This window comes from Globicephala melas, chromosome 6 (genome assembly GCF_963455315.2).
Source record: "Globicephala melas chromosome 6, mGloMel1.2, whole genome shotgun sequence".
NCBI classification, from domain to species: Eukaryota; Metazoa; Chordata; class Mammalia; order Artiodactyla; family Delphinidae; genus Globicephala; species Globicephala melas.
In genome coordinates, this window is record NC_083319.1 from 108,212,279 (window position 1) to 108,499,402 (window position 287,124).

Genomic DNA, 287,124 nt, shown 5'->3' on the forward strand with positions numbered 1-287,124 from the left:
ATAACCGAAGTAGCTAAATCAGAACTAAGTTTGCATCACCTAGGTCCTCTTTTCACTGGATTGCTACCAAGAGGGTACACAAACAAGGCCAGACTAAGGTTCTTGCTAGGGGGGAAAATAGAAGCAGCATACCCAGGAATGGTCAGGGCAGAATCCTGAATTTTCAAAACCGGTCTATATAACCCCCATCACTTTCATCCTGATCATTACCCAGGAAACACCCAAGAGGAAATGATGCATCTCTGGAGACTAAGTCACTGACTAACGTGGTTTTCTAAAGCATGTGTTTCAAGAGGAAGGAAAGAATATAGACTCAAAAAATTTTTTGAGTAAATTTTTGAAGAGTTTATTCCGAAGTTCAGTAATACCAGATGCTTGTGGATAGTAGGGAGTGTGAAAAGTCCATCAAATACCTTGTCTATGAGCCCATTGTTCATTGTAGTTGGTATTAGAAAACAGGCCCTTACCATGAACACTTATAGGGGCAAACTGGAGAGTTTGAACAGCAACTGCAATTTGTTTCTATAGCCTGTAATACCAAAGAAAGGTGTCTTTAATCTGCCAGCTTCCAATGTTTAAAATGGCATGCCTAACAGCTAGGTCACTTGCAACAGTTCACAATCCAGAAAAAATATAGAAAACAATTTACTAAAGCGGGTATTGGCCAGAGATATGAGAATAGCCTTTGTTTCTGCCTGCTGAGTGGAGTGACACCAGTGCTTTTGGTTCTGCATAGTCAGGGCTGAAGTTGAACAGTCCAGTATGCCAGTGGCTACTGTCGACTAAAACATTATTCACAACCTAAAAGTTGAGAGTTAAGTTTTATTTGGTGGGAATTTTTAGGACTTCAGGCTCCAGAGGCAGCATCTCAAGTAACCCTTAGAGAATTGCTCGAAGGAGGAGAGGGTGGGGAGAGGGTGGGGGGAGCCAGGATATGTAGGAGTTTTGCAACCAAGGGCAGGTAGTGTGAAAGTCAAAAGATTATTGTTAATTAAAGAAAACCAGATATGTCAAGTTAAGGAATTTAGTGCTTTTCTGTGTATGGGAAGGTGCAAGAGCCTGGGCTCACTGAAATCATTCCTTTGATATGCACCTCAGCTCTCTGAGGGCAGTATCCTGTGTTTTCACATCCTGAGTTTTCTCAGGGCTCACTGTGGGGAGTGGCTGCAGTCTGAAGGCTGCTAGATGGTAGGTATTCTTTCCTTCCTGAGTTCCCTCAGGGCTCACCAGCTCACCTCAGGCTGGGGCTACAATCACTGATGACTGTGACGTCCTTTGTTTACTGATATGGCAGGCAATATTCCATTTATCAATACTATAGTGATTCAGAACCAGGCCTTTAGGGAAACTTTTGTGAATGGTGGGCCCCACTGAGCTAGCAGTTTTGCTTTAGGCTGTAGAGTGGGATATAATGTTTACCCCAAAGGGACAGCTGCCACCTTTTCACATAAAGCAGAGATTCCACTGGAACAAGGCTGGCTGCACGCTTGAATGTGTCACTTCTACTTAACAAGTGAGGCTTGATAGTTACTTCCCACCTTGTTGATCATCAAGGCTGAGTTGAACCACCCCAAAATGGGAATATCAGACTGGAGAGTCACAGTGTAACTGAGCAGGACCCTATGGGGCCTTCCCGGGACAGACCCTTTCCCCATATCCTCTGCTTTAGCTCCTCCCTGAAGTACCTAGATAATAGTATTTGATGCACATTTCCTGAGTTGTTTTACAGATGTGAAACCCCCCCACCAAATGGAAGGTGTTAACTACTTGATGTCCATGAGCACATAGCCCCAGGCCTCTAGGAGCCTAAGGACTGATCATGTTAAACCCTGTGATACCACCCTGTTACCTCACCATCAGCCAATCAGAGACCTGTGCACAAGCTGACCACGTACCCTGTGACCCCCATCCCTCACCTGGCTTTTAAAAATGATGTTCTGAAACCCTTTGGGGAGCTCAGGGGTTTGATTTTTGAGCCACCTGTCTCCTTGCCTGGCCCTGCAATAAACCTTTCTCTGCTCCAAACTCTGACGTTTTGGTTTGTTGGCCTTGCTGTGCATTCGGCACAGGAACTTGGCACTAACAACAGTGACTGTATAAGTCAGGAGTTCAGCTTCGACAAAAGCCCGGTACCAAGCTCATAGCTGCTTTTCAAAGGATCTATTCCTGATAGGCACATCAGGCAGGTGATGAATCCAAACCCCCAACTGGCCACTCTAGGTGGAAACCAGAGCCTACGTATTAGTTCCCTAGGACTATCATAAAGTACCACAAACTAGGTAGCTTAAAACAAGAGGAATTTCTTCCCTCACAGCTCTGGAGGCTGGAAGTCCAAAATCAGGGTGTCAGCAGGGCTATGTCTCCTCAGAAGTCTCTAGAGAAAGGTGCTTCCTTGCCCCTTCCTACCTTCTGGAAGCTTCCGGAAATACTTGGCATTCCCTGGCTTCCTGCTGACTCACTCCACTCTCAGCCTCCATCACTGCAAGGTCTTCTTCCCTGTGTGTCTTATACCTTCACATGGTGTCCCCTTTATATGTGTCTGTCCAAATGTATTTTTTCTTGCAAGGACACCAGACATTGTATTAAGCCCAACTGAATTCCCTGTGCTCTCATCCTAACGTGATGATATCTGCAAAGACCTTATTTCCAAGTAAGATCACATTCACAAGTATTGGTGGTTGGAACATCAGCATATTTTTTTATGAGGATACAATTCAACCCACAGTAGGCTCCAATTGCAAAATCATCAGTCGCTGAAATTCAAAGAGCTAGGGTTGCAGTACTCCAGAGGTAGAAGCAACTTTTCTACAGCAACTCCTAGGAGAACCCCCCTGACACTATTGGTATGGGAAGTACATGCATATAATATACCCGATCCTACTATACATGAGATGTAGAAGCAGCCAAAAAAAGTACATTGAGTTGGTCCAAACTTCTTTCACCTACTGTGACCCCTATGAACCCTAGCCTAACTGTGTTAGCTATATTTGGACACCTCCTCGCCCCATGGAAGCGAGAAGGTTGGCACTTTGGGTGCCAGATCCAATAGAGTTATAAAAGTTTAAAACCCTCTCCATCCCATAGTTCAGAGTGTATATGGCCTTTGGTCCTCCTTGGGACCAGAGAGATCTGGGCCTCACCACAAATCCTCCTTATCCTTAAAGCAGATGAAATTGGAATAGAAGGAAGGTGAGAGTCCAGTGGGAGAAGAGGGAGAACACAGCTTCACATTGGTAAGCATGGCACATTTGTTTTCAGTTTCAGCTGTCGATCACTCAGGGCTCAACTGAATGAACTTTTTTTTTTTTTTATACAGCAGGTTCTTATTAGTCATCAATTTTATACACATCAGTGTATACATGTCAATCCCAATCGCCCAGTTCCTCACACCACCACCCCAAGCCCCCCGCCCCCTGCCGCTTTCCCCCCTTGGTGTCCATACATTTGTGCTCTACATCTGTGTCTCAATTTCTGCCCTGCAAACCGGTTCATCTGTACCATTTTTCTAGGTTCCACATACATGCGTTAATATACGATATTTGTTTTTCTCTTTCTGACTTACTTCACTCTGTATGACAGTCTCTAGATCCATCCACGTCTCAGCAAATTACCTAATTTCGTTCCTTTTTATAGCTAAGTAATATTCCATTGTATATATGTACCACATCTTTTTTATCCATTTGTCAGTTGATGGGCATTTAGCTTGCTTCCATGACCTGGCTATTGTAAAGAGTGCTGCAATGAACGTTGGGGTGCATGTGTCTTTTTGAATTATGGTTTTCTCTGCGTATATGCCCAGTAGTGGGATTGCTGGATCATATGGTAATTCTATTTTTAGTTTTTTAAGGAACCTCCATACTGTTCTCCATAGTGGCTGTATCAATTTACATTCCCATCAACAGTGCAAGAGGGTTCCCTTTTCTCCACACCCTCTCCAGCATTTGTTGTTTGTAGATTTTCTGATGATGCCCATTCTAACTGGTGTGAGGTGATACCTCATTGTAGTTTTGATTTGCATTTCTCTAATAATTAGTGATGTTGAGCAGCTTTTCTTGTGCTTTTTGGCCATCTGCTTGTCTTCTTTGGAGAAATGTCTGTTGAGGTCTTCTGCCCATTTTTGGATTGGGTTTTTTTTTTAATATTGAACTGCATGAGCTGTTTATATATTTTGGAGATTAATCCTTTGTCCGTTGATTTGTTTGCAAATATTTTCTCCCATTCTGAGGGTTGTCTTTCCCTCTTGTTTATGGTTTCCTTTGCTGTGCAAAGCTTTTAAGTTTCATTAGGTCCCATTTGTTTATTTTTGTTTTTATTTCCATTACTCTAGGAGGTGGATCGAAAAAGATCTTGCTGTGATTTATGTCAAAGAGTGTTCTTCGTATGTTTTCCTCTTTGAGTTTTATAGTGTCCTGTCTTACATTTAGGTCTCTAATCCATTTTGAGTTTATTTTGGGGTATGGTGTTAGGGAGTGTTCTAATTTCATTCTTTTATATGTAGCTGTCCAGTTTTTCCAGCACCACTTATTGAAGAGACTGTCTTTTCTCCATTGTATATCCTTGCTTCCTTTCTCATAGATTAGTTGACCATAGGTGCGTGGGTTTATCTCTGGGCTTTCTATCTTGTTCCATTAACCTATGTTTCTGTTTTTGTGCCAGTACCATATTGTCTTGATTACTGTAGCTTTGTAGTATAGTCTGAAGTCAGGGAGTCTGACTCCTCCAGCTCTGTTTTATTCCCTCAAGACTGCTTTGGCTATTTGGGGTCTTTTGTGACTCCATACAAATTTTAAGATTTTTTGTTCTAGTTCCATAAAAAATGCCATTGGTAATTTGATAGGGATTTCATTGAATCTGTAGATTGCTTTGGGGAGTATAGTCATTTTCACAATATCGATTCTTCTAATCCAAGAACATGGTATACCTCTCCATTTGTTGGTATCATCTTTTTTTTGTGTGTGTGTGGTACGCGGGCCTCTAACTGTTGTAGCCTCTCCCGTTGCGGAGCACAGGCTCCGGACGCGCAGGCTCAGAGGCCATGGCTCACGGGCCCAGCCACTCCACGGCATGTGGGATCTTCCCGGACCGGGGCATGAACCCATGTCCCTTGCATCGGGAGACGGACTCTCAACCAGTGTGCCACCAGGGAAGCCCTGTTGGTATCATCTTTAATTTCTTTCATCAGTGTCTTATTGTTTTCTGCATACAGGGCTTTTGTCTCCCTAGGTAGGTTTATTCCTAGGTATTTTATTCTTTTTGTTGCAATGGTAAGTGGGAGTGTTTCCTTAATTTCTCTTTCAGATTTTTCATCATTAGTGTATAGGAATGCAAGAGATTTCTGTGCATTAATTTTGTATCCTGCAACTTTACCAAATTCATGGATTAGCTTTAGTAGTTTTCTGGTGGCATCTTCAGGATTCTCTATGTATAGTATCATATCATCTGCAAACAGTGACAGTTTTACTTCTTCTTTTCCAATTTGTATTCCTTTTATTTCTTTTTCTTCTCTGATTACCATGGCTAGGACTTCCAAAACTATGTTGAATAATAGTGGCGAGAGTGGACATCCTTGTCTTGTTCCTGATCCTAGAGGAAATGCTTTCAGTTTTTCATAACTGAGAATGGTGTTTGCTATGGGTTTGTCATATAAGGCCTTTATTATGTTGAGGTAGGTTCACTCTATGCCCACTTTCTGGAGAGTTTTTCTCATAAATGGGTGTTGAATTTTGTCAAAAGCTTTTCCTGCATCTATTGAGATGATCATATGGTTTTTATTCTTCAATTTATTAATATGTTGTATCACATTGATTGATTTGTGTAAAATGAAGAATCCTTGCATCCCTGGGATAAATCCCACTTGATCATGGTGTATGATCCTTTTAATGTGTGGTTGGATTCTGTTTGCTAGTTTTTTGTTGAGGATTTTTACATCTATATTCATCAGTGATATTGGTCTGTAATTTTCTTTTTTTGTAGTATCTTTGTCTGGTTTTCGTATCAGGGTGATGGTTGCCTCGTAGAATGAGTTTGGGAGTGTTCCTTCCTCTGCAATTTTTTGGAAGACTTTGAGAAGGATGGGTGTTAGCTGTTCTCTAAATGTTTGATAGAATTCACCTGTGAAGCCATCTGGTCCTGCACTTTTGTTTGTTGGAAGATTTTTAATCACAGTTTCAATTTCATTACTTGTGATTGGTCTGTTCATATTATCGATTTCTTCCTGGTTCAGTCTTGGGAGGTTATACCTTTCTAAGAATTTGTCCATTTCTTCCAGGTTGTCCATTTTCTTGGCATAAAGTTGCTTGTAGTAGTCTCTTAGCTTGCTTTGTATTTCTGCGGTGTCTGTTGTAACTTCTCCCTTTTTATTTCTAATTTTATTGATTTGAGTCCTCTCCCTCTTTTTCTTGATGAGTCTGGCTAATGGTTTATCAATTTTGTTTATCTTCTCAAAGAACCAGCTTTTAGTTTTATTGATATTTAGTTTTATTGATCTTTGCTATTATTTTCTTTGTTTCTATTTCATTTATTTCTGCTCTGATCTTTATGATTTCTTTCCTCCTGCTAACTTTGGGTTTTCTTTGTTCTTCTTTCTCTGGTTCCTTTTGGTGTAAGGTTAGATTGTTTATTTGAGATTTTTCTTGTTTCTTGAGGTAGGCTTGTATAGCTATAAACTTCCCTGTTAGAACTGCTTTTGCCGCATCCCATAGGTTTTGGATGGTCGTGTTTTCATTGTCATTTGTCTCTAGGTATTTTTTGATTTCTTTGATTTCTTCAGTGGTCTCTTTGTTATTTAGTAACGTATTGTTTAGCCTCCATATCTTTGTGTTTTTTACGTTTTTTTTCCCTGTAATTGATTTCTAATCTCAGTGTTGTGGTCAGAAAAGATGCTTGATATGATTTCAGTTTTCTTAAATTTACTGAGGCTTGATTTGTGACCCAAGATGTGATCTATCCTGGAGAATGTTCCGTGCGCACTTGAGAAGAAAGTGTGATCTGCTGTTTTTCAATGGAATGTCCTATAAATCTATCTGGTCTGTTGTGTCATTTAAAGCTTGTGTTTCCTTATTAATTTTCTGTTTGGATGATCTGTCCGTTGGTGAAAGTGAGGTGTTAAAGTCCCCCACTATTATTGTGTTACTGTTGATTTCCTCTTTTATAGCTGTTAGCAGTTTCCTTATGTATTGAGGTGCTCCTATGTTGGGTGCATATATATTTATAATTGTTATATCTTTTCTTGGATTGATCCCTTGATCCTTATGTAGTGTCCTTCCTTGTCTCTTGTAACATTCTTTATTTTAAAGTCTGTTTTATCTGATATGAGTATTGCTACTCCAGCTTTCTTTTGATTTCCATTTGCCTGGAATATCTTTTTCCTTCCCCTCACTTTCAGTCTGTATGCATCACTAGGTCTGAAATGGGTCTCTTGTAGATAGCATATATATGGGTCTTGTTTTTGTGTGCATTTAGCGAGCCTGTGTCTTTTGGTTGGAGCATTTAATCCATTCACGTTTAAGGTAATTATCAATATGTATGTTCCTGTGACCATTTTGTTAATTGTTTTGGGTTTGTTTTTGTAGGTTCCTTTCTTCTCTCGTGTTTCCCACTTAGAGAAGCTCCTTTAGCATTTGTTGTAGAGCTGGTTTGGTGGTTCTGAATTCTCTTAGCTTTTGCTTGTCTGTAAAGCTTTTGATTTCTCCATCGAATCTGAATGAGATCCTTGCTGGGTAGAGTAATCTTGGTTGTAGGTTCTTCCCTTTCATCACTTTAAGTATATCATGCCACTCCCTTATGGCTTGCAGAGTTTCAGCTGAGAAATCAGCTTTTAACCTTATGGGAGTTCCCTTGTATGTTATTTGTCGTTTTTCCCTTGCTGCTTTCAATAATTTTTCTTTGTTTTTAATCTTTGTCAATTTGTTTACTATATGTCTCGGCTTGTTTCTCCTTGGGTTTATCCTGTATGGGACTCTCTGTGCCTCCTGGACTTGGGTGGCTATTTCCTTTCCCATGTTAGGGAAGTTTTCCACTATAATCTCTTCAGATATTTTCTTGGGCCCTTTCTCTCTCTCTTCTCCTTCTGGGACACCTATAATGCGAATGTTGTTGCGTTTAATGTTGTCCCAGAGGTCTCTTAGGCTGTCTTCATTTCTTTTCATTCTTTTTTCCTTATTCTGTTCTCCAACAGTGAATTCCACCATTCTGTCTTCCAGGTCATTTATCCGTTCTTCTGCCTCAGTTATTCTGCTATTGATTCCTTCTAGTGTAGTTTTCATTTCAGTTATTGTATTGTTCATCTCTGTTTGTTTGTTCTTTAATTCTTCTAGGTCTTTGTTAAAGATTTCTTGCATCTTCTCGATCTTTGCCTCCATTCTTTTTCCGAGGTCCTGGATCATCTTCACTATCATTATTCTGAATTCTTTTTCTGGAAGGTTGCCTATCTCCACCTCATTTAGTTGTTTTTCTGTGGTTTTATCTTGTTCCTTCATCTGGTACATAGCCCTCTGCCTTTTCATCTTGTCTATCTTTCTGTGAATGTGGTTTTTGATCCACAGGCTGCAGGATTGTAGGTCTTCTTGCTTCTGCTGTCTGCCCTCTGGTGGATGAGGCTATCTAAGAAGCTGGAACAAGTTTCCTGATGGGAGGGACTGGTGGTGGGTAGAGCTGGGTGTTGCTCTGGTGAGCAGAGCTCAATAAAACTTTAATCTGCTTGTCTGCTGATGGGTGGGGCTGTTTTCCCTCCTTGTTGGTTTTTTGGCCTGAGGCAACCCAACACTGGAGCCTGCCCAGGCTCTTTGGCAGGGCTAATGGCATATTCTGGGAGGGCTCATGCCAAGGAGTACTTCTCACAACTTCTGCTGTCAGTGTCTTTGTCCTCATGGTGAGCCACAGCCATCCCCCACCTCTGCAGGAGACCCTCCAACACTAGCATGTAGGTCTGGTTCAGTCTCCCCTGGGGTCACTGCTCCTTCCCCTGGGTCCCGATGCACACACTACTTTGTGTGTGCCCTCTAAGAGTGGAGTCTCTGTTTCTCCCAGTCCTGTCAGAGTCCTGCAATCAAATCCCACTAGCCTTCAAAGTCTGACTCCCTAGGAATTCCTCCTCCTGTTGCCGGACCCCCAGGTTGGGAAGCCTGACGTGGGGCTCAGAACCTTCACTCCAGTGGGTGGACTTCTGTGGTATAAGTGTTCTCCAGTTTGTGAGTCACCCACCCAGCAGTTATGGGATTTGATTTGATTGTGATTGCACCCCTCCTACCGTCTTATTGTGGCTTCTCTTTTGTCTTTGGATGTGGGGTATCTTTTTTGGTGAGTTCCAGTGTCTGCCTGTCAATGATTGTTTAGCAGTTAGTTGTGATTCTGGTGTTCTCGCAAGAGGGAGTGAGATCACGGTCTTCTACTCAGCCATCTTCCAATCTCTTCCATCCTTCTACTCAACCAGATGAACTTCTAACGCTTTCAGTACATGCACACTTCCATACTGTAGAGCAAAGTCCTCATTGCCAACATTATTTCAGCTTAGGAGTTCCCTGGCTCAGTAGCCACAATGGCATTACCTTTCATATGGGACTGTGGAGATGGCCACCCCATCTTCCTGATAATACCTCTTCCTCCACTCACCCAGATAAGATGAAAATGACCAAGGCACCATCTGACCAGTTTTTTTCAGTCATATATCTCACCACTCAGCCTCTAAACTTTTTTTTAACAGGCAGGGCACTGCTGTCCCTTAGTCCTCCCCACATTGAACACGTGGGTGACAACACTCTCTACTGAATTCCAGGTAATCATATCACTGATCTCAGAGTGTGAGGTCATTGTCCTTCCTCTTTCAGCAGCCCTCCTCCATAGACAAAACCATCAAGAACTGTGAACAGTTTGAGATTTTACCCTACCTGCTGGTTAATCAGAGAAGGGGACCAGAATATGCAACCCTAAAACATGTCACTTTGGCGTAAGGATTAATTTGAGCTAAAGACAACAGAGGAACAGCAGACACAGGAAAAGCTCTAAAAACAGAGCAAACACTTTCTTTTTGTAAAGGAAATTTACATTTATAAAGGAAATTTAAATTTGTAAACATGTCTCCTTCTCCTGTGCCAGGAAGAGGAAAACATCCTGGGGACACAATCATCTGAGATGGTGCTAGATTCTTATGCGCCCAGACTTTCCAATGTGAGGAAATTCTCTCAAGGCTCTTGGCAGGTGAAATGGTACATTCTACTTCTAACCAATTAGATTTAAGATTTTTAGTTTCAAAAAATCATTTACAAAAACATGAAAATATTCTTACTTTTATATTCTCAATTTATTGATAATATTTCATGATGTCCATGTATCATATGTAGATTATACTGAGGTACTATCATTTATCTTGAAACTTTATCATGGTAAACATAATGGTTAGCTATATATTATTAAAACTCAATTATTTATTATTTAAAGTAAAATTAAAATTGTTTCATGAAGTCATTTGAACTACTACCATATTCTAGGACACCAGCTTTTGCTATTTTTTTTCTGTTTTTGGTTATGGACTCACACTAATCCTCAGAGCTCCTTGAAACCAATTAAATATGTCTGTGAATGGCTAGCAAAACACCAACTTGAAATGAAAATTTGTTAGCAGCATAGTTCTTATAGCCTGACTAACCAGCTATAGATTATCATAAACATTGACTATAATTTTAAAACAGAAAAATCAATTACACCTTTCATGACTCTAAAATATATTCATAGGTAAGGCAGTATACCCTGTCTAAAGCAACAAGAAATCAAGTCATCTTCCTCAGCCTTCCATTCAGAGGTGGGTGAGATTTAATTAACATTAAATCTTAATGTTGGTGAGATGTAGGTAAGAACATAGCCTTTGGAGTCAGGCAGCCATAGGGATGAGTCATATCTGCTCTCGCTGTTTGGCCATAAACAAGTTACATAATCTCTCTGTTAAAAAAAACGCAAACATTCAGCTGAGTAAATTTTAAAGATTTTATTGACTTTATTCAGTGATTCATGAATGGGGCAGCATCTAATCTGGCTGATAGAAAGGGGGGCCAAGGAGCTGTATAAAGTGAAAGACTTTTATGGGCAGAATGGAGCAGGAACAAGGAAGTTATAATAAGCAAAAAGCAGGTTGGTTATTGCAAGGGTACTTTCCTTTGGAGGTTGGCAGGGGTCTATCAGGCAGATTAACTAACTAGTGTTGATCAGGTGATTTCTGATTGACTGGTTTTAAGATTCTATTGAAGCAGAAACTGTAATTAGGTTAAGTCTTAACTTGGTGACACAGGGTTTAGCATAAGCAACTCCATTCTGGGTCTGCTGTCTTGTTTTTAACATCTCTAAGTCTTGCTTTCTTCTTCTATATTATGGAAATAATACTGGCAACTCCTTCATGGGTTCTTGATAGAGTAAATGAGATAAAGTATGTGAAATTTTAACTCAGTGCCTGAAATATAGTACACACACAATTAATGTTTGCTTTTTTAAAAATAGTTTATCAAGTATGTGTTAAGATTATGATGCTTCCCACCATAATGCAAATGTCCTAATTTTATATTAGCTAGGTTCACGTGTCTTTTAAACCCTAAAAAGTAGAGATTTCTTAATTTTTAAAAACCTTCTAGAGAAAAAGTTTAAAGTCAGGCACACAGGGCATCAGTGGATTAAGCAGCTAGGATTCAAAGGGAGTTCTAATGTAGACATCCTAGATGAAGATTCATGCAAAAAAATACTGGAAGAACATGGGAACACAGTATGCATACTATGTCAGTCTCCTTGGGTTAATGTAACAAAATACCACAGACTAGGTAGTTTAAGCAACAGACATTTGTTTCTCACAGTTTTGAAGGCTGAGAAGTCCAAAATCAAGGTGTTGGCAAATTCAGTTCCTGGCGAAGACCCTCTTTCTGGCTACTACATAGCTTCCTTCTTGCTGTGTCCTTACGTGGTGCAATGTGAGAGTTCTGATCTTTCTTCCTCTGCTTATAAGGGCACTAATCCCAGCATGGGACGCCATCCTCACGACTTCATCTAAACCTAATTACCTCCCCAAAGCCCCACCTCCAAAACCATCACACTAGGGAGCTAGAGCTTCAGCATATGAATTTTGGTTGTGGGGAGAGGAATAGAAACATTTAGTCCAAACACACAGTCTGGTAACTCACATTTTTCTATTTAACGAAGTGTCATGAACATTTAATAAATGTTCTCTGAAAACATGAAAAAAAATTCTGGAAGAAGACATGGCTCAGGGAGTGGGGTAAAAGTCTGGAAGCATTTAGTCAAATTTGTTACAGAGGGGTGCATGAATTAGGGCTGGATTTCAAGTGGTTTGAGAAATTCAACTGGTTTGAAGTTTGTGATCAAGTTGTTGTTTTAACAAGACATGACACTGGTAGCCAAGATCAAGAGGCAGAAAGTCCATCAAGCAGGCAGGACACCTACTGTGTAGTTCAGGTACAATAACTAAAGCCCAGTGCTTGTGTGAACACATTTTGGGGCTACAGTTATCCCAAACACAGGTCTTGGGAGTGGTAGACTTTGAGCAGTAAAGGTCCATTAAGAGGAAGGAGACCGTGGCTTGCTGCTATGCAGTACTGTAGAATTGCCATGCATGTAGTCTGAGAACTGGGTATGTTGAAACCTCCACTTGAGCCAAGGACTCTCAGACAGACAGCACTCCTGCTGTGAAAATATGATCTGTCCAAACTTCCAACTCCAGGAACATGGCATACAGGTCATGATTTCCAGTTTGTGGTGTATATTTCTTTTTGGATCCATGACTTTCTGTTGATTGAGGAGGAAAAAAATAAAATTTCTTTCAGTTTGTTAAGGAAGCAGTTGTTACTGTAAATGACAATGCATCACAATCTTCAGGCTAAAACAGTTCTGATATGAGACATGATCACTTATTTAAATTTATATTGTGACTGTCTGTTGTCCTAAAAGATGTGGCTATGCACATAAATAGTAATTCATTTATTCTTTTGATAGTTATACTGTCTTATCCTCATAGGCATAATATTATGCTACTATATTTGCTCTAAAAGTTGAAAGCATTTATCTATATATATATACATATTTTGAGGAAAAATTAAAGAAGGCTAAAGATTCATGTTTTAATGTGAGCATAGTTGAAAGGAAAGTAAGTATTCATGTATCTGCTATATATAATTTATGAGATCTTTTTGAGCAAGAAATATTAGTTTATAGGTCCTGCCTTATAGATTTATAAATATCATTCTTACTTTCTAGATATAAAATCCCTATTCTCACAGACAGTTTTACAGGAATGTAAAATACATAATGTCATAAATTGGAGAAAATCCAACAATAACTATAATATGCACCTGTTTTACCTAGAGCAACATTGGGAAAAAGAAAATGACTGAAAAATAAAAGGTATCCTCTTTGTGTTTGACCCTCAAATCTCATCTCTAATTTCAGAAATACCCTTTAGCTATTTCTTTTTTTTTTTTTTTTTTTGCGGTACGTGGGCCTCTCACTGTTGTGGCCTCTCCCGTTGCGGAGCACAGGCTCTGGACGTGCAGGCTTAGCGGCCACGGCTCACGGGCCCAGCCGCTCCGTGGCATGTGGGATCTTCCCGGACCAGGGCATGAACCTGTGTCCCCTGCATCGGCAGGCGGACTCTCAACCACTGTGCCACCAGGGAAGCCCCCCTTTAGCTATTTCTAAATTGAATCTCCTCTTAGATAAATGTCAAGATTTAACAATAAATTTGATTTTAGGCTTCATCTGTAAACATAAAACATAATTTTACCTGAAACTGTTTTAAGGTTTTGTCAGCTCCTAGGTCTTCTAAGAAAATATGAAATTTTAATACTATCTAGGTGCAAGGTATAAGACTTGGATGAAAAATTATGGTTCAACATCTTGTGATCCTAGGCCTTGAAAGTAATGCATGGTCTTCAAGTACTGTTGAAGTGATTCTCTGTTGAAGTGATTCTCTGTAGAGAGAAATGGTAGATCACATTAACTATATTAAAGTCATTGTAAGAAAGAATATATTCTATATGATATAGATTAGTGTAAGACACAAGAAAACTCACAACCTTACTCACCACAGGTATTTCCACAAAGTAAGGAACAAAAATTTAAGAGCAATGACCAAGGTAGCATCTACTCAACATTTATTTGTGAAACTCTGTGACCAAGCTGAAACCCTTTTCTCACAATTGTGAAAAACTGGCATACAAAACCTAAGTAACCACTAGTGGTCTATTGTTTAGGAGTGGAGACAAGAGCAATGCCCACATTCATAGCCAATACTGGGTTGCTAGAAATTTCACTTTGTGCTACAGAAAAGATGACACTCAAATAAAGTGTTTGTATGTGCTTTACCCTGGGGGGAATTTACATAGCATGACTGGGATATGAGAACATTTGGAAAAGTGAGTTAATAATACTTGTCATGATGTTTTTCTACATTAAGTTGCAGAGAACGTGGCTTTGAACTTAAGGCACTCGAAAAAAACAATTTAATTATTCTAAATATCTACTTTTCCCCTAATTTATATGGCTAAAAAAAGAGAACAATTACTTGTTTTAGATTTTTATATTCTCTTGTGTACAGAAAATCTTTAGAGATAGGTGGTGATTTTTTTTTTTTTGGTGTCCTGATTTCTTTCTCAAAGGGACAAATAAATAAAATTAATTATTTGCAGAAGGAAACCTTTATTTCTTAGACCTCATTTGACAGTACGAAAAGATTAAAAACAAGTCTGCAAAGTAAAGTTTCTCTGGTACTGTATGTTCTTATTTATTCTTCAGGAAATCCAGCCTCCCCCAGTTTCTTCTTAGATAATTTTGAGAGATTCCTGAAAGTGTCATACTCAGTGCTCCAAGAATTGAGTTGTCTCCATGACTACTGCATGTATTTTAGCACTTTCTCTTTCTTCTTTTGCTCACTGCATATCTCAGTTGTTGCTATCCCCCAAGTGTCAACTGTGCTACCAATACCTACTGGAGACTCAACTGCATCTGCTGCTGCACAGATTCAAATGTCTGGCCCCAGGAGCTGACCTTGGTGCTGACGTTTGCACCAACTACTGATGACTTATAATGTTGAGGACCCACAGCCTAGGCCAGGAATACTCCCAAATTTGCTATTTTTCACCTTGGTCTTCATCAATCAGCATAAATGTTGTCTCTGATCTGACTTCTCAAATTTTCATATCCCACATTATAGAAAAACACCTATTTCCCTTCTCTGTTATCTGTCTCTCTTTTTCATTCTCTCTTTCTTGCATCTTAGGACACAGGAAATGCAGATTGGAAGTCAAGGAGGGTATTTACCTCTTGGACCTTACCTTAGGGGAGGAGAGACAGAGAATAAAAAAAATAAATAAATAATAAATAAATAAATAATCATCACCTGTGAGGTACATAAAATGGGTGATATAATAGAAAGTTATAGATATAGTGCCTGCTTTACACAGGCTGGTCAGGAAGGTCTTCCTTGGTGATTATTCAACTTGAGGCATGAAGGACAAGAGGAGTCAATAATGCAGAGAGGAACTATTCAATTTAGAGGCAAGAACAAATTTAAATTCTTTAAGCAAGAGAGAGTTAAGTATATATAAGTATACTGAGGAACTGAAACGAGGCTAATTTATCATTGAATTTACATGACTTGACTCTACTTTAAAATAAGTTTTCCCCCTTAGTATTCACTTATACATGTACATAGACCCCACTGCCTACTTGAAATGCTCTAAATATGCCTGCATCTTAAAATGAATATGATTTAGTCTCAAGCAAAGTCTTCTTTATAGACCAGAATATGCAGTAATTAAAAAAGACAAGAAATCCCCAAAGCTGTGAAAAATCCCAAAAAATTAAGATCAGGTCAGGCTTTTAAAATACTTTAAGACTATCAGAAACTTCAGGTTTCTGGTCCAGCAGAAGTTGCCACTCATCCTAACAAGTACAAAGGTAAGCAAAGTGAAAAATCAACAACTCTGCCTAAATTCATAAGAGAGAAGTGAGGTCACAGGGCACACCAGTGCCCCCAAACCCACCCAGAGATAAACCCACGCACATATGTTCACCTTATCTTTGATAAAGGAGGCAAGAATGTACAACAGTGAAAAGACAGCCTCTTCAATAAGTGGTGCTGGGAAAACTGGACAGCTACATGTAAAAGAATGAAATTAGAACACTCCCTAATAGCATACACAAAAATAAGCTCAAAATGGATTAAAGACCTAAATGTAAGGCCAGACACTATAGAACTCTTAGAGGAAAACATAGGCAGAACAATCTATGACATAAATCACAGCAAGATCCTTTTTGACCCTCCTCCTAGAGAAATGGAAATAAAACCAAAAATAAACAAGTGGCACCTAATGAAACTTAAAAGCTTTTGCACAGTAAAGGAAACCATAAGCAAGATGAAAAGACGACTGTCAGAATGGGAGAAAATATTTGCAAACGGAGCAACTGACAAAGGATTAATCTCCAAAATATACAAGCAGCTCATGCAGCTCAATAGCAAACAAACAACCAACCCAATCCAAAGATGGGCAGAAGAGCTAAATAGACATTTCTCGAAAGAAAACATACAGACTGCAAACAAACACATGAAAGAATGCTCAACATCATTAATCATCAGAGAAATGCAAATCAAAGCTACAATGAGATATCATCTCACACCCGTCAGAATGGCCATCATCAAAAAATCTAGAAACAATAAATGCTGGAGAGGGTGTGGAGAAAAGGGAACCCTCTTGCACTGTTGGTGGGAATGTAAATTGATACAGCCACTATGGAGAACAGTATGGAGGTTCCTTAAAAAAGTAAAAATAGAACTACCATATGACCCAGCAACCCCATTACTGGGTATATAACCTGAGAAAACCATAATTCGAAAAGAGTCATGTACCACAATGTTCATCACAGTTCTATTTACCATAGCCAGGACATTGAAGCAACCTACGTGTCCATCGATAGATAAATGGATAAAGAAGATGTGGCACATGTAAACATTGGAATATTACTCAGCCATAAAAAATGAAATTGAGTTATTTGTAGTGAGGTGGATGGACCTATAGACTGTCATACAGAGTGAAGTATGTCAGAAAGAGAGAAACAAATACTGTATTCTAACACATATATATGGAATCTAAAAAAACCCACAATGGTTCTGAAGAGCCTAGGGGCAGGACAGGAATAAAGATGCAGAAGTAGGGAATGAACTTGAGGACCTGTGGTGAGGGAAGGGTAAGCTGGAATGAAGTGAGAGAGTTGTATTGACACATATACTCTACCAAATGTAAAATAGATAGCTAGTGGGAAGCAGCTGCATATCACAGGGAGATCAGCTCGGTGCTTTGTGTCCAGCTAGAGGGGTAGGATAGGGAGGGTGGGAGGGAGACGCAAGAGGGAGGAGATATGGGGATATATGTATATGTATAGCTGATTCACTTTGTTATAAAGCAGAAACTAACACACAATTGTAAAGCAATTATACTCCAATAAAGATGTTAAAAAAAAATACAGTTGAAGACCCCTTGGTTGGTATTCCACTCACATAATATCTGGTCCCTTCCCTACGTAGAAGTAATCATGGTACTCAAGTTGTTATTTATCATTCCCATGTAAACTTTTATTACATATAACTGAATTATTAAACGAATCATTTTCTTTTTTGACTTTAAATTTTGTAATACTACATATATTCTTCTGCAACTTGTTTCTTGTTTTTTATTGAAATATAATTGACTTAAAATATTATGTTAGTTTCAGGTGTACAGCATAGTTGATTTCTGGTCTCGTAGTATTGTGGTCGGGGGGCATGCTTGATATGATTTCAGTTTTCTTAAATTTGTTGAGACTTGTTTTGTGGCCTAGTATGTGGTCTATCCTGGGGCATGTTCCATGTTACTTGAAGGGAGTGTGTATTCTGCACCTTTTGGACAGAATGTTCTATCTATCTATCTATCTATCTATCTATCTATCTATCTATCTATCTATCTAACTGATGATTGACAGGGCCAGATCCTGGGGTAGAGCTTATTTCTTTGTGTCCAAGCTGGTACAGAGAGCTCCAGTTCATACACTTAACATTGTGTATAATATTTTATTATTTAAAAAGTACAATTCATTTTCCTATTGATGGACACAAGTTTTCTCTATTTTGTGGGGCTTAAAATAGTGTTGTAATGAATATCATTTCATTGCCTGCATGTGTTAGAGTTTCTCTAGGTTGTATAGTTAGTAGACTAATTTGGGGGTCAAATTGTACATGCATAGTTAGTTTTGATAGATATTACCAAATTGCTCTTCTATGTGATTATTTGAATTTTCTTTCTCACAAGCGATGAATGCCACTGCTTAGTAATGCTAAGGATGTTAATTGTTGCTAGTATATTTGAGGTCAGTAATATTTCATTTTTTATTTTCATTGGAATTCCATAATTACTACTGAAGTTGACCATCTACTAAAATTGAGCACCTGTAGAAAAAAACAAAAAAAAACAAAAAAAACTCCAGAGGACCCAGGATCATGTGAGTGGGTCCCACACTTCTGTGAGTTTTACATCCTGGAGCTCTACCAGGTTCTCAGGGTGAACAGCAGAGAAAATTTCCTCTCATACTTCCAGCAGGAAGATGAGAAAGAAGGCTTTTTTTAAAAACACCAGAGGGCATAAGCTTATTAAAAGACTGAGAACTAAGCATAGGAATGTGTAACGCGCCCGCACCTCACCATGGCATTACTACAGTCTTTTCACACCAGTTCCACTACTGCAACTGAATCCACTATCAGAATTGGAGATTTCAACACACCTCTATCAGAGATGAATAGATTCAGCAGGGAGAAAATCAGTAAGGACATAACTGAACTAACAACCCCATTAATCAACTGCATATATGGACATCTACAGTCTATCTCCTCTAACGTCAGCAAAATGCACATTTTTCTCAAGTTCACATCAAGCAATTCCCAAAATAGCCCACATTTTGGGCCATAAAACACTCCTTAACATATAATAGAAATCATATAATATCTCTTCTCATACCACCATGGAATTAAAATAGAAATCAATAACAGAGAGATAATGGAAAATCCCAAGATACATGAAGAATAAACAACATACTTCTAAATGACCCATAGGTCAAAAAGAAATCTCAAGAGAAATTAAAAATATTTTGAACTAAATGGAAATAAAAACACAGTTTATCAGAATTTGTGGGATGCAGCAAAAGCGGTGTTTATAGGGAAAGTTATAACACTGAAAGAATATATTAGAAAAGAAGAAAGATCTAAAATCAATACTCTAAGTTTCCACTTTAGCAAACTAAAAAGAAGAGCAAATTAAATCCACAGTAAGCAAAACAAAAGCAATAATAAAAATTGGAGAAGAAATAAATGGAATTGAAACAGTAGGTGAATGGATAAACTATGGTATATCCAGGCAATGGAATATTATTCAGTATTAAAAAGAAATAAGCTATCAAGCCATTAAAAGACATGGAGGGGGACTTCCCTGGCAGTTCAGTGGTTAAGACTTCACCTTCCAATGTGGGGGATGTGGGTTTGATCCCTGGTTGGGTAGCTAAGATCCCACATGCCTCGTGGCCAAAAAACCAAAACATGAAACAGAAGCAATATTGTAACAAATTCAATAAAGACTTAAAAAAAGGTCCACATCAAAAAAAAATCTTAAAAAAAAAAGACATGGAGGAAACCTAAATGAATATTACTAAGTGAAAGAAGCCAGTCAGAAGTACATGATTCTACCCATATGAATTTCTTGAAAAAGCAAAATTATAGACAGAGGTCAGTGATTGCCCGGGGTTTGGAGGCAGGAAGGGAGGAATGAATAGGTGGAGCACAGAGGATTTTTAGGGCAGTGAAGCTATTCTGTATAATACTATAAGGGACATATCCTTATACATTTGTCCAAGCCCATAGAACGTGATACAGCAAGAGTAAACCTTAATGTAAACTACGGACTTTGGGTGATAATGATGTTCAGATGTGGGCTCATCAATTATAACAAATGTACTAGTCTGGGGATGTTGATGATGGGGAGGCTATGCATGAGTAGGTGCAGGGGGAAAATGCAAAATCTCTGTGTCTTCTGTTCTCGTTTGCTGTGAACATAAAGCTGTTTTAAAAAAATAAAGTCTATTAGATAAAAACAAAATAGAACCATAAGTACTTATGTTTGCTAGACATCAAACTAATTTAGGATATCAGGGTCAATGTATTATAACAAATCTGAAAAACATTATGCAATGAAAGAAATTAGTCACAAAAGCACACATCTTGTATGATTCCATTTATATGAAATGTCCAGTATAGGTCAGTTTATGGAGACAGAAAGTAGATTTGTGGTTCCCAAGGGCAGAAGACAGGGAAAATAGGAAGTGATTATTAATAGGTATGGGTTTTTGTTTTGTTTTGTTTTGAGTGGTTAAAATGTTCTAAAATCAGATACTGGGAATGGTTGCATAGTTATATGAATAAACTTAATTACCACTGAAATGCACATGGAGGAATGTGCATTTTAAAAGGTAATTTTAAAGAGTGAATTTGTATAATGTGAATGTAAATTATATTTCAATAAAGCTACTATTTTATTTTTTATTTTTTTAAAGATTTTTTTATGTGGACCATTTTTAAAGTCTTTATTGAGTATGTTACAATATTGCTCCTGTTTTATGTTTTGGTTTTTTGGCCGCAAGGCATGTGGCATTTTAGCCACCCCACCGGTGATGGAACCCTCACTCACTGCATTGGAAGGTGAAGTCTTAACCACTGGACTGCCAGGGAAGCCCCAAAGCTATTATTTTAAAAGTTAATAAAATAGAAATATCTTTATACATTAAAATGTTTTTTAAGTAGATAAAATCAAATAGGAATATAGAGTAACAAACTTTTCAGTTAATAATTATGGAAGTTTCAAGAGAAATTCTAAAGAAGTCAGACTTATTTGGAGAAACTGAAGAGGAAAGGAAAATATATAACATATCATAACTTTAATTTTATAATAAGTAACTAAAGCTAAGTTAGAACAAGGATTTCATCCAAAATAACAAGGAGGTTAAGTGACAATTCTGGGACCTGAATTCAGACCAGTTATATCCAATGCTAAAAATCTTTTTTGGTCTTGAAGTTTCCTTAAAATTCCAGTGTCTCAGCAAATAAATATCTTTCTCACATTAAATTATATTTCTAGAACGCAAATAATGAAAAATCTACAAGGTGTTAAAAATTAATCCTTTCAAAATATTTACACTTCTCACAGATTTCCTCCAGGGCATAAGAAAGGGAAAGTGCATATTAAGTATTTCAGATACTTAGCATTTCAAACATGTCCAGAAAATGACTAATAAAAATTTTTTGCACACAAATAGAATACTAACCATCATGACCACAGATTTGAAACTACAACTGTGAAACATTTGTTTGTATATGTGGCATCAGCTCTGTTTCATTTGTTTTGGGCACCTAATTGAGGAACATCTGTTTCAGTAGTATCTGTTTAATATGAAAAATATCCTTTGGTATGAAAACAGGCTGAATTGGTATGTAGACCATTTATTAGGTCTGTTACTATTAAATGAGGGCAAATCAATCACTCTGGCTAAAAATTCCAACTTAACCAAGAGATGCTACATCAGTTGTTAATAAAAATACACACTTTACTCATTCATTCATTCTAAACATTTGTTTAGCCTGTATTCTGTGTCAGGTATGTAAGTAAGTTTCAAGGCTGTGATGTAGACCAAAGACAATATTATCCTTAAAGGAACTCCCAGTTCAGTTGATGAAGCAAGCATGTAAATAAAAATTTGAAATATAATAAATTCTATAATTGATATAAGCATACAGTATAGAGGAGGGATATCTAAATCTATTAAGTGGGTAGATGGATGGAGATGTTAAAGTTTGTCAATTAAGAAGAATTCGTTTTCCGAAATAAATTTGTGACAATTATTAAAGCTGCAACTGTTTCAGTTTTGAAGTAAAAAGCAAGCCCCAGTACATGACAAGGTGCTCAACATCACTAATCTCCAGAGATTTGCAAATCAGAACCACAATGAGGTATCACCTCACACAGGCTAGAATTGCTATTATCAAAAAGACAAGAAATAAAAAGTTGTGGCGAGGATGTGGAAAAATGGAACCCTCATGCAGTGTTGGTGGTAACGTAAATTGGTGCAGCCACTATGTAAAGCAGTGTGGAGGTTCCTCAAGAAATTAAAAATAGAGCTACCATATGATCCAGCAATTATACTTCTGGGTAAGTATCTGAAGAAAATGAAAACACTACTTTGAAGAGATATCTGCAACCCACATGTTCATAGCAGCATTATTTCCAATAGCTAAGATAGGGAAGCAACCTAATTGTGCATAGATAGACGAATTGGTAAAGAAAGTGTTTTATATATATATATATAATCATACATAATATAAAATACATATATACACATACAAAGGAATGTTTTTCAGCCATAAAAAGGACACTCTGCCATTTGAAATGACATGGATGAACCTTGAGGTCATTATGCTAAGTGAAATAAGTTGGACAGAAGAAAGACAAATACTGTATGATCTCTCTAGGAATCTAAAAACAAACAAACAAAACAAAACAAAACTCATAGATACAGAGAACAGATTGGTGGTTGCCAAAAGTGGAGGTTGGGAGGTGGGTGAAATGGGTGAAGGGGTCAAAATATGCAAACTTCCAATTATAAAATAAATCCTGGGGATATAAAGTATGGCATGGTGACTAATTTAAAAGAAAAAAAAAAGCAACCCTCAGCTACAACCTAACTACTGTGCTCAGGAAAATAAATCAGTATAGTTTCAGATAAGTAAGAGCACAAAATTATGCATGAGTGTAATGAATCACATTATCCCCTGAACAGATCATATATTATGTATAAAACAGAACACTTAAGAGATTGGAACTCATTTGAAGTTTTGCAAAGCAAATTATCATAATTCTTCTGATATTATAGTAGTTTTCACCTAATACACTAGTTAATACGTTTGAAGAAGTTAAGCATGTAGGAAAATTCTATTTTAAGGTAGAAAAAAACAAGAAATTATTAACTGGAAAATATAATCTGACTGGAGAAAATCTTTTGTAATGAAATTATGATAAAATGCTTTGCCTAAAAGCAAAATTATGAATGCCAAAATAAAGCATAAATGATATCATAATACGAAAAATTATTTCAAAAAGGAAATATATAGTATACATAATCTTATTAAGATAAATGTTTTATAACATCTTTAAGTAAGAGTACTTCTATGTTTAAATTGGTATTATAAAGACAACAAGCATGATATTCTGAGAATAATTCAAATATTGAGGACGAAAGAGTTAAGTACGTAATAGCTGTTTATTAATTCCAAAAATAATAAGGACAACTCACAGGACTTAACAAGTTTTGTTCTCTTATAACTCTCTTCTTCATTTTCCTAAACACTACATAGAATGAGGCGAAGTTAATATTAACAAATCAAAATTTCTAATGGTAACCCATAAAACACATAAAATATCATATTGTTTCTTAGCCACAGAATTAATATCATAAACATTATATATGTGATACAGTAACAAATTTTCAAACAGCAATGTTCTGTGTGACATAGTAAGTATTAAATTTTCAAGCACCAATAAACATGAGGGAACAAAACTCTGACAAAACTGTACATGTGGCAAAAACTAATTTGATTGGCTGATGTCAACAGATTTTTCATAATTTGAAGAAAATGAGAAAAACTCTCTGTTAGTAACTGACAAGGAAACGGGCCTAAAAATGTTTAATTCAGTTATAGTTCCTCAAAACAAACTCAAGTGATTGGGATACACTTGAGTTTCCTTAAGTGTTTGTGTTATTTGTTCAAGTGGCTTTCTGTCTCTTACAGCAACTCTGCTTTGCTGGCATGAAATGTGTTTGTACTGACTGGATCTTCCTCCCTCTGGCTGTTAGAATCCCTTAGATGGTTTGTTATTTTCTTTATTAACCCTTAGATCTGGTGGTAGAAGTAAACAAGTGGAGCTTGTTTCTGCAACACTGAGCTAGCTGCGCGGGGCAGAGGGGCTGCAGGTCCCCCGCTGAGTAGCAGGCTAAAGCTTCCCTGTTTCCAGGTCTCCAAGTTTATTCTCAACTTCAGGAGCAGAGGACCTAGTCCAGCTCCCCCATAGTCCCTAAGGTCACACTTATTGGACAAACTTTCATCAATGTCAAAATTTCCTCTAAGAATCTCTGTGCCAGGTTTTTCCAAGATTGTGGTTAACTTTACTCTATCCCAAGGAAGAAAGAGTCTGTACCAGTTCTCTCCATCAAGATCTCCTCTGAGCCTAAACCTTCACCTGTTCCCAGATATAGATCAATTTCAACACCAATTTGACTTGGAAAAGACAGGTAGTCAGGAATTTGGAGAAAAGATGTAGAGAGCCATATTATTAATTTGGTAGGGCTACCATAGAAGTGTAATACAAATAGGGTGGCTTAAACAACCGAAATTTACAGTCTTACAGTTCTTTCTGTAGTGTAGGAGTCCAAAATCAAGGTGTTGGCAGAGTTGGTTTTTTCTGAAGGCTGACAGAGAAAGATTGGTTCCAGGTCTCTTTCCTTGGATTGTTAGATGGTCATCTTCTCCCTGTGTCTCTTTACATCATCTTCCCTCTAAGCCTGTCTATCTCTGTGTCCAAATTTCTCCTTTCTATAAGGACACTAGTCATATTGCATTAGAACCCAAACTAATGAATGATTCATTTTAACTTGATCATCTCTATAAAGACCCTATCTCCAAATAAGGTCACATTTTGAAGTACTGGGGGTTAGGACTTCAAACATATCTCTTTTCAGGGGATATAGTTCAACCCACAACAGCCATATTTAAGTCAACTGTCTATCCCTGAGACTCTACTGAATATATTAATTAAGCTCTAGATTGGTGATGACCTCAGATGCCGTTAAGGTAGGCGTATTGCAACACAAAATTCTTCAGGTAGATAGAATGATAAAAGGATTCTAGTCCAAAAGACCTGAGGGGATCATGAGAGCCAAGAGACAATTATCATAAGAAACTAAAATTTCAAATATTCATCGTACATATTACCAGCTGAAAAATAAATGAGTATTTATAAAAACACTCAAAGGCATTATTGTTACTACAAACTCTCTTATCTATAAACCACCTTTTGGGTAATTTATTTGCATTTTCACTTGAGTGAACAATAAAGCATAAAATATTGCCTTTGCAATACATTTTTTTTTAAAGCAGAAAAGTAACTAGTGGGCGTAAGAACTTGTCATTGTTTAAGTCTAATCACTTTATTTAAGTGTCAAGTGGGACCCTCTCTAGTAAAACAACTCATAGCCTACATTTCAATTAAGTTTACTGAAAGGCAGGGAAAATTACAGAAAGGAAAAGAAGCTTTAGTTTGAAGACTCAAGAGTAAAAGAATTAGTGAATCATTTTAAACAATGTCACTTTTTGTTAAATAGGATAGTTACTAACTTCTTAGCTAAGTAGACTTTAAAAAAGAAATATTCTTTAATTCACTTTGCTGTACAGCAGAAACTAACACAACATTGTAAAACAACTGTACTCCAATAAAAATTTTTTAAAAAGAAATATTCTAAAATATGCCACTCAAAATAATTTTTTAGACAATTTTAATTTAAAAGGAGAAAATAGACAATTTCCTTTTGCAAACAAAATACACAACGTGCTCACAACCGTTAGATTAATTGGTATAATATCATGTATATTTTCATTAACACTGTATAACTTCTACATTGATCCACATTCTTGGGACAATTGGTATTATGATTAAACTTAACTTTGCCCATCTTTTGGCTCTAAAATTGTGTCTCATTTAATTTGCATTCCTTAACTACAAATAAAGTTTAACATCTTTAACTTTATAAATGACCTAATTCTTTTTTTTTTTAATTCCTCTTCCTGAAATCTTTCCATATTTGTTTTCTATTGGGTTGTCAGTCTTTATTCTTCTTGATTTTTTAAGAAATGCTCTGCCTACCAGTACTTGGCTAATATATTATTACTAAATTTGTGAAATATAAAATTCAAAAACAACATTTTGCTTTCCTGATCATCTATTTCATATTTGTTTTCCATTAAATTATTTTTGTTCTTATGTTTCTTATTCTTTATTTCTACATTTATGAGATTCATTCATTTGTTCATTCCAACATCATAAGTTGTATCTTATTAATTTTCAGCCTTTATTTTATGACCATTTAAGGCTATACATTTCTAATTAATCACAGGTTTATCTTCTTTTAATATGTAGTATTTTTATTTTAAAATTTCAATTATTTATATCATTGCTTATATCCACAAGTTTCTTAATGCATGTTTATTCATTTTAATTTTATTGAATTCCAGTCATGGGTTCATTTTCTGAGATGATAACCACTTCTTTAAATTAGTTGAAACTTATCTATAGCCCACATTATTATGTTCAATTTTTATAGATGTTCAATGCATGTCTAAAAAGAATGCTTATTACAAAATGTTGGGATGTAATATTGTATAACTATTCATTAGAATGAATTTGTTAATTACATATATATTATATATAAAGCATTGAAAAGAATTTTTTCAAAATTCATATCTAGATTTTCTTGTAAGGTTGGTCCAACAGCTACTGAATAGTATATTAAACTATCCCATTATAGTGGTGGATTTTGTTTTTTTTGCTCTACAGTTTTGAAGCTGTATTATTCATTTTTAAGTGCATACAAATTTAGTTTTCATATCTATTTGGTGAAACTTTTTTCATTATGTAAAGACCCTCTTTCTCTGTACATAAGTAATTTCCTTTAATTTTGTCTAAAATTAGTGGGCTACACCAGCTTTGTTTTTTTTTGGTTCGCAGTTACCTGATGTACTTTCCCCCCTCCTTTTAGTTTTACCCTTCCAGATAGCCTTTAGCTTATTCCTGATTCTTATAAACTATATATAGCTGTTAGTCTTTATTTTCATTTTTAAAAAATAATCTGTCTTTTCTCTGTAGTGGATTTTGAGACCTTCTATTTGTCTTTAGTAATACATAGTTGTATTGACAAAATTTTCTCAGCCTCCCCTGCACTCTTTTCCAACTTGGCCTGACTTTTGGCTTCTGTGTTCATCTATGCATTGTCCACTTTTAGCAAGAATTCTGCTAAGTCATTTTAATCAGAATCCCCTCCCCGCTCCAATATCTGATGACCATTGATAATCTCATCAAGTTCCTCATCCTCCACCAGCCCCAAGGTGGGCTGACCTGCCCCATAGCAAGAATCCTGTTAGGTTGGTTTAGCCAGAATCTTCCCTTACCCCTGTTTCCTCTTAGTAATATTCTAGCCACCCACCCCCACCATGCTCCTTGGCTATAAATTACCACTCGCCCATGCTGTACTTGAAGTTGAGTTTAATCTGTCTCCCCCACTGCAAAATTCCATCTCAGTGGTCCTCTACCTATTGTGATAGTCCCCTTGCCCCCTTGAATAAAGTCTTCCTTACTGTGCTTTAACAATTGGTATTGAATATTTTTTCTTTAACAGTATTAAGATGACTTTAGTTGTAGTTTCTTCTCCACCTGTCCTACTGGGACACTTTGCACTTCTATATTGTGAGAATTCGTGTTTAATCATTCTGATAAAATTTCCAGTTATTATTTTTTCATATTTTACTTACACTCTGTTTAATTTACACATCTTTCTTTTGGGGGGAACACAAATCTAATGTTTGTAAGAAATTATGAATCTCTTTGCTGTGTCTTTAAACCTGTTTTGAATATCTTTTACTCTGCATGATTCATACTGTGTAAATTTTTGGATCTATTTTCTAACCCACTAATTATATTTCATCATATTAAATCCACTGTTTCAGCTATCAAATGCTTTTTTAATTTCAGCTATTGTAACTTTTACTTTTAGATACTCTCTTGGCTATCTTTCACAACTACCTGGCCAATTTTATAGTCCTAGTCATATTTTTGTTCTTTTCACATATTAAACGCACTTATTTTATATTCTGTAGCCATTTATTCAAATGCCTACCGTCTTTGCACTTGTAATACTGTTTTAACTGCTTTGTTGACTATAACTCATGGTGATTGTCTATTCATGTGTTTTGTTTTTTGATATTGAGCGTATGTTCTTTGGACTTTTATCTAAGGAAATTTTTTCAGACTTGGTCCTAAGATATATTCCTCTAGGAAGTAACTATAGTTGTTTCTGCCAGTTTTCTAAGGATATTACATTGACAGCACCAATTAAATACACATTTGTAACTTGCATTTATGTGGCCACATGTGGTGTTAATTCTGGCTCAAAACTGTGTGTGAGCTAGTTTTTGGCAAATAACTCTTCAATGAGATTTTTTTCCTCCATTCCAAGCTAAAGCTGGGACAGACAAGTTTCTTTCTCAGAATCCTTTGGGATGTGTATAGTTTTTCTCAATTGCTTCTTGTGGTTATCAATTCCAGGGATTTCTGGTTAAAAAAAAGCAAGTCTTTTAGGTCTTTGAGTTCTAGTTCTTGTCTCCAATTCAGTGGGCAACTGGTAAACACTGAAACTCCAGTCCAAGAGGGATCAGCTTGTTACTACTGGAATCTTTTCAGTTTTAGTTCTCATTTGCATTTTTAGCTTCCTGATTTTTCATCAGTTTGGGCCTCTGATTTCTATGCAATCTCAGCTTACCACTTAGGTTTTTTTTTTTTTTTTTTTTTTTTTTTCCGCCCGCCGGCCCGCCGCCCTCTCACCACTTAGGTTTTTTAAACAAGTATTTTCTTCATACTTTAGGTATTTGGGGGATGAGCTTTTTTTTCTTCGTACTTTAGGTATTTGGGGAATGGGCTTTTTTTGTTTTTAGTTTGTCAAAAATACTAAAAATAAGTCATTAAGAAAATCTTAAAGAAATTTTGGAGAAAGTTGGGAGTGATAATTTTCCTGTAAAATACATATAAATTTGTTCGTTTTCAGAAATTAGAAATTAATAGTCAAAATCATAGAATATTTATTAGTTATATCAATTCATGGATTATAATTGTTTCTATAGAGGTAAATTATTAATTTTTATAGCATATCATTACATATTCTGATAATTGTATATGCACCCTAATTATCTTCTTACTTTATTTCTGACAAAAGCTGTGTAGATGGATATATGCCTTATTATGTATTATCCACCAATAATAGAATTGCAATATTTAGACTTCAAATCACAAGTAATTAAAGTTTAGTAGTAGTACGTGTCCTGTGGCTGACCTATGAAGAAAATAATATTATTTTAGTGATAATCAACAAGAATATATAAAGTATGATAAGGCTAAGGGATTGCTGAAATTTTCAGTTTTTTTCTAACCTGGATATTTAACAATATATATGAATATTCTTCATTTTCAAATTAAATCAGAGTTTTGGAGAAAATATTCTATTGGATTTGTTTGGAAGTAGTGTTGTTACCCATTTTGAAAATAACATATTGCAATATATTCCAATCTGTAGTTGACTGCCATAATCAATTTAGCATGACACATATATGATACTGAGAATGAGTATCATACTCATAATTCATCTCAGGTGAAAAATGAAAACATCAGTTAAGGTTGTGGTGTTTGGGGTTTTGTTTGTTTTAAAGCTTTTTATATTTCTTATATTTATATAAGAGGCCTGTGATGAAAAAAATCTACATGATGAGAAAACCTCCTCAGGAGTGTAAGTATGAAATGGAGGTTTTATTGGTTGGTGTATTAACAAGTGGGTGAAGGTATCTCCTGACATTACAACCACATTTACATGTTGTCAACTAACCAGAAAACTTAGCAACAATTTTTAAATTTGTTCATTATTTGACCCAGTATTTACAGTCCTCCATGATATGCCTCAAACTTATTTACCACTATTTTCCTTCAGTCATCCTTTTTTTTCATACCAATAGTATAAATTGTTCAGAAGTTAGATAGTATAAATTGTTTAGAAGTTAGATAAAACTTGAAGGTCATTTCTGCCTTAAAATAATAATAGTGTGATATTGGAAAAGCTTCTTAAAATCATGGGAACTCAGTTTCCTCATTATTAAAACATGGTCAGAAATATGTATACCTTAGAATCTTGAGAGCAGAAATTAAGATAAGACGTAAAATATCCAATACAGTAGTTAACTGCACAAATATTGTTACTGAAATCCTATTTGCCCCACTTTTTTCTGCTTCTAAGCTTTTGAAGATTTTTTTTTACCCTCCTACAAAGTTTTTCTGCTATAGTTTCCACTCATTCAAATTCTAAAAATGAACCATGAACTGGTTTCAAAGCTTTGTTGAATATTCCCCACTCTATCAACATTTTCTAATCTACTCGTGCTTTCTATTTTGAAGTAATGCATTTGAATTCCCATAGCATTTCTCTTTGCTTCTTTCAATACTTAACATTCTATGAGATACTATGAATATTCACGTACACCTTACACACTATGTATTATAGTTCCTCTAGGACAAGATTTGTTTCCCATTCACATGTATATCTCAGGAAGCTCCCAAGATGGTGCATATTATAAACCTTATATTTGTTGGTGAAGAAACTGTTTAAGGAAATAATTTGGAAGTACTTTTACAAGTTGTGCCTACTTGAGACCAAATATTCAGAGAAAGAACAAAATATCCAGTTAATTAAGCGCTTCAAATATCCCACTATTTGAAGTCATTTAGGGAATTATGGCAGATTTTCACTGCAGTTCGGAGAAAAGATGACAGTCTGAGAGTTAAAAAAGTAAATATCATAATAGAGTGTATTATATTAATCTTATTTATAAATAAGGCACTCTCAGAGTGAACTGAAGACCCACATATAAACTCAAAGATTACTTTTAGATGGCTAAGGAATATATCTGGCCTGGAGAGAACACTATAATCTAAACAATTTTATGAAGAAAGAATAGGTTAAAAGAGATTAGTAAGAATGGAATCTTGAAAAGAAAGAACTAAAGAGCAGAGAAAGTTTCTGCATTTGTTCATTCAACAAATATTTCTTGCTCATTTACCACCTGCCAGACATGTGCCAGGCATAAGGATGCACATTTCCCCTGCCTTCCAGGAGGATTCAAACAAAGACAAACAAATTCTAGTTTGATTTCTGCAGGAAATAAATCCTAATATTAAAGGTTTAGGGGAAATCTTGTTGAAAGAAAGGAAGAGAGAGATTTATACTGTGAGTTAATGGCTGAAAGAGACTAGACATAAGAAGCACAGAGGAAGAAAGTTTGAAGTAGAGAAATCATGAGATAAGAAACAGCTCATGTGACTGGTGCATTATGGGGGAAAAGCACACTAGAAAGGGCTGAGGAGATTGTCAGTGGAAAATCATTTAGAGCCAGCTGTGAAGAGGAATGTGGATTTCAATCTGTTGCAATGGAAAGGCACTGAACAGTCTTAGGAATAGAAGTGACATCATTCGGTATACTAAAACTAACAAAGAACAAACAAAAACCCCTTAATATTCACAGTGGAGGGTTAATCAAGGGGAATAAGAGAGCAAGCAAGAGAAAAAATTAGGAGACTTTTGCTGAGATCCATGTGAAAAATTTTGTAGCCTGGAAAAAAAAGAAAAAAAGGAGATAAATCATTGGATATTTCTGCTATTATTTCAAAAAAGGAGGGTCACCTGACCAGCTAACATGTCATTATTATTGTAGTCTGTTCAGTATGTAGATCCCTATGCAAAAGACAAATTCACTAGGCACACATACTTGGTGATGATATCTATCACTGCCATAGGATTAATTCTCCTCTACCTAATTTGTATTAAACATGTGACTTCCTGATTGATTTTTAAATTAAAGCTTTTTTTTTTTTTTTTTTTTTTTTTTTTGCGGTACGCGGGCCTCTCACTGTTGTGGCTTCTCCCGTTGCGGAGCACAGGCTCAGGACGCGCAGGCTCAGCGGCCATGGCTCACGGGCCCAGCCGCTCCGCGGCATGTGGGATCTTCCCGGACCGGGGCACAAACCCGTGTCCCCTGTGTCGGCAGGCGGACTCTCAACCACTGCGCCACCAGGGAAGCCCTAAATTAAAGCTTTGTTTCAATCTTCCTAGAGTGTTAATTCAAAGATGTGACTATTCTAATTATTCCAAAAGTGACATTGCCTTTTATAAGTTTTAAAACTGACATTTTGACTCATACACAAGCTTTTGATGAGATGACTAGAATGACCCAGTGCTACTGAATCTGATCGATTCTCAGTAAATAGTTATTAACCCGATACTACATTAACTTCAAAAAAGTAAGTAAAATTTTCACTAAATAACAAATCATTTTAGCAGTATGTACAAAATATTATATATGTTTAGCTCATTGGTAGTAACAATTGAGCATATGAAAAAAGCTTTATCTTTACATTGAAATTGATCTACTTTTCTGTAGCTTAAGTAATATGCATATATCTTGAAACAATAGTGAAAATACACCATTAAAGATAGCTCTGTGGTAGTATACAAAATACTGGACAATGCACCTGAAACACCAAATTCAGTTTTGATATCTTCAGCTTGCTGAATATGAAGGTTAGTAACCATCACTTAACCACTTTGGGCTACAATTACTTCCTTGTAAAAGGAAAATATTAAATATGAGGAAGATTAATATCTCATTTAGCTCAGAAGTGCCATGTCTTGTCCAATGTGAAAAATAATCTATTAGTACAAGAAGGAAATAATAAAGGCCTGAAGAAGAAGAGCAGAGATTTGGCTATATCAGAATCCAGCTTAATTTTACATGAATGCTAGTCAGATGCTCATCAGCCATAAAATGGTCTTTTTTCCCAAAAACACATTCATTCACCTACCATACAATCAGGACAATTATTCTCCAAAGAGTAAAATTTACAAGAATGGCTACCACAATATGTAGTTGCATAAAATTTATTTTGACTTTATAGAAATTAAGAATAAACAACATAAACAACATAGACAAGAAGCACTGGGAAATTAATCATCAAATGTTAAAAGAAACAAGACAGTACGACGCACTTTGATTCATTTCTAATTATTTAATCAAAGTTAATCTAGTACCCCACACACTGTAACAAATTCATTCGTTTACTAATTTCAAAATAATCATATTTCTAGTATGATCATTGACACATTCAACAAACATTGATTATCTACTGTATGCTAGGTGCTGTGCTAAATAACAGCCATTATTTCACTCTGGTGGAAAAGTCAAACAAATAAATGAGGGGAATGGTAGCTTGCCATAAGTAATTTGAAGGAAATAATCATGATGCTATGAAAAACAAGTAATATGGGGAGAATTCTCTGGCGGTCCAGTGGTTAGGATGCCACGCTTCCACTGCAGGGGCACGGGTTCATTCTGCGGTTTGGGAACTACTAAAATTCCTCATGCCTCAGGGCGCAGTCAAAAAAAAAAAAAAAAAAAAGCAAGAAATAGAAAAACAAGTAATATGGGGATTCCAGCCATCCTCTTATATGACATTATATTCAATAAACTGATTGACTATATAAATTTGATAAAGTCTAACGTTCCTATGTTTTCATGTTAATGATGAGATGAAACAGCTAAAATTATCCTGCCTTTTAAGCTATCATGTAACATAATTATCCAGATTAATGTAAACACAGAGCTTTAAATATTATCCACTGATTTGCTCACTTAAACATTCATTGGCTCTCTCCTTTGGGCCAGAGTATAAATCTCAGAAGTCATTTCATTCAGTTCCCTCAATAAATATATATTTTTAAAGATATATTAAGTAAAAGTATTTTTAAAAATGTATTACTTTTCCAAAGATAGTTAGTGATGAAGCAAGGCAAGGAACCCAGGTCTTCTTGAAATATAGTAAGTTTTGTTTTTTGATTGTGTGTGGTTTTTAAAACAATTACTGCTATTCAAAGAATGACCAACTAAAAAGCATTTGCACTTAGAAAGCTTTCCAAAGATTCACTGAAAAACAGCGTTAATTAAAATTATATGACACTTCTCAAGATAGAAACATTCATGGGCAGAATCAACTATATTCCTTAAGAGGCTTCTGGAAGTTTGTGATTTAAGTCGGAAAACCAAATGTGAAAAGAGGCAGGTTTAATAATAATGTCTGGAAATAAATCCAAAATTTCTTTATTTACACGGAATATAAATAAGCTTGTCTACTAAAGAGTAAAGAGAAAGATTTTTTTTTTCACCGTGCCCTCATTTGGAGGGTAAAAATTAGTGACATACTTTTCCAGTTAAACAGAGAATTATGGGATAATTGATATGTCAATTGCTCTTGGATTTAATTAAGAAGAAAACGTTTGTGAGAAAGGAAAGACATTCTTGGCATGTAGTTTGGTCATTGAGAAAAGTAAGAGATTAAAGTAGGGCTTTCAGAATAAATACCTGAGGGAGTTTTGGGAAAAAGCTAAGATTCAAGGAGTGAATATTTTGATCCTAGTTGATAGTAAATAAAAGCCACTTAAAGATCTAATAGCCTAAGTTTTAATGATTAAAAATTCCATTATTTTGAGGTGCATGAAGAAGCATAGAAACGTGTGCATGAGCTCTCTCTCTTTCTCTCTCTCTCTCTCTCTCTCTCACTCACACACACACACACACACGCACTCACTTTCCCTTTCCAGTCTTCCAATCCAAGTCCCCATATAAATGGTTAGGGAGGGGTGGGCGAGGGAGAGAGTTGGATGGCAGAAGAAAAGATGAACCATATGACCTAGTTGTCGTTCTCCCTGGAGCTTAATGTTAAGATATGGAAAACGCCTAAGAAAAAACGGGTGTGTGTGTAGCGTTGTCCCCTCAGAAGCCACCTCTTTAGATTTCCCACCTTCATCTTTTTAGAACCCGTATTGTCACTGAAGGAAACTCAATTGACTCTAGTCAACAACGTTTCCCGGCCAGAAGCCGGCCAGGGTTGTGAGACGATTCTAGAAGCAGCTGATTCTCCTCTTCCGCTGGTTTTCAGCACCACATTCTCTGCTCTTCCCTAGACCTCTCCAAGGGTCTGGGTTTACTATTGACTCTTGCATTTTGATGTAAGGTCAAAGAGACAGGGTCACATCCGAAAAGACCTTTTATTACTAAATTGCGCCTTCTCCCGGAAGGGAACAATGGAGGGTCCCTCTAGCGCGATTCTGCTACCTAATCCATAAATGCTGCTGACTCCCCCAGTTCTTAGCGCAGAGGCTTCCCCTCCCCCAGTTCCTTCCAGTTGCGGTTTAGGCTCTGCACCAGTTACTCAACGCCTTTTTTTTCTTTCTTTTTCTTTTTTTTTTAAAAGCCTGGCTAGCTAAGCACCGCCTACCGTCATGAGTGGCCTGTCACTCTGCCCCGCTGTGCGGTTGTGATTGGCTGGCAAGACCGTGTCGTCTGGCCCCGCCCCCGCTTCCCTCTGCCACGCTAGTGGCCCGGGGTTTACCCAAAGGTGGACAGTGGGATTCGGGCGGGCGGCGCTTGGAGCAGGTGCAGACGCATCCTTGCTCCCGCTGTTGCTCTTTCTCCAGTCGTGGGTCTGAGTCAGGAAAGGACTAGCATTCTTCTTTTGCCGCTAGAGCTCCCGTGAACTGCTGCCCAGAACCTAGGCACCTCAGACTTCTCATCTCATCCGTTATTCCGCTGTCACTGTATAAATCACCTGCACATGTGTAATCCTGTGAATCTCCCTTCAGCTCCTGCTCAGAGAAGGGGTCGAAAGGGAATTTCAAGTGTTTGAAAGAGAGGGTCTCCGCGGATCGCGGGGAGCTGTCTCAGGTGCTGAAGCTTTCCAGGCGTTGCTCTCCACCAACACCACACGCAGTTAGACTGCACACTCTCATTCCCGGCTTTCTCCTTCCCCATGCCTTGGCTAAGACTCATTTCAGAGTCGTGAATCTTTCCCTCCGTATCATGGCCTACGTGAGACACTTTCGGACATTAGTTTCGGGATTTTACTTCTGGGAAGCAGCACTGCTACTCAGGTGAGTCCACTTGTATTTAACAGTTGGAGAACTCATTCAAGCCTTGCAACTACTTGTCATGGATGAAATCAAGAATGCAACTCGAAGTTGACTTGTTGAAAGTGTCCCTTAAATCGTATTGTTTTCTATCTAAAGGTATCTAGCAGTCTATCTCTTGAGACCTCTACAACATATAACTTTGCTCTGTTTTCACTAATTAATGTATTTTAGTAACTGGCATCTTATATTATTTGCAGCTGAGGTTACCCTAGCAAAAAAATATTTCCAAAGCCTAGGTCTTCCTTCTCAAATTGCTTTAAGTGTTTCTTTTTTCTAAGTGAATTATAAATTCTGGGTGTTACTCTCTTTTGTGAAAGTTACAAAACATTTAGTAATTAGAAATGGAACATTACTTACTTTTTAAAAGACAAAAAAAAATCTAGAGCATAAACATTTAGTGATCAGAGATATTCTGAACATTGTTGATATATCTAGAGGTTAAGTTCAAATGAATAGAATAATAAAGGTCTTGCAAGTACTATTTTCTAAAGAGCCTGGTTCATGGAGGCAAAATAATAAATAAATCACCAGATATGTTCTATGCCAAGAATAATTATTTTGGAGAAAGTAATAAGAAACCTATTGAATGGTAAAATTGTTCTATGATGTGTCATTTTCTTATCATATCCAGTCATATTTGGTAGGCTTTCTTTTTTTTTCTTTTTAATTAAAAGAGAAGAGAGACTAAACACAGATCAAGTAATTTAACCCCCATTCTTCATCAAACAATGTATAAGCAAGATACTGCTCATGGATTTTTGAACCAACAATATAAATTTTACTTTACTATTATAATTACCTTAAAATTTCCATTTTTTGGCTCACAAGACTTTCAAGAAGATTGAAATCAAATAATGAGAGTAACTAAGTTATTTGTATAATGGTTTCCATTTGAAGTATGTAAATATTCTTTTCTGGGTTGCTATGTCAAGTTTTTATCGTTAGGCACATTAGAAAAACATAGCATATCCCATAACTACCTTTAGTAACAGGAACTAGTTGTGAAGGTTATTATATTTCTGAAATTATCGATTTTTTCTGAAGTGAGGTGTTGAAACCATTGTAAATCAGAATATTTTCAGTGAAAAATATTTTAATGACAGTAAATTTTTGTAACTTTACAATTGTTACAAGTTTCATACGTAGTGACCAAAGCAAAGAATGTAGAGCTTTTACATTTATGTAAATTGTATGGAAAGGAGTACAAAATTCATGTCATAAGATAAATTATTTTACCATAATTATTTCTTAATATCTTAGATAATACACATATTTATTTTTTTCAAAGAAATCAGAAGAGCTTAGTTGATAGATACTTAGGTTTAGGAAATTTAATGTTAATAACTAAAATATTTTGATCGATGAGGTCAAATTTATATAATGCAAATCACCATAATATTTGTTATGATATATTCTTAGAATTTATCTTCATTAATATTAAATAATTTAGTTTAAAATGCTTTTTATGAATAGTCTAAAAATGTAATCACTTGAAAAAGACATACCCAATATAGAAGTTTTGGTGATACATATATTCTTCATCAAGTTTTTCTTTTTTCGTTCACAAATCGAAAAAAAGTTTTCTCTATCTTAGACTGGTCTTAGATGAGAGTAGCTCATCACTCTATGAAGAACTTTAATCATACATAAAAAAATTAAGTATTTTTATTTTTTAGTGATGGTCCTTGAAGGAAAATTTTCTATAGAAATTTCCTTTAGAAAGTGAAGCTCCCTCTACTGGAAATATCTTGCAAAATACAGTTTCTTTATGGAGACCATTTTTTTGTTCGCTAAGCCTATTCGTGAGGTATTGAGCAAAAAAGGAAACATGTAAAGGAAAAACTAAAGTCAAAAAAGTATTTTGTTTAAATTTATAAATATATCTTTTTAATTGAAAAATATTATTTCCAGGGAAATTTGGAAGTAAGAACAACAACCAGAAACCATATATGAAGTTTTAATTAAATAACATACTAGTAGAAGCGTTTTTTTTCCATAGGTTTAAGGTTTTAAAAATTTTTATTGAGATATAAATGCACAAAGAAAAATGTGCAAACAACAGAGTTCCAAATAAAGTGGCACAAAGGTAACACCATGTCAAGAGACCACGGATCAAAGAAGTAGAATTGTCAGCATCACACGAGCATTCACCATGCCCCCTCTTACCACCATATCTTTTCCCAAGCACTACTTTGCTGCAAAATCATCTCTATCCTGACTTATGGGACAATAAAACTTTTTCCTGCTTTTGAACTTTATATACTTATTTGAGTCTGCTTTATTTTTATGAAACATATGTGATTTATCTGTGTTATAGCATGTAGCAGTAGCTTGTTTATTCTCATTTCTGTATGGTATTCCATTATATGAAGACATCACAATCTACCCATTGTCCTACTGAGGAATATTTGGGTATTTTTTTAGGTTTTGGCTAGTGCTGCTATGAACCTCCTTGATCATGCCTTTTTTTGGTGAATACATGTGAATACGTGCATTTTGGGGACTATATGAGTTGGGTCCAAGAGTTTCACTAGGCAGAGGAATTGCTAGAATATAGGGTGGATATGAGTATGGTTAGCTTTAGTAGATACTGCAAGTTTTCTAAGGTAGTTTTACCTAGTTAAACTCCTATCAGTAATATATGAGAGTTCCTGTTGCTATTACTAGTACAAAATTTGATCAGTGCAACATTACTATAAAAATTTATAGTGCTTTCGTAGACTATTATTGCAAGTCCACAGATAATATTTTAGTTTCTATCTTGGCATAATTTCTACATTTTAGTAAATGAGTTTTTTTTTTTTTTAATTAGGAAGCTTCTCTCCCCACAGAGATTCTACAAGTCAGTACCACTTTATTTTTTTTAATTAATTAATTAATTTATTTTTGGCTGCATTGGGTCTTCGTTGCTGCGCGTGGGCTTTCTCTAGTTGAGGCGAGCAGGGGCTACCCTTCATTGTAGTATGCAAGCTTCTCATTGCGGTGGCTTCTCTTGTTGCAGAGCTCGGGCTCTAGGCGCGTGGGCTTCAGTAGTTGTGGCACACAGGCTCAGTACTTGTGGCGCATGGGCTTAGTTGCACCGCGGCATGTGGGATCTTCCTGGACCAGGGCTCGAACCTGTGTCCCCTACATTGGCAGGCAGATTCTTAACCACTGCGCCACAAGGGAAACCCCAGTAAATGAGTTTTATTAAGGCAAAAACAGCAAAACAAAAACATTTACTGCTATACTATAATTAGGAGTATTCATTATCAGAATACATCAGGTATTAGAAATGTAATATTTAAAGGGAACTTATTAAAGAGGTGAATTCTTTTAATAAATACAAGTCAGACACAGACATAAAAAATCTACCTTTCCTAGTAGTGAAGTTTTTAAAATTTTCACATTTTGCTCAGATATTGCTGTTTTTTGAAAAAATTTTCCTATGGCTTTTGGATTCTACTTCTCATACTAATAAAATAAAGAACAAAACACCAGTGTTCAGCTTTCTTTGAAATGTAAATAAGTGATGATTATGAAGAGCTTACAGAACAAATTCCAAAAACAGGAGAACTGCCAAAAATATTTCATCTAAATTAATTATTTTCACAACATACAATTTTGTTTTTCATCTTTATAGTTTGATACCAACACAGACTTGCTATTTGAATAAATTATGGTATATTGTGTCAAAACACTGAATGTATGAATTTCATACTTTATGATAATCACAAACAAAATGTTTTCTTGATTTACTTCAAAGCCTAAGAAAAACATTTTGGCATAGAATTTCTTATTTTTTGCTTTTGGTACGTTTTGGAGGATGGGGAAAATTCTTTTTAATGTTGGGTCTATTTTCTTATGTAAGATTTTGAAGAAAATGTACTTCAGGGGATAAAGTCATTATTATGATGATTTCTTGTATGTAGGTACTGTAGCAGGATTCTACATAGTGTTTTTAAATTATGCTATACGTAATATATGCTTCTTCCCTTTGTATCTATAAATAATCATATGCTTTCCTAAGTGTAGAAGGATCGTGGCCCAGTTCTCTAGTCAATGCCTCAAGCAGTTTGCTCTGCAGATTCAGGAAACAGCTTTTAAATATTTCCTCTTGTATGTAATTTTTCTCTCCCTTGATCACACAACTATGTACTGAGGCAAGTCAGTCACCAAATATGTGTTTAACGTGTAATGTTAAGCAATTCAACAAGATTTCCTCATCACATTCTGTGCACACATGTTTGTGCTAGGTACAGTTTGGCTAGGGATGATTGGGAAATTATCCCCTTTCTCATCATGGAACTTAGAGTCTAGCAGGAAAGAAAATACAAAGGTCCAGTGACAAAAGACAAACAGAAACAGCAATGTTTTAGGCAATGTGAAATAGGGAAGTTCCCCAGAGGGTTGGTACTTGTGCTGGATCTTATAAGATGCTTGTTCAATGGGCAGAAATGAGATATAAAGAAAATATTCTATGCAATAGGAATGATACAAGCCTATCATGTGCTAAGGGAATGGTGATGGTCAAATTCAGTTGAAAGATTTCCAATTTATGGTTTAAAATCATATTCTGCTAGCAACAACTATTGAGCTGACTACAATAATAAACCAGCCGAAATGTGCAGTTGCAGCTTCCTTTCATAATGGAATATGGATGAAATTTAGAAGCAAATCATTTAATTATAACTGGATAGTTATCATTATAGGAATGGTCTGGTAACTGGGCTCAAAATATCTCTATAAATCCCTTTCTTTCAGAGGTAGAGTTTACCTCAAAATTACAATTAATCATAAGATTGCTAATAATCATCAGTAATAGTAAAAAACTATGTAAACAGACAACAATGACAAGACTACTAGAAGAAAAGGACAATCTGCTTGTTTTAGAGTTTGGAGATCATGTTTGAATTTTTCATCAAAATATGATCTCTTTAAAGAAAGAAAATCAGGTAGAGGATTTGGATTGTTGGAAGAAAAGGGGACAGTGAACTTGGTTTTGAGTTTGAGATGGTAGCAGTAGATCTGGGTATCCTGCTGTCAGCTGAGAACACAGAGACAATGCTTGAACTGTAGACTGAACAGTTAAACTGTTACAAAGGTGATCACACTGTGTGCAAAGAACAAGAAACAGAAAAAATATTTATATGAGATGAAGGTAGAATATTTAGAGCAGGGCACAGAGACGTACTCAGAGAGAGTCCTGAGCTAAACTGTGGAGGTGCGACTGGTCATAAATAAGTGACAAAGTCATAGATTTATCATAATTTTATACTGTCGATCCCAAGGACTTGCTCTTATCAATAGCATATATCTATCCCTTTTCTATAGAGCCTTTGAATGCTCTAATTTCAACTAATCTCATAAACTAGTCCACAGTCACGGATGATTAAAAACTTAAGTTTTCTCAGGAGACTTTTAGGGAATTATTTTGGAGAAGATGCATCTTTAACTTTTACTTACTACATGAAGCATATTGGATGAATCCTCCTTGATTTTCCCACCAAACCTGTCTCTTAAACTCTTCGCCAAATGATTAGCGTTATACTTGGATTAACTGTATTTATTGAAAATGAACTCCTGTGTATGCAGATGTCCATTCTGAAACATGGGTGGTTTGTCTTTCTCCACTAGAAGAAAGCTGTAGCTTTGTCTTGTTGGAAAAATGCATCAAGAAGAGAGATAAGCGAGTTAGCTTCGAGAACTGGTTCTGGAGTGAAGGCAGGCATTCTAAGACAGGACCAACTGTTTAGTAACAAACAGAGTGTGTGAATAGAATGAGCTCTTTCATCCCAGAAAATGAAGCTATTCAAACAACTGCATGGCAACCACACACATTTTAAGAAACAGAGTTTGAAATCCTCAGATATTGTCAGAAGAGGAAGCAATAGCAAAAAATAAAATAAAATAAAATAAAAAAAGCAGCTCCGTTACAGTGTATTTCTGAAATTCTTTCAGAATCTCCATACTAGAGATATTTTTAGGAGGAAGTATTGCCAGTACCTCTCAGACAATTTGATGCACAGAAGCAGTAACCTCAGTGGTACAATTAAGAATAGCATAAAGTGGAAAGGTTATTAACATCCTCTGAGATAGTTTATTGCATGGAATAACTTCCAATGCAAACGATGAAGCATTCTCTAGGAGTGCATGCAAAATTTACACACTGACAAAAATAACCAATTAGGATTTATAGACCCTGAGACATTTCTGATACTACTTTACAAACATTGCCAATATAGGTTGGTTGGGCTTACATTGGAGGTAACTAGTCCATCCAATATTGTACCTAAATTTGAAAATCTCTCAAAAATATCTATAACAGGGACTTGCCTCGTGGTCCAGTGGGTAAGACTCTGCGCTCCCAATGCACAGGGCCTGGGTTCGATCCCTGGTCTGGGAGCTAGATCCCACATGCCGCAACTAAGAAGCCCGCGTGCCGCAACTAAGACCCGTTGCAGCCTAAATAAATAAATATTAAAAAAAAAAATCTATAACAGGTAGTCATCCTGTAAACGTTAAAATTTCCAGCAATAAGGACCTTTTTACCTGAAAAGGAAAATGTTTATCAAATAATTTTAATGAATAAAAAACAAAATGTCATTCTGTTTTCTCCTGGACATAGGAAACTTCCTTTGGGCACATGTGCTCCCTCTCCCCAAATATTTGTTTCTGTATTTTTTCCCTTTTTTTTCATGCTTGCTTCTTCACTTAAAATGACCATCCCGCTTGTGGAGAGTGTGTTTTTTATTTGAGACACAGTTTGAATTGATAATATTTTCCATGTGGTTGCTCCATGCATGAAGCTTGTATACTCCAGTTGCAGGGTGCCTGTAGCAGTCTACCTGAATCTCTTTGTAACTTTATAAAAGTCTATGGAGCAATGACTGCATTTCCAGGCAGTGTGCAATGTGCTGGAGAAGCAGAATCTCAACTTTCTATAATATGCCACCGTAGGGGGGGGACGTGACATCACCTTCAAATGTGTGTTTTAGATTTTCATGCAAGTCTTGTCTCTCCTTCTTGATTGTAACTCCCATGAGGATAGGATTGTTTCTGATCTTGTTTTACTGCCATAATATTTAATTCAATGTCATGCGTGGAGTAGATGCTTGATAAAACAACAGATCCGCACTGAGATGACACCTACCTACCTGTCATCTCTGTTTATCTGTCTATAACTCTAGATTTGAATTTTATTTCAACCTGTGTTATTACTTGGAGTGGAAAGGGAATCTTGTGTTCAAGATACCATAAAGGCTATAAGATCAAATAAATTGCCTCAGAAGATGTTACCGGCTCTGAGAAGTTGTAAAACAGACATAAATTGGCAGCTCCCAGTGGAAAAGTGATAGATTTGCTTCTCCTTATCACCATGAGAAATTGAGATTTCTATTGTATAATGCATTATTTCTCAACTTATTTTCCCCATCATTGCCTCCTAAGGAGCCCTTTAAAGATATTTTTAGACTTTTTTTTTCTAATTGCCTGCATGAAATTGTAATATCACAGTACATTGTATATTTGCTCATGTGTAGTATATAGCCATAGATACATAGAGATAGAGATAGATTTGTGCTTTATATGTAAGAAGAATAAGATTTTTCACCCCCAAGATAAAACTCTCACCCAACCTCCTTGGGGTGATAACACCCCTCTTGAGAATGCATGGTGTAAAGGTTGCTACTTTTTATGATACTTAGACTATAGTTGTATAGTTTCATTGTTTGGAGTCATGACCTAGAAGTAAAGCAATCATTTATCTGTTGACACCGTTTAAGATAATTTAATCCTAAAAGCATTAGGAAACTTTAGTGACATCTTTTTCTGTAAGTACATAAAGTTCCCAGAAGCCACTAGGCTTCCATCAATAAATTTCAAATCACAGCTGCCTCTACCAACATCACTGTTCAATGACTTTCATAATTTCATGAAACTATTTTTTAAAAAACAAAATCTTGGAGATAATATCATTTACAGTTTATTTTTCTATGATTTAGACTCTGTTGACTTTCTTTTGTTTTCAAAGTAAGATAAATGAAAAAGTTCAAATTCCTTTTTAAAGTTAAATTTATAGTTGTTGTAGAAAGGATCTCAACAGTTAGTACTGACATAAGGTCTGGATATTCTTCAATTCAGGAGTTCAGGGATATGTACAAAAAGCTGAGAGTAATGTTACCATTAAAATAAAAACTGATTGGGACTTCCCTGGCGGTCCAGTGGTTGAGACTTCACCTTCCAATGCAGGGAGTGCAGGTTCGATCCTTGGTCGGAGAGTTAAGATCCCACATGCCTCACGACCAGAAAACCCAAACATAAAACAGAAGCAATATTGTAACAAATTCAATAAAGACTTTAAAAAAATGGTCCACATAAAACAAAAAAACTGATTGAAAGAAAATAGAGTAACAAGTAAAATGCTATTAATAGAAAAGAAAGTAGGAATGATTATTAATTGGCAGTAAGGTGTCAGCAAATCATCAGAAAACGATGTTTATCTTGCTGTTTGGTTTTGTTTTGCTTTGGTTTGTTTTGCTTTGGTTTGGTTCATACTGGCCATACAATACTTAAGGTGGGGAATTGGGGGAAGATAAATGATGTGAACGTTGATGAAACAACCACTCAAATACCATCCATCAAATGCCTGGGAGGACCATATGCATTCTATCTGTCTGGCTAATTTCTACTCAACTCACTTTACCTTCTTGAAGAATCCTTCTCTGAGCTCCCCCAAGTCTAGGTGAGGATACCTCCTCTGTGCTTCCAGGAATACAGTACCTTTATTATTGCATATGTCCCAGGGCTGTGGTAATGGCCTGAATACTGCCTCTAGTTCAAACCGTGAAGCCCTGGAGGGCAGCGACAGTAACATATTTCTAGTTCTATCACCAGGGCTTAAAAGAGTGTCTTGCACACTGACAGGGCTCACTCATTTCTGAAATGAAACACTTCTCCCCACCCCCCCAAAGCAGATTTACAATTTCAAATAAATAATTCTAGGCATAAATAAAAATACTATGCTGTCTTTCTTTCCTTCTAGCATTTAGGAGGAAAATTAGTGAGAGATTTGGTGCTTTGTTTTTTCTCTTTATTCCCAATTTTATTTGTCTGTGGTAATATATTTACCCACTTGCCTCTTATCTCTCTTTTCTTTCACAGAAAATATTCTTCTACGTTTTTCCATTTCCTCACTACTTACTTATGTCTCACTTGTTCCTATCTGGGATCTATCCCCACCTCTACAAAATGAAGCAGTACTGAGCTTCCATGTCATGATAGCTTCTTCTTTTAAACATTGGAAAAAGGGAATAGCACTTAATATAAAAATGGTTGTAGCAAATAACTATTTCATGTATATATAAAATACATATATACGTATATAAAATATATTTTAAAGCAACATATAATTTTTAATTATCTACTTTTTGTAAGATCTCTGCAGTGAAAAAAGAAGACATAATTAAACGACCATTCTAAATAATAATCAAATAAATAATGCATATTCTCAATGCATAATGTTTGAATTTCTATTATGGCACCTCTCACAGTTCTGGGATCAGAATCGCTGACACGTTTCCAATTCCCTAGATAAACTGAGAACCATTGATATCACAGAATATTTATTTTTGCCTTTAATCTCTTTACTTACATACATTTAATGTTTTAAGCCCAAGAGACTCTATAAAGGGTGGTTGATTGACAATTTCTTTTTTGCTGGCAATTGTTGAAAATGTAATCATGAACAACTACCCAAAATAGTAACAATTATAAATACTGGGAAAAGAAAATATCTTTTTTGGAATGCAGAGGAGTATAAAATTTTTATAAAGAGGCAGAGAATTTAAATGGACCGTGAACAGTTGATCGAATGTGAGTGGGCAAGAAAGAGGGAAGAGTGTTTCAGACAGAAAAAGCATCCTTAGAAAAGACAACGGGCCAGTCTCCATGTGAAATGGAGGATACGGCAAACTTGATAGTAACATCTCAATCATGGGCCCCCCAAGTTTTCCTGTCTAATAAATTCATGCTTTATGTTGTTTTAGAACTAACTTCCTGGGGAAAATCTATATGACTATTGTAGCGTGTTAGAAAACATCCGCAAATATTTATTCCAATAATAGTTTTCTCTAAACAAAATATTTCATTGTTATCACTTGCTTATGAGGGAAGAGAATATTCACATAAGCTACTTTGTATTCACTAGTTCTGTTGATATCACTATACATATATTTTTTTAATTTGTATCATTTAAATGTGTATCCGAAGTCTGAGTACTGAAACTTAATTATTAGTAGATCAAATAAAACAAAAATCCAAGAAAAGGAGAGAGTTATGACTTTTCATAGTTTTATAAACAATTACATTCCTGACAAGGGAAAGAAGAATGACACATGATAAAATCGTAATGAAAAACTTAAAAGCAATCTATCTCTATAAATTCCTTTCTTATTATAAAATAATAAAACACTAATATACATTAAATGATATTTTCCACCAGTTCTTAAATTGCTCCTATTTAAGAAGAGAATTACCTTTAGTCTATTAAAACACTAAGGGACCCAACTTTGTATAGTACTGCCTAGTAAGAAGAAATGCACCTTCCGTGTTTTTCTCTTGCCTCTTGTTTTATTTATTGGGAAGAATAGAGGTAGCAGAGGATTATATGGATAAAACCATTAGAAATCTCCCTTCTGCCTCATGTTGCTTCTTTCTAAAAACTTTAAAACCCTTTAAAAGATTATGAAATCTTTTTTTCTCCTTTTAAATTCCTGAAATTGGGCTTATCTCTTTCTTCCTACAAATCTTAAATACGGTACGTATCATCAAAGACACAGAATCTACTGCAGACCTCAGTTGGTGCCTACTGAGATTATATAGAGAATTAGGTTTTATGTGTAGTCTAACTATCTCCCCCTAAATAATAATATGTAAACTTAAAATTTTGCTCTACTTCAAAAGGCCAAAGTGTATGACATTCTTTGTGTGCTTTTGTACGGTTATATACGTCAACTTACAGCAAAAATTACATCGGAAAATCTTAATCAGTATGAAAAAAATTCAAATTCCTGGAACATATGAAAATTCAAGCTCAAAAATACAGTAGTAAAAGAAGATGAGATTTATACCTCTACAGGAAAGAGCTAGTTTATTTTAGGTGGTTTCTAAACTAACTTTTCTTGCCTCAGTCTTCTCTGTGCATGCACTTGTGTGCACATGTGAAAACAAGAAGGAATTTAGAGAAAGACGACTCAGGGTCAGATCTCAGCTCTGTCTTTGAAGGGCTGGGTGGCTTTTCTATACACTGAGTGATTGTACTTAACATGCTACTTTAAAAATGTAATGGGTAAAGCTGTATCCATCTATGGAATACATTTTTTTTTTTAAACGAACACAGTCAGAAACGCACTAATCACTCCTTAAGAGAAAATATGTACTTAGGATTACAGCTCTAATTTCTCACTTCACCTAATATCAGTAGCCTTTATTCAAAGAAGCTATTTTTTTTTCGAAAATCCATTGTAGTGGTAGATGTGAAAGATGTTGAGTGGCAGGAGAATAAACAAGGGATAAACAGACTAGCCCTTTATAGCTGTGTTAGTTCAGATTAGGTTCATTTGTGACTGACAGAAAGTGCACAATAATATTGGTTTAAGAAAGATTTGTTTTTCTTTCAAAAAAAAAGGAAAAGAAAAACCATGGAAGCAACCAGACCACATCTGGAATGGGAGTTCACTGATCTTTCTATCTTCTTGTTTTGTCATTCTTAACGTAGGATTTCTTCCTTGAGATCCAAGATAGATGCTCTGATTTCAGAAATCATAGCTGCTTTCCAGCTATCAGAAAAGAAGAAGAGGCTTATCTTTAAAGGCATTTCCAAGAAGTTAAAGATTTCTCAGTTTCACTCTTAGCTTTGAGTGTCCATGTGGCCAAGTTCTGGCCACTAAGTTGCAAATGGAAGTCGCATGTTTGGCTTTTTGGAAGTGCATGCGAAGGGAGGTCCAGAGGCTCCAGCTCATATTTTACGTTCACCGTTATGGAACTCAGTCTTTCAAGTGAAGCCAAAGGGAATTATTGCAAGTAGGAAAGGAGCATGATCAGACTGTGTCTCAGAAATATCACTAAAGAAGTAATATGGATAAGATACAAGGGTGTAATGTACAGCACAGGGAATAGAGCCAATATTTGATAATAACTACAAATGAAGTACAATCTATAAAAATATTGAATCACTATGTTTTAAAAAATAAAAATTGATAAAAATAAAATAAGCCTCAGGCAAATTTGATATATAGATTACTAGTAATATGCATATATATGAGTAAAATATTGTCAAGGAACATATTTATCAATACGTATACATGCAAGCATATACATAATAATGTATACATTTATTGGAAGTGCATGTTTGGATATTTTTGAAGTTTCGGAGTGGGCAATTATAGAAGTTTGGAGAGCACTTGTCTAGACGAGAGATACACAGGAAAGTGATAATACGTGTGTGTGTGTGTGTGTGTGTGTGTGTGTGAGAGAGAGAGAGAGAGAGAGAGAGAGAACTGCTTTAATGAGAACATAGGATTCACTAAGCGCACAAGAGGGCACATAATTGTTAGTGGGGGGGGTGCAGCGTGGAGGCAGGACAACTTTTCAAAAGATGTGGTCCTTGAATTGAATTGTCAAAGTGAGAAGCAAAGGTGATCTGGGCAGAATCAACTGCCTGTGCAAAGATGTATGCACAAACCAGCATTAAAAATGTAGGAACCGGGCTTCCCTGGTGGCGCAGTGGTTGAGAGTCCGCCTGCCGATGCAGGGGACACGGGTTCGTGCCCCGGTCCGGGAGGATCCCACATGCCGCGGAGCGGCTGGGCCCGTGAGCCGTGGCCGCTGAGCCTGCGCGTCCGGAGCCTGTGCTCCGCAACGGGAGAGGCCACAGCAGTGAGAGGCCCGCGTATCGCAAAAAAAAAAAAAAAAATGTAGGAACCACAGCTGGTTCAGTGTGACTGGAAGCTACATTATATGTCAGGCGCGGGATGACAGACAAGGCTGGAGGGGATGTAGGTCATATTTTTTATATAATTTTCCAGAATAAAGGGAAGTTTCCATTTTATTTTATTTTTTTGCCACACCACGCAGCTGGTGGGATCTTAGTTCCCCAACCAGGGATTGAACCCGGGGCCACAGCAGTGAAAGCACCGAGCCCTAACGACTGGACCACCAGGGAAGTCCCAAGAAGTTTCCATTTTAAAATGTTTCTCAAAATGTTTCAACTATACCACCTTTTACTTTTTGCCAAAATTAATTGTTTTTCAAACATTAATTTTTAAAATTGGGGTTGTATATCTTTTTTATAATATGAATCATTTCCAAATTATTATATAGAAAAAAGGGAACACTTTGATAATTTTGCAGGTTAGTTAAAGTTACTGCAAACACTGAAGAAAACTTAAGACCTCTGAAAATCTCCAAAACTTTTTCAAATGTTTCTAAACATCAGCTTATTCTAAATAGTAGATATCATGGTTGACTCTTCTAATTTTCAGTGTTTAGCATTATTTTTATTTTTACCCCCTTTTTCTTATTTTTTCAATCCTAATATTTGTAGAAAAATGCACAACTTGAGATCATTATCTTGATTTTTCTCAAGAGAAAGGGGAAATTTATTATTTTTCTACAACACATTATGCTGCTTATATTCAAGCAGAATGGTTGAATGTTTGTGATAAGAATAAATATTCCAGTATACAAATAAAGTATAACTATTATCCAAAAAAAGGAAGCAATATGGAGAACTTAACAGAAAGTATGTTCACAGTGGGGAAGGGAAAAACTGGCCTCAGGGAGAGTAGAAAACGGTTAATGCAACAGGACATCCCAAAAATGGAGAGAAAGGAGCAATATGAGAAATGACCAAAAAAAAAAAAAAAAAGTCTTGTCCGCTGCTTGGACGTGGAGGATCAGAGAGAATGGTCTAGGATAAGCCTCATATTTATACCTTTAGTAACTGGGTGAAAAATAGTGCCACGACAAGAATAGGGCATAAGAGAAGAGGCATAGCCATGTAGAAAAGTATCATAAGTTAAGTTCCAGATATGTATGGTGAATGTAATGCCTATGAGATATCCAGTTGATGGAAAACTTCAGCACAGAGGTGAGAACACAAGACCTGGGACTAGATAAGATTGGATGGCTAGAATTCTGGGGCAAGGTTTTCCTACATTTTTTAATACTTGAGCACACATGGATGTTTCATCTCATTGTACAAACAAATAAGCCTGGTGACTCTCAGTCCTCAAGCCTGGCTCTAGCTGCACCATCTCACACACTGCAGGCTGAGCTGTGGCTAACACAGCACACCTGTAATCCACTGGGGCTTGCAGATGTCAAAAAGTCCTTCCCTGCCGAGGGCACTGCTGCTCAAAATGTGGTCCTTTAACCAGAAGAATAACCATCACCTGAGAGGCTGTTAGACCTGCAAGCTCACCACGACTTACTGAGTCAGAATCTGCATTTTATCCAGCCCGGCAGATGAGTCATAAAGCACATTCAGATTTGAAAAGCACTGTCTTAAAAACACCAGCTTCTAAGGGATGAGCAGAAGGAGAGGTACTGGCAAAAAAAAAAAAAAAAAAAAAAAAAAGGATGGGGATTATGATAAGAGAAAAATGAGAACTAACACGGAGTGCGTCAGACAACCAAAAAGAAAAGTTTTGGAAATAAAAGAATGATCAATAACACAATAATATCAAATGCCATAAAAACCAAAAGAAATGTGGAAGATTATAAATAGCCTTTTGATACAAAAATACATGTACAGCTATGTTAGAAGATTGAATTGTGCGTTAAAGAAAAATATAGATTCCCTTTTTTAGAAGAGGCTATACTGCATGAGGAAGTAACAGTGGACACAGATGTGGCAGGCACTTCTTCATTTGCTTGTTTAATTTTGCTTTTACAATGAAAGGAGATTTGAGCTTGCTCACATCCTGGAAGAAAGAAGTCAGTAGATTAGGAAATGCTTAGGAAAACACAAGAGAGGTTCAGAAGAGAAAGGGCAAAGTCACTGATGAGGTGAAAAGGAAGAGTTTTAAGAGCAGTCGTTGAGGGGTAGCTTTTGAACCAGAAGTCTTAAGTCTTTCTCTGGGACCGGAGGCAGAATGTGACAGGTGGTAGAGATGGGAATTGTGATTTTGTTATTCAGTTGCATGCTCAGTTATCTCTTTGAAGTAGGAGACAAGGTCATTAGTCGAGATAAAGATGAACAACGAAGCAGACAGGTTTAGGCTGATTTAACGGTTACAAAACACAGAATATAGCTGAGTCCACATTACCTCTGGTACTGGACAGGCTGTGCTCCCAGCTTTCTTGGAAGAGTCGGTCCAGCCCCGTGAGAGCAAAAGCCCCCATCACTCTGCAGAGGAGCGGGATGAAGCCTAGGACATGATCTTTATTCAGGCCTCGCTCATTTAGGTGGCAAAGTCAGAGGTAGAGCCCACATCACCTAATTCAAATTAACTGCTTATTTTTCCAAAAGAACACAGTGATTTAGGCTCTTCTACACTAGAAAAAGGAATGATCACATCATTCTTTAAAAGGTGAAATGTGGCTCATTCAGCTAGAATCACAGTAAGTTTTTTTTTAATGAATAGTTTCATCAAAAAATATAAGAATGAGACCCACTTTCAAACTTTTTGCTCTTCTCAGGGTTCTATACATGAACACCATGTGTGGCAGTGTAGGTGTGTCCACTCACATCTCTGACCCGTTTCTTTTCAATCTTGAAAATAGGTAGTCTTTTCCTAGGAGGCATTACCTCCAGAGATTTTGTTATGCTTGATTAAAGGAAAACATGTTCTTACAGGAAGAGGAAATAACTTCTATAATCTAGAAGCTTTTACAATCCTTTTGTTTCCTGGGAAACTGTAAATGTCTTGCCCAAAATAGTTTAGGCACCTAAGTAGAAGGAAGGTGGAAACGGGAAGAAAGAATGGAGGTGAGGCAGAGGGAGAAGGGTGTATATAACCTCAGATGAATATTAGCTTTAAGTATGATGTACAGTCACTGATTGTATCTTGCTAAGCTCTTCTCACTCTTAATTTTTAAAAAGAATATAATCCAATAAAAACCTTGATGTGTAGTCTAATTTTCGCTAGAGGGAAATTGAACAACACTATACTCACTGCTATATTTACCTTTCCTTACCACTTCCAATTATAAACTCCTTTTTGCTTTATTGTTTGATTCCCTTCTTTTTTCTGTGCCATTCCTCTCTCCTTAAAGGAATGTAACGAACAGACAAATGTAGGGCTTCCTGCACCACAGGAAGAAAAATGTCCAATAACTCAAATATGCTTAAGTCAGAACACATTCCATTGAAAGGTGACATTAACATAAACATTTGTAGTCACACAAAAGGGAATATCTACCATAATCTGAATAAGTCGGTGCTCTGCTGGTTCAATATTATTACAGAAAACAACCTTAGCATGGCTCCACTTTAATATTCTTTTCAGGTTCAGAGACTCAGAGACTGGTGCTTTAAAAATATCATGGTTTTATGCCCTCAATCTTATTGATTTGGGGATTTATAAAAATGCATTTTATTAGTAAGCATTCATGCAAGCACAATTAGATCAAAATAAAGCAGTACTACTTCTGCTGTATTGTTTCCTTTGTAAATATAACTCAGTTAAACATCTCAAGTAAAAGGATGATTTCTGTATCACTCATTTCTGGCTTGTGGGATTACGGTGCTTTTTTCCCCTTATTTTACTGTATTTTTATGAAATACAGTAGATTAATAGATTAAAATGAAATTTAGAGAATGTGTTTTTTTTGTTGTTGTTGTTGTTTTTGTTTTTCTGCAGTATGCGGGCCTCTCACCGTTGTGGCCTCTCCCATTGCGGAGCACAGGCTCCGGACGCGCAGGCTCAGCGGCCATGGCTCACGGGCCCAGCCGCTCCGCGGCATGTGGGACCCTCCCGGACCGGGGCACGAACCCGTGTCCCCCACATCAGCAGGCGGACTCTCAACAACTGAGCCACCAGGGAAGCCCGAGAATGTGTTTTTTAAAAAGTTTTATGCACATTTTAAAGGTCTAAGTGGTGTTTTGTCAAATAAGATTCAGGAGAGCAGCACAATTCTTTTTTTTTTTTTTTTTTTTTTCGCGGTACGCGGGCCTCTCACTGTTGTGGCCTCTCCCGCTGCGGAGCACAGGCTCCGGAAGCGCAGGCCCAGCGGCCATGGCTCACGGGCCCAGCCGCTCCGCGGCATGTGGGATCTTCCCGGACCGGGGCACGAACCCGTGTCCCCTGCATTGGCAGGCGGACTCTCAACCACTGTACCACCAGGGAAGCCCTATCCGTCTAATGATATATTTCAAGTACTATTTTTACTCCTCTATTCCAAAAATACTTATATAATATCTCAGTGGTTTTATATAATGTCTCAGTATATTTATATAATATCTCAATCAGTGTTCCAGGACTTGGGGGTATAATAGTAAATAAGCAAAAATCCCTGCTCTTAAGAAGTTATCTTCCAGTAGAGGAACACATAAAAATAAATAAGTGAATGAATAGTATTTTATCTAATAATATGTTTTATGGAGAAAAGTAAAGCAGAAACAGATAGGGAAGAGAGAAAATGTGAGAAGGGAAGACATTTTCTTTTTTTTAATTAATTTTTATAGGAGTATAGTTGATTTACAATGTTGTGTTAGTTTCTGCTTTATATCAAAGGGAGTCAGTTGTACATATACATATATCCATTCTTTTTTAGATTCTTTTCCCATGTAGGTCATTACAGTGTATTGAGTAGAGTTCCCTGTGCTATACAGTCAGTCCTTATTAGTTATCTGTTTTATATATAGCAGTGTGTATATGCAGAAGGGAAGACATTTTCAAGGAGACCTTTTGAGTGAAGACTTGAAGGTGACGAGGGAGCCATACAGTGGGATCTAGAGGAGATTGGTTTAGGTAGAAGGGGTGGCAAGTGTGATGGCCCTTAGGTGCCAGCATACTTACTAAAAGTTTTCAAAGAAACCATCCAGTAAAATATCATTGCAAATTTCTGTTTTTCAATATAGATAACCTATGATATTGGATATGTGTCTCTTAGATGTTTTAAAACCATGCTTTAATTCAACAGGTCCAAAATTGAACACATTATCGTAACTCTCAAAGCTGGTCCCCCTTTTCCCACTGTCCTATATCAGTGAATGATGTTTCCATCCATACAGTTGCTCTAGCCAGAAAGCTGGGTCGACATCACTTAACTACTGCTGTATAACACATTATCCTGAAATTTAGTGCGTTAAAACAACAATGAATGTTCATTGCATGGGTCAGAAATTCAGGAACAGCTTAAGTAGATGTTCTAGCTCAGAATCTTTCGTCAGGTTACTGTCAAGATGTCAGCCATGGTTGCAGCCACGTGAAGGCTTGACTGGTGAAGAGAATCTGATTTCAAGTTGGCTCAGTCAAATGACTGGCAAGTTCGTGAATCCTATTGGTAGAAGCTCTCATTTTCTTCCATGTAGCTACTTGAGTGGCTGAGGGAAGAGTGAATGACCCAGAAGAGAGCTGGGTGGAAGTAGCAATGCATTTTATGATCAAACTACAGAATTCATGTCATCAAGAATTTACATTGTGTAGGCAGCATTCAAGAGGAGGAAAATTAGGCTCCACCCTTTGAAGGGAGGTGTGTCAAAAAATTTAAATAAGCATTTTTAAAATCATTGCAATCACGCTTGAAACATTTTCCTCATTCCCAACCAGTACCAAACCATCACTAAATTTTATGGATTTTATCAGTGATATATATATCTCTTAGATTATTCTACTCTCTCCAACCCCACTGCGATCAAAATTACTCACACTATCCTCAGCTCTCACTTTGACCGCAGGAGTTGTTTCCAAATGGGAGCTGTAAAGACAGAAGTCCAAAATGTGATCCATGAGGCACTGCATGATTAGGTACCTACAGCCGTCTCCAGCCTCATTTGTTATTACGTTGACACTTTCTGTCTCTATTCCAGACACACTAACAATTCCTTTAGTCTCTGTCCTTCCCATGACACCACAGGTTCTAAGATATTTTCTCTTGTATGTCTATTCAGTCTTTTTCTGCCTGAAATTCTGGACTACTATTTCAGCAGCCCCTCCTCCTAGAAGTGTTCACTGAATTTATACCAATTGATAGACTTCTTTTGATTATTTAAAATCTTGCTAGAATACCAGAACTGAAATAAAACTATTAAACTAAAGACAATATAAAACCAGAATTGCTTTAAATATTCATTCAGTAGTTGATTTCTGAAAACTAAATGTCCTGAATAAGAAGTTATTTAAGGAAGAGTGGTAAACAAGTGTGTCAGTTAGGGGCCCTATAATTATACATTTGCAATATGACTTTGAACTTCTCTTACTAAGGTGCCTTCAACCATGAATTGAATTCATAAGCTAGGATGGGTCCATCAGATTTTTTCTTTATGGTGCTCAGTATTTCCTGAGTTTGTTGGTATTTTCTACACTTGGATTTCATGAGATACTATTATACCATTCAGGGCCCTTTTACATTAATTAGCTTGAGTGAATTTCTCTTTATTTCAATTAAAAATATCCCTGACCAAAAGAGTCATGCTATCAAAGGCAAAATCCAAACATTGGCTTAAGAATTTGACATTTTTTGAAACATATGTGTAGAATATGTCATTTGTTTTACTGCAATTTTCTGTGAAAAATGTGTACCACTTTTAAGTCTCCATTTTTATACTGGTTAAAGAATATCTGGCTTGCCCAACGTGAAGCAACTAGTTAATGACAAAACTAGAACAAAATGTAAGCCTCCTGGCTGTCCATTTGGAGCTTCAGCCATTCTACTATGATGATTTTCATTTAATTATCTTGGGCACTGGACACATAATAGAACTATTGAGTCTATTCTAAGTAATTTTCAATGTTTCTGAAATGCTTAATTAGTTTTCTTTAAAATAAACAAGTCATTAAGAAGCTACAAATCAATGAGTTAATTAGCTGTGTTATGGCCTTTTAGATTTTTCAGTTGAAATAAGCTGATGTCAAAACTATAAAGAAGTAAACTACTACCCATGAGAATAGACAGTTTCCATAGAAGTTATAACAATTAGCATGAGTTTTGAGCACAGCATTTTGAAAGCATTTAGTAAAACTGAGTGACTTTATGATAAAAATAAATTTTGTAGATGAAACGAACAAACTTGTATAACGATGAGAGTTAAGAAACCTCAGATGACTACACTATCTATCCCTGTCATCTACTTTTTTTTTTTACATCTTTATTGGAGTATAATTGCTTTACAATGGTGTGTTAGTTTCTGCTTTATAACAAAGTGAATCAGTTATACATATACATATGTCCCCATATCTCTTCCCTCTTGCATCTCCCTCCTTCCCACCCTCCCTATCCCACCCCTCTAGGTGGTCACAAAGCACCGAGCTGATATCCCTGTGCTATGCGGCTGCTTCCCACTAGCTATCTATTTTACGTTTGGTAGTGTATATATGTCCATGCCATTCTCTCACTTCGTCCCAGATTACCCTTCCCCCTCCCCATATCCTCAAGTCCATTCTTTAGTAGGTCTGTGTCTTTATTCCCGTCTTGCCCCTAGGTTCTTCATGACATTTTTTTTTCTTAAATTCCATACATATGTGTTAGCATATGATATTTGTCTTTCTCTTTCTGACTTACTTCACTCTGCCTGTCATCTACTTTCACTGGAGTCCTCCTTCTCCACCTGTCCTATCCCTCCACCTCCTATCCCACACCTGTAACCCTGTATTAACCCTTCATATACAAACACGCAAACAATATGTAACTTACCACTGACAACTAGCAAGCATTGAACAGACATACCTACTAAGTCCTAATTTATGTAAGCACTGAACGTAGACACCACTGCAATCAGGTCTGGCTAAAAAAGCACCCATCACATTCTAATTGACAATTCTCCAGTTCCACCATTAAATGACGATTTTCAGACATATAACTTTGCTTTAATTTTCTCTTTCAGATTTCTATATCCTGATTTTCCCGTTTCTAAATATTTGTTCTAGGTTCTTCCCTGATTATTCATAAGCATCACTCCTAACTTGGGCAGAAGGACAGAAGGATGAAAATGTTGGACACTCTCTGGTGTATAATGTTTGACCTCTCCATCACTATATTTAGTTAATTCATTTCAAAAATACTTATCCAGTTATTTACTGTGGGTGCTCTGGATTACTTCTGGGGCTATTAAAACACATGCAACAGTCATGAGTTTTGCTTAAATATAAGATCCTATAAAGTCAGAGATAGACATTGATTGATTAATCTTATTAAAAATACAATTACATGGGCTTCCCTGGTGGCGCAGTGGTTGAGAGTCTGCCTGCCGATGCAGAGGACACGGGTTCATGTCCCGGTCCGGGAGGATCCCACATGCCGCAGAGCGGCTGGGCCCGTGAGCCATGGCCGCTGAGCCTGCGCGTCTGGAGCCTGTGCGGGAGAGGCGGCAACAGTGAGAGGCCCGTGTACCGCAAAAAAAAAAATACAATTGTAACAAGTGCTGTTAATGAGATACAAATTTGATAAATATTGTAACAGGATTTTGCAGAATGAGATAGAATAGGTAAGGCTTCCTGAGGAAATGATGCTTAAACCAAGATCACAAAGATAAGTAGAATTTAATTAAATGAATAGAAGACCAATGAGTATTCCAAAGGTAATGCCTAACAGTAGGTTGTACCAGAGGAGCTGAAGAGGATATGGTGAGATGTGGTTGGATTATGGATAAAATTATAAGGTAGGACCAACTGGAAGGATATGATATGTGGAATACAAGAGGAGTCAAGAGTTATCAAAGATTTTCCAGCTGAGAAATGTAAAGATTTTGTTACCATTAACCAAGTTTGAAAAGAATGGAAGAGAAACAAGCTTGTGTGGGAATAGCAGGAGTTTAATGTATGTTTGCTTTTATCAGAGAGCTAGGTTGCTAGCAATCTGTGATTATTTTATTCCAGTTTCAGAAATGGAGACAATTCCAAGCTATGCTTAGCTTCCTGCTAAGACTTCTGTATTTGTTTCATTCTTACTCAGCAGCTGTAATTCTTTGCGATCTCAGACCACCTCATAGGAGTTCACGCCTTTTTGTCCCCCTAAAATCCATAAAGCTTTCAAAACTTGTACACAGATTGTTAACCTCTCAGCTGGTACTCTGAAGTTTATTGCCATCCTTAAGGGAAACTCACTTCTGTAAGTTTCCTTGTCTTAGATCTTAGCCATGTGACTTTTCACTGTGTTTTTAGCTCTCTGATGCAGTTTTTTCTTTTTAACCTTGTCTAGTGTTTTCAGTGGGAAGTTTAATTTGATTTAAAATATTGGCTTATAGGGACTTCCCTGGTGGTGTAGTGGTTAAGAATCCACCTGCCAATGCAGGTGACACGGGTTCTAGCCCTGGTCCGGGAAGATGCCACATGCCGTGGAGCAAATAAGCCCGTGCACCACAACTAATGAGCCTGCACTCTAGAGCCCGCACGCCACAACTACTGAGTCCGCGTGCCACTACTACTGAAGCCCACGTGCCTAGAGCCCATGCTCCGCAACAAGGGAAGCCAACGCAATGAGAAGACCACACACCACAATGAAGAGTAGCCCCTGCTTGCTGCAACAAGAGAAAGCCCACACACAGCTACGAAGACCCAATGCAGCCAAAAATTAATTAATTAATTAATTAAAAAAATAGAATAAATAAGATAAAAAAATAAAAATAAAATATTGGCTTATAAATTTAATATCTGAGTGGCCTGGGAAAAAACCTCTTTACCTTAGTGTCTTCATCTGTAATACATAGGTAATAATATCTAACTAGAAAAGTTGTTATGAGAATAAAATGATATCATATATATACATGAATTCTGTGCCTGAGAGATCAGGAAGCAGCTACCATTTTTATTGTTAGGTGAATTTAAAATAACCCAAGCCTCATCAAACTGCAGAGAGAAATGAAATCGCTTTAAAATGATAATCATATTTCACTGGCACATGGCTCACAGTGGGAAGAATCAAGATCCCAGTACCCTTTTAATTTTGAGTTATTTCTCTGAGCCTCCAAGGGTATTCTAGAATAGTCCTTTTATATTCTTCCACTTTGGCCTCCTTTTAAAATAATTAATATTAAACAATCAACTTAAAGCCTGCTTCACTGCCTGTGTCATCATGGTAAACAATCTGTCCTCTTCTAAGGCAGGATGCTTTAGCGTGAAATGCTCAAAACATCACGTATTCTCAGATGTTTCAGTTTCTCTTTAGTTCTCCCATAAAGAGACTAAAGCCATAAAGAATTGGAAAGAATGTTCATCTCTTCCATTCTGGGTTTTATTTTTCAAACTGTGGGCTTGAAATATCAATTGCTTGTGTCTGCAGCTCAGAAAGTTCCAAATAATAGTAACTGTGACAATTTTTTTTTCACTAAGTGTTGTAACCCCATAGGACTGGTTTATAAAGCTAGAGAATACATAGTCAACTGTCTTTCCCCCTTATACCCCAAACCTTCTCTGCCTCAAGAGTCTGGGCACTGATTTATTCCCCATAAGTCACTGTGCTTCTGTGCAAATCAACTCATGAAAATAGATGCACAGAGATTTGTGGCCCTCGTGCCAAGACTCATCTCAAACCCATATTACGTTTCCTAGCTACAGCTTTCATATTTTCTCTCAATTTTAAGGTGCATTTAGCGGAGTGAAATAAGTATGGACAATTATATTAAATCCATCTTTACAGCATCTCTATTTAGCAGTTATTTCTGCCCTCCAAAAGTGGATATATTTTACTTTCTTGTCTCATTAAAGAGGAAGGGAGGGGATAGAAGGGGAGGGGGAGAGACTTATCTTTTTGATGGATTTTGGTATTTGATTTTAATGCTTAAAAAATATAGGCTTCTGCCAGTCTCTCAGAAATTGAAGTCTCTGAACTTTCAAGTGACAAGTCATTATAAAAATAAGAATATATAAGATTCTTAAGTGAAAAATGTGTAAATTGATGGGAATGTGTATGAGCCCACCTAGAGTTTCCAAGAAAGTTAATAGTAAATTCAGTACTTGGCACAGCATAGAAAAGACAAGCCAAGTGTGGGAGCCAGGCAAATTTGTGCAGAGATTGTTTTGAGATTTTCATAAATAAAAGACTTCTAAAATATCCAAAGATGCTTCCTTCAAAAATACTGATCATGAGTCATTTGCTAACAACTTAGTAACTTGCTATAAATATGTTGAAAGACAAGGTTTAGACAAAAAAAAAAATGGACTTCATAATAAAGTTTCTTATCCAAAATCCATTCTAGGGACTTCCCTGGTGGTCCAGTAGTTAAGACTTCTCCTTCCACTGCAGGGGGATGTGGGTTCGATCCCTGGTCTGGGAGCTAAGATCCCACAAGCCTCAGGGCCAAAAAACCAAAACATAAAACAGAAGCAACACTGTAACAAATTGAATAAAGACTTTAAAAATGGTCCACATCAAAAAAAAAAATCTTAAAACAAAAACCCCCAAAGTCTACTCTAAATGCAACTTAGATTTCTTCTTACTGCCTCCCCCTAACCTGAGTTTTTTTTCCTTTTAAGAATTTTTTTTTTTTATACTGGAGTATAGTTGATTTACAATGTTGTGTTAGTTTCAGGTGTACAGCAAAGTAATTGAGTTATGCGTATACATATATCTATTCTTTTTCAAATTATTTCCCGTTTAGGTTATTACAGAATATTGAGTAGAGTTCCCTGTGCTACACAGTAGGTCCTTGTTGGTTGTCTATCTTATATATTGTAGTGTGTGTATGTTCATCCCAAGCTCCTGATTTATCCCTCCCCCTCCCCCTTTCCCCTTTGGTAACCATAAGTTTGTTTTCTAAGTCTGTGAGTCCATTTTTGTTTTGTAAATAAGTTCATTTGTATCATTTTTTAAAGTATTCCGCATGTAAGTGATATCATATGATATTTGTCTTTCTCTGTCTGACTTACTTCATTTAGTGTGATAATCTCCAGGTCCACCAATGTTACTGCAAATGGCATTATTTCATTATTTTTAATGACTGAGTAATATTCCATTGTATATACGTGCCACATCTTTATCCATTCATCTGTCGATGGGTTCCTTCCTTGTCTTGGCTGTTGTAAACAGTGCTGCAATGAACATTGGGGTGCATGTATCCTTTCGAACCATGTTTTTGTCTGGATATATGCTCAGGAGTGGGATTGCTGCATCATATGGTAGCTCCCCCCACCCTGAGTTTTAACAACTTAAGAAAAATGTTTTTGAATATGTAAGTATAGATGATATTGACTATTTAAAGATTAGAGTAAGATCTCAGATTGGTCACACAGAGCCTCATACTGTGTATGTATGTATTTATTACTATAAGCTCTCTTAAATGATTACAGTTGTCTGAAGACAGTCTACCATTTTTCCTACGGTGCTAGTCTCCATGGTGCTAGATATTACTGTAATAGGAAGAAAGTTCTAGGAGAAATATACCAGAGCAAGAGTTGTAGGTGATTAGAAGTCTCCCCATATGCACAGACTCCACCATTTTCAGAAGCGAAGGGATAGCCTGTGTAGAAATGCTTTTTAGCCAAATACCCAATGTAATTTTGCCAACAGTAATTCCTTTTGAGTCAAAACTGTGAATCTTTAGAAATAAAATCAATTGTCCATAAGTCACTGAATGGCTCTCGTGTCACTGAAAGAAATATAACTAGTAAAGAAATCTGGACTATTTCTCTGCTCAGAATTTTCTCATTTATTAATAGGTATTATCATGCAGAGCTTGGTTGTGAATCCGTTATAAAACATGAAGGTTTTGCTCGAAGTGGCAGGAACAAAGGAGCCAGCCTATCATTCTCCTCACTATAATCTCACTTCCCAGCTTCTGTGCTCTGAGCCTTCCCAAGGATTCTCTGTAGAACCCAGATGGGCCCAGACAGAGTAATCTACTGAACTGTGAACACTACAGATTCAAGTTTGTGTTATACATACTTACCATTCCTAACAGAGTGCTTTGCACCTAACAAATTGTATGAGAACTCAGAATTCATTGTTTCAACATTTAACAGATATTTAAATACATTTTGGCATGAGAAGGTATATCTTTACAATTTTATTGTTATAAGTTGCTTTAATTGTATTGTTAGTAAACCTCTCAGCTTATACAAGTCTTTAAAAAGTTTATGTATTATAATTTTAAAATAATTTATCATCTCTTACCTACATTCACTCCATCTCAGTCCAATGTGTATTTCATGTATTCTTCTCAAAGCTCATTAATCAAATTATATTAGGGATTTTATTAATTTTTAAGTATAACATCAAAAGAATGTCTCTTAATAGAATATTTACTGGTATTTAGTCAATTACAAGTGTTGACTATTTGTTATGGGGAAACCCAGAAGGTAAACTCTGTATCTTTTCTTTTAAAAGCAAATCTTTACATTACTTATGAGAAAAGATTTTTTTTTAGAGTCTTACAAAATAGTATTATGAGAGTTAGCTGTTACCACAGGAGTGACTACAATTATCCAGAGAGAAAGATGGATGGAGCTGCGAGGAGTGTGGCTCTTTAAAACACAAATACAATAAAAACAAATATAAAAAGAAATCTAGGAACACACTGTCAGATCAGTGATAACAAAATTAGTGGAATACCGACCTCTGTAAATTCCCTTTTTCGTAAAAGCAGTGAGAAAACTGTCAAAAAAAAGTGACAACTTGTTCAGAACTCTGGTAATTAATCAGAGATGTGCAGTAATCCACGAATTAGTTTAATCAAGAAAAACATCTGAATCTTGGTAAGAACAGTGGGATTTCTGGTGTTATAACTTGCCCTATTCCCATCCCCCTGTCTCGAGCTCCACGGTAGCATTGTAAGCCAATAGCCTACAATAACAGTAAAAACAGCAGCCTGGCAGCTACCAGAGGGGACAGAATGGAGTTTGAATTCCTTTAAAACCATATTCTTGGAAAATTGTCATTATTTAACCTGTCTGGAGGTTTTCTGGGATACCCCACTCACAAGACTTTTATTTGACCTAACTTGGAGCTTACCCTTTCCTGGAGATGTTTGTCAAATTTTTAACGTCATGAGTACCTGAGGCAGTAGAGAACAGTGGGTGCAGACTAACCGTGAATCTTAAAAGAAAAAGCAGCAGGGCTTCCCTGGTGGCGCAGTGGTTGAGAGTCCTCCTGCCGATGCAGGGGACACGGGTTCGTGCCCCGGTCCAGGAAGATCCCACATGCCGCGGAGCGGCTGGGCCTGAGAGCCATGGCTCCTGAGCCTGCGCGTCCGGAGCCTGTGCTCCGTAGCAGGAGAGGCCGCAACAGAGAGAGGCCCGCGTACTGCAAAAAAAAAAAAGAAGAAAAAGAAAAAGCAGCAGAATGATATGTTCATAGGGGTTTAGAAAAGCTCCACATATTCTTGGGCATCTAGAAGTCCACACGTTATGTACAAGGCTGTGAGCATTCCGTATGGTGGGCTGAACTGCATCCTTCCAAAATTTCACATGTTTAAATTCTAACTCCCAATATCTCAGAACATGACTTTATTTGTAGATAATTAAGGTATAATGGAGTCAAATTGGTGGACCCTAATCTGATATGACTGGTGTCCTTCTAGGAAGAGATTAAGACATAGACACACAAAGAGGAAGGACCATGTGAAGACACAGAGAGAAGACGGCCACCTACAAGCAAGGATGGAGGCCCTCAGAGGAAACTAGCCCTGCCAACAACTTGGATTCCTAGCCTCCAGAATTGTGAGAAAATTAATTTCTGTTGTTTAAACCACCCAGTCAGTGGTAATTCGTTAAGAGAGTCCTGGCAAATGAATACACCCAGGGCTGTATGCATGCTCAGGAAGAACCCAGAGAGACCCTGAATTCTCAACTCTGGAGGCCTTTGGGCCCTGTGTAAATAGGAGGTAAAGGCTAAGGCAGATTTGTCAACTGCCTGACTCAAAGTTGAAGCAAAACCCCATGAACTCAGGACCCCCAGCAAATACTATGAGATTTATTGGTCCTGGGAATTTTAAAAAATCCCTGTCCAATTATTAGCTGATCTCTAAGCTAAGTGAAAAGATATCGCATAGTCATATACGATAAATAATATAGACTTTACAGAATTTGTTCAGAAAAGTCAATTACTAGGCAAAGACCGTAAATCAGCTATTTTAAAAACATTCAAAGAGCTAAAAGAAACCATGCCCAAAGAACTGGAGAGAAAGTATGACAATAATGTCTCACCAAATACAAAATACCAACAGAGAGATAGAAATTACAGAAAGAACAGCAGAGAAATTTTGGATTTGAACGGTACAGTAACTAAAATGAAAAATTCACAGGTAGGCTTCTTGTAGTTTCCTCTGACTGTTGTAACAATTTACTACAAACTGGGTGGCATAAAACTGCAGAAATTTATTTTCTCAGAGTTCTGGATGCCAGAAGTCTGAAATCAGTTCACTGGGCCCAAAACAAGATGTGAGGAGGACCATGCTCCCTCAGAGGTTCTAGGGGAGACTCAGTCCCTTCCTATTCCAGCCTCTGTTGACCGCCGGCATTCTTGGCTACGGCCACATCACTCTAATCTCTGCTTCTCGGCCACACTGCCTTCCCTCTTCTGCCTGCCATCAAATATACCTCTGCATCTCTCTTCTAAGGATACATGTCACTGCATATAGGGCTGACATGGATAACCTATGATAATCTCCCCCATTCAGTGCAAAATGTGAGGGAATGCCAATTCAGCATACATAGTTAACTATAATTTTTTTAAAAAAAGTAGAGAGACACAGTATTACTGGTTCAGAGCCAGGTAAGTTGGTTTATTTGTTGGTGAAAGAATGTACTATTTTCTGACAACTGAAAGGAAGGGTTTTGCAAAGGAAACACAGGGAATAGTTTAGAAGCAGTAATATGTAGCTAGGAGAGCTCTGACAATGCCTTCTTCTGCCTGCTGTTCTTGGGCCATGGAAAGTGGACAAATGCTACTTAAGAGGGCAGGTAAAAGTTACTTAAAACCAGATGGTAGAAGAAAGTTCTGGAGTTACTGAGAGGAGAGGAGTGTTGTTTTTCCTTTCATGATGATGATGATGATGACATTAGAATAAACTTTCCAGGGATCAGCATGGCAAGGAGTTCAACTGACCAGTAATAATCAGAGATAAAGGCTTACAAAGTAATATGGAACCAGAAGAATAGGGAGAGAAGAAGCTTCTGTTTAGAGAGAAAGAAAGAAAGACAGAATCAAAGTTATTGAGAAGATAAGTGATTCAGAATGTCCAGAACTAGATATATCCTCTAGAACAGGGCAAGAGTTAATAGGTGCTGTTAACTGTGATACTATACTTTCAGAAATATTGTTCTCACATTACCATTGATATTGGATTTTACCGTTGTGATTATGAATTATTGAATATATGTGTGTGGTAGACGATTTAATGGTGATGGCTCTAAGGTTTATTTTCCCTTCTTATTAAACATTCTGGCAGGAGGAATTTAATAACTTGATACTGCTGAGAGTGACCACAAAGGTTCAGGGTTTGGCGATGCTCTAAGTTGAGTGACAGAGCTGGGAGGACGTGATGACTGACAATCGCCAGGAAGTAACATCAGGTTGAATATAAATATTTCAAACAGATGTGTGTTCAGAAAGCCTGCTTCACTTTTCTGAGCAAACTCTGTGGATAAGAAGAATCATTTGATATTAGCAAGTAGGCCTAGACCTTCTGGGACCAACCTAGGTAAATGAGGAGCTGGTCGGGGGTTCAGTCATTTGTGGGCTTCTAGGATGAGCAGCTGCAGAAAAAGGAAAATGTTTGAATGAAAAAAATACAATAACCCTTTAACTTTCCTGGACACAGGTTCTCATTCCATAATAGCCGACTGCACAGACCACATTTATGGTAATTTCTCAAACTCCATGCACAAATTTTAGGTCTGAACAAAATGTACTGCGTATGAATGACACCAAGTGAAAGCAGAATGAATTGAACTGAGTATGTTACTAATATAGGAAGCACTCACTCTAATTGAAGAAAAGAACATTGTTGTTTAATCTATAGGACCGAAGTTTTATTACTGTTGAGAACAATTCTTAAAACTTGAAAGGTGATGTTCTTTTCCTCTATAAAAGCAATAAGAATTGTATTTCACAGCTGAACTTTCATATTTCCTTATGTCTGAACAACTTAGGGTAATTTTAGCTAAAAATTGCAATCAGAAATCAAATTTGGATAAATACAAATTTTGGAAGCCTAATAATTTGGAGTGGCTTTGTTTCCAGACTTAACTCAAATATTGTCACTACTGAATACATGTGAAAAATTATAAATTCTGACTGTAAATCTATAAATACCTATCTGTTACTATGATAATATTCACTATACAGTATATAAACCTTTTTTTGTTGTTTTATTGTTTTCAAACTGTATTTTTTTGTGTGTGTGTGGTACACGGGCCTCTCACTGTTGTGGCCTCTCCCATTGCAGAGCACAGGCTCCGGACGCGCAGGCTTAGTGGCCATGGCTCACGGGCCCAGCCGCTCTGCGGCATGTGGGATCTTCCCGGACCGGGGCACGAACCCGTGTCCCCTGCATTGGCAGGCGGACTCTCAACCACTGTGCCACCAGGGAAGCCCCAAACTGTATTTTTTTGTTTTATTGAACATAAAGTTGTTTTTTTTTTTTGTTTTTTTTTTTTTTTTGCTTAGCATTTTTATTTTCTATTTCTAGGTAACAACTGTTAGGAAGACTTTTTCTTTGGGTAAAATCTGTATTATTTTTTCTCATTTGCAGCTTGGTTGCAACAAAGGAAACAGATAGTGCAAGGTCTCGAAGTGCCCCAATGTCACCTTCTGACTTTCTGGATAAATTAATGGGAAGGACATCGGGGTATGATGCAAGAATCAGACCCAATTTTAAAGGTAATTGTTTTACTTACTACAATATATGACATGTGTTTTATTTTTTATTATGTTTTAACATCTTTATTGGAGTATGATTGCTTTACAGTAGTGTGCTAGTTTCTGCCCTGTAACAGAGTTAATCAGCTATACATATACATATATCCCCATATCTCCTCCCTCTTGCATCTCCCTCCCTCCCACCCTCCCTATCCCACCCCTCTAGGTGGTCATAAAGCACCGAGCTGATCTCCCTGTGCTATGCGGCTGCTTCCCACTAGCTATCTGTTTTACATTTGGTAGTGTATATAAGTTCATGCCACTCTCTCACTTCACCCCAGCTTACCTTTCCCCCTCCCCATGTCCTCAAGTCCATTCTCTACATCTGCATCTTTATTCCTGTCCTGCCCCTAGGTTTGTCAGAACCTTTTTATATTTTTAGATTCCATATATATGTGTTAGCATATGGTATTTGCTTTTCTCTTTCTGACTTACTTTACTCTGTATGACAGATGATTAAACAAGATAAATTTTCAAATTGATTTCCCCCCAAATTCTAAAGCTTATTTCCAATAATCCTCCAAGCACTATATTGGTCAAAGATATGTCTTGAAAGAAGAAATATATTCTCATATTAATAGCTCTCACAATTAGTCTTCTTTGGACCATACAACATTACATTAGTTTGTGTACAGTCTCATGATTTGATATGTTTATACATTATGAGATGATGATCGCAATGAGTTTAGGTACCGTCTGTCACCATACAAAGTTGTTACAACATTGTTGACTATATTCCCTATGCTGTACATTACATCACCATTGACTTATTTATTTTACAGCTGGAAGTTCATAACTTTTAATCTCCTTCACCTATTTCGATCATCACCCTACCACCTTCCCCTCTATTCCCTTGTCTATTTTCTTTCTCTTTTAAAAAATGTGCCTACTGAATCAAATGAACTAATTTAAAGTGGGTATTATATATGCTTTCCCTTCCAATTTGTCAAAAGCCAGGAATTAATACTGTGAGACTTTAGGGGCATGTCTATCAATAATGTGATATTCCACTAGTCTAAGTTTTTTTGAAAAAAATAAAGGAGCAAAATTAACTATATATTTTTTAAAAAAGAATAGGAACAGAAATTTGCCAAACAGATGTGACAATATGTTACAATAACTTAAATGATTTAGTATTCACTTCTTCATGGATTAAAAAAAATTATTATTATTTTTTTATTTTTTATTTTTTTGCTGTGCTGTGCAGCATGCAGGGCCTTAGTTCCCCGACCAGGGATGGAACCCATGTCCCTGCAGTGGAAGCACGGAGTCCTGACCACTGGACATGGATTAAAATCTTAATGAAAAAAAAAAAACAACCTAGAAAATACCTAGATAACTGATCAGACAATAGGAAAATGTTTTTAAAATATAAAATTATTGAGAAAAATCTGTATGTTTGACCTTTCAGGAATTTATAAATTTCATACGAGGAAAAAAAAAATCTTAGTAGAGACATTCGCAGACAATTTGCAGAAGATAAATTAGAATATTCAACCTAATTAACAATCAATGAAGTGCAAATTATAATAATGTGACAGCATTTTCGCCTTTCAAATTATCAACATTTAACAATAATATTATTGATAATTATTTCAGTCTCAAACACATTATTATAAAATTTATTTCTGGAATACTGATTTTAAATTTGTGATTGTTTTCACAAGTACATTTGCATTAAAACAAAATTTACCTTCCAGACCATAGAAAAGAACAATTATTAGAAAACTATAAAATGACTTTATTAAAATGTAACTTTGGGGCTTCCCTGGTGGCGCAGTGGTTGAGAGTCCGCCTGTCGATGCAGGGCACACGGGTTCGTGCCCCGGTCCGGGAAGATCCCACATGCCGCAGAGAGGCTGGGCCCGTGAGCCATGGCCGCTGAGCCTGCGCGTCTGGAGCCTGTGCTCCGCAACGGGAGAGGCCACAACAGTGAGAGGCCCGCATACCGCAAAAAAAAAAAAAAAAAAAAAAAAAGTAACTTTGTATTTGCTCTTTTGTATACTGCTAAGTTTGAAAAACTCTAGATGTAGACATTTTTCTTTAAACAAAATTATGATACTTATTTGTACTATTTTGTATCATTTCTCTAAAATAAGTACACCTTTTAAAGATCCTATTTGTTTGAGAGAAAACACTGCAGTACCAGGCATAAGCCACACAAACTGCAGGAAGGTTGTGTTGCACATTGCCAGGCGGGTGTTATTTTGTATGTTTATCTGTTTGTTGTTTTATGATAATAGTAAAAATCGTGTACCTGAATTGGGTAAAAATTAAATTGTCCAAAAATATTAGTGATGAATAGCCTCAACAGACCTTCAGCACAATTCTACTTCTTTGAGGCAAACACTGCAAAAGGAAAATTGGTCACTTCCAGTGAGCATCTGTTTAATCTCTTTGATGGCTTTCCAGGCCTTTTACAAAGAAGGTGCTATGAAAGTTCTTTGCACTAACTAGACTGCTAATTGGACGCCTCCATTCTTGCATTCTACCTCTTCTGTTTTTCTTTTCTGCCCAATAGTTTCTCTTTTTTTCCTGCAGGAATAATTATGTTTATTCATCTTGTTCACTCTCTTGAAGCCATTAGTTTTCTTGCATGTGATGGAAATGCTTTGTCATTGAGGAAGGGCTGAGTTGATTTGCCCAGGTGCTGATACATGTTTTGTCTGCTGTGTATGGAGAGAGATAGTTTTCTGCTGTTTCTCTCTCTGGGAAAGGAAATCTGACAGAGATGATACTGCCCTGGGCACAGCTTTGCTTTAGGTGAGTGTTGAGTGGCGAGGCTTTGGTCTGGGGTTCTCCAAATGCCAGAATAGCGATGACTTTCGTTTTGAGGTACTGGCAGGAACCCTGTTTTCCCCAGTTACTTTTTTTTTTTTTTTTTTTTGCAAAGAGAAGTTGAATAAATTCTGGGAATCTAATGTATAGCCTTCAGATTATAGTTAACAGTACTCTATTATAGACTTAAAAGTTCTCACCACAAAAAAGAAACAGTAATTATGTGATGATGGAGGTGTTAGCTAATGCTAAAGTCATCATCTTATTGCAGTATCAAATCAACACGTTGTACATCTTGAACTTACACAATGTTGTATGCCTTTTATATCTCAATAAAGCTGGAAAAAGAAAACATTTAAAAAGTCAGCATTGCTTACAGAATCATATTATTTCCAATCACCTTAATAAGCTATGTTTGCAAAAGGAAAAAAAAAGTTATGTGCATCCTTCAAACCCATGGAAATTCCAGGCCATCCCGGCTCTAGGGGACTATGAATAAGGGAGCAGGGAGCTTCCTGAGACAGGTGTCTATGGCCTCCCCTGCTGCCCAGCCTAACTACCCACCTCCTTTCCTGTGGATGATGACCCTGAACTTTGTGCCTCTTAGCACTTAGCTTCCTTCTCCATGCAGTTCTAATCATCATTTATTTTAGACTTTTCTCTGTTTTGTCTGTCAACCATTTTCTTCTGCCTTCTATATTTTATGTGATTAAACCAATTCTGACTTCCCTCTCGTTCTCTTTGGTGTGATATATCTAGTCTCATTTTTATTCAATAATATCATTTTTATGCATTTGGAGAGAAGAAAACTATGCTCGATCCTCCATCCTGAAATAGAAGTTTCCAGGAATCATTGGAAACTGGAAACCAGTTTAACAGACAAAAAGCAATTGCATAGAAAATAAAAGTACATCCATAGACAATAAAATATTATTTCACTAGACTATCTACCAGCTTTTTCTAGATTTTGTTTCTTTCCTTTGACTCTATTGTTTAGGCCCTCAGTTGGTCTTTGATAACCTTAAAACTAATTTGGATTCAGGCAGAAAGTACTCTGTCAGCAATCACCTGTTTGTGTATTCCTCCTATATATTTATTGCATTTTCGTTAGGTTTTTTCATTCTGTCTCCAATGACCATTCTCTTTATCTAGAAATAACATTGTTCGCCTTCACTATGTCTCTGTGGTTTCTGTCTTTTCATCTGTAATATTTCTCTATATTAATCCTTTTCTCCCACATCACAAGTGCAATTTTCATACAGTCTCTTCTGCTATAACTCATTCTATCCCCAGAATGGAATGTGTACCTATTACTCATTTCTGCACATATTTTTTTTCAGGGAAAGTGTTAGAATCTTCTTTATCCATTTTAATTATTCCTATCCATCCAGACACAATGCTTCTTGAATAAAATTCACAGTTATTTTTTGAAAAAACTGTATTTTCTATTTTCGTGTAATACAAGGTCATTTTAACAAGAAAAATCTCTTAAAAATAAGCCTTTCTCGAAATTGAGTTATTTGTAGTGAGGTGGATGGACCTAGAGTCTGTCATACAGAGTGAAGTAAGTCAGAAAGAGGAAAACAAATGCCATATGCTAACACATATATATGGAATCAAAAAAAAAATGGTCATGAAGAACCTAGGGGCAAGATGGGAATAAAGATGCAGACCTACTGGAGAACAGACTTGAGGATATGGGGAGGGGGAAGGGTAAGCTGGGACAAAGTGAGAGAGTGGCATGGACATACATACACTACCAAAAATAAAATAGATAGCTAGTGGGAAGCAGCCGCATAGCACAGGGAGATCAACTCGGTGCTTTGTGACCACCTAGAGGGGTAGGAGAGGGAGGGAGGGTGGGAGGGAGGGAGACTCAAGAGGGAAGGGATATGGGAACATATGTATATGTATAGCTGATTCACTTTGTTATAAAGCAGAAACTAACACACCATTGTAAAGCAATTATACCCAATAAAGATGTAAAAAAAAAGTTGAAAACTTCAAAAAAAAATAAGTCTTTCTAAAACTGTAGATGAACACCTGAAATGTTCACAGATTTAAATTCTGCACCCTATATTTTTAGATTTTGTTTCTTTTTTTCTTTTTTTTTCCAACATTTTACTGGAGTATAATTGCTTTACAATGTTGTGTTAGTTTCTGCTGTATAACAAAGTGAATCAGCTATATGCATATATATATATCCCCATATCCACTCTCTCTTGCATCTCCCTCCCCCCCCCACCCTATCCCATCCCTCTAGGTGGTCACAAAGCACCGAGCTGATCTCCCTGTGCTATGCAGCTGCTTCCCACTAGCTATCTGTTTTACATTTGGTAGTGTATATATGTCCATGCCACTCTCTCACTTCATCCCAGCTTACCCTTCCCCCTCCCCGTGTCCTCAAGTCCATTCTCTATGTCTGCATCTTTATTCCTGTCCTGCCCTTAGGTTCATTAGAACCATTTTTTTTTTTACATTCCATATATGTGTGTTAGCATATGGCATTTGTTTTTCTCTTTCTGACTTACTTCACTCTGTATGACAGACTCTAAGTCCGTCCACTTCACTACAAATAACTCAGTTTCACTTCTTTTTATGGATGAATAATATTCCATTTTATATATGTGCCACATCTCCTTTATCCATTCCTTTGTCTATGGACACTTAGGTTGCTTCCATGTCCTGGCTATTGAAAATAGTTCTGCAATGAACATTGTGGTATATGACTCTTTTTGAATTATGGTTTTCTCAGGGTGTATGCCCAATAGTGGGACTGCTGGGTCATATGGTAGTTCTATTTTTAGTTTTTTAAGGAACCTCCATACTGTTCTCCATAGTGGCTATATCAATTTACATTCCCACCAACAGTGCAAGAGGGTTCCCTTTTCTTCAGACCGTTGTGAGGTGGTACCTTATTGTAGTTTTGATTTGCATTACTCTAATGATTAGTAATGTTGACCATCCTTTCATGTGTTTGTTGGCCATCTGAATATCTTCTTTGGAGAAATGTCTGTTTAGGTCTTTTGCCCATTTTTGGATTGGGTTGTTTGTTTTTTTGATATTGACCTGCATGAATTGCATGTAAATTTTGGAGATGAATCCTTTGTCAATTGCTTCATTGGCAAATATTTTCCCCCAGTCTGAGGGTTGTCTTTTCTTCTTGTTTATGGTTTCCTTTGCTGTGCAAAAGCTTTTAGGCTTCATTAGGTCCCATGTGTTTATTTTTGTTTTTATTTCCATTTCTCTAGGAGGTGGGGCAAAAAAGATCTTGCTGTGATTTATGTCATAGAGTGTTCTGCCTATGTTTTCCTCTAAGAGTTTGATAGTGTCTGGCCTTACATTTAGGTCTTTAATCCATTTTGAGTTTATTTTTGTGTATGGTGTTAGGAAGTGTTCTAATTTCATTATTTTACATATAGCTGTCCAGTTTTTCACACCAATTATTGAAGAGGCTGTCTTTTCTCCATTGTATACTCTTACCTCCTTTATCAAAGATAAGGTGACCATATGTGCTTGGGTTGCTCTCTGGGCTTTCTATCCTGTTCCATTGATCTATATTTCTGTTTTTGTGCCAGTACCATACTGTCTTGATTACTGTAGCTTTGTAGTATAGTCTGAAGTCCGGGAGCCTAATTCTTCCAGCTCCGTTTTTCTTTCTCAAGATTGCTTTGGCTCTTCGGGGTCTTTTGGGTTTCCAACAAATTGTAAAATCTTTTGTTCCAGTTCTGTGAAAAATGCCATTGGTAGTTTGATATGGATTGCACTGAATCTGTAGATTGCTTTAGGTAGTATAGTCATTTTCACAATGTTGATTCATCCAATCCAAGAACATGGTATATCTTTTCATCTGTTTCTATCATCGTTAATTTCTTTCATCAGTGTCTTATAGTTTTCTGCATACAGGATTTTTGTCTCCTTAGGTAGGTTTATTCCTGGGTATTTTATACTTTCTGTTGCAATGGTAAATGAGAGTGTTTCCTTAATTTCTATTTCAGATTTTTCATCATTAGTGTATAGGAATGCAAGAATTTTGTGTGCATTAATTTTGTATCCTGCTACTCGACCAAATTCATTGATGAACTCTAGTAGTTTTCTGGTAGCATGTTTAGGATTCTCTATGTATAGTATCATGTCATCTGCAAACAGTGACAGTTTTACTTCTTTTCTGATTTGGATTCCTTTTTCTTCTCTGATTGCTGTGGCTAAAACTTCCAAAACTATGTTGAATAATAGTGGTGAGAGTGGGCAACCTTGTCTTGTTCCTGATCTCAGAGGAAATGGTTTCAGTTTTTCACCATTGAGAATTATGTTGGCTGTGGGTTTGTCATATATGACCTTTATTATGTTGAGGTAGGTTCCCTCTGTGCCTACTTTCTGGAGATTTTTTATAATGTATGTTGAATTTTGTCAAAAGATTTTTCTGCATCTATTGAGATGATCATTATGGTTTTTCTCCTTCAGTTGGTTAATATGGTGTTTCACATGATTGATTTGTATATATTGAAGAATCCTTGCATTACTGGGATAAACCCACTTGATCATGGTGTATGATCCTTTTAATGTGCTGTTGGATTCTATTTTCTAGTATTTTGTTGAGTATTTTTGCATCTCTTTCATCAGTGATATTGGCCTTGTTTTCTTTCTTTGTGACATCTTTGTCTGGTTTTGGTATCAGGGTGATGGTGGCCTCGTAGAATGAGTTTGGGAGTGTTCTTCCCTCTGTTATATTTTGGAAGACTTTGAGAAAGGTAAGTGTTAGCTCTTCTCTAAATGTTTGATAGAATTCACCAGTGAAGCCATCTGGTGCTGGGCTTTTGTTTGCTGGAAGATTTTTAATCACAGTTTCAATTTCAGTGCTTGTGATTGGTCTGTGTATATTTTGTATTTCATCCTGGTTCAGTCTCAGAAGGTTGTGCTTTTCTATGAATTTGTCCATTTCTTCCAGGTTGTCCATTTTATTGGCATAGAGTTGCTTGTAGTATTCTCTCATGATCCTTTCTATTTCTGCAATGTCAGTTGTCACTTCTCCTTTTTCATTTCTAATTCTGTTGATTTGAGTCTTCTCCCTTTTTTTCTTGATGAGTCTGGCTAAGGGTTTATCAATTTTGTTTATCTTCTCAAGAACCAGCTTTTAGTTTTATTGATCTTTGCTATTGTTTCCTTCATTTTTCATTTATTTCTGATCTGATCTTTATGATTTCTTTCCATCTGCTAACTTTGGGGTTTTTTTGTTCTTCTTTCTCTGATTGCTTTAGGTGTAAAGTTAGGTTGTTTATTTGAGATGTTTCTTGTTTCTTGAGGTAGGATTTTATTGCTACAAGCTACCCTCTTAGAACTGCTTTTGCTGCATCCTATAGGTTTTGGGTCGTCATGTTTTCATTGTCATTTGTTTCTAGGTATTTTTTGATTTCCTCTTTGGTTTCTTCAGTGATCTCTTGGTTATTTAAGAGTGTATTGTTTAGCCTCCATGTGTTTCTATTTTTTACAGTTTTTTTCCTGTAATTGATATCTTGTCTCATAGTGTTGTGGTCAGAAAAGGTACTTGATACGACTTCAGTTTTCTTAAATTTAGCAAGGCTTGATTTGTGACCCAGGATATAGTCTGTCCTGGAAAATATTTCATGTGCACTTGAGAAGAAATTGTATTCTGTTGTTTTTGGATGGAATGTCCTATAAACATCAATTAAGTCCATCTTGTTTAATGTATCATTTAAAGCTTGTGTTTCCTTATTTATTTTCATTTTGGATGATCTGTCCATTGGTGAAAGTGGGGTGTTAAAGTCCCCTACTATGATTGTGTTATTGTTGATTTCCCCTTTTATGGCTGTTAGCATTTGCTTTATGTATTGAAGTGCTTCTACGTTGGGTGCATATATATTTACAATTGTTATATCTTCTTCTTGGATTGATCCCTTGATCATTATGTAGTGTCCTTCTTTGTCTCTTGTAATAGTCTTTATTTTAAAGTCTATTGTGTCTGATGTGAGAATTGCTACTGCAGCTTTCTTTTGATTTCCATTTGCATGGAATATCTTTTTCCATTCCCTCACTTTCAGTCTGTATGTGTCCCTAAGTCTGAAGTGGGTCTCTTGTAGACAGCATATGTACCAGTCTTGTGTTTGTATCCATTCAGCCAGTCTACGTCTTTTGGTTGGAGCATAATCCATTTACATTTAAGGTAGTTATCAATAGGTATGTTCCTATTACCATTTTCTTAATGGTTTTGGGTTTGTTATTGTAGGTCTTTTCCTTCTCTTGTTTCCTGCCTAGAGAAGTTCCTTTAGCATTTGTTGTAAAGCTGGTTTGGTGATTCTGATTTCTCTTAACTCTTGCTTGTCTGTAAAGGTTTTAATTTCTCCATCGAATATGAATGAGATCCTTGCTGGGCAGAATAATCTTGGTTGTAGCCTTTTCCCTTTTATCACTTTAAATGTGTCCTGCCACTCCCTTCTGGCTTGCAGAGTTTCTGCTGAAAGATCAGCTGTTAACCTCATGGGGATTCCCTTGTATGTTATTTGTTGCTTTTCCCTTGCTGCTTTTAATATTTTTTCTTTCTATTTAATTTTTGATAGTTTGATTAATATGTGTCTTGGGATGTTTCTTCTTGGATTTATCCGTATGGGAGTCTCTGTGCTTCCTGGACTCGACTGACTCTTTCCTTTCCCATGTTAGGGAAGTTTTCAACTATAATCTCTTCAGATATTTTCTCAGTACCTTTATTTTTCTCCTCTTCTTCTGGGACCCCTATAATTCGAATGTTGGTGTGTTTAATGTTGTCCCAGAGGTCTCTGAGACTGTCCTCAATTCTTTTCATTCTTTTTTCTTTATTCTGCTCCCTGGCAGTTATTTCCACCATTCTGTCTTCCAGCTCACTTATCTGTTCTTCTGCCTCAGTTATTCTGCTATTGATTCCTTCTAGAGTATTTTTAACTTCAGTTATTGTGTTGTTCATCACTGTTTGTTTGCACTTTACTTCTTTTAGATCCTTGTTAAACGTTTCTTGTATTTTCTCTATTCTGTTTCTGAGATTTTGGATTATCTTTACTATCATTACTCTGAATTCTTTTTCAGGTAGGTTGCCTATTTTGTCTTCATTTATTTGGTCTTGTAGGTTTTTGCCTTGCTCTTTCGTCTGTAACATTTTTTTGTCATTTCATTTTTTTTGATGGGTGGTGCTGTATTCCTGTCTTACTGGTTGTTTGGCCTGAGGCATCCAGCACTGGAGTTTTCAGGCAGTTGGATAAAGGTGGGTCTTGGTGCTGAGATTCGGCCCTCCAGGAGGCCTCACTCTGATTAATATTCCCTGGTGTCTGAGGTTCTCTGTTAGTCCAGTGGTTTGGACTCAGAGCTCCCACAACAGGAGCTCGGGCCTGACCTCCAGCCTAGCAACCAAGATCCCACAAGCTGCATGGTGTGGTACACACACTAAAAAAAAAAGAAGGAAAGAAAGAAAAAAAGGAGCAGTACAATATCAAAGAATAAAAAGCAAAATAAAATTAGAAAGATCAAAATATATTAGGGGCTTCCCTGGTGGCGCAGTGGTTGAGAGTCTGCCTGCCGATGCAGGGGACACGGGTTCGTGCCCCGGTCCGTGAAGATCCCACATGCCACGGAGCGGCTAGGCCTGTGAGCCATGGCCGCTGGGCCTGTGCGTCCGGAGCCTGTGCTCCGTGGCGGGAGAGGCCACAACAGTGAGAGGCCCACATACCGCAAAAAAAAAAAAAAATAAAAAATATATTAGGAAAACTAAAAATATGATTGAAACAACTGCAACAAGGTAGAATAAAACCACAAGAGAAAAAAAAAATGGGGGTTCGGGGGGAACAAGCCAAAAGGAGAGAACAATAAAGTATAAAGAATAAAATAAAATCAGAAAAATAAAAGATTTATTAGGAAAAATAAAAATATAAATGAATCAATAAGAATGAATCAACAAGGTAAAACAGAGCCCGAATGTAAAAGAGGAAAAAAGAAAAAAAAAGCCTTGCTAATGGGTGTGGAGTTTAGGTAAGGGGTGGAACTTAGGCAGTGGTGGGGTTTAGGGTGGGGCAGGACCTAGGCGGGTGGGGGGGGTGATGTTTGAGCGTGGGGCGGGGCCTCTGCTTAGGACCTGCGTGGAAGGGGAGAGGCAGCACGTTGGAAGGAGACCCTGTGGAGTGTGGAGTTCTGGAGTTTGGAGGTGGGGCCCTGAGTGAGGGTGTGTGGGTGGGGTTTAGGCCCAGCGCGTTGGAGGGGGTCTCAGAGGGGGTCTCCGAGTGTAGAGGTGGGGCCCTGGGTGGGAGTGTAGGGGCGGGGCTTCGGCTCTGCACGGCAGGAGGGAGGCTCAGAGGACAGAGGACGAGGCCTGGGGGCCCAACAAGCTCCGGGTGCCTAAGTGGACAGGGAAGGCATTGGCCACGTTCCGTTCTGTTCCTCTGTGCCCCTCCCCCATCACCCCCAGGGTCTCCTCCATCGCTGCTGGACCCCTATCCATAGGTGGGTCCTGCTGCATGTAGGAATTCCTCCCCTCCCCCAGCCGCCCCTCAGGAGTGCAGTTCCCGTAGGTCTGGCCTTCACATTTGCTCCCCCTTCCCTCCCTCCCACTCCCTCAGGACCCATGCATCTGGAGGGGGCCTAGGTGGGCAGAGGATCATACCTGGCAGCTCAGCAGTTTCCTGGGGGCCCAAGTGGGCAGGGGAAACCTGGCCACGCTCCCTTTTGATCTTCTGCCCTCCCAGTCGTCCCCCAATTTCCCCCTTCGGGCGTGGGATCCCTTCCCCTCCCCAGCCTCCCCTCAGGGACGCCAGTCCTGTCCCGCCTCCACTTCTCCTCCCCTCACTCCCCCCACACTCCACATCCTACCCAGTTGCTGGGGGTTTCTCCCGTCCCCTGAGGTGTCCGTGGTCCCCCACCGGTGCCTGGTAGGTGCCCTAGTTGTGCAGAGACGAGAATTCCGCGTCCTCCTAGTCTGCCATCTTGACTCCGCCCCTGATTATTTTCTAATATATTCTCTCTGTAGTACTTATTTCTCTTTTTTTATTTTAAAGCATTCTCAAACTAACAGAAGATTTGCAAGTATAGCACAAACTATTTTTTTGCCCAAACCACTTGAAAGTAAGTTGTTGACCTGATGCCCCAATACTTGGGTGTATCATGCCAAAAAGAACATTATCTTAGGTAACCACAGTCTAATCACTGAAACAAGCAAATTAACATGGATATATTGCTACCATCTAATTTGCAGGCTCCCATTCAAATTTTATCAACTATCTAAATAATGGCTTCATAGCAAAAGAATCCGGTTTAGAATCATGTCTTGTGTTTTACGGGTCATTTCTCATTGTCTCCTTCAGTCCGAACAGAGCCTCATTGTTCCTATGACTGTCATGATCTTGGCATTTAAAAAGATATTATTATTCCTTTATTTAACAGAATGTTCCTCGATTTGCATTAGTCTCATGTTTCCTCGTGATTCAATTTAGGTAATGCATCTTGATAGGAATATCACAGCAGTGATGCTGTGTTCTAATTGCATCTTATTAGGTTGTGGACGACGTTAATTTTTTACCAAGACTGATGATGTTCACTTTGATTAACTGGCTAAGTTGGTGTCTGCCAGAATGTATCTATATACATACACATATGAGCATAAATAAACATACACATATATGCATAAGTATACATAGATATACACACATATGTATATACACACACACATATATTCGTTTAGATCTATGTATTTAATTCTCTATCTGCTGAAAACCATGAGTTCTCCCTGGTATCTCTGCTACCATAGGTTTATTCTAGTTTCTGAGTCTCCATATTTTAACTCCCTCATTTGACAGTAAGGCTCCCATTATCCTTAATATAATTACATATTTGATCAATACGTAATGAATCTCCCTTGTCTGCTGCCACTCCCTCTCCTGCACAAATTCCTCAGGGTCCTGTTCAAACTCTCACTCCCCATGCAAGGCAGCCCCACTCAGGCTTCAACACCCCATGCTGTGAAATCCTTCCCCGCTGATGTCCTTCTCACCACACTCCCCACAGCCATCCCCAGCGCGGAAGCCTTTCTTGTACTGCCCAAGAGAATGGCTTTCGGCTACATTTTCAAGAAGGAAAGGGAAGGGAAAGGGAAGAATAAATTGGATCCTATTTTTATAACATAAATTTCAAACCTTTTTTCAAGTATCTAAAAAATAATCTAAAATATGGATTTACAGCAATCAAATATGCTTTTGTCAATTAAAAAATAAATATCTTTCCTCATGACCTGACTACATAAATATATATATTTATCTAAAATAAAAACAAATCACTAAACAGATTTTTTTGAAATTTAATGTTTTGATTGCATTCTTATGTCTTTCGAAAGGGTGTGGCTTTAAAGCAACATTACATTAAAAGTTTTTTAGAGTCATTTTCATGAACACTTGGGTTATTTTTTGTCTCTATGTTTATTTGCTCTAGATTTGCCTGGTGAACAATTTTTCCCCAACATGAATAACAATAATGTAACTGCCAAGGCTTTGCACTGTACTTTGCCATTTTGCCTTTGTCCATCTCTGAGCTTAAAAGCCTTGTTCTGTTTCTTTTTTTATTTTTATTTTTTGCGATACGCGGGCCTCTCACCGTTGCGGCCTCTCCCGCCGTGGAGCACAGGCTCCAGACGCGCAGGCCCAGTGCCCACGGCCCATGGGCCCAGCCGCTCCGCGGCACGTGGGATCCTCCCGGACCGGGGCACCAACCCGTGTCCCCTGCATCGGCAGGCGGACCCTCAACCACTGCGCCACCAGGGAAGCCCCATGTTCTGTTTCTTTAAGAGGCATCTAAAAGAAGACATGCTGCTGAAAACATCTGCAACTACTGTCATTTGCTTTTCAGGCCAACGATGGCTAAGGCAGTGAACAATTTTAAAGCACAATTTGCCATATGGATGCTATAGCAGTTATTTGCTCTGTTGCTAAACATAGCAGTATATTAGATGGATATAACAGTTTTTTGCTTTGGCACAGAGAAGTACCAGATTGACCAATGACTGCTAAACAGGTGCTCTCTGTAATGGCAATAGAAGATTTACAATCCTCTCTGAGCTTCATTCCCTACAAAATTTTTGAATATATAATATATATTAATAGTGAGGGTAGAAAGACTACTCCAAGACTGCACCCCTGATCTGATATGGATCAGAATCTTAAAGTGTAGAATATACTGCCTTATAAACTGTATCCACTTCATTCCTTGTACTCTATCTCCACTGTCACTGTCCTTGGTCAGGGCCATTGTATTTCCCATCTAAACTGTTACAATAAATTCCTGTTTTCTCTATGTTTAAGCTTTTGCTATCCATTCAACCATTCACCATGTTGTGTTGGTTTACTACACTCTCATGAACAAGAATCTGTAAAGACTCCTTCATGTTCATAAAGTAAATTCCAAATACCTTGGTATTACATTGAAGAAATTCTATGATCTAGCCCAAGACTATCTTTAAAAACAGTAGACTTTATTTCCAAATTGCTTCATACCTTAATCTATTTTAAATTTCTTTAAAATAAAATTCTATATATGTATATGTATTTTTTATATATATATATATATATATATCATGTGAGTATATATCTTATATGTATATCTTTCAAGTGAGTGCTCTATTTTTCAAATTTGAAATTAAAGTTTGGTGCCTGAATCCAATTCACCTTTCCTTATGCTGAAGAAGAGAATACCTACAAATAAGTAGTAAAATGGAAACTAAATAGCACTTTTGTATGTCCTAATAACCAGGTGAGGAACACGTGTGATAACTGATGGATTAGACAGTAAAGCTTAGGGCAGGCTGACTTCTGACCTTAGGAAGAGTTTTCTGCACCTGATGGGAGGCATTGGAGAAGCAAGGGCTGGAGTCTGGTTCATACAGTGTGAGGCATCATGTTCCCAACTGCTAGTGAAAGCCTAAAGTAGCCCCCTCTCCTGGGACTATTGCTCTTCTACGGAAACATGTTATTTTAGGGAGAAAACAAATGCATCAGAGGAGTCCTCCTCCTAGCACAGTACTTCATATTGCTCCCTTTCAGAACCTTTTTGGAATCATTAGGATGTGCTGTACAGCACCTGCTCTCAGGGGACCCTGAAATGCATCAGAACAGACATTACTAACTTCAGGTCACTGAAGCCTATGCTGAATTTTCACCTTCATCCTATTTTTCACCAATATTGTCTGTAATTCTAAGCATAATGATTAAATTTAGAAGATGAGACTAAAAAATAAAAGCTCTGCCCCTTGCTGAATTAAAATAAGAAATTCATCCCCCCGCTTCTCTTTATTCCAGCTTCAGCCAAAGAGATCACAGTCAGATAGAGCTGGCAGTTGTGTAGCAGCAGCTTCTTACAGGGCCATGTTTCCCCAACATGGATGTACCTCTAGCTTCATTTTACTGGAAGATGAATTAACCCAATACTAAAACGTTTGCGTTTTCCCTCCTCCAATGGATTTGAGTCAATGACAGAATATGTCTTGAGGGAAAAGATATTCCCCAGATTCATGTTGCTGTTAACAGCAAACGAAAATAGCAGAATTTTAGAGTTCTCAAGAAGAAAGAGAATAGCCTAGAGAATATCAAAGATTGGCTTTTAGTTTTTCAAGATTCCAGTCAGGCTGTGTATATATTTTAGAATTCACCACCTTAGACTTACATTAAGTAAAAAAAAAAAAAAAATATATATATATATATATATATATATATATATATACACACACACACACACGTATCTTCTAACAGTTAATTGTGACTTCATACGTCTCTTATGGTGGGATAAAATAATCGTGGAGTACAATACCTGTGCTTTCTCGTCTCTTACGTGGTGACAAGACATTTCTATCATCCTACAAATTTTCAAAAAATTGTTAATATTTAGAAATAACATTTTGAAAAAACGTTTTTTAAAGTTAAAAAAGAAACCCATTCTACTAGTAATAACTAATTATAGCACCTCCAGGATTCAGAACTTTTATGAGGTTTTCTTAAATGTCCATCCTTCATATTTCAAACAATGTAGCCTCTATATCTGTTTGAATGTTATGTTCTAGGCATCTCGACGCAATAGAATTTGGGCTCTTTCTAAGTACATAACAGCCACCATGTTTTGTTAGCAGGTTGACCAAATTTATAATAGTCAACTCTCTTATTAAAATAAATAGCTTTGCATTTTTAATGTTCTAAGTCCTGACTCCCGTCTCTCATTTTCTCTATCTCTAATAAAACCCCAATTCACTTTAGTCCTATGGTCTAATGGCCACAGCTGTTTCCTACTCTGGAATTTCTTATGTTGCACATCTGAATTATGTAGCTAGCTTTTAAAAATACCAGTGCCTTGGTTGCATGTCATACCAACTAAATTAGAAGGTAAGAATCATGTATCAATCTTTTTTAAAGATCACCAGGCGATTTCAATGTACATAGAATTCATAGGCCTATGGATAGACTTTATTTTTTTATTTTATTTATTTATTATTATTATTTTTTGCGGTACGCGGGCCTCTCACTGATGTGGCCTCTCCCGTTGTGGAGCACAGGCTCCAGACGCGCAGGCTCAGCAGCCATGGCTCACAGGCCCAGCCGCTCCGCGGCATGTAGGATCTTCCTGGACGGGGGCACGAACCCGTGTCCCCTGCATCGGCAGGTGGACTCTCAACTACTGCGCCACCAGGGAAGCCCTAGACTTTACTTTTAAATAATTTTTTTGTTTTTTTTTTTTTCTGTACCTCATTCTGGCAAGATAAATGCTATCAGAAAATGAGTAGAAAAGCAAAGATGAAACTTGTGCACCAGTAATTAAGTAAATGTAAATTAAAACCTTGAGTGATAAGCTATCTTAACTAATGAAACCGGTTTTTTAAAGAATAAAAATATTGGTACAAAGAGAACATCCCTTTTATGTTGACAAAGGATCAAGAATCAGAATGGCTTTGGACCTTTCAACAGCAATACTAGAAAATAGAAGCTAATGAAGAAAAGTCTTTAAAATTCAGAAGAAAAAACAATTTCCAGCCTAAAATGTGGTACCAAATCTAGGTGTTAATTAAGTGTGAGGGCATAAAAAAGAACATTTGTAAACAAGCAAGTTCTGAAAAGCTTCACATCGTTATGCATCATTTCTCAAAAAATTACTGAAGGACATGTTCCACTAAAATGAAGAAATGGGTCAAGAAGGAAGAAGGAATGGGGACCATGAAAAGAGGTCCCACAAAGGAGAAGGATGAGCATCTCCAGTAGGAGGATTATGGGAAAGCATAAGATGACTGCTATGCTCCAGGACAACAAATCTAGAATGGAGTAAGCCTGATGGAAGAGAAAGTTAATAGAGTATCTGATGAGTCTGATACAGAAACACAGTTTAGACATTTCAGAACTTGTGCATAAGTTAATGATACCTATGGAGGAAACTATGTGAAATATATAAAACAATTATCGACCTCAGGAACATGTTCTGCAGGAAAGAGTGATCATAGTATATTATATGGTTAGTTGGAGGTAACATTTACCTTGTCATAATAAAGTAAAAAGTGAATAGTGATCTAACAACAGTGACAATGTAGCTGTATTTGGGTAATGGGAGGACAGAAAAGAGGTGTAAGGTAGCAGGGGTGGGAATAAGGTGTGAAAGAAAGCGAAATCCTTACCTTCTGCTGTGGCCGTCAGAACATATGTCTAAAATGAAAACATCTAAAGGAGTAAAATAAACTTATTGTTCAGAGAAATTGAGGTAAACATCCAAAGAATTGTTTAAATGAGTTGAAGTGATCATCTCCAGGGAGGGATTAAATGGGGGTATAGGGGAAGGGGCTGCTGTCTTTTTTTGTAGCAAACCTTGTAAAATTAAGTGACTCAATTATGTTCATGTAAAAACAAAATAAATTAGGCTTAGATATCAGCTTTTGTGTGTGATTTTATCTGACTAGCTTAGGCAGAGATTAACTGAGTTATTTTAACCCCTACCACACAATATTTCAGTGTTTTTTACTTGTATAGCTATCAAGTCTAATGACAAAGCTTTATAGCCAGATAATGAAATGCTTTGAATTCTTTTTTTTTTTAAACTACAAATTAGAGGCATGGAGCTACTTGAAAATATTTTAGATCAGTATCTAAACAGCTTTTCTGTTTTAATCTCTTTTTCAGGCTCTCCAGTTAATGTCACGTGCAACATATTCATAAACAGCTTTGGTTCGATCGCTGAGACAACCATGGTAAGTAGGCATGTTGACTTCGTAATGAATTTCACACTGGGGTAGTTTGTAATCATGTTCATGGCAATTTTTCTGCTGGTAATATGTAATTGAAAGCCAAAATTCATATAGTGAGATTTTAAAAGATAAACTTAATAGTATAATTAAATTACAATCAGCTGCAGTCAATGTTTCATTTGGAGATGGTTAGTGAAAACAAGATTGATTTTTCCCATTTCAGTAACTAAATATTAGATCTCAAATTAAAACTAAAACTATACCTTATGAATTATTTACTTATTGTCAATGTTCTTTAATAAGCAGACATAAGCATAGGAGTAAATAATGTCACATTTAATTATTTTGTATACTTATAAATGTGTTTATAATGTTATTTTAAGTATTCTGATTACCTTTCCAAATGAATATAATATTTGATCAAATATCATAACTATTTTGCAAATTGTGGTATATGCTTTAATTTAACTGAACTCACTGAACTGAGACTTCATCACTGTGTAATTGAGAACATTTTACATAATCAAGTTATTAAAGCTAAAATATTATCATTTCCAAACCAAATGTATTCTGTTTCGAATTTTATAACTTTCTCTAAAGATCATGTTGTATCTTTTCTTTGCCTTATAGTTTTCATTGTACATTTTAGCTAAAATAAAATAGACACATGAACCACTGAATATTTGTAAGATTGTCTAGCCAGAACTTTTAATTAATTAATTAAATTTTATTTTTTATTATTTTTAGGAACTTTTTTTAAAAATTGAAACTATGTATTGTGGTTCTTAAATTACCTAGAATTATACTCCATTCCTAAATTTAGCAAGTATAATGTGCATTAATTTTCAAAGCTGATTTTAGCTAAAATAGGATATGAAAAGCTTAAAGATTTATTAGCTTCTAAAGCCATTATTAAGTAAGAGAATTATTCTTATTTTACATATATCAGAATGACTTGATAATGAATTTTCTAAGGAAAAATCTAATATGTAAATTATTATGTGGGAGGCTGTGTAGATTTGTGTGTGTGTGTGTGTGTGTGTGTGTAGAGGATCTTTCTCAACTGGAAGAGACTTTATTCAGGCACCACTTTTTAAAAATGCTGTTTTCCTCATGTATGCAATATTTAGTCATTTAGCAGCATCTCTGTGGTTCTATTCAAACTCAATATACTATAATTACAATAAAAGCCTCAGTGGAGAAGAACTGAACTCATTTTGGGGGCATTATATAGAATTATCTTCACTGCAGTATATAAATAAACACTAATGTGTGTACCTGTGTGTAAACACAGAGGAAATGACATGATTTGCTAGTGTAAGCACAGTGTGGTTCTGGTGCAGTTTTGGCCCTGAAGTCACTATAATCCTGTTTCAGAAGTTGACATATTCTGGATTCTGGTTGAATATTTGGTCCTGATTCTTTTTTTTTTAGGATGCTCATATGACTTTTATTTATTTATTCTGGTCCTGATTTATTCCCTGTATTTATACAGACCCAATTCAAATCATATTTATAGACAAAGGAATCTCTACTGGATTTTTTTCTACCTAGACCTCCCAAATTATATTTCTAGCCCTGACAACTTCCTCATTTTAATTGCTACTATACAACACTGTATCATCCTGAAAGCCTGGACATATGCTTATACTTTCTCTTTTGCAAGATCATTTCCATGAAACAGTTTCAACAGCAATAGTTGGAAAGGTTTCTAGCCTGACTTGTCTTTGTGGGGTGGAGGAAGGGATTTGGAAAAAAGAGAAGACATGGTTGGATTTCCTCATTAAAACCTCAAAGATTGTCATGTTCCTGAAGGTTGCTGCTTTTTATGACATAGTTCATCAGTCTAGCACTAAGTGTTTATAACACACACTCCATAGGATGACGACTACATCTGCTAAATTTCTTACCTTTAATAATTTTAGACAGACTTCCTTTGCAGAATAATATTATGCCAAAAGCTTGCAGAATATTGCAAATACACCCTCCCAGGGACCCTCACTCAGTTTTATTTCCCTTCTACAGCATAGAAATCCTTTCCATTCCTTCATCTTCCATCATAATGTATCCTTTTGAAATCATTTTTAGCATCTATCACTTACTTCTTCAGAGTCACAAGCAGCATCAATGAACATTAATCAAACACCCCAGAGGTAAAGTATTATAAAATTAACTAAGTCCACCTTGATATCTTTCTTTTTAACCTTCCAGACTCATAAACATGTGACATTATTTCTGTTCACATAATCAGATTCAATATTTGTAAAAAATTTTACTGGTATCAGATAGGATAGCTGCAATATGGTGTCCATCTACATAGGCATAGAGAAAATTCAATTTTTTTTTTATCTTAAGAATCAAAATATTTTGCTACCACTTGATTACTCTGATGTATTTTATTCATAGTTTCCACCATCACAGCTCTGCAACTAAACTTTACCCCATTGTTTTACTTGCCATAGTATTAAGTTAATTTATTTTTACAAAATCTTGCATTTATTTTTTTAACATTCACATTTTTTATACGAATATACTTAATTTTGTTCTTACAATACAAATAACTGAATTCAACTGAAACAATGTATTAAATTGAGAGGATGGAATTTAAATTACTTGTAATCATTAATGGATATCTTTGCATCTGAGAATTTATATCTAATATAAAAGTGAATAATTCTCCCAATCTCTATATCTTTGCTTAACAGAGATCTTAACCATGCTTAGTGTCTTCGTGGACCAACTATATTATGCTCCCTCTACTGGTCTAGTTTCTAACCTATTGTATCTCTCCCCATTTTAAAATAAGCTTTAGTCCCATTTGAGGTAATCATTTGATTCTTGAGAAAATATCTCTAGTAGATATTCTACTTTAGCCATTTTTTGAAAATTAAGTTAATTTGAATCTTTAAAATATTTTGCATCTTCTTCTTGCACCAACTTTGTTTTTCTTAATATTTATGTGCATTTTTTCCCCAATAGCTTAAGCACAAATTTCTTTTTAACTGTTAAACTCATCCTTTCCCAGTGTTTGTCTAATTAACTTAATGTAGTGCCAACCATTCTCACTTGAGTACAATTTTATTATTCTTGACATATAGTCATCAAAAATTTTCTATGTATGTTGTGGAAATTCTAAACTTCCCTAATTTCCCTCACATTTGAATCATACGTCATTATATATAATGGGGTTCTCTAAGGATTTGTTTAGCCTCCATTACCCCAAGTTCACATTCTTCTTCAGCAGATGATGATTCAACAACTGTTGGAAACCACAGTTCTTAAAAAGATTAAATTAAAAATAAAAACTGGTTTACCATCATCAGTCACTCTTCCATTTTGCAACGTGGCCTTGGTGAGAGAGATGCGTCTATCCTGTCTTTTAAAATGGTGGTGACAAAAGGAACATAATTTTTTTTATTGTTACAATGAGGTGAAGCTTAATATCTCCACATTAAGTGACTCTCAGTAATCGTACTCCTGCAAACCTGTGGTGAGTTGTGGATAAGGATTATATTCTGGGGTGACAGCATTTGTAAGTTGGACTTTTTTAAAAAAAATTCATATGTAACTATATAGCAGTTAGGGTGTGTATATAGAGCTGTATTTCAAAGTGGATATATTGTCATAACGTCCTATCTTCAGCAAACAGATGGCTCTCCATCTTGTCACACATATGCTGGAGAGAGAATTGCTCTGCTGTGTGCCTTAAGTCAATATTTACTCAATGAACCATGACTTTTCACCAGAGCCCATAGAATAAATTATTTTTACAAAATAAAAACAATAAAGGTAGGGAGAGACTTTCAAGATGGCAGAGGAGTAAGACATGGAGATCACCTTCCTCCCCACAAATACATCAGAAATACATCTACATGTGGAATAACTCCTACAGAACACCTACTGAACGCTGGCAGAAGACCTCAGACCTCCCAAAAGGCAAGAAACTCCCCACGTACCTGGGTAGGGCAAAAGAAAAAAGAAAAAACAGAGACAAAAGAATAGAAACAGGACCTGCATCTCTGGGAGAGAGCTGTGAAGGAGGCAAAGTTTCCACACACTAGGAAGCCCCTTCACTGGTGGAGACGGGGTAATGGGAGGGAAGCTTCGGAGCCACGGAGGAGAGCCCAGCAACAGGGGTGCAGAGGGAAAAGTGGAGAGATTCCGGCACGGAGGATCGGTGCCAACTAGCACTCACTAGCCCGAGAGGCTTGTCTGCTCACCCACAAGGGTGGGTGGGGGCTGGGAGCTGAAGCTTGGGCTTCGGAGGTCAGATCCCAGGGAGAGGACTGGGGTTGGCTGTGTGAACACAGCCTTAAGGGGGCTAGTGCACCACAGCTAGCCGGGAGGGAGTCCGGGAAAAAGTCTGGACCTGCCTAAGAGGCAAGAGACCATTCATTGTTTCAGGGTGAGTGAGGACAGGGGATTCAGAGCACCGCCTAAATGAGCTCCAGAGACGGGTGCGAGACACGGCTATCAGTGCGGACCCCAGAGACGGGCATGAAACGCTAAGGCTGCTGCTGCAGCCGCCAAGAAGCCTGTGTGCGAGCACAGGTCACTCTGCACACCTCCCCTCCTGGAGCCTGTGCAACCCGCTACTGCCAGGGTCCTGTGATCCAGGGACAACTTCCCTGGGAGAGCACACGGTACACCTCAGGCTGGTGCAACGTCACGCCGGCCTCTGCTACTGCAGACTCGCCCTGCATTCCATGCCCCTCCCTCCCCCTGACCTGAGTGAGCCAGAGCCCCCAAATCAGCTGCTACTTTAACCCCATCCTGTGTGGCGGTGGGGGAACAGATGCCCTCAGGTGACCTACATGCAGAGGCAGGACCAAATCCAAAGCTGAACCCCAGGAGCTGTGCGAACAAGGAAGAGAAAGAGAAATCTCTTCCAGCAGCCTCAGGAGCAGTGGATTAAATCCCCACAATCAACTGATGTACCCTGCATCTCTGGAATACATGAATAGACAACGAATCATTCCAGTATTGAGGCAGTGAACTTTGGGAGCAACTGTAGACTTGGGGTTTGCTTTCTGCATCTAATTTATTTTTGGTTTTATGTTTATCTCAGTTTTGTATTTAGAGTTTATTATCATGGGAGATTTGTTTATTGATTTGGTTGCTCTCTTCCTTTTTTTAAAAAATAAAAAAAATATATTTCCTTTTTCTCTTTTTCTGACTGTGTATTTGTATGCTTCTTTGTGTGATTTTGTTTGTATAGCTTTGCTTATACCATTTGTCCTGGGGTTTTTTTTGGATTTTTTTTTTTTTTGTATAGTTTTTAGCACTGGTTATCATTGGTGGATTTGTTTTTTGGTTTGGTTGCTTTCTTCTTTCTTTTCTTCTGTCTTTTTTATTACTTTTTAGTTTTTTAATCTTTTAAATTTTTTATTTTAATAACTTTCTTTTCCCTTTTCCTTCTTTCTTCCTTTCTTTCTTTCTTTCTCCCTTTTTTTCTGAGCCATGTGGCAGACAGTGTTTTGGTGCTCTGGCCAGGTGTCAGGCCTGTGCCTCTGAGGTGGGAGAGCCAAGTTCAGGACATTGGTCCACCAGAGACCTCCCAGCTCCACGTAATATCAAATGGTGAAAGCTCTTCCAGAGACCTCCATCTCAACGCCAAGATCTAGCTCCACTCAATGACCAGCAAACTACAATGCTGAACACCCTATGCCAAACAACTAGCAAGACAGGACCACAACCCCACCTGTTAGCACAGAGGCTGCCTAAAATCATAATAAGGTCACAGACACCCCAAAACACATCACCAGACGTGGTCCTGCTCACCGGAAAGACAAGATCCAGCCTCATCCACCAGAACACAGGCACCAGTCCCCTCCACCTGGAAGCCTACACAGCCCACTGAACCAACCATAGCTACTGGGGGCAGACACCAAAAACAATGGGAACTACGAACCTGCAGCCTGTGAAAGGAGATCCCAAACACAGTAAGTTAAGCAAAATGAGAAGACAGAGAAACACACAGCAGGTGAAGGAGCAAGGTAAAAACCCACCAGACCAAACAAATGAAGAGGAAATAGGCAGTCTACCTGAAAAAGAATTCAGAGTAATGATAGCAAAGATGATCCAAAATCTTGGAAATAGAATGGAGAAAATACAAGAAACGATTAACAAGGACCTAGAAGAACTAAAGAGCAAACAATGATGAACAACACAATAAATGAAATTTAAAAATTCTCTAGAAGGAATCAGTAGCAGAATAACTGAGGCAGAAGAATGGATAAGTGACCTGGAAGATAAAATAGTGGAAATAACTAGTGCAGATCAGAATAAAGAAAAAAGAATGAAAAGAATTGAGACCAGTCTTAGAGACCTCTGGGACAATATTAAATGTACCAACATTGGAATTATAGGGGTCCCAGGAGCAGAAGAGAAAAAGAAAGGGACTGAGAAAATATTTGAAGAGATTATAGTTGTAAACTTCCCTAATATGGGAAAGGAAATAGTCAACAAAGTCCAGGAAGCACAGAGAGTCCCATACAGGATAAATCCAAGAAGAAACATCCCAAGACACATATTAATCAAACTATCAAAAATTAAAATCAAAGAAAAAATATTAAAAGCAGCAAGGGAAAAGCAACAAATAATATACAAGGGAATCCCCATGAGCTTAACTGATCTTTCAGCAGAAACTCTGCAAGCCAGAAGGGAGTGGCAGGACACATTTAAAGTGATAAAAGGAAAAAGCCTACAACCAAGATTATTCTGCCCAGCAAGGATCTCATTCATATTCGACAGAGAAATTAAAACCTTTACAGACAAGCAGAAGTTAAGAGAATTCAGCACCACCAACCCAGCTTTACAACAAATGCTAAAGGAACTTCTCTAGGCAGGAAACAAGAGAAGGAAAAGACCTACAATAACAAATCCAAAACCATTAAGAAAATGGTAATAAGAACCTACATATCGATAACTACCTTAAATATAAATGGATTAAATGCTCCCACCAAAAGATAGACTGGCTGAATGGATACAAAAACAAGACCCATATATATGCTGTCTACAAGAGACCCACTTCAGACTTAGGGATATATACAGACTCAAAGTGAGGGGATGGAAAAAGATATTCCATGCAAATGGAAATCAAAAGAAAGCTGGAGTAGCAATTCTCATATCAGACAAAATAGAGTTTAAAATAAAGACTATTACAAGAGACAAAGGACACTACATAATGATCAAGGGATCGATCCAAGAAGAAGGTATAACAATTGTAAATATTTATGCACCCAACATAGGAGCACCTCAATACATAAGGCAAATGTGGACAGCCATAAAAGGGGAAATCAACAGTAACACAATCATAGTAGGGGACTTTAACACCCCACTTTCACCAATGGACAGATCATCCAAAATGAAAATAAATAAGGAAACATAAGCTTTAAATGATACATTAAAAAGATGGAATTAATTGAGATTTATAGGACATTCCATCCAAAAACAACAGAAAACATTTTCTTCTCAAGTGCTCATGGAACACTCTCCAGGATACATCATATCTTGGGACACAAATCAAGCCTTGATAAATTTAAGAAAATTTAATTCATATCATGTATGTTTTCCAACCACAACGCTATGAGATTAGATATCAATTACAGGAAAAAATCTGTAAAAAATACAAACACATGGAGGCTAAACAATACACTACTTAATAACCAAGAGATCAATGAAGAAATCAAAGAGGAAATAAAAAAATACCTAGAAACAAATGACAATGAAAACACATGGCCCCAAACCTATGGGATGCAGCAAAAGCAGTTCTAAGAGGAAAGTTTATAGCAATACAATCCTACCTCAAGAAACATCTCAAATAAACAACCTAACCTTATACCTAAAGCAAAAGAAGAACAAGAAACCCCCCAAAGTTAGCAGAAGGGAAGAAATCATAAAGATCAGATCAGAAATAAATGAAAAACAAATGAAGGAACAATAGCAAAGATCAATAAAACTAAAAGCTGATTCTTTGAGAAGATAAAGTTGATAAACCATTAGCCAGACTCATCAAGAAAAAATGGAGAAGACTCAAATCAATAGAATTAGAAATGAAAAAGAAGTAACAACTGACACTGCAGAAATACAAAGGATCATGAGAGATTGCTACAAGCAACTCTATGCCAATAAAATGGACAACCTGAAAGAAATGGACAATTTCTTAGAAAAGCACAACCTTCCCAGACTGAACCAGGAAGAAATAGAAAATATAGACAGACCAGTCACAAGCACTGAAATTGAAACTGTGATTTAAAATATTCCAACAAACAAAAGCCCAGGACCAGATGGCTTCACAGGCAAATTCTATCAAACATTTAGAGAAGAAGAGCTAACACCTATCCTTCTCAAACTCTTCCAAAATACAGCAGAGAGAGGAACACTCCCAAACTCATTCTATGAGGCCACCATTACCCTGTTACCAAAACCAGACAAAGATGTCACAAAATAAGAAAATTACAGCCCAATATCACTGATGAACATAGGCGCAAAAATCCTCAACAAAATACTAGCAAACAGAATCCAGCAGCACATTAAAAGGATCATACACCATGACCAAGTGGGGTTTATTCCAAGAATGCAAGGATTCTTCAATATACACAAATTAATCATTGTGATACACCATATTAACAAATTGAAGGAGAAAAACCATATGATCATCTCAATAGATGCAGAAGCTTTTGACAAAATTCAACACCCATTTATGATAAAAGCCCTCCAGAAAGTAGGCATAGAGGGAACTTACCTCAACATAATAAAGGCCACATATGACAAACCCACAGCCAACCTCATTCTCAATGGTGAAAAACAAACCATTTCCTGTAAGATCAGGAACAAGACAAGGTTGCCTATGCTCACCACTATTATTCAACATAGTTTTGGAAGCTTTAGCCATAGCAATCAGAGAAGAAAAAGAAATAAAAGGAATCCAAATCAGAAAAGAAGAAGGAAAACTGTCACTGTTTGCAGATGACATGATACTATACATAGAGAATCCTAAAGATGCTACCAGAAAACTACTAGAGCTCATCATTGAATTTGGTCGAATAGCAGGATACAAAATTAATGCACAGAAATCTCTTGCATTCCTACACACTAATGACAAAAAATCTGAAAGAGAAATTAAGGAAACACTCCCATTTACCATTGCAACAAAAAGAATAAAAAACCTAGGAATAAACCTACCTTAGGAGACAAAAGACCTGTATGCAGAAAACTATAAGACACTGATGAAAGAAATTAAAGATGATAAAAGGAGATGGAGAGATATACTATGTTCTTGGATTTGAAGAATCAACATTGTGAAAATGACTATACTACTCAAAGCAATCTACAGATTTAATGCAATCCTTATTTAAGTACCAATGGCATTTTTCACAGAACTAGAACAAAAAATTTCACAATTTGTATGGAAACACAAAAGACCCTGATTAGCCAAAGCAATCTTGAGAAAGAAAAACGGAGCTGGAGGAATTAGGCTCCCTGACTTCAGACTATAGTACAAAGCTACAGTAATCAAGACAGTATGGTACTGGCACAAAAACAGAAAGATCAATGGAACAGGATAGAAAGCCCAGAGATACACCCACGCACCTATGGTCACCTTATTTTTGGTAAAGGAGGCAAGAATATACAATGGAGAGAAGTCAGCCTGTTCAATAAGTGGTGCTGGGAAAAGTGGACAGGTACATGTAAAAGAATGAAATTAGAGCACTCCCTAACACCATACACAAAAATAAACTCAAAATGGATTAAAGACCTAAATGTAAGGCCAGACACTATCAAACTCTTAGAGAAAAACATAGACAGAACACTCTATGACATAAATCACAGCAAGATCCTTTTTGACCCACCTCCTAGAGAAATGGAAATAAAAACAAAAATAAACAAATGGGACCTAGTGAAACTTAAAAGCTTTTGCACAGTAAAGGAAAGCATAAACAAGATGAAAAGACAACTCTCAGAATGGGAGAAAATATTTGCAAATGAAGCAACTGACAAAGGATTAATCTCCAAAATTTACAAGCAGCTCTGTAGCTCAATATCAAAAAAACAAACAACCCAATCCAAAACTGGGCAGAAGACCTAAATAGACATTTCTCCAGAGAAGATATACACGTTGCCAACAAACACATGAAAGGATGCTCAACATCACTAATAATTAGAGAAATGCAAATCAAAACTACAATGAGGTAACACCTCACACCAGTCAGAATGGCCATCATTAAAAAATCTACAAACAATAAATGCTAGAGAGGGTGTGGAGAAAAGGGAACCCTCTTGCAGTGTTGGTGGGAATGTAAATTGATACAGCCACTATGGAGAACAGTATGGAGATTCCTTAGAAAACTAAAATAGACCTACCATATGACCCAGAATTCCCACTACTGGGCATATACCCTGAGAAAACCATAATTCTAATAGAGTCATGTACCACAATGTTCATTGCAGCTCTATTTACAATAGCCAGGACATGGAAGCAAGCTAATTGTCCATGGACAGATGAATGAAGAAAGATGTGGCACATATATACAATCGAATATTACTCAGCCATAAAAAGAAACAAAATTGAGTTATTTGTAGTGAGGTGGATGGACTTAGAGTCTGTCATATAGAGTGAAGTAAGTCAGAAAGAGAAAAACAAATACTGTATGCTAACACGTATATATGGAATCTAAAAAAAAAACAACAAAAAAAAAGTTCTGTAAAACCTAGGGAGAGGACAGGAATAAAGATGCAGACATAGAGAATGGACTTGAGGACACGGGGAGGGGGAAGGATAAGCTGTGACGAAGTGAGAGAGTGGCATTGACATACATACACTACCAAATGTAAAATAGCTAGCTAGTGGGAAGCAACCACATAGCACAGGGTGATCAGCTTGGTGCTTTGTGACCACCTAGAGCGGTGGGTTAGGGAGGTTGTGAGGGAGATGCAAGAGGGAGGAAATATGGTGTTATATGTATATGTGTAGCTGATTCACTTTGTTATACAGCAGAAACTAACACACCATTGTAAAGCAATTTTACTCCAGTAAAGATGTTAAAAAAAAAACCGCTGAGGTGTTTTGGTATAATGCTTTTTCAGATGCCTGTATACAGAAATGTATGGTGAGGCTGGATGAGAGTGTCTGAACGTGTGCTGTGTTCTCACAGAATGGTCAAACCGTACAGTTCTTGCATTTTCCACAGAAATTAAAGGTTCACATTTAGTTGCAACAGTAATCATGCACATGTAAATGTTTCTTTGAATCACTGGGTCGTTAGATTCTGCAGAGAAATCTAAGCTAATGTGGCATAAAAAATTGATAGCGTTCCTTCACATATTCTTTTTTTTTTTTCCTTCACATATTCTTAACAGAGTCTTTAAACTCCTACACATTCTTTTTTTGTAAGTGTATTTTTTAATCAAATAAAGCTTTTTTTAATCAAATAAAGTTATGCACTTTTTGCATAGATAATAAGTAACACTCATGCACCCGTCGCCATGTTAAGAAATTAAACATTACAAATAAATTGAAGTTGACCATGAACTCTTGCCCAAAGCACATTTCTCTACCTTCCAAAGGAAGCTTTGTTCCTGAATTTGATAGACATAAAATTTCATTCTGCATGAATGAAATATAAACAGAGTTGCCACACTGTAGTATTTACATATAACATGATATTTTGGTTCAAATGTATATTTTTGAGGTAATCCATGCTTATACTATTATATTCATTTTCATTTGAGTAAATATTGCATAATGTATTCATTCTACATTTGTTGGACATTTTGATTATTTGTAATGTCTTTGCTACCACAAAAACCTCTGCATTGAAAATTGTCACACATTATCTTCTAGTATACATATGCAAGATATTCTGTAGGGTATATACCCAGGAGTGGAATTATTTGGCACAAGGTTATATTCTCAAGAGTAAAATTACTTGGTTCAGATATTAACTAAGTTGCTTTCCAAAGTGGCCAGTCTGTCTTTAAACACCTACTAGCAATTTTATGAGATTTAGAGTTTTACATCTCCCACAGCTAGTATTTACCCACTTGGATTTTAATTGCTTCTTATCATGTACTTCCTTGATTAATAGTGAGGTTATGCATTTTTCTTGAATGATTTTTAGCCACTCTGTTGTCCTTTGTGCGAAACGGTTCTGTGTGTTGCTTCCCCATTTATATTTGTTTGCTTTTATTATACACACACAAAATAACCCTCACACACACACACACACACACACACACACACACGTATTATTCTGAAGGTGAATACTTTGTCAGTTGCATGCATTTAAAATACCCATTCTGCTCTTTTCAATGTGTTTATGATGTCTTGGAATGTAGAAATAATTTAAATTTTCATTTACAAAATGTAACCTTGTTTTACTTACTGGTTTGTGCTGCTTTGTCTTAGCAAATCCTTCTTTCACCTAAATTCATAAAGACATTTTTTTATATTTTCTCCTAAAATTTTTTTGCTTTTCCTCTCTAGGTTTTAGTTAACCTGGAATTTTGTGTAGTTCTATATGTTTGTATGATGTGCAGGATGCATTAAGTTTTATTTGTTTCACACTTGAATAATTATTTTCAATAATTTGTAACTATACCTCTGACATATATATTCCTAAATTGAATGAGTCTATTTCAAAGTTCTCAGTTCTGTGCCAGTGATCAATTTGTCTATACCTGTACCAATGACACATTTTTAAATTTAATATAGGTTTAAATTGGACTTGATATTTAATACTTCCCAAACAGACACTTTATTTTCTTTCAGAGTATTCTTAACTATTCTTCGAAGTTTGCTTCTTCATATAAATTTTAGAATCTTGTCAATTCCACAAAATAAAACTTGAATATGCAGAGTGTTGAAAGAATTATCATCTTAAAATATTGAGTCTTCCCATTCATGAATACAATATATCTCGCCCTTTACTTAAGTATTATTTAATATCTTTCAACAAAGGCATATAACTTTTCAAAAATTTCTTACGTATCTGTTAAATTTGACAATTTCCACCTTATTTTTAAAATATATTTTAAAAATTACATTTTAGTAATGTTTTCTAACTCTTCATTGATGACATATAAGAACATGATTGTTTTCACATTGCCCTAATATACATACTCTCATTTCAGGCCTAATACTTTATAGCTCCTTCCTGCAATCATATTGTCTAGGAATATTAGCATGTTAATTTTTCAGTCTTTTATAAGCTTTGTATCTTTTTCTTGTCTTGCTGTTTTAGCAAAAACAGTGCTGAATGAAATTTATTTTGTTCCTGACTTTAAAGGAAATACTTCTAAAATAAACATGGTATTTGCTTGAGTTTGGTGTAGATATCCTTTATCAGATTTTAAAGTTCCCACTCATCACGCTGTCTGCAGAACATGGAAATCATTAAATACAAAACAAACCAGAAACAGGTATTAAGTCTTCTAATCCATGAACATATTGTAATGATTTGTCTTCCGCAGGTCCTTTCACCTACATTGTTCAGAAGTTGTCATATATTTTGTTAAATTTATTTCTAAGTATTGATGTATGGCTATGAATGTTATATTTTTAAATTTTTAAAATAATTTTTATTCTACAATAGTTTTACATCCATGAAAAGCTTGCAAAGTTAGTACAGAGTGTTCCCTTATAACCACCTGCCTAGTTTCCCCTATTGTTAACATCTCACATTAGTATGATGCGTTTGTCACAACTAATGAACAAATATTTGATACAGTATTATGAACTAAAGTTTCTACATTTTTAGGATTTCCTTAGTAATTACTAATGTCTTTTTTCTGTCTCAGAATCTATCTAGGCTCATACATTGTATTTATTTGTCATGTCTCCCTTACACTTTCCTTGTTTGTGATGCCTTAACAATTTTGAGTACTGATCAGGTATTTTGTAGAATGTCCCTCAGTTGAAGATTTTTATTTGACTAGACTGGGATCATGAGATTTTTGAAGGAGGGCCAGAGAGGTAAAGTGTCATTCTCATCACTTCATATTAAAGCCACGCATTGTCAGTTAGGGTAGTGTGTTAAGCTTGATCACATGGTTGAGGTGTTTGTCAGATTACTCCATTGTAAATTTACCCCTTTTTTTCATCTTCTCCATACTGTATTCTTCAGAAAGAAGTCACTGTGACTATTCCCACACTTAAGGGTAGGGGAGAGTTATGCTCTACCTCCTTTATGGGGTCATATCTATGCATTATTTGGGATTCTTTGATAAAGGACATTTATTTATTCCTTTCCATTAATTTATTTGTTCAATTATTTATTTATATCAATATGTATTTTGGGTTGTAATTCAATGCTACGCTATACATTTTGTTGTACAAATTGTTCTAGTTTTGGCCATTGGGTTGGCTCATCTTGTTTGCTCCTGTGTCCCTTTGACATATCTGCATCATTTTGGTTTTTGTGTGCTTCCTTGGATTCTGCCAGTATAGGATATTCCAGGCTCATCTTGTATATTTCCTGCCCTAGAATCAGCAATTTCTCCAAGGATCCTCAGTTCCTTTTATTAGAGAATAGTACTAGAAACCCAGATCTTGGTACTAGGTGTGCTCATTGATGCTGAAGTGTCATTGCTTCTAGGCCCTTTCACCAGACAGAGCTCGGAAATGTGTGTGTGTGTGTGTATGTGTGTGTAAATGTTATAATTAAAAACTTTTTCCAATTGTTTCTATGAATCTTTAGACAGACAATATATTTTGGAATATTGTCATATATTCTAAGAACTTGGTAACAAGTAGCTCTAGTAGTTTGCCAGTTTCTTTGCATTTTCTGTGAATATGTTCATGCAAACTGTTAAGACCGTTGTACATCTTCCTTTCCAATCTTTATGCTTTATATCTCTCTTCTTTTCCCTGTCCTTCTCCTTTTCCTCCTCGTCCTCTCTTCATTTCCCCTCCTATCTTACTGCACTAGTTCACAACGCCTGTACAACGCTGAAACAAATGGATGGAGAATGGCCAACTTTGTCTTTTTTTCTGATATTGGTTAAGAAGCATGCAATATTTCACAGTTAAGAAGAGTATTACCTTTAGGTTTCTCCTAAATGATCTTTATCAGATTGAGGAAGTTTTCTTCCATTAATTGGATGCTGAGGGTTTTTTGTTGTTGTTGTTTAATTAATTTTTACTGGAGTATAGTTGCTTTACAATGTTGTGTTAGCTATTTTTTAATCATGAAGAGGCATTGAATTTTACTCAGTACTATCTCAGCATTCATTGAAATGATTGACTTCTCTCCTTCATTCTGTTCATGTTATGGACCATATACAAATAAATTAAATATGGGTTGGTTTTCAAATAGTAAATCATCTTGCATTCCTTGGATAAACCCCATTTGATCACAATTGATTACCCTTTTTATATATTGCTGGATTTAATTTTTTAATATTTGGTTTGCCATGTCCACTCTGAATATTGAACTATAATTTTCTTTTTCTACAATGTTAAGAGCAGAGTGTGGTAAAAATGTTATGATAGGGCTTCCCTGGTGGCGCAGTGGTTGAGAGTCCGCCTGCCGACGCAGGGGACACAGGTTTGTGCCCCAGTCCGGGAAGATCCCACATGCCCATGCCGCGGAGCGGCTGGGCCCGTGAGCCATGGCCGCTGAGCCTGCGCGTCCGGAGCCTGTGCTCCGCAACAGGAGAGGCCACAGCAGTGAGAGGCCCGCGTACCGCAAAAAAAAAAAAAAAAAAGAAAAAAAATATTATGATAGTTCAAAAAATTAGGAAGTGTTCCTTCTTCCTCTACTCTCTAAAATAGTTTGTGTAAAACCAGTGTTATTTCTTCCATAAGTATTTGGTAAAACTCACCAATTATGCTTTCTGGGTCAGTCATTTTACTTGTTGAAAGGTTTCAAATCATAGATCTCATTCTTTGAACAAATATAGGACTATTCAGTTTTTCTATTGTGTACATTTTGCAAAAGTTTTGTTTTTCAAGGAATTTGTCCATTTCCTTAAAATTTTCAAATTATTGACATAAACATTTACAATACCTCATCCTTTCATCTGAGGGATATTTGTAATGACAGCGTTTTCATTCCTCTTGTTGGTGATTTAGTTTTAACTCCTTTTTTTTCTTCATTAGCTTACATATGGATTTTTATTCTGCAAGGGATTTTCACTGCTTTCTGAATCTATGATTAATATTAATCTTCTAAGAATAATACTTCTCAACTTTTATTTCTCCATTTGTTCTTTCTGTGAAACCTACTACACTGGATATTCTATACCTCATTCCCTCCATCAGAGTTTCTTTTATATTTCTCTGCTGCATATTCCCTGTCTTTTAAGAATTGTGATTAATAAGTAAATTGTAGGGAATTCATATGAGTCTCAAATAACCTGTGATTTCATGTGAATCCATTTTAGATTCCTTCAGTGCAAATAACAACTTACATAAAGGCAATTCATTCACACATTATGATGATGATTTTTTTTTTTTTTTTTTTTTTCTGTATGTGGGCCTCTCACTGTTGTGGCCTCTCCCGTTACGGAGCACAGGCTCCAGATGCGCGGGCCCAGTGGCCATGGCTCACGGGCCCAGCTGCTACGCGGCATGTGGGATCTTCCCAGACCGGGGCACGAAGCCGTGTCCCCTGCATCGGCAGGTGGACTCTCAACCACTGCGCCACCAGGGAAGCCCTGATGATGATTTTTTTATGCTACTTTATTTGGCTCTGTTAGGAAGGCATTTAACTCCTTGTACTGCTCTATCAAATAGACTTCATTGACATCCTATATTTTAACCAAATTTATGTTCTATTTATCTTTTCCTTTTTAATATTTTGTTTAACTCTATGGGCATTTATTTAAAATTTTTTGATAATAGGCTCCATGGAGCAGCAGTCCACTCTGATAAATTCATCATTATATCATTAATAATTAGGATAATCTTAGCACAAAGTAGCTCTTAAATATGTATTGTTGAATATACACATACACACACACATATATGTATGTATATTCTTTGTTGCCCTATATATATATTGGCTAACCAAAAGTATTGTTTCTGAAAAGAGAACTTCGCTATTGTGTACTTGACACAAGTGGATAAACTTATGTTTACTGCTTTGCAGCATGATCTGTTTTTGCCATCTGAGTCTTTGTCACCATCTTAAGTTGGTGCTACAGTTGCTAAAATAGGAGCTAAGTAACTATTGTACACAAGTTAATGTTGGCTCATATTGTGCAAATGAACTTGGCTTTTTAATTCAAATCTTCCCCTGGGGTTTTAAAATCTGTCCTCAAAAAGTGTTTTTTTCAGCTGTATTGATAGATAAATTCATTACACATGCTAAAATTTTGTGTGGGTAGTTCACTATGATAAGAAATTAGAGCTATTATATAGTGCTTATGGTAATTGAAGAATAATGTTTAAAACTCAGAAATATTAAGATGCAATTATTTCAGGTATCAATTAGGTTTCACAGTAATGTTTTCTTCATGACATTTGGAAAGAAATGTGTGTAATTTGAAGTCCATTTTTTCTCTCCTTTTGTAACCTTTTCCCCACATGAGTCATGGGTACTTTGTATCTATTGCCAAACAATTCACTTCTTGTAAAAGAACTTATTTTATGAGTGCCATAATGGTATTCAGTGACTAGCTCTGTCTAATTCATATTTCTAAATTTAATAACGTTAATATAACATATGATTAGATAGATGCCATTTCACTTACTTTCAGAATAACCCAAAAACATCTTGCTATCTTTTCCACATTATATCTGTTAACATCTTATCCTCTCTGTCTTATTTTTCTTACTTTGAGTAATAGGCAAAGCCTCACCAAATATAACAGCAACATTGGTCTGAAAGATTTTTAATTTCAAGCATGAGTAACCAGTGACTGGCAGCATGAATGTGTTCTGAACTCTCATTTATAAGCATGAATCAGAAACAGGGCATATTTATGGAAGAGGTTGCAGAAAGGTAGGTATGCATGAAGGCTATACATCCTGGTGACCCCATCAGAAATAGGAATAAATCTCTGCCTGGCGTAGTCATCCTCAACACCATCCTTAAAATCACCGTATCTCAAAAAGAGACAGTCTGCAGATCTTGTTCAGCCAGATAAATTTTCTTATAAAGGGTATAACAAAGAGTACAATTGTCTAGTTGTGCTACAGTGTTGTTAAAACAAACACAACGTTTGAAAGCACATTTCCAGTTCTGTGGGGGGAAAGTGCCAAAAAGAAACTGATGACAAGAAAACTCTATGCAGGGGCGGGGGAGGGGTAGTTGTCGCGCACATATTTTGCAACTTCTCTCCTTTATTTGAATATATATCTTTGTAGAGTTTCCTTTTACTCTGCTGAGTAGATTGCAAAATTGTATTTTGTTTAGGCATGTGAAATATTTGAGGTGGGGAGTAAATGAAGAAGATTCTAGGGGTAAATGTAGTATCAAAGATGTATGCACTTAATTTAACTCCGGTCCCTCTACCTTACTGTAAAGCTAATTTGTAATGCAAAGTGACTATTATTTGCATGAGGTCCTCTCTAGAGGAAGACATTTTTTAGAATTCACTGTTACCAGATCAGTTAAGCACTTTTGTTGGCCACCTAACAAGACGTAGAAATGATCTGAGAGTCCATAAACGGTTCAGAGCAATGGTGTTCCTCTTCATGGCCTTTATCATCATGAACCTTTTTCTAAGAGAATTTGATTTTCTGAAAGAATACACTCCAAAATGTCATCTCAACCTCTAAATACAAAATGGGCAGCGAGATGGGGAATTGTGTTCTCTAAGATGATTGGCACTAGTCGTAATTTGTTAGTCATGGATTTTGCATGTAAATTAATGTTAAATACTTGGCAATCAATTTAAATTGCAAATAGCTCTTCAGCTGTGATGCTGAATCTCCACAGATGAGTGAGTTAAAGTTAACACTGACATTCTCTAGACCAGTTAGATGACACATTTCTGTTGCTGGAATGAAACTAACAGCCTAATCTAAAAAAAAAAAACAAGCCAACTAACTATGCTTCAGGTGGGCTTCAAACAATCCAGATTGACAGGGACCTGGGGCCGTGCCGCAAGTGTCCTATCAAATACACCAGATCAGGCAACAGAGTCAGTTAGCTCATGTTGCTGGGCAGTCAATTAGAAAATGGAAAATTCCCACTCAACAATGATGTGTATAGATCCCCCAAATGAGTTTAGTACTTCAAGATTTGGTTTTTAAAATATAAGGGAAATCGTTTGCTCTCAATCTTGTCAAGGAGGCTTGATAAGGGACTATTTGTCCTACGGGAGAAGCAGCACAGATTGATTAGCACATATGTATTACTATAACCTGCACCAACTTTTAGAAAATCTCCTTAGTAGTTTCTTGGAACATTTCCAACACTCCAGAGACTAGCTAAAGCATAAAACAAATAATCCTGCCACAAAGGTATATTAAGAGGTTTAATTCACAAAAATGAACTTATAACATATATCAACATTAAGAAGATAAAGTGCAAATATTCACAATCTGTCCTGGGCTGCCATCATCTGCAAAACCCATTCAATTTTTCTGTAGATGATAATAAAGTCTTGTTTTTCATCTTAGGGCAGGGAAGACATTTGGGAGTGCTTGCTTCTTCCTTAAATCTCCCAGCCCAACTGGGACTCTTCTTTTCTTGGAATTAGTGGAGAATTCCCCCTACTTTATCCTACTGAGCTCTTATCTCCCTGTCTCTCCACTGGACTTGCCTCCATTCTCTTTAATGGTGTTGGGCAGTGGTGGTGTTTCACTTCTAGACTTCCAGGAAGTCGGGCACATGACTCTCCCCCAGAGGTAATAAGGGAGCAGCCAGATCCCTCTCCAAGCTGATGAGATGAAATTTAACCCCTTTCCTTGGTGGAAGTTATTTAGTCTGCTTTAGGTTGTTCTTTCACTGGGTTTCTCTTTCCTAGAGCCATTTCTTACCCGCATCTGGTCTTCCCATGGTTTCTGCTCATCCCATCTTTCAATAATCATTGGCCATTCTAACATACCCTGTATTATATGCTTGTTATATACACATCCCAAGAAGCAGCTACTAAAAAGCCTAAAAATTCAGATTCTGAATGTATTTTACTCTTTATCATATTTTAACGAGCTATAAAGATAATTACTGTTCCTCACCCATGCACTATAATTAAATGTGATTAATCAAAACTTGACAGCAGACACAAAATGAAATGAATATGCTCTGTATCACTTTTTCTCTTTATTTTTTTCTAAGGCAGTGTTTCTCAACCTTTTTTCCCCACTATGCCTCCTTAAGGAGCCTTTTTAGACATCTTTTCCCCTAACTGTCCTCCCCAAGAAATTTTAATAATTCAGATATACTGTATATCTGTTTATATACTTTGTGTATGTATCTGGATTATACATAAAAAGAGTAAGTTTTTTTCACCCACTAAGAACCAATTTTCGTTCCCTTGGGAACAATATTGTCTTTGTTGAGAATGTATTCTCTAAAGTATGTATTCACGGGGGTGCCCATGAGTGCACTGCCCAAGGCTAATATTTCTCTCCTAGTTGCTTGGTGGATTTGGAACAGCAGAAGAAAATGGGGTAGAAACACTGGGGATTCTGAGGGGGAATGGATACATTTTTATGCCGCTAGCTGTTTACAAAATTGTTAATACATATGGACTGGAGGCCAAACTATAGGCTCCCTTTTATTAATGTATGAATTTATTCTTCTTTCAAGGTTATTTTTCAAACATGATGTGTGTGCCTGCACACACACACCCCTATACAGATTGTAAATATGTTCACATTTGTTTCAGATTTACTTTCTATGTCTGACACAAGGGCCCAATTTATTTCCTTTTCTGCTTCTGTGATGATTTTGTGTTTTGACTTCACTTATATAAACATCGCTGCATCGTATCTTTCACTATTTGATAAAATTGTTCTCAAAATATTTTCCATGGAGTGCATCCCTCATGCCTGCTCCAGTGGCGACAGATCTTTGTGAAACACACATAGTATATATGACATATAATGTTACTATCGTGGCTTAGCCAGAGGAAGGTTCTAGAAAAGCGTGATTTACTCAAAAATAAATCGATTGATAGATAAATAGATAAGCTTCTCTTTTCCTTGTTAAGGTGCTATAAGAGTAATTTTTACTAGGAAGACACTGTACCTTAGTAGATCTCTGAGGGGAAAGTTCTTTTTTTTATTAATTTTTTATTGGAGTCTAGTTGATTTACAACGTTGTGTTAGTTTCTGCTGTACAGCAAAGTGAATCAGTTATACATACACATATATCCACTCTTTTTTAGATTCTTTTCCCATATAGACCATTACAGAGTATTGAGTAGAGTTCCCTGTGCTTATACAGCAGGTTCTTATTAGTTATCTGTTTTATATATAGTCGTGTGTATGTGTCAATCCCAGTCTCTCACTTTATCCCTCCCCCACCTGCCCCCCAGGTAACCATAAATTTGTTTTTTACATCTGTGACTCTATTTCTCTTTTGTAAATAGATGTGGTACATATATACAATGGAATATTACTCAGCCATAAAAAAAGAATGAAATAATGCCATTTGCAGCATGGCATTATTTCATTCCAGCCAATCCCATGGCTGGACCTAGGGATTGACATGCTGAGGGAAGTAAGTCAGGCAGAGAAAGACAAATATCATATGATATCACTTACACGTGGAATCTAAGAAAATGGTACAAATGAAGTTATTTATAAAACAGAAATAGGGTCACAGAGGGGAAAGTGCTTCATAAGTCACTTTCAAGAATGGCCTGAAAACTTCCTTAAGAACTTGAAGATCAACCCATTTATTAGTAAAGCCTCAGCAGAGATGCCCAGGGCCCGGTCATGGGCCTCTGTCCTCCTCTCCCTTCCACCCCCATTAACCAGAATGGGGCTTAGGGGTCATCTTTTCAACAGCTTGATGCTGGTCCCAGATGCTATGTTTCACATTCCACATATTTTCATTCACAGCACTTGGAGTAAACTCTTACTCTCAGCCTCACCTATGACCCTCCTCCCACGTCTTGTCTCCCTCCTTAATGTGCCCACTGTTCCCTCTACAAGCCCTGTTTCCCGATTAACAGCTATCTTCTTCCTACTCCTACCTGCTCGTCTGCTGCTGCCTCCCCACCACACACAAACACACCCTTGCCCATGAAGAGTAGCTGCATTTTCTTGATATTACTGAAGGAGGACTTTCTCCATTACTTCCGTCACCTGTGAAGAGCAGGCCATTCAGCCTCCATCGCTCGCGAACCTCAGGTCAGGGAGTATCTCAGTGTCCTCCTTACTTCTTTATTCCACTTCCTGACCCTTCCTCTTCAATTCGGCTTTGAAGCTACTATCTTCAACCATCCACACTCCTTCCCTGCATAGGCTTGTCACACTCCAGGGCTGTGGTCACTCTACTCATGCATTTAAGACTTTGGCGGTCCTCCGTCTCCAGGTCGGCCTTAGTTCTAAGCAGGTGGAGCATCCAGCCTCTCCATGCCCCCGAGCTTACCTTCGATAAACATCTTTTTTACTTAACTTCCATCACCCATCGCTATGGATACCCAGCACTTGGTCAAAACATGAAATTTCCTCCAAAGTTGGAACAAATTCAAAAATCTCAAGCTTTGATGTTAATTTCAGATCTCTTTGTCTCCTGTCTTTTGGCACCGAGTTGCATAAAAACAAAACACACTCTAGTTATTTTATGTGGAAATGGATACAGTGCAAAGATGAAGAGAGTTATAAAAGTGTTGGAAGTGTTGGTAGGTTGATTACCGCTCAAAATTCGCATTCTCATGGTTACTTAGTGAACAGGGCAAAACATCATACTCAAATGTGGTATATGTTGTTGCCATAATTCAAAAAGGCCCAGTCAGTATTGTCTCTTTCTTAGTGGGAAGGAAAAAGCTTGTCCTTCATTTTTAAAGAGTTATCCAGTCATGCTCCAATCCCTCTATGCCCTAAAACATTGCTGAAGTCTCCTGGGGCTTATCTCCTACGCTCTGGCTCTTCTAAAGGCATCTGCTATTTTCTACTTACCTATTCTAGCAGCATGATCTCTTCAATATAGCCAAACAGTGGGATGTCTTGTGAAGCTGGGTGATCAACGTTCTCATAGACAATTATGGCACTAGGCTGCAGAATTGGATCCATTTCTTCTTTGCAGAGCAGCAGAGATATCTATACCAGATGAAAGCTAATGATCCTGATGTTCTCTGCTTTAGGATATAGAAAAATGTCTTTAATGCATCAGTCATAAACCAGGTGCTGGTGACAGTACTATTGGTTTGCTGCAATAAAGGGATTACACGTGGAACAACAGCTGTAATTGAAGAATAGCTGAATGAAGTTAAAATAGTCCATTGTCATTTTTCAAGATTGAAGTGTCTGCTGCATAGGCCAAAAGGAAAGTTATATGGAGATGTGAAGGGAATCACTACCCCACCACCATGCAAGTCTTTGAAGGAGTCACTCATTTCATTGGCTCTCCCAGGAATTCAACGCTACTCTTCATTTGCTGTATTGAGAAGAAAAGGGCTTCAGAGAATTCCATATGAGTCTTCTCATCTTAATAATTCTTACTTCACAGGTCAAAGAGATTACGTAAGAATTCTGCAGTTGGTGGGGTTTTATATATATAAACTCTCCAGCCATTCATTTAGGAAATGAGAACATAAAACAGAATGGATTCACAGAATCATTGAAACCAAAGTGAGATAAGTTCTCGTCAAAATTTAATTACTATCTAACTCTCCCATAACCTGCCACTCTGACCAGTTGACAATAGTAGTATTTCGTATGTCCAGGAACTGGGATTAACTGAGATCTGTGGTCCAACATTTTCAGAAGGATTGATCTTTGTACTTCCTGTTTCTCAGCATGCAGTCATAATACATTGCTTCTGAGTCCTGTAGGAAGAAACATAGCATGCATTTGTGATGTACTGAGGGTCCTTCTCCAAAGGAGCTTGAGTCTGTGAACTCACGTCTTCTAATTAAATGAAGTTTGTGTCTCTCTTGGTAACCTGAGTAAATTCTCTATTCGTCAGCCCTAGAGTTCTTTCGATTATTCAGAACAAGTAGGATCTTCCTTAATGAGTTACCCATATATTTCAGACTTATTGACCCCATGATCAACCACCTACCATCAAAGATCGCTGTGGTTCACATGTTCTGAATAGGCACTCCAACTCTGCTCCAGTTATGGGAACTATGTCTATTTTGCCTCTGGGATTAAGTAAGTAATGCTAAGTGATATTTGTCACCCTGGCAACTATCTCACCACTAAAATCTAGGAGCACATTTCAGTGGCAATATCTTACGATGGCAATTGCTTTCAAAGGACAGCCATCGCAGTGCTTTTTAAAAAGATGCTTTTCTGTCACTCTCCAGTGTATTTTTCAAAGCCTTGGTAAATAAGCCCTCTCAGGGTACTGAGCTGGGAGGAGTGAATAAACTGGTCACACATTTTAAATCCATTTCTATGTCTCTTATTTCCTAAGTCTTTGGATATCTTCTGTGATTGACTAACAAATGTATAGTATACCAACCTCATTCTGCACAGGTCCCTGCTGTTCCAGCTTTTAGTTAACCAAATCAGCAAGCAACCGGAACAACTCCTAGCTCCCTGAGCTAACACATTAAATCCAAAATCTCAGTAAAGGCACCCAGATCAATAAATTTAACCAATTCTAAAATTTCATTTCACACTCCATGGTCTAGTACTCTCAGAATCCATTCCACATATAAATATTTATGCACATATAAATTAGGAACGTCTAGCAATACCTTGGGGTGTAAAACTTCTCCTCCTGGGATTGCCTGTAACTGGCTCACTGGCTGCTTTCTGAGATCTAATCCTAGTTATAAGTCTGGGGGCAACGATGGTTGGTTGAGGTAGAGTACAGTGAGAATAGGCATACCCCTCATCACACTGGCCAGAAGAAGAAGCTTTTGCAAACACAGGAGCAGTGGAGCTTTGCTGCTCAGGATACTTGGAGGTTTCCAAATCTTCCTAATGTTTACCATTCTAATGCTTGAAGCTTCACCCCTTCCCAGTCAAGGCCCTAACATTCACATATGTCACCCTGCAAAGAAGTGAATCGAAAGCGCTTTCTGGTTTAGTAATCCACAGGTTCATCCTTTGCATCTAGTTCTCAGCCATACAATCTTCACCCAGGAAGCTACAGAAGATAAGACACTCTGTGAAGAAGATCATGAGAAATCCCTGGCTTTCCAGCCATGCCTTCACCTAAGGATTTAAATTCCTGAACTGAATATTTTTTTCTTTAAACTCCCAGTACAATTAGAAGCAAGCAGCCCACTTCTCTTTCCCTGAATCCTATGGCCTTACATTTTTCATACACTTCACTTTGGATGGTCCTGGTTAAAAATTTCAGTTCATTTTCCCACTGGTTTCCATGCACTATTAGTGTCCTCTCCTTTCTGTGGTTGAAATAAGCATGGTCTTCAAAGATAAACAGGCAAATTGAAGAGTCCGTGGTTTCCATTTTTTGCAACTTACTTCTGGTGACAAATACTGATCCAGTTGGTGTTCAGTGGCTGTAACAGGAACTACTTCACAGAAATGGATTTACGCCTGGGAATCAGATGCCTATAAAATTCCTGGAACGTGGAAGAAGAATTATACTACAGATTTTGCTTGTCAGCAAAGCTGCTGTCAAGATGATGAATCAGAAGGAAGGTGAATCAGGAGGTTCCAGGATCACACTGTCTGCTAAAATGTAGGATTCAGGAAACCATCACAACAACCAAGCCACCACGAACTGCTAGATATGCACTGTTGACCCAATTCAACAAGAATGAAACTAGTGACAAAAAATGGGTACTCCACTGATACTGCTGCAGAAAAAGTCAATGCTATCACAACCCCAGAAACTCAGAATGAGCAGGTTGTGGTCAAGCCAAGAAGTGCACCTGAATGGTGAGACATAAGTGACATCAAGATGGCTAATTTTATGTTTTAATTTTTTAAAAATTTGTTTATTTATTTTTTTTTGGCTGCACCATGTGGCTTCTTGAACGATCATAGTTTCCCCAACCAGGGACTGAGCCTGGGACCTCGCAGTGAAAGCTCTGAGTCCCAACCTCTGGACTTCTAGGGAATTCCCAAGATGGCTAATTTTAAGTGAAATAAGCTAGACATAGAAAAACAAATACTGTGTGATCACACTTTTTTATAGAATCTTAAAAAAAAAAGCTGAATTCATAAAAGCAGTGAGTAAAATGGTGGCTACCAGGAGTAGACAGTGGCAGAAATGCGGAGATATTCATCGAAGGGTCTGAATTGCAGTTGTATAGGATGAATAAGTCTAGAGGTCTCTTGTACAGCACGATGACTATAGTTAATAATACCATATTGAACACTTGAAAGATGCTAAGAGAGTAGATTTTAGGTGTTGTCACAAAAAAAAGTTAACATCTCCATGTAACTTCTGTGAAGAGATATGTTAACTAGCTTGACTGAAGTAATCATTTCTTTAAGTATATGTATATACATGCTGCACATAATGTTGTACACCTTAAATACATACAGTTTTTATTAATATCTGTCTATCTGTCTAAAGATCCCTCGCTTTAATGTTCTATCTTTCTGGTGTCTGCAGCACAGGAAGATGCATTAGAAGAAGGGTCAAATGGAGGTTGAGTGTGGGTCTTCCACGCAGACCACACTGTAGTCAAACTTCCAAACCTGTCCTCCCATTCTGAACAGAGGACCTTACCTCTGTCTTCACAGAAAAAGTAGAAACCAGCACACAAAACCCCCTTATCTACCTGCCACCAAACCTAAGAGCTAGCCTGTATCCACACCAATGTTTCTGATAATATATTGAGGCATATTTCGCTCCTTTCACATAAGACTGATCCCCAATTTTTTCTAGATCAAATCCTGAAGTCATTTGTATTCCAGGACCACTTTCAATGTCTTATCAATGCATTATGATCTTGCCTTCTTTGTGTCCTCCCTTAAACTTTTCAATTTGCTAATTGTCTTTTTAAAGTTAAACCTTTCCCTGGATGACGTATCCACTTCTAGCTGTTCCCATATTTCTCTGCTTCCTCTGACAGCTGAATTACTTCAAGTGGTTGTACAAGATCCCATTCTCTAATTCCTTATCTAGTACTCTTTCCTCAATCTGGCTTCTCACCAATCACTTCACTAAAACTCCTATTTCCAGTGTATTCAATAACCGCAATAAATTGCTTAACCCTTGACTTTGTTGACCTCTTTGCAAACTGGCCACTATTGATCATGCTGTTCTTCCTGAAAACTCTCTTGCCTTGGTTTCCTGCTTTTCTGACTCTGACCACTACTTCCCAAATAAATGTATCGCCTTTTCTTCCTTCTGTTTTCCGAATGCTGGGCATTCTCAGGGTTCAATCACAGGCCCTTTCCTTGCTATATTCATCCTCTCTATGTGAGTTACTCCTCTTCCTTGGTTTTAATTGCCATCCACACATGCAGTGGTAATTTTTATCTCAGTAGCTGTAGCCTGTCTGTACATGAAAAGGATGGGAAAGCAAAGAACAAACATAAATAACTTTGGAACAGAGTATTTGAACTAGCCTGTACATATGCTGTAATAGCAAAGATTAAATGAATTGTACACAGATACTGCACTTTAGTTAATAAGTTTTTCTCAAATATCTGAACTGTGTATCTTCTGCAATTGCACATGAAGATCACCGTGTCTGAGTCTGCTTTGTCTCCTGAGTTGGCTATCTCATTGCGTTGGCCAGAAAACTGAGGATCCATTTCTTCCTCTCTCGTACTCCAATATCTAATGAATCACAAAGTCCCAGCAACTCACTTCCCAAATATTTCTTCAAGTCTGTTGCTTTGCCACCATTCTAGAGATCATCTATCACTGCCATGACAGTCACAGCCACAGCATCTAACTCGGCGCCTGCTATACTGCCCGTCCAGCCTCTACCCTGAAGCTACAGGGATCGTTCAAAATTCAAATAAGATCCTGTCGTTTTTCTGCTCCTTCATTGGTTCCCAATTATTTGCTCTTAGAGAAAAATTCAAATTCCTTTGACTTACTATAGCCTATATAACCTGTCCCACCCCATGTTTCTCTCCATCCCAACTCCTAACCCACTCTGCATTCCGGATAAATCATGGAACTTTCACCTTTTCCAGGCGCCATATTTTATCTTGCCTCCTTCCTTTGCATTTCTGGTCCTTCCTCAGCTATTCTTGCCTCTACTGCTACCCCTACCACCTCACTGTCTAATTTTCTCATATTTACCTCTTAGGTCACATGGCCATTCCTGAGTTCAGAAGGCAGGGATGTATAATTCCACTTCAGAGAAAGAGCCACAAAGAGAAAAGCAAGAATATTGGGTGACTAATAATAGAACATATCACAATAGGATCTATAGCATGTGTAGTTTGGTTATGAGTATGTAAAAGAAATTCTGAATGTAATTGAGATAGACCTAACTTCTTCAAACTTAAGGCTCCATTCTTCCTGTGAGTTCACTTGTCATTCTAAGGTGCTGTCACTTTTAAAACACACCATTGTTCGAATAAGAGTTTTTCAACTTAAAATTATGGAAATGCTGACTTAAGTGTAAACATCTAGTGTATGAAACATACAAATTTCAGAAATAACAAAAAGTCTTTAAAATGCCCTAGGGATCTCTGGGAATAATTTTGTATAGCTCTGACTTATAGAACTATGGTAAGGTTTTACCTCAGCAAAAACAGAGAAATGATTGAAATCAGCCAGGATTTGGGGTGGGAAGACCCCAAATATAATGCAAACAGTAACAAATAAACTTCACTGTAGCTTCACTGTGAATAAACATGGCAGACACCACCTTAACTAAATAATCCAGCTTCATATCACCAATAATGAGGTATGTCAACATCGTCTGCCCTGATGGGATGCACTTAGAAGAAAATAGTATCCTTTCAGCGATATTCTTGTTACAAATGAACAATACCAATCTAACTGTGAGACAACATCACAAAAAACTCAAATCGAGGGACTTCTATAAAATCACTGGCCAGTATTTCTCAAAAGCGTCAAGGATATGAAAGACAAAAAAGGCTGAGAGACTGTCACAGATTGGAGCTAGTGAACGGCTAAATGCAATGTGAGATCTTGCATCAGATCCTAGGCCAAGGAAAAAAAGACATTAGAGGGAAAACTTGTGAAATTTAAAATAGGTTTGTAGGTAAGTTGATAGTATCATATCAATGTTAATTTTCTGGTTCCAAACATTATACTATTGTCATATAAGATATTAACATTAGGAGAAGCTGGGTCAGGAGGATACAGGAACTCTCTACTATTTGTGTAAGTCAGCAAGTCTAAAATTAGACTGGAGGAAATACCTTATTTCTGTATTTCCCAAAGAAATGCTTTTGTTCCACAACATACATGGAGGTTTGTATAATCACACAGGTGGTTCTTTCTTGCTGCTATGAAATGAGAAGGGCAAGGTAAAACAAAAGAGCCACAGCATGGGCCTTCAGTCATCTGCCATCTCTCTTCTATGGCATCATCCCTTCCCATCAGCTCCACTCCTTAGGATAAAGGTTGGGTTTCATAAGGACCAGGGTATCTTAAGAAGGGGAATGATGTATTCACAGACATTCTCTTCTAGTACTTTATGTCCTTCTGGGAAAGGTGATGAAATGGCTGTAAGAGCTGTCATTTGTCTGCCGTGATCATGGCAACTTTACAACTTGCAAATGACATATTGCTAGTCTGAATTACTACTTTTTTCCCCCTCTTCTCTTGAAACAGAGAGGAAAAAGCAAACATTTCAAACAAAAGAGGTAGATATTTTACCTTCTTAAATTTCTGCATCAGTTGAAGCAGTATCTTGCCCCCTACAAGCCCAGTGGCTATTGGATTTGAAATGCAATATAGTTCTGTAATCCTCTTTCTTTTCTGGGGCTTCTATTTCTTATAAGCCTTACTTATTAAGGCTAAATTGTTTGCCCTTGACAATTTTTAGTACTACAGTTATTGTGGAATACGTTATAAAACTTAATTCATTCTGACCAACTCAATATTCAAAGCAAGATTTACTGCTCTTACTCTTCAAATCAGATTTTTCAAAATATTTCATATATATTAAAAACACTGAACAATACATTCTCTTAGCCCCAAATGACTTAGATATGCCCCTGGTCAATATGAATGCAAATATGACTCAATTTTGGCTTGTCAGTCCTAACAAAAAAATTTCTTAAAATTTTAAAATATTTTCTTCATATTTTTCTCTTTTAAAAACACAGTCGCTGAGCTGTATTATGTTTTGTCATACTTGTTTATTTTTTAATTTTAGTTTTACAAAAACATGTTATGAAATTTCTAGATCATGCCGATTATGATGTGTGTTGAAAAAAGAAAAATTTTATTTATTTGGATCAAAGCTGAACAAAACTCAGAGATGAGCAAATAATCTCTTACCTCATGCAGTGTTAGATCTCTTCTACCTAGGTTCTGCATCATAAAAAGATATCATTCTTGTAGTTTTAAAGTAATACTTTATTAAATTCAAAATACAGAATGCCCTTGTTATATGGCCCTCCCTAGGTTTTTTTCTACATAGCCTTTAATTATGATGTATTTGTGATTTTTAGGATATAAATGGGCACAAGAAATCTCTGTTTTAAAAATACTTTATGTGATCCTTCTACTCGTGAGAAAGTTGTCTAAGTCAGAAAAAAGAAAAGTAGTCAATCTACTGTTTTTAAGAGCAAGTCTGATTAATTTATAAATTTTCTTTAATAATATTTTAAAAATATTTTACTACTATGACTTAAAGCAGTGATATCTCTGTGAGGTATGCATGTTGGAGAGAAATACAGGCCAGCTTTTCCTTTCACCTGTTGTGGTCTTTTCATTATAATGATTTTCCATCTATTGCCCTGATGCCTTATGGTAGATGATTTGCAAAGATCACTGCCATAACTTTCCGTACCTCTTTGCATACTTCTTTGAAATGTGAATTTCCTGCTCCTTTCATCAAAAGGGAGAATGAATCTTATTTTTCTTCTCTTTGAACCTGGATTGGTTTTGTCACTTGGTTTAATCAAAAAGAATGTGGCAAGGACTTCCCTGGTGGTGCAGTGGTTGAGAGTCCGTCTGCCGATGCAGGGAACACGGGTTCGTGCCCTGGTCCGGGAAGATCCCACATGCCCGTGAGCCATGGCCGCTGAGCCTGCGCGTCCGGAGCCTGTGCTCCGAAACAGGAGAGGCCACAACAGTGAGAGGCCCGCGTACCGCCAAAAAAAAAAAAAAAAAAAAAAAAAATTTAGCTCACTAAAACTTTTCCAAAGTGGAACATTTTTCTTTTAATATTCAACCTCTACCATTTCATAGTAAATAATATACAGTATAAGCCCTCATAAATCAAAAGATTTCCAAAGGTCATAAGGAGTTTTTTCAGAAAAATCACTGAAAATTTAAATATCAATTAAAATATAAAAGTGTCATATTTTAAGCCTCAGTGTTAACAATTTAAAAATACTGAAAACATTTATTAGAATAATTTGTTTACATGACTGACTTTTCTACTGAGGACAAATGTAAAAGCACACAAAATAAAAATCCTTTGCCAATAATATGCATTCCTTTGTTTTTATTTATTAAACTATGTCTTTTCCCAAATCCAAGCTGTGTTAAAAGTTCATTAAAATTATGAAGGAAAGTGTGAACATTGTTGCAAAATAATATATTAAATTTAAAAATTATGTTAGTGTATAACTAAAAAATCTGTTTTTAAACTGGGAATACCTTAAGGTAAAGAAAGGATTTGCATAATTTATTTACTTTAGTAATGTTTGATGTTATATAGGTTCAGAATAAATCTTCCTTTGTTAGTCTGTTCTGTAACATTAATCCCAAATTACAGATGGTAGTAAATTAAGACCTGATCGGTGGGAAAAGACTAGCTATGCTCTGTTAGTGTCAGACTCTGCTATCATACTCAATATTAATGATATGATATCAGTATCATTGAAAAATACTTGTAACGCAAGGTGAGGCTGTTAGTCATTTATAAGATTAAATATATTCCTGAAAACTTATACGCAAGGCAGATTTTAATCAATATTTTTTCAATTACAAATTTTATTTAAGGTATCTAGTTTCAAGCCTGAAAGTAATCATTCAATTAAAAATACTGTTTTCATCTTTTATGTTCTTGTGGATTTTGATTATATATATATGTATATATATGGCATATATGGCATTCACTTCTAAAAACACATCTTTAAAATTATATCACCTTGTATGTGTAATTATCTCAGTGAGACCCTTCAAGTTTCTGTAAATTAAACAGATGATGTCTATGTATTTTTAAATACACTTTAAAAACACCCATATTATAAACCTTGGGAATATTATGCTAAGTGAAAGAAGCCAGACACAAAAGGCCATATATTGTATAATTCCATTAATATGAAATATTCAGAGTAGGCCTGTCTGTAGAGATAGGAAACAGATTATCAGTTGCCAGGGGCTGGAAGGAAGGGGGAATGAGAAGTGACCACTTAATGGACACAGAGTTTCCTTTTAAGTGATGAAAATTATCTGGAACTAGAAAGTGTGATGGTTGCACTATATTGTGAATATACTAAAAGTCACTGATGGTAAATGTTATATGTATTTGACCACAATTTAAATTAAAGAAAAAGACACATAAAATATAACACAGTTCACATCAGACATTCAAGGAAACACTAGTTGGAAAATCTTCAAAAAATTATTATTATGTGGTGCTATTATCCATCTTTTAAACTGTGGAGTGTCTCTCAGCTATCCTCAGAAAAGTTTTCTTCCTAATAGTGGGTCCTTAGAATTTCTTTATTTGAGGAGCTCTTATAGTATTGATTGACCATAGGATGTTCTGAAGACCAAATAATAGTTCATTTTCCAAGAGACTTTGGGCTTTTTGTGATCCAAATCATACATTCCAGTAGTGGAACAATTACTTACTGGAAGTCCAAAAAATAAATAATAAGCAGATCACTGCCCACATGTCATTCAATATACAAATTGAAAATTAATAAGTGCTATGTGTAAAGGGTTAGGTTCATTTTAACGTGTCAGTTATGTGATTAGCATTAAGTAGAAATAAACAAGTGAGCACATTCTACGTTGGGTATACATTTTGATACAAACTTGGGGTCATGAATGGAAGTAGTGACAGAATTTCCATGTCTATGCTGCTTTAACCATGAGAAACATATAAACTTCCTCTTCCTGCTTGGTATAATATAAAATGGAGTGAGCAGATGTTATGAAATGATTTGGGCAGAAAGATGAGGCAGGAAATGGTGCCATTTTGCCCCCCTACCTATAGGTTTGTTGGCAAAACTTGCAGTGAAGGAGAAAAAGCATTCCACCTGACTGTTTAGCCAAGTTTGTGGGAAGCCTGAGCCCTGGGCAAACAATTTGCAGACACAGGGGAATCAAGTAGGAAGGCAGGTGAGCACCGGAGGCAGAAGGGCATCGCTGGATCGATGGAGCCTGTGGAGCTAGGAGCACATGAAGGCAGAGGATCATCTGTTACCTTACAACCAAAGAGCAACGTAAATTACTGATTTTCATTGAAAGGAAGCAGCTACTGGAAGTAGTGGTTTTGTGTAGTCTTTATCTCTAAAGCCGGGCATGCCCAAACTGGATGAACTATATTAGTTGGAGTAAACCTCCATCAACTTCGGAAGAATGGTCCCATGGACTAAGCTTCCCTCACCAGAATTTCTACCCTTAGAGTGTAAGCACAGGCAGTGTTCTAAATGAATGTAGCCTTTTATTGTTTTTGCCAGTGGTTTGATTTTCAGTCTTGCTATTGTCGGCATGTTTGTGTCCCCCACAAATTCATACGTTGAAACCCCAAGGTGATGGTATTAGTAGGTAGGACCTTTGGGTGGAACCCTTATGAGTGGAATCAATGCCCTTATAAAGAGATCCCCCAGAGCCCCTAGCCCTTTCCACCATGTGGGGACACAGTGAGAAGTCTGAAACCAGAAAGAGGGCCTTCACCCTGCTGCTGGCATCCTAAGCTCAGACTTCCAGCCTCCAGAACTATGAGAAATAAATTTTTGTTGTTTATAAGCCACCTGGTCTATGGTATTTTGTTATAGCAGCCTGAACAAACTAAGACAAATCTAAACAGAGGTTACTGAATGAATAACATAGTGTGTTAGTTCACTGACTCAACACACATGTTCTAATCGATCCTGATAAATCATATGAATTTATATAACTATTTCCTTTAAATACCTTTTTTTTTTTTTTTTTTTGGCTCAGTTGGGTCTTCACTGCTGTGCGCAGGCTATCTCTAGTTGCGGCGAGCAGGGGCCACTCTTGGTTGTGGTGCACAGGCTTCTCATTGCAGTGGCTTCTCTTGTTGCGGAGCACAGGATCTAGGCACGCAGGCTTCAGTAGTTGTGGCACGTGGGCTCAGTAGTTGTGGCGCACGGGCTTAGTTGCTCTGCAGCATGTGGGATCTTCCCGGACCAGGGCTCGAACCCATGTCCCCTGATTGGCAGGATGATTCTTAACCACTGTGCCACCAGGTAAGTCCTAAATACCATTCTTATAAGAAAATACCTCTCAATTCCTGAAAAACAGGGATTGATTTTATGTTTCATTTTCCATTTATCTTTGAAAGTCGACTCAGTTCTTGGGAATTCTTAACTTAATGTTTCCAGCATTGGTACATAATTAAGTTTCCTCAAAAGTTATAATTTTAAAATAATTCTGCCCTTTTCTAGAGAATAATTAAACATACGGATAATGAAGACGTCAAGGAGAGATTTGAAATAATCTTTCTGAACCTCTAAATTGTTCTTATAAAACTGCTTTCTTCCCTGTTGGTGTAGTGAGAATGGAAAAGCACTTTCCCAATGGGCCGTTATTTCAGAATCAGTGGACCCAGACAACCACCCTCCTTGTGGTGGGGTTTGTAGAGCAGATGGTAGGAGCAACAAGGGCTGACATTACGAGTAATTACCCCACCATTGACTATTGTGTTCTGCGCTTTGTTGAAGCACAGCAACCTATGTTGTACAGTACTTCGGAGTGAGAAAATCTTATAACACTAAACCAGCGAAACATTTATTAGGAAGTTTGCACTTTATCCTTGTTTTTTGAGCAAGGAAAGTTATTTTCTGATCATTTTGAAATTAGTCAGGATCTCTGAGTACTACTCCTACAAACAGGAAGCATTCTGGGTTATTTTTTTCCATTTGTCTGTAAATCCAGTGATTTTTGCCTTAAATGTTCTACCCTCTTGAATGACTAGCAAAAAAAAAAAACAAAACAACTATTGTTCTAGAAACTTCTTCAAAAAATGAGAATGAGAATGTATGCAAATCAATTTTAAGAGGTATATGTATCCATTTCCTATTGCTGCTGTAACAAATTGCCACACACTTAGTGGCTTAAAACCACAAAAGATGTATTTTCTTACAATTTTGGAGGTCAGAACTCCAAAATGGGTTTTAGTGGGCTAAAATCAGGGTGTCTGCAGGGCGATGTTCCTTCTGGAGGCTCTGGGAGTGAATTCATCCCCGTCTTCTACAGCTTCTGGAGGCTGCCTGCATTCTTTGGCACATGGCTCTCTTCCCCCATCTTAAACCAATCCAGTCCCACATTGTATCACTGACACTGACTCTTTGCCTCTTTTTCACTCATAAGGATCCTCATGATAACATTGGGCCCACCCAGATAACCCCATCTCTAGGTTCTTAATCACATCTGCAAAATCTCTTTTGCCAAATAAGGTTAACACATTCACAGGTCCCGAGGATTGAAATTTGAACATCTTTGGGTCATCACTCTACCGACTACAACATCATGTAAGATGGGCATAACAAGATGCTAATAAAAACATGTTATAAATCATAAAATATATTGCACAAAGTATATAAATGACAAAACACTACAGTGTGTAGGGTATTTCCCATGAATGAATAGGGTAGTTCCAGTGAGCATTTCCAGTGATTAATTTCATATTCAGATATAATATTTTGGTATGTAATTGCATAAGTAATATATTTAAGTGACAAGGTATAATTTAATAACACAAACACTGTGGAAACCACCACCTAATTTCAAAACTAAAATATTACCAATATTAAACATACCTGTATAATCCACCAAATCCCATTCTCCTAATATCTCCCTAGGTAACCACTGTGAACTATTTTGTGTTTATAATTCCTTTGCTCTCAAAATTTTATTAGAGAGAGGGAAAGAGAAATAGATAGAAATAGATAAATGAGAAAGAGAGAGAGAGCGGGATTGCTTGGTTTTGAATTTTATGAAAATGGTGCTATAACATATCTTTGATGCTTTTTTCTTTTTACTAAATTTAACATTTCTAAGATTTATCCTCATTGCAAATAGTAGTGTTAATTCATTTTCACAGCTATATGGTATCTGATTTTGTTGACATAATTTATTATACATTTTCCCGCCAATGAATGTTTGGATTGGTTCCAGTCTTTGTTTTGTTTTGCTTTTGTTTTTCACTATCACTAATGGTGCTGCTATAAATATTTTGTATATGTCACCTGGTGCACATGTGGAAGGGTTTCTTTAAGATTTATACTTAGAACTAAAATTTTTGTATCTTGAGTATTCACATATCAAATTTATAATACAATGTCAATTTTCCCCACTTTTTCTATTTTCAGCTGCAGTATATAAACTATCATTTTGCTCCATATCCTTGCCAAATTGCGTATCATCAAACTTCTTATTTTTAATAACCCAGTGGGTATAAAATGGTACTCAATATCGTAATTAGCACATCTTTGTTTACCAGTGAATTTGAACATTTTTTCACATATTTGTTGGACATTTGTGGTCTCTGCCCAGTGAAACATGTCTTCTTCTGACTATATTCTGCTCAGTTTTTTGTCTTTTTCTCATCCATTGGTATGAGATTTTTTATAGTCTGGCAGTAGCCAATTGTCAGTTATACCTGTGTGGCAAATACCTTTTTCCACTGTGGTTTGTTTTTCCATTTTCCTTAAGTGGCCTGTTGATGAATAGAATTTCTTAATTTTGACATCATAGACTTTATTAAAGAATCTACCCTACCTCAAGGCCATAGACTACTCTGCTATATCTTCTATTTTTAAAAATTTTACTCTTATACTTGAACTTTTACCCAAAACTTGCTTTCTTGAGCAGTGTCACATTGGGATAGAATGTGAACTTTTTGTCATATACAGAAACATTTATTAAGCACCCAATGCTAATCTGCAAACTACTTCCTTTATATATCAAATAAGGGTTGTTTTCAGACTCTTCATTTTGTCCCATTGGTCATTTTATCTTTGCACCAATATCATAATGTCTTACAGCATTTTAGTCATTTTAAGTATCTATTACAGGAAATCACTCTACTTTTGTTCTTCTTTTATAAACATGCCTTGGCTATTCCTGAAGCTTATAATTTGTGTGATTAATATAAATATATATTAAAGATTTGCTTGTCAATTTCCTCAAAAAATTTGTTGGACTTTGACAAAATTGCACTAAATCTAACAACTAATTTGGAAACAATTGCTCCCTTCATAATATTTAATCTTTTTTGTATAATCATGGCATCTCTCTCCATTTAAGTACTTATGCTGTCAAGAAATTATAAAATGTTCTGCATAAAAGTCTTTAACATATTTTGGATGTATTTCTACATACAATTTTAGTCTTAGTATATGATATTATCTTTCCAATCTTTCAGTTCATTTAAACCCCATAAATTATGTATTCATAGCAACATTTTTATATAGAGTAAGACTAGTTGAATTTATATCCATTTTAATCAGTTTCTCATCATTTCTTTGAGGGTTTTTTTTGTTTGTTTGTTTGTTTTTGCGGTACGCGGGCCTCTCACTGTTGTGGCCTCTCCCGTTGCGGAGCATAGGCTCCGGATGCGCAGGCTCAGCGGCCATGGCTCACGGGCCTAGCCGCTCCGCGGCATGTGGGATCTTCCCGGGCCCGCGCACGAACCCGTGTCCCCTGCATTGGCAGGCGGACTCTCAACCACTGTGCCACCAGGGAAGGCCCTCTCATCATTTCTGTTTGCATTTCGGAACCGGATTCTGTGGCTTTTTTTTTTTCTGTCTTTCTGAAGTAAATTGATTAGAAGTCCACTTTATAAATGTTCAAGATTAAGCTGTGTATTTTTCTTTAATGACTTTCTTTCATCTTCAGTTTTGAAAGATTATATTACTGAGTACACTATTCAGAGTTCACTGTAATTTTCTCTTAGTATTTTGAGTAAATAGACCCATTATATTGTGAATTTCATTATTGATGTTGAGAAGTCTGCTGCCAGTCTAAGTATTTTCCAGTATAGGTGATAAGTACTTACTGTACACATGCCATACAATTAATCTAACTAAAGTCTATAATTAAGTGATTTTTAGAATATTCACACAGTTGCACAACCATCATCACAAATATTTTTGGACATTTATCACTCCCTAACATCCATGTCACTCCCTGCTTCCCCTCAACTAGGAATCTACTTTCTGTCTCCATAGGTTTGTCTGATGTGGACATTTTCTATAAATGGAATCGTACAATACATGGTCTTTTGTAATTGGCCTCTTTAGTGTAATATTTCATTCATGTTGTAGCATGTGTCAGTACTCCATTCCTTTTTGATGAATGAATAAATGAAATGTGATATTCCACACAATGAAATATTATTTGGCAATAGAAAGGTGATTTTTTTAAAAGGTATTTTCTTTTCCTTTGCTATTCTGCAGTTTTCATATAATGTCTTCATATAAACTTATTTTTACATACCTTTATTGATATATTTTGAGTTCTCTGAATCTGAGCATTAGTTTCTTATGTTTGTTCTGAAAATCCTTGTCATTTTCTCTGACTATTGGCTTTCTCTACTCTAATTCATCCTTCTTGGATCCTAATTAGATGCCGATTACTTCAGGTTTTTCCATTTTATCCTTAAAGACTCAACTTTAAAAAAATTTTTCTTTCTCCCTTTCTCCCACTATTTTAATCTGGGATATTTCTTTAGCTGTACATTCTGTTCAATTCTCATTTCAACTGATTCTTATATGCTTTTACACATTCATTAAACTTTTAATTTCAACAATTATATTTTCATTTCATTTATTATTCTATTTGATTATTTAAAAACTATTTCTGGTATTATAGCTTCCTATTATCAACTTTATCTTTTATTTCTTTAAATACATTTTACATGTTTATTTCCTATTCTTGATCTGGTATTTCCATTGAAGTTCATGTCTGCTCATGTCTGGTTTCTTTTGTCTTTAGTTAAAGTATTGTCATTGTTATGAGCTCATATTTGTTTCAACCTAATCTATGATAATATTGAGGGTCTAATTAATTAATCCTCAGTCACAAGTTCTGTTTTTCTACCTTGTGGTGGCCCAAGGCTCAGTCTCCCAGTTTAGGCATTTGTGTTTGTTTATCATTCCTTTGGTTTTAGCTCACTCTTATTTTTGCTACTCTTTTTGTCTTTGAAGAATCCTCTTCTTGTCTTGTAAGACAGCAATACTTTTAAGAAGTATATATAGTTTGTACCTTCATCCAGAAAAATTTGCAGTCATAGGGCCCCATATATATATAAAAATTATAATAATTAAGATTCAGCCAGATTCCTATATTAATCATACAAAAATCTAGTGGTTACTGGATTTTCTGTCCAATATTTTACAGGACACGTTTTATTATGGCCCCAATGTTTGCCCAGCTAAATTTTATTTCATTTTGAAAACGAAGCCCAATTAGATTTTCCTCAGGAAGTCTTCCCCAACCACTCCACCTTGGTCCCTATTAGCTAGCCCTTCTTTGTGTTTTCCTAGCTTGCTGTACATGCCTCCAACATAGCAATTATAATGTGAAAAAAATTATCTGTTTACAGGCTATTTTCTACAATATAGTGAGCAATTGGAGAGCAGAGATTATCTTTCACTATTGTATTATCAACACTAAACTAAATTCCAGGTTGGCAATATATGATAAAATAAGCATTTGCTGCATAATGCTAAATAACTTTGAGAATAATATTGATCTTTTAATATTTGAATAAATTCTGTTGAGTTTTTAGCTAAAAATATATAATCTATCTCAACTTTTCAATGTACACGTGCTCCAATATATGTATATACCATTAGGTATTCACATCTTACTTTTTACAGACAGTAAATGATTAATGATATACTGGGGCAAAATTTGTATCAAGTTAAAAACCACATGATTCTCAAATAAATTTCCAATAATTTAATAAGGTTAAGTACCACTTCCTAACAATAGTTTCAACAGTATCATCAATAACTTTAAAAATAGAGGTAGAAACTGAATTCTTTAACCTGGGAAAGAGCATCTTTTTCAAAAGATTAATTAGTATACTGAATGTTGAATTCGTAAAACCATTCTCATTAAATCAAATTATAAATAAGAAAGGCAGTGATAATTGCCACTACAAACCCCATTTTAGATGAAAATTTTTATAATCAACTGGAAAGCATTCAAGTGGTCCAGAAAAAATACTGTACTTGGTGGTTATTGTTGTGCTGTTTTGTGATGATTATTTTTACAGTGCCATTTTCAAAGAGTCTTGTTTTAGACATATTACCTTCTGATTATATGCCTGGCACATTCTTTTTTAGAAATACTTTATACTCCTAATTCTTGCTCAGATTTATTGAGACATAAAGCAAAAATATATATTTGGTTATTGAAAATAAATGAACACATTTCAGTTTTTCACAAACTGCGTAATTCCATAGGCACTAGACCCTTTTCAATCACATGAAAAAGTATTTGTGTAAGAAAAGTGCATCATATATCCACTGGAATGATGATTAAGAGGATTACCAGGAAATGCATAAAATACATTAAGTGAAATGAAGGATGCATAGAGCAGGTATGATAAATTTCAACTGTGTGAAAATGTGTAGGAAGGAAAGAAAACAAAGGTATTAAGGTATCAACAGTGGCAGCATTGTAGATATATATTTTCTTTGATCTGTAACAATACAATGTAAAAACACCTGCCCACAACAACAAAATAATAATTTGGCAGCAGGTTTTAAAGAGGCAGAGGGGGCAGGAGTGCTGCGGGCAGGTTTGTGAGTGAAGGGGAGGAGGAGAGAGGGAGGGAAAGAGAGGGAGACAGAGACACAGAAACAGAAAGGAATAGAGAAGGAAGGAGAGGAAAGGGCACAAAAGTGCAGAAATGAGGGAGTGAGAAGGCAGGGAGAAAAGGAAGGGGAAAGGGGTTGGGGTAGGCTTAGCTACTGGATTAGAAATTGCCTGAAAACACTAAGGAATTTAAAAATTAACTGAATTATGAACCAAAGAAAAGAGAAGTACTTAACTTTCTTTGTTAACTTTAGGTGATTCTTTCTACTTTTTTTCTAATTGGTCATTTCAGTTCATTTCTAGCAATCCTATGCTTCCCTGTAAGGCAAAATAAGACAATAATATTCTATATGTCATTTTAGCTGATACATAGGGTTGTGCTCTCTACTAAATTTGGTCTCCCACCAGGGTACCCCTAAGGACAAATGACAATGTGGCAACAATTCGATTTAATCTGGGAACACTTAGTTTTAGTGCTTGCAATTTCCCATCAGCGAGCATGTTGATCAGTAAGTCCCCAAATTCCTTACCAAAAGACCCCACCATAAACCACATAAACCAGAATCTGCGTTAGTTTATAAAATGTTTGTTTTACATACAAAGCAATCATGAGTGGCAGTGTATTATGCAGTCAGTATATCGTTAAAACGCTGAAATCAGAACTTCTGGTCTGGATGATAGCTCTTTCATTTATTAGCTCTGTAATCCCATTGAAGTTACTTAATGTGTCTTTGTTCCTTTCTCCACATCTGTGAAGCTAAGCACACATAATAATCACACCTGCCTCACAGATTTGCTATGAGAATAGTAGAAGTAACCCATGAAGCACCTAGTATAACATCTGGCACAAAGTGAAACGTGAACAGCTGTATTTGCTATGAGGGAAAAGGGCCTTATATACTCAAACAAATTTAAAATGTATATGTATGTATGTTTATATATAAAGAGGGAGGAGGGGCAATTGATTAAAGACAAAATATAAAAATACAGAAATGTTGAAATACAGAAGTCAACGATAAGCTTATCATAATAGTTCTGCAAATTTTCAAAGATATTATTCACCAGATTTCAACATTACAATTATCTGTCCCATATTCTTCTATGGCAAATTCAACTATCCCAGATTCAAATCAAAATGTCCCTAGTACTTCAAAACTAATTTAGAAACAGAAAATGCAAGCAAATTTCTATCTAATATGGCTTCTAATTTTGGGGGTCTAACATTTAATGAGTGTGGTTCTACGTACTTTATGTGGATCAATCCAATGTTCACAAGAACTCTATCAGAGGATGTGCTGTTATAACCATCCCTATTTCACAGTTGAACAAACAAGGTGCAGGGAGATTAGAAAGCTATTCACTGTGAGAGCTGACATTTGATCCCAAGAAGACTTACTTCTGAGCCTGGTATATTATAATCATTATAATATTCGCCTAATAGAATTATTATTTATTTGTACCTCATAATGTAAGAATTTCAAATACTAGGTCAGAAAATTTAGTGTGGTTCTTCTTTTACTATGTGACATACAGATGGAATTTAAACCACGTATTAATGGATACTTATTTTCGAATCCAAACATGATATATAATTTTACTTGGTCAACAAAATATTTTCCTACACAATTAATTTAAAGTGATTAGAATAGCGTGATACACTCTATTCTAATAATAATAATAAAATTTGACTTCCAGAATGTCAAAATTAGTCTTTCTATATTATGAAATAATGATTACATTTCTATCACTGTTGTACAAGATTAATAATACACTTATATAACATTTAAAATAGCTCATTAATTGTGTAACATGCAAAATGATGAAAAAATAAAATTAACTTCTGAAGCGTTTGCAAAAATGTATATTACTACAAAAGAAGTTTCTAGGGAAAAAGAATCATTAATATCTCTGTTCTAAAATATAATGATTCCATACACGTAAATGTCAGTTCAGCTGCCTTATAAGATTTATGAATGAATTCAATACATGGGTGGATTTTAGAAATGTGAGATACAAATATTGATTTCATTCTCATGATGTATTATCTCATATTTATTCTTCTTCTTTTTTTACTCACATATAAGCTTTCTACATTTTCATCCTTATAGAAGGCATAGCCAGGGCGAACAGGGAAGATTCCTTTAATAAAACACTTACACCTGAAACTAACACAACACTGTTAATAAAAATAATAAATAAATAAATAAATAAATAAATAAAGCAGAAACCTCCCCCCAAAACAAACAAACAGAAACACTTAGTCTTTAAGTATGTCCAAGGAATGACTGAATCTTTAAACTGGCTTTAGTAAGTCCACTTGACATTTTTTTTCATATGCTGCATACACATCCATTTGTCTCTGTTTTGCAAAGCTCTTTCCTTCTTTGGTCCATGGCCTTTTATTATAAGCAAGTTATTTCAATTTGAGTTACAAGGACTTTTTTTAGAGTGGTATTATTTGAATGTTTTTTATACCCTTTTCTTTGCACATTTTCACTTATGATCAGGATTCAGAAATAATATAATCGGTTGCTGAGCACAGATGGGAAGCTTCCCATTACAATGTTCATTTGCAGGCAGATCAAAACCCAAATTGTGAGGACTGTTGAAACCTAAGTTTCTGGGTTTTCAGGAAATGGTCATTTTTCAGTTTTGCTTTGAACCTTGGCTCTAAACCGAAGACCTCAACATGTTAGTAAACAAAGATAGTCCTGGTTATTCACAAAAAGAGCACAATGGATACAGGATAACATTCAGCCTTGGTGACAGATGACAGTTGATGTTTTCCTTGTGTGATTTAGAAACAGAAACTGAAGTCTACTTGATGTCCTTTTTCAGCTCCTTCTTGGAGCAAAAAGCATTCCTGGAAGATCTGAGATTGTGTCTATAAAGTTTATCAGTAAACCAATCACATAAAGATGGGGAGAGTCTACCAAATTTTATCACATAGACTACAGCTTAAAAGGACTTTTTATTTTAGCATCACAGTGTGTTCTCAATCAATAAATTTGTTACAGCATAAAAATACTTCACCTTTAAAAATATGTCTTAAGAATCAGTCCAAAAGGAAATTCTTTATGAGTCAGTTATTTTTCCTGGCAAGTATCATTATAACTTGTCTTGCTTTAGTCCTCCCTAGAGGTCAGGCAGAGAGAAACTGACTTTAGTCCAATCATTGGACTAAATGTGTTTGGTGGTAGTTAGGGTGGATGCACAGATTACAGGACAGCGAGGGATGCAGGAACTGGCCACCAGCCATGGAGCTGTGCTTCTTGGGGCTCTGAACCCTAGTCTAGGAGAGGATGACCCGTCCTTGTCTGGTAGAAGCTTGTTCATGTATCCCCGTTTATAAGTTCTGCAGATTCTCGAGGCTGGTGAGATTTCCACATTATCATGAGCTTTGTGGTAGAAAGCTGAAGTGACCTCTGCTCCATTGTCACTTTGGAAAATACATGGGGCACCTAGAAAGCAGAAAAAATACTATCTGGTATGTAACCTTAGTTACAGTTAGAAGACAGGGATCTCAGTGCACAACTAATGATCAAGGCCACATATACATTTGTAACATTCACTACAAACTCTGAATCTGACCTCCTTGCAAGATAACCAATCTATGGGTCTGATATTACGGAAGCATTCTTTGTGATTGCTTGGTCACTGTATTCTGACTACTGGTAATTTGGTATTCAAGGAATGAAAAAATAGACGAAAACTGATATTCAGTTTCTCTGAATATCTCCAGCCCTGGCTATTTTTTGTGGAAATGAAGCTTTCTTAAAATGTTCACTTATACTTATAATGAAGTCTGCATGTTTATTTGCTCGTTTCAAAAGTCTAAGGGGAAAATTGTATTTGTAAAGTCATAGATAGTACTTATACTCATATACTGTGTAAAAATACCACACATACACGTAGCTGTCAATCTTTGTCACTCTATACATTAGTCTGGAAATCGTGAGCAAGACTTTGAAATCATTGATTCTTCTTTTAACTTAATTATGAAAGGTCTAATTGGGAAATCTCTTAAGTCAAATCTTAAAGGATTTGTCACTTTGGAAAACACATGGGACACCTAGCAAAAGGTTTCATCCCTTATTTGAAAACCACCTTTTATTTTTACCAAATCACCAATTTCATAGAACTTACATATTATACTAAAGATGAGAAAATGTGCCTTTATTGTAAAGAAGTACATATGTTCATTTTTAGAAAATAGACAGCTTTCAAGAAAATTTCACTAAATGCATTCTGGATGCTAATGGATACCTACTAAAAGAAATGGTTCTAGAAAATAAATGCAAATCCGAAAATATTTTATTCTGAGTGTCTAATAGCAATTCCAATATTTTATTCGGACAAGCCAGGAAAGTAAAATTCTAATGGAACAGCAAAATACAAGCATGATAAAATTGTGCTCTTCTGTGGCCTTTTCTTTGGAGGCATATAGATCACAAAAAACCTGGGCAAATCCTCAGAACTAGAACGACTCTTGGGGGTAACAAGTGAGGATTGAGGGGTATGGAAAGCTCACAAGGATGTCAGTGGCTTTTGCTCTAATTCAGAGCAGCCCAAAGACTAACACATACAAGTCTAAATATTTTAAACCAGGCTTTTTTCACCCTTTCTTTCTTTTGTCACAGGATTACAGAGTGAATATCTTTCTTCGTCAGAAATGGAACGATCCTCGACTTGCATATAGTGAATATCCTGATGACTCCTTAGACCTAGACCCTTCCATGTTGGACTCCATTTGGAAACCTGATTTGTTCTTTGCCAATGAAAAGGGAGCCAACTTTCATGAAGTTACTACAGACAACAAATTGTTAAGAATTTTCAAGAATGGGAATGTTCTTTATTCAATAAGGTGAGCCATAGGCTTAAATCCCTGATTTCAGTGAAACAGAGTAGCAGGGTTTTTTTAGTTTTTAGTGAGTGTTTTAAAATGTTTGAGTAAGTGCTTTCATTGTTCCACTTAAGTTCCCACTATACCATTTCCCAAATATATTTAATCAACAATAAGACACCAAGTTCCAGATCCAAGAACTATATGAGTAACTCTTGGAAATCCACTTGTTTAACAAATGGCCCAGGTTCTTACATCAGCCAAGTTAGTGGGTGGTTTAAAGGCAAATTGAACGTAGCCTGAATCATATGTTGTGATTGTATTTTTATGTATGCATACTTCCTTTAAATATTTATACGTGAAGAAATATTTAAGTTTTCTTGTCTGGGATTCATTTCCCATAAATTATTTATCAGGTGTATGTATTTTTTAAGATGTCCTTGAGCTTCTGTGGTCATCCTTTAGAAAAAGATCTTATTTACATTTTAGTTATTTATTATACATTTCTCAGAAGACCATGTAGCCTTTTAAAGCTAATATCAAAACATAACAATAATACCAAAATATAAACACAAAAAATAACATTTCTTGACAGTTGAACTTTAGAACTCATTTAGCTTTGGCTGTTCATTTAATAGCAAACAGGTATAGATTCAGTAAATAGCTACACTAATCTACTTGATGACTTGTGTGCCATCTGAAAACTATTCTAAACATTCTAAAATAAAATGGTTATCTTAAATTTTCCATAATTATTTTTATCACTTAGTTCAATTTAAAAAAAAAAAACAGGAAGTTAGGACGAGAATTCATGTCATATTTCTTAGAGGAGACAATATGCTCTATTTATTGTAATAGGCAACTGCTTCAAAAATATTTGTATCATCAGTAACATGTTTTAAAGGTATCAAGGTAAACTTAATATTGGAGCTGTAGCCTGAATATTAATTCCTTAGATTTTACCTCTCTATTTTCCCTTTTGTTAACTTTTCTTCTCATCAGGAATGGGTATATTTGATTTTGAGTTCATCTGCTCAATATCAGGGATGGTTGCTATTTTTGCCAGGTAATAGTATAAAATAGAAATAACAGGAATGAAAATTTAATCTTAGTAGCTTAGTGATTTTGAAAACATTTTTCTACAAAGTGGTTTTGTAAATAATGCTAATATCTCTATCCCAGTATATTATATCTGTTTTGCATATTTTTCTGTTCCATGTGAACAAATTTCCTTTCAATACATTTATCATTTCCTAAGAATGACAAGGTGACATCACTCTATTGTGAATTGACACTTTCATCAGATTTCTGAAAACTAGCTAATATGTGTTAATATAATCCTGAATCATTAATTGTTGCATAATACATAAAGGAAGATTTCAGGTCTCATTCACTAATTAAGCCCTGTGCTCCCATATGAATGAATAGCTTAGTGGTGAATCCTAGGTCTAAGCAAGAGAATTTTGAACCTTTTTGGAAAATTACTAAAAAGCATAAGTATAAAAAGATAGTGGGAAGATGGAGCAGATATAGTTTTCCCTAGTTCTTCTGCCAAGTACAACTGAAAACCCTAGACACAATGTCTATCACAAACTTGGGGAGACTCCCAATGGTAGTTATAATAACATTGACTGAGTAAGGACCTTGGAACCCAAGAAACAACATGGAAGTGAATTCGTGGGATAATTTTTTCTTTATAAATCTTAGACTGGGATATGAACTGGACTTCTACCTCTACCTGGAAGGAATAAGGTAGCACCCACACCCCCTTGCCCTGACAGAGCAGTGTCAGAGAAAACCAGTGCAAACAGAAAGTTTAAATAAGATCCAGAGTCTCATAAAATATTATAAACATGTCTAGGCTTCAACCAAATATCATTCACCATACAAAGAACCAGAAAGTCCTGAAACTGAATGAAAAAAGAAATCAACAGATGCCAACAACAAGATGATGAGGTTGTTAAAATTATCGACAGACGTTAAAATGGCCATGACAAAAATTATTCAGTGAACACTTACAAATATGCTTGAAAGCAATAAAAAAATAGAAAGCCTCAGCAAAGAAATAGAAGGTATAAAGTGGAACCAAATAAAAATTTTAGGACTGAAAAATACAATAATTAAAATAAAAACCTAGTGGATGGGCTCAGTAGAAAAATGGAGAGGACAAAGATTCAGTGAACTCTAAGAATAGTAAAAAAATTACCCACTCTGAACAACAGAGAAATGATAGATTGGGGACCAGGGGAGGACAGAGCCTCAGGGACCTCTGGCAGTATAACAAAAGTCTAACAATCAGATGGAGAGGGAGAATAGGGTATAGAGCTACAAAAAATACTAGAGGAATTAATGACTGAAACTTGCATATACATTTTGCAAAAGGCATAAACCTGCAGATTCAAGATATTGAATTAAATCCCAAAGATATTCATACCAAGTCACATCATACACAAACTTCTGAAAACTAAATAAAAATCCTGAAAACATCCAGAGAATAACAACAGCTTATCTATAGGGGAAAAATAATTGAAATGAAAAAAAATTTCTCATCAGAAATGACAAAAACCAGAAAGAAGTGACACATATTTTTCAAGTGCTGAAAGAAAGGAATTGTCATCCTAGAATCTTGTGCCCAGTGAAAATATCCTTCAGGAATGAAGGGGAAATTGAGACCTTGGATAAAGGAAAACTAAGAGAATTTGTTACTAGTAGAACTCCCCTGAAAGTATAGCTAAAGGAAGTTTTCTACAGAAAGGAAATAATAAAAGAAGCAGCGTTGGAACATCAAGAAGGAAGAAAGGAAACTGTCTTCAGAAATATGAGCAAATATAATAGACTTTTCTTCTCCTCTTAAGTTTTCTAAATTATATTTGACAGTTGAAGCAAAAATTATAACATTGATGTAAGGGAAAATGAAAAATAAATAATAAAACATTTTTTATAAACATATTGGCAGAAATTAACAAGATGTAATAGTCAGCATTGTCTAATACCCTTTTGTAGGCATATGACTTGAAATTAACTGTTGGGGAAGATGATTTCTTAGTATATATAAAAATATAAAATACACTTATCCTTCACCTCAACAATTCTGCTTCTAGGAATTTACATTACTTATGTGTTCACGTGTACACAAGACACATTTACAAAGATGCCCGCTGCACCACTGAAATAGCAACAAAAGAAAAGACCCTATATATTCACAAATGAGAACAAGACAGAACACAATGATAGCCCAACATCAAGAAGTACCCTGCATGAGATAGACCTAAATGTATTCATAAGAAAAAGACTCCAAAATATCTTTAAGGTTAGAAATGTTTCATGCTTATTTTTGTTTAAAACATTCTATATATTTAAGCCTAAAAGTGTATGGAAAGATACACGTATATCTACTTCCATACAAGAAGTGCAGAAGGATGCCCACAGTTGGTTAAGAATAACCAGTTATGGAAATGAGCTGTAAAACTTGGGTAGAAATAAAGATGAACTATAGATTTCACTATATGTAAGTTAATATTGTTTGACTTTTTCAGTAAGAGTTATATATTACTTATGAATTAAATACATATGTTTTAAGCGACAGAGGCTTTTAACCTGAAGTCACGACCCTTGACTCCTCTGTGATGTGGATTTCTGATGGCTATCAGGGGATCTATGCCAGCTGTAAACAAAGCAACTTTACCTCTTTTCCTGCTAATTTGAAAATTAACTTTGTGAAAGGTATAATTTATTTTTAATTGTAAGGTACCTTTTCATTTCAGACAGATTTTGGGTGTCATAGGTTGCAAGAATATATCACCAGGTAGCATGAAATAATCATTCTGCAAAATAATAATGTCTAGAAGATTTCCATTGATAGAATTGAAATGCAATGTGTGTGTGTATTCTATTGTATCATATATGATTATGGCTATTTAGTTGTTTATATCAAGTCATTGGACTTGGAAAATGGTGCCATCCATTATGAATTTCCCACATTTCTTCTAATATTTTGAGAAAAGTTATAGAATAATTCAGAACTGCATTTTTCGTCTTTCAGTATGAGTTCAGATGAAACTGATGATGTCTCTTGGCCCCTGGTTTTTGTTTGCTCTATCCTGGCTCACATGATCAAAGACTAAATTCATTTTTTTGTGAGTTGTTTTTGGAAATCTCACAGGACTTTGAAATTTTCAAATGGCAAACAGTTTCTTTGTTAACAAAAGTTGTGCTAGGAAAAAAAAATCTTGTTCAGTTTACAAATGGAGCATCTGTGATGTTTCATGAGAGATCTGCTTTCCTGCCTGTTCAAAGAAAGAAGCAAAATATCCTGGCAAACCTGACTTATTGAACTTATCCATTTCTCACTACTTCCTTCTCTTTTTTTTGTACATGTTTATTTCTTCATTTTCTCTGCCTTAAAATTCTTCATATTTCCTAGCACCTTGGTGACAGCATTTTAGCTTAATCTGTGATTACTTGAACTACCATTAGGAGGCCAATTTACTTCAATTGATAATCATCTGGAGACAGTATAATTTGTAATTATACTTTCTGAAATCTCTTTCCTCCTTTTAAAATGTTTTTCTAATTTTTTTTTAAATTAATTTTTATTGGAGTATGGTTGCTTTACAATGTTGTGTTCGCCTCCACTGAACAACCAAATGTATCAGCCGTACACATACAGATATCCCCTCCCTTTTGGACTTCCCTCCCTAGTGCACCTAGTGCACTAGGTGAGTTCCCTGTGCCATGCAGTGTATTCTTGTCAGTTGTCCATTTTATACATAGTATCAATAATGGATATGTGTCAATCCCAGTCTCCCAACTCCTCCCACCCCACCCCTTTCCCCCTTGGTATCCATACATTTGTGCTCTGCGTCTGTGTCTCTATTTCTGCTTTGCAACTAAGATCATCTGTGCCATTTTTCTAGATTCCACATATATGCATTAATATACGATATTTGCTTTTCTCTTTCTGACTTACTTCACTCTGTATGACACTCTCTATGTCCATCCACATCTCTACAAATGACCCAATTTCTTTCCTTTTTATGGCTGATGTACTTCCTTCTTAAAGCCACTAAAACAAAGAAATAAACTGAATAAGGAATGAAATGACATTAACACACAGGAAGATGAAAGTAATGGGAAAGAAAACAGTGACAGATGAGTAATGACAAGATATTTTAGGAAACTTGAAAATGAATGCACTTGTGAAAACTGACTTCACAGAGATAACCAAAACCTAAGCCAAAGTGGGGGAATGCAAAAGGAAGAAAATAATATCCTCAAACTTTTAGAAATTTGAGGCAGGTAGGACTTCAGAAAATGGGGTCTAGGGGACTTCCCTGGTGGTCCAGTGTGCAAGACTCCACACTCCCAATGCAGGGTTCCTGGGTTCGATCCCTGGTTGGGGAACTAGATTCTGCATGCGTGCCGCAACTAAGAAGCCCACATGCCGCAACTAAGACCTGGCACAGCCTAAATAAATAAATAAGAAAATGGGGGCTAGAAAGGAGATAAAGCAAAAGAGTTGATGTAACCTAAGCAGGAATGACAGTGAGTCCTTTATCCTGATTTTCTTGCCTGTGTTCTTCAGACTAGGATCTAACTTTTTGCCTTCTGAACTGGGCAGAAAGCAGGAGAACAGAAAGCCTCCACAAGTTGGGCCAAGAACTTCTGGAGAGTAGGGACTCCAGGCACACCTGGCATCTGTGGTGAAGCATCACCCCAAGAAAATGAGGGTTCTGTGAGTTCTGCACACTGAATGGTGATATTCCTATTCCCCCTAAAATGCCCAAGAGGAAAGATGTACAGACCGTTGGGGAACCACCAGTGAAAAATCTGGGCAGCCATCCTATGGTGAAGACCATTACTCAGTGAATCATCTGCTGTTAGTTGCACTCCAAATAGTTTTTAGTACCTCGTTCTTCAATATAAACAGACATTGGAGGACATCCTGCAATAGGACCAGTAATGAAAAAAGAAGCAGAGGCCAGAATACACATGCAGAGGAAATAAAGAGCAAAGAGAAGAAAATTAAAGAAACAAAGAAATGACTCAAGGGAAAATTCAGGGAGCAGAAAAGGCCATAAAGAAAAAATAAAAATCTCTGGACAGATGATGCAACAGCAGGCATGAAATACGAGACATTTAGGAAAGGAGAAACGGAGTCATTCAGAGCATAGAAAGTGCAAATAGTAAACCAAAGTGGAAAAAACATCAATCAAATATTTGTTCTTGCAAAGAACAAATGAAGTGAAGAAATCTGCCGAGAAGTAGAATCAAGATATTAAGAAATAGGAAATCAGAAGGAAAGGATATGAAAATCAGAGTATCAATACAGAGGTTCAATATCTGACCAGAAAGGGAGATGAGAAAAAGAAATGAGATTTCTATGAAAAGCAAGGAATTGATCCATTGCCTGCCCTGTTTAATCACTGAGAGGGATTTGGTTCTGAAAGGGAGTTTGTTGAGTGTGAAGTAATAGTAGGGAATAGAAACGGAAGAGATGATTAAAATGAGACAATTGTTAACACTAGGGAAAACAAAATGCTATCCAAGCACTGTAATTACAGCAAATGACTAAGCTTCACCATGAACAGTAATTACATATTCACAACATGTAAACACTGCATATTAATTTAACCATTAATGTTTACATAACTGAATTTCGAATTCTGCTGGAGAGTTGTGTACACAGAGTGTGGTATAAGGGCAGTAAATTCTTATTTTCCTTTGTAGCAATTTAATAGACACCTTCGCAAATTTTAAAAATCAAGCATAACGTGATAGCAGTTTAAATATATGAATGTAAGTTGCAGACACATATCTAAAGAAGGCTGCCTCTGAGGAGCTAGAAATGAACTGGGGATAGGGATGGGCAGGGCAAAGGTACAGCTGATTTTGGTATGTTTTATATAACTGTCTGAACTTCTAAATGATATCCATGAATTATACTGATATTTTTTAAATGAAGTGCTTTTCAAGTGAGGGTGTTGGGGTGAGACACATGACTCTAGATTGTCAAGTTTGGGATTTGATTTTATTCTACTTATAAAGTTAGCCTATTATGTATCATATGTATGTATCTATAACATGTTACGGAAAAACCTGAACAAACTTTATGGCCGACCCAATATCTCATGAGTGCTGACTGCAGACACAGGACTCCAGCGCCAGAGACAAAGGAATTTATTCCTTATTGCCAGCAAGCAGCAGAAGCCTCAGGGTCTTTGCTCAACTTCCCCATCATCCTCAGGTCTCGTGGGAACAATACATCAGGCTCAGGTGGGCACAACACACCTGCGGGTCTGCCTCACAGCTGTGGAACACTGAGTGTGGGGAATCCACTGCTTTTATATAGCAAGCTGTAAGCAAACCTTCTCTTTGTCCAGGGGAGTGTTATCTCATCTCTCAAAATTAGCAGCTACAGAAACAGCCATGAGAAATGGCTCAGGTGAAAGTATTGTCAGGGCCTTACCATCTTGGTAGACCCAGCAGGAGGTAAATCTGTGATTTACTAGCTGTGATTTCGGGCAGTCTCTTTACCTATGAAAGACTCATTTTTCTTACATGCATGATGGTGAAAATACTAATCACCTTGAGCCTGAAATAATCTATGTAAAACACTCAGGATAATGCCAGGCGTACAATTAGCACTAAAGATTTTAATTTTTATCCTTCCAAAGAGAAAACAAAACCCAAAAAACCTTAAGTTCTGGTCTTTTCCAGAATCCATAAATTAGCAAATTTGAGGACTCTTGCAAATTACAATCTATCTAAGCCTTGGTTTTATCAATTGAAAACGGGGATGGTAACATCCTATCCACAAGATAATGGAAGCACATCACGGGCAGTTAAATATTATCTGCTGCTTCATTTACTGATACTACTAATATGTACCAGGACATCCAACCCTACTACTTACAGTGCAGAAGCATTATTGTATTAACCGTCAAATAAATACCAGGAAGAAACTTTACATCAAAAATACCAAACACGGCGAGTTGTCAAAGATCATAACACAATTTCAACTTTTACTTAAGCTAAATACAACCACTTTCTTTGAAATTCAGTTGTGAAAATAATTAAAGTTTCCTTGTACAATATGTACTTATTTTTTGAGCTTTGACAGACATTAATTTTTTAAAAGACAAGGCAAACTGATTTCAACAGATGCTTTTTAAGAGGCTGTTTATTCAAAGGATATCAATTTACAATGCCATAAAATATATGTTGTAAGGAGATTTCTGCATGTGTGTGATTTTATATATTTTTCTGAAGAGGTCCACAGCTTATATCAGCTTCCTGAAGGGACCATCAATAATACTGAGTTTGCACTGTGATGGGTTAATAAGCTTTATGATCGTCTCCATCATCGGATGACAACAAAACTCCAATTAGAACGCTAGTACCAATGTTCCTTCTAGTGCTCCAACAATCTCATCTCTCCTGTAGAATTATTCATGATAAAATATCAAATCACTCAAGCAAATATGTAAAATCCATGGGCAAATTCCTTATATTTTCTAAAGTTAACTGATTTTGGGGGGAAGAATCATTTATGTATTTTTTTTTTTTTTTTTGCTGTACACGGGCCTCTCACTGTTGTGGCCTCTCCCGTTGCGGAGCACAGGCTCCGGACGCGCAGGCTCAGTGGCCATGGCTCATGGGCCCAGCCGCTCCGTGGCATGTGGGATCTTCCCGGACCGGGGCACGAACCCGTGTCCCCTGCATCGGCAGGCGGAGTCTCAACCACTGCACCACCAAGGAAGCCCCATTTATGTATCTTTTACTTTAAATTTAATAACGAATAGTGTGTGAGATGTATCATTTCTTGTGTTATAGAAATATATATTTTAAAAGTCATATTAATTAGATAACTCATTTTCATGAAAAATGTTCTGATGCCTTTGAAAGGCAGTAGACTTAAATGTTAAGGGCATAGAATGGACAGCTAGACCCCCAGAGCGTCTAATTCAGCTCTATCAATTTCTGCTTTGTAATATCAGGTGAGTTAACCTCTTAATATCCTCATCTCTAAATAAAGGTAATGTAGCTTACCTGTCTTATAAATTCATGTTAAGAAATAAATGAGTTGAGACAGATATAAAGTATTTAAAATAGTGCCTACCACATAGTAAGCAAAAGCTGTATTACCTAGTATGATATTACAGATAATACTTCAAAGCTGATAGCTAAGAGGCAATTGTCCTTATAACACTAAATTTAGAAATATTAAAAACTATTAAAATACTTATCTTTTGCATAAGGAACTTAAAATGGAGTCAGAAAGCCTTTTTTAATACTTCAATTAATGGTTGAGATAGACAGCATACTCTGGGAAATGTTTGTTTGAAAATGGGTAATACCTTGATTTTAATGAGGTGAATTGTTTGTCATAGATTATAGTCATCTTTTTTTAAAATTACTGCTTCACTAAGCCAAGAATTTTTAAGGGGAAAATTAAAAAAACGCACATCCTGTTTGTGTGTCTTGTCTCAGAAAAGAGAACTCTGTGTCCTCTCTTACACAAGAAGACATTTCCAAAACAGGAGAATGCGATTAATTACCTCTTGATTTAGTTTTCTTTTGATGTGGTCAGGACAAATCTTTAATTTATATGTAATGTTTTGATAAAGAAATTCAGGATCACAGTCACCAAGGCGACGCATTTTTTTCATCCTTGTGCTGTTAAAGAAGCAATTGTATTGTACCTTAAACAAAAAGAAAGTCAATAAATAGACTTTTTCAGGATATGAGTTAAGACAGAAGTTCTACAAACAGTGTTTTTCTTTGCCAAATAATTCCTTCCGGGGTCTTTTTTTTTTTTTAAGAATTATGTAATATCTTTTTTTTTACGCCAGAAAAACAGCTAGGATATGAATTTGACATCACAAGCATGGTGAGATCTGGAGAAGATTCTGAGAATGCTATTTACTTCCATACAAAAGGTCACAGAATTAATTCTCTAAGCCAACATTTGAAATTGGCTGACCAGAGAGCCTTGGATGTTTGGAAAATTAATGGGTGTACGTTCAAAATGTATTTGTTCATACACTTCTAATAAACCCTTTTATAAGACAGAGAACATTGTGTCCAGCTGATTTTACAATTGCCTTTTGAAGAGAGAACTTTGCAAATGGACAAGATCACACTTACAGGATCACTTAACCTAGCTGAGTTAGGAGAAAACTGCTTTTGAAGAATAAATTCTGTGAATTATTTTAGTGTGCTCTGGACTCTGACTTGAATGAATTGTCAGATGATCCCCTGGGACTCTTAAAAATCCAGCAGCTTCACATCTGTCCGTTTATGTCTCTCAAATGATGTCACTGGGGCCCCACCAAGAGTATTCAATGTCAAACATGCACCATTATAACTTTATGTCTATGGGCTACATAAAAATGTCACTTTGGAGAATGGGGTTACATTTAGTGGAGCTGATGGCCATTTTTTTGTTCAAACTTTAAATAGTTTCTTACCAGTGATTTAGTTCAGTCATCTTCGTGTGCATCCTATATAATTTGGGGGAGGAGAAGATGGGGAAGGCTGGGGTTGAGAGAATGTACTAGTAATCCTTAATAACTAATGTTGATTTAGTGTTTACTATGTGTCAAGCACTCAGCTGAGCGTTTTGTATGTATTAACTCATGTATTGGTCACAACATGTCCCCAGAGTAAGTACTATTCTTATCTTCCTTTTGGAGATGTGAAAACTGATATAGAGTGAAATGAAGTGATCTGAGACCATAAACTCTGTGGTCACAGAGTCTATGTGAATGACTCAGCCTAGGTGCCCACTAATATATTGCATTTCAATGGGAAGACTTTCAATAAAAGGGGCTGGCTAGAGAGTTCTCCGGAAAGAACTTCGTTTGAATAAACTTAGGTTTGTTTGGATCTGGGCCTCTTTTTCTCACGTCTGGAAACTGCAAATTCTTGGTAATCCTTGAAGATATCTCAGTAATATACTTTTCGAAGAAAAAGACATTCAAGAGTAGTGAATTATCTGGAATGCCGACATATTAAAGCTTTCTGGAAGGGGGAAAAGTGGGTGGAACGCTGGGGTGGCCATCAGATCATCTCACTTTGTGGGAAGCCACATCAGAAGTTCAATTGTTGAGCATGGAATTGTGTCCCACGTTTTCGAGAGGGCTGTTTCGTGGCCCTGATAAGATCTGGTGAAATGCTCTAATTCCATGACAGGGAAGCCCTCTTTAATACCGAGAATTTTGGAGACCTCCAGATTCTGAGTGTTTTACTCTGGGTGTTCACTGAGAAGTTCTTCAGTGTAGTTACAAAGACGATGAAAATTGTCAGACACACTGCTTCCCTGCACCCAGCCTTTTGCACACTCATACTCCAAACCCTGGATCTCCTTCCCTCCTCAGGAGTGCTGTCCCAGTGATTTGGGAGAAGTGTGTCTTTGGCCTTTGGTATTCGTTTTATAAAACTCACACTCAAATATCTTTTTTAAGGGTCTCAGACACCTCTAGCCCTCTCTGAAGGAAAACATAAATAGATAAATAAATAAACGTGATTGCACGTTTATATATACAGCTTTTCTTTCCCCCCAGACCAGATTGATGTAAAAGAATACCGTTGTTTTGCAGTAAATGACATACCCAAGCTGGAGCAAATTTTATTTGAGTAGATGTTAGTCATTACCAAAGCAACATGGTTTTCCAATTGTACCTTGAACAATAGAATATTAATATGATATTATAAATTTCTTTTAAAATTTATTACTTTGAATTCTTTCAGATTGACATTAACACTCTCCTGTCCAATGGATCTCAAGAATTTTCCAATGGATGTACAGACCTGTACTATGCAACTGGAAAGCTGTAAGTAGGAACAACTTCCTTTTTCTGAATACTTTAAAAAAAGAGAGTAGATGTATATTTGATGAGCTATATAGATAATTTATTTTGTCATTGTTTTTGTCTAACATTTACTAAATGGGCATGTTATCCTCTACATAGTATGGAAAGGAATGATGTCTGTCAGCACATGCACTCTATACTGTGATAAAGAAGTAAATTCAGGACTAGAAATAACAGTTTTTAAGCTTGAAAAACAGCTATTCTCTCTATACAAATCAAAGATAAAAAGGATGATGACCATTAAAGACAAACTACCATTCTTTTTAATGGAGTGTCTGCTGTAGTCCAAGCATTTTGAATATATTATTTCTCATACTCACAACAAAGATGTTGTTATCCCCATGTTTCCACATATGGAAATGGTCACTTTGAGTGATTTTGCCCCAATTTATGGAGGTGGTAACAACAAACCATCTGGCTTCAAAGCTATGCTTACTCTGAACCGTTTTGTTGACCCCTCAGTATTTACTCAGAGAGTACACTGCTGGCTGTGTTGTGTGTTATCTCCGGAGAAAAGACATTTCTCACACTTTATCAGAGATTTATCCAAGCTTATAGGCGTTTCTTTAAATTTCTTCTTTCAAAGTGGATCCGTGTGCATCACGGATTAAATGTTAACACACGAAAACTTAAGGTCCTTCTGTTTTTCTGCACTTATCTATAGAATCAGCCCAAACTTAATTGGTTTTCAGTGTTTAATGCCATACAGAAAGTAAGCATTATGCAATATTTTTCTTATACTATGTTATATCAAGAAAAAAATGTCTGTTTGACATATTCCTTGAGAAAAAATTTGCAGGTGGATCTTCAGACTTGCAGGCCTCAGAGGCCAGGTCTGTAGTGCGGGGGAGCTGCCACTAGATGGCGTGCCTATGTCGTGGGGGGATGCAACCCGCCCTCCACATTTGGTGATTCTTATTAAAGTGAGGAAGTGGAAATACCCGTTTCTCTGATAATATCGCCTTCTTGTTAAATTCAAATGCATTACTTTTATACGTAGTTCTTAAATATTAATCATACTCATGGACAAATTACTAAATTAAATGAAAGGAAAATAAAAATCTAGTTTTAGTTGGGGGAGCTATTTATCAAAAAATGCGGGGTGGTGGTGGGGAGAAAGACAGGATTCCCAGCAGTGTGCATTTCTAACTGTTCCAGGAAGGCATTTTTAAAAATTAATTAATTAATTCGTTTATTTATTTTTGGCTGCATTGAGTCTTCGTTGCTGCGCGCGGGCTTTCTCTAGTTGCCGTGAGCGGGGGCTACTCTTCATCGCGGTGTGTGGGCTTCTCATTGCGGAGGCTTCTCTTGTTGCAGAGTGCGGGATCTAGGCACAGTTGTGGCGCGCAGGCTCAGTAGTTGTGGCTCACGGGCTCAGTAGTTGTGGCGCTTGGGCACTAGAGTGCAGGCTCAGTAGTTGTGGTGCACGGGCTTAGTTGCTCTGCGGCACGTGGAATCTTCCCGTACCAGGACTCAAACCCATATCCCCTGCACTGGCAGGTGGATTCTTAACCACTGTGCCACCAGGGAAGTCCCCAGGAAGGCATTTTGAGGACAGGCTTCTTGGTTGCAAAATTAGGTACATGGGAGAGTAATCGAGAAAAAAAATCGTATGAAAAATAGTCTAAGCCACACTGGTTCCCTAATTACTAAACCAAGGATGCTGGATGTTATCCAATAGTGAGGAGCTATTCAAGATGTAGGAGCAAGAAAATGAGTTGGTCAATATTATGCTCTTAAAGATTCTCTCAGCCAGAGGAACCAAGGTTATTTAAGAAGGTTTCATAATATTCCAACAAAAAGAATAAAAGTAGGGACAAAAAGGAACAATGTGGAAGGTAGGAACAGTACAGGTTGATGCTGTAGAGAAGGCAAAATGTTATCTTTAACTTCTTAGGCTCTTCAGGCTGGGCCTGAAAATTAAACGGAGATAGGATAGATTAACAGAAGAAAAGGATACCCATTTATTTAATGTTAAGTTTTACATAACATGGGATCTGTCATAAGGAGATGACTAGTCAAGGAAGTGACCAAAACTAAATGCTTTTATACCAGGTTGAACAAAGAGAAGCAATTGTGGAAAAGTACCTAGACTGTGTGGGGAAACTAAAGGAAGATGAGAATTATTTTAAAAAGTCTGTGTGTACAGAATTCTCTTGGCTTTGATTCCTGGTACGGGGAGCACGTCTTTCATGTGGGAGTTTTTATCTACAGTTTTCAGGAAGAAAAGGGGAGATTAGAATGGTCTTCTTGCATCTGCTGTTTTTCAGGTGTCTTTAGCTCAAAATAATCCTTCTACTAAAGTGGCATATTTAGGGGGCGCATATTCCACCATTCTTCATTCACTTCAATACAAAGTGGATGCAAAGGCTCTGGGAATGAGTGAGTCAGAGCTAAAGAGCTTTCATAGGTAGAATCGTTTTGGAAATACTGACAGAGAAAGAAAACATCGAATAAGTAAATGTTAAAGGGAATATTGATAAATCCAATCTTAATATATTTAAAGTTCAGGAAATTTAGGTATGAAGCAAAGGGAAGAGTGAGACCTGAAGACATACTATTAACAGCCATCTACAGAGTGGTTCAACCATAACGAAATTTTTAATGGAGAGAATGCACAGATGAAAACAAACACACAAAGAAGAGCCAACGCTTAACAAAGGCCTTCATTTCGAGGTTGTTGGAAGGAATTCCAGTCAAGGGGTTTTCATAGATAGCAAATTAAAATCGCAATCATGCAATCTCAAAAGAGAAGGGGCAGCTGAGGAGATCTGTTTAAGAGCATCAAGTGCTGTGAAATGGTGTTTTTTTTTTTTAAAGTACTTGAAAAAAAGTCATTTTTATTGATGATAAAGACAAATGTGATTAGAATGATGAGGCTCAAAGCTGGATTCCAAGAAGTTTTAAGAAAAAGGGGGAACATGATGAGCAAGTGGTAGCAGTGAGTGAAATCCATAGTTCCATGAATGTTCGTTATTACAGATGAGAGGGTACAGGGCCTAAGGACAGCTGGCTCACTGGACTTCATTAGAATAAGGAAAGCTTCCTGGGCTATTTTGCAGACACACATGCTCATGTAACAAGACCTTTCATCTTCCTGCCTTTCCCAGAACATTTCCAATCAATCAAAAACCCAATGCGGGAAAGCAAAGCCTCTTGTTGCCTCTGCCTTCTTTCTTTCTTTCTTTTTTTTTTTTGCGGTACGCGGGCCTCTCACTGTTGTGGCCTCTCCCATTGCGGAGCACAGGCTCCGGACGCGCAGGCTCAGCGGCCGTGGCTCACAGGCCCAGCCGCTCCGCGGCACGTGGGATCTTCTCGGACTGGGGCACGAACCCGTGTACCCTGTATCGGCAGGCGGACTCTCAACCACTGGGCCACCAGGGAAGCCCCGCCTTATTTCTTAATTTCTTTATCAAGAGTTGGTAGACTGCCTCAAATATCCCTTTCATATTTCAGTCATTAAACACTTCCTGCCCCCTTATTAGAAATTAATTTAGCTAACAATAGAGATACTGTTTGTTAAACTCTTTTAGCAGATGCTAAGAAAATCCTGTCAAAGTAAAAGCTACTGAAGTCAAATTCTTCAAGGTGTTTTTCTTAAACTGTTCTATTTATTTATTAGCATCTTTATTGGACTATAATTGCTTTACAATGTTGTGTTAGTTGCTGCTGTATAACAAAGTAAATCAGCCATAGGCATACATATATTCCCATATCCCCTCCCTCTTGTGTCTCCCTCCCACCCTCCCTATCCCACCCCTCTAGGTGGATACAAAGCACCGAGCAGATCTCCCTGTGCTATGCGGCTGCTTCCCACTAGCTATCTATTTTACATTTCGTAGTGTATATATGTTCATGCCACTCTCTCACTTCGTCCCAGCATACCCTTCCCCCTCCCCATGTCCTCAAGTCCATTCTCTACATCTGCATCTTTGTTCTGTCCTGCCCCTAGTTTCGTCAGAACCGTTTCTCTTTTTTTTAGATTCCATATATATGTGTTAGCATATGGTATTTGTTTTGTTTTTCTCTTTCTGACTTTCTTCTGTAGTCTTTTAACCTATTTTTAAAAAATGACCGAAGATGAAATTTTTTAAAGATGATAATGGAATACATTTGAATGATGTGTTCAAAATCAGCAAATTTGTACTAGAAAATTTGAACAATAGAAAAACAAAGAGGGACATGCTTTAACCTTGACTCACAACTGTCCTCAGGTGTATTAACCCTTTTGGAGTTTGTCTCATGACCCTTTTTCCTTTACTCGTGTGTATGTGTGTATGTGTGATTATGTATATATGTGATTATATGTGACCAAATATGATTCCAGTTCACTTTTAGAACTAAATGTGAATCTATAATTTACTAATAAATCTCAAACTTGTTTTGAACTTAAATGTATGCTCAGCCCACATTTTCTCTTTAAATAAGTATTACTTTTACGATTTCCTCCTGGTATAAAGTATACCTGATGACAGGGGTGACCATATAATTTATCATCAAAATGGGGACACTTAGGAGAATAAATGAAGGGCACCACATGTATTTAAATTTTTATATCTTTGTAATATATATTTATTAACTGACATGATTTTTATATTAGTGGATGAGTATCGTTCTAGGTTTTTAAATATAATCCTTCCTAAATCAAACCAAACTAATTTGGAATCATCTTTAAAGCTGCAATTTTGGTACTAAATTTGAAATTGTTGACACCATTAGTGGATCTTGCTATATAGACTATAATGGTTTTATTAAGAAAATAATCTGTATGCAGTTGAGATAGCGAAAGTACTTGATAATTATAGAGCTTAATTTTACTTTTCTTTGTATTGAAGTGGGTAACTAGTTCAGCCCATATATTTTTACAGATATTGTCTCTGTCTTTGTCTTGAGTACCTTTTATCAAAAAATGTTTTTATAGAACAAAACTCAAATTAGTTGCTTTTATTTAGGAATCTTTTAAAATTCTTCACCTAATTCACACGCTGGAAAATAGGCCTTCTGAATTCCATTGAATTTCAATATAAGTTATCCAATTAAAAACAAGCAGTCCATCAATATAATTTTCTCATAAGTTAAGATATTCCAAAGCACATTTATTAAATAAATAAATAAATATTGTACAGCATTTGAGACTTCAGTGTTCTCCCTTAATATTGTAGGGATTAATCTCAATGTGTACCTGTTTAGAAACATCATATTTATAATTCCTATCTGATAAAAAGTTTCAGACTCTAAAATTTTAGTGCTCCATTCATAACATAATTTGATTAAATATTTCCAACTGATTTTGAACAAATGCAACCGAAATTTAGAGAACCTTTTTACTGAGAGTTCAATACCATTGCAGAATATATAAGTTCATTTTTAAAGTACTTTCTAATGTTCAAATTAAAAAAAAAATTTATCTGATGGCAAACAGTAAATAGAGAAATGTGTTATGCCATGATGAAATGTAATTTTTAATTCAACATCTGCTTTGTCACACAGAGAATTATAGTTCACTTAACTCGACGTTCCTATAAAAATGTAAAATTTAACAACTATCACTTCTCTTCAATTGATGGAATGGAGCAGAGCTTATGGATGTAAAATAAATCATATGTGCATCGTTACTAATTTCAAGAATACTGCATCTCCATAGATTTTTCAATTTAGTAAGAACATAATTTTTAACATGGTGATGAGTTCCAACAAATATTTTATTCAGATCCATCACAAACAAGTGACATTTATTTTCAATGCTGAACTTTTAAAATGAATTTAACAGACTTTACAATAGAATTTACAGTGACATCACATACTTCATCCTCAACACATGTAATTCCAAAAGAATTAGATTTAGAAATCAAACTCATTTAAAATCATTTTAACCAATTTTCTCTTTGAAGGAGGAAATGATACTGAAACAAAACTGCCATCATTTAATTGCTTGCAAATTTCCTGTTATGCGCTTTTCCAAGAAAACCTGAAGTCAAAAAAGAGTGAAATTAATTCAGAAAAATAATCATTCGATCTAAATAAAAATTCAGTTTTCATAGAGTGATACGTAAATGCTCCCCCTGCAAACACACTTATCAAATGATCATATTTGGGCAGTATTCCAAAAATGACTATCTTTTGAAATAGATGCTGATATGTTTTTAGCTCATTTGTGTCTTGTGGCTTTTATGTGGACAGTACTATCCTTGTAGCCCCTTTCGTGAATGGTAAATATAAACAACATTTTGTTCAAGTTGCACCTTCACCATCAACTTTTTGTGTGAAATGGAAATTTGGTGCTTGCTTTTTCAGTAAATATTGAATTCTTTTAGCCATTGCACCTAGGAGAGTTTATTACAAAATATGAGTGTTGCCAAATAATAAAATAAATGTTTGTAGGTTTTAAAGCATTCGGGTTACTTCCTATATGATCCTTAGCAGTACTAAGCTAGTAGTACTAAGCAGTACTCAGCTTTCAGTTACAACTAACATAATTTTCTGTGACACTTAGGCACTTTGACACTTCACACATGTCCCAGGTTTGTACACCAAGTGCCCAGAGCGGGGAACAAAGGTGAAAACTACTGCCACTACTGTGATCAGGAGTTAGCTGCCCTTGAAATGTTAGTTACTGAAGGGGTCTGATAAAGATAGAGGGACCATTGCTGAAGCGGGCTGTTTTACAGGTTTAACCTAATATTTCATAATTATACTATGGGAGAATCTAGAAGTAAAATTGAAGATATACCAAACCAATAATGATGTATTTTCAAACAATGATTAATAATGATACCTAATCTAAAAATGAAGAATCTAGAACAACTGATAAGTCAGAGAGGACATAGGGGAGAAAAAAAAAGGTAATCTAGGGCTGTTTTGGCAAACGAAGATGTATGGTTAGAATTCTTATAACCAACTGACTCCTTTACTAAGAGAAAGGAAGAAAAAGGGAAATCCTGGAAGATTGAATATTTTTTCTCTTAAGACACTAAGCTCTCAAAAAACAACTGAGTCATCGTTTTTAAAAAATAAATTTATTTTATTTATTTATTTTGGCTGCTTTTGTTCGTTGCTGTGCACAGGCTACTCTTCGTTGTGGTGCGCGGGCTTCTCATTGTGGTGGCTTCTGTTGTTACGGAGCACGGGCTCTAGGCACGTGGACTTCAGTAGTTGTGGCATGCGGGCTTAGTAGTTGTGGCTGCTGGGGTCTAGCACTCAGGCTCAGTAGTTGTGGCACACAGGCTTAGTTGCCCTGCGGTATGTGGGATCTTCCCGGACCAGGTCTCAAACCCGTGTCCCCTGCATTGGCAGGCAGATTCTAAACCACTGTGCCATCAGGGAAGTCCCTGAGTCATCTTTAAGTCTACCCCAATCAGATGGGATGGAGGCATCATATTAAGATACAAACAGTTGTAAATAATTGAAAACAAACACCCCTCTATTTTTCACATCTGAGAAGAGTAAATATTTAATTTAATACTGCTACACCTGAATAATTGTTACAGTCTTTCCTCTGGAAGACTTTATCTGATTCTCCTTCTGCTCCTGTACTCCAGCTTAGTTTAGACCCCTTTCTGCACTCACATAGAACTCCGCTTATTCTCTATCAGACTCTTCACAATCTGTTAGTTTATCTGTTTTATTGTCAGCTGCCACTATTCTACGAGCATCTTGACTGGAGCTGGGCAGTTCCAGCCGTTTACCTAAGTACTTATATAGGGTAGGAACTCAACAATTATTTATTAAATTAATGAACTAGTTAAATTAATTCCAGGGCAACATTTCGGTAATAAAATTTTTTCTTGTTGGTAATATTTGAATATTTTTATAGATGAGATTTTTTAAAAATAGAGCTTTTAGAGCAGTTTAAGGTTCACAACAAAAGTGATCAGAAATTGACAATTTCCCTTACACTTCCCTACCCACCCCGCACATGCACATCCTCTGCTAGTGTCAACACCCCACACCAGATTTACAATCCGTGGACCTCCATTAGGGTTCACTCTTGGTGGTGTGCATTCTCTGAGTTTCGACAAATATGTAATGACACGTATTCCATTGTAGTATCGTACAGAATAGTTTCACTGCCCTAAATATCCTCTGTGCTCTGCCTATTCACTTCTTCCTCCCCCAGATCCCTGGTTACCACTGATCATTTTCCTGCCTCCATAGTTTTGCTCTTTCTAGAATGTCATGGAGTTGTAGCCTTTTCAGATTGATTGACTTCTTCCATTTAGTAAGATGCATTTAAGGTTCCTCCATGTTTTCTCATGGCTTGATATCTCATTTCTTTTTAGTGCTGAATACTATTCCATCATCTGGATGTACTGCAGTTTACTTATCCACTTACCTGCTGAAGAATATCTTGGTAGCTTCTAAGTTTTGGCATGTACAAAGCTGCTATAAATTTCTATGTGCAGGTTTTTGTGTAGACATATGTTCGACTCATTTGGTTTTCAACTCCTTTGATTGCTAGATCCTATGGTAAGAATATGTTTAGTTTTATAAGGATCCACCAAACTGTCTTCCGAAGTGGCTGTACCATTTTTTCATTCTCACCAGCAGTGAATTCTTGTTAGTCCACATCCTCTCGTCAGTATTTGGTGTTGTCAGTATTCTGGATTTTGGTCATTCTAATAGGTGTGTTGGTTTCTTGTTGTTTTAATATGAAATTCTCTAATGACATAACAAGAATTTTTTAAAAGATTATAAATTTATATCTCCTGATATCTTATACAAGCCCCCTACCATTTCTTATGTTTAATTAGAGTTTTTAAAAAACTATTTTCTTATCTAATGTCAGAGAAATTGGGAATTTGCATGAGGGCTTTTTTACAGAGGGCTGGAAAAGATCGCAAGGAAAAATTACAATTCTTTCAAATATTGCAAACTTCCACAGCATATTAACTGCATATCTATTGAACCCATTTTTTGGTGCTTCAAACTATGATTCTTTATTTAAATATATATCAGGAGTGTATTTTCTAAGATATTTGCGTGCACAAAATTATACACATTTAAAAAAATTCTGCATACATCCATTGCAAGCTCTCCACTCGCCAAAGTTGATGAGAAGTCCAACATCATAAATTCTTCAGGACGCCCCCTCTTTCGTAGTGTTAGGAAACAGTGTCTGGGTTTATGTGAGTCTTGAACCAAAGTCTGTGAGGCTATTATGGCCATGCTGCCGCTTCTCCACATGGACATCAGTGTCGTTACCAGATGCTGAACATTGGGCTGCGTTCTGCTATGGCCCACTCTCGACTAGCCCCAGAGGTACCACTCAAGAAGTTCAGGCTCCAGAAGCTTTTTCTGCATCTCAAGATTATACCTACGTCTTACTTTCCCGCCCCACAGGTATTCACACTGCTATGGTCCACTTGATGTTCTACACTCCCCTCCCCCCAGTTACAGTGCCGCATGCAATTGGCACAAGTTTTTAATGTTTATACATGCTTAGATAGCTTTCTACACTTTAACTTTGATTCCTTTGATCAGCCTGTCTGTTTCTTTAACAGTAACTAATCCTTTCCTATTATTTTTTTTTTTTTTTTTTTTTTTGCGGTACGCGGACCTCTCACTGTTGTGGCCTCTCCTGTGTGGAGCACAGGCTCCCGACGTGCAGGCTCAGCGGCCATGGCTCATGGGCCCAGCCGCTCCGTGGCATGTGGGATCCTCCCGGACTGGGGCACGAACCCACGTCCCCTGCGTCGTCAGGCGGACTCTCAACCACTGCGCCACCAGGGAAGCCCTCCTATTCTTTTTTTATAGTGTATTTTAATTAGATTTATAAGGCTATATTCAATGATATCATAAAATCAGAGGGCTGGAAAAGACTTTGGAGTTCATCTATTTTAACTAACACAATGATTAAGGGTCTCATAACATTCCTGACAGATCATTTGCTAGCCTCTGCTTGAGGGAAACTTGTTACCTTACCAATTCCACTGTGAAATTCTTTTAGAATATTCTCACTTACACTTATTTAGCTGAAATGTGCCTTCTTGAATTTCCTGTTTGTTACTTTTCTGTCTTCACCTTTCTCTTTCCAAGGTGAAAATTCTCTGATCCTTCCTATAGCTTTTTTTCCTTTATATATTATCTCCCTTGATAATCTCAGATAGTCTATAATTTTAATATCATCCTTAGGTAGGTGACTCTCAAACTTATAACTACAATCCTGATCTCACTTTCAATGTATAGGTCCGTGATTTCAACAATTTTCAACATATAAATCAACATTCAAACTTGTTAGCCATACCTGCGTCTCCTGCTAGCATCTTAAATTCAGTGTACCCCCAAGTAAACCCATCAGATACAAACACACAAGCACATCTTCCTCCTTTCCCTTTATCTATTTCTAATTCAAACAGTCAACCTCCTCATACATGTTACATACTATTTTAGGTACTGGAAAAATATGTCAGTGACTAAAATAGAATAATCTCTGCTTTTATAAAGTTTAAATTCCAGGAGGCTAGATAAAAAATAAACAAAACAAAAACTTGATGACTATATACCATGGCAGGTAAAGAGTAGTTCAAAGGAAAAAAATAAACAGGAAAGGGTAATGTAGACTCATTGGAAGAAAAGTATTTTATAAGATGGTCAGAGAAGGCTACTCTACTGACATGACATGTAAGCAAAGACTGTGGCATAGCTACTTGTCAGTGACTTAGACTTGAAACTTTGAAAAGTTCTTTAACTTCTTATTTTCCCTTAACTATATATTTAATTAATTTCCAATTTTGACAAAATGATCTACTGAAGTATTACCTCTACCTTATATTCCTGAAGAACCATTGAGGAAGAATGAAAATTTTTTCTTTACCTTCTCAAGAATGCAGATAAACCTGTTAAAATTGAATTTATTTTATTGTGTTCAAAACACTTAGCATGAGATCTACCTTCTTAACAGATTTTTAGGCGTACAATACATTATTGTTGAGTGTAGGTATGATGCGATACAGCTGATCTCTAGAACTTATTCATCTTGTTTGACTAAAACTTTATGCTTGTTGAGTATTCTCATTTCCCCATCCCTCAGCCCCTGACAGTCACCATTCCATTCTTTAATTCTATGAATCTGATAATTTAAGATGCCTCATACAGGTGAAGTCATGCCGTATGTGTCTTTCTGTGGCTGGCTTATTTCACACGGCACAATATCCTTGAGCTTCATCCATGGTGCCGCAAAAACTAAAAATAAGACTACCGTGTGATCCAGTAATCCTACTTCTGGGTATTTATCACAAGAATTCAAATGAGGATCTTGAAGAAATACTAGCACTACTGTGTTCATTGTAGCACTGTTCACAGTAGCCAAGATGTGGGAACAAGCTATATGTCCATTGACAGACGAATGGACAAAAAATGTAATATATACATACAGTGGGGTACTATTCAGCCTTTAAAAAGAAGGAAATACTGTAATATGGGGGAAAAAACCCTTAGTTTCTGAAGGTGGTAGTTTCTTAAATCTTGGTTGCAGTGTGAAATTGGAAACCATAGCAATGAACTCTTCTTTTTTTGTTGTTGAAGTATAATTGATTTACAATATGGTGGTAGTTTCAGGTATATAGTAAAATACAGCAAAATAATCTGAAAAAAATATGAATATATAACAATCACTTTACTGTATATTTTTCAATGAACTCTTTATGCTCTTGTAAATTAAAATCTGTTTGTGTCTTGAACGTTAAATGGATCTTTTGCCTATGCATGATTTTTAACATCATGCTTTGATCATTTGGAAAACATTAGCTTAATAACTTATTCAGATATTCTAAACATTGACACATAACATTATACAATATTGAAAAGTCACATCTGTTAATAGCACCACTGAGCTCATCAAAAAATCTTTAAGTATTGGGAAAATAATTTTTCCAAAATTTAATGTTAAATAGAAAGCTCAAAATCTACCATTGACAACAAATACTGTCAGTTGTTTCCCTCAACACGATAGGTTCACTCACTTCTTTTATTTTCAAGAAAATGATTGGCCATATACCTAATTGTAATAACCGCAGTTTGCCAGTCATTTTTTTTTTCAAGTAAAAATGGTGTTTCGAGCAAAACCAGCTGGTTTACTTGCAAATCAATCACACCAGTGCTTTCCCTTAAAAGAACCATCGTGTTACAACGTGCAGCTGAAGTGCTTTATCCGTACTTCCCATTTTGATACCCAGAATAGTAAAAGGACATTTACATAAGGGTCAAAATTTACTAAGATTATAATTGTTATTGGTTCATCAAGGATTGAGGACATTCTTAAATAAAATGGCATTGTTTATACTGCAAGATACGGCAGTAAAGAATACAATAACCACTAGCACAGTCTGCAGCCACCGCTTTTATTCTAAAGCACTAGAAGTTTTACTTACTGTGTTTTCACCATCTGGACCAATGTCAACACAAGGAAAAAGGCAGATAATGTCTTATGAATATGAAAGCAGTTTGGATTTTGTGAATCCCATGAGAAGGTTATACTAGAGTAATGTTTCTAAAGCACAATTTTTGTCATGTCACTCCCCTGCTCAAAAGATTTCAATTGTTTATCATTGCCCACAGGGAATTTTAAAAAATCAAACTTTGCAACCTGGAGTATAAATTTTATGTAATCTTACATTAATTCATCTTTTCATTCCATATGCTTCTTCATGCAAACTGGCTCTAGATAAATAAAGTTATTGCTATTCCTATTATAAACCTTGGGAGTTTGTGGTTTCTTTCAACCAATTATACTATTTCCTTTGCCTGAGTGCCTCACTGTCTCTCACATTCTTTGTATGCTGGTCTTGCCTTTCTTCAAGGTGCAACTCAAATGAGGCTTAAATGGCTATTATAGATCCCTCTTCTGAAAGCACGTAGCACTTTGAACCTCCCCCGTGCCACTTATTTTCTACCTGGTAATAGCACCTCACATCCCGTGAAACCCAGTAGGATGCCTTACATATGGTCTGTGCTGAACAAATACTTGTTGAAGAAACAAGTGTTTGCTTTCATTGAGTCATTTGTTTACACGTTTCCCTGCAGCTACCCTATAAGATTGTTGGCTGAAGGTAGGGTTAATGCTTTTGTTCCCTCAATGAAGTATTCCTTGTTGTGGAACTCATTATGGTACAAGGCCATTCAGCTCACAGCCTCAATCTCATTAGCCGGTCTCTTCACCTTGGCAATTCTCAGAATTGTATAAAGTTCTGCCAACCAAAAGCATAAGGATGCTAAAACACTGTGAACTGTGTAGAAAAGTACTGATTTTTTTTTAAAGTTATGTTTGAAGGCTTATTGAGGCAAAATTACCATTTAGTTAATTTCCTTGAACATCCACTTAGTTACTTAGAATAAAAGCATTACCGCCTAAAATTGTCATTTCACTATTTTCCTTCTGGTTTCAAACTTAAATACTTTATGGACCTTAAGGAAATAGCATAGCTTGACTAGGATATGCCCATGCCTAAATCACTTAGTGTGCATGATTATTTGACACAAGAGCAAGCTGAGTATGCTGTCTTTAAATTGCATCAGAGACTAACTAAGCCTTGTCTTTGAGGGAACTTCAGAGAGCTACTTTCTTTTCACAGAAAACCCTAAGAAAAACTTAGAACATAAAAACAAAACAGGGTTTCAGTTCATTTCTCCATTTATCTGTCTAAATTGGGAAATATCTCACATATTTTTGTCTTCGGGGATTGCACATATGGAAGAACAGGGTACTTGTCTTACCTGGAAGTAAATAAGAATCAGTGCCTATTTTCCTTTTGATCCTTGAGAAATGTGCATCTGTTTTCTCTTTAGGTAAGGTGGTATAGACAACGGATATATCAAAAGACTTACAGATAAAAGTGAAAGCCTTCTATTATTAGCCACCAAATCATTAATTGCAGGGTTCAATGAAATGTATTCCAGTGTAAGCAAGTCAAACATAAGTCCTTGCTGTGCTAAGGCCAATGGTCTAGAGGACAGTCTTGCAGGTCTTCTTATCTGTCCTGGAACCAGAATTCAGGCGTGTCCCCTTCAGTCTGGAGGACTTTACAATCTCTACCAAATAGCGCTTGCTCCGTAATGAGCCATCATACGGATGCTGCTGCTGCTAAAGCCACCTTCCCCGTAGCCAGTGGAGTGGATGTCGTGAGGTGTGCCCACGGGTCAGGAGGGTGGGCTGGGCATCTGGCTCCAGTCACTATCACCACAGCTGGATCAGATTCAGCTCTTTCAGAGATGTCTTCCAGGTATTGTGGGAGGAAGAAGGGTGATGAGTTCCCTTCCAGACACCTCGCCCTGCTCAGCCTAATCTGCCCCGCGCCAGTTGTTTCTAATCATGCACACAGCCCCTTGTCGACAACGTTAGCTACCAGAGAATTTGTTTGGGACACTTTCCCTTGTTTGCCACTTGCTTCATGCACCTAGAGCTTCTGCTTCCTTTACCTGGCCCCTTGCCTTAGTTCAAAGGCCAGACTGTGCTTCCTCTCTTCCTACCTCCGGGGCAGCTGTGAACTCTGACCACCTGCAATCTTCCCCGCAGGTGAAGTTCCCTTTGACTCCTTCTCTGCAACGGCCTTCAAGTGCACCTTTCAACAGCTTCTCACTCAGAGGGAAGAAAAAGATCAAATTCTGCTTTCCTCAGATACCACTCCTATAGACAGATGACATTTTAATTTGCTAAAAGACGCTGGCTTATTACAAAATATATTCATGAATTCTAGTCAGAATTCACTCATGCTATGTGCAAGAGTTTATCCCTCCACAAACGTGGATTTTCTTTGTATACCGATTTTCCCTGAACAGCAGACATTTCTATCTAAAATATCCTTTTGTCCATTTTGGGACCCGGGACGTAGAAGCAGATGCCATAAACTGAAATAGTTAATGATTAAACCAAGAAAGGTATCAGCTCTGGTTCGTTCCCTCCATGGATGTTATAGTTTAGGTCATTTCCTAACCCGTGACAATTTCAGTTTTTGTTGAAGGCGTCCTGAATAATTTGAGAAAAGGTGAGGAGAGATCTAATGCAGTGGAACCAAAATGAATTGCTGAGTTAATGCAGTAGCTGCCCATTCCAAGGAAAGAATGTATATGCCTATTCTTTAAGGTTCCTACATGCCATGCCATACTTATTATTAGCCTACTACATTCTCTTACATTATTTGATAAATATTCTGTATGAAAAGACTTCAGTAGACTGGAATTGTGCCATGCATAGCTCAATCAATAGAGTTAAGGTGACACTGTTTGGTCTTCCCATCCTATGGGAACACTACAAGTGATTATTTTAAATTTCACTCCTTTGAATGCCCTTTTCGCTATAAATATTTTTATTATGTTTTGCCTAGTTGGGTACACAATGAATGATCTCATTTTTGAATGGCAAGATGAGGCACCTGTACAAGTGGCAGAAGGACTCACTTTGCCCCAGTTTCTGTTGAAAGAAGAGAAAGATTTACGATACTGCACTAAACATTACAACACAGGTAGGAGTTGAATGTTCTTCATTACACTTATGACTTGTGGTTTTATGATATTCAGATGTTTCTTAATTATAGCGCTAGGTTAATTATTTTAACAATTTATAGCTGAATTTTTTTTATAGTCATAGAGCAGAGAATGGATGTCTTTGAAACTTACGGAAGCTTTGACTCATCACATCTTGTTATATAATTGGTTTGTATGGAAAAAAAGAAATGCTTGGTGTTCAGTTATATTTAACTAATTTCTTTTGTTGTGAAATGCCTATAGTTACATAGTAATGATGTTTCCAAAAAAGTTCCTTTAATTTCTATGTGAGAGATAAAATGTACTTTTTAACTGTCCTGTAGCTGTAAACATTGTGTTTGCTTAAAAAATGAAAGAGGTCGCTTTTTTTTTAAGGCTCCACTTGCCTAAATTTTTAGTTTAGCCACAATGTCATGCATTTCAAGATATTGTTACTAAGCACCTACTACTCACATTGACACAGTAGCCTTTTACCTTTGAGAATAAATATCAGATACAGTCATCAACATCAAAGACTGCAAGATTTGTACGTTCATGTTATTTGTTCACTTCTCTCACAACTGGAACTGGCTATTTCCGTAATATCTCTTCTAATTGCCTAATCTACAAGTTCCCTTAAACTGCCCACAGATGATGCATCACTCCAAAGTGGTGAGCGCGTGGCCTCCCACTAGCATCTGTGGCTGCTCTTATTATTTCCATATAGTAACTATGATTTTTCTTGGGCTCAACATTTCCAGAATTGTGACCTGGCCTTTCACTATATAGTCAGCCCTCCATATCCATGGGCTCACATTCAAAGATTCAACCAACTGGGGATTGAACATATTGGGAAAAAAAATTCTAGAAAGTTCCAAAAAGCGAAGTTCTCCCTGTACCATTTGTTAAGGAGACCATGCTTTCCCTGTTGAATAGTCTCAGTCCTTTGTCTAAAGTCAATTGACCATAAATGATCAGTTCTTGACTTTCAATTCTATTCCATTAATCTGTATATCTTTACTTATGACAGTACCATATTTTGTGATTATCGTAGATTTGTAGCAAGTCTTGAAATTGGGAAGTGTGAGTTCACCAAATTTGTTCTTTTTTTCCCTCAAGGCTATTTTGGCTATTGTATGTCCCTTGCATTTTCATACTAATTTTAAGATCAGCCTGTCAGTTTCTGCATAAAAGCCAGTTGGGATTTTGATAGAAATTGCAATAAATTTGTAGATCAATATGGGAAGTATTGCAATCTTAACCATATTAACGCTTCTGATTAATGACTACAAAATGACTTTCTATTTATTTTGATCTTCTTTAATTTTGTTCAACTGTGTTTTGTAATTTTTAGTGTAGAAGTTTTATACTTTTTTGTTAAATTTATTTCTAAATATTTTATTTTATTTGGTTCTTATAAATGGAATTGTTTTCTCAATTTAATTTTTGGATTTTCCATTGCTAGTGTACAGAAACACAATTGCTTTTTGTATACTGATAGTGTATCCTGTAACCTTGCTGAACTCTTCAGCTCAAGTAGATTTTTAGTGAATTCTTTAGGATTTTCTAAATACAAGGTAATGGCTTCAACTTATAAAGATAGTTTTACTGCTTTCTTTTCAGTCTAAATGACTTTTATTTAATTGTTTGCCTAATTACCCTGGCTAGAACCTCAAGGTACAGTGTTTAAAAGAAGGCATAAAAGCAGACACGAATCAAGTGAAATAATAGACATTTTAGTACTTTGCAAGTATGAAGTGCTAATCAAATGTGAAGTAATAAGATTATATATTATTTCCTGAAATAGTACACCGTTCTATTACATTGCTTCTAGGTGCTAACAGAAAAATGAGAAACAGAAAACAATTTGCATATATGATTTGGGATCCCATTTCATTATAACTTTATAATTATACAGAAATAATAGTTATATAATTTCATTATAATTGTATAATTATACAGAAAGGTGTAGGGCAAAATTATGATGAAAACAAAATTGTGACATTTGCTGCAATAACAAAGACCTATTTTTACCAATTACTGCATTTATTTCACAACCAATTAGGAAAGTTTACATGTATAGAAGTGCGATTCCATCTTGAACGACAAATGGGCTACTATCTGATCCAGATGTACATTCCCAGTCTCCTGATTGTCATTCTCTCCTGGGTTTCATTCTGGATCAATATGGATGCTGCTCCAGCCAGGGTAGCCTTGGGAATAACCACCGTGCTGACTATGACTACACAGAGTTCAGGATCACGAGCTTCCTTACCAAAGGTAAGTGCGCTAAATGGGCACACACGCATATTTGTACTAATATGTATATATATCATTATCCATTTTGGCCAGATCTTTTTCAGTAGTATTTACAGTTGGTCCCTGATTTACCATGGTTCGACTTAACAATTTTTTTGACTTTTATATGGTGTGAAAGTGATAGGCATTCAGTAGAAACCACACTTCGAGTTTTGAATTTTGATCTTTTGCTGGGCCAGTGACGTATGGTATCTGCTCTCATGATGCTGGGCAGTGGCAGCTACAGCTCCCGTCAGCCACGTGATCAGGAGGGTAAACGATGATACACTCACAACCCTTCTGTACCCAGACAACCATTCTGTTTTCCACGGTCAGTACAATATTCAATAAATTACATGAGACAGTTAACACTTTATTATAAAATATACTTTGTGTGTTTTAAAGATGTGCTGAAATAAAACATAGGAATACCTTTTTATGCATTTAGCAACATAGCAATAGAAAATTATTTTCTTTTTCTAAATGAAAAAATTTCTAAGAGAGAAATTTCTACTGTCTAAATTAAGTAATCCTGTCTGACCTCCAACAAGCTTCACTATTCTTTTCATTACAATGATGTACGTTAATGTAATAAAATCATATTCACTTTCCTGGTGCATTTGATGCTATCTCCCTGCCATGCCAAGTAAATTATAAATCTGCTGTCATGGCTTCCTTACCCCTTACTATGAATTGCATCCTCTGGCTCAATTTATTCAATTAAAAATGTCTAAATAAATAAAAGTTGATGGCAGGATATTTTATCACTAAAAATGTTACTTACTATCAGAAGAACTTGATATTTAACGATGCTCACTGTGCCTTGCTAAGATTTAATGGTTGTCTTTCAAAATAAGGTTTACTTTTATTAACACATAATTGTATTTTCAAAATGATCTATATCAACTAGTGTTTTATAAAATATCATCCAAATGAAAATTGTAAATCTGTTTGTAAGATTAAATGCTTTTCTATATACGGATAAATGTCTCAAGGGCTCTGAGTAATAGTTGAAGTTCCATAGTCAATTTGTAAATGAAATTGCCAGTTTACTTATTGATTTTTTTCTCCACGAGCTAAACAGAAATGAAAGCTCATTCATTCCGTAAGTTGTTATCCAGATAGTGGGGCACTTTAGTGATTCATTTAAGGAAATTACAGTTTCTGTGAGGCAGAGCAAAAAGGCATCTGGATACAGAGATGAAAGCAGAATTGGGAGAGCATGAAGGTTTGTGTGGAGGAAACAGAAATAAAGAAAGCAATAAATTAAAAAAACAGAACAGAGACAGGAGTTTTTTGTTGTTGTTGTTGTTGTTTTAAGGAAAGAAAGGTCTGAGATGACTTCGTAGTTTTTCTCAAGAAGTTTTTTTTAAAGGCATTAATTTCACCGTGATCTCAGGGAAGGAATAAATTTTCAGTCATTAGCTCAAATACACACATAGATATATACAAAACCTCTCCATCTCTCAGATCATAGAGACACTGGAAATATGATAACAGATTTAAAGAATTGATTAGCAAACAGATATCTTAAGAGTTGGTGATTATATCATCTTAGGCTTTGTGATAGTTAAGGAATGGGTTATGTACAGACGTTATGTACATTAGAATTCAGGATGACAGATGCTGAAGTCCCAGAATAAACAAGAATTATCCTATTGGATGAGATCATTCAAAAGAGTAGAATTCTCTTGAAAAACGCAATCTTGATTCTGTGATTTGGAAAGGCAAGGGGCGAGGGCTCACACTTGCATTTAGGAATAGGAGTCTGAAACCACGTACCTTAAGATCTGCTATTCTCAACCTCACAAAAGAACCCTCAAATGCCTGAAAATCTTGCCACAGAAACATCCACCATTCTCATACTGACAAAAATCCAGGAAGGAGGAAAACAAAATTAAATTCAGGAAAACAATAGGGGATTATCAGACACAGGAGGAAGAAACAATAAATCACTAATTTATGATAATCGCTTAGTGTTCTGTCCAGGCTCTCTGCCAATGCATCTCTTGTAGATAAGAAGGAGCTTGGACATTGGTCAAGTAAGACCCAAAGTAGAAAATCTCAGAAAATGTACTTGAGCCAACGCCTTGTGAACTACAGACCTGAGATTCCTCGCTGATATTTCCTGTTGCACTGGATTCTGCGGTGTCATAGATCAGGCATGTAATAGCCCACAGCAAGAAGGCTCCTGTGATTCATTTCTTGGAACTTGGAGCAATCTGGCATTTCCGCAGTGCCTGCATTAGGTGGCCAGAAGAGGGTGACAATGCATCCCGTGGCCAGCATTTTTTCAAAGTTGCAAAACTTAGGAACACTTCCTAACATTGTGTATTTGGAGGAGAGTGAGTGAGAAAAAATGGCAGTGATCATAGAGCCATGTCGTGGAGGGTTTTATAGAAGTTGGTAAGGATTAAATTTATTTTGGATGGAGTTTGGAAGACTCTTAATAGGAAGAGGTAAAAATGGAAGCAGAGATACTACCAAGAAAACTATAGCTCAGAGCAGAGGATGGTCTGGCTAGATTGGTAGTCGCAGAGATGGAGAGTAGCAAATGGATTTAGAAAGAGGTAGATTTTTTTTTTTTTTGAGAAAATCTCAAATAGAGATGAAATAGACAGCGTTTGCTTATGAACTGGACTTTGAGGAGTAAGGGAAAGGTGGGAGTCAAGGGTAGCCTTAGGCTAAGTAACTGGGCAAGTAGTGGTAATAGTTACTCATGGGGAAGGCTGGGGGAGGTAAGAGTTCTATGGTTGAACATGTTAAGTTTGAGATGTTTATGACGGTCACATGGAATCATCGGAAAGGACACCCAAGGCTCAGACTTCAAGGAGTAAACTACAGATGCATAGGGAATCAGACCAGAGATGGTTCTTCTAAGAGTAAAAGAAAGGGGGAAAGAAGATGTATTTGTGGTTGGCCCTCCTCCTCCAGTTGGAAATGGACCTGCATATTCAAAGTCCCTTCTCTCCTTTCCTCTTCTAGGTCCATCTCTCCCCCACACGCAGAATAGGTTAGACAGCTCAGTTAAAAGCTAGACGCACTCACCCCAAAACTTTCCCCCAAACTCGTTGAGATTCCTAACATTTTGTGATTTTTTTTTTAGATGTGAAAAGCAATCCTCCTTGGGAGAATTAGATTTTAATCAGGGGTCAAAGAGAGGATAGTATTAGTCACTGAACTATTTTTGAGTATGTATTTGATTTACACTGATACATAGTTAAGATCCTGGCACTGAGGGAATTATATTTTTTATTAAGTGTAGGGATGGGTAAGAATAGAGAAAATCATAGGAGGGACAAAATATCATTTTAATTTGTAAACTATGATTCTAGAAAGAATTGCTTTAGAAAACTCTGGGTAGATCTGGGTATACAGCAATATTTTTCCCCATTCAATTTGTTTGTGAAACCCACCAGGAGTAGCTTTTTGAGAGGACAAACTATCTCTTACATATTTTTATCCTCAGAGCCTAAATCAGTACATGATACGGGTCTATTGAGTAAATGTCATGCAGATAATTTAAAGACAGTGTGAGCTTTTAAACTTTACTCCATAGTTAACTTGAAAAGCAAGAATATGCCATTTTTTCATCTCTCTCAAAAAGAATGTAAAAACTCAACTGAATTACTCTTATGTAGAATCATATATTCCCCTGAGAATCACCAAATTAATGAAAAAGAATTTAAATATTGCCATATATCTACTGTACAGTATAATAAAAACATTGGTTCTTAGAAAACATAACAATAGCTTTCACATTGTTTTTTTTTTAACATCTTTATTGGTGTATAATTGCTTTACAATGAATGGTGTGTTAGTTTCTGGTGTATAACGAAGTGAATCATCTATATGTATACATATATCCCCATATCTCCTCCCTCTTGCGTCTCCCTCCCACCCTCCCTATCCCACCCCTCTAGGTGGTCACAAAGCACTGATATTAAGTTTTTAGTCTTCATAAAGACACCAACTATAGAAGTGATTACAGCTGTCAGAACATATAAATCTAACTGCTATATTTATATTTGGATGCCATGATTGTGTGGGCACACAAAGATCTACATGACATTACACAGAAAAGACGGGATGGGAAGGAAAATGAAGTATTTGTATTCACTACTCTGTTCTTTTCTAATTAGCTCTCATTCTTCTCAAAAAAAATACCCTGCAGTTTTAAAGGAGAGTAAATTGTAAATATCAGCGGTAATTAAATTGGGCAACGGGCAATGGATTCCAATCTTTATAACCAGGATAATTAATCATGATAAAATCCAATATACACATATTCAGGACACCAGAAGCAGACTTTCTCTGTTTTCTAATAACATTGCAAAGTAGAATAAATGCAGATTTTTCTGGAAAAAAAAAACTTTCTTCTGGAAAGAAGTCTACAGAACCTATGATGCTTATATTCCTTTCCCTACATTATAAAACTTAATTTTTAAAAAAATTATTTATTTTTGGCTGTATTGGGTCTTCGTTGCTGCTCGCGGGCTTTCTCTAGTTGCGGCAAGTGGGGGCTGCTCCTCGTTGCGGTGCACGGACTTCTCATTACGGTGGCTTCTCTTGTTGCGGAGCACGGGCTCTAGGCATGCGGGCTTCAGTAGTTGTGGCTCGTGGGCTCTAGAGTGCAGGCTCAGTAGTGGTGGCGCACGGGCTTAGTTGCTCTGTGGCATGTGGGATCTTCCCGGACCAGGGCTGGAACCCGTGTCCCCTGCAATGGCAGGCAGATTCTTAACCACTGTGCCACCAGGGAAGTCCCTAAAACTTATTTTTTAGAATGAAAAAGATAAAGCCTTGCAGTAAACCAGCTCTGCACATTCAAGTGGTAATTTATCAAGCTAATCTGGTCCCAGATTATCACATGGCAAGTAGTCAATGGTCTCCCAGCTCATAAAAACACTTCATTATAGTTAATGTGAGAATGTTGCTGGGGAGACTTTCATTGTATTTCTGAGGATACAATGTTTCCCTGATCTAGTTTTGCTTCTGCAGAGCAACTATTTTGTTTTTATGCGGTAATTACAGTGCTCATAACTCCTTTTCTACATTGTCTTTTAGGAAGCTGATTGCTAGATTTTCGGATCAGAACCAACAAACATATAGGACCTTACAGCATGTATTTTATGTGCTGACTTCACACTTAACTCTCAGATAAAAGTTGAAGAGGCTGGAATATTAAGATACAGAGAGTTATTTCTACTTAGTGTGTTCACAGTTGTTAACTTACGGTGGTAGCTTCAATAGAAGCAGCCTAATAACCAGGTGATATATTGATACAATAGTAGTTGAGTTTATGGCTCTTTAGCCAGATTAGCTGTCTTTCGATCCTAGCTTTGCAGCTTGGTAGCTGCCTTAGTCTGTTCAGGCTGCTATAACAGATACCATAGATGGGCTGGTTTATAGACAACAGAAACTTATTTTTCACAGTTCTGGAGGCTGGGAACTTCAAGATCAAGGTACTGGCAGATTCAGTGTCTGGTGACGGCCTGCTTCCTGGTTCATAGCTGGTGATCTGCTAGCTGTGTTCTTTCATGGTGGAAGGGGCAAGGGAGCTCTCTGAGGTCCTTTTTTTTTTTTTTTCCCTCGGTACGCGGGCCTCTCACTGTTGTGGCCTCTCCCATTGCAGAGCACAGGCTCCGGACGCGCAGGCTCAGCGGCCATGGCTCACGGGCCCAGCCGCTCCGCAGCATGTGAGATCTTCCTGGACCGGGGCACGAACCCGTGTCCCTGCATAGGCAGGCGGACTCTCAACCACTGCGCCACCAGGGAAGCCCTCTGAGGTCCTTTTTATAAGCGTCCTGATCTCATTCATGAGGGCTCCACCCTCATGACCTAATCACTGCTCAAAGCTCCAGCCTCCTAATGCCATCACTTTGGGGGCTTTAGTTCAACACTGGGACTTTGAAGGGACACATTCAGTCTATAGCAGTAGCTATGTGACAAGTTATTTTACATGTCCCAGTCTCCTCATCTTTGAAATGGGAATAGTTTCCTCAACCATTCTGGGGATTAAAAGTGTTACTACTAAGAATACTCAGTAGTTTTATGGACACTACTAAGAATATTCTTGGCATGTTAGTTATTATAATTATTTCTGTAATAATAAATGGCCAATGATGGCAAGTCACTTCACATGGTTCAATCAGTTGAACATTATCTGAGAGCCCATAGTATAACGAGCACTGTGTTGGGTCCTAGAAATACAAAGGCAAATAAGATCTGGCCCTTGTCTTAGCTCACAAGATATATTAGCCTAAAAGGAGAAAGATATGTAAATGGATAATGTTGATACAGTGGGGCCAGGTCAATAATAAGATGAATTGTTTGTTGTTTGCTATCAACACATAGTTTGCTAAAATATCAATATAGATCTTTCACCTTGAAATCCTCAAGAACATACTCATTTTTGAATCCTCCTAACCAAAGTTTTTGGAAAATAGCCCTTAGGGATTGTGGAACAGTCATTGGCTGAAGGGGGGACATTTAAATGATGCTATCCAGCAGTCACCTTATAAAACTACCCACGGATAAACATCGTTACAACTGTGATGAGTGACCTGAGACAAGGGTTCTAGGAGCAAAGCAGAGGTAGGAAGGCAGGAAGGGGCTGTACGGTTCTGGGCATTTGTAGAAGGTTTCCCTGAGAATGTCGTTTTTAAGCTGAGACCTGAAGAATTAACCAGTAGTTACACAAAGGAAGGAATGTTCCAGACAGAAGTCAACAAGGAGTTCAAAGCTGCTGAGTCAGGATGGAGCTTGTCAATCGCTTTCAGGTGCCAAGAACTGAAGGAAGGAAAGTAGAGCACAGTAAGCCAGTAAGAAAGTGGCCTGAGATGGTAACTGTCAGATCTGCAGAGAGGCCTTTGCAGATCATCCCCAACTAACACAGCCCCCCTCGCACTGTCCTTCTCTTCCCATTACCCTATTGCAGTTTCATTCTTGCAGTTCTCTTAAATTATCTTTATTTATGTGATTATTTTTTACTGTATGTTTTCCCCCACTTGAATGTAGGTTCAATTAAAGATGTATCTTGTCCGTCTTCCTCATCTCTGTAACTTCAGCACTAGGAGAAACTGCGAAACAGGTTATTGTGGTGGAGATCAGTGCAATGGCAGTAGGAGAGGACAGAAAATGATACATTTGAGAAATAGCAAAAAGGTAGGATTCCCAGGCTTGGGTCTTTGATATGAGAGAATCCTAGATTTGGAGGTGAACAACCACGAACAGCATACCGCCTTTTCACCAGGAGGAAGTGGCCGTTGTGTGTGTTTGCTGTTCATTTGGCTGAGTCTGGTAGGGATTCATAGGTTCTTTTTAAGTCAGATTAAGTCTCAGGTGCGTGTGCCATCCAGAAGGTACTGTCAGGTAAGAACGTGGTTAGAGAGGGGTTCAGTCAGGAAATGGAGATTTGCAGGCCCAGAGCACAGAGGAGGAACTGAATCCATGGAAACAGGTAAGGGCTAGAAGTGAGAAGTGTCAGTGTGAGAATAGAAGGGGCACAGGCCATGTCTCTGAGGATCTCAGGAAGGGGAGGAAAGGCCCGCGGAGCCAAGTGGGGTTGGGTGGAGGGAAGAAACCCGGAGAATGTGGGTCAAGGAGCCACAGGAAGAGCGTGCTTTGAGAGAAGGAGGTGGTCTTCCACACGTGGCTTTGGATTGGTTTCCAAGACAACAGTCTTCCTGCCTGGTGCATCTAATTAGCAGATATTCAGGTTTCATTTTCTCATACTCATATGTCCAAGGAGTCACACTGAGGAGAGATGGTTGCTTAAAATAGAGTCAGGGTTCCAACAGCACGGTGGACAATGGGACTTCAGCAAGGTGGTCCAGAGGGATGGGCTGGCTTAGAGTGAGACTGCCTCAAAGGACAGAGGTGACAGCGGGTGGAAAGAAGGTGATATTCTGAGTCACAGAGGGAGTGAGTCGTGTGTTGTGAATACATCGTGAACGTGTTGGCGTAGGAACTGCTGCTTTATTTTGAAGTTACTAGCGCTAGAGTTCCAAACTTCCCAGGGCCTGTGCTTGCTGTCCGTGGAGGGGCAGAGACGACGGAGGAGAAAGAGAGTTGAAGTTGGTGATGGGAGTCAGGAGAGGATGAGGAAAATAGACTTTTCAGGCTCAACGCTCAGGTACGGATCACAGGCAGCAGAAGGCTGGCTGCACAGATGATGTTTGCATAGGTCTGTTGTCATTGAAAACAGTCATCGGGTTCATTTGGAAGTTAAATATCTGATTTAATCTCTTCGGTCATGTTATTATAGATCCAGGTTTTTAAAAAATGCACACACACTCTATGAGTTATATTCTTCCAGGAAAGGTGTAGCTTGAGACTGTGCCTTTGAAAGCTGTATTATATCTTCCAGGACTGTATGTATTTGAGGGCAACCAGAAATTTCTGACATAATTGCAGAGCTCATGAGATTTAAATCTACCCTTTACAAAGAGCTGGACAATCAGCACAGCACTAGAATAAATTGAAGGCATACATCTCTTTGCTCAGTAGAGGTCATTCTGATCAGTAGAAATCACACTTAAGATGCAGGAGGACTGACATGGCCCGCCTGAGCTGAGGTGTTGGCAGCAGCCATTCCGCACTAGTAACTCCGGTCAGAAGAGCTGGGTGCAAGGCCTCTGCACGTGGCCCCCTGTGAGCAAGTGAAACCTGACTAAGCACAAAGGGGGAAAAAAAAAGCCATCACAGAGCTGTGACTATTTTCAAGGCTAATCTTTTTCTCTGTGGAACACTGCCTTTGGGGCAAAACAAGGAAGAAGCAGGTGATTCTAATGTGCAGCGCAGGACAGCCACTGCAGGCCAGCTTCTCCAACTCTGAAGGCATGCCAGTCATGTGGCTGACAAGGTCTTGATGATCCGGCCAGGTGTCAGGCCTGAGCCTCTGAGGTGGGAGAGCTGAGTTCAGGACATTGGTCCACCAGAGACCTCCTGGCCCCATGTATTATCAATCAGCGAGAGCTCTCCCAGAGGTCTCTGTCTCAACGCTAAGACCCAGCTCCACTCAACAACCAGCAAGCTACAGTGCTGGACACCCTATGCCAAACAACTAGCAAGACAGGAACACAACCCCACCCATTAGCAGAGAGGCTGCCTAAAATCATACTAAGTTCACAGACACCCCAAACACACCACCGGACACAGTGCTGCCCAAGAGAAAGACAAGATCCAGCCTCATCCACCAGAACACAGGCACCAGTCCCCTCTGCCAGGAAGCCTGCACAACCCACTGAACCAACCTTACCCACTGGTGGCAGACACCAAAAACAACGGGAACTACGAACCTGCAGCCTGCGAAAAGGAGACCCCAAACACAGTAAGGTAGGGAAAATTAGAAGACAGAGAAACACACAGCAGATGAAGGAGCAAGGTAAAAACCCACCAGACCAAACAAATGAAGAGGAAATAGACAGTCTACCTGAAAAAGAATTCAGAGTAATGATAATAAAGATATCCAAAATGGACAAATTCATAGAAAAGCACAACCTTCTAAGACTGAACCAGGATGAAATAGAAAAGATAGACAGACCAATCACAAGCACTGAAATTGAAACTGTGAATAAAAATCTTCCAACAAACAAAAGCCCAGCTACCAGATAGCTTCACAGGCGAATTCTATCAAACATTTAGAGAAGAGCTAACACCTATCCTTCTCAAACTCTTCCAAAATATAGCAGAGTGAGGAACACTCCCAAACTCATTCTATGAGGCCACCATTACCCTAATTCCAAAACCAGACAAAGGTGTTACCAAAAAAGAAAACTATAGGCCAATATCACTGATGAACATAGATGCAAAAATCCTCAACAGAATACTAGCAAACAGAATCCAGCAGCACATTAAAAGGATCATACACCATGATCAAGTGGGGTTTATCCCAGGGATGCAAGAATTCTTCAATATATGCAAATCAATCAACGTGATACACCGTACTAACAAATTGAAGGAGAAAAACCATATGATCATCTCAATAAATGCAGAAAAAGCTTTCAACAAAATTCAACACCCATTTATGATAAAAACTCTCCGGAAAATAGGCATAGAGGGAACTTACCTCAACATAATAGAGGCCATATATGACAAACCCACAGCCAACGTCATTCTCAATGGTGAAAAACTGAAACCATTTCCACTAAAATCAGGAACAAGACAAAGTTGCCCACTCTCACCACAGTTATTCAACATAGTTTTGGAAGTTCTAGCTACATCAATCAGAGAAGAAAAAGAAATAAAAGGAATCCAAATTGGAAAAGAAGAATTAAAACTGGCACTGTGTGCAGATGATATGATACTATACATAGAGAATCCTAAAGATGCTACCAGAAAAATACTAGAGCTAATCAATGAAATTGGTAAAGTAGCAGGATACAAAATTAATGCACAGAAATCTCTTGCATTCCTATGAAAAATCTGAAAGAGAAATTAAGGAAACACTCCCATTTACCATTGCAACAAAAAGAATAAAATGCCTAGGAATAAACCTACCTAAGGAGACAAAAGACCTGTATGCAGAAAACTATAAGACACTGATTAAAGAAATTAAAGATGATACAAACAGATGAAAAGATACAACATGTTCTTGGATTGGAAGAATCAACATTGTGAAAATGACTCTACTACGCAAGCAATCTACAGATTCAGTACAATCCCTATCAAACTACCACTGGCATTTTTCACAGAACTAGAACAAAAAATTTCACAATTTGTATGGAAATACAAAAGATCCCGAAAATGCAAAGCAATCTTGAGAAAGAAAAAAGGAACTGGAGGAATCAGGCTCCCTGACTTCAGACTATAGTACAAAGCTACAGTAATCAAGACAGTATGGTACTGGCACAAAAACAGAAATACAGATCAATGGAACAGGATAGAAAGCCCAGAGATAAACCCACGCACATTAGGTCACCATATCTTTGATAAAAGAGGCAAGAGTATACAATGGAGAAAAGACAGCCTCTTCAATAAGTGGTGCTGGGAAAATTGGACACCTATATGTAAAAGAATGAAATTAGAACACTGCCAACACCATACACAAAAGTAAACTCAAAATGGATTAAAGACCTAAATGTAAGGCCGGACACTATAAAACTCTTAGAGCAAAATATAGGCAGAACACTCTATGACATAAATCACAGCAAGATCCTTTTTGACCCTCCTCCTAGAGAAATGGAAATAAAAACAAAAATAAACAAATGGGACCTAATGAAGCTTAAAAGCTTTTGCACAGCAAAGAAAACCATAGACAAGATGAAAAGACAATCCTCAGAATGGGAGAAAATATTTGCCAATGAAACAACTGACAAAGAATTAATCTGCAGAATATACAAGCAGCTCATGCAGCTCAATATCAAAAAAACAAACAACCCAATCCAAAACTGGGTAGAAGACCTAAATAGACATTTCTCCAAAGAAGATATACAGACTGCCAACAAACATGAAAGGATGCTCAACATCACTAATCATTAGAGAAATGCAAATCAAAACTACAATGAGGTATCACCTCACACTAGTGAGAATGGGCATCATTAAAAAATCCACAAGCAATAAATGCTAGAGAGGGTGTGGAGAAAAGGGAACCCTCTCACCCAGTTGGTGGGAATGTAAATTGATATAGCCATTATGGGGAACAGTATGGAGGTTCCTAAAAAAAGTAAAAATAGACCTACCATATGACCTAGAAATCGCACTTCTGGGCATATACCCTGAGAAAACCATAATTCAAAAAGAGTCATGTACCCCAGTGTTCATTGCAGCTCTGTTTACAATAGCCAGGACATGGAAGCAAGTTAAGTGTCCATCGACAGATGAATGGATAAAGATGTGGCACATATATACAATGGAATATTACTCATTCATAAAAAGAAGTGAAATTGAGTTATTTGTAGTGAGGTGGATGGACCTAGAGTCTGTCATACAGAGTGAAGTAAGTCAGAAAGAGAAAAACAAATACCGTTGGCTAACACATATATATGGAATTTGAAAAAAAAAAAGTTCTGAAGAACCTAGGGACAGGACAGGAATAAAGACACAGATGTAGAGAATGGACTTGAGGATACGGGGAGGGGTAAAGGTAAGCTGGGACGAAGTGAGAGAGTGGCATGAACATATATACACTACCAAATGTAAAATAGATAGCTAGCGGGAAGCAGCCGCAAAGCACAGGGAGATCAGCTCAGTGCTTTGTGACCACCTAGAGGGGTGGGATAGGGAGGGTGGGAGGAAGACACAAGAGGGAGCGGATATGGGGATATATGTACATGTATAGCCGATTCATTTTGTTATATAGCAGCAACTAACACAACAATGTAAAGCAATTATACTCCAATAAAGGTGTTAGAAAAAAAAGATGCAGGAGGAGACCCAGAGGGTCCCTATGTTGGCATATTTCACATGTAAGTTGACACCATTGGATGTGGTGTAAGTTGACACCTCTTTTGAAAAGAAAATCAATTCATTCCAAGGTATTACCAGAGTGTCACTCCAGAAAGTGAATTTCCATATGAATCATCACCTATGGCTCACTTTTCCCCATGTTTTGACATTTTACACCTTCATTTATCTGCCCATTCACTCACACATGGGTCAAACAACACTGCGGCGGAGAACAAAACAGATGCCATCTGTCCTCAGAGACTTCACACTCTAAACAGACAGAGAACAAGAAACAAGCAATTACAATGCAATGTGTTCAGGTAAGCACAGGTTTCCTGGGATTCTGAATCGGATTTGGGTGAAGTTTAGCGTGAGACCTGAAGGGTTAACTGGGTGTATGTAGGAGAGTGTCCTTTTTTTTTTTTTTTAGAAAAAACACATAACGTTCAGGGCATCATGTCTGCATATTACACTCAAATAATTCAGGCAGAAAAGCATATAAAGATGGAGATGAGAGAGAGAGAGGGAGGGAAGGAGGGAGGGAGGGAGAGAAATGTAACTTAATGTTAACAACTGCAGAACTTGGGAATTCTTTTTACTGTTCTTGCAAAGTGTCTGTAGGGTTAAAATTATTTCAAAATAAAAAACATTTTTCATGAAGAAAATAAGGAGCTACAAGTTCAACAGCATTATCTATGTTTCAATATTACTTCATACTTTTTCAAGCATTCTGCTACCCTAAAGGTATATTTCAATGTTACTGCACACTAACCAAGCATGATACTATTCTACCCTGAAGGTAAAATTACATTTCATCTTATTTTCTTTCATCATACATTTGGTCTAGCGCTTCATTTGAAAAAACTTATTAGGAAAAAATACACATTTTAATGTATGACTAAAACATAAAACTTGCAGAATTAATTTCTGAAAAATTTTTAAGTAAAAAAAATATTTTAAGTAAAAAAAGAAATGTTACTTCATTGGTTTTTTTTTCCAAGCTGGTATATAAATAGTATAATTCATTATTGTGCTCAATGGAAGTGACAAGTCAATTTTCTCACTGTTTCTTTCCTGGCTAGGTTTCGTATGTCAAAGCTATTGACATTTGGATGGCAGTGTGTCTCCTTTTCGTGTTTTCAGCACTACTGGAATATGCAGCTGTCAATTTTGTATCGAGACAACATAAAGAACTTCTGAGATTTCGACGAAAGAGAAAGAATAGGGTAGGCGATTAAATGCATTAAGTTCTCTGGGATACAATTCTCCCTGGAAAGTGAATTTGGCATATGTAATAGGGAGGTACAGAGAGGAAATGGGGACAGGGACTAAATGAAATGATGTCCCTTTGGTTTTGTCCAGCTGAAACTTACATTGTCAAAAATAGCCTCAGGGAGAAAATGGTAACATCAAACTATACACAGCAGATCTGGTGACATGAGAGTTTTATCAACTTCTTTCTAATGTATGTCCTGGAACGACACCATTATTTGTTTCCACTAACAAAATCTATCATTTCTTATTGGCAAGGTTGCCGTGTTTCTGATGGTTTTACTTGACATAAGTCAACAAATATAGCTATTAAAGTTGTACCTTTTTTCGAACTAATTCCTTTGTTTCCATCAAATATCACCTATTTATTAATACTATGATGTTGATGTAAAACTCTGTGGTCTCCTTTTTATGTAAACTTTTATGTTTTTAAGACATTTCTTCTGAATCCCCACTCGAAACACAATAAGGTGTATTTTTGCCTTGCTATCACTTGATAAGTCAAACCCAGAAGAAATTTTATTTAGAGCATCATTGGGAGACCACATGAAATTGTAGAAGTAATCTCCTAATTGGATTTGTAAGTACAGGATGGCAGTTGTTCACCTCTATTAAGACTTGTAATGTCATCTCTCTTTATATTTACATAATTTCAATTAGCCCCTTTCCTTTTCTGCAAGGGAGAGTCTCTATCAACCAGCATATCTTTGAGTTTACTTTTAATGTGAATGTGCCAGCTGACATTTTGAAAGCAAATGGTCTCTTAATCAAGAGAAATATCAAAGTTGTATATTACAGGAGAAATTGTGGCCAGAATCCAAAATACTGTAATATTTAAGTCAAAACATTCTCAACTCTTAAAAGTAATAGTCTGGTTTATATGTAGTGTGCATTTTTAAGGATTTAATTTTTTAAGGAATTTCTTATGGTTTCTGAATGACTGACTGTGATTTATATATTTTATAAATTTTTTTAAGAAGCTCTAAGCCATGATCTCCCAGTGCTAAGCCTACTCAGTATTAAACATATTCTAGGGCAGTAACTTATCCAATCATGTCTAATTGACTCCCCAGAATCATCACCTGCTCCAATAAATACCCCAATTCACTGTAGCATGGAAGGAATTTCAGCATTGCAATACTCTGGGTAACATGGTGGACAGAAGAAACAATGCCAGGGCTTGCATTTGATCAAATTTTTATAAATATTAAAGCACATCATTTATACATTAACATATATTTTCATGGAGAGATTAACTTTTCTTTATCTCCTGCCCCCCACCTCTCCCAGTCTGCTGGTTTCCTTATACTTTTCTCACTCTGCCCAACCCTCCCTCTCTCTCTTTCCTCCTTCTCTTTCCCTCCCTTACTGCCTATTTGCTCCTCTCTTTCATATGATACCTGGCACAGGCTGAAGCACTGTAACAGAACAAAGCATTCTGTATCACAGGGTGAAGCTGTTGTCTTTTTTTCCCATTAATGACTGATTAAGACTATTTTTTCCTTCTAACATGAATCAGAAGTAAAGCAACACTTATTTCCCCCTCTAATTTTCGTTCACTTTTTTACATTTATTTTTCATTTCTGTACCTTTTTTCTCCTTCCTACATGTAGGATGTATCAGCCACGTGCTGCAAACACCAGAAATGGGAAGTCGTTCACATGTGGTGTCCAAAGGGAGGTCTGAGAGCTCAGACATTTTCTGCACCCATCACACATCCAGCAGTCAGAGTAGCTAATGGATAACATAACAGGCTACAAGTTTAGATACTCAATTCTGATTTCTCCTTAAAAAAAAAAAAAAAATCCTTACCAAAGCAGCTCTTTATCCAATTTTACCACCTGTAAGTGTATTGGGATAAAAATATTTGACACCCCTTATTCTTTGGCTCACAGAAAGACAGCAAGATTAATGTTTCTAGTGATTGGCACTCTAGAAAAGTATCAAAATGCAAAAATAGTTACACCTGATTATTTTCTAATCACTATTTGAAATATTCAGGGAGCAAATATTGTAATTAACATTTAGTGCAGGAAAAAAAATCCAGTGTTTTTTTTTTTTAAGTTCACTTCATACTTTGGGGGGTGGATACCTTGCATATGTGAAAATCTATTAATTGATACATATGTATGTTAAGATGATCTATGCAATTAAAACCAATTGTGCAATTATATTTAATCATCTATGACTTTAATCATCTATCTCTGGTTTCTCAATCCTTTTTGGTCCACTTTACCTTCCCACAGACAGAAGCTTTTGCATTGGAGAAGTTTTACCGTTTCTCAGACACGGTAAATTCACTTTCTTAACTCTAAGTAGAGGAATGTGGTCATTGGTAGAAATGCAGACAGCATACTGTGCACTCAGGCAGTGTTTGGTGGGGAAACACAGCCCCTTGCACACTTAGAGCTGAACAACCACCAACCCCCTTCAGCTAAGGATACTCTCTTTTTCTAACAATTCCCTTTGTCTTCCCTCGCTCAATCAAAAGATATTGAAATATTGTCTTTCATCCTATTAACCAAACTGGTCAAAATGATTTTAAAATATATATTAAACAGAAATATCACATGTATCTTATAATAGTCTCCATAGAAGAAATAATCATATGCCTTGACAAAATTAGTTTCAAAATAAATGGGAAATTTATTTATATAAATAAGTTCTGAAAACAGCCCCTCTTGCCAGAAAATAGAGACCTAAAAATAAGGCAAAAATAAAATGCTTTGTCCGGCCTGTGTATCTTAAGCATCCTTTCTTAATGTTAAAACATGTTGAGATTCTTTAGAGTAAATGAATGATTTTGGTTTTGATAGCATCCTCGGAAGTGTTCGATTAAAAAGAGGTCACAAGGACACATGTCCAATTATAATGGCTAAATATTTAGAAATGTAATCTACAGTAGAGCATATCAGTAGCTTGACTTGGAGGTCCATAATATAGCACTCAGTGATTAAATTTTAAACATACCAAAAGCCAAGAATTTAGCTTGGGAAATCATATACAAACAGTCCAGTCTACTAAATTAAAATTTCTGGGATACAGTGTATTTTAAAATACCTCCCCAGGGACTTCCCTGGAGGTCCGTTCAGTGGTTAAGACTGCGCCTTCCAATGCAGGGGGTGCGGGTTTGAGCCCTGGTCAGGGACCTAAGATCCCCCATGCCTCATGGCCAAAAAAAACAAAACATAAGACAGAAGCAATATTGTAACAAATTCAATAAAGACTTTCGGAAAAAAAAAAAAGCTCCATATCAAAAAAAACAAAACAGAAAAACCTCCCCAGAAGATTCTACTACACACCTTAGTAAAATAATCACTAAACTATTTTTCTTTTCTACTAAAATTGCATAGTTGTTCCCAATATAGCTAGCTACTTCTTCAGTTTTCATCCCTGGTGGAAAAAAAATTCACATGATCCAATTACTTTTACTTGATTATCCTAACGGTAATTTTTAAAAAATTAATTGCCTTGAATTTGCACAATAGCCCATAGTAACCTCTTTGGGAAAGGTACATATTTAAATTTTCGGTAACTAAACAGTTCATACATATAGTAGCATTAGTATAAAATACAGGTATTCAATTAAATATTGCCTTACAAAACAATGCAAAAAGAGCTCTGATGAAAAAAATCAGATTTCCTTCACCAACAGTCAATAAATACTTATTTTTTAAAAAAGAAACAGTATGCTTTTTTACAATATCGTTTAAAATGCAAACACACTCTAAAATACAATAAATGCAAATACATTGATTAGAAATCCGTGCACGCCATTTAGTTTTATAATAGTCTAATCATCATGCAAATTTGGGGTTGATCATTTTCACTCTTTGAAAACGATTTTTGTCAACCTAATAGCCTTCTGGGCTGAATGAATTCTTCATTTTTTTTTTTTTAAACTATGCACTTTGCTTAGAAACAATCTGAGCAATCAAAATCTTTAAATCAATATAATGAAAAGGAGGCTCAAGGTGGATGCCATGCCCTTTGTCATGAGTACTGACTTGCATGAGTTCTTCTTAGTACTTTAGTTTGGCAAAAGGGGCAATAACTAAAATCACCCCCTTAGAGAAAGCTTGATCACAACAGAGGGCTGTACACTGATGTACATGGTATTCCAAGGAAAGTTTTAAGTTGGTTCAGCATTGGCTTAGGCATTGCATACAATCTTTTACACCTTACTTTTTCCTCTATGAAGGTACCAGGGAACCTTTTATATGCTGTGAAAGGATGCACATTCACTCTTGTATCCAAATTTCCCCACCCCACACTGTCGTAGCCTGCTGCGTGCTGATCACCCACCGCTGCACCTTGTCATAAATGCTTATCCCCGGGGCTGTGTGTGTGTGGGTGCATGCATGATATGAAAGTATTTTGGTTGGAAGTTGCTCTTCCCGTGTATGATATCATTACTTGAGTCCTGGAGGGTTATAAAGTCTTCAAAATATTTCTGAACATATGTTATTTGTTGAGCAATATGGATGATATGGGATTGCTTTAATGCATTTCATGCAGCTTCTGCACTGCAGTAGAATACTGCAATGGTTTGCTGAGTGAAAACACATACACACGGTGTTCTAGTACCTCTATCTTCCTACTTATTACTGTACATTAATTATTATTTGTGTACACAAATGAAATAAGAATGGACCACTAGTTCTAGATTCAAAAAATAATTACCAAGTTTGTATTTTGTTAGGCGTGATAGTTATCTTTTTTAAATAATTGACTGCATTTTGACTATCAGTACAAAAACTTCCATTTATATATGTATTTATATCCTATCTTACTTCAAAAATAACTCAAGGTAATGTTTAAGAATAACAAATAATTGATTTTTCTGCCTTGAACCTTTTGTCAGCTCTACAGTCTTAGGACAAATGCAAATATATACGTGTACTATTTTGGTTGAAGGGATGAGGCTCCATGCTTGGAAGCAACATGGTACCCATATACACTAAATTATTCAATAAAGTTTCCATTTGAGGTCAGTTTATGCTATATTCTAGAGTAGAAGATATTCTTTCAATAGGTAAGTACTTCCTACAAATTTCTTTGATACATACCTGAGAAAAAAGTAGGTTCTCAGTAATTTCAAAGTAAATTCTATATGAGTGACTCTGATACACAGGGGTTAGAAATTCCATTTTCTCAAGTAAAACAAAAGTTGTAAGAATTTAATTATTTCCTGCCAACAAATATTTTGAGTTTATGTTAAACATAACTATTTCTTAGAACTATATCCCCTCTGAAATATCTCTTTAGGAAAATAATATTCAATAAAGTAATATAATCTCTACTTAATTTAGTGACACTTTAGTGACTTCCATCACAAAGTTAACTAAAAAAGATACACTGCTTTTTATATATGCTGTCCACTGTAATATAGTATCTTATTTTGCCCCATAATTATGAGTTGGCAATGAAAGAATCTAGCACATTAAATAGAAATAGATGTACAGATTTTTAAAAATATTTCATTGACTTCTCAGCAATTCCCCAAAATATATGTATTACATTTTCATAATATTTCATCTAAAATATTCATCTTTTTAAGCTTACATTTTACCATTCAATAATCTCCAAACCATTCTGAATCTAAATTCAATATGTCAAGCATAAACTTGGCTAATTCATAATTAATTCATGTCATCTATAAGAAATGCAAGGTTCCCCTGGGATTTCAAGGAATTTTATATTGACAATAGACTTGCAAGTCTAAAGTATTTTTAACCTCATATATAGTTATATTTTTTTAAGCCTTCCATTTTTAAGTGATATAGAAATGTATATAGTTGTCTAAACTGAGGGTTTTATGTTAAGCTGATTCTTATTTCAGAAAAATAACTTTTAATTCATTCACATACTTCTTCTTACCTTAGAATTTTCTAAGTGATGTTGATTTTTTCTCAACAAAACCAAGCCATTGTTTTGTTTATTAATAATTTTTTCAAAATCTACACACTCTGAAATCATATAAATGGGAATTAATAGCAATTCACTTTTCCTTCCTTTGTCATTTTCCTACTTGACAATGAAAAGTTACAGAAAGTTATTTAAACAAAAAAACCTTTGGGATAATTTACTTAGCATCTTGATTGTATAAAGAACATCTCAAAGGTATCCAGTAGGGAAAAAACATTAGGATGAAAGTAACATACTTAGTGCTGTTGTATCTCAGACCAATTCACATAATTAATCATCACTCACGCTGTTTTATATAATTAATGTTTTGTCACTGCTCACTAGCAATCTTCATGCTTTCACCAAGCCTGCAAACAATATTTTTTGTTATTGTTATTTTTGAAGACTAAGAGGATAGGAAATTAATTCTTGTTTCATATATATGTTAGTTTATTATGTTTGATGATAAAGATGAAGCAATTCAACTAAATGACTATATTTACCCTTGGGCTTTCTTTCTGTAATAATTCTAGTTATAATATGCATGTTACATGAGTTAGTCTTTGGCATAATTCTCTAATTAAAGTGAAAAGCACTTAGAATGTTTCACAATATGGTATTGTTGCTTAATTACTGAAACATTTTTCTCACTTCCATATTTAGTGAAAACAGGTCCTCCTGTAGAAAGAATTATACACTAACAAAATGGCTTTTTATATTTTTTATTGCCTACCCTTCTAACTTGCTTGAAGCATAAGAGGATTGACTTGTGGGTAAATGAAGCTGTTTCTTCAATTTTACTTTTTTAATCAGCCACGTTCTTTGGTTCATTTTAATTCATTCTATTTAATCTTTATTATTGTCTGTATTTTGAGTTGCAAAGTGGCTTAATTTTATGAACGTTGAGCACTGGCTAACGTATAGTGCCTGAGTCAAAAGTTTTAGATGTTTGTCTAAACCTTGCTTTTGTGGCCTTTAGTCCATTAGAAACCCAAGCTAAAGACCTCACCAGAAAATTGAATTATCTCAAAAAAATATTTGAGTGTTAATTTGAATAAAGAATATCACTGCACCTCTGAACATATATAAACACGGGATAATTTTATGACTGAGTTTTACAAAACAGAGAAATTAGTTGAGTCATAAAATAATTTAATGCACCTTCTAGTATAGCAATCTATTATTAATGATGAGCTAATAGAAAAACTTCATTCATGCTTAAAATTATTATTTTAAGTGTAGCCCTTCAAAAAGATCCCCAAAGTCAAGTCATTTTAAAAAAATCATAAGATCGTTTTGGAGTTCAGGGGTCCTTGCTTCTCTCATCCTCTCTCTGGGGTAGCGACTGGAGTCTGGTCCAGTAGAGCTGAGATCCTGTTGCTGAAGAAATAAGATGACTCCATGTGCCTCATCTCATGGGCTCACCCCAAATACCTGTGCTGTTTCATGGAACATACCAACAACACTAAAGCCTCCTTGATTGCAGGAATTAGATCTGCAAGAATCCCAGCAGTTGTAGAGCAAAGCCCATCCATCACAACAGTAAGACAGTGAGGCAGCCAAGTGATCCTCCTAGTTTTATGCTGTCAGTTAATTTTTAGTGAAAAGTCTACAAGTGTGAGGCCATCTGGGGAGTCAGCAATTGGTAGGCCTATTTTATACAGAACTTTAGTGCTCGCTTAGTTTCTGTAGATTTACAATATCTAATGGTAAAATTGTTTAAGCTGTATTTTTCTTTCACATTGTGTATTATGTGATGTCTATAATAATACAATTATAACAAACAAAATATTGATAATACGATAGCAACAATTATCGGGGGTTGTATGTATTTTTCTCACCCTAAAAAAATCTGCTATGTAGTGCTATCATCATCTTTTCCTAGAATAAGAAACCAAGAATCTGAGAATTAAATAACTGGAACTATCCAGACCCCGGCAATAAATGATGAAGCCATGGAATTGCTTAACTACGATAAAAACATTTGCATTTTCAATGTCAATCTTGAGTCAGATTTTAAATTTGGACCATCGAATATATTTGTGTGACTATATAAAATAGTTGAAAACTATTTCCTATAGCACAGACATTTTTAAAAAATAATGCAGATGCCCAATTTATTTTCATTTTTTAGAACAAGAATCCTTGGACATCTTGCTTTCTATTACCTTTGCCAGGAAATAAATATTTGAATGAGACATTTTAATAAGGGAAATATTTTTACTTAAAATTAAAGTTTCTATTTTTTCACCTCCAAAATTAACAGGAAAGCCACTGGCGGTACATTTGTTACTGAAATCATATTCCAGATGCTTTTGAAAAAACAATACTGCACCAAGTCACATTATATAATGTAATTGTCCAAAGTCTATTCCTAAAGTATTCCTAGGTCTGTCATAAATTTAAAAATGAATAGAGATACAGGTCATATAAATAGCCTTACAGATAGCCTCTCCTAGAAACAGCCTTACTTAAAAACAGGAATTATTAAAAAATAAAATAATACCTCCATACTAACACAGAAGTCACTACAGAGTATATTTTCATAAGCTACCACTTAAAATTTAAATTAGAAAATGTTAGAGGTGTTCAAAAAATGTTATATCACCATGAATTCAGGCTAACTAGGATAGCTGCATTGTGCCTCTTGGAAATTTTTGTTTCCACAAAGTGTGCGTTATGATCACCTGGAGAGCTTGGAAATGCAGATTACTGGGACAACCTAAATGTTAATGAGTACAGATCTCCGCAACTGAGATCCAGAAAACTGGATCTCAGCAGTCCCTCCCAGCGATTCTGAGACAGCTGCTGAGTGGACCACAGTGTGAGAAATATTGTCCTCGTCTGGACTGTCATTATTGCATGTACATAGAATGTGGTCATTTTACACGTTGCCAGCTTTTATGATGGACGAGTGCTGTATGAAGATGATGAAGTTTAAATTGTTCCAAGTGTCATTTTCTATTTAAACACATATCCAGAGTAAAGTGGCTTTGTCAGTATAACTCCATAGCTCTGATTACAGGTTGAGGAGACCAACTTACTTGCACGACAGAAATAAACTTTAATCTCATATGTCATTTGCTCAGCTTTACAGTAGGATAAAAAGCAGGAGAGAGAGCAGATAAAGCGTCTTCATCTAAGTGCGAGGCCTTATAGCTTCTCAAGCACACAGGACTCTTAGTTCCCTCACCTACAGAGGGCATGAATGGCTTCCTAGTCTAAAGAAACAGATACAGTATCCTAAGTAGCAACGATCCTTTCAGCTAGACAATGCAAATGCAGTCGTGGACCCAAAACCATGCTATCAGGTAATACAAAAGAAAAACCTGTGAGGTGGGACAGAGTTAAGTCACAGCCTTGCTCTCTATCCCCCGACACTTCCACTACCAGAAACCAGAAACCTCTGTAAAGGTGTTCCCCCTTACTGTCGCTCATACCCACGTGGTCTGTGCACTCATCCAGTGAACCAACCAGCCCTTCATGTCCTGGCCATCCTGTCTTCAGTAGTAATGTTTTCATTGCTCCTTCCAATTTCTGTTTAAACCTCAGCTCTGTGAGATGCCCTTACTATGTTGTGTTCTTCGGCCATTTTATACACTAGCCATTTGTAAATGTGTTCCTTTCTCCAAAGGGATCTATTCCAGGGGCCCCGACTGATATAAAAGTGCCTGTTCCAAGCCATTAATAGTATTTTCAGCTATGGCTTCTGTTACAGTGTAAACAAGCCCAATATGGACCATCCATTTCTGCTAAAATCCATTGAATCCTCCAAGAGACTTGGGCAAAGACCCTAAGCATTCTATCTGCCAGCTGTGTGTTAGCTCTTGTCCTCGGGAGATTCAACTCAAAGGCGATTTTCAAGCAATTCTTTATCTTGTTAATATTCCAGACAAGCTCTGACCACATCAGTGGCTTCATTGGGCAACAGAGGGACATGTTCTGTCCATTGCTGCATGGCCTGGACTCCACCATGACTACATCAAAGACCAATCCAAGACATGTGCCTTGGCGCTGTAGTCCCCTTCTGAGCTGGTAATTAGATGGGGACTACATGACCTAATTAATTCTACCCTGGGATTTCTATAAGGAATTGCATCTCCCACCTTGCAATGTTCCTTTTTTTCAAGAAGAAATTGTTTTTTCGTTTTTCTTTTAATATAAAATTTATTTATTTATTTATTTTGGGCTGTGTTGGGTCTTGTTGCTGTGCATGGGCTTTCTCTAGTTGTGGCGACCGGGGGTTACTCTTCGTTGCGGTGCACGGGCTTCTCCTTGCGGTGGCGTCTCTTGTTATGGAGCACGGGCTCTAGGCACACAGGTTTCAGTAATTGTGGCATGCAGGCTCAGTAGTTGTGGTTTGCGGGCTCTAGAGCGCAGGCTCAGAAGTTGTGGTGCATGGGCATATTTGCTGCCACAGCATGTGAGATCTTCCCGGACCAGGGCTTGAACCCGTGTTGCTTGCATTGGCAGGCGGATTCTTAACCACTGCACCACCAGGGAAGCCCCCTTGGGATGTTCTTAACTGCCCAATTAAGGGCTCATTTGCCTGACCATAACGCAAGGCCACTGGCCAGGACCCAGGAGTCTCTGAATATCCAGATATAAAGCTATAGCTTTGAGATCAAGAACCGGTTCTTGTGATACTGCCACATTCACTGCTTCTCAAATCAGCCCATTGTGTAGACTTACCTACTCATTCCACTGCAGGTACGCTGTGAGTCCTGACCATCCATATGAGAGTTTCCATTGGTGAACGAAGGGACCTGTTTTTCCTCAGTGGGAAGAGAAGCATGAGGTTCATACCACTCTGGGTAGCTTCCATCATGGGTCCATTGTCGAAAGGATACATTTTCATATGATGTACTTCACCCAAGTTACTCCTCTTAGCTTGTTCCTGAATATGTCATTTTCATTTTTATCAGGGAACTTGAATGGAGATGCCATTTTGACATCACGCATGACATGGTAGATATCTTAGACCTAAATAGAGTCTGGTATTCTTCAGATTGCTTTAGTCTAGGGACTGTCTCTACCAGAGCCCAAGAGAATGCCAGTAGCTGTCATTCAAATAGGTTAATCTGCTCACGGCATTAGAGCGTTTTCTGGTATAGAATCCTAGCAGCCACCTTAGGGTGCTATTATTGAGCTTTTCCCAGAAACTCCAGTCTGCATGTTTTAGTAGCAGATACCTCTACAGTTGATGACTTTTAAGGCCTCAGAGAGGCAGCTTGGGTTATTGCCTGCCTCAGACGTCTTACAGTTGGCCCTTGTTCCCCTTTCGAATTCAGTCTGTCTTGGGACTTCCCGGGTGGTCCAGTGGTTAAAACTGCGCCTTCCAATGCAGGGGGTGTGGGTTCGATCCCTGGTCAGGGAGCTAAGATCCCACATGTCTCGCGACCAAAAACACCAAAACATAAAACAGAATCAATATTGTAACAAATTCAATAAAAACTTAAAAAATGGTCCACATCAAAAAAAAAAAAATCTTAAAAAAAAAAATTCAGCCTGTCTTTCTGTCACTCTGTACACCATGACCAACAGAAACCCGGAACGTATCTGCCAGATTTCAAATAGTGCTGAACGCTGTTTTCCTTGTCGTGGGATCCAGGAGAATAGCAGTGTGTCCTTTACTGTTTGTGAATTGTCTCGAGTGGTTTATCCAGGATATTTCCAGAAACTTCACTGATGGCACTGGGCTCTGACTCTTGGCTGCCTCTAGTGTGAATCTTAAGCTTTACCTAGTCACGTGTGCTACTACACTTTCCAAACCTTGCCTGACTTTCTCCTCCAAGAGGAAAGTTCTCATTCATCATTAACCAGCTTAGTCTGACAATGATTTGGACCAAACTGCTTCCAACCAGGTTGTGACACATGTTGGAGAAGTCAGGTTTCCTTAAGGGACAAAGAGTAAGGTGACAGTCTACCCCACATGAAGACTCACTGTGTTTGAGGGGTTTTTTGGGTTTTTTTGTGTGTGTGTGTGGTACGCGGGCCTCTCACTGTTGTGGCCTCTCCCGTTGCGGAGCACAGGCTCCGGACGCACAGGCTCAGCGGCCATGGCTCACGGGCACAGCCGCTCCGCGGCATGTGGGATCTTCCCGAACTGGGGCACGAACCCGTGTCCCCTGCATCGGCAGGCGGACCCTTAACCACTGCGCCACCAGGGAAGCCCTGTTTGAGGTTTTTTTAGATTGGGATTGAGAGGAAAGATGTAGCCAAGTGGACCAAAGCATACCAGCCTCCTCTGTCCTGAAACTCCTAGAGAGGTTTTACCATGTCCACCCCGTGGAGGCAGTTGTAGGGACTTCCTTAGTGAACCCATGTAGTCAGCAGTCAGCCTGCAAGACCTGCTTATTTTTATCATAGTCCAATCAGGACTATTCCAGAGAAAATTAACGAGGGGCTAGCACCCCTGCTGCCATCACGTCCTTAATCAGAGCTGAGTTTTCTTTACCTCCCTGGAATCTTGTGCTGTTTAATAGTTACTACAGCGGAAGGTTTAGGCAATTCTAAGGGCTCCCATTTTAGTACATCCAATTACAACTGGGCTAAGGAACAGCAGTCCAAGATTAGGCTCACGCCAGAAATGGCAAGGTCCTTCATCCACAGTCACATCCTTCCCAGTTATACATTTAGCCAGAGGTGATACTGCCTACTGGCTACGTCTTAGTCCCTTCTTTTCCTATCTGCAGTTTTCACTACAACCATGATACCTACGAATGCAGCGTCACTCTGCCTCCTTCTCTGCTCCACCAGCTTTTTAACATTGCTGTTAACTTCGCCTTCTCATTTCCCAGCAGTCTTACTTCTCATGGTGCACTGGCTTCCACAATCCCAAAAAGCTGTGTTCACCACCCCTGGCCATTCTCCATTAACCATGGCACACAGCCTGGGACCCCACTCAGAACTGGACAAGGAGACCCTGGCCTTCGTGGGCAGGCTTCTTTGTGTCTTCGCAGATGCAGTCAATTCAGCCACCGCGTCAGCGCCTTTTGTTTGCATTCCCATTGGCACCACTGGATTAACTTCCGAGATGAGAGTGTCAGATTTAACAGGGTTCCTTAAGGGAAGCAGCTGCCGGAACTAGAACAGATTTTCTTCCCCCCCGGCTGGCGACAACGTGTCAGGAAATCTTTCATAGGAATTCTGTCAGTTTTCGCTCTTTTCACTCTGTGTCTTGAAAGCCACCTAAAGAGAGCTGATAGAGTCTTCTCTGGCCAAGTTCTTTCTTCTGAATGGCCCAGATTTTTTTTCCTTCAGTGAAACCCAGCATGTCAGCTGCAAGAGTAAACGTGTCCATGAATTGTATATACTCTCCTGCCTCTCCCTAAAGAGAGCCACCTGGGAACCCAGGCCTGGGGGACTCCCCGAATCACCGTGTCTACCAGAGTTTAGCTCAGAGCATGTGGTTTGGGGAGGCTCATTTTTTTTTCTTTTTGCATTATTATTATTATTTTTTAATTACTGTATGGCCAGCCCAGGTTTGCTACATCCCTTAAGAGAGCTGCGTCTTCTTCAGGGCTGTTCCAGTACACAGCAGAAAGACAACAGGCGGCTTTCCTTCTCAGCATAGATTCACATCACCCAAGGCTTCACCCACTCCAAAAGCGTCCTTGAATTTACGCCTGCCAGCAATTCCCAAACGGCAACATTGCAGCAAGTTAGGAGTTCGCATTCACATCAAACGTTGTTTTTCAGCTGCAGCATGCAGAAAAATGATCAGCTCTTATGTCAATTAACCTAAAGATCCTGGCAAGTGTGAACCGCCCAGATATCTGCTGGTTCTTCTCAGCAAAGCGGCCCAGCTCCTATTTACTTTGTCCCGTGTGGTGTCTACTAGCCCCATGAGGCTGTTGAGCCCTAGAAATATGGAGTCTGAATTGAGGGGTGTTACAAATGTAAAGTGCACACTGATTTCAAGGACTTAGTATGCAATAAAGAACACAACATTTCTCCTTTAATTTCTACTTGAGTCAACGTTTGAATAATATTTAGGACGTATTAAAATTAATCTTACCTATTTCTTTTAATTTAAATGTAGCTAATGTAAAGTTTAGATTTAAAATGACACACATAGCTTTCGTTGGTGGTTCCCATTATATTTCCACTGGCCAGGGCTGCACTGTAGTCACTAGTTTCCAGTGTTATTTGCCTGGGGTGGCAGAGGAGTGACGTCAAGATGAAGTGCAGTGTCCCTCGAAGTCCCCACTGGACTTGTGCTTTCATCGTGAGCACAGGCTGCAAAGCTGCTTGATGTACGTGCTCTGGTTTCTCTTTCCCCCAAGTGGTTTTAGCTGCACAAAGCTAATCGGTTACTAGGAGACAAAGCCGCTTTCTCCTCAGTTTTATGACCCTGTTTCCCTTCGGTTTTATCTCACTCATCATTCATCTGCCAGTTCAACAGGGCATATGTGTGTGTCATCCATATCCCAACAGTATGATTTATCCCCAGTATTTTCTGTGGAGCTTTTGCAACCTCAAACCCAGGGAGGGTCAGGGTCACATTCTCATCAGAACTCCCTCCCAGAACCTTTGGCTGCATTGAGTCTGAAAGGATCTGAAAGCCAGGTCTCCTTCCGTCACCACCACTGAGGTTTTAGGTTCAAACTGTCAATCAGACCCTCCAGACACAGTAGGCTTTAACCTAATATTGCATTTACTTGGTCCTCTAGGAGCATGCGAGGCAGGTGACACGCCAGACACAGCATCTTCATTTCATGGGGAGGTCCAACAGCGACTCAAGAGCTTCTTCCCCCCGCCCCTCCAGGCTTCAGGCCACTGAACTGCTCCCCCAGGGCAGGTGCCACAGTAAAGGGAGAAGACTCCACATTCCTGTTTTCAAGGAAATCATGCTGGAAGAACTAGGTCTTTCTCTGCAGTTCTCAACAGCCAGGCTTGGTGTTACCCCTTTACTCACAGTTTGCTGGAAAGATCCAACTGAGAAAATATAGTTGTTCACTATGTATGTTAAATCTTAAATCTCAAATCTCTGTTTTGAGACAAGTGTGTATGTGGGAGGCTCTCTAAAGGTCTGAAAATATTCAATTCTCCAGAACAGATGGACAGTGGAGGAAGGTGGTTAAAATGTACAAACTTCCAGTTTTAAATAAGTTCTAGGGACATAATGTACAACATGATGACTTGAGTTAGCACTGCTGTAAGATATATCATGTATGATATAGTGGAAAGTTGTGAAGAGAGTAGACCCTAAGAGTTCTCATCACAAGGAGAATTTTTTTCTTTTCTTTTTATTGTATCTATACAAGACGATGGATGTTCACTAAACCTATTATGGTAATCATTTCACAATATGTGCAAGTCAAACCATCATGCTGTATATCTTAAACTTCTACGGTGATGTATCGATTATTTCCCCATAAAGATAAAGACAATAAAAAGAAAACAGTTACTTAGACTTAACATTTCCATGGTGGCTAAAAACATTGGCAGTATAAATGAACATCCCTATTAAAGACCACTAGAAAACCAATTTCCAATTTTTGTAAGACTGCAACAGTTACAAGTAATTTGGATCATCAGCTTTTATTTTAGACTTGTTTCCTCAAAATTCAATTGCTTATACATCTTACAGTTGAGATATATTCCAGTAATTATATCTTTCTGTTTTTCAGGTATAATTGCCTTATTTCCTAATTCCCCAAAAAACTGTTTCATACATTATTACATCAACTTTGATCATCCTCTCAGTTTTAGAATCCATTTAAATTTCTATTTTTTGCTTTCATATTTTGTAATATACTGTTCATTAGGCCTGTACTATCACAGACCTAAAATAAATTTTCAAGAGTTTGAGCCAGTTAATTACTTTTAACTCTTATGTTACCATCACAGAGTACTTTCATAAAAATTGAGCTGTAACAACTTTTTAAGATGTCATCTTTTAAACATTGAATTTTAGTAGCAAAAATCCAATTAATTGGCAGTTATCTACAGTTACATTCCAAACAAATGCATTAAATTATTCATTAATGAATTTCATTATAAAGGATTAAATACCATATTTTCCTATCATGAACACATTTCATTTATCATTTGTTAAAATTAATTTATTTATTTTATTTTTGGCTGCGTTGGGTCTTCGTTGCTGTGCGCGGGCTTTTCTCCAGTTGTGGTGAGCAGGGGCCACTCTTCATTGTTGTGCACGGGCTTCTCACTGCGGTGGCTTCTCTTGTTGCGGAGCACAGGCTCTAGGTGCGCGGGCTTCAGTAGTTGCAGCGGGCGGGCCCTAGAACGCAGGCTCAGTAGTTGTGGTGCATGGGCCCAGCTGCTTCACAGCATGTGGGGTCTCCCCAGAGCAGGGCTAGAACCCGCGTCCCCTGCATTGGCAGGTGAACTCTCAACCACTATGCCACCAGGGAAGCCCTATCATGTTTTTATTAAGTAATTTTTTCTTTAAATTTTGTTTTTTTCATATATATACATGGAGAATTCTCTTCAATTTGCAACATTTTAGAGAAAAATAACAATACTTTTAGGACCATGATAAGTTATAATTTTCTTTAACATGAAACTTCTGCCAGATTTCCTTCATAATTTCAACAAAACCAATGTACCTTATAAGTAACAGTATATGAACTAGAATATCTGGCCATCTGATAGTATGCCAAATGGGTTAGTATAAAACATCAAGTGAGAATAACAATAACCAAGCAGTGTTGTCGATCTAGATTGTATTTCCCAATGAAGTAACATGAAATTGTAGGAAACAGGCATTAAAATGTTTGCCTCCATGAAAAAGAAAAATTCAAACTATGATCATGGTATTTTCCCTTTGACATCATATATGTACACATTTAAACACATGATGTGAAAAAAATCTAGTACATGAACATATATAATATCCAAATAGATGTTTTTCTTGCTCAATTTATTTAGATATTCTAGCAATATGTAGACAATACCAGAATATTTAATTTTTCCATTAAAACATAACACTTGAGTGTTTCATTGAATGAACACGTCTGTATGATGCAGCAGGATCAATCAATAAAACTTGAATAGGAAAGAAAAGCAACTCACCTTTATATGTTTTACCTTTTCATTATAATAATGTTATCATTTATCATGATAAAGCTTAAGTTATGGTTCTGAAATGCCTGGTGTACATGCCCTATTCCATGACTAAAGTGCTTTCTTTTTTTTTTTTTTAACATCTTTATTAGAGGATAATTGCTTTACAATGGTGTGTTAGTTCCTGCTTTATAACAAAGTGAATCAGCTATACATATACATATGTTCCCATATCTCTTCCTTCTTGCGTCTCCCTCCCTCCCACCCTCCCTATCCCACCCCTCTAGGTGGTCACAAAGCACTGAGCTGATCTCCCTGTGCTATGCGGCTGCTTCCCACTAGCTATCTATTTTACATTTGGTAGTGTATATATGTCCATGCCACTCTCTCACTTTGTCACAGCTTACCCTTCCCCCTCCCCATATCCTCAAGTCTATTCTCTAGTAGGTCTCTGTCTTTATTCCCGTCTTGCCCCTAGGTTCTTCATGACCTTTTTTTTTTTTCTTAGATTCCATATATATGTGTTAGCATACAGTATTTGTTTTTCTCTTTTCTGACTTACTTCACTCTGTATGACAGACTCTAGGTCCATCCACCTCACTACAAATAACTCAATTTCGTTTCTTTTTATGGCTGGGTAATATTCCATTGTATATATGTGCCACATCTTCTTTATCCATTCATCTGTCGATGGACACTTAGGTTGCTTCCATGTCCTGGCTATTGTAAATAGTGCTGCAATGAACATTTTGGTACACGACTCTTTTTGAATTATGGTTTTCTCAGGGTTAAAGTGCTTTCTAATGTTTTTCTTATGACAGGATGATGAGGTAAGGGAAAGCCGATTCAGTTTCACAGCCTATGGAATGGGACCGTGTCTGCAAACAAAAGACGGTGTGACTCCAAAGGGCCCAAACCATCCTGTCCAGGTAATGCCAAAGAGCCTGGATGAAATGAGGAAGGTCTTCATTGACCGGGCCAAGAAGATTGACACCATCTCCCGAGCCTGCTTCCCATTAGCCTTTTTGATTTTTAATATTTTCTACTGGGTTATCTATAAAATTCTTAGGCATGAGGATATTCATCAGCAACAAGATTAAGTCTCTGGGGGTGTGCAAGTGTGCAAACTGTCAACTCAGAAGGAAGGTTTTTTGCCATAGGGTTGTGTGTGTGTGTGTGTGTGTGTGTGTGGTGTACAAATGACCATTTGTCATATGTGGCATATGGAAAGGTATTATTATGATTTGCTATGCAAAGTCATGAGGCAGTTGAGTACTTTAATGGATACAAAATATATATATTATAGGGATTCTATTTCATATTAATTTAAGATTATCTGTTTTTTCACAGTAAATCGTACAAGTGGAAGTATTACTGTCAACGTGTTCGTATCTAATATATCACATAATATAGTACATGTGAAAACTACTTTGGAATTCTTTGATTTTTAATTCAATATTAAATATCACAAAAGTAAAATTTGCACAGAAAACTTTGGAAAAGGAAAAAGGGGAAACGTTGAAGATAAAAAATCAGTAGTTTGAGGCTTTAAAATATTTTCTTATACTATAGTTACAAAATAGAAAAATAATCAGATAAGTCAGTGGGAAACTCGCTCAATAATGATAGACGATTGTACATACACATGCTATAGAACCAATTTAGGGAATAAAAAATTTAAATTAGAAGATTAAAATTAAAAACTTTGTTGTTTAGATACTAAATTTAGTTGTTTAAAATACTAAATTTCCCTCTTTGGAAATTTTTTTAATGGCCTAAGCGATCATATTATATACAAAATCTACTTTTCATAACTTTATATCTCTATGAATGAATGTAGGTATACTGAAAACATTATTGTTTTTAAAAAGTGTTATAGCTGTGTATTTTTAATTTTTTAAATAATTTTAATTATTGCCAAACACTGAAAAATTCAAGCCAGCATCTTTGTTTTGTTAGATTTTTAATAGTTGCTTAATTGTCTGTAAGTAATTATGTTTACTGTTTTGATATAATTGAATAAAGTTCAGTAAGGCTTTTATATTTTAGCTTAGAATGAGACTTTAAAATTCAATGGGATTATAGTATTTACATTTTGATAAAAATGAATTTACTGAAAACAAATATGGATTTAGAAAGATTTTTTCATAAGAACAGTTTTCACATCAAAGTTACATGGGTTCCAACTCCTAGCTCCAAATGTAAAGATGGAAGATTTTAATTCTAAATTATATAAATAAGTCATTTCTACAAAGTGAGGATTGATTATTTTATATTTCTGAATTAATGATTTCAATATATAAGCCATCCACTAGATGTGAATAATTCTAAATAAAATTTTTACTTAAAATTTATCAGCATCCCCATGGAATTATTTCAACTACAATGGGGCATTAACTCATTTCGTGCAGTGTAATTAAGTGCAAATATATGATAGAGTTCTAGGTTAAACTGAACCAGATTCTGATTCTTTTCCAGTTTTGCCACTTTTGCATTATTTTTGTCATTAATGTTGTATTTTTAAAAAGCCCTAGAATGCTTTTTAGGAATGTTTAATTACTGGTCAGATTCACTAGATGGAAACTCGTACCAGATTATTGACAGAGAAAAGTTTAACCGTTAAGAAAACGATTAACTCAGATTTAAGAGGGAAAAAAAAGCCAGTTCTTGAAATGGATGGTACCAGTTACTGCCCTTTAACCACTATCAAACTAAAAGTAAGAACTGCCATTTAAAGCCAACATGTCTCAATGTTATTGAACTTTGGTCTGTCTAATTGTATTTTTTTAAATAACTTTAAAAAATAATGTATGTTTAGCAATTTTTGCTAGTAAAAGACCAAATTACCCTCCTTTATAAGTAATTTAAAACTATTAGGAAAGAAAAATGTTTGGCATTAAATGCAAATGCCACAGCCGAAAGCAGTTATTGCTATGTACTTTACTTATTTTGAGGACTGTTCACCCCAGAGTTAAACATGTCCTTCTTCACTGAGGATTGTATGAACCAAAACCATGAAAATATATTCTTGTACTCAAGATAGATTAGACCAAGATATGCTGTTGGTGTTCTCTGAGGGTAAGCTAGTTGGTTTGAATTAATGATAAACTACATTGTCTCAATGTGTCTCTGAAATACTTGAATACATTTTTCTGTACTTCACACATCTTAGTTTTAAAGTTCTTCATCATTGCTTAAATTAAGTGAATTATGCCAAAAGCAAACACAAATACAATGGACCTATGCTCCCAAAGAAATTCATGGACATCACTTGTTTTCATATTTGAGAATATTAAAAATGTCTCTTTTTAAAGCCTGAAACTTGGAATATAAGAATACTAGCCACACAACAACTTTTTCAGCAGGGGCGTTGGTATGGTAGAAATCTCCCTATCTCAGAAGGATTACACTTTGCTTAGGTATATATAGTTGTCTCACTATACTAAGAAAATACATGGACATTTCACTCATATGGCAACAGTGACATTACAAATATAGCTGAATTCAAAATGTTTAAAGGAATCTGTCCCCTCTAATGAACTCTCATAGACCCTTTAAAATGGGAAAACGACATTATAATTAACATCCCGAGATGGTATTTGCCTAAATAAGCCCTGTGTCAAACCCTAATATTTCAAACTAAACCAGACAGAAATCTATTAACGATGAGAAAATTAAAATGTGTGCATGTACCCTGAGTACCCACACATAAGCTGGAATTCTAGTCTGGATATTCTGAAGCATTTTGAAATAGTCACATTAGAAAGTTTGTAATTTTTCTACATGCCGTTTACTTCACTTTTTTTTATAATTATGTATCTCAACCATTGACATCTATGGTTCCATATGAATTTTTAGGAAACCTTGTACCTTAGTATATATGTGCCATCCTTCTCTTTCTTTCCCAACTATTAGAACTGGAGTTCAATTACAGTGAGGACCTAGAACTTTCTTTACTATTTAAGAGATTCCAGAAAGTTACTGTAGAAGCAAGAAAGCCAAGGGTCTTTAAAACTTCTCCATAATTTCTGGATGTTTCTGCATAACAGTGACTCACCTGGAGAGCCCATCCAACTCCCAGTTGCTGTATTTAAGGGACTGTCATGACTACTTATCTTATCCTACAGTCAACTCCTATTCTATGGCTATATTCTAACAATTTTTACTTTAATTTTGATTTATAAATGCTTTAAATCTGTATACCCCTAAAATATAGATACATACACTGGGTTTATAAACTCCCAGGATCTTATGGAAGATACTGGAAATTTTAGGGAAAAATGTGAAAAAATAAGCCAACATGTTTTATAGAAGAGAGCAAGATGTTAACTACTTCAGCACTCTGTGCGACCTAAGTGGTTATAATTTTAAGAGAATAATACGTGTATCCTCCATACTATACATTCTCTTTTCTGAATGTCTTTCATCCCATTTAAAAAATATACTTTTCTATTCTTAACATGATATACCTCACCTGCTAGTCACTTTGGAAGACTGAATGTTATACTGGCAGCTAAATTTTTCTTTCATCGATAAAGTACACATTCCATGAAATGGACCGGAGGAAATATGGGACTTGCCAATATTAAACATAGAAAATACTCTCAATATTAAAAGTAGGAAGCTGGCAATACTGACATCCACAGGTGTCCCCTGACAGCCACTTAGAGCCCTCTCAGAATGAAACTCAGAAGGAATATAAGCCACAGTTCTTAGACCAATCAATCATTAACAATCTTTGAGGTCATGTGTCCGACTCTAAAATAGATTTCACAGACCTTGAAATATAGACAATAGCAAAAGCTCTCAAAATTTACGGGGGTATACCATCTGTATTTCTCAGCTAGTTGATGCTGACCTAGTAAAGAAAAGCAGACCACTCCTAGGACACAGCACTAACTTTTATATAGTCTGTATTCATTCATGCTGACAAGGTGAAGACTGCAAAGTAATGAACTTGATTGAAACACATTAAGAGAATAAGTATGGTTTCCACCTCAAGGCACTTTAATTTTAACAGTCTATCCAAGGCAAATATCATCAATGGAAATATAGTCTATGCACTTATAATTATCTTAGTTCACTGAAGCGATTAGTTGGAAATTGTCTTAGTGACTCAGAGAATAGTTTTTGCACCTTTATAATTGCAAGCTTGCCTTTTGAATTATACTTACCTTTTAAGCACATTTATGATAACGACAGTTTGCTTGTTCATTTGGGTATTCAGTTCTTGAACTCGATAATTTTATTGCCTAGCCTTGGCTTTTGGACTGAGTTACACGCTATTATAGCAGTGTTGGAACTTTTAGCACCATCAGCTCTGGCAGACTATGAAAACTTGCTGGCATCATATGCATTTCAGAGAAGAATTTAGTGGCAAAAACTGCACAATTTATTAAAGTGACAAATTTCAATATTTCTTAAAACTGTATGCAGAAATGTCTAACTTGTTCAAGCAACATTAAAGGACTTTCTGGTGCAGTTTTTCCAATATTTTTGACAAGGCCACTTTCCCTAGCTGAACCTATCTGAACAATGGGCAGTGGAAAAGTACGACCATGAAGATTAGAATTCTATAAAAGACTGAAATTTTGAATATAATGGCGAGCAAGTATTGTTCTCCACAATGCCTCCGTAATTCCTTACTGTATCCTCTGCTTGGGACCATTCATAGCAGTGCAGAAACAATCATGTCCATCCCAATTGAATTGAGCATTGAATATCAACCTTTAACTAAGCAAACACTCACCATCTCTCGTTTCCAAGACATATTTTAGACCTTAAAAAATGAGGTTAAAGGGATGCTAAAAATGATAAGAAGAATTACAGTTTGTGGCTGTAAGACAATGGGGTGTTTTCAATGAAATACTTTAGAAAATACAGTGTATATGAACACACACATTCCCTCTTGATTGAATACAAACAAAACACCCATAATACCTGAGCTGTCTTCCTCAGCAGATGCATTGATTTTTATTTCCTGGTTCATATACTACAAAGAGTGATAAAAAATAACAATCCCATTTTATTCTCATTGCTATATAAATTCTTTGTGAATAAATACGTAGCACACCATAGGAATTGTGTTAAGTTAATTAACTTTAAATTTAAACTTTTATCCCAGCCCCTGTTCCTCTATAAGAATATACTGAACTTCCATAGGGAAACAGCTGTTGTTCTAATTACTTAAAAAGTAAAGTGATGCATATTCTTCCATAACCAGGATGCTTAGAGCCCATGCATAAAATAGAGCCCCCTAGGATTTGAAAATAACTAGGGCAGGGAAAATATTCTGGAGAAGCTTCTACCAGAAATCAGCCCAAAAGACAGAGTCCTGAGCTAGTTGCTAGGATCCTCTTACTCATTTTTTCTTCCACCTTTTTTATGTTGCCTTAATCTCTTTCCTTTTCCCTCTCTTACACATACACACACACACCCACCCATACACACACGTGCACACACACTTCTCATTATATATTGTTCATGGGGTAAATTTCTTCAAATTGGAAATGCAAAGGAAGTCAACTTTTCTGGGCAAATGTCCATAATCCTGTGACGTGTTTTGCAATATCAGTGATTCCTGGTGGGAAATATGAGCTGTGCAGTCATTTGATTTGGCCATCCCTTATTTATGAAACCATAATACTTTGTTGCAACAGCTCATGAACAAAGCTATGTGGATCAAATTTTCTCCAACTATTAATGATAGAATTCTAAAACACTGCTCGGACTGTCTTTGAAGAATGACTAAATATTTGTCAAACAGTGCTTCCAAAAGACGATCAGTAATAACTAGTACTATTGGATGATTTCACAGTGTCTTAACAGGCAGTTTTCTCAGTATTTTTTATGGCTCACACATAAACAAAATAAGAGAATTTTAAAGGTGGTGGAGTAGTATTTTAAAAAATAGTGATTCTGATTCCTACCTGTACATCAGAATCTCTTACACACATTTTTTTTTTTTTTTTTGCGGTACATGGGCCTCTCACTGCTGTGGCCTCTCCCGTTGCGGAGCACAGGTTCCGGACGCGCAGGCCCAGCGGCCATGGCTCACGGGCCCAGCCGCTCCGCGGCATGTGGGATCCTCCCGGACCGGGGCACGAACCCGTGTCCCCTGCATCGGCAGGCGGACTCCCAACCACTGCGCCACCAGGGAAGCCCTCTTAAACACATTTTTAAACATGTATACATACTAGTGTTCAGCATAAGAGATTATAATTCAATCAGTGATTCAACAACTATTCCTTAAGCACCTTCTAGGTACCTGGCACTTTTCTGAGTGAAAAGTGAATAAGGTATGTTCAGAGTAAGCATGACATTCTGGATTATTGATAAAGTTCCACAAGTGAGAACAATTGACATAAACATACACAAACCTATTCTAATAATACTTGATTTAACACTGAAAGCTTTTTAATCTTTTCTTTCTTCAAATTCATTTTAACTATTTCTCTTTTATGTCCTTAAAATTAAAAATAAATCTTTAAGTTGTTTCAGTTCAGCTTCCCTTCCAATGTCAGAATCTTCACCATCCCTGGTACATTCCTGATACAAAATTATCCACATTCTCCTCAAGCTCTTAGAGCAACAGGTAGGTCATTATTCTGAAGCCAGCCTCTTCTGCTGTGACACAGCTGTAAGTGATTTAAAAAAAAAAGTTTATCTTCATCAAGAAATGACTTTTACTCAATAAATTCCAACTAAGTCTCCTCCATTCCCTTAAGGGCAGCTCATCGTGTGTTTTTCCATATCTGCTGCCCGTGTGCAGGCTCCATCAATACACTTTTTCAATCCCTGATCATTAGCTTTATTCTCATTTAAGCCACTCATCAATACACATTGTGTTAAACAATGATGAGATGTTTTCAGGTTCATAAAATAATGAAATATAATGTTTATGTAAATCATTTGCAGTAAGTTTATTTTTTTTCTTTTTTAAATTTTATTTTATTATTTTTTATATAGCAGGTTCTTATTAGCTATCTATTTTATACATATTAGTGTATATATGTCAATCCCAATCTCCCAGTCATCTCACCACCACTCCCCCCTCCCCCGATTCTCCCTCCCCATGGTGTCCATACCTTTGGTCTCTACATCTGTGTCCCTATTTCTGCCTTGCAAATCGGTTCATCTGTACCATTTTTCTAGATTCCACATATATGTGTTAATATACAATATTTGTTTTTCTCTTTCTGACTTACTTCACTCTGTATTACTCAGCCATAAAAAGGAATGAAATTGGGTCATTTGTAGAGATGTGGATGGACCTAGAGACTGTCATTAGTAATTTTAAATGTCTTCCTATAATGACACAATAATTTTAAATTAAGTATTTAACAATCTATTCCATGATATGAATATATTATTTAAAAAAACCTACAAAGTAATATGAGTTAAAGAACTATCAGCCACACATAATATTTTTAGAGTAAAGCTATAATAAAAATATAGTGATTTAAGTTGTTTTATTTTAATAGATGGTTTTTCTCTGTGGTGGTTTTAGCCAACGTGCCTTCTGGCAACTCCTCTACAGACTCATTATCCAATCTGGTTTGTAATGTAAACAAAGAGGAAAAAGCTGTGGGTCAAAGGCCAGGAAAGGATTCGGGCATGAGACTGTATTGAACGTGCCTGAATAATTTTGCACGCCTTCACTTTCATCTCTATGAATTATGCAATGGCTTTTCCTTCAGTTTGTATTTTAATGTATGATAGATGATGATATTGGGGAAAAATAGAGAGAAGTAGCCTGCCCTTCTGTGAATATTATATAACCTGCTGTGGAAAACAAAATGAAAAGAAAATGTGCCGTATATTTTCAATGTACTATGGTAATGTCATATACAGGGATTTATTATTAGTGAGTCAAGATGTTTAAAAGACTACCAAAAAAAGTATTGCTATTCTACGGTGTTAATTATTTTTCTGTAGTTTTAAAACACGTCTTCCTGAGTTTGATGTCTCTCTGTCTTCCTGTCCAGATGATGTCATATTTTTCAGGAAACTATGCTGAAAATATATTTAAAATTGTATGCATGGTTTTATCAACTTGTTTCTCTCTGTATTACCTTTAGTTCAATTCTGCAAGTGACAAATTCTCAAGTCAGAGTCATTAACTCATATATAGTATATGGTATTTATCATGTAACTGCAGATTATTTGATCAAAAACAATAAAAATGAACACTTTTCAAGAATATGAATAATTCTTTTGTCCCATTTTATCAAATTTTATCAGGGGGTCGTGTTGTTTTCCTGACAAAGGTCATACATTTCTGTTCTGATGGAAAGGATTATACTGAGATTACAAACCCAGTGATATATCATTCAGAGAAGCCTTAACATACACCTTCCATTATAGGAAAAGTACAGTAAGGAGGCTGGTGAATGGAACTTTTCAACTCAGAATAGAATGAGAGAAGATGTGTTACTATGTAGAAAAATAATTTGACATTCTTTATAATTTTTGTTTGCTTGGAAGTCTTTTCCTTAAAATCTATTTATTGAATAAACCACTTTTAACTTGTCCATAGAGACCACTTCAAGATAGAATGTTGGTCTTTTTTTAGAATTTAGGTATGCTTGTTTTTACTTTACACAATTAGGCTGGAGTTTAGTGATGGTACAATAGTTGATAAAGAAATAAGAGAAAAATTAATGTATAGGAAATTTAAGAAAATATTGCAGTATGGTCTATGATAACTTGCTTCTCATTTTTGGAGTACCTATAATTTATATGTCTTTATGTATTTATTGGCTGCACAAGGTTCAGGAAAATTGATTGGAAATTCCTTGCTAAATTGGCACTGTGTTTTCCTTGATGAGCTGGACTTCACCAGCTTCTTAATTTGCACTTGAATGGTTCATCCCATAATGTCAGTGGAAACTCTAGACTGAAATGCTGCCCTAGACTCAAGCAAGGTCATCTACAAGTGCTAGAGGTATCAACAGGTGAAAGATACTTAACCAAAATGTATGTGAATAAGCATAATGTGCATAACTTATTGGTAAACTATAACTTTAAAAAAATCAATGTTTATTTTCATGGTTTAAAATATTTTCATTATTCTCATTCTATTCACCATTTCAGTACCACTAAATTAGTTGTTTTTCTCTAGGTATTTTATCCTAATTTACTCTTGCTCTCTGTTGCTTTCTTCCTCGATAAACTTATATTCTATGTATATATTCCTTGTTTATAAGTTTGTACAATTTACATTGTTAATTACCCATTCGTGGAAAACTTAAATTGCAATTTGACCATAGTTACTGAACTATGGTATACTATAAATATGTAGCTATTTTGCTTTTCTCTTTCCCTATATAATATTTGACCCCATGTGTTGTCTTATCAAGTTATCTCAGTAGGCGGTCTTTACCCAACAGTGTGTTGCTCCAAAAAGCCCACTCAGGACACTGGAAACTGGAGGCTGGGCTCACTCATCATCCTTGCTGTGACATGAGGCAAGAGGGTCTGAAGACTTGTTCTCCAAACAATGAATCCTAGTTAGAAATCAAATGACAACATCTGCTTGTGTAACCTAATGGCTCCTGTTCTTCCAAATGGGTCTCTGTGTTTAAGTCATCCATAAAAAATCATTCTTTCAATCTTTTGAGACGATGTTAGATTCAATTTTCTTTGGAATACATACATACGTACATACATAAATACATACATAAATAAAAAGACTTCCAAATAACTAGTTACAGAAATAATTGTATTTCTAGACTTAACAGGGTCTTTTTTGAAACAGTTACATTTCTTCCAAAAAGTAATTTCATACAGATTGACCTAGCTTGAAATACTTGTTCTATGCAAGATCATTCAAAGTGTAGCCTTGTATTTGCTAAGTGACTAACCAAAAAAACATGGAATGAAATATAAATAGGAAACAAAGTGGATTTTTTTCAAATTTCCAAATTATTTGAAACAGAGTAGAAAATCCAAAAGCATAGATTTATTTTTTTTTAGTTACCAGAAAGTTGCTGATAGAAGGTTGATAATGGATTATTAAACCCCTTGAAAGAAATATAGTTTTAATCTATTACAGTGTATTTAATAAACACCAGAATGGGCACCAGAAGTCTACCTGGAGATATTATCTCTGGGCTCTTCCTTTGTTCCCGTCATTACCACCAACAAATCTTTCTGAGTCCCTCCTGCAAGGGGCGGCAAATAGGAAAGCTTCCTACACCTTCAGAAGCAAAGCAAAGGAGAAAAGAACATCTGCAGGAACCATGTGTCGTGGACAAGAGGCTTATTTTATGCACACTTTATGTGAGTACCATTTCTGAGCAATCATTAATCTCTATACAAGACTCAACCTTTTCTAAAATTACGGAATTTAAATTGATGTGTTGCATATAGCAAGTTAAAATATTTTTGCAATTCAGGTTATTGATTCAGTTTTTATCCATGTTACATGAAAAAGAGGAAGAATGAGAAATAAATGGAAATAATATATTCTCTGTAATTTACTTTGAATCTGAAAAGTCAGCACCCATTTACTGATGCTGAATTGCTTATGTTAGAAATGTCTTTTTGCATATTGTCTGTGAAAGTTAACTACTGAAAATATTGGGATAAATGAAAAAAGTTGTTTTATTTATATAAAGAAATGCACCTAGGGAAAATATGTTCATACGACTTATTTACCTAACAATATAAATTAGTTTCTAAAAGGAAACTTTAAAAAGTAATATTAATGTGATAGTATTTAATATTATTATCATATTTTTATTAACTGCTACATTGGTGTTATTTATGCTAAACATGCATACCTTTTAGTATGTGTTATATATTGTATTATTAAGCAACAAAATATGGCGATCTCACATGCCATTATCGGCATGTTTAACTCTCTAATTGATCAATTAGAGAGTTAATGTTTGATTCTAGAGATCAATGTTTGATTCTTATGACTCAGAAAAGTAATTACAGAATATAAAGGTAATATGCAATTGTCTTTTTCATATCATTATTCTGTCTTCTGCATTACTTCCTAAGTGAGATGGGCCAAACCCCTTTGGCATCTTCAGTAAGCATTACAACTACTAACTCAGTACCTACTGAAACATCTTCATTAAATAAGAAAATAAATCACAACGTGGTATGTGCTATATACCCTTAGTTTCAAACAAGTTCCCAGAATTGTCTAAAGAACAATTACTCATACCCAGAATTGAAGGGTTTTTTTAATTACCTGTAAGTTAAGACTTTAGATCACATTCATAAACTATCTATCATTTATTATTATATTTATTATATTATATATAATGTTATATATAATATTACATTTTCAAAGGTTTCACATTCTTTTCTCTTCTAAATGTAAGCTGCGCTGGGCCTAAACCACAAGATGGCTCCCTCCCATTGGTTTGGGAATTTTAAATGTCATTTCACTGATGACTTAGGGCAATATTTTGGCATACAAGAGTGTATTAAAGTGAAAACAAGTTATACATGTCAGTATAATCCTACTCTTTAACAGTTTTATTAAACAGAGTTTTGAGGGATGACCTACTCAAAACCCTCATTTTTCTAGTGATGAAATGGAGCCTAAAGATACAGGCAATCTTACCCCATGCTTCAGACTGCAGGGCTCCCCTCTCAGGTGGACCCTGATGTTGATCTTGATTGAGGTAAGAGGGCCCTGGTTTGCTGGGATCAGAAGTTCCAAGAAAAATATTAACGTCTTTCTAGAGTGACAATTTCACTATAAAGTTTGAGAAAACTATATCATGAAAGAAATATAAAGTTAAAATAAGTAACAAATAAAAAAGAGAAACAGAAGAGAAATTTCAGTGTTATAGAGGGAAAGCTGCCATGGTGCCCATTTTGGTTTCTAATTCCATTCCAATTGCATCAGGGATTCTTGCTGGGAGCCGTGCAGTTGCTCCTGAGCTAATTTAAGAAGTATAAATACAGAGTCAGCACTGCTGAGGATATATACTAATTCTGAAAGCGAGAAAACATATGCAGGGCTGTCATCATCATCTACATCCCAGCAGTCATGTTCCATTTCTCTGTGCTTCGTTTCGTGTCAGCTTAACTCTTCCACAATCGACTGGATCCCAAAAGGTTGGAAACGCTACATGTAGAGACAGAAAAGGAAAGGAGAGAACACAAGGATTCTTACTCTGTCTCTCCATCATCCCAGCATACGAAGAACCTCCATCTTAAAACACTGACACGACTGGTTTAAATTCTCTGACTGGGTGAACTGGCCACTCATACTGTAGAAGATGTAACCCCACAAATATTTAAGAGATATGATCTATGGAAAATTAAAATATGTCTTGAGATGACCAAGTTTTAGTCCAACCATCAGTCATGTTATTTGCCTGTTTCAATGTATGATTTAAAATCTATACTTTCAAAATAGCAATAGTGTCCTAAATTGTTCCTTAAACCACAAAAAAAAACTTCATTAATTCAGATGTTTCCTTTTACTGTTTCTTTCTGGCTTTCAATACGTGGATAAATTTCATTTCTAATTTCAATTTCTATTTAATAATTAAAAGAACTACTTTAATTAGACATTAAAAACATTCATCTCATGCATGAATCCCTGGGTTTGAAAAGCATTTAGATAAAATTTCTTTATTCATCTCTGCTCTATCTATGACATCCTAAAGAAAAATAAAATATATTGTAAACCACTACTGTACATGGTAAAATTATAATTTAAGAAGAAAAATTACAGATAATCTACTCCAACTTCAGACTAATTTAAAAACATAGGAATTGACAGCAGCCTTGAAATACTATGCTAAATCTGCTAAAATTGTAACATATAGAAGCATGCATTGGAGGAAGAAAGCAAACATGAAATTATTTGAATTGAACTAGTGTTTGAAAGTTAATTTGGGTGTCTCTGTGCTTTTTATTATTCACCCTTATGTCTTTCTTTAAGTATGTATTTATTCTTCAATAGATCTATGACATTTTTATTGCTTGTTTAATGGTCAGTGTAAGATTGAAAGTATGAGTTTACTCTCACTTTCTGTACATTTATTAATAAAATTTCCTTAAGATATTGTTGCAGTTTATAAACTCTGCTTAGCTGCCATTTTCAAAAACGGAAAAGCAAGCACAAAAATCAAACCATAGTCATGGTTTAAATAAATCAATTTTTATTGAATTTTCAATGAATAAAATTTTCAATGAATTTTCAATGACTAAAATATTTTTTATATGACTCCTTCTGGCAAGTTACAAACCATTACAATAAAGTCAGGTTGAGTTTCATTGAAATGTTTCAAAATAAATAAGTTGTCTGCCCCTTCGATATTTATACCTGCCTATGTCATCATCAGCTATTAGAATTTAGGGGAGAGTAAGAAGGCTCAGGGTCCTGCTCAATATGTACCACAATAATGAGATCACTGGTCCACGTAAAAGCAACCTAAACCTTGGGGGTGGCCAAGCAGTAGTCCGGCCACCTCTGAGCCAGATTAATTTTCTCTAGTCTTCTCTAGTGAAAAAAAAAACAAAAAAACCCACAAATGGGTGTGAAAAAAGAGTGCTTGAGGGCAAAACTATGTGGATTTGCCTTTGTTATAAATGCTGAAAACCACAGCCTTCCACCTAGTATTAGATGTGTTTCCCTACGACCTTTTCCTAATCTTAGTGTCATTCCATGCATGAAACCATGAGCAAGCTATTCCTCAGATATAACAAGACTAATATTCTTTACAATCTGTTGATGGAGTTAAAAGTCTAGTAATGAGGGTCAGGATCAATAGAACACACACATGTTCTCCCCAATTCATATGTCTAATACCACGTGACTATAATTCCTCTCTTTACACGTCCCTGTTAGAATTGCATTCTTTAGGGACCATAGGTTATTTTTGTAACCTCAACATCAAGCACTTACTAGTAAGTGATCAATCAATATATGATTGTTTTATAAATAAATTAATGAACTAAAGCAAAGTACCAAATGTTGGTTATTATAGAAACTGAAGCATGTAATGAATTGTCAGAATGCTCCTAGCCTAGCTTCCTTAATAATTTCCTTTAAAAAATTAAATATAAATATTCTGACTATATATAAGCACCAATCCACAAACTGGGGGCACGTGCACAAACCGGGGGACACGTGAAAAAGCAAGTCGGTAAGACGTTTAGTAACATTTGCCAAAGGTTTCCTTGGTTAACAGGTACATGCCTCAGGGAATAAATCTGAAAGTCACCTGCAGCATTTCAAACATTTTAAGCCTTTTGTGCTAGTGAATTTCAAGGGCATATGTTCAACTTTGAATTTCAACAAACGTTGCTCCACTGGGGCTCCTAGGTGTATATCAAAAACATTTGTGGTAGATTTGGGAATCTTGGTGAATGACACCGAAATTCAATAAATCGAAAGAAAAATGAGAAGATAGATGATATTCAAAATATGTTTGTAAGTAATTTAGTGTGAACATAACAGTCTGTGTTCTGGGTCAGCACTTCTGTAAATTGCGGAGTCAAGAGTGAGGCCAACCGGGGTTGTGTAATCATTCCAAGCGTCTGCATGTTTTCAACCATTTCACATAATTCCACAGAATAAAAGTATCTAAAGAAGAGGCAAAAAATAATGGTACCTGAACCAGTAGAGGTTTACCATGTAGCAAAGGTGAGAATCCTATGGAAAACTTTCTCAATGATAGTTGTGGTGCGTGGGCTTAGTTGCCCTGCAACTTCTTCCCGGACCAGGGCTCGAACCGGTGTCCCCTGCATTGGCAAGTGGATTCTCAACCACTGTGCCACCAGAGAAGCCTCTAGGAGAAAATTTTAAACCTTGTTTTAGGTGAAAACTTTAAACCTTGTTTTCCCCTTCATTGCCTCTTCTGTAAAATTGATACTTTTAGAATTATCAAGAAAGTTGAATGCATTAATATTTGTAAAAAAAAACCACTTTAAAATAATGCCTGTGAAAATGAAACAGAAAGAGATAGCATTTTTATTAGACTCTTTCAGACTACAAGGGAAAAAGGCACACTTGCATTAATTCAGGTGATAAAGGTTTATTATAAAGATATGGAGAAAATTATGAAAATAATCTTATCTGCTGGAATATAAACTCCACAGGGGTGAGAGCTCGCCTGTTCATTAATGAATATGCACTTGGCATAGAGCAGTTGATAAGTATCTGTGGACTAGATAGTGACGAGGCACTGCCAAGCCAGTGTTCCTAGCCCTTGAGAAGCCATCTGAAACACACAGCAGAACACAGGCCGTAAGTCACTACCTGGTCACACCCTCAATGGCAGGCACACGCTGCTTCCTACTCTCGGTGGCTCACTTATTCCAAGGCTCCGAGTTTCAAACATACTCCAGCTTTACTTCAACTCCCCCCATGAATAACGACTGAGTCTCCCCTAACTTTTTCTCCATGTATAATAGCTGCTCCAGACTTGTCATGTCTCCACACTGTTTTTCAGCTTCTGCTCCCATTACCAACTACTAACTTCCTCATTTGATCTCCTAGTTACCATTACCAACTACCGACTTCCTCAGTAGGTCCCCTAGTTCAACCGCCCCAAAAGCAAGAATTTAACTGGTCCACCTCGTCACGTTCCAATATAGTCTGCTTCTGGCGGCCAGAGTTTTGCATCTCTGTTAGGTCTTAATTTGTCACCCACTTTATTACTTCGACCTAGTTTGGTTTAGGTAACCATTTCTGGTTTCATTAGTTGTGGTCAAGATAAGACAGTCATCTAGTATAGAGATAGTAAAGATAGAACATGCAATCTGTGTATAAGAAAACCTTGAGGAGACTAAGAATAACATTCATTTGGAGGCTCCCGGAAAGGGACCATATAAATAGCAAAACACTTACTTACCCTATCCAAGACAAATTCATAAAACATTATGGTTTCATTTGGGAAAGGGGGGAAACCCAAAAGTATACTAAATGATAAACAGCATCATTGGTGAGATGCAACCACGTATATGTAAAGTATAAGTATAAGGAGTGGTTTATAAATTATTACATCCACCAGGAGTAGTTTTAAGAGGAATGAAACATCCATTTAGGAGGACTTATCCCGTTATTCACCAGTTGTGTTGCCAAAATAAAATGGGACTAGGTAGAAACTTGTGGAAATAGCACCAGATGTCAAGGGTTGGCTGTTCCTTTGCTGACCCACTCTTGTACATATGCAGATCCTTCAAGCAGAGCCAACTGCAGAATGTGGAGTAGTATTTACATAGACATGGGACATAAACTAAGTCCAGCTATGGCATACATTGGTCTACTAAAACTCCCACCATGGTCACTTCATACAGCACTTCTATTTTATTTTGCACATGAACATAAATCAAATCATTAACCATACATCACATCACTAATAGCACTTACTGAAACAGGTCATCATAACCCAAAACTACCACCGGTATCATTCCTGGGGTGTGTCTCAAGTTCAGTTTTTCCTCAGACTACATCAATTATAGCCTAATTAAAGGGTTTACAATTCACACCACTTTAGTACTACGATCTGCACAAGAAAAACATACTTTTTTGTCTGTTTGTTTGTGCTGTCCTCCTTTCTTCATGTATTTAAAATTTTTTATGGGCATACAGTTGATTTACAATGTTGTGTTAGTTTCAGGTGTACAGCCAAGTGAAATCAGTGCCCTGGATGTTTCTGATTTGAGCAGAGAAGTTTTAATATGAGAAAATAAAAGACACCTACGCTCTAATAACTAAGATGGCATTTTAGAAGCATAGAAGAAATCCCCGCATAATCTTCCTATTTCCTTTATATTACTTTTCACCAGGTTATTCACTGTTCATGTATCTATATTTTCCCAATCCTCCAGCTCCAGTTTTCTAAGCCTTTCTTTTTTCTTTTGTCTTACTAGATTCTTCCCTCACCCCCAGTTTAATTGAAGTATAAAAAGTGTACAACATGATGATTTGATACACATATACATTGTGAAAGGATTTCCACAATGGAGTTAATTAACACATCCATCACATCACATATTTACCTTTAAGAAAAATACTTTTTTTTTTTTTTTTGCGGTACGTGGGTCTCTCACTGTTGTGGCCTCTCCCGTTGCGGAGCACAGGCTCCGGACGCGCAGGCTCAGCGGCCATGGCTCACAGGCCTAGCAGCTCCGCGGCATGTGTGATCTTCCCGGACCGGGGCACGAACCCGCGTCCGCTGCATCGGCAGGTGGACTCTCAACCACTGTGCCACCAGGGAAGCCCGAAAAATACATTTTTAAGAATAAATTGCAAAACAGGCTAAAAATACACTTTGAATTAATCCATGCTTAGTAGTCAAAAGGTGAAGACTTAAAGATGTAGCTAATTTTTATAAATTTGAATTGAAATATCATTCACATACCACAAATTAAACAGTACAATTCAGTGGCTTTTAGTATATTCATGGTTATGTCACCACCATCAGTATCTAATTCCAGAACATTTCATTGCCCTAAAAAGAAATCCCACACCTGTTACCCATCACTCCCCCATTCCCCCTACTCCTCCCCTACCTGTAGGCAACCACTGACCTATCTCTATAGATTTGCTTCTTCTAAACATTTCGTATAAATTAAATCTTACAATATCTGACCTTTGGTATCTGGCTTTTCTTATGCTCATCATGTTGTAGCATGAATCAACATTTTACTCCTTCTTATGGCAGAATGATAGTCCATGGTATGAATATAAGAGTTCTTGTTGATTTTTTGTTAAGAGCATTTAGAAATACAATGAACAGAATTGCTGAGACCACATAGTACAGAGCACTTTTCAGTCCAAGAATAGCTGGTAAAAATGCCATATACAAGCAAACATGGCTCAACTGTTTGGGCTAAAAAGGTCAGTCAATTCAGTTAACAAGATTCTAAAAATAGCAGCTCAAAATTGGATTCAACCGAGCACACATCTCAGAAATGCATTCAATATGGGTATGATGTCTTCAAAAGGTAAGATCTGCAGTAATAGTGGATTCTTAACCTCCTCATATTTTTGAAAATTGTGTTCTGTTGTATTTTCCTTGTTAAACAGAGCCTTTTAGTTGATAAGACGACAATCTAAGATACTGTGGATCTCACATGTCTTCCCACTTGTGATCTGGACATAATTCAGTCATCAAGCGCCTCAGATTCTTTGGGATTGAGTCTTATCTGCATTATTAGTCAAATTACAAGACTGTAATATTTCAACTTTTTAAAAACATATTTATTGAATCCTGGGGATGTACTAGACTTTGTCCATGATGTAAATATATCCACTGCTACTTGATATGGCCATTCTAAGGCAGTGACATATGATTGTCATGTATTAAAATTATTACATACTTTACTAAGCAAGTATTCTATATACACGTCATAGTTAAATTGTAATCAATCTATATGCTTGGAGGATGAATGTTCTTGTTATTTGACTTTTTTAAATTGAGTATTAATGTAAGGACCTATTCAATTTGAGTACTGCTACTGAAAAATTTTCCAAAACTTGGTAATTTATTTTTCTCCTGTAGTAAGTATAATATAGTAAGAAAGTAAAATTATGTTGTTTGAAAATATGATAATTTAAATATTGAAAAGCAATTATTCCAAATACAACTTCTGTTGTGCTTAGAGAGAGATACAGAAGTATACAGGTCACAGATATAAATGCTTAATTTATTTTTCCTCTTGAACATCAGTCCAGAAAAGTAAATCCAATTATATCCCATTAATTAAGTCTTCTTATTACTTGGTTACAGGTTACCTTAGGTTATTTATAAACTTTAAGTTTTTTGGATTCAATCTTTTATTTTTAATCACCTTGCCCTTTCTTGCCATGCTACTCATGATATGGTGACTATGGTAACTACAAAGATTTTTTTTTTCTGTGAGAAATTTGTTCCATGTATCTGTTCCGGTATAATATCCAAAATCAGAAAAAGCAGAACAAATAAATGATGGAAGGTTCTAAGTGTACAAGACATTCACTGAGAAAAACACAGGCTCAGTAGTTGTGGCGCACGGGCTTAGTTGCTCCGCAGCATGTGGGATCTTCCCAGACCAGGGCTTGAACGCGTGTCCCCTGAATTGGCAGGTGGATTCTTAACCACTGCGCCACCAGGGAAGCCCTCCACTCAAATTCTATGACTGGAAAGAAAAAAATGCCTCATCCACTTGAAAATCTATTAACTTTTTCATTGGTCAGGAAAGCTGATGAAACTTGCTGTTCTTCTGGAAAATTTTTACTTCTTTTGGAGCAGAGACCTCTTCCACCCAAATCCTTATGAGAACTCTTGGATTTTGAAGTTAAGTCCTCTTGCTGTAATATAGAGTATCTCCAAAATAGCGTGCCTTGTCACTTGTCAAATCAGCCAGTGTGAGTTCACCACTCATATACTGATTTACGTTTGGAAAACTTCTTGTCCCCATATGACTAATATGTTTTTGAGAGTCACTCAGTTATTTACATGGAGTATGATTGGGTGATCTCTAAGACATAAAACAATATCATTGTCATATTTATGCATATAATTTACTCACTTATCAAAATGGCATTGTATCCCCTTAAAACAAAAGATTTTAAAAAATGATTGTTACATGTCAATACATTATTATTATCTATATCACACGATGTCTGGCTCTAACCCCACATATTCTAACTAAATTTATCTCCCAAAGGCAACCTTAATATGGTCAACCCTAATGGACACTTCTATGCCTTGATTTTCATGGGCTTCTCAACAGCAGCTGTCTTCAATTTTAGCTCTCGCTCTTTTTTTTTTTTTTAACATCTTTATTGGAGTATAATTGCTTTACAATGGTGTGTTAGTTTCTGCTTTATAACAAAGTGAATCAGCTATACATATACATATATCCCCATATCTCTTCCCTCTTGGGTCTCCCTCCCTCCCACCCTCCTTATCCCACCCCTCTAGGTGGTCACAAAGCACCGAGCTGATCTCCCTGTTCTATGAGGGTGCTTCCCACTAGCTGTCTGTTTTACATTTGGTAGTATATACATGTCCATGCCACTCTCTCACTTCATCCCAGCTTACCCTTCCCCCTCCCCGTGTCCTCAAGTCCATTCATTCTCTAGTAGGTCTGCATGTTTATTCCCATCCTGCCCCTAGGTTCTTCATGACCATTTTTTTTTAGATTCCATATATATGTGTTAGCATAAGGTATTTGTTTTTCTCTTTCTGGCTTACTTCACTCTGTATGACAGACTCTAGGTCCATCCACCTCACTACAAATAACTCAGTTTCGTTCCTTTTTATGGCTGAGTAATATTCCATTGTGTATATGTGCCACATCTTCTTTATCCATTCATCTGTTGATGGACACTTAGGTTGCTTCCATGTCCTGGCTATTGTAAATAGAGCTTCAATGAACATTGTGGTACATGACTCTTTTTGAATTATGGTTTTCTCGGGGTATATGCCCAGCTCTTTTCATCTCACACTTTGTGTGATTCTCAGACAATTTCATCCAAACAAAAAGCTTCAACTATCACCCATGTGATAACTACTCTCAGGTCAATATCAACAGCCCAGTTCACTGACCTGGGTTCCAAATTCATTAAACTCGTTTCTAATGCCAGACTTAACTAACCACAACTTCCTGTGTTCTGTCTCTCAGGAGCATCATTAGGTTTTGCCCTAGACTTTCAAGTTATCTGAAATGTCTTGCTCTCACCATCCACCCTTTGATTTATGGGTCTCTATGTGTTCTGGTAATTTTGTATCTGTTCCCGCTGCCATTATTATAGTTCAGATCTTAATCTTTTCTCATATGGATTCCAAAGAATTTCCATACCGCAGGTTTTAGTTATCCTCAACCAGTCCAAAAGGCTAATTCTAAAAAGAAAGATACACTTTTGATCATGTCACATCACCGCTTAAAATTCTCTAGTGGAACTCTATCACTGACTTTTGCAGTCTGGAAATCCTACTACTCCAGCCATATCCCTCAGCTGGGACCTACATATATCTTTTGCTGCAAATATATTAAATTACTGAAAAATTTCTAAATATTACCATATGTCAGGGGCACCTTTATACCTGTTGTTCTCTGAGTTTGGCATTCTAATATGTGCAGTTAATATCATGTCATCATCTTACAATACTCAGCTCCCCTTGGAAAACAGTATCAAGTAGATTATAGAAGCATGTTGACTATAGTAAACTCAGACTTTCCTTTGAGTCACTTTTTCTTGACTTCCAAAATACTCTGTGTATACATCTATTAAAACAGCTATTCTCTATGTTATTATTGTTTTTCCTGACCATCTTCCCAAATTTACTGAGTTCTTTGAGGTGAAACTTTATTTTTTATGTCTGTGTACCTGAGACTAACACATCAACTAACAGCTAGTTATACTCCATAAATATTTCTGAAAAGTAAAATGGTGAACATATTAGAGACAAGCATAGTAGGCCCTCAGGAAAGGCAAAAGTATAACATAAAATGTCCACCTCACTCACCCTTATAGCATATAACCTATATGTTAAATAGATATATAAAATACTTATATATTTATATTATTTTATATTATAACACTGATCTTAAGGTTGAGTGAAGTAGGCATTTTATATTATACTTTTGCCTTTATCTATAATATTTATAGATATTAAATATTTATATTTAATATTTGCAGCAGAAAAGAAAACTTTCCATATGTTTGAAAGAATGTGCTTCCTTTTTAGATTTGATTTAGTATATGAAAGCATTAAACAGGCTAAACATGTGTTAATGGCATTTGTTAATCCTTCCAGCAGCATGGAGACCAAATTTAAGGAGAATATAATAGCAGAATAAATTATAAAACCAATCTTCCAATGATGGTACTGTCACAACACCCAGTCTCTATTGTACAGATTTATTGTACTTTCATTTGGCATTTCCTTGTCATTAGAACATGCCCAGTGGGGTGTAAGCCTCCAGAAGCTCATTACTTTAAACAAGCTGACAAGTTATTATGAAATTTACTGTGATCCTGTTTGAAATTTAAAGCAGGAACTTTTTGTACCAAGTTGAGACAGTCTTAAGCAAACAATAACTCTGGTGTACACCTTAAAGGAACTTACGACATACTCTCTTTTAAAATTTATTTTAGTGACGTATAGTTGATTTACAATGTTATGTTAATTTCTGCTGTACAGCAAAGTGATTCAGTTATATACATGTATATATTCTTTTTCATATTCTTTTCCATTATGGTTTATCACAGGATATTAAATATAGTTCCCTCTGCTATACAGCAGAACCTTGTTGTTTATCCACTTATGACATACTCTTGTTTTCAATATTTAAAATCAAAAGTGTATGTTCAGTACTATAACATTCCATGTTCCTTTTTTTTTTTTTTTTTTTGCGGTACGCAGGACTCTCACTCTTGTGGCCTCTCCCATTGCGGAGCACAGGCTCCGGACGCGCAGGCTCAGCGGCCACGGCTCAGGGGCCCAGCCGCTCTGTGGCATGTGGGATCTTCCCGGACCGGGGCACGAACCCGTGTCCCCTGCATCGGCAGGCGGACTCTCAACCACTGCGCCACCAGGGAAGCCCCCTTTTTTGTTTTATAAATGGGACATTGTTTTCTTTCATAAAAATCATAATACATTGAATGAATATTAGGCCATTCGAGTTTTAATGTATAGGTATGACAAAAAACAGTTTTACTGTAGCTCCAATCATTACAAAGAGAGACCAGAAGACTGAACTTAGAGACAGTTGAGAGAGCAAATGATTGAAAACTCAGACGCTGAAGTCCACCAAGATCTGCAAGTGACCATTCATGCCTTGGTTTCCTCAACTATAGATAATAACAACATTTTTCAGAGGGCTGTGAAGTATAAATGAGATCATGCACATACAAGCTCAGTCCAGTGCCTAAATGGTAGCGTTGCATTTGTTTTTGTCTGTTCATTTTATCAGACAGATTACAAAAACATACTAAATATGCATAATACAGCTAGAAAAAAATTTTTTTATTTAAAAACTTCATTAACTTCTTTGGTCATTCTTTCTAGAAACAGTTCTGGGAGTCTATTCTGTGCCCTCTGCTGTACTATTACTGCAAATGTGATGACAAGTCAGTTCCTGCCCTGCAAGTAGTTTACAACTAGTAGGGGACACAAGCAATAAACGATGAGGTTGCACTGCAACTGTGAGCTCCTTGAGGATAGGGACCCTTGGCTTCCATTTAACACACCATCTGGCACAAAGGGTACACTCCAAAAATATTTGTTGTGATGAAAGCAATTTTCACATATTGAGGTCTAGGGAAGTCATTCTGGCTTATACACAATTTAAGTTGAATTTTATGCTAACTAGAAGAGCCTGTTTGTGGACTATCAGACATACATTGCACATCTACTTTAATTATTAAAGAAAAGGGTGCATGGACCAGAAGTAAAGAATGTCCATGTTAAAAATAAAAATTAAATGTCTCCCTTCCTGGAACACCAATGTTTGTACTCCCTCAGTGATAAGACTTCCTTCCCAGGTGCCAAGGCCATACTGACTTGCTGTGTATGTGCTGAGCTGTTCTGTTTTTTTTTTTCTTTTTCGAAACCTTGAAGAAATGTACCCCTGACTTGTTTGAGATTCTTTGTCCTGACAAGATCTAACACTGTCCTGAAAACCGGGCTTCTCTGGAGCGTTTCCTCAGAGTCATCTGAGAGGCTGCCTCCCGGGCTACAGTCCTCAGCTGGGCTCAGATAAAACTCTTTTCTATTTGTATTATAGATTGTTTATTATTTCTGTCTACAGTTGAAAGAATAAAGGGAAAAGAAGAGACGGGGGAAAGGGAGGAGAGGAGGGTAAGAGCAACTATCAATGAAGGTATAAAGAAAATGCATTAAACGTGAGTGAGCACTTCAGAAAGTCAGTGTGGGAAGAAGAGGTGATCTTTGACAGTGAGCTGTAAAAGATGAAGTGAAGAAACAAAACTACCCTGGGCTGAGGGAATATATGTGATGTTGACAAATCAGAAAATAACACAAGTGGTTTGAAGAAGTACTGTTAGATGGGAGTCTAGGTCCCCAGGGTGGAAACAAGAGTGATGGGTAGTGGGCGGTGAGGCTTGAATGATGGTGTTGGAGCAAAGCTGTGAAGATCCTGATAATCGAGCTTGGACTTCGTAGGGATAAGAGGGTTTTCTCTTAGATAATGGAAAGCAAGAAAAGAGTGTCATTGGAGGAGAACCATACTTTTCTTACATGTTTTTTTTCTTGTGGTAAAAGACTCAATATAAAACATACTCTTTTAACCATACTTAACTGTGCAGTTCAGTGGCACCAAGTACATTCACATTGTTGTACAACTCTCACCACCGTCTCTCTCCCAAATTTTTCACCTTCCTAAACTGAAACTCTGTCCCCTTTAAACACTAACTCTCCATTCCCCCTCTCCACTCCCCTCCCCACAGCAGAAATAGAGACACAGACATAGAGAACAAACGTATGGACACCAGGGGTGGGAAGGGGGTGGGATGGATTGCGAGATTGGGACTGACATATGTATACTCTATGTATGCAGTAGATGGCTGGTGAGGACCTACTGTATAGCACAGGGGGAAAAAAAAAAGAACATACTTGCTTTGTTTTAAGAAAGAATCATCAGGGCTTCTTTGTGATAGACAGATGAGCTACAAAGACTGGCGACAGAAAGGTCACTTGGGAGGATAGTACACAAATTCAAACAAATTATGATCAGCCAGGCTAGATTTGGATAAAAGTATGTAAGAGCCGAAGGTTTGGGGAAGCAGTTACCTTCTCCCTTTAGCAGACGCTTCTCCTTCTTCATTCACCCCAGGGACCGCGCACACTACTTCTTGGTTTCTTTGGGCTGCCCACGGCAGGGCTTGAAAAATCCACCCATCCGTGTCCCACGATCCAGGAAGTGAGTCATCACACAGGCAAAACTTACGAGTTGAAACCAGCATCGAAGGATGAACATAAAATCAATTTCTGGATAAACATGGGAACAAAAGAAGATGAGAAAAATAACTAAACTGAAAAGCAGGCAATAATATGAACGGACAAGAAGAAACCAAGAGAAAATACGTGCGAAATGAAATTGGTCCCTGGAAGATACGTCAAACACTCAAACATGCAGTAGGAAAGTATCCAAACAGATATGGAGAAATAAAGGGAAAAGTAAATAAATAAATGAAAAGAAAAATAGGAAATCTATACAAAACTTTGGAAAATCAGACAGCAAGTGCATCAAGCATCAGTGACTGAGGTTTTAATGACTGATAGTTCCCTATATGTTTCAGTCTGACTTACCTATTTGCTTACTGCTGGGATAAGTGTCTATCTCGTCCAGGTTCTTGTAATGCACACACCCACATCCAAACACCCTCACATTCAAACACACACACACACACACCACCACCACCACCACCACCACCACCACCACCACCACGGCTTACCCATAAGAGGAAGTAATAAAACAACAAAACCTGTTTCAAGGAATCGACTGGAACACCTTAATCTGCTTCTCTTATTGTCTCCTTTGTCCTGCAGGGCTTGGCTCTGAACGCAGGCTTTCAATACTATTTGCCTCTCTGGCTCTGTGGTTCCAGGTATCTTTCACCTTCCTGTACGGCTTTCACATCCCAGGAAGGTCTCCCTGCAAAATCGAGTCCCACAGCCCCTTCTGGCTGAGCACCCCTTCCCAGCTGCTTCTAGTGTCTTCATTGGGAAAGTTCTAGAAGGACAAAGCTAAGTCATGAATCTGGGAGCAAGAATGTGAATCCAGCTGGCTCAGGTGAAGGAGTAGGCCTTCCGGAAGGAAAGCGTCCATCAAGCGTATCTGGACAGTTCAGCCTATCGCTGCTGCTCGAAACGATTTGCACTTGTTTCTACATTTTTTACTTGGCATGTTTTAGATGACTTTACATGGAAGCCAATGTCTTTAATGATAAACCCATCTACTACGCTAATCTGTAATAACCCTAGGAAACATTTTATAAGCCACATAGAAGGAATGACCTTAGGACAGTCGGTGGGAAACAGGAAGTTCAGCTCCCAGCGTCCCGTCCTCCCACTTCTCCACCACCCACGTGAACATCGGTGAGTTCCTGAGGCCTAGGTGCCTGCCATGAGCACTGATGTTTTATGAGAAAATGATGTTAGTGATATCCTTTTTCTCTTTTCTACTTAGTCACTGTGTCCTCTGCAATACGATTTTTAGTGCTCGCTTTGGCGGCACATATACTGAAATTGCCATATGATTTTTAGAGAATTGAAAGAAACGGTTAGCCTAGAGACAGAGGACTGTACTAGGAATGCCACGTATATGCTATATTTGCCAAAGATTTTATATGAAAGACGGCTTATAAGGGAATCCAGCCACCTCTAACGTGGTTGACGAGAATTCTGCCCAAAAAAGACACTCTATACCAGAAGGCCAGAAACAATTACAGTAAGAATGATCATTTTTTAGTTCCCACTATTGCAAAGTATTGTACTTAGTTTTCAAAAATATATCTTCTCATTTAATCTTCCTGATATCCTGTGAGGTAGGTATTGGCTCCAGTTTTACAGACATGATAATGAAGGCTTTCAGAGAAGTTAAGTAAGATGACTGAGATAACATAACAAGAACACATATAATAACATACTGATAATCAATACGTGTAAAAAGTAAGGTGTAGTTCTGAAAAAAAGAGAACTTATAAATTGTTCATGTAGATCGGCCTTTCATTCATTTAAGTTCACAGTGACAGTCATAGCTCTGCTTGGCCGTAAGTAGGCATCTAACTGGCAACAGACCTCCTTAAAAATGAGAAGCAAAAAGCTCATGTTCCACTTTCTCTTGTCAACTTTTTTCAAAAAAAGTGAAGAAGACGATAATATTGAGTATTGTCGCCTCAATAAGTATTAGAAGGTTATCCTTCTCAAGTACAGATTCCTGATATTTACAGTTCAGTTTAGTCATTCTTTTTAGCAAAATATTTATTGAATTCCTCCCATGTGGCCCCCATCAGCCTATACCCTGGAGATGCAACGGTGAACAAATAAGCTGGTGTCCCATCCGTTGTGGAGCTTATTTTCTAGTTCAGGAGATATGCCTAAATGAAATAATTCCAAGTCAGGATCAGTGATAGGCAGGTTACAAAGGGCTTAGGGAGAGAATTAAAGGATGGGGGCGGGTGTCAGGAAGGATACCTCTGAGCGACTTTGGTGGACTTCAGAGGTTTTGGTCTATCCAGCCTGATCTGTGAGCTATCCACTCTCGGCACTGAGAAATTTTGGACAGACCGTTGGCCAAGGTGCCTATAGTCCACCTACCATGGAGATAAGATTGTGTCTTTTCCTCTATAACAGGGATTGGTTTGGGGATGAGCACATAACCCAAAGGAGGGCAGTCAGAATCTGGTACTTTAACAGAGAAAAAAAATTCCCATCTCGTGGAGTTGCTAAACTTTTGAAAAGCTGGCCGCAGTCACATTTACAACCTACAGGGAATTTGTCCAAGAAGTGAAAGAGAAAAAGAGGAAGCCCTCAATTCCAATCCTGGCTGTGACTAAAGCCACAATCACCTCCGCATGTTTCAGTTTGAGGCCAATGCACTGCCCCTAAATTGCTTAAGTTACTTAGCTTGTCGTTGGTTCCTGTAGCATTACTCATGAGATAATCATGAGTTATTCACGGGTGAGATTTCAGCTTTGGCATGAGTGACCTAAAGGAAAGAGTAGGGAAGAGTTGGGAAGAATATGGACGAAACAGCATCTCTGGCAGAGGAAATGGTAGGTGAAAGTTTCCTGAGGTAGGAAATAATTTTAATTTTTCTGAGAACAAATAGCTGTATCACCCATTAAGAGAAGAACACACAACAATGTCTATTGTGATTGACAAAAATCAACATCATATTGGAATTCCTTGCCAATAAAAGAAAGAAGTATCAGAAATAAGAGCAGGGAAGAAAGGAAGAGACAGAACTGTCATCTGTAAACATCTGCCTTCACAGAAAAAATTTAAAATATATATATAGACAACCTGTTAAAACAAATAAGAGGGTTCTGCATGAAATCTGGGGGAAAGATCAATATGGAGAAGTGAGTGGTGTCTTTACACACCAGCAATAACCCATTAGAAAATGCCCTAATGGGACTTCCCTGGCAGTCCAGTGGTTAAAACTCTGAGCTTCCAATGCAGGGGGCGGGGGTTTGATCCCTGGTCAGGGAACTAAGATCCCACATGCCGTGCAGTGTGGCCAAAAGAAAAAAAAAGAAAAGAAAAAGCACTAATATAAAAACAAACATGGAGAAAGCAGCAACAAACATGGTGCTTCTAGGAACAAAATTAATAAAAGGAATGTAAAACTGCTATACAGAAAAATTATAAATTTTCATAGATGGATATAAATAAAATTTAAATAACTGGAGAAAGACATTATTAATACTGAGTGGGAAGATTCAATGTTATGTGTATCTCAATTTCTCCTCAAATTTATCTGCAAATCTAATGTAATTTCAACCAAAATATCCAGGGAATTTTTCATGAAGCTACCGTAAGGGGGTGCAAAGCTTTACCTGGACTCTCCTTGCGTCTGTGATTGGGCCTGAGACGACAGATTCACAGAAGAAAAGCATACAGATATTTCCATGTACCTCACAGCCCCACAGGAAAATAAAGACCCAAAGAAGCAGCAGCAAGACCCAGATGTTTATCTAGTAGATTGAACAAAGAGTGGCAGCCGAAGAAAAGTAACTAAAACATAGAGGGAGGCGAAAGGAAGATAAGAGTTATTTTTCAAAGTCTATTTGTACAGGTTTTTCTCAGGCTCAACTCAGCATCTCTGGTGATAAGAATGTTCCTTTTCTCCTAGGACAGAGAAGGCAAATCTCACATGGAGTTTAATCTCCCGCTTTCGGGCAGAAAGCAGGCAGGCAGAGTATCCCTTTGGTATCTGCTGTTTTTCAAGTGCCGTTAACTCAAAATAATCCTGATGCCAAGTGGTATATTTTGGGGTGGCATTTTCTGCCACCCTTAACTACGTAAGCGAATTCTAAAATTCGTTTGGAAAAATACAAGTCCAAGGACCCCCCCAGGACAATTTTGACACCCAAGTAGGCCAATCAAGTCTCTCTGAGAGCTCTTCTTTAGCGTCTTGTTCAAAGGTGGTCCATGACTACTAAGGCCATCAACTGTCCCAGGGGCTTGTGAGAAATGCAGAATCTCAGGCCCTGCCCAGACCTACAAAACCAGAATCAAAATCCCCAGATGATCTTTATTCAAATGAAAGTTTTCAACACAATCATCTAGTGTTCATCATTGTACCTTCTCCCCATGGATTTAATCTGTTGACTTTTGATTGTAAATTTCAGCATAGGCTATTAGGCTCAAAAGCCCAAGACTTAGATAATTTGGTTTGCTTTCATTCTATAGGTTTCAAGACCTAATCTAAATTTTCTCGACCTACTTTCTTTGTATAAAGACCACAAGAAACATCATTCCAACTAGCAATGTATACCTAGCGTCCTACCATCCTTAAGGAATACCATACATCGAATTATTCTCTCTCATAAGTCCCTCTGCAGATGCAACATAGAGAAACACATGAGTAATGTCACTGGTTGTAAAGGAAGCTAAAATATTCAGGGAAGTCTTGGGTGCCTTCAGTACTTCTGCTGTGACATTGCACTTCCTTCCCTTCTCAGCTGGATTTAATGCTTCCTTTTCATGGTTGACTTTCTTGCTCTGCTTTATGGCAGCACCAAGCCCTTCCTGGTTTTGAAGTTTTTCCTGCTAAAAGTTCCACCCTAGAGCTCCCCAGTGAACTTTCACCTCTGTTATCAAAAGATGAAGACCCTGGGACCTTGCCCCTTCCCTCGCGGCACGGCCGCCTCCCCAGCGCAGCTTGGTCATATGTATAGGACGGGATGAATGTGCCTTTTCTCCTTTGCGTTTCCTTCTACCCATCTCATCTCCATTCTACCGAAGGCATGCTTTTGCCTCAAGGTGGCTCAGGATTGGTGATAAAAAAAGAAAATGTAAAGAAAGTGTTGTCAATATTCAGATGTTGAGATTTAAGATTTTTGAGACCCCAATAAGCCTACAGACTTAAATAAATAGCTTTGCCAAAAGAAGGATTTTCTAAACACTTTAATCTCCCCAAAATAAAACAAAGTCCAGTTTCTGGGCAAACTGACTATTAATATTCCAATAATGGAAGCAACTTAAATGTCCATCAAGAGATGAATGGATAAAGAAGACGTGGTACATATATACAATGGAATATTACTCAGCCATTAGAAAGAATGAAATAATGCCATTTGCAGCAACACGGATGGACATAGAGATTGTCATACTGAGTGAAGTAAGTCAGACAGAGAAGGACAAATATCATATGATATCGCTTATATGTGGAAACCAAAAAATAAATGATACAAATGAACTTATTTACAAATCAGACTCACAGACTTAGAGAATGAACTTATGGTATGGCAGCAAATAGATGCAAGAAAAATTGATAAGAGCACAACCCAACCCTCCTATGTTGTCCTTCAGATAAAAACCCAGCAAGGTTCAAGTTTATTGAAATTTCATGGCATGCACTCCAGAGAATCCTTTGCAAATAATACAAAGCAGTTACTTTATTAGTAGGAGTAAGTTGTTGTAAAATAAAACTTTATTCTATGATATTGTAAATTTTGTGAGGTAGAGAAAATGTTTTATCTCCATTGCCTAGACAACAGGGTCTCAGTAAATAATATTGAAAGAATAAAATGTGGGGAAGATTAAATACAAAGTAGTACAATGCAGGCAAACACAAAAATAGGAACGTTCATTGTACATGAGGTTATGTGCTAGTAGCTCTAGTTGACGACAAAGGATAATCAGATGTGGTAACACTCTGAAGCCACGTACATTCAGAAACAGCTAGAATACATGGCCATGCAGGGCTCTGCGTCAAAAAGAGAGTCCATATGCTAACCAAGTGACATCATCACCGAGTGTGTGAGGAAGGATGTATTTCAGCACTGAGGGCCAGCGCCATGATCTCTGGTGGTCAGAAGAGACTTTAAGGATCTGATAGAAACTTGAGTTCTTGAAGAACGGAAAGCTAAGGAAACTAACGTTTAGTGAGCCTCTATATCGGTTACTTTCCTAGGAATTTTATAAGTCTTCTCATTTTAGTCTCATGGCAATTCTCTGAAGCAGTATTTTTATGAACATTTTACATGTAGGTGAGGTAACAGCCCTAAGGAAGCAAAAAAAAAAAAAAAAAAAGTTTGGACCCAGGTGTACAATGTTCTCTCTATTCCCTTTCGTGGGTGAGATTCAAGTAGGTGAACAGAAGGCTTGGGTCACAGAAAATACCCTATAGGTAAAAGGGAGAGAATTAGCAAGAAGGAAATACAGGATATGACTTTAAGAGTGAGTAAGTGAGTAATATTCCATTGTATATATGTGTCACATCTTCTTTATCCATTCATCCGATGATGGACACTTAGGTTGCTTCCATGTCCTGGCTATTGTAAATAGAGCTGCAATGAACATTTTGGTACATGACTCTTTTTGAATTATGGTTTTGGCATGGACATATATACACTACCAAACTTAAAATAGCTAGCTAGTGAGAAGCAGCCACATAGCACAGGGAGATCAGTTCGGTGGTTTGTGACCACCTAGAGGGGTGGGATAGGGAGGGTGGGAGGGAGGGAGACACAAGAGGGAAGAGATATGGGAACATATGTATACGTATAACTGATTCACTTTGTTATAAAGCAGAAACTAACACACGATTGTAAAGCAATTATACTCCAATAAAGACGTTAAAAAAAAAAAAGAAAAGGGAAAGAAAAAAAAAAAAAGAGTGAGTAAGTGAACCAGTCGAGTTGGAGACTGAACAAAAGCAGGATCGCCGGACAACGTGCATGCCCTTCTCATTATCACAAGAATTAACTTCCCAAAGTGTGTATCTGTTCTTTCATTCACCACATACTTACTGAGTATCTTCTCTGAACCATGCACATACTAGCCATTTGGAAGCCTTATTTTTTAAAGTCAGACCAAATATCCTGTTCTTGTGGACTTGAAAATAGATAGTAAATAATAAACTCAGTACATAAATAAATTGCATAGTCTTTTAGGAGGTGGTATGGCTTAAGAAAAAAACAACTCTTTTTAAAGTACAGATTTAATCTTATCATTCTCCTCACTCCAGATACCTTATGATTCTTCTGGAAGCAATGGAATAATGTCTTAACCTCTGAGCATGTTTTCAGGGCTATGACTAACCCAAAATAATAAATACGTCTCTTCACCAACCACTACAACAACCCTGGAGACGAATCATACCAGGAAACTTGATATCATACCAGGAAACTTGCCAAACCATCATACAGAAATTTGTTCATATTGTTTCTCACTCCTGGGATAGTACTAATCCACGAACTCTTACCCTCTTATGGTTTGGCAAGTACCCAAGATGGGTAGAGGAAAAACAAAGCCAAAATGAGAAATTCCACAATTGTGTAGAATTATGTTTAATTCTAAAGTCTAAAAGAGTTCATACTATGGATTCTAAATTTAATCTGATCCTTAAAATTAAGCCCTGTCTAGTGGTAATTTAGAAACCTTCAGAGATATGAAATTCAGTTCCTGATTGAAAAAATGCTTATGTCACCCTTAGCCTTATAGAGTTATAGCAAACCCTGTTACAATACTTATTTTATTCATAAGGCTAGAAATTCTTTGGATAGGGACCACTTATTATATCAAATAGGCAAACTAATTTTATTGTCATAATTACCCTCAACATATTAGTGCAGTTTAACTACAGAGGGTTGCCAGTTGGAGCAGAAGCAAAAATAAGTAATAACACACTAGAAAAATAAAAAGGCAGAGAGTTATTTCTACTTAAGCACCATGTCTGACAAGAAAATAAATTAAATTACAAACCATAAAAGAGGTAAAATTTAACAAGTGGAATATTTAACTTCTACTTATGGAGGATATTTTTGCTTTTTATTGTATTTTCTCTCCAATTTCCTTTCACACAGCTTTTTCCTTTGTATAATTTTAGCACACCTCCTAGGAAAGTTCTTTGCAACATTAAAAAAAATAGTATACCACGTATTCATTCTAAGTTTGCAAAACAGCCAAGTTTTTACCTTTCTCCATGGTCCCCTGGAACTCTAAATTTGGAGTAAACAAAAGTCATCATAGAACGCAGTTATTTTTGAAATTATTTTGGCTCTATTTGTTAAGCAACAGCCCCTAAATTCTCATTTCTTTGGTCTCCAAGTTTCAGTCAGGGATTTCCCTTTAAAGTTTTGCAGTGTTGTTGACTCTGGAGCAAATTCGTGAGAATAGTTCAGCAAAACCTTCCTTCTCTTCCAAACTGTCAACTGTGTGTGAGTCCGGAGGGAGCATGGCACAGTAGAAAGAGCCCAGATTTAGGAATAACACAGATTGAGGTTTACATTCCATATTACAAAGGCTTTCTGAGTCTCACTTCCTTCATTCTGAAGTTGCAAAAGTATTGCCTACCCTGCAGTTCTGTTGTAACGCTTAAATATAAACTACATAAAGTTTCTGACTCCTAGTATGTAAATAATAAATAATATCTGTTATTACGGTAAATCCTAAAACTTAAAAGTTCTATTCGGCTTACCTCCTTACCAAAACAAAACACACTCAAATGTGTTTTGACTTACATACATACTACATAAATATTCTGCTTGGATCATATTATTAAAAATTGCAAAACGCATGTATTTATATGTTGGCCGAACAAATCTCAGTTTATTACATTTAGCAATAGTTTCTCATTGGGTTTTAGAGATGAAATAGTCAGCCTAACTACCCTGTAACTACAATAAATGACCTGCACAGTCTGAACATTTAAACAATTGGCTTCAAAACTAGGAAGTATTTACAGACCTTAAAACCATGTGCAGAACAACTTGATAAATAAGGTCAGTCGGGGGTCCTGCTCATCACCAAATGGGAGTGAAAGCATTTTTACGTCCAATAGTACAGAGTTCTGCAAATCCATAACTAGAAAGTTTAACTAGACTAGTAATGTCTGGATGACAGGACAGATTTAAAACTGTGGTAATCGTAGACACTTGTATATGCAAAGGACCATGAAATAAATAGAGGGCAAAAGGGAGGATCTCTCTCAGTGGATCCTACCGTTAACCATACACAGCAATTCAGCAAAATGTTTTCCACGACACAACAGCTGTCTGTCAGAGATAAAGCTGGATACTAGTTCAAGGTGGCAAAAGTGTTTTGTTTAGTGATACTTCCTGTAGTAGGAAAGAGTGCAGAGTAAACTTAGCCCTCCTTGGATTGGTGAGGGGGCGACTGGGGCTTTAAAGGAAGAGTGGGGGAGTGGAGGGCGTGGTGAGCAGAGGCCCAAGCACATTCAGGGAAGTGAAACATTACAAAAAACGGGGTAAGAGGTCAAGGTCAAGGCTGCCTCGAGGCCAGCTGTCCCTTCCAGCTAGCCCTTACTGAAGTTAAGATTCTGTCCTCCCACAGAGAATAGGAGACAGGGGCCCCATCCTTCCTGCTGATTACATTTCAAAGGAATGGCTTTCAAGTCCCTGAAAAAGACACCCTTGGTTGTAGGGGATACATACACATCCCAAAGGGACAGAGGAAGAATTTACAATAGTAAGTTTGTTTGTTTTTGTTAATAAGTGCTCTAAGACAGAGATGTGAAAACCATTCTTTGGTTTGCCTTTGGAAATACCACATTGCAGTTTCCAGTATTACAACTATGGTCACCTATCACGTGCAACCTAGGTTTGCATCTTCCTTGAAATATGAATATTTTTCAAACTTCAGCAGCAGCACGAGTGTCTAAATTCTCTTAGGTGGAAGTCTTCCCAGTCTATTTTATGTAAAATCTTGTTATCCTCACCTGTGTGATATTTTCTCTTGTAGTTCTTGAATTTTAGTTCTAGGATCAAAGTCTTTTCAGGCCATTCATTTAGTATTTTGACTAGATTTTTAGTGGGAAAAAAACTGACGTCACTGTTAGAAAAGATTTGGTATTTAGTGCCTAGTCATCATGAAACCGTGTACAAGCCCCTGTGTCCTTGTCTTTTGAAGTAAAATGCTCACTCAAGAGTAATGATTGAGAAATGTGAAGATGGAGAAACAGAGAATAGCTGTTGGGCTGGGGAACCAGTAACAATTTAGACTATAGATCTGCCACATCGCAGAATCACCGAACTCCCAGTTCCCTGAAAGACATAGATAAAGGCCTGACCTACATTCCTAAGTTGTTGGTACAGGAAGCCGACCCACCAGCTGAAAACTGCTGACCACAAGCACATTGACCCTAGACTGGTTGGAACCAGAAGGTTGATGATGCTTGAAACTTCACCTTGATGGCAACCAATGCCAGAATTGTCCACAAGCTGATCACGCCCTGCTCCTTGAACACTATGAAACTCCTCACTACCCCCTCCAGGGTGGGTCATACAGTCTTGAGGACATTAGCCCGCTGTGGCCCCTGTGCCTGGTAAAGCAATAAAAGCTGCTCTTTCCTACTTCACCCAAAACTGTGTCTCTGGGTTTCTATTCGGCACCGGTGAACAGAGGCCGAGTTTCGGCCACAATCCTGACATATATTCTTCTCCCGTTTCCTTAAAGCAAAACAGAGTAACACTAATTCTTTTCTCAGAAAATATAACATAACATATATTATGTATTAACTTGAGACATATAACATGTTATGTTAATACATATAACATGTATTAACTTGAGACAACAGCCAATGGAAAATTAGGAAATAAGATATGCAAAAAGTACTCCAAAGAGTAAATACTAAGGACAGTATTAAAACATTTTTTTTAATGCCTTTTCCCAGGGTAGATGGCCTTTATTGGCAGGCGCTAAGAATGCAAAATAGTAACAAATCCAGAGGGGCATGGCTCTCCTCCCCCCAGGCAAGGTCCCTGTAACTAGGCCAGTGGGCAGGAGCACGTGACTTGGCCGTGGCCACTTTGGGCCCAGCACTCTCCAAAGAGCAAGCTCTCAGGCACAAGGGGGTCTTCACAATATGGGGGGAAAGAGCAACAACCTGGAAGGGGTATGGGCTGCATCCCACTCCAGGCCACTTGGCTCCTGTCCACTGCACACCTCAACCCTTCAGGAGGAAGGCTTCATAGCTTGGAGTAGGGGTGTTTGGGGACTGGGCTAAACCTATCCCTCTCCAAACCCAGGTAGGTATCTGCCTCTTGCCCCAGTTTCCCTCCTCCCAGTGGTTAGCCAGCTTGGACAAATCTGGAAGAAACCATAGGAGAATGTCTTTTTGATCTGTGGGTAGATGCAGATTTCTTAAGTATGGCATAAGAAGTAATAACCATCAAGCAAAATGATTAATAGACTTTATCAAAATTAAAATCTTTTCATCAAAAGATCCTATTAACAAAATGAACCAGCAAGCCACAGAATGCGTAAACATAGTTATAAAAGCCCAAACTGAAAAAAAATATGATATCTAATCTATATAAAGAACTCCTACAACCCAATAATTAAGAAGACAAAAAATTCCATTTTTAAGTGGGCTAATAGATATTTCAAAAAGAATACTGTGTATGAATAGCTAAAAGGCACTTAGGAAGGACTCAAAATCATTAGTTATCAGAGAAATACAAATTAAAACCACAGTGAAATACCACCACGCACTGATGAGAATTGCTAAAATGGAAATCCTGACAACATTTATACTATGTTGGGAGCAACCAGAACTTTTATACATGGCTAGTAGGAATGTAAAATGGTAGAATCAACTTGGAGAAAGACTTGGACATTTCTTATACAATTAAATATGCACTTACAACGTGACCCAGCAATTGCATCCCTACATGTTTACCCAAGAGAAATGAAAACACACGTGCACAATAACTAATATAATATCATAGCAGCCTTATTCATGATAGCCAAACACTCTTACAGCCCAATGACCATCAACAACACATGGCATCAACAAATGTTAGTATATTCATTCAATGGAAAATTCCTCAACAATAAAAAGAAACAAACTACTGCTGCATTCAACAGCATAGACGACTCTCCCAGAGACTATGCTAAGCGAATACTAGACACGAAATGGACTAGAAGTCCATTGATTTGCAGTTCTGGAACAGGAAAAACAAATTAGTGGTAGAAACAACAACCAAAACAACCAACCAAACAAACATAACGTTGGTTGCCCCTGGTTGTGAGGAGGGGTGGTAACTCTCCAAGAAGAGGAGTGGGGAATTTTCCAGAAATAGTACCATCCTATCTTGATAAGGTTATCGTTGCAGGAGTGTAAGCCTTTTTCAAAACTTGTAAGATGGCATACTTTAACCTTTGGCGAAATTCTTTTCCTGAAGAGAAGGAATTCTCTTGAAAAAATAGGTGGGAATTGACAATCAGTGTTACAGTGTACAAATTGCGTACACTACAATTTCTGTAGTGAACATAAAACACCCCAAATCATAAATTCCATGGAAAAGAAATTTTCCATGGAATGGAAATACTTTAATTATGTACTTGGCTTTGTCTCAAGCATGGTTTATAGGCAGCAAGCTCTTCTGCTAGCTTGTATTCTATCAAATATGATTACGATAAGGCTGTTCGGAATCATGAAAGGAACATCAGCAGAGACCACTAAGTCTGCTGCAGCAGAAATTGTTTTCCCTAAAAATCGAATCTCATTTCATGCTTTCAACTTGTGACTACTAAAAGTCAACAGTTAGAGCTCAGAAATGACTCACGAAATGGATTCTTCTTACTTCTGCATCTCTCATCCATGGGGAGAGAAGAGGAGGTGCTGGGACAGGGCCTAGGATTCCATTATCCACTTGAGTTTGGTTGGCACTTGTTTGATACTAAATGTTCTCAATTTGTTCCTGATAAACAATGGTGCACAGTACAAAACCAAAGCATGATTGGCAGAGAAAGCTGAGAAAGCCCAAAGAAAGGGCCTAAGGCATTTACATCTTAGATACACTGGCTGAGCAATTCAAGAAAGGAAGGCATGAGGCCAATATCCTGGTCTGAGCAGTCCTATCATATTATCATTTCATGGGAACTTGGCATTATATCATGAAAAAGCCAACATCTAAAGTTGGAACTTGTCTTGGTAGGTAATAATGTTCATATATCTTTAAAGATAGAGTTGCACTGACTGTCTCCTATGAATTGACTACTTTTGTTTTCTCATATTAAATAAGAGAGAAATCTGGGATTGCCCAAGGTCTTGCCATATTTTAGAGAAGGCAGAATAGCAGTAAGGAGCTCTTGAATGACACCAGCATGTGAGTGGATAGTGCCTTAGGTCTGGCTCCCCAGAAGCACATGCTGAGACCAGGATTCACTTGCAAGTGATTCCTTAAGGAGGGATTCCTGGGGGAGATGGGTAAAGAGATGGGGGAAGCAGGTCAAAGTAAAAAGGCGAAGCCAAGCATTGAGGGGACCACAGGTATGAGTCCCACTGCTGGGTAGGCTTCAGCCTGATTCCATCAACAAACGGGAATGAAAGTGACACCTCAGAGGTGTTCCAACCCCAGGTAAGGAAGCCGGGCTTTCGTAAACTCTCCTACTCAACAGCCATCGTTTACCTGCAGTCAGGGCGTAGAGTAGGAAGCTTCCAGGCACTTCTGCTCACTGCGTCTGCTGGTAAATGAGCTCCAGAGGCCCCAGGGCAGTTCTCTGAAGAGGGACCCCGGCCACTGAAAGAAGATCTCAGGGCACGCTACCAACCCTCATAGAAGACAGAGAAGGGTATCCCAGAAATCTGGGTGGAACAGCAACATGGCCCACTAAATCCAGGATATTTACAGCAAAGATTGGCCAGGAAAAGTGGTGAGTTGGGCGACAAATGCTCATTAATTGGCAACTTCCCTTTTATCCTTTTAATTTAATTTAATTTATATTTTTATATAGCCGGTTCTTATTAGTCAACCATTTTATACACATCAGTGTATACATGTCAATCCCAATCACCCAATTCATCACACCACCACCACCACCCGCCGCCGCATTCCCCCCTTGGTGTCCATACGTTTGATCTCTACATCTGTGTTTCAATTTCTGCCCTGCAAACCGGTTCATCTGTACCATTTTTCTAGGTTCCAAATATATGCGTTAATATACGATATTTGTTTTTCTCTTTCTGACTTACTTCACTCTGTCTGACAGGCTCTAGATCCATCCATGTCTCTCCAAATGACCCAGTTTCGTTCCTTTTTATGGCTGGGTAATATTCCATTGTATATATGTACCACATCTTCTTTATCCATTCGTCTGTCCATGGGCGTTTAGGTTGCTTCCATGACCTGACTATTGTAAACAGTGCTGCAGTGAACATTGGGGTGCATGTGTCTTTTTGAATTATGGTTTCCTCTGGGTATATGCCCAGTAGTGGGATTGCTGGGTCGTATGGTAGCTCTAATTTTAGTTTTTTAAGGAACCTCCATACTGTTCTCCATAGTGGCTGTATCAATTTACATTCCCATCAACAGTGCAAGAGGGTTCCCTTTTCTCCACACCCTCTCCAGCATTTGTTGTTTGTAGATTTTCTGATGATGCCCATTCTAACTGGTGTGAGGTGATACCTCATCGTAGTTTTGATTTGCATTTCTCTAATAATTAGTGATGTTGAGCAGCTTTTCACGTGCTTCTTGGCCATCTGTATGTCTTCTTTGGAGAACTGTCTATTTAGGTCTTCTGCCCATTTTTGGATTGGGTTGTTTGTTTCTTTAATATTGAGCTGTATGAGCTGTTTATATATTTTGGAGATTAATCCTTTGTCCATTGATTCATTTGCAAATATCTTCTCCCATTTTGTGGGTTGTCTTTTTGTCTTGCTTATGGTTTCCTTTGCTGTTCAAAAGCTCTTAAGTTTCAGTAAGTCCCATTTGTTTATTTTTGTTTTTATTTCCATTACCCCAGGAGGTGGATCAAAAAAGATCTTGCTGTGATTTACATCAAAGAGTGTTCTTCCTATATTTTCCTCTTCGAGTTTTATAGTGTCCTGTCTTACATTTAGGTCTCTAATCCATTTTGAGTTTATTTTTGTGTATGGTGTTAGGGAGTGTTCTAATTTCATTCTTTAACATGTAGCTGTCCAGTTTTCCCAGCACCACTTATTGAAGAGACTGTCTTTTCTCTATTGTATATCCTTGCCTCCTTTGTCATAGATTAGTTGGCCATAGGTGTGTGGGTTTATCTCTGGGCTTTCTATCTTGTTCCATTGATCTATGTTTCTGTTTTTGTACCAGTACCATATTGTCTTGATTACTGTAGCTTTGTAGTATAGGCTGAAGTCAGGGAGTCTGATTCCTCCAGCTCCGTTTTATTCCCTCAAGACTGCTTTGGCTATTCAGGGTCTTTTGTGTCTCCATACAAATCTTAAGAGTTTTTGTTCTAGTTCTGTAAAAAATGCCATTGGTAATTTGATAGGGATTTCATTGAATATGTAGATTGCTTTGGGGAGTATAGTCATTTTCACAATATTGATTCTTCCAATCCAAGAGCATGGTATATTTCTCCATCTGTTGGTCTCTTTAATTTCTTTCATCAGTGTCTTATAGTTTTCTGCATACAGGTCTTTTGTCTTCTTAGGGAGGTTTATTCCTAGGTATTTTATTCTTTTTGCTGCAATGGTAAATGGGAGTGTTTCCTTAATTTCTCTTTCAGATTTTTCATCATTAGTGTATAGGAATGCAAGAGATTTCTGTGCAAAATTTTGTATCCTGCAACTTTACCAAATTCGTTAATTAGCTCTAGTAGTTTTCTGGTGGCATCTTTAGGATTTTCTATGTATAGTAACATGTCATCTGCAAATAGTGACGGTTTTACTTCTTTTCAAATTTGTATTCCTTTTATTTCTTTTTCTTCTCTGACTGCCATGGCTAAAACTTCCAAAACTATGTTGAATAATAGCGGTGACAGTGGACATCCTTGTCTTGTTCCTGATCCTAGAGGAAATGCTTTCAGTTTTTCACCACTGAGAATGATGTTTGCTGTGGTTTTGTCATATATGGCCTCTATTATGTTGAGGTAGGTTCCCTCTATGCCCACTTTCTGGAGAGTTTTTCTCATAAATGGGTGTTGAATTCTGTCAAAAGCTTTTTCTGCATCTATTGAGATGATCATATGGTTTTTATTCTTCAATTTGTTAATATGGTGTATCATGTTGATTCATTTGCATATATTGAAGAATCTTTGCATCCCTGGGATAAACCCCACTTGATCATGGTGTATGATCCTTTTAATGTGTTGTTGGATTCTGTTTGCTAGTATTTTGTTGAGGATTTTTGCATCTATATTCATCAGTGATATTGGTCTGTAATTTTTTTTGTAGTATCTTTGTCTGGTTTTGGTATCAGGGTCATGGTGGCCTCATAGAATGAGTTTGGGAGTGTTCCTTCCTCTGCAATTTTTTGGAAGAGTTTGAGAAGGATGGGTGTTAGCTCTTCTCTAAATGTTTGATAGAATTCAACTGTGAAGCCATCTGGTCCTGGACTTTTGTTTGTTGGAAGATTTTTAATCACAGTCTCAATTTCATTACTTGTGACTGGTCTGTTCATATTTTCTATTTGTTCCTGGTTCAGTCTTGGGAGGTTATACCTTTCTAAGAATTTGTCCACTTCTTCCAGGTTGTCCATTTTATTGGCACAGAGTGGCTTGTAGTAGTCTCTTAGCTTGCTTTGTATTTCTGTGGTGTCTGTTGTAACTTCTCCCTTTTCATTTCTAATTATATTGATTTGAGTCCTCTCCCTCTTTTTCTTGATGAGTCTGGCTAATGGTTTATCAATTTTGTTTAACTTCTCAAAGAACCAGATTTTAGTCTTATTGATCTTTGCTATTGTTTTCTTTGTTTCTATTTCATTTATTTCTGCTCTGATCTTTATAATTTCTTTCCTTCTGCCAACTTTGGGTTTTGTTTGTTCTTCTTTCTCTAGTTACTTTAGGTGTAAGGTTAGATTGTTTATTTGAGATTTTTCTTGTTTCTTGAGGTAGGCTTGTATAGCTATAAACTTCCCTCTTAGAACTGCTTTTGCCACATCCCATAGGTTTTGGATCGTCGTGTTTTCATTGTCATTTGTCTCTAGGTATTTTTTGATTTCCTCTTTGATTTCTTCAGTGATCACTTGGTTATTTAGTAACTTATTGCTTAGGCTCCATGGGTTTGTGTTTTTTATGGTTTTTCCCCAGTAATTGATTTCTAATCTCATAGTGTTGTGGTCAGAAAAGTTGCTTGATATGATTTCAATTTTCTTAAATTTACTGAGGCTTGATTCGTGACCCAAGATGTGACCTGTCCTGGAGAATGTTCCGTGTGCACTTGAGAAGAAAGTGTGATCTGCTGTTTTTGGATGGAATGTCCTATAAATATCAATTAAATCTATCTGGTCTATTGTGTCATTTAAAACTTCTGTTTCCTTATTAATTTTCTGTTTGGATGATGTGCCCACTGATGCAACTGAGGTGTTAAAGTCCCCCACTATTACTGTGTCACTGTCGATTTCCTCTTTTATAGCTGTTAGCAGTTGCCTTATGTATTGAGGTGCTCCTATGTTGGGTGCATATATATTTATAACTGTTATATCTTCTTCTTGGATTGATCCCTTGATCATTATGTAGTGTCCTCCTTTGTCTCTTGCAACATTCTTTATTTTAAAGTCTATTTTATCTGATGTGAGTATTGCTACTCCAGCTTTCTTTTGATTTCCATTTACATGGAATATCTTTTTCCATCCCCTCACCTTCAGTCTGTATGTGTCCCTAGGTCTGAAGTGGGTCTCTTGTAGACAGCATATATATGGGTCTTGTTTTTGTATCCATTCAGCAAGCCTGTGTCTTTGGTTGGAGCATTTAATCCATTCATGTTTAAGGTAATTATCAATATGTATGTTCCTATGACCATTTTCTTAATTGTTTTGGGTTTGTTTTTGTAGGTCCTTTTCTTCTCTTGTGTTTCCCACTTAAAGAAGTTCCTTTAGCATTTGTTGTAGAGCTGGTTTGGTGGTGGTGAATGCTCTTAGTTTTTGCTTGTCTGTAAAGGTGGTTTTTTTTTTTTTTTTTTTTTTTTTTGCGGTACGCGGGCCTCTCACTGTTGTGGCCTCTCCCGTTGCGGAGCACAGGCTCCGGACGCGCAGGCTCAGTGGCCATGGCTCACGGGCCTAGCTGCTCCGCAGCATGTGGGATCTTCCCGGACCGGGGCACGAACCCATGTCCCCTGCATCAGCAGGCGGACTGTCAACCACTGTGCCACCAGGGAAGCCCTGTCTGTAAAGCTTTTGATTTCTCCATCGAATCTGAATGAGATCCTTGCTGGGTAGAGTAATCTTGGTTGTAGGTTTTTCCCTTTCATCACTTTAAGTATATCATGCCACTCCCTTCTGGCTTGTAGAGTTTCTGCTGAGAAATCAGCTGTTAACCTTATGGGAGTTCCCTTGTATGTTTTTTGCCGTTTTTTCCTTTCTGCTTTCAATAATTTTTCTTTGTCTTTAATTTTTGCCAATTTGATTACTATGTGTCTCGGCGTGTTTCTCCTTGGGTTTATCCTGTATGGGACTCTCTGTGCTTTCTGGACTTGGGTGGCTATTTCCTTTCCTATGTTAGGGAAGTTTTCGACTATAATCTCTTCAAATATTTTCTTGGGTCCTTTCTCTCTCTTCTCCTTCTGTGACCCCTATAATGCGAATGTTGTTGCGTTTAATGTTGTCCCAGAGGTCTCTTAGGCTGTCTTCATTTCTTTTCATTCTTTTTTTCTTTATTCTGTTCCACAGCAGCGAATTCCACCATTCTGTCTGCCAGGCCACTTATCTGTTCTTCTGCCTCAGTTATTCTGCTGTTGATTCTTTCTAGTGTACTTTTCATTTTGATTAATGTATTGTTCATCTCTGTTTGTTTGTTCTTTAATTCTTCTAGGTCTTTGTTAAACATGTGTTGCATCTTCTCGATCTTTGCCTGCATGCTATTTCCGAGGTCCTGGATCATCTTGACTATCATTATTCTGAATTCTTTTTCTGGAAGTTTGCCCATCTCCACTTCATTTAGGTGTTTTTCTGTGGTTTTATCTTGTTCCTTCATCTGGTACATAGCCCTCTGCCTTTTCATCTTGTCTATCTTTCTATGAATGTGGGTTTTTTTCCACAGGCTATAGGATTGTAGTTCTTCTTGCTTCTGCTGTCTGCCCTCTCTTCTCTTTTATTCTTAAGCAGTAGTTGCAGCACTCACTCCACCAAAAAACAAAACAAACCAACAAAAACCATATATATATATATATATATATATACATATTCTGAATATTTATGTGTGTATTTAAGTACATATAGATCTACTTTTTTTCTTCTTAATGATTAGAAAGGATTCTACAACGTGTATTAATTAAACTTATTTTCCCATTCACCCACTGATGGACATTTCTATTTGACATCTTTATTGCTTTCTTTAACAAACTATGTTCAATAAATATCTTGTACATGTGTATTGGAAAATGTCTCCATGTATGTGCACAAGAAAAATTGCTTACAATGAGATTGCTGGATGAAAAGAAATGTACATTTTTAATAATAACTATAAATAGAGTATAATCTATAAAAACTTTGAATCACTATGTTGTATACTTGAGACTAATATAATATAATTCAACTATACCTCAATTTAAAAAATAAAATACACAGACTTACAAAACAAATTTATGGTTACCCAAGCAGAAAGGGGGTGAGAAATTAGGAGTTTGGGATTAACATATACACGCTACTATATAAAAAATAGATAATCTACAAGGACCTACTGTATAGCACAGGGAACTCTCCTCAATATTCTGTAATAACCTAAATGGGAAAATAATTTAAAAAAGAATAGATACTTGTATATGTATAACTGAATCAATTTGCTGTATACCTGAAACTAACACAACATTGTAAACCAATTATACCCCAAGATAAAATAAAAATTTTAAAAAATCTGAAAAATAATAATATCTGTCTATATATTTATATATATATACATATATAAATATACAATATATACATATATTTGTATAACTAAATCACTTCGCTGTCTATCTTGAAAATTGTAAATCAAATATACTTCAATTTTTAAAAAAAGGTTGAATTAAGGAAAACCAGAATACTTCTACAGTCTTGAGCAATAAAGCAATGAAATCTTTTTGGTAATGGTCAGAAATAAGAGTTACAGTGTCTGCATTATTTGGAGAATAATACAGGAATTTGATCACAAGCTTTTATATGTAAATACCAGTCTCTTTCAGGGCTTAAGTTATATAGGTGGTAAATGTCATTGAATACAATAGATGACTTAGTACTTTGTCTGGAAACTATTTTAATCAATATTAGTATGACGATTCAATATTACATATAACCAAACATGAAAGGTCTTAATGTCTTTAAAATGTTAATGCCTTCTACTTTAGAGGTACTAAAGTGAAGAAAAATACCTTAAATAACCCAGCTTGTCTCATGAAAATCTGAACAACCAACCATAAAACATAAGGCTGCTTAATATAAATGAGGAAATAATATAAAGGGCTAGACTTAGTAAGGAGGCAATATGATGTCAGCTGCAAACAGATGCTCAACATTTTGTAACGAAGAAAAAAGACCAACAATGCCACATGTCTGCTTGTCTCAAACTGCCCATGTTTTAGAACTCTGGAGAGTACCTCCCTTCTTGTTAATCCACATAGATGCTGAGTTTTGATTGGAAACTCATTCTGAAATCTCTTGGGACTCTCAAGCACTGTAATTTTGACTTTTGCAGGATGGAAAATTCTAGCAACAGAATGACCATCAGCTAATGACTCACCCAGCACAGCTTTGTGCCTCTAGTCATGTGGTGAAAATAAAAAGTAGAAGCTGACCTGGTGGTAGGTGATAGCTATAGTCCCTGGTCCAGGTTTATCCTAGAGGAACAGGCCCCTGGATTAGACCCCCAAACTGGGCAGGAAAGCCACTGTGTGCCAGGATTCCTTAAATAACTTACAATAAGATAACTGATTACTAGAAAAAAAAAAAAGGTACTGTTCATTCTTATTCATTCATAATACATGAACATGACAAATCCAAAAAATTTGGAATAATAAAAAAATATTAATAATAAGCTTATCATCTTATCATTCTACTGGTAATCCTCCTTTGCATCCAGTTTTCAGCTAGGACTCTGTGTGTTCCTTCTCACTTCAATATATTAAGCTTTGAAAGGACTTAGTTACTGTGGAGTTCAAGGTATTAAAACAAGACTAAAGACATAAATGTTCTCTCTCCAAATTTAAGATCTAACCCAGATGCTTTTCTTTAATTTGGTAACAAGAGAAGCTTTTTTTTTTCCCATTTAAATTACTGTGTGTGTTTCAACTCTTCCCCTCTATTTTCCTGTACATCTCTTCTCTAATTTCTTAATTCTACATAATTATTGGATTAAATTGCAAGAAAGTGCTTAATTTCTCTGTATCACAATTTCTTTTTGAAGCAAGGATAATCACAAAACTGTGGACTGCTGTGCACCAACCACTGTAAATATTAATGAAGAAACAGGTAAATTCTTGAAAACAAATCCCAAAGTTCCTCACCCAAGATAAGATACCATTATTATTTTTATGAAAGTACACCAAAATGGCACTGGTTATATACCCTCTTATAACAGCTATGATGCTTTTTGGTTGCAAATAATAAAAACAAAAATCAATCCAGGGAGTTTATTAATTTATGAACCTGAGAGCCCAGGAGGACAAACTTTAGGCATGACTTGATCAAGGTTCACACTCTATTTCCTTGTGATTGATTCTCTAGGCTCTGTACTTCCTGGTGTGCCGGCTTCATCCTGGAAGCACTGCTGGGTATATTCTACCTCATTTACATCTCCTATTTTCTTGCAGTCATCAAAAAAGTTCCAAGTTTGATTCTAATCAATTCCTTCTTCGTGAGACGCTAACTAACTTCAGATCCAAACCCTGGAGTCATGTGTGGATTTGTTTCTGTCTGGATGGCTCAGCCATCCAAGAAAGTATCACTGTGGCAAAGTAAACATAGGATTGCTCTGATTGCCTTGGAACAATCAGGGCTCACTCCTAGAGTTGGAGGGAGGATGACAAAACTCAAATCACATTGCAGCTACACAATAAAGGAAGGACAGGATGGATGCTGCGGTGGCCAACACAGGCTCCACTGTAACTCGGTTATAGCCATCATTTCACGTAAGTCAGCTGAGTAAAAGGAGTATTTAAATACGGAAACTGCTGTAACTGTAGGGTACCCTACTAATACTAACAGATGAGAGATTAAACAATAACGTCACCCGCATTCTTGCTCTACTGTCCTATTAAGAAAAAAAATCAGTCAAATTTCGTTAACTGAAAGATAACCAACATATTTTCTAACATTCTTTTCATGCTATCTGTCAAATATTCAAGTTTGGACCTCCTGTATCATAATAAACAGCTTGGATAAATTTCAACAAACTCTAAAATACTTGCTTTTTTGTAAGAAAACTCTCACTAATTTGCGAGAGGACTGTTGAGAGCTTTAGTCCCTCCATATGCTCCAACAGCCTTCCCAAAGCCACTGAAAGCAAACATAAAATGTCAGTAAAAGCAACATACTTTCTAGGCAAACACAGATCCAAGATAAATTTCCTAGTCCCTGCCTTCAAAAAGATTACTGCATGGACTCTTCTTACAAAAAAGTCTGGAATTGTGCAAAGCTGAGGGTCAGGGATTACACGAAATGCTTTCACATACATTATCACAAACATAAGTTTTAAAAAAAGAAGGCTGAGGAATTGGCCCAGATCAAGGGAAGATCACAGTCCCAGAGAATGATAAGGAGGGACAAATAGGTGTAGCCATGGACACTTAGCTAGGAAATTTGGTGAGGGGTGGGGAGCCAGGAGGGAGTCACCCAAAGAGGATAAATGTCTTCTCAATTGGTTGGGAGTGTTTGCAATTTTCTCATCTAGAAAGGAAAGAAAAGAGATCGAGGGACTCAGTCTCCTACAAGATACAGACTTTAGATAAATATTATTTCTAAAGATAAAGATTATTTCTTTCTCTAGGGAGACAAATTTTATCTACCATAGGAGTTCTTATTGTGCTTAGGTATTCACTTACTTTGAGCCTCCCCCAAATCTCTAATTTGTATTATGAAAGAGTACCTAACAACTCAAATGTCTTTAGACTACACAAGCATTTAGATACAAATGAAGCACAGAAACGTTAACAGGGAAATTTGACTAAGTGTTTGCAGTCATTTGCTATGAGATTTCAGTGTAATTGTTCTCCAGATTTGATGAGGATTTCATATATGCTCTCCTCCTTCCTGTATCACACTGGTATCTCTTACTGCAAAGCCACATAAGGATGGTGGACAGCATCCTTGTGGAAAATATCACAGGACATCCCAGAGCTTTTAAAACGGCAAGGTCCACACGGGCCAAAGTGCACTGCATTACACTCCGCCTCCCTTGAGCCAGATCTATATTGTGGAAAAGTTTGGTACAATATTTTTAAAGTATAAGCTCTGAACCCAAACAGTCTGGGGCTTAAATCCTAACTTTGCCGCTTGTTAGCTGTGGAAGAGTTGGCAAATTGCATCCTCTCCTGAGCCTCCACTGTCTCATCTATAAATTGCAAATGATACCAATTAAATGATACCTTACTATCAAAGTGTTTAGTGCAATGCCCAGCACTTAGCAAGTTCTGATAAACAGTTACCATTCCACTAAGAAACCAGGGAAAATGTCCCTTTGACTGTGTAGGCCTAGGTCGCAGGTCAGACAGCACACTTGCCTTTTCATTTTCTCTTTTCAACTAGCTTCTTAAGTCACCTGTGAGGTGATATGATGATATGATATATGGTGATATGATAATCTCTTGAGACGTGTACAGCTCCCAGACATCCTCAGACATAACATGATTTCTGTTTAAGAGGCTGAACCAGCCCTCATAAATAAAATCCATAGTTTTAAATTATTGAAAACCGCAGCTAGAAAAACTGAGGTTATTTTAAAATCTGTTTGTAACAGAGGGACACACTACAAGGAGTACTGATCACCATAGCACGTTAGGTTAGAGCCTGACCACCTGAGTTTGCATCTCAGTCCTGCTACTTACCTTCTGTGTGACCTTGAGCAGTTTACTTAAACATCTTTGAGCTGAGCCTCTGTTGCCTCATCTACAAAATGGGGTAATAAAGCTCCCTACCTAGAGTCAGATGAGGTACTCAGCTGATGATGCTTGGTGTACAATAAGTGTTACATAAGTGTTCGTTCCTTATCATCGTTCTTGTTATCACCTAAATCCTATACCTATAGGTTAAATAAGTGTCTAGAGCAATACTACCTAAAAGGTCTAATGAGACAGTGAACTGATTATATCTGGGGAAATACAAGAAATTTAGAAGAAATCCCCTATCAGTGCCTCCTCACGTCCCCTTAAAACACACACTCTTGCTCATGATTGTATCCCACCACTGGAGGAAAAAAAAAGTGTATCACCCTGCCTCAGCGAAGGGCTCCATCCTGGCTTTTGACTTGCCATCAGTGGAGCACCAGAGAGGGCAGGGGTCCAACTCAACGACTGGTCCATCCCTGTGCACACCCTGAGCAAGGACAAGGTTTCATGTGGCATGAAGGCGGTCTGCTCTGTGCAATTGCAGCAGGGATGGGGAAAATTAATACCAAGTCAAAGTGTATGTTACATCGACAGAGGGGCTCCCCTTTATGAATGGAATAAAAATTTACAGCAGTCCATTGAGTTGGCTTAAAATGCCCTTTTTGTGTCACCAGTTGAATAGAAAGATTCCCTTTAGGCTTTTCTTAATAGAAGAATATTCTAGTCAAAACTACATTGAGGTAACAAAGTGGTATTACTTAATATTATCTTAAACAATACTAGTTACAGTTTACTAAAAATTGTAAAAAAAAAAAAATGTATATACACTGCCAATTAGAGTAACAAACACCCTCTGAAGGATCAGGTTTCATTTGATGCTGATGCTGAGGATAACACGTAACTCTGGAACGCCTCATTCAAAACTCAGTTTTCCGTGCAGCTGTTTTAGTGAATGTTTTATTTGCGATGATAATTGGTTTTGGAATACATGGCAAACACCATGGTATAAGAGGTCAAACTAAGTTTCAATTTTCGTTTTGGAAAAGAGTCAAGGGAAGATCAGGAAGAATATCTTAATAATGTTCTATTTTTGTGGTCACAGTTATGTTTATTTTCAAAAAATCCATGGAAACCCTTCTTGGAAAAGTCCAGTCAACAAATTCAACTTATTTTAAAAATGTATTCAGTAACTGGAAGTTTTTTTAAATCTATGTGAGACATATGTATGTTATAAGACCAAACTGAGGTTAAAGGGTGTATATGTTTATATTTAACTTAGAGTTAAAGCTGACCCATAAAATTCATAAAATAACATTTTGGCAGTTTGATTCAAATTGAGCTAATGAAAAATTGGGAAAAACAGATTTTTGTTGCTCCCAGGTCACTACGAAGTAGCCAAATGTCTATTTTAAATAGTCCCCACTGAATCAAAATGAATTTTTCTTGGACTTAGACAAAATATACTACCTTTCCACACTCTGCATACTTCCACGGCAGTTGGAAATGCTAAAATGCAGCCAATAATGTCTTCGTCCTTTTCTTCCTTTTGCTTCCTTTCACACCATTCTGGTCATGAAATCTAAGAGTCTCTGAAGAAAAATTTCACAGATTTTGTTTTTCTTACCTCAGGCTCTCTCTACCTTCACTGGAATTTCTTGGGTTTTGTTTTATTTTTCTTTCCAACTCATGTTAAGCTTATACAATGAGCCTCCAGTGTCCGGTCCAAACTATCCACCATTTCAAAGCCCACCTGTTTCCAATTTCCATGGAGGCCAGATCCCACCTTATGTAGGGGTCTCCACCAGTCAAAGGGGGAACTATGTAGAGTCAGAAATTGAAGCCAGGAAGTAGAATGCCCCTGAAGTGCTTCATGCTCTTGTCCTGTAATTCTCTTAAGTCATCCTTTAAAAAGCACCAGCTCAGCTAATGTAGATTAGAAACTCTAGCTAATGTGTGTTGGCTAATTCCATTACTACATTAATGAGTTCCAAGCCATAGCCTTCATTCCCATATAGGTTTTTTATCTTTGCTGTCTTTGGTAACAATTAAAAACTACAAACCCCAAAAGTGAGAGAATAAAGGTATTCGTAGAACGATTGTTTCTAATAGAAAAAAAAAAATGGTAACTTTGTTTTCTAACAAAGAATATTTATATTATACCATATAATTATTATAGAATATATACTACATATACTATATTACATGTAAAATATATGCTATATAGTTATGGTATATGTTATATTGTCATTAAATGGATATTTACATAAATTTTTATTCAATAATTTATAAACTATTAAAATAAAAATATTTTCACTAAGGTTACACTTATGTAAATATATATATGAAAGTAACCTGGAGGGAAACAACCAAATAATAGTAGGTTACTTCCTGGGATTGCAGGTGATTTTCCCCTTCATTTTTATGTATCCTTCTGTGTTATTTTACTATAAATGAGCAAATAAAGAAATAAGAAGAAGCACAACTGACTTTATGTATTTGTAGATCAGATATAAACAAACAGTCAATAATCTCATTTAAGATTAAGGACTCATAAATCACAAAAGTTTTCGGTAAGTAGAAGGCATTTTGCTGACTTGTTTCAGATAACCAGCTGGTGGTCAGGCCTGACATTTACGTTCTTGTATTTATTTATACATTCCCTGATCCACGTAATCCTACCCTCCTACTTCAGGATTTCTAAAACCTGGGTAGGGTTTCCTGATAATTTCCAACCACAAAACAACTCTTGATTATTGACAGGTTAGCAATTAGAACATGCAAATGGAGAAGGAAGGCTTGAATCCTTCCTAGTTATTCGTTCTCTTTTGACCCTGGGATTTGCTCCTCTCCCTCACTCTGGTTTTGGGACAGTGGTAGGTTGTCTGGTCATGGAAGGTGCAGGCACAACCCAAGTCTGCAGCTGTACAAGGCCTCATGGTTTCATGTGTCGCACTGAGAACAAATGATGCCATAATTGTGAATCTGCTAGTAGTTTACAACTATAATTCACTCTGCCAATAACTGCTACACAGTCGTTACAGAAACACCCATATCGTGTGTGCTGATTTCTGACTTGCAAGATTGCAGATGAGGGAGCACTGAGAAAGATTTAATAAGACAGAGTAGTCTTACAAAATTCCAAGGAAACTATTTTAAGCTCTCATGAAGCAACTGTAGTACTATATAAATATTTTTATTATTTTTGCATCATTTTATTTCCTGATTTCTCTGTCTCTGGATTTGTGAATATCTAAATATAACCTTCTTCTTAGAAATGAAAAATAATGGGAAATCACCTGATTTAGCTCAGAGGCAAGAAAAAATATATAGCATTACAGGGCACATTTTATGTTTATTCTTAACATGGATTTAAATATAAAAATTGAATACCAAAGTGGAGACTCACAACTACAAACTCACATTCTGTGTCCCTGCTCTTTCCTTCCTGCCACTGAAGCCACAGCATGCCCCCAGAAGACCAGATGCTGCATTCATCAGCTCTTTCTCAGAGCTTAGAATGTGCCACAAATCTCAATGTGTACTGGTAAGTGTTTCCTCATTTCTTAATGTCTATATATCATTTACGTTATTTTCCCTTAACCAAACATCTTACTTCAAGGCTTACTCTCTTGTGTTTCTCCCCTCTGCAGGTTTGCATAGGTTTTGCAGCCTATTCCTATGTTGTTGACTTGGTAATAAGCAGTTTCTGGGCAACAGTACCCACAGGATGCTTCTTTCAGCTTTCTGCTTGCTCTCTTTCCTGTTCTTTCCTTAACGCACAGTGGCCTATGTCAACTGCCAGAGAAAAGGTCATTTTAACCTGCCTTTCAGCGTTCTGTGACCTAAAATTCCTTCCCAGCGTGGTAAGCATTATCAAACCCAAGAAATTTGATCTGGTCCTTCAAAATACCGAAATACTACAAATTAAGGCTAAGATTGGTGGGCCAAGTAGGGCATAGTGCTGGAGAAGCTGCAGCTGCAGCTTCGGTCTGGTACTGATCAAAATAACTCTTTTCCATCTGTTCTTCAATCATTTCTTACAGCATCTTGGTCACTGAGGTGGATCGTATGAGAGAGGAAGACTGGGTCTGGGAAAATTTAACACAACGCCTGGAAGACTGCATCGGAAGGTCAGTGGTGTTGTTTTATAAGTGAGTAAAATATCATTGTGATTTAAATTAATGACTGTCAGTTCTAAGAATCTCCTAGGTGTCTGACATCCCAAACCACAGAATTCCTCTGAGCCAATGAATGTAAAAACATTTCCTCCACTTTGGATTTCTCCCTAAAAATATTTTCATTCATTACTTCACTCCCAAGCCATCAAATTTTAATCATTTCTTTCAAAGGAGATGGAAACTGTTCTGTCTTATTATAATAGTCTGCTCACGCTGCCACAACAAAATACCCTAGACGGGGTGGCTTAAACAATGGAAATTTATTCCCTCACAATTCTGGAGGCTGGGAAGTCCAAGATCAGGGTGCCAGCATGGCCAGTTTCTAGTGAAAACTCTCCTTGGCTCACAGACAGCTGCCTTCTCTCTGTGTCCTCACGTGGCAGGGAGAGAGAGGAAACTTTCTGTGTCTCCTCTTAAAAAGGCACTAATTCCAGAATGAGGACCCCATCTTCATGATATCATTCCACCTTAATTACCTCCCAAAGGCCTTATCTCCAAATCCCATCACACCGGAGGTTAGGGTTTCAACATATGAATTTTGGGGGACAAAACAATTCAGTCCATAGAACCCATCAAAACTCCGGATTTTAGTTTTGCCATTTTTATCTTCTCCACTATAAAAGGTGTTATACTAACATATTTTACGTATCTCAAACTATAAAATGCAAATCTAACCTAAAGTTTTCTGCACATTAATAAATGTCAACTCTCTGGCCCGTTTTTTGTAGTAAGCATCTGGCCCTTTATTTTCAATAAAGACAATATGATCATATTTTCTGCAACTGCCTTTTTCTGAGTACATCAGTCAAGGTCTGGTCTGGAGAGAGAAATCTCACCAGTTATTTAAAGGGAAAATAGTTTCATATACAGAATTGCTAACTAGATATAAAGTCGTTAACTAGTTAACAAAAGGGTAAAAAGGGAATTGGAAGGTAACCACTGGGGCAGTAACTGCAGGAAACAGCTTATACCCTTAGGGCTGGGGAGACAAGGAGAAAGGTTAAGATTATTGAAATGTAGAGACTTATAGGAGGAGCCCCTGGAAGTGACAAACTCCTTAGGGAGAGGAGCTGGCTGCCAACTGATGGTGGTGCCCCTGAGCTTGGAGAAGGGCTCCTTGGAAGTTGGAGAAGCACCCCAGCTTCTGCAGAGGCCACCTGCTCCCAGTGGGGCAATCAATAAGATGAGATGTGATGGAGCTGGTTCTGCAAGTTCTGGAAAAGCTGCAAATGGGATTCAGCTGCTGCTATGAGGAAGAACTGGTGCCTGTAGGCACCAGTGGTTAGGATGACACAGGAAAGGCAAGGGGACAAGAAGTAGAGGGTTGACTCCACACGGAAATTAGAAGGTAGTTGAGTTCTCTCCTGCACACAAAATAAATGAAAAGTCAAGACCACAAAGTTCTAGAACACCAGCCAAAGTCGACATGGTTTTGGCCCAGACTTCCACATGGAGAGTTACCAATCCACCATCATGGTCAATACAAATTTTCTTTTTAAAAAAACCACTAGAAAAGATTCTCATTAAATATCTCATTTTGAGTGAGGCAGCTTCAGACTGAATATTTCCAATGGCTTAGATTTTTATGTGCTGTAAACAGAAGTCACTTAAAAGGCAGGATTATCAGAGAAATACAAGTAGAAATAACAAAGTACCATCTTCAAGTGTGAAATTATTAAAGTTTAAAAAGCAGTACTCAGTCTTGTAGGGCTTGGCATTAATGGGACTCATATATTGCTGGTGGAATCTAGAAAATAATTATATACATATATTTAAAGAAGCTCAAAAATGTTCAAACCCTTTGATCTTCAATTCAGTCGGTGTAGGTATACATTCTAAGGCAACAATAATAACTGTATATATTGATTTATGGGTAAAGAAATTTCTTGATGTGCTTATCATAATAAAACCTGGGAACTATATAAGTGTTCAATGATAAAGATGTGATAAAGTATATGGTGTTACAACTATATGATAAGTTGTCCTCCACAATTAAAATATATTTGTTATAGCCTATATTATTATACACTAATGCTAATGTATAGTATTAAACTTAAAAGTAGGATAAACTGCATACACATAGTATGATCTCATTAGTAAATCAAAATATACTCTTAAGAGTTTCTACTCTTAAAGTAGAAACTAGAAGAATAGGCATCAAAATTCAAAAAAAACTAGTATTGTTTTCTGAATTCTTGGTGATTTCAATTTCCTTGTTATTTATTTTATGTTTTTTGTTTTTTAACAATAAGCTTTTACTATTTTTATATACTATCTATTTTGTGTTATTACAAATAACATTTGAAGTGACATTTTTATACTATTCAAGAATGGCTGTTTTGATTAGAGCTTGTATAAAAGACTTGGCTTACTATTTTTCATCCTGTAACAAAGGAAAATGATGAGATACTCACATAAATATGGTAACATTAATAGAAAGGAGGATTTTCAAACATTAAAAAAAAGAGAGGGACCAGTAGCTTACATTCAATTGATATACCATTACATTCGTTGTGTTAGTATCATAAGTGACAATACTTTCATTATTAAATTTCAAATATATTATGATGGGGCTTCCCTGGTGGCACATTGGTTAAGAATCCGCCTGCCAATGCAGGGGACATGGGTTTGAGCCCTGGTCCGGGAAGATCCCACATGCTGCGGAGTAAATAAGCCCGTGCGGAGCAAATAAGCCCATGCGCCACAACTACTGAAGCCCGCACACCTAGAGCCCGTGCTCTGCAACAAGAGAAGCCACCGCAATGAGAAGGCTGCGCACCACGACGAAGAGCAGCCCCCGCTCACCGCAACCAGAGAAAAGCCCACGCGCAGCAACAAAGACTCAACACAGCAAAAAATAAAATTAATAAAATTAAAACAAAACTAATATATTATGATGAATGTTTTACCTATCAGAAATTTGTTGTAAGACCTTTCTGCCACGCCTGGCATGTATTTTATTACATACGTACAACATATTTTTCTTGTCTTACTCTCAGCTGAGCCTCCACAGTGGAGAACAAGGAATTTCAAGGGCCCATACAGTCTAAAGAGAAAGGAGGAGGGGGTGGGGAGGGAGGGGTTGGGAGTTTGGGGTTAGCAGATATAAACTATTGTCTATAGGCTGGATAAACAACAAAGTCCTACTGTAGAGCACAGGGAACTGTATTCAATATCCTGTGACAAATCGTAACGGAAAAGAATATGGAAAAGAATGTATATATGTGTGAATCACTTTATTGTACAGCAGAAATTAACACAACATTGTAAATCAACTATACTTCGATAAAAACTAATAATAATAAAAGCAGTACAACTGACATATAAAAATAAATAAAGACAAGTTCCAGCATCTGTGCAAAACTTACTAATAAGATGCTAAGAAAGAAGTCCCATGACCCTTAACTTCTTAATTTGTTTTCTCAAATGTATGTAAAAGGAGGCTTGAACATTGAGAGATAGCAGACCATGGATTTCTTCAGGAGTTTCCAGCATGAGAGCACCTCATGGATGACTTCCTTCCCACCCAAGCCCCCAACCCCCATGCTAAGTGAGAAGGATGAATTAGGGATGATCCTTTGACCTCAGGAAATTGAGGAATGCAGGTCTGGTACCTGACTCGTGTCTGGGGAGTCTAGAGGCACGAGGCTTACTAGAGCAAACTATGGCAACAAGCCCAGAGGTGGAGCCAGGTCTCCACTTCCAGAGCTGCAGGTCCTGTTTCATAGACCAGGTAGGGGCTGGATGAAAGTCTCTGAGCTTGTGTCACCCTAAAAAGGAGACACCCGAGAGCACTGTCTAGAATTAAGTGACCCAAGAGATGCAGTCAGTGTGGGGTGGCTGCCAGAAGCCAGGGACTGAAGCCAGCCTCCTAGGGAACCATCTGGGATACATATGACCCACCTCAGGAAGCTGATGGGGCTTCCCTATGGGGGAACTTCAAAGAACCCACGAGTCTGCTAATAAGAGAAATCATCAGCACTCGGAACCTGCCACACCAGAGGGTCCATGGCAAGATTACAACTGCACCAGGCAAGTAAGAATTCGTGCACCCTTTGATGCTCTCACACGTGACATCTGAAGAGTCAGAGGTCCCGAGGTGAGTGGAGCAGAAAGACGTAAAGGAAAAGATGGGGAAACAGTGCAAAAAAAATTCAGTATCCTCCTTCCTACCACAGATTTTTCTGCAGCAGGACTGAACTGGAGGAGGAGAGAAAATTTAAATACGATGACATCCTGATGGTTTGGGTTGGATTGTACTTTCTACCTGCTAAAAAAAAAAATGTTACTATTCATTAATTCCTAAAAGTGGCTGGAGAAGCTGTGGAATCTTCATCCAGGGATAGAAGGGAACGATTTGACAGATGAAGTCGAAAGGAGCATTTAGGGAGAAAGAACAAAGTTGCTTCATGTTCATACCTAATCAAACCCTGCCGATGTCATAAACTGGTTACCTAAGCACTGCCAACAACAAAACATTTCAAATTACGGAAATGACAGAAAAGAGGGAAAAGAAGCTGGTACTACAAAATGTTAGAGTTTTCTCCAAGAAACCACTTTTTTGGACAAAAACAGCAGGAAATGTTATCAAGGGAGCCCTATATTTTCAGAAAAGGTTGTACTCTGCTTTCAGAAATATTTGTTTACAATACTGCAAGTTTTTTGGATTTATCCTATAGAAATGTGATGGAAAATGAGGGTCAGCCATAAAAAAGCTAAGTTTCAGAGACAAATTACAACCTATTCACACAAAATGCACGACGTATACATCCGATTTAAATGGCCTAGGGAAATTTTATGTTGGATGACTGAAGAGACCCACCAGTGTTTCTTATTTTCATCTGTGGTTTGAAGAGTACCTAGATTATTTAATTGCAGGAAAATTTATTAAGCCAGGAGTACAGAATATCAAGGAACTGAAGGTTTTCTCCAGTTCTTCAGAGAAGACTGAGGGGTTCTTGTAACTCCTGAATGTCGAGAAGGAGGGAGGCTGGGACTCCAAGTACCCCAACTTTGGAAAAAGTCAGCAAACCAGGACTCTCAAAAGCAGCGAGGGAGCCTGTGTCTCTGAAGGAATTCAAGCCTGGGGTCTCTGTCCCTTTAAATGGAAGGAGAATGGGGGAGAGGGGTGGGGGAGGGGTGAAATAGGTGATGGGAATTCAAAGGTACAAAGGGCCCGTTTTAAAATAAGTAAGTCGTAAGGATGTAACATACAGCACAGGGAATATAGTCAGTGTTTTATAATAACTTTGCCTGCTGTGTAATCTATAAAAATATCAAATCTCTACGCTGTACACCTGAAACTAATAGAACATCAACTATACTTGAATGAATGAATGAGGGAATAAATAAATAATAAATAAATAAATGGAAGAAGAAAAGGTCTGTATTTGACTGTGAGACGTGAAGCGGACCCATGAGATGAATGACCCCTAACCAGCGTGGTGGTAATAGTCACAGTGGTGGTGGTCGGCGTGCTAGTCATCAACACTGTTGAGCCATGCGCTAGAGACCACGTAAACCTCATCTCAGTCCTCACCCCAGTCCTACGAGATAGGTATTATTGCCTCTATTTGGCACGTTAGGAAACCAAGTCTTAGGCAAAGTAACTGAATTAAATTTTCCAACAGTAAGGGACGGATCTTGCATTTAAGCCTGTTTTTTTCTCGCACCGGAATCCAAACTCTTTACCCCTCCTCTGCACTGGTCATTACTGCATTTGTTTAACTCATTCAACAAGCACGTATTTATTATGTATCTAGAACTTCTTTGTTTCTGTCGTAGTGAGGAAGCAAAAGGAGAATACTTGGGGGAAATGAAAGTTAAGTTCTGTCCGTTCTGCACGAGAAAGATTCACAAGAAGAACTGGGAAGGAACATGCTGCTCTCCGCTGACACTACCCTCCTCATGGCTTGGGTTGTGCTCTCTCTTCTCTCTCTTCTGCCTCCATATCCCTAGTGTGCCCTTATCTGCCAGGTGATCGATCTTTCCACAACACCTCCCATTCTTTTATTCAGCTGCAGTTTGCTTATGGTTCATGCATGGGATTCAATAAATATATACCAAGATTACCATTAGAAGGTATTCCCCTAGGAAATGAATGTTTAAGCAGCTATGGATGTGCTGGTGTTGTTATGCACAGAATTGATACATTCTGGGGACTTTGATCAACTAACTTAGGGAGGACCGGCTAAGCGGTGAGTGTCAGGGTAGGAATGGAAGAAGGATGAAGGGCAGGCACTAGCATTGTTTGAAAGTCTGCTGTATTCAAAGCAAAGTGATAAGTGCCTTATACTTTATATAATCGAGCCATAACTCCATGCTCTATATCTGAATATCGTCTTTAACACCAGAGTCAAAGAGGCTCATAGGACAACTTGCTTAAGTTCACACAGCTAGTAAGTCTGGGAACCTGGGTACAAAGGCAAATCTGTCTGATCCTTCTCTCCACTACATGAAAAACAGCATGTGTTTCAAAGGACTTGTACTCAAGTTTATAGCAGGAAGGCCAAGAAAGAGTCGCGGAGAAGATATAAAGCTAAGCGTTGTTCTTAAGTTAAAAAATAATAGTAAAATCTGGGGAGTTTTAGGAAGAGCCAACAGAAGACTAGAAATCTGTCTCCAACCAAACAAGAGGCCAAGACCACATCCCAGGAGCAATGACACATTATACGCTTAGTATGATCATCAATATCATCGTCATTATCATGACTATTAGAGTTTCTGATAATGATACATGGCTGAGTCTCAGTGGTAACTTCTTTCTTTCCTGTTCTGAGATAAAGGGACCCCATAGTTAATAGCTTGGTAGTGATGTTCCTTCTCTCTACTACGATGCTTTTAGTTTTACTGCATCCTAGAAAGGCAGCGTCCCAGGGCACAGGATGGAGGAAGGGTGTGGGTATTGATTCGGATTATCCTAAGTGCTAACAAGCATGAAGCATAAGCCAAGGCAAAGAGGAAACATTTAAACTTTAAAGCAAAGCCAGGTCCCAGCCAACTGCTAAGAATTCAGACAAAAGACACGAGCTGGAGAGAGCACACCAGAGAGAGAACGTTTAAAATAGAGTGAAGGAGACAGATTTACAGCACGATGACCTGACCCTGCGGAACAGTGATTTTGCACAAGCTGACACGTGCATCTGGGAGTGTTTGCCCGGAACAGCCACATTTGCTTCTCCTCCCCCAGCTGGGATGGGAAGAATGCAGAGACCCCTGATCCGAGCAGAGGCTCAGGAGCTCTCCAGTGGGTCACCTCAAAGACATCGTCACTATTCACCAGGTAAATCAGTTGTCACGTGTATCACAAATAATTTTCTATCACTGAAAACAAATGACTAACTTTGTGGATGATTTCGTTTAAAACAAACAAACAAACAAAACCCCCAAAACCTTTTTACTGACATAATAATCTGCACAAAGAAATGTGCACAGATCAAAAGGCTGTACACAGTGATTAAAATACTGCCTACTCAGTCAAAATGGAAGAGGGGGGCAAAGAGTCAGTAATCAAGACAATTATCATCTTAATGCAAAAAAATCCAGGATAAACAAAATATCCAAACGTAAAAAAAAGGCCGTACAGCATGGCGGTTTTCCAAAATCAACACACCCATGTAACCGACATTCAAATCAAGAAATGGAACGTTTCCAAGTCCGCTGCCTCCTCTTGGATGATGACCTTGATCTCTCACCCTGATCTCACCCTTGATCTCTCACCCTGAGATTCATTCTGCTTGTCTTTGAACTTTAATAAATGGAGCCATCTAAAATGTAGTAGGTTGTCTGGCTCTTTTTTTATTCAATATTGTACCTCACAGGGTTATCAAAGTGTGGAGTACAGCAATCATTTGTTCTTCCTTATTTGATATTCCGTGTATCATTATACCATAATTTATTTGTCCGTTACTGTATTAATAGACATCTATTTTGTTTTGCTTTTTGAAAATAGTTTTGATATAAAGAATGGTGTGGTGAACGTTTATGTACATATCTTTTGGTGTATTCCTTAGGAATTGCTGAGTCCTAAGACTTACTATCTTTGGATTTAATAAATATTCCTAAAGAGCTCCCCCAAGGGGTTTGGTACCAACTGCTACTCCACACAGCGGTGTTTGAATGTTCCAGAGGTTCCACATTGCCACCAACTCTTGATAATGCTAATCATTTCTATTTTAGCCTTTCTTCTTACTGTTACCAGATAAAGTATAGGACTTCCACTTACATTTGAAATATTTGGGACATACTTATATCAAAAATATTATTCACTTTATCTGAAATTCACCTATATCTGGGAATTCTATATTTTATTTGCTAAACTTGGCAACTCTATCCTGGTGCGTGTGTAGTGCTGTCTCACTGTGGTTTTCATCTGCATTTCCCTGGTGGTTGATAGGTTGATCATTTTTTCATAAGTATTTTGGCTGTTTGGATAACCTCTTTTGTGATGCTCCCATTCAAGTCTTTTGCCCACTTCCTGTTAGGGGTTCAGCTTTTTCTTATTGATTTCTAGGAGTTCTTTCAATATCCTCTTTTTGTATTCTTTGTCAGATAAATAAGTTTCAGATCTTTTCTACCAGTCTGTCTGCAGTGTATCCAATCTCATAAAGGTGTCCTTAAGTCTTTAATTTTAATATAGTTCCAATTTCTCAATATTTTTCTTTACACACAGTAGATTTTATGTCTCGTTTAAGAAATCTTTTCCTCTTCCAAGGATATGATGAAATTGTTTTATATTTTCTTCCAGAAGCTTTATTGTGTTGCCTTTTATATTTAGATCAACAATCCATCTGAAATTAGTTTTGTGTTTGATAGGAGGTAGGTAGTCATTATTGTCCCCCAAACAGATAAATTATTTAGTTTAAGACACTAATTTTAATACAGTAAATTTATTAATAATATTACTCACAATCATTTGCATTCAGATGTGCTTTTCAGGGTGAGAGAGAAAGGGGTAAAGTTCCTGCTATTTGTAGGACAGTGCAAATAACTCTAGGTTTGCACAATGGAGTGTTTTGTACATGTCTATTTGATTAATTATGTGTTGGGACAAATGGCGTTTAAATTGTACGTGATTCTTCATTGTTGCATGCTAAGGGAACTTCAAACAAAAGTACTAGGGAAAATTTTCTCATATTCTCTTTAAAATTAATCAGATGCTGGCTGGCTGTTTACAAAGACTTTTATGTCCAAAGCATCTTCATTTTATTAAGTCCTGAAAATTTTCAACGTCTAGAGATAACTCTCCATTCTAGAAGTTATATACAGAAGTCGTTTCACGTTAGACAGTTATAGGATAAACTTAAGAATAGTGTATTAAGCTCCTCTTATTCCAAAGACAAAACTAAAGTGACAGTAAAGTACCAAACGGGGCATTAATCCACAAGGCTAAAGAAAAATGAAAGAAGAAATAATAGAGGATGAGATTTGAAAAAATATTTATGAAATTAAAAGTAGACAGAGATTGGTCACTGATATGGGAAAAATGAGGAAGCTATGACATAAGAACTAATGAATTTGCCCCGCAGACAAGCTAAAGATGAGTACTCATGGCAGCAGGTATTAGGGCAGGGGTGTGGCATGGATCTGAAGGTGGGAAAAAATATATATCGATTAAACAAAGGACAATCAGAGAAAAGAAAGGGCCCTTGGGAATTAAAAATATAATGAAATACAAGTTTAATAGAAGAATAGAGGTACAGTTAGGGAAATTTTATGAAAGGCATAAACAGACAAACAGAAGGAAAATAGGAGAGAAAAAATAAAAGGAGAGTATCAGTCTGAGAGGTACAGTGTCTACCTAAAAGGAGCTCCAGAAACAGAGGGCAGCTAAGACAGCAGGGGAAAATAATAAAATGATTAATATCAGAACATTCCCATCACGTGTGTCCAGATTGAAACCCATCAGTCGCAACACATCCACTCCAAGACTTTTCACTGGGAGAGCTTAAAACACCACAGATCAAAAGAGGATTCTAATAGTTTGAGGAAAGTACAGATTGAGAAACTACTCAAATAGAATAGAAGAAGTATTTGAACAGCCACTGATTGTTTGACCATTAACACTGGATGCTGGAAGACAGTAAAGCAGAATATTCATCATTCCAGGGGATAATGATTTTCGACTACAATTGTACCCTCAGCTAAACTATAAATCAGTGTGAGGATACAATAAAGATAATTTTAGATAAAGAAAGCTTAAAAAATTGGAAACACTTAGACAATATATTTCAGCAAAATAAACGAGTAAATCAAGAACGAGGAAAACGTGAGATTAAAACAAAAGGAGATTCAAAACAGGAAAATGTTTGAACTTTTTGCAAATTTATTGATAGGTGTTTGATATATCAGGTGGAACATTTGGGAAAATATTAGAGATTGTTCTGTTGACAACTAAGCACCAGGAAAAGTGAGGCAATTTAAGTCCAAGACACACAAAGTGTTGTATGAAAATGAAAAATTAACGTCAAGGGTTATATAACAGATCTAAATCCCTAATATCATGAAGAAGTCAGTGTCTGTCTATCTGTCTGTCTCTTTCTCCCTTAACAGTAGTAGTATAATATGTATGAATAAAGAAGAAAATGTTTTAAAAATAGCTAAAAGATTTGACAACACATTCCTCTGAGGAATGGGCTTGAGTGCAGAGAATACTGGGGCAAGAAACCGTTTATAATCAGTACTTTCTCGATTTTTTAATTTGTGCACGTGTCACGTTGACTAAAACAGATGATGTTAACGTAAAAAAGAAAATCCTAGCAATTATCTAAACTTATAAGGCATTTCTTGCAAAAAATTTAAACCTAAACGTAATCTTACCTTTTACCTTCTCCTTAGATTCCATTGCACCACGCTAGATCTTATTCACCTGGATTAAACAGAATGTTTTTCTAGATTTTAAATGAAATATTTGGGGGGGGTGTCTTGTCTATGCTCCTATATTATTGATAAAATAATATCTACATTTAACAGTTCCTCAAAATGCATTTAGAATTGACTAGAAGTATAAGGGAAGATAGAAGAGTTTGTGAAGATATTCCCGATCTCAACAGTTTCCATCTCCGCCCCATCGTCTAGTTTTAAATGCACAGTGGCATGTGTGAATGCAAATGACTGTATCTATTTTAGGAGGGATATACTGAACAGTAATAGTATCTGAAATGTTCAAGGGGATGGGGACTTTATTTATCATGAAATAGTTAAATCTTTTTTACCTAAATGCCTCAAAAAAGGAAAAATAAATGGTTTCTTGAGATCAAAACATGAAACAAAGGCAGAAAAAAAGCTTCTACCCTTTGCCTTGAATAAGGTGGCAAAAACACTTTCTCCAAGGTTTCCTCAGTTATTTTAAAGTTCTTTTAATTATTCTTCAAAGTATATTTGAAAAAAAAATTTTTCTTAAAAAATGTTTTGATCTTGGAAAAACATAAAGGCAATATAAATCATACAGTTGCTATTCAGTGTCAAGTATCAGTGGCCTGGGGAGCTATTTTCACTTATCATTGGCTCCCACTTACAGTGGTTGACTTGGCTTGGTTTCTAGAATTCCTTGGATTTATGTGGAGGCGCCACAAATCTCTTTCCATTAATTGAGCCCTACCCTTGAACTCTGGAGCAAGATGTCGCCTGTGGCCCATTCAGTTAGCTACAACTCAATAGGGCTGAGGCCGGTAAAAACTCTACCAGGAGAGAAAACGTGAAGATATGATCAAATTTATAACAGATCTCCAAAAGTACGGCAATCCCTGGTTCTACCCGAAGACAGGGACTCCTCAAATAGAAGTTAGAACACAGAGCTACCCATTTACTGCAGGGCGTTCTCTGCCTGACATATCTCAACCTTCGACCTGGCCTCCCTTTGACCTGAAATGCCCGTTGCATTCTTAGTTTTAGGGATGCCGGACGTGTGGATGTCTGAACAAAAGCTGGCATCTCTTTCTTATTACAGAGGAATCTGATCATCTCAACCTCCCCTGGACTTATCTCTTGAGTCTCTCTCTTCTTTCCCCTGACCAAACCCCACTGTCCCATCTGCCTTCCACAGACACATCATCCAAAGTGTCTGAGAACCCACATTGGCTCCAAACATTGTCTGTAGATGCATAAAAAGTAGCTTTTACACATTTTTATACATGCATATAACTACTTTGTGTATGAGGATTCATAAAATATTGATTCATTTAAAATGGTTTTTGGATTCATAGTAAAAAAAAATTGTCAGATTTGGATTTTTTTAGGCAGTTGACTCTGAAGTGTTTTGCATACGTCAAAAAGATTCTGAAACTTACATTACTACTATGTTCAGACTGTCTCACCCTAACAATAATACATCCGTTTCAATACAATGAGGGAAAGTTTGAATGTAACATTTGAAGTATGCACTCAAGGGAAAAAGGCTGATTTATTATTTCCAATGGTTGTTTTAGTCTCAGGTAGAATTTTATTTGATCTGTGTTTTAGTCTGTCTCACTTAGTTGAAAGTCTCTACAAATATCATATTACTCTGATTATGAACCCACACTAACCTGAGCAACCGGGTTTGACTTTCCTCCAAAACACCATGAGAGAAAAAAACTTAACTGCTCATTACGTTTACACACGTGTTTGTTTGTTTCTTACAAAGGGGCACAAGAATTCAAGGAAGAAGTGAGGCCACCTTCCCACGCTTGCTTAGATCATAGTGAAAGAGGGAGTAACCTGAACAGTGAGTGGATGTTGCCCCCCTACAGAGAAAAGCCTAAGAAAGAAACACAACTGAGTTATTTATACAGAGAGAGCTAACGGCCAGAGGCAATGTCATAGAAGACCATCAAAACTGTTTAATTGACATGATGGTGTGAAAAAGACAGCATAGGTGGCAGTGTTGAGCATGGTCGTACATTAGTGATAAGGAATAAATAAAGAGGTAATTAATTTAAGGTACTAAGTGTTTAAGGGAGTTTATACCTGAGCGTAATAAAAATAGCAACAGTAACAGTAACAGCAAAAGAGAAACAAGGATCTCTTTTCGTATAGTTAAATGATGATACCAGAGAATATGCCAAAAAGAAATGAAACTGTAGAAAATACGAATAACATCAGAATCAGGTACAGGGTTAGGGTTAAACTTGCTCGCCAGAGTCCAACGTCAACAAAGCTAACATGTATTTTGTAATGCTAAAAAGAGATAAATTTAAGTCAAACAAAAATAAATAATATTTATACAGCGTGCATGATATTCCACAAATATGGAGACTTTCCCCCCAGGGGTTTATACAGGTCAAAATGTAAACACCTTTAAAAATATTTAAACAAGTCATTCAACTTTCAGAGTGACTGTTTCAACATGCTTGTTGCTCCTCTGCTTAAAAATCCTTCAATATCGCCCATTGCTCACAGGAAAAAGATAGATTATCTTCTAGAAGCCCCTATGACCAAGGTCTAGACACATATCTCCCTTCTTAGTCCCCGTATCCAAACCATAATTTCTTATACATCTTTAAATGTTTAATCCTAACTCACACTCTAGTGCTTTTGTACTTCTTTTCTCTCTGAGCTCACTTGTTTACCTGATGTTCACATATTTACCATAAGAATCAGATGAAAGATTACCTTCTCTTCAAAAACTTCTCTGATACTGCAGGCAGAATTTAGGAGCCTCTCCTGTGTGGGCTCACAGTCCTATTATAATGATTGGTTTACGTGTTTGTGATCTGCATGGAAAATAAAGAAGTTGAAGAAGTCCTAAATAAATGGAGAGACATATCTCATTCATGGGTTGGAGTCTCAATATTGTTAAGATGTCAGTTGTCCCCAAATTGCTATATAGATTTAAGGCAATCCCAATCAAAACCCTGATAGAAAATTTTGTAGAAATTAGCAAGGTGTTTCTAAAATTCTTATGAAAATGCAAAAGACAGCATAGCCAAAGCAACTTTGAAAAAAGCAGAACAAAGTTGAGAGTAAACACTATTGGGTTTCGAGACATATTAACTTACTACAATTAAAAAATTATACTTATGGAAGTAAATAGAGATAAATAGATCAATAGTACATAATAGAGAGTCCAGAAATAGACCCACACACGTATAGACAACTGAGCTTTGACAGAGGTACAAAGACATTTCAGTAGACAAAGAACAGCTTTTTCAAAAATGGTGCTGGAATAATTAGATGTCCATATGCACAAACAAAAAACAAAAACAAAAGCTAACAAAAAAACCCTACTTTGCTCAATATCTTGTACCATATGCAAAGAACTAACTCAAAGTGGATTTTAGGCCTAAATGTATAAGTTAAAACTATACTACTTCAAGAAGAACACATTGGAGAAAATCTTTGTGACTTTGAGTTAGTGAAATTGTTCTTAGATATGACACTAAAAGTACAATCCATAAAAAGAACAAATCGATTTTTTAAAAGTCATCAAAATGATACATTTTTGCTCTTCAAAAGTAACTGGTAAGAGGATAAAAAGATAAGCCACAGGCTAGAATAAAACTTTTGCAAAACATATATCTGAGAAAGGATTTATATCAAAATATACAAAGGACTCTCAAAACTCAATAATAAGAAAGCAAGTAACCAAATTAAAAGTAAAATTTGGACAAAAAATTTGAACAGACACTTCACCAAATATATGGATGGTGTAGGGGAGAAAAATCTTTTCCTTCATGCTCTTAGGCACTGCATCTATGGCACGAGTATCACACTGACAAAAGACAGATTAACAAGAGGAAAAGGCATATAAATTTTACTGATGGTTTTAATTTTATCTGCATGGAGAATTCACAGGAAAGGAGTGCAAATCCAGAGGCAGTTAAACTCAGAGTTTATATATCATTTAACAAAGGGTGATACCTTGTAGAGAGGTGAATAGATAAAAGAAGGTTTGGGCTCCTGGGGTTGGAAAAGCTGACTAGGAAACTCTGGTAGATAAGGATTGTTTAGTAAGGTGTGTTATGCAGATAAGAGTTGTTCTCCGTTTCCTGGTACAGGAGAGAGGAACGCCTTCACATATGGAAATTTATGTCACCTTTACAAAGGGAAATTTATGTCCTGCTTTTTAGGCAGAACAAGAGAGGGCAGAGGGTTCTTCCTGTGTCTGCTACTTCTCAATTACCTTCAGCTCAAAATAATCCTTATGCCAAAGTGGCAGAGTTTGGGGTGGCATATTCTAATGCACTTCAACGGCAAGTAAGTATAGTATAACACGTTCAATATCATTATAATTAGGGAAATGCAAATTAAAACCACAATGAGATGCCACCACAAACCTATTAGATTGGCTAAAATTAAGAAAAAAAAAAACAAACCAAACATACTATACTAAGTGCTGGAAAGGACGCCATACGTTGCTAATGGGTATTTAAAGTAAAGCCACTCCAAAAAAAGTTTAGCAGTTTATTAAAAAGTTAAGCTATGCCTACAATAGGAAAAGAGAAATAATTTTCCTCTACCCTTCTGAGTTCTTAGCTGAGACTTCTGTATTAAAAGACAAATTAAGAGGAAAACAAATAGAAGTTTACTAACATGTACACCTCAGGAATACATGGGAGATACTAAGGAAAAATGAGTAACTCCCCAAGGTGGCTTAGAACTCCAGCTTGAATATCATCTTTAGCTAAAAACAAAAGAAAAAGGGGTGTGTTGCGGGGCAGGGGCAGTTATGGGGAGGTACCTGGAGAAGCATGATAAACAAGAAAGTTTGTGATGTAGATTTGTCAGTGCCTTCTCCAGTGATAAAACTCTCTTGGAGCGTTCCTTTATAAATGTAAATTTCTCTCACGAAAAAGTAACTTCTACTCTGTTTTCAGAGCTTCTCTTCTGTCTGCTCTTTCTCAAAACAATCAGCTCAAAATAATCCTAATCCTTTTAGGGCGGCATATTCATTCTGCTACTCTTCACCCTTCAGTCACCATTCAGTCACTTCACTCCTAGGTATTTACCCAGGAGAAGAGATCATCTATGTCTATCCAAAACTGGTCACATACTGTTCATTGCAGCTTTATCTGTAATAGCCCCAAACTGGAAACAAGTCAAATGTCCATTAATAGGTGAGTGCATTCGCACACTGTAGTATATACTAAAAAGAATGCTACTCGGCAATGAAAGGGAAGACCTACTGTAACCTGTGACAACATGCGTGAGTCTCGAGACAACTACCCTGAGTGAAAAGCCAGACCTAAAAACGTACCTACTGAATAATTCCATTTATACAGCACTCTAGAAAATGAAACTAATTTATAGTGACGGAAAGTAGAACAGTGTGTGCCTGCAGAGGGGGGAGCAGGAATGGTGGAGAGAACGAATTACAAAGCAGGGGGAGAACACATTCGTGGATGATGAATAGGTTCACTGTCTGGATTGTGGTTGAAGGGGATCAGAAGGAACCTCTCCAAAATGTGTCACTTTGGCACGTGGATTATACTGCGCTGAAGACAATCAAGGCTTAAAGACTGACGAGAAGCTTTTAACCTCCTCCTTAACTACCTAAAAGAATTTGGATAGAGGGTCTAGTCTAGGAAGAGGGTGATCACCAGGGATAACTACAAAGAATGTGAGCAGGTGTGGTGGCCTGGGGGAAGCTCAGGACAGCCTGTTTGTTCAGATTCCTCTCTGTTCCCCTTGTCTCCAGATGGCATGACCAACATTTGTTTACCAAACATTTGCTCCTCCCATCTTCCGGTAAATTGTCTTCTTCCCTCTTTGAAGTCCCAGACCCTTACCCCTTCTGCTTAACTCAGGATGGTGTACAAGCCTCAACTGCCTGACTACCCGTGGGTCTCCTATCCTCATGGGGCTCCCGTACATTCATAATTAAATTTGTTTTTCTCCTGTTAATCTGTCTTATGCCAATTTAATTATTCGAACAACCAAAAGAACCCAGAAGGGTAGAGGAAAACTTTTTCTTCCCCTTTGTGGTCACGGTTTCACAGGTGTGTACCTATGTCAAAATATCAAATTTTACATTTTAAATATTGCAGTGTATTGTATGTCAATTATATCTCAATAAAGCTGTTTAAAAAAATAATTAGCACCTAAGGAAAGCTCTCCAGATGATGGAAAAAGGGGGAAGGGAATTATAATGAAATAATACTATTTCTCTATTTCTGTGGGTGGTATCAAGGCAAATATGAATTAAAAATAAGAAGATGAATTCTCCCTCCCTCGCCCTTTGGCTCCAGAATTTTTTTCCTCTGTCCTTTTCAAATGTTCGTAAATCTTTATAATGACTAAGTAAGTCTCTGCCAGCCTCACAACTAGGGAATGTTTCCTCAACGTTCTGTGAGCCATCTTTTTGAAATGCAAACGTTTAGGGAGATAGCAGCCCTATCTGCTCAGTCCTGTGGGCAAGAGTCTAATTTCCCTGCAGCCTCCTGGACTTAGTAGAAGTTTGTTTCTCCTCTGGGTAAGGTCAACACAGGGGTTCTCCCCAATTATCATGATAAAGTTAGGGTGAATCAGGTGTGACAAAAGGTGCTATCAAGTCCTCTTCCTTGAGGACTAGTGATGTTTATCCTGAGAACATACATATAATGGGTTATACATCTGCTTGGGGTTATACATCTGCTTGGCGTTATAGAGAGGTGAGGTTTCTTGCCGCCTTGGCAATCTCCAAAGCCAATTGCCTGTGATGTGTATCACATTCTGGTTTAAGATTTATTCACTAATAGAACTGATTTATTTTCCACTACCTTTGTCAAGAGGTTTTCTGGGTTAAAGATTTTGTTTTTAATCATATTTCAACAGTTGATACACCGACTCTTTTAAGTTTGAATTTTTAACTTTAATGTTTAATTAGAATTCAAGCAAACTTAGTCATTTATCTGGGGCTTTGTGTTCCAGGGTTAAAATTATAAAGCAAAAATAGAATTGCATTCTTTTCTCATAGAACATAATTGCCAAAGAAGAATCAGGTCTGTTTTAAAAAGGGTGGTGATAGTCTTGAAGATGTGTAAACACATCCCCTTTATCAGTTAATTGCATCCCTTTAGAATCACGAGATTCATAGAACACTGTTATCTGATTTCAGCAGTTTTCTCTAGTGTTTATTCTTGATATATAAATATTTTATAAAAGAAAATGCCATAGAGAAGTTGAGTTTATTTTAGCTCGTTTAATCTTTCTACTTCACCTTCTCTAAAATAAATCAAGTTCTGTATAGAATGACGTCTTTTGAACAATTGTTATTAGAGTGATTACTGTTAAAAAGTTATACTTAATGGATTTGCTTGATCTCACACAATTGCTATATGTGTCTGACATATTTGACTTAAATTCCAATTGAATTTTGCCCTAAAGTGAAGACTGGGAGGTAACTAAACTCAGGTAGCTGAAGTTCAAAACTAATTTTTACAACAAACACGACCTCTAGTAAATACTTTTGAAATTATTTTTAAAGCAATTGTAAAAATAAAGTGGAAGGCTGTTCTTTGTTTACATGTATTCAGAAATAATCTCTCACCATTGACAATAATCATGTACTCCATTTTCTAGTGGTGACTTGTACCAAGTTCCTAGCTGATTAAATCCCTCGATAAGATTGGAGCAAAGATGAAGAACAGTCCAACTGATTTAGATTGAACAGCAAGCAGCTCTTCACAGGTAAGTATCAGAGCTGAAATCTGCATCAAAACAACCAGATGGGAAGAACATTCAGTCAAACAGTAGTTGATTATTTCCTCAAGTTTGATGGCATATTAAGTTGCTTTAAAATCTAAGAGTCTGAATATTACTATTAAAGAAACATGGGACATAAGAGTTAAAGCATAGAAAAACAGAAACATTATTTCCTATTGTGGCTGATTTCACCATAGTTTTATTTATTAAACCATGAGCTTCCGACGACTGTCCTAATTCTCTATGTTGCATTTTAATTAAATTAGAATAAAAGTATTTTTTAAATCCATGCAAGTATAATTGGATGAAATTTAGAAAAAATATCAGTTAAACCTTTGTCTTCTCTTTGGCAACATATGGTTAGAGTTCATTCAATCCAATTCCGTAAGCATACAGTTAGTTCTTACCTGCAACAAACAAGAGTTGATTAATAGTAAAAACTAGCTACATACTTAATAGTTCATGTTCTCCAATGAACCTTGGTCAGAATTAATGATCTCGTTTTCATTACATTTTATATTATTTAACTTCCATAAAAACTGGCCTGTCATAGTTTGCATATCCTCCTGACCACACTCTACTGTTGAAGCAGGAGATATTCAAATAATGAATAAAATTTCTATTCAAAAAGTGCATTTACATCTCTTCTCAGAGTGAAATAAAAATATTGCTATTAATGGCTCCTTTCAAAAGTGTGGTCATTCAACATTCAACGAGACACGGAGGAAACTTAAATGCATATTACTAAGTGAAATTAGCCATTCAGAAAAGGCTATGTGCTGTATGATTCTAATTATATGACATTCGGGAAAATGCCAAACTATGGAGGCAGTAGAAAGGTCACTGGTTGCCAGAGGTTTGTGGTTGAACGGGTGGAACACGGGAATTTTAGGGCAGGGAAAGTATTCTGTATGATACTATAATGGTGGATACATGTCATTAGACATTTGTCAAAATCCATAGAAAGTACAACAGGAAGAGTGAACCCTAATGTAAACTATGGACTTTGGGTGATAATTTTGTGTCAATGTGGGTTCATGGATTGTAACAAACGTACCATCTTGTGGGAGATGTTGATAATGGGGGAGACTGGGGGTGGGAAGGGCATACAGGAACTCTCCTCACTTTCTGCTCAACTTGACTGTAAAACTAAAACTGCTCTAAAATGATTGTCTATGAATTTATAAAAGACCCAATAATGTCAATCAATTTTCCCTACCTTCCCTCACCACCGTCAAGGACAATTGTGTGTTCACTCACCTTGTACTGGTTATGTAATCTTGGGTAAGTTGTTTAGCTTCCAGGAGTCTTCATTTCCTCACCTATAAAATGGAGATAGGAATAATTATGACCTCAAGGGTAGAATCAAATAAGCATAGACTGAAAGCATTTTTAACAGCACCAGCAAGTGTTGGCAGTGGCGGCTTTTGTTACTGTGTCCATTCAGCCATCCATCTACAGATAGGCTGTAAAGGTCTCTGGAATGATGTTCACAAATGGTAACAATGGGTGTTGAGTTTATTATTGTTTTCTTTTACTTGCTTTTCTGAATTGCTAAAACTTTTATGAGCAGTTCAATTTTTTATAAAAACACCTTTTTATTTTAAAAGACATGAAACCTGTGAATTGGAGTGGAGTTGACTATAAGGAAAGTGTAAGAGGAAGGAAACAAGAAAGGTGGTGAGAAAGAGAAGGACGAGTGGAGGAAGGAAAGTGGAGGCTGCATGATGGATAGGATAAAAAATAGAAGTGATGAAAGGAAGAAAAAGACCCATGGTCTACGTGAATGGACCTGCACTGGAATACAGAAGAATAAATTAGAAAGTTGGAGGTGAGAATTTAATGTAGCTATTCAAGCACCTATTTTTTGTATTGAATCAAAAGTATATATATAAGACCTGGACACTACAGGACAGTTAATACAAATACAAAAGTAACTGGAGCTTCCCTGGTGGCACAGTGGTTAAGAATCCACCTGCCAATGCAGGGGGCATTGGTTTGAGCCCTCATGCGGGAAGATCCCACATGCCGCAGAGCAACTAAGTCCGTGCACCACAACTACCGAGCCTGCGCTCTAGAGCCCGTGAGCCATAACTACTGAGCCCATGTGCCTAGAGCCCGTGCTCCACAACAAGAGAAGCCACTGCAATGAGAAGCCGGCACACCGCAACGAAGAGTAGCCCTGCTCGCCGCAACTAGAGAAAGCCCATGCGCAGTAACGAACACCCAATGCAGCCAAAAATAAAATTAATAAAAATTTTTAAAAAAACACTAATAACCGCAAGAGAGAATATGGTAATCCATAGAGGAGTTAGAGGTTAAAAGATGTGACAGTTTAGAAGAAGAAGCATGACAGTGAAGTTGTAATGTTATCCCATTAACCTACTCCCTGACTTTAGAACCTGGTCATCATCTCATCCACATGCATAGATGTGACTTCACTGTGTCTCTTGCCATCTTCATAACACTGTTGGCATGAATAAAGCTTACTGTGGAAACAGAAATGTAGTAAAATGTACTAGGAAACAGGACACTTTTTAGTCTTCCGTTCATCTCCAATTCACTGCTAAGAATTTTGTGCCTGTCTTAAACCAAGACTGGTTTGAATAGACAGACATATGCGTTGTAGATCTTGCTTTAGATTTCTTTTTTAGTCAAGCTTAGTATTATAGTTTCCATATTTTAGTATGTATGCAAATAGTAATGTACTTGTTATTTTTATGCACAAAACCATGTTCAGTGTGCTTCATGGGCTTTTTAAAATATTCTCAGTAATTTTCTGTGTGTGTGACTTTTGCTCTGCAGGCTAATTGCAGAACATACCACTTACTTAAGGTGTGAATCATTGAATTTACAGATGGAGGGGAACCAGTCAATGAGGAATTCCCATGGTTACCTAAACCCATGGGTATAGGTTACAGCAGCAAGCATCACTCAAAGATCAACCAGGGGGCTTCCCTGGTGGCGCAGTGGTTGAGAGTCCGCCTGTCGATACAGGGGACGCGGGTTCGTGCCCCGGTCTCGTAAGATCCCACATGCCGCGGAGCTGCTGGGCCCGTGAGCCATGGCCGCTGAGCCTGCGCGTCCGGAGCCTGTGCTCCGCAGCGGGAGAGGCCACAACAGTGAGAGGCCCGCGTACCGAAAAAAAAAAAAAAAAAAAGATCAACCAGAAAATCTAAACAAAATTTCTAAATCAGCCTTGGAACAAAATAGGTTAGATCTGAGAGTAGACTTTTGTGTGAAGCAGGTGCTGAGCTGACCTATATAGCAATGATCACATCACTCTGATATTACTGGTACTCTAATCGTTAATAGCAGTCAGTTGGAAATATTTTTTTGAGTAGCTGTTTTCTGAGGTAATGAAAGTCCTGTGATTCAGGCCTCATATTTTGTAAATAAAGAATAGACTGTGTTTCCATTCCGACAGTAGAAAAGCTCAGTAGTGTATGAACCTTCTCTTTAAAAGCACTCAGCTTTATTCCACACTATTTCAATTCATCTACAGTTACTTTTTTGTCCTGATGTCTTAGAAAATGCAAAGGGAGACGTTATGAGGCCAGTAGGTGGAAAGAGCTCAAAGGTATCACAAGAAGAGAAATCTTGTCAAGAAAACCATAACTAGGAAGTCAAGGTGGTCATTCATGTCAGTGATAACTAGCCCTAGTTTCTGAAGCTGAGGAGAAGCAGAAACTAACACAACATTGTAAAGCAACTATACCCCGATAAAAAAAAATCTTCATGGTGATGAAAGGTTTGATTAAAAAATAATACAGTGATGGGCTCCAGCAATTATAATTAACACTACTATATGTAAAATAGATAACTAATAAGGACAGGGAACTCTACTCAATACTTTGTAAAGACCTATATGAGAAAAGAATCTATTGATAAAGAAGACTGGATATATGTATAACTGATTCCCTTTGCTGTACACCTGAAACAAACACAAGACTGTAAATCAACTATACTCCAATAAAAATTATTAAAAAAGAAGCACATTTGGAGGATAGAAAAAAAAATAATTCTTCACCCAGAGGAGAAAGAGAAGAACCAGCCATCTCGGTCAGACAAACATCTGGCACACATTAGGGGTGGACTAATGTAACCCAAACCTGGGGACAGAGCCGAAAGCAATAACTTACCATAACTTAGAGTAAAAGGAAGACAACTGAAAAGGAAGGACGAATGATTGGGCAGTACAGTTGCACAGCTGAGCAAAATAGAAACGGTTGCTGAAGAGTGTGTAAAATCCCCTCCTCGTGTCTTTTGCACAACCATACTTTCTCTCACTTCAGTTTGTTTCAGATGTGGTTCTCTCTAAAGGAACCAAGAGGAAGCTTCCAGAGCCACGATTCTTTTATGACATTTATTACACCAGCTAATACAGTTTAATGAGCGTTCGATGCATGCTTGAGATGAACACAAAGAAAACTACTTAAGTCTCTCCAATATTTATTCAGTGTCTGTTTGCTTTTTACTTTGCTTTTATCATAATATTTGACATAAAACAACTTCCTTTACCTTTCTGAGTTCAAAGATTTTGAGGTACTTCAAACTATGACTCTTCTGGAAATAATGTCTAAAATTCTAAATAAAAAGAATAACAGAGTAATTAATGTACTTCATCGCAGAACAAAACCAGTGCAACTCCAAACAAGAAAATCATGTACCGTGCATGACAAATCTAAAGGTCATGTGTCAACTTCAAGAAGCTGTGATAACCTCTGATTATTATTTACAGAAAACATGGTGTGTCCTTCACATAACATTAAATCCATGACATTTTTCTTTCTCTGCTGTTTCATGGTGATTTGAATATGTTTCTTTTCTCTTTAACAAGGCCATCTATATTTACAGGTATCATGATTTAGATAAAAATTATTTACTACTTTTGCCTTCTTTTCTTTAAGTAATTATGCTGAGTTAGTAAGTCAGTTTGGTGATTTTTAGTTCACTCTTTTTATGCTAGAATGTTTAATGTACTTTAAAAGTGTTCTGGGAAAAAAAACACACCAGTAGCTAGCTGATACTCACCTTTACAGTGTAATTCACCCTATAAAATGAAAAAACCATAAGGTAATTCAAACCTCAACAGGATAAAATCCCAACGCATCTAGGCTGCTCTCATAATGCGTTAGGCTCAAAAGACAAAACTGAGATAAAAGGATTCAGGTCTTTATTCTCTTAGTAATTCCAATGTTCTGTGTAATTGTTCAATCTGAATAGAAAATTACATTTATTTCCTCAGTAATAAAAAACTAGAAGTTAGAGTTCTATCAGGTAACACAGATATTGTCTAAGTGGTATTTATAATCCAGATTAATAAGCATATTATTAACTGACTTAGAAACTAGATGTAATTTTGTAAGGACTGAATTACAAGCATCTCATGATTCAGCCTCCATTTTTACTCTGCCTACACAATGGTGCCTCAAAGTTATTTGTATGCTAATCTCTCGAAAGTACATGTAGTCTGGTAATTAACTTTTGGAGATTTTGCATAGTGGTTTCACATCTATCCTTTAATACAAGTTTATTATTAAAGGATTTTTTTTTTTTTTTTTTTGACCATGCTGCACAGCATGTGGGATCCTGGTTCCCAGACCAGGGGTCTAACCTGTGCCCCCTGCAGTGGAAGCATGGAGTCCCAACCACTGGACCAACCACGAAGTACCTATCAAAGGATTTTTGCCATCAGTGCCTGTACAGATTTTTCAATAAAGAAGAAAACATGCTATCTATGGATATCTATTGTACTAACATTGGTCATATTTTATAGCTTTTGCTTGATTGTTATTTTTATTTTCTTCTGGATATTTTTTCTTGCTGATAGTAATAGACATTACAGTAAATATGAGCTACTCAGAACAAGTTTTTTATTGTTATTAAGTCATTTCTTATAAAATCAAATATTCATTTTTTAAGAGGAATGGAGGTAGTCCTGTCTAAACAGTCTTTCAAAATATCCTCTCTCCCAGTTTTTTTTTGCGTGTGTGTGTGGTACGCGGGCCTCTCACTGCTGTGGCCTCTCCTGTTGCGGAGCACAGGCTCCGGACGCGCAGGCTCAGCGGCCATGGCTCATGGGCCCAGCCGCTCTGCGGCACGTGGGATCTTCCCGGACCGGGGCACGAACCCATGTCCCCTGCATCGGCAGGCGGACTCTCAACCACTGCGCCACCAGGGAAGCCCTCTCCCAGTTTTTAATGTGGGCCTTTGCCATTATCTACATAATCATTTACTTTGTAGGTTAGCCCCTGCAAGTTAAAAATCCCAGCCCTGGTAAGTGCTGATCACTCAGAAAATTCTCTGCTCTTGAATGACGAAATCAGTTTAATATTACTCTAAGCTAAATATAATTTTTAAGGTAAATCTAATTCAAAAATCAAGGTCTTGTGACAAACTGCAAAGTCAGGATAACACTTCTCTGAACTGTCTGTTTTATACAATAAAATTAGGTACAAATGTGAGAGTCCAATAGAAGTAAGACTCTGTCCCACCCAGGCCTCTTATTATCTCTCTTGCTGTGAACATAATACTTAACCTCTTTCCTCCTGTTTCCTCATGTACAAAATGAAGATAAAGTAGGGCCTACCTCATAGAGAGGCATAAGCATTAAAGAGATAATATGTAAAGCCTACAACATGGGTCCTGAAACACATCAATCACAAAACACTATCATGTTATTTTATTATATTAAATATATATGTCTTGTAAATAGTATCTATTATACATTATAAAAAGATGTATTAATATATATGTATTATAAATATTAAATGAAGTGTATGTAATATATTTATAGGAATAGTATATATTAAATATTTATTACATTAAATATTAACATTTATTATAAAATGTTATTTTTAGTTTTATCTTAATCATTGCTGTTTGTCTCCTCTCTGTAGTACCGTACGTCCCATCTTAGTTACATATTTGAGAATTGTATTGGCAATCATGTAAAATATTTTAAGATTTATTAATAATGTTATCTGAGTTCTATGTTTATTTTAAAACTTCAGTCACAAGATAATGTCAAAGGGAATGTAAAATATTTTCTGATTGAAAATATTCTTCTATTATGATCCTTTTTAAAGAATTTTTTGACTTCAACTACAACTTAGTGAGCAAACTCCCTATGAAGAAGAATGCGAAATAAAGGGGAAAATAAAACTATAAGACTGATATACAGAACAATTATTTATCAATTTCTTCTTCCATAATTTACATCCACATTCGGCTACTATTATAGCACTATTATCTGCTGCTTTATAATGATAAACTGGTTTTGAGTGTATATATATGTGATAATCCTACATTTATAATACATATGGAGAGAAATTCAGAATTATTATTCCATCTTACCTTCCTGATTTCCAACGTCTCTAATATATTTGGTACAATTATAAAACTGTAACTCAAGCTGTCATCGTATAGTGATAAAAGGTGCATTTAAAACTCTCCCTGAACAGGAAGACTGAAGTGGAATACACGAGGAAATCCTCCTTTTTAAGCATATTTATATAACTCCAAACAAATAGAGTGGACCTCTCTTCTATCTTTTTCCTTAAATAAACAATCGGCCTGGGAAAGGCACACGTCTTATGGATGGCAGATCCAGCACCTTCACTGTGTGGAGCTCTGAAGGCAGCAGGAAATGAAAACAAACGAGAAGTAAGCCCTGATGTATGGCAGTAAAACGATGTAGCCGGATTCAAAACTGCATGAAGGACAGAGATCGAAAGAAGATAGGGACGGAGAAGCATTGCGCTGAGAACATTATTTTACGTTTTCACCAAACTACCCAGAAAAGACTCAACACTCCAAAGAACACACATTGCTGAAAAGAGATGCACTTTAAAGAAAAAACATCAAATACATGTACTCCTGAAGGTTGGATAACCTGTGACTTTTGTAACTATCATCTCTTCAAAAATAGATATATTGACTAATTAAAATCATTTTTTCCAACTCTTTACTTAATGTGGACATTATAGACAATATAACATTTATAAGTTTATTTTCTCCATCATGTCAGAGGAGAGCACATGTTTCTGATGTTTTATGTTAAATCTAGCTCTCAATCTATGCTCAATTCCTTTGATGTAGATCTAAAAGCAGGAGTGGGTGACATCCAAAATATTTAAGAACTGGTCTGGCATCAAGAAATCAGAAGAGGCACCAGCCGCAAGCCTACAGTATAACTTGACAGATTGTGTGAAATGGATGAAGCATAACCAATGCTTCTATCATTTTCAGATACAAAGGAAAACCAAATTGCTATAAGCTGATCAAGATTGACAAGTTTTTGCATGAGAAATTTGACACCCAAAGTATCCTTGGATGGTGACATTATAACAACAGATTTCACAGAGTTAGTAAAATTCAAATATTGAGTAAAAAGAAATAGTTTTAAAAAGTACAATACAGAGAAAGAGGTAAGATAATAATGTATCTGAAAAATAGTTGACACTTTCATTTAACTGTGAGCATCATAGGAATCATACCATCTGATGGGACTACTCATTACTACACACAACGCACATATCATTAGAATTTCGTGTTCAGATCTGGGAAATGGTCTAATTCAAAATAATGGCCAGAGAAAAAATGGCGAGGACTGTAAAGAGACTTGAAACCTCATGATGAACAAGCTATAAACATCTGTGATGAAAACAAGAATATTTGGGCAAAATATCATGGTTGCTTCCAAGTATTTGAAAGAATAACAGGAGGAAGGGGGGAGCTGAGTGGGTCTCTGTCGTCCCGGGGGATAGAATGAGAACAATAGACCTTTTTCTAGCTAGGAAATATTTTGCTGTTCAACGTAACAAACAACTTCATAACTGCGCTCTTCAACAAAAACGCAGACGCCTGGGGTAGGGAGTGAGTTTTTCATCGTTGAAAGTGTGAGAGGAAGCCTGGGCGATAGTAATGAGGGTTGCAGCCCAAGGCATGCCAATATTGGATGAGGAATCTTACAAGATGATCGCATTAGGATGGTGATGGTTTATCACTGATTACTGCAGCACTGAGACTGATTAAATCCTGAAAGTAGAGAAATGAGCTGGTTTGATGCCACAGCTGGGTGACTAGCTGTGAGGTGCACCTCTCCTAATGAAGGCTTCTTACAATATTCAGGGCCGCTTCTGAGAACCAGCGGGGCCAGCTAATTCTTTTCTCTGCCTACCTGTTTAGTCAGTAGCTACACCCATGAAACCATTTCCGAACATCTTGCAAAGCCTGTTTGAGTTATTGCTAAACAAGAAACAAAGACTTCATAATAAAGCAGACAACACAAGAGGTTCGTCACAATTAGTCCTGATTCAGAAATAGGTTCCTACGTAGTAACCTACTTATACATTCCTCAGGAATCATCTTGGTAGATCGTAGAAGAAAAGACAGCATATTATTTTAGGAGTTTTTATTTTAAAGTTTTGAGGCAGCTTAACTCTAAAGTTCTCTCAAGTCAATTTTCGGTGGTAAATAAATGTTTGTTGCAGAAAACTTAGAAAACATTAAAGCATAAAGAAAATAAAAGTCACTTCAAGCCAAAAAACATGTCATCCATCAACTGCTCTCACAGCACTTCGCCCAAGTTGCTATTATAGGGAATTTTCATTTTACCTACAACAGTTGTAAATGATCTGTTTCCTCAACTAGATTCTAACCTTTTTAAGGACAGGAAGTCTCTCTTCTTGGTATCTCCGGATGTTGCCTTCTCAGATTTGCTGAATGAGTAGCACAGTTGTAAATGTAACTCCACTTTTCAAAACAAGTCAGGCAAAAAACATATTAAGTGTTACATGTTGTATTCTGTTTCTGCCCACCCCCTGCCTCCAGAAAGATACGTTGAGGTTCTGATTCTCAGTACTTCCAAATGTGACCTTATTTAGAAATAGGGTCACTGCAGATGAAATTAGTTATGTTTGGATGAGGGCCTACTGAACTAGGGGTGAGCTCCTAACCCAACATGACTGATGTCCTTTTAAGAAGATGGCCACGTGAAGACAGAGACACACAGGAATAATGCCCTGTGACCCCGAAGGCAGAGATTGGACTTATGCATCTGTCAACCCAGGAACACCAACAATTGGCAGCAATTCACCAGAAGCTAGAAAGAGGCGAGGGAAGATTCACCTCCAGGTTTCAGTGTGAGCATGGCCCTGCTGATCGCCTGATTTCAGATTTCTAAACTGCAGAACTGTGAGACCATACATTTTGGCTGTTTTGTTTTTTAAAATTTATTTATTTTTGCTACTTCTTTTTTACAATTTTTTATATTATATTGGAGTATAGTTGATTAACAATGTTGTGTTAGTTTCAGGTGTACAGCAAAGTGATTCAGTTGTACATATACATGTATCTATTCCTTTTTCAAATTCATTTCCCATTTAGGTTATTACATAATATTGAGCAGAGTTCTCTGTGCTCTACAGTAGGTCCTTGTTGGTTATCTGTTTTAAATGCAGCAGTGTGTACATGTCAGTCCCAAACTCCCAATCTATCCCTCCCCTGGTGGTTCAGTGGTTAAGACTCCTTGCTTTCACTGCTGGGGCCTGGGTTCAGTCCCTGGTAGGGGAACTAAGATCCCACAAGCCTAGCAAAGAAATACAATAAGCTGTTTTTTTATTAAACTCTCTTCCTTATAGCTTAGTTCCTTGGTCCAGCTGTTGCTGTATTTTATTGGTTTATTGGCATCAGAATAAGGGAAGAAATCAATTAGATGTGCGTTTTGGATTTTTGTTTTCTCCTTTCTTTCTATGGTTGGTTGAGCTTGAGAAACATAGCTGTTACTAATTGGGAGCTGCACAATGTTAGAGGGAGCTCCCGTCTCTGAGTTAGACAATACTTTCATTCTTTTAATCTCTGTGAGATAGTACTTTCATGATGCTGAAAGAAAGTGGTCTATGGGTTTCACGTGCTCATTCGTTTCTTACTACTCATTTATAAATGCAATGCTCTGTGAATATTTATGTTTTATCCACAATGCTTCCAGCCTTCTGTTTGAAGGTGAAAAATTCAAGTGTCTGAAGAGTCCTATACCCCAAACTGGCATTTCTTGCTCAGGTTAGAGAACAGATAATTTGGAGGGCTTTGGTGGAACATCCCACAGTGAAACTACTTTGAAGAACTTCCAGACTCTCCACTCCAGGAAAATAGATATTCTGAACTTTTACTACTTGCTTAGGAGGCAGAGGGACAAATGTGTAATTTGATAAAAAGAAAATTACAGTCTCCTTAGGGCTTAATCCAATCTGCTTTTGTATGGAGCAAAGTCCTAGGTGAAACCTTAAAAAGAGGGACAAATTTCTCCCTAAATATATGAGGAAGAGTTAGAATGACCTAGCATGGTCCCTGAACAAAAGAAATTTAATCGCAGGAATCTACAAATATACATATCCTTCTTTAATGTGTAAATGCAGATATCTTATAATAAAAGATGGTAAACGCTTTAGGGAAACATACTAAGAGCTGAGCACATAAATGCATCAATATTCCCATTAGAAGGAAAAATATCATGTGAATAGTGGACAGAGGACTGGAGCTTTCCCTTTCCATACACCCAATTCCAAAGAATGATTAATTTGTGACCTTATATTTAAGTGCCTAACCGATTAATGATGATTTTGTATCTCTACAGACACACTACAAAATAAGCAGGATTTAATTTGATTCATGCTACAAATGATGCCACAACGTTTCTAACTTAGAAAAACAAAAGACAAAACTGTTGGGCTGTTGCAGAAATTACTGATTTTTAATTTTTAAATATTTCCAAAGTCAGAAGCTAATGTCTGCTTTATTTTACGTTGATATTGTAGATTTAAGTTACATCATTTCCAAGGCACTTGCAAATAATTGGCCTTGGAGCACATGGTAGTTTTTAAAGTTACAAAAAAACACACAAAAAATGGGAAATTTTCCTCTTTGCTTTCCATTCACTCAAGATATTCTCTTAATGAGTATGATATTTTGTAAGATGTTTTCAATATTTCTAATGTTAGACTGCAGTAATTTACTTTCATATCTATCAAAAGGCTTGATAAAAAGTGAATAAATGTGGGCTTCCCTGGTGGCGCAGTGGTTGAGAATCTGTCTGCCGATGCAGGGGACACGCGTTCGAGCCCTGGTCTGGGAGGATCCCACATGCCGCGGAGCAACTAGGCCCGTGAGCCACAACTACTGAGCCTGCGCGTCTGGAGCCTGTGCTTCGCAACAAGAGAGGCCGCGATAGTGAGAGGCCCGTGAGCCACAACTACTGAGCCTGCGCGTCTGGAGCCTGTGCTCCGCAACAAGAGAGGCCGCGATAGTGAGAGGCCCGCGCGCCGCGATGACGAGTGGCCCCCGCTTGCCACAACTAGAGAAAGCCCTCGCCCAGAAACGAAGACCCAACACAGCAAAAATAAATAAATAAATTATTAAACTCCTTCCCCCAACATCTTCAGAAAAAGAAAAAAGAGGGCCCCAACAAATGCGAGGATATTGTTTCATACAGCAGGAATTCTGGAATAATGTCTAGTCTTTTATACCAAAGAGGCTTCTTGCAAATGAGATCTGGCCATGGGGACATTCATCCCTTAACTTACACAAAGGGAAATTTACCCACTGGCCATGGCCAAAGTAATTTTTTAAGAGAGTGATTAATGAAAAAAAATATGCAAAAAACCCTGACCAGTATTCCTCAAGACTCCCAAGGTCATCAAAAGCAAGGAAAGTCTGAGAAACTTAACATCCAAGAGGAGGCTAAAGAGACATTGACAACCAAATGTAATGGAGTATCTTGGAAAGGATCCTGGAAACGAAACAAAAAAAAGGACATCAGGCTAAAAACTAAGACAATCTCCATAACATACAGGCTTTATTAATGATAATAGGTAATATTGGTACATTAACTGTAACAAATGTACCCTACTAATGGAAGACATTAATAATAGGGGAAACTGGGTGCAAGGTATAGGGAAACTCTCTGTACTGTCACAATCTTTCTTTAAATCTAAAACTGTTTTCAAAAATGAAATTTGTTTTAAAAACAACTGTTTAATATATATATGCATATATGACACTCTAGCAAACGATGCACCTGAAATCTTACTCATATGAAGTTTAATTCATATAACACACATCAATGTGTATATGACAATAAAATTTCTTTTTTTTCCATGCAAAGGCCCTAATAAAATGAAGAAATACATTTCCTGAACTGCATTATTGAAGACAGTTTGTGATGACCTTGAAGGGTAGCAGAATACGCTACCCCAAAATATATCCCTTTGGCATAAGGATTGTTTTGATCTGAAGGCAACAGAAGAAGAAAAGCTCTCTGCTCTCCCATTATTTGCCCCAGAGCAGTACACAAATTTTTAAAGCTGCCTCCTCTCCCTTTTCTACCATGAAGAACAGGAAATAATCATCGGAGACAACCCTAGACCCATATCAGCCCAGAGGCAGTACCAGAGGAATCTATATAACAAACTTTGCTAAAACTAGCTCTTATCTACCATCATCTTCCCATATATTTGCCTTCCCAGAATTTGCTGCCCTAAGAAGCTCAAAGTCTTTTTCTTCTGGTTTGCCATTTCTCTCTAATATTATCGTTCTTTTGTTAAGATGCTACATAAACCCAAGTTCTAACCACCCCTTTGAGTTACTCATCACTGGGTGCTTCCGTTTATATGTGCAATAAAAATGTTCATAAACTTCTGTTGGCTTTTTTCTTGTTAATTAGTCTTTTGTCCGTCTAATTGACAGAGCCCTAGCCAGTGAACCTAAAATGGGTAGAGGGAAAAGATATTTTTTCTTCCCCTACAACCTTAACTCCCACTGATGTACCTAGAGTACCAGTTCTTAAGAAATTTCTTCCCAGACCTGGACACTCCTTGTATCTCTAGCTAGGAAAGATAAGCCCGTGAGGCAGAGGAGCCCTTGTGCAGCTGTTTCTGTGATTATAAAACAAACAGCTATTCTACTGTCAATGAGCTATATGTTGAAGAGAAATTACAAGTGACTCACTTGCTAACAAAAAGACTTGGGTTTTAAAAAGCAGCTTCCCTCATGGTCTAGGGAACAAGGAGACGTTCTTTAACCCAAGCGTCCTACAGCCCTGGTGTGTGCATATACGTAGGTGTTCAATTCATATGTTTAGAATTTAAATGAAGAGAAAAAAATGTGTTTTTTCCCAAACTTGGCTGCAAACAGATAATTCTACCATATCATTCACCCTAAAAGGTTGCTGTGAGTTCTATTTTTCCTATATAAAGATTGAAAAAAAGCCACAATAATAAGACAAGGCCTCTCGTGATTAGCATACGCACTGCAGAATAGCAGATGTTACAGCGTATCCTAAGGACAAATTGAATACGCCAGCTATAACAACCCTGGAACTCAGTTTTGCCAAATGTTTGAAGCACAGGAAATGACTTGAGCCACTCTGTATTTCTTTTTATTTAAAGCATGACTAAAGGTTGAGTCTTTCAGATCCGAGGCAAACAGCCCATTAAAGCTATGCCCATCATCTGCAAATTTCTCCATGAGATTGCCGTGCACATTAACCCCAAGAGTTATTACTTCAATTACCTAAAGTAATAGGTTGTTGATAAGACCCCTATCTTATCATCAACTTATGACTGAGTTATCTGCAGTCATCCAGACTGTATGGTCTAAATTAGAGGGGCTGAATAAGGAATTAGAGGAAATATCAAAAATTTAAAAAATCTCAGTGTGATATTGTTTCACATTTTTTATTCTCTGGATTATAAACCTTGTACTCCTGCTTTCATCCTACAAATATTTATGAGTGTTTTCATCCAATTCTCATTCGTAATTACAGACACCCCAAACATACTAAGGGGGCACAGAAAATTTTTTTTAAAAAATTCAAGTCATCTATAATCATTTAGTGGATTAATTTTGTCAGAAATTGTAGAATTTTGTAATTCTGTAGAAATTTGCCTAAAGGAAAAATCAGGAATATTTTTGGACAGATATTGTACCTATATGTGCATATATTTATTTCTGAACAACCATTAAATCATTTGACAGTTTATGCTGGCACAGGACTGAAGGTCATATGTTTAGCCTCAGTGTGTGACAGATGACTTTCTTGTACAATCTCTGACAACACCGTTAAAGGATTCCAGCTGTATTGGTCACAAATTTATCATCAGTGTCAGAAAAACAAGTCAAAGTACAAGCAGATTGGGCCAATAACGTCATGATTTGCATATGCATGGCAAGTCTTTTAAATCCTGCTTCCTTGTTTCTATCTGTCATGTGCCCAGATTACATTGCCACTATAATCCTAAATCATATCAAGGATATACAGAAAGGGAGTGGCTTTCAAGTGGTTGTATATATGAAATATACTTAGTGTAAACGGCTCCCGGAATTATCAAAATAAAGAAACTAAAGATGGATGACTCTTTTGTTCTGGCCAAACTTCATCCTCTCAGAACCCAGCTTAGAAATCATTTCCTCTGGAAAACAAATAAACTATCCTCCACTTACCCACCTCCTCAGATAATCCGTTTCTATTGTGCTACATGGGAACTCTGTACTTTCTGTTCAGTTTTTCTGTAAACCTGAAACTGCTCTAAAAATTAAATCTGCTCGGGACTTCCCTGGTGGTGCAGTGGTTGGGAATCTGCCTGCCAGTGCAGGGGACACGGGTTCGAGCCCTGGTCCGGGAGGATCTCACATGCCGCGGAGTAGCTAGGCCCATCCGCCACAACTACTGAGCCTGCGCTCTGGAGCCCGCGAGCCACAACTACTGAGGCCCGCGTGCCTAGAGCCCATGCTCCGCAACAAGAGAAGCCACCGCAATAAGACCCGCACCGCAACGAAGAGTAGATCCTGCTCTTCAGAGCTGGAGAAAGCCCGCACGCAGCAGCAAGGACCCAATGCAGACAAAACAAATAATTAATTAATTTTAAAAAATTAAATCTGTTCACTTTAAAAATGTATTGCAAAATAAAATGTTTAGGGGTCAAGATTTTGTTTCATGTGACCGAGCAATATCAAATTTTTTCTCGAATGTTACAACTGCCATTAGCGTATTTAAAAACTCTAATGTCAGCATATTAACATTAATTTGGCCAAGCTGTAGTTTGAATGTCTCAGATTCTTTACATTTCTGACACGCTGCCAGTAATCATTACTTGGCAAAGCAAGTCTCTCCTTAGGGAATCTTCCCTATTTCTTCTTTTTTTTTTATACAGCAGGTTCTCATTAGTCATCTATTTTATACATATTAATGTATATATGTCAACCCCAATCTCCCAATTCATCCCACCACCACTCCCTGCCACACTTTCCCCTCTTGGGGTCCATAAGTTTGTTCTCTATATCTCTCTATTTCTGCCTTGCAAACTGGTTCATCTGTACCATTTTTCTAGAAGGAATCTTCCCTACTTCTAAACATACTTTTCTATCTGTCAGCAGCCTGCTAATGTTTAAAGTATATTAGGTAGAGTTCCCTGTGCTATACAGTGCAGGCTAACACAATATTATAAAGCAACCATACTCCAATAAAAATTAATAAAAAAATAAAAATATAAAGTATATGTGCACACAAGGGAAGAGTTTCATGTTTAGTTATAGTAGTATTTATTTGAGGATTCTATGTGAAGTTTTTATAACTTGTATAATAAACTTATTACACTAATAGATTATATTCAAATAGTATATTTTTGACTGAAATCTATAGTGCCGAGATTATTTCCTCGATCAAGATAAATCTTTAAAAGACTGCCCCAATATATACTTTCAGCTATTGTGTACTCAATACTATTAAACTCAAAAATACTGAAATAATTAAATTAATTAAAATTATAATTTATCTAGAATCTCTTATCCTTCCAAAAATATTTTAAATTACACAACTTCCAGACCAGGTGTGAGAAGCTGAGAAGATAACAGAGAACATTCCTACCATTAAGGAATTTACACTTTCTTGAGTGAAAGGGACCAATGAACAGACAATTATAATACAGTACAATTATTTCTACAGTAATGGATAAGTTTAAGATTTTTAGTGAGTAAAAATTGTTCACATACTTATTGCTTTTATGCCAGTCTGAAAGATATTGCAGAGTTAAAATAGACAGGATAAGAAAAATGATTAGGAAAGGAAAGAAAAGGTGGAGGAATAGTAAGGATATGATGATGGTCTCTGACTTGGGGAAGTGGGGAGATGAAGACATGGTGCATGGGAGCAGGACCTGATTCTGGGGCCTGTTGGAGGTGAGAAGGGGAGAGTGATCAATGCAGATGGAATTGCAGATGCAAGAACTGGGCTTTAGATTTGAGAATGGTTTGCATTTAGATAAAACTGACGCCAGGAAACGAATGTGCATAACCAGCGAGTCTGTGTAACGTGTGAAAACAAGAGAAGGCGTTAGCATTTAGAAGTTGACATCAACAGGTTAACAGAAGAAGACCTTGCAAAGAATCCTGAAAAGACTCAAAAATTAGAGAGAAAAAAGTATAGAGTGCAAGGTCAGGAAACTCAAGGCAAGAAAATGTTTCAAGAGGTAAGTGATAAAGAGGGTTAAGTGGGGAAGAGAAGTAAATGTGATCAAGACCGGAATGTGCTCGGGCCTTGTGGTGTGGGTACTATTATCATCTTAATGGAAATTTAAGATGGTTCTGTTTCACCTGCCCACTCTCAGTGCCCAGATCACTAAGCACCATCCATTCACTGATTCAGAAAATATTTATTAAGGGCCTATTATGTCCCAAGAAATGCAGTTCTTTCAAAAGAAAAGGTGAGCTTTTTCAGGTTTGGAATATATCAAAGACAAAACACACCCAACTCTTTGCCCTTGTGGTGTACCCATTCCAGAGGTAGGGAAGACAGACAATAAAACATATATATATTTTTTAATGGATTGAAGAATGAACAGAAAGTGATGGATTTAAGATAATGAATATATACCAATATGAAAATACGTTAACTAAATATGACAGCAAGAGATTTTTTTCTAATTCAACAGAAAAGAAACTGGAAAATTTTCGCATAGCATTGATGCTAGCAGAGAAAGAAGAACTGAAAATAAGGGGGAAAGGAAGCAGATAAATGGTGAATTAGCATTGCCATGAAGAGGGAAAGGACTAGATTTCAAAGTACAGATGGAGAGATTAGACTTACACCAAAGTGACTTTGCTAGCATGATCTGGATACAAGGAGAAAGGAAGTAAAGTCACAGGTAGGTTGATAATAATAGAGGAAATTCCATTTTATACTTTCAGGGAAAGTAAAAGGTTTCCTCCTGACAGTGAAAGGAAAAGAATAGCGATAAAGGGGTTAGAAGAGAATTCGAACGCTTGAATTATATAATTACCATCGGGCATGAGAGAGAGGACAGCATTGTTAGAGTTTATGATTTGCCCTCATGGCACCCTAGCTGCCTGAATTTGAAAATAGAGAAGCTGGATAGTTGTGTCGTTATAGGTCCAGTAGACGGACAATGGCGCAAAGGTTACTGGCAAGAAGGTAATGCGCTAGTGGGTTGTGGGTTCTAGAAAAGACGAGGAATGGGGAAAAGCAAGAGAGGCCGGATAGGCAAGAAGGAGAATGCCCAAAGACCTAGAGGTGCAAGTTTGAAAGCCTCGCGAAGTCCAGCTTATCGATTCTTTCTTTCATGGATCATGCCTTTGGTGTTGGATGTACACAGTCACTGCCAAACCCAAGGTCAACCTAGATGTGCACCTATGTCATCTTCCAGGAATTTTATATGTTTGCATTTTATACTTAGGTCTGTGGTCCATTTTGAGTTCACTTTTGTGAAGGGGTACTGTGAAGGTCTGTGACCGTTCATTATTTTTGCATGTGGATGTTCGGCTGTTCCAGCACTACTTGGTGAAAAGACTATCTTTGCGCCATTATATTGCCTTTGTTCCTTTGTCAAAGACTGGCTAAATATAAAGATCTTCCTCGACCTATGATGCTGTTACATCCTGATAAACCCATCATAAGTGGAAAATATCATAAGTCAATAATGCATTTAATACACCTAACCTACACCTTAGGGGGACATTGTTCCCTCCTCTCTGACCCCATTTTGGCCAAGAAGGCCCAGTCTGAACCTGCTGTATAAAAAAATAAATAAAATAAAATTTTAAAATTAAAAAAAAAAAAAGACCCAGTCTGGATATTGCTGGCAACTTGCAAAGAATTTTTTCTTCTCCCAGTTTTGATCTACTTTGCATTGCTGACAAATGCCACCTAGGAAAGACTACAGCACTTTGTGGTTCTCTTCTGTGGCCTGGATGCCAGGGGTTTTTGAGGATCCAGAAGTCACCCTCAGGAGGGGGAAGTTGTCATGACAACCTCTAGTGGTTTGGGGAGAAGGATGAATTGACTCCCTTTTTCCCAAGAGATGTCACATAACTCCCAGCACATAGAGGGGGAGCTGTTCCCAGGTACTACAAAGGAACATGAGCCCTGATGTCCAGAATTTGGTTTGCTAGAGTCACTTGTGGTAAGACTACAGGGGCCAAGCTGAAACCATAATTGGTACAGAGACACTGTGTGTGATACGAATCACACAGGGTCTGGAGGAGACTGTACCGAACTAGAGACACAGTGCCTTTACTGAAGGTGCATCCCCAGATGTCTTGATGACTACGGTTATAAGAGATGAGTGTGTACATATCACACTGGGGCTTTTCCTGGAGTTGAGGTCATTGTCAGAGCAAATAAGGGTTTGTTTACTCCTGTAGCCTAAGAACTGTTCACCTCAAGGCTATTACTGCACAGACAAGAAAATGAAAATAGAAGAAAGGTGAATCCTATAGTCTTTTATCATCCAGCCAGAGTTTTGTCGACTCAGATAGAAATGATCTTTACTGCTTACCAATGTTGCCGGCCACTAAGGAGGGCTACCCTTCCCAAGGCATGGAGAGACAGAAGGTCAAGTCAATATAAGCTTGAGAAATCTTCCAGTTTCTGGAAAAAAAAAAAAAAAAAAGAAGTAGATCCAAACTTTTACTGAACCACTTTTTAAAAAGTTCTACTGACATCTGACAAACTATAGACTGCACATAATTAAAGTGTACAATTGGATTTGTATGATGTACATATAAACCCATGAAACCATTGTAACCATTCTAATGAACACTTCCATCACCACTATATTCACCCTGTGCCCTTTAGTAATCTCTCCCTGCCCTCACTGACCCTCAGGGAAACCACTGATTTACTTTCTTTGACAGTAAATTAGTTTGTATTTTCTAGAATTTCACATGACTGGAATCATAACATGTTTGCTTTTAAAAAAAAATTCTGGTTTCCTTCATGCTTCATAATTATTTTAAGATTCATAAACACTATTTTTGTGAATAGTTCATTATCTTTATTGCTGAGTAGTATTCCACTGTATGGATACACCAGTACTTGTTTATCTATTCAGCTGTTAATGGACACTGGGGCTGTTTCCATTTTGGGGCTATTACAAATAAAGCTGCATTTTTTTTTTTTTTTTCGGTAAGCGGGCCTCTCACTGTTGTGGCCTCTCCCGTTGCGGAGCACAGGCTCCGGACGCGCAGGCTCAGTGGCCATGGCTCACGGGCGCAGACGCTCCGCGGCATGTGGGATCTTCCCGGACCGGGGCACGAACCCGTGTCCCCTGCATCGTCAGGCGGACTCTCAACCACTGCACCACCAGGGAAGCCCTCAAGTTGCAAATTTTAAACGTACAATTTGATGTTTTGATACATGCTTAAACCCTTGACACCAAAGGTGTCCTCTGGCCTTTTTAATCCATCCTTAGTGACTAATAAAATTATTGGTACAAGGACATATCCTAGCTTTTGGAGGATATTCACATGGAGTGGATAGTCACACGTCCATACAAATAGCCAGGAATGTGCTATGAAGGCTTAGTCCTCACTGCATCTCACGGCCATTCTTGCTTCACTGGTGTCCACCACATTACGGGGTTATTTTACTTACAATTCCAAACACCCTGTCACTTAATGCATAACCTCTTCAGAGTGCATTTCTAAAATATAATTTCATAATCTTTGTAACTATCACACAAAATAAAAATATTTAAACTATGATCAGAAATGGATACGGTGAAGGAGCTGACAATTCATAGAATAAAAAAAAGTGACCAGTAAACATAGGAAAAATATCCAACTACACTAGCAATAAAGATATACAAACTCAAATACAGCCACCTATTTAAATTTTTTGATATTATAGATAATATCAGGTGACTGATCTGTCACAGGTAGATCAGTCACCTGATAGACTGGGGCCCTCACAAGCTGGGGCCTGTGACTAGGTACATTTTGGGATGTCTGTGCTCACCCCTGGGCACAGGACAAAGGAAAATCAAGTGGAGACTGGCCTGTCTTAACAAGTCAGGGCTGAGCTACAAGCACTAGTGTGTGTGTGAAAATATAATGTGATCAAGGAATTCTGATTTGAATTTTAACTTGAATTTAAGTCTGTTTTTAACTTGTGTTTCTTAAAGAAATCACTATTCAATCATGGCGAAAAGTACTGCTCAGCTACAATTATCTCAAAAAATAAAGAGTTTAATTTAAGAAAAAGAAGAAGAAGGAGTACCACTCAGGAGTCAGCCACACTTGGAGTCAAAGCCAGCTCCTTCTATTTTCTAGATAAGTGACCTTGGCCAAATCCCCTAACCTCCCCAAACCTGTTCTCCTCATCTGTAAAATGACCACAATAATAACCACCTCACAGTTTGGTAGTGAATAACAAATTCAATTACATATGTAGTATTTATTTAATTCGGTATAGTCTTTGCAACGACTTTATGAAATAGGTACTATCATCATCCTCATTTTCCTGATGAGGAAGCTGAGATTCAGAGAAGTTATGTCACTTGCCCAAGGTCACACAGCCAGTAGGCGGTAAAGCTGGATTTCAGAGGCTGTGCTTTTACCTTTACGGGATGACTGTCCCTGAGTAAATATCAAACACCTGCAATTGCATCAAAGGAAAAATAATCCCTTTTTTTTTAAACATCTTTATTGGAGTATAATTGCTTTACAATGGTGTGTTAGTTTCTGCTGTATAACAAAGTGAATCAGCTATACATAAACATATATCCCCATATCTCCTCCCTCTTGCGTCTCCCTCTCACTCTCCCTATCCCACCCCTCTAGGGGTGGGATAAAAATAATCCCTTTTAATTCGACTGTTAATTAATTTTTGTTTTTATTTTAAGAGAACTTTGTACAACAAACTAAATAAAACATAACCTATAAATAGGAATGCTTTCACAAAATTATATGAATGATGGTTTGTTTCAGATTTAACCTAGTTTTAGCTAAGAATTATGTTTTTAATTACACAAATTACATTGACGATAGAATTATAGAGTTAATGTAAATGAAATTAAATAATGTTATGAGCACGGAAGATGAGAAATGTTTATCAAAAAACCACAGAGGAATGGGGAATTTGTTTATTGGGTAAAGAGTGCTTCTTTTGGTTTTCAAATATACTATACATAATATCCTTTAGATATTTTAAAATCAAAATGTACATTTAATATAAAATATCAAAACGTTCTTCTTCCAAACCGCCATACCCACGTATTTTTTCCAGTCTTACTTTTAAGTTATATAAAAAGGTAATCACAGTATATGGGAATTTTCACCATTTTCCATCTTCTCTCAAACACATATCTTATATTTATCTGTTCTTTTCTTTATTCAACATGTATTAAGCACAGACCCTGCCATGGGTGCTCAGGACACAGCTTGAAGGCACTCAGGGACAGGAAGGTAATTACAATAATGTGAGTGAGAAGTGTTTCCACTGTAGAGTTCTCCAGCTCAGTGGGAAGACAGGTGAAGAAAGCAGGAGGGGACTATACTCAGGTGAGCAGATACTGTATGGCAAAGGCCTGAGCCTGGACAGTGGGATAGGTTTTAACTGATGTGGCTTCCCAGGCTGTAAAGAGGGGTTACAAGAAAGATATGGGGAGTGGCATGCCCCCTATGCCATGCCCTGGGGTTGAGATAGTTTAAGGGTTTTAAACATCAGAATGTCTAAACACGATCAGATCAGTGTTTTAGAACT

General features: G+C 37.1%; 1 protein-coding gene and 1 long non-coding RNA gene across 4 annotated transcripts; one reads left to right on the forward strand and one right to left on the reverse strand.

The window, feature by feature from the left end:
* Positions 1–35,425: 35,425 nt before the first annotated feature.
* Positions 35,426–193,982, forward strand: GLRA3 (glycine receptor alpha 3). Of its 3 annotated transcripts, none has more exons than XM_030879257.2 (10): positions 35,426–35,955; positions 66,824–66,951; positions 84,933–85,000; positions 130,782–131,005; positions 142,739–142,821; positions 158,178–158,315; positions 160,382–160,596; positions 174,084–174,227; positions 176,520–176,564; positions 192,036–193,982. In XM_030879257.2, exons 1-10 carry the CDS (start codon positions 35,885–35,887, stop codon positions 192,312–192,314), a joined length of 1,395 nt encoding a protein of 464 aa, XP_030735117.1. In that variant the 5' UTR covers positions 35,426–35,884; the 3' UTR covers positions 192,315–193,982. The 3 variants fall into 3 exon arrangements, with proteins under 3 accessions (XP_030735117.1, XP_060156038.1, XP_030735118.1); XM_060300055.1 differs by having other exon boundaries at positions 160,520–160,596; XM_030879258.2 differs by lacking the exon at positions 176,520–176,564.
* Positions 193,983–201,963: 7,981 nt separating this feature from the next.
* Positions 201,964–217,546, reverse strand: LOC132597431 (uncharacterized). Its single transcript, XR_009564197.1, has 3 exons — positions 216,948–217,546; positions 206,811–206,987; positions 201,964–204,310 (listed from the first exon to the last, which is right to left on the reverse strand). It is a non-coding gene; the product is annotated as an uncharacterized lncRNA (long non-coding RNA).
* Positions 217,547–287,124: the final 69,578 nt, after the last annotated feature.

Excerpts from the sequence above, each read along its gene's own strand:
- GLRA3 (XM_030879257.2), top strand. The coding sequence starts at position 35,885 with ATGGCCTACGTGAGACACTTTCGGACATTAGTTTCGGGATTTTACTTC. Across the intron at positions 35,956-66,823 it reads GAAGCAGCACTGCTACTCAG|CTTGGTTGCAACAAAGGAAA; the intron begins GTGAGTCCACTT and ends TCTCATTTGCAG. Across the intron at positions 85,001-130,781 it reads CGATCGCTGAGACAACCATG|GATTACAGAGTGAATATCTT; the intron begins GTAAGTAGGCAT and ends CTTTTGTCACAG.